Raw genomic sequence first — 261377 nt, forward strand, 5'->3', positions numbered from 1 at the left:
CAGAAGGTGAGTATTACTAAATAATTAAGCTAATTGGAAACTTCCAATTGCTTAATTAGTCATTAGGAGGGGTGCCAGCGTGGTCCCAGAGCATTTCCCAACCTTTTTCCTAAAATTGTGGATTTTAGGAAAAATTGGTCGTGCTCTGGAGGTCCACAAAAAAAACCACCTCCCAGCTTAAAATAGGAAAAACGTGCACCTAATTGAATAGCAAAAATCCCGTACCTGCAGGAAGAACCTCGCAGCTGCAGGATTTTTGCTATTCTCGTCCCCAATTGAATATGCCCCTATGAGCCTGATTCTGTCTGGGGTGTCCTGGGGACACTCCATGCGGCACTGCAGCAGCGATACTGGCTGCAGGGTACTGTTGCAGGCACCCTGCTAGCCAGATGCAGGGGCTGTGGGGCAGTGACAGTGCCACCCTCAGGACCCTGCATCCAGTGCGATGGCACTGCTTGCACACCCCTAGTTACGGCCCTGCATGGCAGAGTCATATAGCCATAGTTCTATGCTATTATGAGGCTTGCATATGACAATGGACGTCTGCTTCTGATGGAGGTTGCAGCTGCAGACAGATAATCACTGGGTGGTGGTGACTATATGCATGACCCAATACTATTACAAATGATTACCTAAGACAGTAAATGTGGCTGCAGCAGCTGCTTTGTGTGCAATTCAGAATCAGATCCTATAATCGCAGAGAAGATCCCATTTATATTTTGACCACCAATCATTACTGAACCTACATTCAGAGGCTCATGTAAAATTGGTCGTATGCATATTTGTTATGAGTAAAATATACATTTCCATGCTGCGCACGTACACTAGACGCTTCCACTCATATGCAGATATGATTGTATCTTGCACTTATGGTTCCTTATGCTTAGAGAAGCGGAATGGGGGAGGGAAAGAGCTGGGCAAGCACAGGCTGAGTATAGTAAGGATGGGTTCATGAAAATGCAACACATACAGTATACATCTGTCAGGAGGTGTTTTGTTTTACCAGTGCTCAACTCCACGTCCAATATATGCACCGATGGCGGCAGCTGTTACTGATTTTCTCGTGTATCTAAATAATGTGGCTGTTATTAAGATTTAAGAATATTCTTTTTTGGAATATTTTTGATGTCTGGCACATTTTGGCCTTAAGTGTTCTTCACAGAATACACAACTGTACCCCAATAATTTTTGTTATTCGTAGACTTCTCCCTTATTATACCCCACCCACTGTACAGAGCTGACTGTTGTTGTTTCTGCCCCATCTATAAACTTGCCAAATGCAATTTCACAAAATACAGTGCAAAATGGCCATTCTGTACAAATAGCAAAGCAAAATATGCATCTGTCCACCCACCTGTACAGCCTACCAACATTCCACAGTGGGTACAATGTATCCATTGATGGGTCCTGAATCACTACTTTATATCATACTTGACGACTTTTTACTGTGAATGTCTGGGAGATGCTTCTCTGGGGAAGTGGGCAGGTCCGGTAAGCTCAGAGCCGTTACTAGACTTTTTGGTGACCTGTGCCAGAGAGAGCATTGGCACCCCTCCCCCCACCCTATTTTTTAAATAGGGACATAAGATAATGCACCCGAAAAAGGGCCTTGGCCTCATGGGGAAGGGCCACGGAAGAGATAGTGGAGGCTAGGAAACAGTTTACAAAATTGTTCACATTTAAAGATAATGAAAAGTCAGGTTGTATGGTTACATTTTGTGTAGATCTGATTTCATATCACAAATTTACTACTGGCGCCATCCCTCCTAATCCCCCTCTACCCAACACCAATGGGATCATGACACTACTAATGCCACCTGAACTACTATGGACACCCCACTGTGTTATCTTCCTAAGGGGCCTGTCTGCTCATCAAGCTGAATAGGTCTGTTAAATATGCAGAAACAGTAGTTCCTCTTTACTGAGGCGAAGCAGGTAGCACTAACAATGAGATGCAAGAACATCTCATCTGCTGGAGTGGGGGAGTGAAAACTACCCCCTCCGGCGATACCTGCTAGAGCCCACAGCACATCAGCCTAGTGCTGCTGATTTGCTGTCTCTCACTCCCGGCCGGCTCCACTGGGCATGCGCGAGATCTCGCAAACATCGCAAGATCCCGCGTGCAGCCCCCAGAGCCAGCAGCTGCCACAGCAGGAACAGCGCTGTCCTTGCTGTGGTGTTAGGGCAATGCCAGCTGCAGCGGTTGATATCGATTGCTACAGCTGACAGAACGGTCTGACCATTCATACATTGCCCAGTTTATCTGTGCTGTTATCTTATAGGTAGCAGTGCCAATAATGACAGGGGCACAAAGTGCCCCTTTCATTTACCGGCCAACCTCCCAATAATACATGGGGGAGAAGTGATATCAGCGCACATTATGTTCCATGATTCATACATCTCCACCACAGTCTGTAAACTGTTAGGAGCTGATTGGCTGGGACTTACCTTTCTCCATTTTGTCTCTCTCCGAGGCTTAGTTAATAGACCCCCTTGTTAAAAAGTAATTAGTGTACTCCAAGCAAAGAAGCACTGCAGGATTCCCTTGTAGGTTTCTTGGGTGCCTCCTGCTTTGATAGCTGTGGTCTACACAAAGATTTCAGATCATCTACAGGATCTCTCATCGTTAAATAGTACCAATCAGGAGCGTGGTATAAAAGGGAACACCGTGAAGATGGTCATCAATATATAGAGAAAATGTGGCCCAATAGGGACACTGCCAAGGTCAGGACGGTCCTCCATATTGATGACAGACAAGGAGAAAACTAGTCAGATAGGATACAAGAGACTTGCAGCAACATAACAGGAACCACATTCATTTCTGGCAGGAACTGCATGGGACAACAATCTTCCATATTCTGCACATCTGGGGTATGGGGTAGGGTAACAAGACAGAAGCCATTTCTCACAAAATAATATATCCAAGCCTGCCTTAACCACTAACTGGAGAATATTTTTATCAAAAACATCTCAGAAATTGTAGATTTTTAAAATGAATTAATTAGTACCAATTTAAAACATATGTAATAATATTTTAGCCCCGGTGGGTGTCCAGTGACAGCCTGAGGGTGTGTCTAGAAGACCTCGTTAGCATTATTCTCCACAATACTTTAGCATTTTTTAATTTTTATAGAATTCCCCATAACAATTGACCCCAATAGCATCCCCCTACATCTGTAGTGTTATGATATAATCCCCCCACTCCTATGGCATATTCCTATAGTTTTGATGCCCCGAGTAGTATAACCCTCCCCACCCCAGTGGCCATAAATCCCTAGGTGACAAGTATTCCTTCAACCCATTGATTATAGTATAGATCACCCTTTTTACCACCTACAATGCCTGTCATAAGCAGCGTGTGACAGGCAGCTGAGAGGGGACAGATCAGTCTCTCCTGAGCAGCACTCGGAGGATCTGATGATTATACATCTGGGGGCATCATGATGGAGGAGGGTCTTTGCAGAACAGCCTCCCTTCGTGCTCTCAAATTTTAGTGTAAAGTAAAATACTTTAAACCCCCTTGTGAACATGCCCCTCCCAATTATAAATCTCTTTGCACATATTACATCTGCCCCACCTGAAGTGCAACATGGTTTACTCTGGTGCACAAATCCTTGCTTTTTTTTTCTGCTAAGCTCCTGACTTTTAGGAAAGTTCCCCCATTTGAACCGCTGTGGTGCTTAGGATGAGTCTTACTCATCCTTAGCAGCGATGGAGTTAATAAGTACACTTTTTTGGACATTACACTTAACATGTAGAGTACTTGTCAATGAGCCACATCACAGTTGCAAACAGATTCTTTTTTTGTAGACATCATAGGTCATTGGCCTGAGATTTGAGCTATCCCACCACTCACAACCACCTTTTTTCCTGGTGGTTTTTCTGGCAGATTTTCCGGCAGTTTGTCAAACTACAAATTTATAATTTTTTGTCCATTTGTTTTTCACCTGCATTTGTTAATTGTAGGTTTATCGTTAAGGTGAAAAAAAAATTCTGACATGATGGGGGGGTGGAATTCAATTAGCCGCAAAATTGTTCCTCCCCCCCCAATTAGCCACGAAGTCAGCCCGCAGCGCTGCACTTAACGCGTATTTCTCTTTCAGGTCTGAGCAGACGTGAAAGATATACACTGTTATATCCTGATTAAACCTTGGTACAATCCTGCCTATACCTTCTAGAATTGTCGCAATTTAGCGTAATGAGTTGCACAGTAAATAAATGCCTTCAGACTTTGAATGTGTTTCCAAAGCACAAAAAGTTATTATTCAACATAAAAACAGATGGTTACACGCCGTGATCTGAAGACAATTAGCGCAAATAAATCATACAGACCCAAGGTACAGTTGTTATATACGCATGCGCTCTGGGACCAGATACCGGCATCAGCAAGAAACCTCCGTCAACAGCATCAGCAAGAAGACTCCCGACTGGGGTCAGAGAGCGCACATATATACCCTTGCTGAGATTTGGAAATACAATAGATAAGTTTGGCATGATTCCATTGGTTCTTCTTAAAGGTGTTTGGTTACAGGATCATTTATTGGACAATTTCAAATGGACACAACGGCCTCCAACTGCCCTCTGTATCCTTTTCCCCCCTGCATGCAAATCTAAGCTGCTAACATTACAGAGTACATTTTTAATGTTTTAACTCTCTATAGTCCATAATTTGCAGACGCAGGTTCCGATCTCACTGATGGTACTGGAAATCTGTGGAGACACAGTGGATCAGAACAACACCAGACATGGTCTGCTTACCATGTACTAAACCTTAGATATCAAATAACCTTTATTACACAACATTAATAATCACTGAATAAACCTTGAATATTACACTTTAGTACTAGGGAACCTTTCATGTAATTTGTGTATGTGTAAGACAATATTGCATAAAGTTGCTAATATGTGTGGTGCATTTATTTGTAGAGTGAAACAGCGCAACTGTGCATAATGTGCAGTGTTTATGCATGTGAGTCTATGTGTGTGTGTGTGTGTTTTATACATGTAAGTCTATTTATGATGGATTTAATATATATATATATATATATATATATATTCCATCCCTTACTAACATATTTTAAATCTATAATGCAAGGTGTTACAAACAGCTAGGTTCACTTTCAAGCAGGGTGGGGACCCCCAGGTGATTGTTGTTGCCACTGTGTCTGGTAAGCAAAACCTCTGACCATTGTTAACTCAGACAAATTCAATTGTGCATATCAATGTCTGAGTTATATTTCAATTGCCACAGCCATACTTGTCTAAACACAGGGTTTCCCAATTTATATGTAAAACACTCACAGTATCCTGGTGTATTGTTTTTTTCAATTACTTTTCTCAGACATGTATACAGAAGCTGTTTCTTGTTACTAACTAAACCCTGCATGAATATTGTGTTTGTCAGTGTGAGAGTGTTGTATATTATTCACTATTTAGTGTTGTGCGAATGTGTGGATACATGCACACACTGGGTGCGTGCGCACGCAATGTTACATAGTGGATTGTACCAACATAAATCGGGCAGTGGACAACCAAATCGTCCGATAACAGTTGAATTGCGGTCGCATGCAATCATTCGACTTCGACAGTCCACCCTTTGATAGCAAATCAGGGATACCCTGATTTTAAAATTAATTTAGGCTTACATTATGACATATCATTTTAATGTTATATTATGGGATGGCACAAGGTGGTTCTTAATCCATCAATGATATGTCTCTAGGAGGGGACATAAAACTACCATTGTACGCACACCGTGGATCTTGGGAGATCATGGGAAAGATGTGGGGATGCACCAATCCTATAAAGGAAGTCTTGAGGGGGAATAACAATACATTTTATGCATGTCTAAATATAATACATTATACGATGGTATTTCCTAGTTCAGGGTTGTAATGCAGTTCTACATTTACCTCAGTATTCATATTATCACTACTGACCACCATTATAATTTCGTTCTTCTGGTTTACCTTATCTTTACATTTTCCACACTTCAACACAGTAGGAACACACCTGACACATAAGTCAATTACTATGATGACAACCAGTATGAGGATCAGGAGTTTACCTATGCTTGTGATCATTTCCTGGACCCACTCTCCTAGACCTGAGAACCATTTCACTGGGTTCAACCATGAAACCCATTCCTCTACCTTCTCCTCTACTTCAGCCACTGAAGCATTATGATTCTTTCGAAACTCCCATTTTAGCTGCAGAATTTCATCCATCTTGTGGACTATTACCTCCTTAGGGTCGCTGGTATCGTTTGTAATATAAGTGCAACACTTTACTCCAAATTGGGTGGCCAAAGTTACGCAATAGCCTCCAGTGACAGCTGTTAAATAATTTAACACTAGTCTGTGTTGCACTAGTTCTTTCTTGTACACTTGCAACTCCCTACCTGTATACCTGAATGTGTCACCATACATCTCGGTGATATTATCTATTAATTTGTCAAAATCTTGGATATATCTAAAATTTAGTGTTCCCCGAGCGATCCAGGTGGGATCCAATGCTACTAAAACTTGAAAGCCAGTTGTCTCACTAATTAACTGAGTGGCTTTATGCACATCACCAGGTATCATATTTCTTTTGTCTCTGTGTTCATACTGTGTGTGACGATATAGTGATGGTGTGTTTTTATGAATACCAAGCATTTCAACATGTGTGAGGATCATAACCTCTGGGACTACTCTTCCCAGATAACACAAACCTTCGGAACTCGGAGAGAGCCACTTATACGCTTTCCTTCCACATATAAAATATACATCATTGGGGAGAACATAGGGAATAGTATGCATCATGATCATCAAACACATTTCCCTCACAAATGATCCTATCTCAGGTTCTCCCATCTGGCAAATACATGTTTCTGGTTGTATAATCTTAGCACAGTACCCTTCTTGTATTCTACCAACCATTTATTTGGTGTTACTCAGTGTATATTTATATCGGAAGTGTCTTCCATCTGACCTAATTTTGCGTAACAGTTCATAAATCATAGGCTCATGGTCAGCTCTTAGTGAGAAGGTCATCGTCTGATTATTCCCAGTCACCTCCTAACTTCCTGGTTCATTGGAGTTGGTGATGTTTAAATATAAAAGTGATTTGTCTACTTGATACTGGTGGAGCTTAAAATGGGGTGGTTTGGTATTAAGAAATTTTCCATCTAGTGTCTTCCCTTTTTGCAATTCTAGGATTTCAGAGATATTTAATGGGAAGGGCACTAATCCTACGTTATGCTGTCCTTGTGGCACGTGAGAGCACACCCAACAGTCGGTTTGGTTAAAATTTTTTCCCACCATGGTGTGATTATCCTCTAAAGGATACCCACCCCAATACTGATTATACTTGGGTTGACACCGTTGGATGCATCTCTCATCAATTACGGACCCACAGAACTCACACATACAATAATCCTCAGACGATAGACCTTCACACTGTCTCCGAGTATCCAAAATAGCAGATCTCTTAAAAATTACAGTACTAAGATTGGTCCAACACTCCCCTGATTGGCATAGCACTCCTCCTTTTGACTCTACTTCATCAATTCTGCCATCAGCTCCCATCTCCTCTATCAGTCCCCCGTCACAGAAACCAGAAATCCCCGAACAAACCAGGATGATGGAAACTCTGGAAGAGAATATAAAAATGAACACAGCAGACCAGTCCATCGCCGCAGCAAGGACCTGCAAATTTCTTTAGCTCAGGTATCTCACTAAAACCTTTTAATCCTCCCGGAACAAGCTCGCGATCGACAGGTCCATGTTAGCAGCCTCGTCTCCGCCTTGTTTCTCAAAGTTTAGCAACCGGTTGGTTGACCTTTTTGCCATGAGTGGAATGGACCCAGGTATCTCTTTCGGCCACCTTCAAAGATGTGGTACTCATCAGCAACACCTGATACGGACCCTCCCAACGATCAGTCAAACAACCTGAATGCAAGAAATTTCTGATCATAACATATTCTCCAGGTTCAACATCATGATAGTTTGTTTCAGGCATATCATGGGACAACAATTTCAGTTTCTGCTGTTGCTGTTTTAACTGTTTACTCATTGAAATAAGACACTTTACAGTTACCTCGTTGTTACCTTTTAAATCGTCCTGCGGGCTTATAATCAAATGAGGTTGTCTACCAAACAGTATTTCAAAGGGGGACAGATTTAGAGGGGGTCTAGGAGAGGTCCATATGCTATGTAGTACCAACGGTAATGCTTCTGGCCATCCTAGTCCAGTCTCTGCCATGATTTTACTTAGTTTGTTTTTAATAGTTCCGTTCATCCTCTCCACGTTGGCACTGGCTTGCGGTCGGTAGGGGGTGTGAAGTTGACTATTAATACCCATCAGCTTACACATATTTTGAAAAACACCTGTGAAATGAGTACCCCTATCACTCTCGATAATTTTAGGGATACCGTATCTACACACAAACTCCTGAACAATTCTTTTTGCAGTGAACGCAGCAGTATTAGTGGTAGCTGACGTGGAAAACACGTCAGTGCACACTAATACATACTTGAGATTCCTGCAGGGTGGTAATTGGATTAAATCAATTTGTATTACCTGGAAAGGTCCATCAGTCAGAGGAATGTGAGATGGTTTGGTAGGGATCGTTTTCCCAATGTTTTTCCTCAAGCAGGTCAGACAGGACATTGCTCTCTTTTCCACTTGAGAAGAGAAACCCGGTGTGCACCAGTATGCTCTCACCAATTTGCACATACCTTGCTTTCCCAGATGAATCAGACCGTGTGCTGCCTCAGCCAGGCTGGGGTAGTATGCCTTGGGAGCCACTGGCTTACCTTGTCTGCCCTTCCAGAGTCCAGAGGACTCTTGCTCACATCCCTTGGACCTCCAGACTGACTTTTCCTGGGTAGAACACAAATTTTGCATCTCACTTAATTTCTGCATATCAATTGTTTGGAAAGTCATGATTTGTTCAGTTGGTACATTCTTTTTTAACCCTGCTGCCTATTTTGCAGCTTCGTCTGCCTGTTGTCGCCCAGTGATACCGGATCATCTTCACATGTATGGGCTTTACACTTAATTACTGCCACTGCCTTTGGCAATTGGATTGCTGTTAATAGTCCTTTTATATGTTTGGAATGTGCTATTGGTGTGCCTGCTGCTGTCATAAATTTTCTCAGACACCATATGGCACCGAAATCGTGTACTACTCCGAAGGCGTACCTAGAGTCAGTATAGATATTAGCAGATTTACCTTTCGCTAATTCACACGCTCTCTTTAGTGTCACCAGTTCCGCCACTTGTAGCCGAGTGTGGTGGTCCTAAAGGTTCGGCTTCTATGATGTCTTCGTCATTTACAACAGCATAACCTGTACATAATTCTCCAGTGTCAGTCTGTCTATGACAACTCCCATCCGTGTAAAATGTCACATCTACATTTTCTAAAGGTGTATCCCGTATGTCAGGTCTTGCAGTAAAGTTCTGATTCAGATATTCCATACAAGCATGTGCATCAATATAACTGCAGAACTCACCTGCTGCCAATGGCTCACCTCTCTCCACCCTTTGTGCATCATGTTGCACATATGGTAAATACGTAGACTGCACCTTTTCATGGTGATGTTTGCAGGTGCTATTAAGGCTAGTTACAATTTTGTGAACCTCGCTGAGGAGACATGTCTGGTTTGGGCAGAGTTTAGCAAAGCGGATACAGCATGGGGAGTATAGACAATCATATCATGGCCTAGTACTACATCCTCACTCTTACTGACCAAAAGAGCAGTTGCTGCTACACTTCTTAAACACATTGGGAGTAATCTTGCCAGTGTCCAACTGTGCACTGTAGTATGCTACAGGCCTACTGGCATCACCATGTTTTCGTGTGAGGACGCCTGCTGCACACCCATCAGTTTCAGTACAATACAAATCAAAAGGTTTTTCATAATCAGGTATTCCCAATGCAGGTGCTTTTGTCAGACTCTCCTTAAGATTAAGGAAAGCCTGTTCTGAATCCTCTGTGTGTATGACACGATCGGGCTTTGAGGAAGAGACTAAGTCCTGTAATGGCAAGGCCAAAATAGAAAAACCTGGGATCCACATTCTGCAGTATCCACACATTCCCAAGAAGGTACGAATTTGCTGTTGGTTCTGCGGCAGTGTCATGTTCTCTATGGCCTGGATTCTGTCGTTTGTGAGATGTCGTAATCCCTGAGTTAGGCACTGTCCCAAATATTTAACCCTGGACTGGCATGGCTGTAGTTTGTCCTTGGCAACCTTGTGTCCTGTTTGCAAGAGATGAAGCAACAAAAGTTTAGTATCATTTAAACATGATATAAACGAATCAGAACATAACAATAAATCATCCACATATTGTATTAGAACAGATCCATTGGCAGGTTGAAAAGATTGTAAACAGTCGTGTAAGGCTTGGGAAAAGATACTGGGGCTGTCTATGAAAGGATTGTTGTGTAGGTTGAGCAGGAAGGAAAGGTGGTGGGTATGTGTAAGGATATTGATGGAGATATGGGGGTTGTGGATAGTATGGGAGTTGTGGTTGTGCGTGATAAGTGGGGTAGGGCTGTGTTTGCGGTGGTGTAGGATTAGTGAAGACGTGTAGCTGTTCAGGTGCAGGTGTGTCTGCTGGCTGTGATGTTACCGTCATTCCTTCTAGAGCTTGAATACTAACAGCCATTAGTTTCTCGCTCTGGATCTCTCTCTTTTTAGAGATGTTCTTGTCATGTTCAATTGCGGATTCTATGAGGGTGTCTACAGTGACTCCCCTCCAGCCAGTCTGTGAGGTCTGAACCCGGGTCTTTAGGTTCTCTTTAAGACCATCCATGAGTACAGTGACAATCATTCCCCTGTGGTGAGTGCTATCTTTAATATCTTCTAACCCAGTGTACTGGGTGATAGCCTGCAGAGCCCGGTTACAATAATCTTCTGCAGATTCACTCTCTCTGTTCTATGGTAAAAATTTTGCTTCAGTTAACTACTACTGGAAAATATACACCCAATTGAGTTACAATGCGGGAAATGTTACCTTGGTTAATTTCGTCTGTTAAGGGAACATCTCCATCCAATACACAATCAGTGATAAATTTTGTCACATATTGCGTGGAAGACAAGCCCTTAACACCACTCGCCAATCTTTGTTGGTTGACTCGTGAGAACTACCCAAATTTTTCAAAAATCTTTGACATTTGGCTAATTCCTTTTTGGGATCGGGGAAATCATTCATTATGGAATTTAGCTCCGCTCTTGTCCAAGGACAATGCATTGCTACTTCCCTTGTGGGCACTACACCGTTTGCATCCACTTTCCCATTCAGAACAGTTACTGTCCGGATGGGATGCAGCCTGGCTGCACTGCTACTTTTTACCTTATTACCTGGCTGGGGGTTTAGTCTGTTACTGCTACGTATTGGGTTAACAACTCCCTCTACGGGTGCAGTGGATGTTAACACTTCCTGTACTATCACTGATGGAGATGGCGGCACCACTTGTGCTTGCCGTGGTGGAGCATCTAACATGTGTACAGCATGGGAAATGGCAGACATAACAAAAGGCTCATCATCCACATCATAAACATTTTCCTTATGGTTACTTAAGAGAGGGTACAAAATACTTGTTACATTTTTATGGGTTTTTTCAACAACTGTACCTGCACCCCCGTCAGCATAGTGCGGCGGTGGTGTGCGTGAACCACTGGCAATACCTTCCACAATGCTACCTTGATGCACGTGCGCGCCATCTCGCGGCTCGCATGCAATGCAATTTAGCATTGCGGGTGTACTTTCCGGTAACGTGCTCGCGACGCTAGTTTGTGTCGCTTGCATACCTTTAAGCCGCACATCTCCCTCATGCTGCCATAATTTTAAACATTCGTTATATTTTACCTTCTTCACAGGAGAACACACCAGACTGATGTGATCTCGGACATTGTTCAATACATCCTTATCAAAGCTACCAATTCTGGCAAACAGTCTAACACTCTTCATCGTCATCTTAAACCATACATCACAGTACCTAATTGCATAAGCACAGTACTTAGTATGCATAATACGGCATGCTGACCCAAGCAGCGCCTCCATTAGCAGCACATCATTGTCTAACATCTCTACTGTTTGCGTGGCTCCCATCCTGGGACAACCCCTACGTTTTTCAATAAAGATTTAAACTGGTGAATGACACTCAAGACACTTTCACTTACCTGAGGATGTCTTTGAAAAAGGGTGTATCCACAAACCCTATGGAAGACCTCTAGACGCCTCTACTCATCTATGGAAGAAAAGCTGCTTCCATGCAGAAATCCCTTTTTGACCTTTCAACTGCTAGGGGGTAATACTTATCCTTTGTTTTCCAGTTGATTTCGTCCACCCTCTCATCAGTTCACAATCACAATTTAGCCAAAATTATGCGCTTCAATTAAGGCTCAAATAAGGCTAACCGATTACTGAATACTGTAATCACACTGAGAGCCGAACCTAAACAAAAATAACAACCCATACACCTGCATTGTGTAAAGTAAACGGTAAGCTGCTACCGAGTCACTAGGCCAACTCCTGCGCCTAGCACTTAAGGGTCCTATGATACCCTTAACATTTAGGAACCGTGTTACACCCTAAACAAATACTCACTGTTACACACTTCTTTCCTGCGCAGAAAATACACGTTAACCCAGCTATTGGCAACACTTGAAAATGCAATTCAACGGCTTTGTTTAAAACACGTGGCAGCAAGACCGGAAATACGTATACGCTATTGTGCGACTAGTCGCATACACAATAATGCGACTATTACACAACAGGTATTATGACTCTTACGCTATAATGTGACTTAGCCGCATACACAATAATGAGACCCCTTTTTAACACACAAAATAAAATACAAAGAAAAACCTATTGATGAAGGAAAACAAGCTTTTTCCTCCCTCGTCCCTGGATTCTAATCAGCACTCCTTTTACACAATAACCGGCAGTGCGCTCTCAGCAACAAAATGGTAACAGGCGACGGCTAAATGCGTCTCCTGTCATAGCGCCTCCACCCTTTTGCTGAGAGACAACTGACCGAGTGTTACCGTGTATCAGATAGTGTGATTCACTCAGCAGAGCCCTCAACTGTTATATCCTGATTAAACCTTGGTACAATCCTGCCTATACCTTCTAAATCCTGTCTATACGTTCTAGAATTGTCGCAATTTAGCGTAATGAGTCGCACAGCAAATAAATGCCTTCAGACTTTGAATGTGTTTCCAAAGCACAAAAAGTTATTATTCAACATAAAAACAGATGGTTACACGCTGTGATCTAAAGACAATTAGCGCAAATAAATCATACAGACCCAAGGTACAGTTGTTATATACGCACGCGCTCTGGGACCAGATACAGGCATCAGCAAGAAACCTCCGTCAACAGCATCAGCAAGAAGACTCCCGACTGGGGTCAGAGATCGCACATATATACCCTTGCAGGGATTTGGAAATACAATAGATAAGTTTGGCATGATTCCATTGGTTCTTCTTAAAGGTGTCTTGGTTACAGGATCATTTATTGGACAATTTCAAATGGAGACAACGGCCTCCAACCGCCCTTTGTATCCTTTTACCCCCTGCATGCAATTCTAAGCTGCTAACATTAAAGAGTACATTTTTAATATTTAACTCTCTAGAGTCCATAGTTTGCAGACGCAGGTTCCGATCTTCTCACCGATGGTACTGGAAATCTGTGGAGACACAGTGGATCAGACACCACCAGACACGGTCTGCTTACCATGTACTAAACCTTAGATATCAAATAACCTTTATTACACAACATTAATAATCACTGAGTAAACCTTGAATATTACATTTTAGTACTAGGGAACCTTTCATGTTATTTGTGTATGTGTAAGAGAATATTGCACAAAGTTGCTAATATGCATGGTGCGTTTATTTGTAGAGTGAAACAGCGCAACTGTGCGTAATGTGCGGTGTTATGCATGTGAGTCTATGTGTGTGTGTGTTTTATGCATGTAAGTCTATTTATGATGGATTTTATATATATATATATATTCCATCCCTTACTAACATATTTTAAATCTATAATGCAAGGTGTTACAAACAGCTAGGTTCACTTTCAAGCAGGGTGGGCACCCCCAGCTGATTGTCATTGCCACTGTGTCTGGTAAGCAAAACCTCTGACCATTGTTAACTCAGACAAATTCAATTGTGCATATCAATGTCTGGGTTATATTTCAATTGCCACAGCCATACTTGTCTATATACAGGGCTTCCCAATTTATATGTAAAACACAGTATACTGGTGTATTGTTTTTTTCAATTACTTTTCTCAGACATGTATACAGAAGCTGTTTCTTGTTACTAACTAAACCCTGCATGAATATTGTATTTGTCAGTGTGAGAGTGTTGTATATTATTCACTATTTAGTGTTGTGCGAATGTGTGGATACGTGCACACACTGGGTGCATACGCACGCAATGTTACATCGTGGATTGTACCAACATATATCGGGCAGCAGATGACCAAATTGTCCGATAACAGTTGAATTGCGATCGCATGCAATCATTTCACTTCGACACATTATAAATAGCCTGTTAACGGGTGCAAACAGTGGGCTAACACATAGGTCCGGGAACTTCCCTAGATTCTGTGTGTTAGCGCCAAATAACAGATCATTTACCGGGTGAAAAAAAAGCTGTAATTGAATTGAATATATACAAATATTGGACTGCGCTTGTGGAGAGAGTAATATCAGTATCCTTATGTGTATATAAATAATGTAATACTTGGTTAAAGACACTTAATATAAGGCTTCTCTTAATTAAAAAATATTTCTTTAATACACAAAGAAAATCTACACATGACATAAAATTATATAAATATATCACAGCTGCACAAAGTTGTAGCTTTATATTGTATCTGGGGTTATCCCATATAGTCTGAGAAAATCAAGTCTCCAAGGTAGTAATTGTAGTAGTAGTAATACATCGGTGGGATGGAAAAAAGTCAGTCCACCTTACCGGTTTTCTCTCTGGTATTGAATGTATTAGGTAGTAGAGTTTGTGTTATTGCTGCAGGTTTATACATAGACACACAATGATCATCCAGTTACATAAGATCATCAGCCAGGTATACTTGTGGAGGCGGCAGTGCACTGCCCATCTACTCCTTCCTCCGGCACCAGCGGTGGTCACAGCAATATAGTGAGTTGCAGTTGCTGTGGTTATTGGGATGCACTTCCTTGTGTCGGGTGCTTCCCTTCATGCTCTTGCAAACAATAGGTGAATAGTCGCACAGTATAATTTGAGCACTCTCACCTAGCAGCGGTTGGACCTGTTGTACTTGGACATCAAAGTGGCAGCTTGTGTTAACCCTTACGTCGACGCGTTTCGCTCAATACCCGCAGCTTTTTCAAGGCCACCTTTTTACACCCATGATAAATTATCGGGGCTAATTGAATTCCCTCCAATATATCTTGATTTCTGTATTTACATCACAAAATGCTACAATTCCCATAAGGATGTGTAAGCTTTCTAAATCCACTGGATGTATATGCAATAATAGACAAATAAAAGACAACAACCCATTCCTTTTTTTCCTTAAAATCTTTATTTTATTTACAGCAGAGGGATTTTTTTCTCCTATTGATACAATGAAACAATTTGTATAAGAAAAAAAACACTATAATATCAAAATGTGCATTACAAAAAAAAAAAAAAAAAATTTCTGGACCAAGAACACAAAATGTTAAAATATAAAATAAACAGTTTTATCTTGAGGTTTAGATATTGTTTTATTCATATTATAATCTATTCAGTGCAGGGATGGACATGTCCTCGAGCAATTACTGAACTTAATTTTCTACGATTTAATCCTTTCATGTACAGGCACATACTGTAGAAGTCAATGTCATTTATCTACTCTCATCACACTAGTGGTCACACACTCTACATTGTGCACAGTGTTTGTAGAATGTATGAGCAGAATCCATTCATTACTAAATGCCATGTTTCCATGCTTAAACAATGGAGTATGAAAAAAAAAAAAGCTGGTTTGACATTACCGTTCAATAACAAATATGGAGCTAATTCATTAACAGATGGCGTATTTAGACGCTCATTAAACTCATATCCATTATAAAATGGGGCCATATATATTATATTTTATATAACCAAGTCATAATGCTAATTAGCTGAGGAGCAGTTGTTATATTCATAAAGTTATGATATTCAGAAATCTCAGGTTTTTACTGACTTCTAGCAGTCAGCAAATGGATTTACAAAAGGGACCTATGTAAGAATAGAGAAATGCTTCCTATGCAATCTCAGCCTCTGAAATGTCATATACAGGTTGAGTCTCCCATATCCAAATATTCCGAAATACATTTTTTTTTAGCATGCCTGAGATAGTGAAACCTTTGCTTTTTGATGTCTTAATGTACACAAACTTTGTTTAAAGGCACAAAATGATTAAAAATATTGTATAAAATTACCTTTAGGCTCTGTGTATAAGCTATATATGAAACATGGGTTGGGTATGAAATCCCGGCGGTCGGGATGACGCTGGTCAGATTACCGACAGCGGCATCCCAACAGTCAAAATCCTGACACGCATAAGGAATGAAGGTAAGACTAACCCTTTCTCCTACCCCTCCCTCCCCGGTGCCTAACCCTAACCTCCCCCCTAGTGCCTAAACCTAACCTCACCCTCCACGCACCCTAAACCTAACCCTCCTCCCTAGTGCCTAACCCTCCCCCTACCGCCCAATACTTCGGAATGCGACGATCAGGATTCTCGTGCCGGGATCCCGACGCTGTTGGGATTTTGGCAACAGTATTTCACCCGTCGGCATCCCGCATGCCGGGATGCTGACTACATCCCTGAATATAAATTAATTTCATGTATGTACATAAACTTTGAGCCACAAGATTATTGAAAATGCTGGTCCCAAGCATTTTGGATATGGTAGATTCAACCTGTAGTATGTAGTGAGTAAAAAGTCCTCAAACTCGTGTCTGTCTGTCTGTCTCTGTCTGTCTCTCTCTCTCTCTCTCTATATATATATATAATGTATGTGAAGATTATTTAGCAGCTCTTTAAAGGTGAACTCCATGGTAAATGTATTTTATTTCTAATTATGACATTTTTATTAATTTAATAAACAGTGTAGGGGATACAGAAAGCACAAAAGAGAGGGTATGGAAAAAAAATTATTGGGTACAACAGATACAAAACAGAGTATAGACCATTATCATAGAATAGTTGTAAATGTATATAAATACATATAGCTTATAATACAGATGGATATCAAGTAGCATAACAGTGTACTATATGTGAAATTACAATAACTGATAAAAATACAGGCAGCAAAGGTAACAAGAACAGGTGTAAAGTCAGGTAACCGATTCTGTGCTATAAATGTGCCATAGGCTCGTCTGCATTTGCAAACTACTGTATGTTCAGCTTTGGCTAAAATATTAGATAAATGAAGAGGGAGAGGGTCATTTCAATGTTTGGTAACTGCCGTTTGGGTAGCTAACAGAATGTGTCCTGAAATCTGTAGAAAGATAACGGAGTAACGCAAGCTCAGGAGGCAAGCAAATGTCGGAGCAGGTAACCTAGTACATAAGATTAGTGGATGTACGACCATAAAGCCCTAATCACTGAACAGTGCCAGAACATATGGGGTAGATCCCCTTCACTACCACAATTCCTCTAACAGTATTTAGGGGTCTATTTACTAAGCAGTTAGGAGACAGAGTGAAGAGTGATAAGAAAGTGATAAGGTGCCAGCCAATCACCTCCCAACTGCCATCTCCCAAGCTGTGTTTGAAAAATGACAGTTGGGAGTTGATTGGCTGGCACCTTATCACCTTATTACTTTCTTATCACTCTGTATCCTAACACTGCTTGGTAAATAGACCCCTTAAGGTGCATACACACTAGACGATATGCTCCCTGAGCGATATCGTCTATTGTGTCCCCGGCAGGCTGTGCTCAATGTCGTTCATGACATTGAGCACAGCCGCTGAACGATATCATTAGCGATATCGTTCAGCGCCGGGCTCTCTCACCCATTCCCTGACATGCAGCAACCTGACGAGGTCGTCAGGTTGGCCTGCATGTCAGCCCGATGAACGAGGATGACGAACGACCCGCGGGAACGCGCGTCGTCGTCATCGTTCATCTTTTTTGTGTTAAAAATGGACGATAAAGTGGACGACTGAACGATAACGATATCGTTCAGTCGTCCACTTTAATCGCCCAGTGTGTACGCACCATTAGTCTTAGACGACCAATTCTTATGAAGCTAGGAAGGAGTGAAATATAGCCTGTGAATCAGTTTGGTCACTTTTTCCGTTTTGATTCATGCAGGTAAAATTACTTTGTACCCTAAAAAAAAAACCTTCCTGCAACTGACAGATCCACCGAGCCGGACAAGGCGAAAACAATTAGAATTTCCCATGGAAATATATATATTTTCATTTTCGGTTCATTTGTTCTATAAGGTCACCCGACGCTGGTCTAGTGCATAATCACTGCAAACTAAATAGAATCTAATTAATCAGGACAGTTTGTCCTTAAACACAAACATATCTGTCATGTGATGGTACACAAAATCATTTCCCACAGTCAATGGTATGTATTACTCTTGCCTAGCCACTGAGCAGGAAAGGGAGATAATATAATGACATTTAGATTTTTTTTCTACTAGCTGCTTTATGAGCATCAGTATAGCTGTGATTTAATATAAGATGATGTGTGTGGCCCACACTTCTATCATTAATAAGTAAAAACCCACAGCATCATAAAAAAGAATAAAACGTCCACCGCCAAGAAGGCAAAATATAGATAAATAGCATATAGTATCGTTTAAAAAGCAAACTAAATGTAAGTAGTTGGATAATCAATTTTTAACACAATCTTGAAAATTTTACACACAAAATTTCAGTTCAGTCAACTCAGGTATATAAAGGGCATATATTCTGCACACTTTGTAAAATACTGAAAAATGAACATTATCTACTGTATAGCAGCATTTTACACCCAATGGGCTCATGATCCACACCTCTCATTTTAGTGCAATTTGTATGCATTAGATAACACATGAAAAGTGTGTTCACATCACTGAGCACCTCAATCTTTACATTGTGTTTAATATTTGAGGACACAGCATTGTCCCATTTACGGGAGGTGTGGGGCATTTACTAATTTGGGTATTAAGGCATTAAGGTGGACTGGGCCATGGGCAGGAAAGCTCAGGTTTGTGGACAAGTCTTTCCTGCAGAGAGATTTAGGGCCTGATTCAGAGCCACTCGTAAGCGGTCGCTCGTTCACTCCGAGCGATGTTTGTCCAACTGCGCATGCGTACGGATCGTTATACGCATGCGCGAACCAAGTCAGTGCAGTCGAAATTCATGTGCTCGCAAAATAGCGAATGCCTGATAATTTGAGTGACAGAAAGAGGCGTATGTGGGTGGTAACAGGGGAAGGTGCTTGAAAACAGGGAGTGGAGATCCGATCGTTTTATGGGTGTGCATAATTAAAACAGCAGTGTCATTGACCACGTCTCTGGGTTATTTTATAGCCAGAACTGCTCGCAAAATTGTGGTAGCAAAAACCAACCACAAGAATAGCGAGCAGCTCATACCCTGGTCGATGTACTCGATTAATCTAATAAATAGCGAACATGACGTAGGATGCGAGCGGCCAGGGGGTGTAGTTTCCCAAAAAACGACCGCAAGTTTTGTTCGCTCGTTCAGACCTAGAGGCGAGAACAGACCGCAAACAGCGAACGGTTCATTTGAATATCCACCCCTATTTTCTGGACGAGCGAGCGCTAATTGCGTCCGGCTCTGAATCAGGCCCTTACTGCATTGAAAACACATATATAATATGACAAATTGTATGAATAGGATTACAGTCGCCAACGACAAGTAATATTACTACCAAACAAATTAGAATCATAATATATATATATAAATATATATAAGAATTTTTTAACAGACATTTCTGGTTGATTATTATAATATATATTAGTAGTCTGCTGCTTGATCTGTATAGACTCACATTATTGGTGCTGTTAGTCTGAAGCAGGCATCATCAAACGATCTAGGCATTAATATGGCAAGTTATATTGTATAGTATATATGGATCAACATTTTTAATGGACTATGATTACTGTTACTCTTTATAAGACAGGCAGCAGGTAGGCAGAGAAAGGCAATCTAACATAAAATACACAAATTACAATATTGCTCCACAGTGCTACATGCCTGAACTAAAAACACAGAAATCCTGATACTGTAAATATGTAATCAGATGTCATACACATTGATGATAAATATACTATCAGTTTGATTTGGTCTGACATGGGGGTGGCCAAATGAGACATCCTGTACAGTAACCTCAAAGCAAAGATCAAGTTGCTAAATCTGCCTTTGTATAGTTAGCACAGGCCATTATGAGTCATTAAAAAGCAAAGAAACCACTAGGAATTAAATGACATCATAACGTTAAAAGTTGTTTTTTATAGTTAAGCTGGCCGTACACGGGACGATTTTTTACATGATTTTGGCAGTTTTTACATGTTGGTCAGACCAATCGTTTGCAAATAGTTGTATTTTGAGTCTTCTGCGACCCCGATGCGCGTCCCCGCCGTCGTCTAGTTGGATCTCAGATCAGATGGTTTTGCAGAGAGATCTCAACTGATCATGTACAATGTGATACACTTCTATGCATCTTATCCTATGATCTTAATGATCAATCGTACACCATTTGACCACATCTTATAAAGAATTTCAAGGGAAATCGTACAACTGATCTTTTCAACATTGAATCTCACCGTGTATGGGGGCCTTAACACGGATACAGTATATGGCGCAAAGCTGCTTTCTGGATACAGTGGCATCCAGTGCAAAGGTCACAGCTGCACTGGGTACGAGCCCAACAAAAATAAACAATTCAGCCTGGAGAAATAATATTCAGAGAGATATATAAATATATATAAAAGTTACTAGACAGTATATAGAAGGCAAAAACAACCCCACAAAGAAAACTTCCTTGATCAGTAGCTGTGTGAGACTTGCTCATGTTACTGCGTCCAGAAACATTCACTGACTATTCCCACAAGGCAAGGCAATTAACACAATGGCATCAAATGCTTCATACAGTGTCATAATAAAGTTAGGCACTTCCTTATATCTGGCAGCTGATCTACACAAAGCTGTAAAGCAGGGTACACACTAGATGATATGTGGTCCGATCCTGCCGACATATCGCGTACTTCGTCTAGTGCAAGGGTGGCCAACCTACGGCTCTTTTGGTTTTAAGATGCGGCTCCCCCCACTGGAACTGGGAACGCTGGTCTCTGAAGTGATCAGAGACTAAAGAAGCCTCTGATTGCTGCAGAGGCCAGGGTTCCCAGTGATGCATTGCGCGGCTGACGTCATGACGTCACCCGCGATGTGTGGAGCCTGCCCTGCACGCCTGCTGGTTCTAGTTAGATCCAGTCAGAGGCAGCGGCAGTGTCAGCGGGAGCCAGAGCCAGCGTGGTCAAGTAAGTACTGGGCTGGGGGCACTGCTTTAGGGGACACAAATACAGGTGGCACTGCTTTAGAAAGCACAAATACAGGGGCACTGCTTAAGGGGCACAAATACAGGGGGCACGGCTTAAGAGGCACAAATACAGGGGGCACTGCTTAAGGGCCAAAACTACAGGTGGCACTACATAAGGCACAAATACAGGGGGCACTGCATAAGGGGCACAAATACAGGGGGCACTGCATAAGGGGCACACATACAAGGGGCACTGCAATAGGGGCAAAATTACAGGGGGCACTGCATAAGGGGCACAATTACAAGGGGCACTGCATAAGGGGCACAACTACAGGGGCACTGCATAAGAGGCACAAATACAGGGGGGCACTGCATAAGGGGCACAACTACAGGGGGCACTGCATAAGGAGGACAGCTACAGGGGGCACTGCATAAGGGGCAAAACTACAGCTGGCACTGCATAACGGGTACAACTACAGGTGGCATTGCATAAGGGGCACTAATACAGGGAACACTGCATATGAGGCACACACACAGGCGGAACTGCATATGGGGCACACACACAGGGGGAACTGCATATGGGGCACAAAAACAGGGGGCACTGCATAAGTGGCACAATCACAGGAGGCACTGCATAAGGGGCATTCAAACATTATTGAATACAAGGATATTCAAAAGTTCCACTGATAAAAAATGACAGCAAAGATAAAAAGGTTAAAAAAAAATATATATTGGGAAGATTATGTAAATTGTATATTCTTCAATGTGCTGGGCTCACCCCCAGCATGACTAAAAACGGGGGAGTGACACAAACACAAGGTTGTGCTCCTGCAAATGTCATACCAAAGGCATGCACCCAAAAATGGGGCGTGGCCTTGTGACAGCTAGACCATGCCCCATTTTAGCTCGTGCCCGCTTCCTCGCGGCTCTTTAGCTTGGCTACATGTATCTTTCGGCTCTTTGCTTTTGACTGGTTGGCCACCCCTGTTCTAGTGTGTACCCACTATGCGCACTCCCGCGTCTCATTCAACAGGGTTGTTCCATCGGCCTGCATGCACAGCTGATGGAGCAACCCAGCTGCCGACGCCGGCAAGGTCAATGGTGACGGTGAACGATATATTGGGCTGTCGTTCACTGAATCATACTGTGTGTACCGACTACCCGATATATCGTTCATTGACACCATCTGGCATCGCATTGGCAGGTCAATATGTGTGTACCCAAGCGCGCCAAGAGCCGCGCCGGGCCTGGGTAAAAGGGGTGTGTGGCCTAATCACGGGAGGCGTGGCGATGCCCCCTTAGGCAAAAAATAAAGATAACATGTGAGCCCCCTCAGCCTGGTGCAAAGCCAGGGAGGGCGCGATTAGTGTGATCGCTCCCCCCACAGACATAGGAGACTGCTGTGTCTGCTCCTTTGCAGCCGCGAGCAGTCTCCCAGTGCAGCCCAGCACACAGCAGCGTGTGCTGTGCTGCTGTGATGTAAGAGGAAGGGGGGGCGGCGCCGAACCCGGGCCCAGGTAATTAGTACCCGCTCCCCTCTCTCGGCGCCCCTGTGTCAGTGGCAAACGCAGGATTTCTAGAGGGGGGTTTCCACATGCTGGAGTGTGGCCAGTCCATGAAGAGGGCAGAATTAGTACTCAACCAGTTTTAATATGCATCATACAAAGTGTATTGTATATCATAATTCCAGCATATACAGGACCAGTGATCACAATAAGCCATTAGATGTGGCAGTATGGCCATCCTTTCTGAGCTGGATGTTTTAATTTTAGATGTGGGCACCATTCCAGACTATTGGAACAAGTCCTGGAGCCTGGAGGAGCAGCAGAAGAATCTAGCACTGCCCTGGACATATTGGGCTCTGTAGCAGTGCATCCCTAATAGTGCATGTTTTCCAGATCTCCTAGATGGTGCACAGGTTATTTATTACTGTCTGATACATGTTAAAAGTTCCACAAGTGATGCTAATTATTTCATTTGTTATACTGAGAAGAACATGCAACAATAGCAAAATTCTATTATATTACAATTTCTACTGTGGTCATGTGTGTGCTGGGGAGGGGGGTGTCCAGGCATACGGAAACCCCCCCTGCGTTTGCCTATGTGTGTATACCCAGCATTGGAGTAGGTACAACTATTGGTGATACTTATGGATAAGGCAGGTAGAGTTCGTAAGGGCTGACAGATATCATTGCCCATAACAACAATTCATTATCATTATGCAATAATCATTTGTAAAGTGAATTAGTACTTTTAAATCTAGAAAGAAAACTGATTCACATAAACCTCTGTAATATACAATGCACTCCTGATATTGCTCATTCAAATCTCCTAAACTCACCCTCACATAACCTCTGTGCTGATTACATAATAGGGACTATATTACTCAATACAAAAAGAAAAAAAATTTCATCCAATATTTTCATCACACAGTATATACATTAAACTAAAGACAAAACAGTTATTGTAGAAAGTAATAAATCAGTAACTGACAGTAAAATAGACCATTTTGCTCTGAACAATTATGAGGATAGCCATAGACGACGCATTGCAGGCTATGATTAAACTTTGGCACGTTTTCCATTATTGGCAGAAAAGTGCAGGTATGACTCACTAAGCATCAGAGTTCAGTAAAAGCTGGAGAGACAAAGGTTGCAAACATTTAATTTAAAACAGTCATCAAACGTAAGTACACTGACGCTATGTTACAACATTTTGCTAACCTGCAGAAAAAACGGAGCTTTGAGGGAAGCTTTAACATTTGTTTACATTTCCGAGAGAGGACACACTTTTCCCAGATGTCCCACAGTTACTGGGTGATCAATGTCTATAGCTGGCCACACACTAGACCAACTTACATCCAACCATCCAACTAGTTGATTGGTTGGAATGAAAATCTGGTAAGGTATGAAAGCAAATTTGCTCCCAAATGCTGAAAATGGACTAAAACTGTTGTTTGAACAAATTGTTTAAATCAAACATTTAACAAACTTGTCTGAAAGACCATTTTCATCTGTTTTCTGGCATTTAGGAGCAAATTGCTGATCATCATTTACTCCCATATGTTACCAGATTTTCATTCCAACCAGCCAACTAGTTGGATGGTTCGATGAAAGTTGGTCTAGTGTGTGGCCAGCTTATCTCTGGAGATCTGTCATTCCCCAGAATCACCTCCTCTCTAGGCTGATACCACATCCCGTCTCAAGCTAAAGTGATGCAGAGATTGTGATGGGATATGGTGTAACAGACTTAACTGTTGGGATGTATTATATCATAAAACAAGAGATATGGTAAGAACTTACCTTTGTTATCTCTGTTTCTACGAAGTCCATAGGGTCCACAGGGTTGACCTTGGGGTATAGCTGGATCTGGATCCACGGGCACCACGCAGTTAAAGCTTTGCTGCTCCCAGGATGCACTTGGGTCCGTCCTCCTCTATACCCCGCCCCGGCCACAGGCACCTCAGTTGGTAAGCAGCTAAGGCCGGAGGAGGAGACTAAACAGAGAGAAGGAAGACTGGAACACACAAGAAACCATACTCACAGAAATGGGAGACGGAAAACCGGTGACCAGCCACACAGCCCATTTGAAGCCAGGTGCGTCAGGGCGGGCGCCCTGTGGACCCTATGGACTTCGTAGAAACAGAGATAACAAAGGTAAGTTCTTACCATATCTCTTGTTTTCTACTTCAGGGTCCATAGGGGGTCCACAGGGTTGACCTTGGGGATGTCCCAAAGCAGTTCAACTAAGGGCGGGGACGCTCCTGTGCTGAAAGGAGTACCCGGCGCCCAAAGGATGCATCCTGAGAGGCGAAGGTGTCAAACGCATAAAACCTCAAAAACGTCTGAATTGAAGACCAAGTAGCCGCCTTACACAGCTGAACAGCGGAGGCGCCACGTCTAGCAGCCCAAGAGGGACCCACAGAACGAGTGGAATGAGCCTTAACAGAGGCTGGCACAGGTAAACCCTCCTGCGCATAAGCCTCACAAATAACTGAACGAAGCCAACGGGCTATCGTTTGCTTGTTGGCAGGCCAACCCCTCTTGTGAAAACCAAAGAGGACAAACAAAGAATCCGACTTCCTAACCGAAGCAGTCCGGTCCACATAGATTCTAAGTGCCCGGACCACATCCAAGGAAGCCTCACCAGCCGAAAGATCAGGTGACTGAAAAGCTGGCACAACAAGTTCCTGATTAATGTGGAACTTTGAAACCACTTTGGGCAAAAACTCAGGACGCGTGCGGAGCACTGCCCTGTCCTGGTGAAAAATCAGAAAAGGAGGGCGACAGGAAAGCGCCCCCAATTCTGAAACCCTCCTGGCCGAAGCAATTGCCAGGAGAAAAATGGTCTTAAACGTCAGCCACTTGAGCTCCACCGACTCAAGCGGCTCAAAAGGAGGACCCTGCAAGACCCTCAGTACCACCGTCAAGTCCCACGGAGCCACCGGAGGCACGAAGGGAGGCTGGATCCTGAGAACACCTTGGAAAAAGGTGTAAACATCTGGCAGTGTAGCAATCCGTCGCTGAAACCACACGGACAAAGCAGACACATGAACCTTCAGAGAGGCCAGGCGTAAGCCGAGGTCCAAACCCGATTGAAGAAATTCCAAGATTCTGGAAACCCGGAACACCTGCGGATCATAGTTTCTGGATTCACACCACTGAAAATAAGTGCGCCACACCCTGTGGTAAATCCGCGCGGAGGCAGGCTTGCGTGCCCTAAGCATGGTACCAATCACTGAACTGGAGAAACCCCTAGACCTCAAGACGGCTGTCTCAAGAGCCACGCCGTCAAAGACAGCCGACCCAGATCCGGGTAAAGGCAGGGCCCCTGAGACAACAGGTCCCGACGCTGAGGAAGAAGGTACGGAGCGTCGATGGAGAGGCACCTCAGATCGGAGTACCAAGGACGTCTGGGCCACGCCGGAGCCACCAGCACGAGCGTGCCGCCGTCCTGCTTGAATTTCCGCAGAACCCGAGGAAGTAAGGATATCGGAGGAAACAGATACGCCAGGTGAAACGTCCATTTCACCGACAGAGCGTCTACCAGACAGGCGCCTGCGTCTCTTGTCCTTGACCCGTAAACGGGCAACTTGTGATTGTGACGGGAGGCCATCAAGTCCAGCTCCGGCAGCCCCCACCTGTCCACGAGTAGCTGAAACACCTCTGGGTGAAGCGACCATTCCCCGGGATGCACATCGTGACGGCTGAGGAAGTCCGCCTCCCAATTGAGGACTCCGGGAATGAAGACTGCCGAGATCGCTGGAACGTGACACTCCGCCCAAGCAAGAATGCGAGACACCTCCGACATTGCTGCCCGACTGCGAGTTCCCCCTTGGTGGTTGATGTACGCCACCGTGGTGGCGTTGTCGGACTGCACCTGAACCGCCCTTCCGTGAAGAGCGGGGCCGGACGACTGCAGGGCCCTGTACACAGCCCGCAGTTCCAGGATGTTGATGGGGAGAAGTGCTTCTTCCGCGGACCAACGACCCTGAAGCGATAATGAGCCGGTCACTGCCCCCCAACCCCGAAGACTGGCATCCGTCGTGAGCAGGACCCAGTCCGGGATCCAAAAGGGGCGCCCCTCGACCAGATGCACCGTCTGAAGCCACCAAGCCAAAGACTGCCGAACCTCCGCGGACAACACCAGCATCTGAGAGCGGATCCGGTGAGGTAACCCGTTCCATTCCGATAGAATCAGCCCCTGCAGGGGCCGGGAATGGAACTGGGCAAATTCCACCATGTCGAATGTCGACACCATGGACCCCAGAACTCTCATAGCTGAATGGACCGACAGGCGGCAACTGCTCAGGCAACTGTGTATCCGCAGCTGCAGGGAGACCTTCTCTGGAGTCAGGAAAATCCGCTGCTGACGAGAATCCAGCAGGGCTCCCAAATGAACCATCCGCTGTGATGGAATCAGGGAGGACTTCTTCCAGTTTATCAACCACCCGTGTGCTTGAAGACAAGCAATGGTCAGGTGGAGATGTCGAAGAAGCACCTCCGGGGAGCTCGCCAGCAGCAGAAGATCGTCCAGGTACGGCAACAGACGTAGACCCTGACCCCGAAGGTGGGCAGCCATAACCGCCATCACCTTGGTGAACACCCTCGGAGCCGTGGAAAGGCCAAAAGGCAACGCCCGAAATTGGTAGTGATGGTTCAGGATAGCAAACCTCAGATACCGCTGATGTGCCGGTGCTATGGGCACATGGAGATAGGCGTCCTGGATATCGAGGGAGACCATATAATCCCCGGGTTCCATCGCCAGAATGATGGAACGTAACGTTTCCATCCTGAACCTGGGAACTCTGAGGTATCTGTTCAGAGACTTCAAATTCAGGATAGGGCGATGAGAACCATTGGGTTTCTGTACCAGAAACAGAGTAGAATAGTACCCCGTCCCGCGCTGAGACTGCGGAACGGGAACAAGGACCCCTGCTTGTAGCAAGGATTCTATAGCTACCTGAATCTGACCAGCTTTGGTCTTGTCCAGAGAAGGACTCGTACAAAAAAACTGGTGGGGCGGCCTGAACCGAAAAGACAGGGCGTACCCCTGAGAGACTACTTCTCGAACCCAGGCATCCGTGGTGGTATTGTGCCAACACTGGGCGAATTGGAGAAGTCGGCCTCCCACTCTGGGGTCCCCCAGAGAGAGGCCCGTCCCATCAGGCAGCAGGCTTATCCTCCTGCTTGGAAGAAGGGCGCCGAGCACTCCATGCCTGCTTCTTGGGCTTGGGTGCGGCCTTGGTCGCCGAATGTCTCGGGAAGGACTGGCCCTTGGCCTTACCCTGAACCCGAAAGGACCGAAAGGCAGAGCTCCTCACTTTAGCCGGCGCAGAGGCCGAAGGGAGAAAAGCCGACTTGGACTTAGCCAAAGTATCCACTATTCTGTCCAAATCCGGACCAAATAGTAAATCACCATTAAAAGGCAAGGCCTCCAGACCCTTTTTTGAATCTGCATCAGCCCTCCAGGACCTCAGCCACAGGGAGCGCCGAGCAGATACCGCTGCAGCCGACACCCTAGAAGTGAGCAGGCTGGCATCCAAAGACGCTTCCCCAATATAGGAAGCTGCATCCCGCATCTGTCCCACTAACGCTCTCTGGATATCCGGAGCCTCATCAGGAAAGGTATCCTCCAAGGCATTGGCCCATGCCTCAATGGCTTTAGCCACCCAGGAGATAGCCATGGACGGGCGAGCCACCGCCCCGGAAAGAGAATAAATGGACTTTAAACAAGTCTCCACCTTCCTGTCCGTGGGATCCTTCAAAGAGGAGATAGACGGCAATGGCAACGTCGCGCTTTTGATCAAGCGGGTAACGTGGGAATCCACCGCCGGCGGAGTTTCCCATTTCCTGCAATGAGCTTCAGGAAAAGGATAGTTCGCCGCCAACCTCTTCTGTGGATGGAACCTCTTACTAGGTAATTGCCAGGCCGCCGCCATATGATCCGATAATTGATCAGACAGGGGGAACACAGTTGAGGTCACCTTGGCCTTTTTAAAATTAGGAAACTTCGACCTAGGAGCCGGCGCATCATCCTCAACATGTAGGATAGCCCGCACCGCCCTAACTAAGGCTGGAACATTAATGGAGGACTTAGCTTCCACCTCCTGCCCCATGACATCAGAGTCAGAGTCCTCATGGATTTCTCCATCATCTGAGGACACTTCCGAGTCCGACAACTGCGCAGCTAGTGAACTCACAACTGGACGTTTAGACACCCTTGGTGGCACATCACCTTGCAACATAGACTGAAACGCCGAGGATGAAGCCGCCAGACTCTGTACGGAGCTGGATAGAACATCCACCCAAGGCGGAGGAGCCGTCGGAGCAACACTCTGCAAAGGCACTACAGACTGACACGTCCCTGGGGAAGACTGCACATACACAGGCAGTCCCGAGTAAGGACCCACAGTCTGGGCCCCGGGGGAAGACCGCAACAATTGTGGAACCCTCGGGGAATGGGGGATGGTGGGCTGCGGTAACGCCCTAGAAGGGACCGCTGATGGGACCGATAACCGGTCCGCAATAGACGCCAGCACCTGTGAAAACATCGCCCAAGGAGGGTCCTGTGATACAGGGGGGTTGGAGGGGCCCGGTACCAGCTGGCACCGCCCGCACAGACCATCCTGAGATAAGTCCTCCCCATCAACTCCAGCAGCACAGCGTCTGCAGGAAAATAGCACAGGAGCCACAGAGCGCTCAGTCTCCTCATCCGACATGATACCGTAAATACACAAGAAATAGGTATCACCAGAGGAATTACGGTTTTAACACCCGCGCACTCACCAGTATGCGAAACAACAGCCCAGATATGGTACTGTGTAGCACACAACAGTATGTGACTGACCCCACAAATACGTGTTTTATATATGTGAGGGTCTCAGAAAAACGCCCTTCCCCCACACACCCCCACACACCTGCCGGGCCGTAGGAGAAGGAAAGGGATAGTTATAAGCTGACAGTAAGGAGAATAAGTCACAGACAGGCAGCACTAGCAATAGTCACATACAATGCAGAAAAGTTATACTCACTGCACCTTCCGCTACAATCAACCGCCCAGATTCAGTGTCTGGGAGGGCTATAGCGCTGTGTACACTGTCCTTTAGCAGGGGAGAGGTACACAGGGGGACTGGTCCACTTGATACCGCCTGGGAGTCTGCGATGTGCCAGTAAAGATGGCCGCCGGAGACCTCAGAGGAGGAGTGGCCGAGAGATAAGAGCAGCTCAGCGACGCCAGACTCCTAGTTGAAAGGCGCGCTGAGCTGAGGGGAGGAGCCGCTAGACAGGGAAGGCTGCCTCCCCTGGCTAGCAATTAACCCCCGGGTTGCCGGTCCCGCTACCAGCCTGATACCCTGGTGGTCTAGCGGACACGCGGGGTATTCCTCAATTGAGGGGGAGCCCGCCGCCGCTGCTAGCGCCTCCGGTCTGTCCCCAGAGACCGGAGGCTCCTGACTGCATTGAAGTATCCGCGGGCCGCCGCACGCGGCGACCCGCGGCTTACCTGATCCCCGTCGCGTCCGGCAGCAGTCAAGGGAGTCCCCAGAGCCCGGCTAGTACAGGCTCTGGGGTCCCGCCGCGATCCCCAGAGCTGTACTGGCGTCGCGGCGCCAGCGGGGAGAAGGAGCGGCAGCGTGGACGTCCTAAAGGACAGTCTGATGCTGCCGCTCTAAAAGTGTAAAAAAAGAAGAAAAAAATAAAAAATTTCTCTTTTAAAATAAAGCTTAGGGGCTGCTCCTGCAGCCCCACTGCGACAGGGTGACCCGACTCCGGCCGGGCACCAACTAAAACTGAGGTGCCTGTGGCCGGGGCGGGGTATAGAGGAGGACGGACCCAAGTGCATCCTGGGAGCAGCAAAGCTTTAACTGCGTGGTGCCCGTGGATCCAGATCCAGCTATACCCCAAGGTCAACCCTGTGGACCCCCTATGGACCCTGAAGTAGAAATACAATTAAAGAAATCAGACTACTTAACACTGCTGACCTGTTGCCTATACCACTTTCTAGAAGTCTGCAGCTTATCAAACAGAAACCAATGACATCACCAATACTGCAAGTACATATATATACTGGGACCATAGTGGTTCAGTCCCATTCTGTCTCCTATCTGAGCAGAAGACGGGCACATGTTTAGTTAAAGTTTCATCATTCAGGATATGTATCCATTACATTACAACCTGCTTTGTAGATGGTGATGAGCATCTTAGCAGAGCCAACAGTACTATAAGTTGATTAAATGAATACAGTATTAAATAGGTACAAAGAAAAAAAAATCAGTTATATAAAACAACAATAGTGGTTTATCTTCTTTTCCAAAAAAAATAGTTTGAGTATATGAAAATATTAAACTCCTTCAATTAATCAATTCATATACTAATTAGCACAAATACAAGTCAGTTACACAATGGTATGAAAATAGTATTCAGTATAAAAGGAATGGCAAGAAACCCTGCAGTATATTTCTAACAGTGAGTATGGGGCATGGCGCTGGGCTCTCCTTTATGTGACTGGAGCCTGTACACTTGCTGTGCTTGCGTCTAAATGGCAGGCAGAGTCTTGCGCTGTTGCTGTGTGAGCTCTGGGTGCCATACGTCCACAATAAATATCAGGCGGTAAGAGTCAGCTTCCTGCCACACCTCATGTTCAAAAGAATCATCAAATATCAGCACTTTGCCTTCTTCCCATGTCCTGCAACATAAAAACATCAGGTTACGTCGCTTTCCATCTCTACTTAACATTTTTGTTTAATTAGCTTCTCTCTACCGAGATATAACATACAAATATCACTCTTAAGGTGCCCATACACGGTGCGATATAGCAGCCGATCCGATGGAATGGTATGATATCGCTGCTATATCGTACCGTGTGTGGGCATTAAATTGGCCAGTGTGTATTCCTGTGAGGTCGTACATCGCACCTCCAGATCTTACTGCATGTTCACTTGATCTGGGGAAGCGATGTATGATCCCATGCGTGTGGGGTAGGAGGGTGCCAGCATATTGGGCGGTCGGGCAGCGGATCGCTCCGTGTGTGGGGACCGCCCAATATGTCGGCCATCGGATCAGCCGTCGCGTCCCAAGGTGCATATCGCAACGTGTATGGGTAGCTTTAAGAAATGCAATTTGTTTTTATTTTGTTTTTCCTTAACTCAAAATTTTTTATAAAACTTTTTCTTGCATTCACAAATTTCTATACTGCACATTTTAGGTTTAAAAAAAAAAAAATATATATATATTATAGATTGTAAGCTTGCGAGCAGGGCCTTCCTACCTATATATCTGTCTGTTATTACCAAGTTTTGTTCTATTAATATTTACAATTGTAAAGCGCAACGGAATATGCTGCGCTATATAAGAAACTGTTAATAATAATAAATATATATATATATATACATATATACTCACAGTGAACAAGAGTATATCCTGTGATATATATTTTAAAAAGTTAGAGTACACTTATTTCTCAAAAATGTTTGGATCTCACCTGAGGGTGAACCTGACCCCCTCAAACTGAATTTTCTTGAACAGTGTATAGCTGAGAGCATAGTAGCTATTTATTATTGTTTATTAACAATTACTTGGCGCCAGCATATTCTGTTGGGCAGTACAATTGGGAACAAAATAGTAATAAAATAAAACTGGGTAATAACAGACAGAGCGGTAAGAGGGCCCTGCTCGCAGCTTACAAACTATGACTTTAAGGAATATGGAAGGTGGTTTGGATCCTGCACTAGATATGGTAAGGTAGTGACTCAAAAAATGCATATGTACATATATAAAAAACAACAATATTTGTATGTATGTGTCAAAAATTAGTTATACACGTAATATTTCTTTTTTTTTTATGGTGCACCCCAAAGTTTGTATAATCTGAACAAACAGGAGATTTATTCTGTACAAAAGGTGACCAAATCGGTCTATCTGTGTCAATAATTAGCTTTTTACTGTCTTTCTTTGCAAATGATTATCACAATTTATGGTTGAATATTGTATTATGAGATGTTCAAGGATTGATCTGTGACTATAACTTGCCTCCTGCTGTCTTTTTGTACACATGATTATCACCAATCACGGTTGAATACTGCATTATGAGATGTTAATAGCAATATACCTACCTGCTGCCTTTTTTTTTTTTTACAGATAATGATCTAATATATGTTTCAATTTGTGGCAATTTAGAGAAGATACATGATCAGACAGTTCATTACTGCCTGACACTTTGGGGTGGATTCAATTGGAGGCGAAAAGTTGCGGCCAGCGACATGCAATCGCCATTGCAATCCTTTTGCCTAATTCGCCTGTTTGGCGAAAATGCGTATGTGCGAAGGCAGTAAATGGCGAAACTAGCGAAAAGGACAGCTTATTTTGGGGAAATCAGTCTGCACCCCATAAAAAGTCTAAGTGACCCTGGAAATCAATATAGAACTGTATTAATAGCCCTAATAAAAGTAATTAGGGTTCAAATTGAGTCAAAGGACTGTTATATGCATATTTGTATAAGTGTGGAAAAATGTTCTAAAGCAATTTCATTTGTAAAAAATAATTGCTCTACTTAAATTGAGGGTACATTAAAATGGGTTCTAGTATATTTTTGGATCTCTAAAATGCCTTTTAAAAAACTTAAAAAAACCTCACCTACTGCAGCCTCCTGCAACCCTAAAAACTCCCATCCATATACACCCCAAAATACCAGACCCAGTACTATCCACTTTCAAAAATGAAATGATTTTTTTACGGGAATTAAGATATGTTGTTTGCCTAATTAGTCATTAGGGGGTGGAGTCCAAATAGTTCTGAACCAAATCCCAACATTTTTAGTCAAAAATAGGGATTTTGCACATCTTTTTTCCTGCCTTTGGGTGGTGAAACATGCGAAAATGTCTTGGAATTGAATGGGGCGATAAGCAGGATTGTGGGAAAACCGGCGATCGCAGTTTTTCGCCTCTAATTGAATCTGCCCCTTTATCTCTCTTAGTGCGCGATATCTCCAATACCATAATTATATGTTTTTTTACACAGGACCGTATCGTAGCATTTCTTCTTTCTAAGAGTTATTATTTCTACATTTATCGCCAGTTTTGGTTCAACCTATGAACTATTGATTGAGAATTTCTATGTATTATTAGCCATTTCAGCAAATATAGATAGACCGATTTGGTCACCTTTGTAGGGAATAAATCTACCTATTATATTGTTTTTATTTAATCCCTTATAGAAATTTTAATATTAAATAATTGAAAGTTAATTTTTAATTAAGAGTGCCCCCACAAATGTTTTTTCTATTTTTGTTTTTGTTCTCTTGCAAAAACATATCTCCAATCTATGACTTTAATCTACTGACTGAGGGACAATAATGATGCCCCATACACAGGACAGAATGTACAGTTACTGCAAAAAGAACGCTGTATACTGGAAAATAAAATTAGGGAGGTCCTTGTAGAGAACCCATCCGCCAGTCTGTGAAAATGTAAAGTCAGCCCTTTTATTCAAATATTATACAGAGATTCTTCCCCTACAGGTGCTTTCAAAGTATGATCATGTATGCATCAATAAATGTAAGTTAGTTTGAACGATTATTTCATTAGGTCAACATGAATTTTATTTTTAGATTTCCATGTGACAAAGACACACTTGACGTTGTACTACAAAAGTATGAATTCTATCACAAGGCTGCCACCAGAGCTCAGAGTAGTAGGCAGGCGGATTACTATTTGGTCACACACATATCTATGGTTTGCTGTACTAGCCACAAAAATATAGAAGAACCCAACAACATTAGAGAAAGGATTAATTTGGCAAAACCTCAGTTGGACTGGGGGCCTCCAAGATATTGCCAAGAGCAAGTACTTTACAGATATCATCTTAATCTGTTACAATGCCAATTGAAAAGCTAGCCTTTTACTCCACCTGTGCCTATAGTTTTTGTACCTCCCCTCCCTGATGGAAGGTACTAGACATAAATGTGGGGGGAACAACAACACAGTTATTTGTGCAGCAGGGACAGGACCATCAAGTCCCCCTTCAGAGGGAGGTGAAGCATGATCCGGGTTGGTGTCCTACTCTGCCGGAATCCAGGAGGACATTCTGGGGGAATAGGCAGCCATGCTTTACAGTACACGCTTACTCTACAAGCCAGCAGACTGTAGGCCCTAATCAGTAATCCTAAATGCTGACTTCTCTTCTATCACCTTGAGCTAGGAATAAACTTCAGATATAGGAGAAGTTCAAAAATTATATTTTGTCTTGTTAATTGGAGGGGGAATAGACAGAAGGAGAACATGAGCGCACTGTGGCAATGGACCGTGTTGCCAGGTTTCGTTCAATACAAAAATCTCAATTGTTTAGTATTCTTATTGAAAAACACTTTCATATACGAGAATTAAATAACAGATTAATACATTTCTCAGCAGGCAGCAACTGCATCATTAACACCATCTTATACTGTAGTCCACATCGCCCTTCAATCACTGAGCACAAACTAACAGCATTATATTTAGAATAGATTAAAATATTTCAGATAAAATAAAACACCTAGGAGGAGAGATAATGAAATATATCATAAGCAATGCATTAGTTGCAGGTATACACACAGACTATTTGTTTTCAGTTAATGTAAATATAAATATAGGTAGTGCTGGACAAATCCCACCCAAGGTGACAGCCCAATCTGGTGCGAGTTGGGTACTGCGAGCTGTTGAACTCACGGTGAACTCGCACCAAGAATTTCAGTTGCAATCCAGTTTCCTAACCCGCATTGATTTTTCAGAGGAAATTCACATTTTTTCGTGCGCACCCCCCTGAGCAGGTGAAAAAGTAGGGTCCGTTTTGATTTGAAAGAACAATTGTAGGAGCACAGTGCAGAACTGTTGTACAACCCTCCCAATGAATACTCATGCACTTGGACGGGTTTGACTAACATAATCTGGCTAATAAAGACGTCAGTTTTTAGGTGAATTTCTCTAAAAATCTCAATAAAGGGTTAAATGATGTGGGACAGGTATGTGGGGGTGCTGTATTGGGTATCCGCATGGTAGATCTACATTAAAAAGGTAGACAGTCAATAAGCTGACACCAGAAGGTCGACAGGTAATTGGTTGAAAGTGACTGAGGCTGCAGTGTTAAAAGGTCAATAGGGTTAAAACACTGGCATTCAAATAGTTGACACAAAAAAAGGTCAACACTTTTCATGAGTGTTAGGTTTAGGCTAAAATTTAAAAAAAATCATGTGTCACCCATTTGAATGTCGTCCTTTTAATCCTGTCGACCAATTACATGTTGACCTTTTAACCCTGTCGATCTTCTGGTGTCGACCTACTGACTGTGTAACTTGTTAATGTAGAGCTATCAATCCTCACCCTTTGTATGGATGGGAGAGGGGTTTTTGAACTTTTTGATGAGAGATGAAAGTGGTTATTCCAACTTTTACAAACTTGTATAAAACGCTGAACAATTACTATACAGACATTTTTCTGTAGCCCAATATGCTGGAAAGACTTTAATTTGATGAAAAACACTCGCTTGTTATATGTAATTATTCCACCATTAATAAAAAGTGCAAAAAACATCTATATGGTCATGTACAGCCTTCTATACGGTCCTGCTATTTCAGTTGCCAATTTTGGGGTCAGGATGGTTTCCCTACTTTTTCTCCCAGCTCGCTTTTTGTACATAATTCAGGCATCCTAATTGGATCTCGTGTTTCTCGAGAGCGCGCATTAGTGCGAAGTGTGGAAGTTTCATGAAACAAACTCGCTCGATGATTTTGCATCTATTGCTTTAGTCATGCCTGCGACTTTATGCTAATGCTAGTAAAGGCCCTTTCCCTGGTGTACAAGCGTACGTCGGAATTTATGCATCTGCAGTGGCAACCATTGGATGCACCATCGGGACTTACTCCACCCCATGCTAGGTGCAGAATCTCCATCAGGGTATGGCCTCCAACCTACACAATTAAGTGTCTAAGTTCACAACCAATCCTGCAACACTCCCATAACGCACCCATCAGATGGATTACCTTTGCATTTGTATGCCACCTCTCAGCCAATGCCCAATATATTCCAGACTCAGTGTGGCTCAATCGGTCCTGTGACTGTGTACATACACACCGCGGAACGCGTGTGCCATGTGACTTTTTAGATAATTAGACGCATATCCAGTCACAAAAAAAATCACCAATTTACTTAAACATTTCATGGCATGCCACTCAGATTCAGAACCTGTGCATTGGATTGTAGCTAACTGGACACACTGCCTTAAGACTAATGACATATCTTAGGTATAACTATGTACAGTATACAATAAGTTCCATGCTGTACAAACCACATAATCTTAGTGCAACACAATAAACATTAAAATAAAATAATATGCAATATTGTAAGAAAGCTTTTATACTGATAATACAACATTGTACTGCCACAAATGCAGTGCTGTGATGTATCACAGAGAAAGCAATAGAATAATGCAGCAGGCATACCTGGTATCATTAGCACATCTAATCCTACAGCCGGGGCGCGGTATAACCAAACCCAAGTGCATTCGCAGTCTACAGTTGGTTGGTCCTGTGTGGGGCCACACATGGGTCCCTGGGTGCATTATAGAATATTTGATCTGAAAAGAAGAGTTTATTAGAACAAGTGACTGTGGTACTGATACTTCTATACATGTCACCCATGGCAACAGAAAACACATTGTAAATGACAAGAACCTGCACAGATTAATCTGTAACAACCAAAGGGGGAGATGTATTAAGACTTGGCGAGAGTTAAAGGGGACTATGTACTAAGCCTTGGGGGGGGGGGATGTACAGTTAGAAGCTGAGGGGCTGGTAGTTTATCACTTTCCAATTTATCACTTTCCAGAGCTTAGTACATCTCCCCCTTGGAGAGAGATAAATTGGACGGTGATAAAGCGCCAACCAATCAGTTCCTAACTGTCACATCACAGGCTGTGATGAAAATGACAGTTAGGAGCTGATTGTTTGGCACTTAATCTCCGTTCACTTTATCTCTCTCCTGGGCTTAGTACATTGGTCCCAAAGTACGAACCAATAAGCTGCTAACCGTCACAGCCTGTGTTTGAAAAATGGCAGTTAGGAGCTGATTGGTTGGTACTTTCTCTCTCTCCAAGACTTAGTACATCTACCCCAAAGTGACAAAAACTACTAAAATTTAAACTTGTAATATAAATAGTGTGAGAGAGATAATAAAAACCCCATGCACTGTTATTAGCTGTGTGTTGTACCTGTCCTCTGCGGCATCCAGTGGACTCAGGGAACCTTTCTAACACACCACATGTCCTGGGGGCACCATCACATGACTTTTCATTCTTTCGACCTATCAAAAAGACAAATATTGAAAAAAGAAAGACACCGCAGGGATATAATATATCTGCCCAGTTACAGGCAGTCTTTCATATCTGGAGATATTTTTATTTTTACACTAACGTAATTCATTTTGGTTTGAAAAGTGGCTAAATTGTTCATGCTATTTTGGGGCAAATCTGCTTTCAAAATCCTCTATGTCATTAAGAAAGAAGCAGGTAGGTTCCGGTGACCTTTTATCCTGATAAGATTCTGAAACATTTTGGAATGCTACAAGCAGCTTTCTTATATACAGCAATACACATTTTAGGGTTTTTGGTGATTTCAAGAGTCTCTCTCTATATATACTAGTAAATGTGCCCAGGCATATACCGGGTCACATCAGCCCGTACCCGCTCTGCTCCTTCCAGTTTTTACATTTTATTTTAACTGGTGCCATTCAGAGGAACCCACCTTACAATGACAAGGTGGGTGTATTGCTGCCCCCCAGTGTGAGCCGAGCGCAGAATGCCCACTGTGCGTGTGCCTGCTGATTTACTTCAATAATCTCATTCGCAATTAGCATGCTGGGTGGGAGGGAGGACTTCACAGACTTGTCCCTATCTGTACTTGCATTGAGAGGCAACCAGTGGGGGGGGGGGTGATTTTGGGAGGCATACGCTCCAGCAACTACTGCACATAACACGGACAAAACAGCTTAGAAGTGGAGGTTTTTAGAACTGGAGTTGTTGCCCAAGGCAACCAATCAGTATAATTTATCTAGCACCTTCTAGAAGATAATAGCTAGAATCTGATTGGTTTGCTACGGGCAACAACCACACTTCTAGAAACCTGCACTGTAGTAAATATTCCCCTAAGTATCCAAAATAATATCTTCACATTTAAAATGTCATCTCCCCATAATGGTCCTACTACCCAACCACTATGCTGAGCACCCACCCTCCTCTCCCTATCACTTCACCACACCTTCATCTACATCACACTAATCTCCCTCCCTTTCCTACAAATACATCCCACCTCTCTTGCCTATTGATCACATCCTTCCACTCCTGCCTCCATGATCCCGTCTGTGCTGCTCCCTACCTCTGGAACACTGTCCTTCTCCCTATCAGACTCTCCACCGCTCTACAAATCTTCAAACGGGCTCTCAAGACTCACTACTTCAAAGCCTTCCAGCTCTCATCCTAACCTTCTGCTTACATGATTCTTCCCCACTGTCTACCCTATCTGTGTCACCCCTGTCTGTCTCCCCCCCCTATAGCCCCCCTATAGAATGTAAGCTCTCACGAGCAGGGCCCTCTTCCTTTATGTGCTTTTCCTTCCCTCACTCGTACGATCATCCACTCAAACCTCTCCACAAGGGCACTTAACATTTGGTAGCTGACGCCCTGCTGCTTTTTTGAGTGTTATGATCGCTGCAGCAATGTTTATAAACTATGTTCTTATTCTCTATTGTCTTGTACTGTAAGTCGCTGGTTTACGAGCTTACTCATTTGTTAATGTACTGTGTGAGGAACCCTTGTGGCGCCATATAAAGGATAATAATAATAATAAATACCGTATGTCAGTAAAATGCTTTACAATGCAATACCAGAAAACCATGCAATAAATTCCTCCCAGTGAGTATGTCTCTGGAATATTATGTTCATTGTAATATTGCCGCCTGGTCTGCTGTGGGAGTTTGTCTATGTTATTTAATTGCTTACCTTGCTGCCACAGCGTATACTGACTCCAATCTCCCGTCTCTCTGAGATTTTCATCTTCTGGAACAAAGAGGCCTTTGGCATCATCCATCACAGCAAGGGCCTCGTCACGAATTATCTTCCAGTTGGCTTCCAAAGCCTTTAACAGAGAAATAACCAAAGATTATTAATGCATAACACAACTCACATGATCACTATATCACAAAGCTAATAAGGAGAAAGATGCTTTCTGGATAGAATCTCTATGTGGTGCAATCATTATCTCAATATAATACATGTCTGGTGTATAGTTATGTGCCTTGTTTTTCAATGAGAAATTGTGCTTGTTCTTTGACTACAAGTAATGCATTAAATTTTATGTTTCTCTAAACACTGCAACCAACTGTTAGCACATATCACAACCAAATAATTACTCTGAACATTTGCCTGGCTCCCTTTAAGTCTAGAAATGTAAAAATCGCTGTAGGAAAAGGTAAAGGAAGATATGTATAATTTAGATTTAAATGTATAGATCGCTGTAGGAAAAGGTAAAGGAAAATATGTATAATTTAGATTTAAATGTAAAGATCGCTGTAGGAAAAGGTAAAGGAAGATATGTATAATTTAGATTTAAATGTAAAGATCGCTGTAGGAAAAGGTAAAGGAAGATATGTATAATTTAGATTTCTTATTAAACAAAAGGGACCTACCAGAAGATTTCAAATCTATCTTGTGTACATGAACCATTTTATATTTTTATTTGATCTATACTTGATATTGCAACGTGCCCCATAAGTAGTTCATGGCTTCTTACATTAGACACACACACTCAAATGGCAGCACCTAGGGCCTGATTCAGGCTCAGCGCTCGCGAGCGGGTCGATGGTGCCCTAGTGTGCATGCGCACGACGGAGGGAGCTCCGTCATGCGCATGCGCGAAACCCGAATAGCGACGGGGTAGCCGTTGTTATGGGTCTCGCACCAAAGGGTCTGCTCGCAAGTGGGTCGATGGTCTGCACTGCGCATGCGCACGACGGAGGGAGCTCCGTCGTGCGCATGCGCGAGACGCGACGAGCGAAGGACTTTCCTTCGCTCGGAGTGTCTCATCAAAGGGGGCGTGCTGTCGATGGTGACTGACAGCATGCCCCCTTTGGTGGGCGTGCCGGGGGCGTGGCTACCAGACGGAGATGTTCCCATGGGAACGCCTACCGTCTGGGTCCGGCCCCACTGATTTTGGCTCTGATAGATAGAGCCAAAATCACTCCAGGGCTTGCGGTCACCGAGACCCTACTGCAGGGTCTCGTCGCAAGCCCGATGGTCGCGATGGTCTTGACCATCGCGACCATCATCATGGACGCTCGCATAAGCTGTGGGTGGTAGCCCACAGCTATGCGAGCGTCCAAAAGGCCGGACGGAAAATAAAAAAAAACACGCCCTGATTCAGAGCGGGCGCTCGTTCAGAGCGTCCAGCTCTGAATCAGGCCCCTTGCACACAGCAACTAATTAGTAGCACACCAGTCTAGGGCCTTAGTACAGTATCCGCATCTAGTTTTATTTGAAAGCACAAGATAAAACTTAAAGACTCTAATAAACAAACAATTCCCACTCTCAAGGTGGAAAGACCTGTACAACGCACAAAACAGCATTTAGCAGAGCACTTACAATCACAAGCAATGGTCTATCTCTGCAGGCCTTAACCTGCTCCCCAGGCAGTGAGAGGGACTAGAGAAATGGACACACCTTTTTATCAGCCTCTCACAGGTGTTCTGACAATCAAGGTTGCTAATTATCACCACTGACAGGTGAAGTGATCCACATTGATTATCTAGTTACAATGGTACCTGTCATTGGTTGGGATATATTAGGCAGCAAGTGTACACTCAGTTCTTGATAGTTAATGAGTTGGTAGCAGAAAAAATTGGCAAGCGTAAGAATCTGAACAATTTTAACAAGGGCAAAATTGTGATGGTTAAACGACTGGGTCAGAGCATCTACATAATGGCAGGTCTCGTAGGGTATTCCAAGTATGCAGTGGTTAGTGCCTACCAAAAGTGGTTCAAGGAAAGAACCAGGGAATCGGCAACAAGCCAAGGTTCATTGATGTGCGTGGGGAGCAAAGGCTAGTACTTCTAGAGCTACCCCGCAGAAGAGCTACCGTGGCACAATTGCTGAAAAAATTTAATTCTGGCTAAGATAGAAAGGTGGCACACAGTGCATCACAGCTTGCTGCGTATTTGCAGACCGGTCAGAGTGCCCATGCTGATTCCTGTCTACTACTGACAGTGCCTACAATGGGCACATGGGTATCAGAACTGGACCATGGAGCAATGGAAGAAGGTGGTCTGGTCTGATGAATCACGTGTTCTTTTACATTATGTAGATGACCAGATGCATGTGCATTATTTACCTGTTGGCACCAGGATGCACTATGGTAAGATGGCAAGCAGGCGGAGGCAGTGTGATGCTCCGGGTAATGTTCTGCTGGGAAACCTTGGGTTCTGCCATTTATGTGGATGTTACTCTGACACATACCACCTACCTAAAGATTGTTGCAGACTAAGTAGACCCCTTCATGGCAACAGTATTCCCTGATGGCAGTGGCCACTTTTAGCAGGTTAATGCACCCTGCCACACTTCACAGGTTTCTCTCACCTCATACTCAGTCCCATTTTTCCCTTTAGAAAGCTTTTATGAGCATGAATATTCTGCTCATTCTATGTAGAGCTCAGGGGCAGACTTGTCTCAGTGACATCTTGTCTTAGTGACATCACAGCTTCCTAGTGACTTGGTAGGCTGCATTCTTTTGATGCCTGCACTGTGTGTAGGGGACCGCTAAACCTTAAGTACAGCAATTTCCATCATCTCACTTTAATTGTAGATGAAAAAGTACAGACGGTATTTAAAGAAATGATAGCATGACAGGGGCTTTGTCGAACGCAACTAACGAGTTTGCTGCTGTGACAGTAATATATGGTTCCTAAAGCAGTTTTACACCTACACTGAACTTGGTCTAACACTCATTATTCAAGACATGTTCACCGAACATGATGTATTTTGTATAAAACTCAGATATAACATTACATAAAATGTCATACTCCAGGCACAGTAACAGCCACTTCTGAAGAAAGTGTCGCCGTTTGTCATTTCCTACAAAAATACACATTTATATCTTGCTGGGACGTGCAGACAGGGTAGGCAGAGCCTCTCCTGCCATACTCCTCATATTTGATATAAAAATAATTAGAATAATACAAAGAAGATATTTCTAACTTATAAACATCATTTTTTTTAGTGTAATCATTTGTATAGTTAACACTCACCAGCTTTGTGGAGCTCCCTGGGACTGACGGGAGACAAGAGATGAGGCAGCAACAGCTTAGCCTCACTTCTGTAAAGTCAGAGAGTCAAACTGCTTGCAGAGCTGGGGACAGGGCCACCCCACGGGCAGTAAGCTGCACAGAAAGAAAGCTAATAGAGGCATGCCTCTGTGTATGGGGGGGCGTGCCTTGAGCACTGATGGACACCTTGGATGTGTCATGTGACCAGGAAGTGCACTGCAGTGTTTAGAGGTCGGAGCTCAGCAGCAAGTGAAGACAGTGATGCCGATAGGAGAATTAATGGATACGGATGCTTAGCGTAGTGAGGAGAGAGTTACAGTGAGTAGGAGGTGAGACAGGCTCCAAGCACTCAGACCCATCTCAATATGTGCCTTCCCAGCTATTGACCTCAACGCACATCACTGATATCTTGCCCACACTGTATTGTGCCTCATATATTTCCCTGAAGGAAGTAATGAATACATTGAAAAATGTGACGTCAAGTAGCTAACACACTCATCTTCATTTCAATTGCCTCTAATGTATATGTATATGTATATATATATATATATATATATATATATATATAATATATATATATATATATATATATATATTATATACACAGTACTGTGCAAATGTTTTAGGCAGTGTGGAAAAGTGTGGAAAAAATGCTTTCAAAAATAGAAGTGTTAATAGTTTAATTTTATCAATTAACAAAATGCACATTGAATGAACAGAAGATAAATCTAAATCAAATTGATATTTGGTTGACCACCCTTTGCCTTCAAAACAGCAATTCTTCTAGGTACACTTGCACACAGTTTTTGAAGGAACTCGGCAGAGTGGTTGTTTCAAACATCTTGGAGAACCATAGATCTGTCAATGTAGGCTTGCTCAAATCCTTCTGTCTCTTCATGTAATCCCAGACAGACTTGATGATGTTGAGATCAGTGCCCTGTAGGGGCCATATAATCACTTCCAGTACTCCTTGTTCTTCTTTACACTGAAGATAGTTTGTAATGACATTGGCTGTATGTTTGGGGTTGTTGACCTGCTGCAGAATACATTTGGAGCAAATCAGTCGCTTCCCTGATGGTATTGCATGATGGATAAGTACCTGCCTGTATTTCTCAGCATTGACACCATTAATCCTGACCAAATCCCCGACTCAATTTGCGGAATGCAGCCCCAAACTTGCAAGGAACCTCCCCCATGCTTCACTGTTGCCTGCAGACATTCATTATTGTACCGCTCTCCAGCCCTTTGGTGAACAAACTGCCTTCTGTTACAGCCAAATATTTCAAATTTTGATTCATCAGCCCAGAGCACCTGCTGACATTTTTCTGCATCCCAATTCCTATGTTTTCGTGCATAGTTGAGTCGCTTGGCCTTGTTTCCACGTCAAAAGTAAGGCTTTTGGGCACAATTCTTCCATGAAGACCACTTCTGGCCAGACTTCTCCGAAAAGTAGATGTGTGTACCTGGGTCCCAGTTGTTTCTGACAGTTCTGAGCCGATCGGCGGTCAATAACGCTGATCTGTCGGGGAAATTCAACATGTTAAAAATCCCAGACTTGACCGATTCCGACAATTTTCGGGTCAGAATCGTGGAATCTAGATTGTCCAACATGATTTCTCCGATCCGACCCTGGCAGAACAGGGAATTGCCCTGATGCAGGCTATATTTATGGGTCCCATTACAACAGACCTCTATTGTCAGCCCACGTGAAGCTTCCACACTTTATTGAATCTGGCACAAATTCCTCTTTATCTTTGTGATAGAACAGATCTTTATGTCAGCCCACGTGTGCCTTTTGCAACCAAAGCAGCAGTGGAGGACTCAGATGACTCAAAAAGTGCTGATGCTGCAAGGACCAGCAAAAAATCTTCAGGGACAGCAACTAAAAGGTCTCCATGATATTAGTGCATGTTTTAAGGATATTCTAAATAATTCACATGTACTCTGATAGAGATATTCTACATTGTTAAAATGAAAATGTTGTCACCATAGCGATGTTAGGGTATATATATATATATATATATATATATATATATATATATACCCTAACATCGCTATGGTGACAACATTTTCATATATATATATATATATATATATATATATATATATATATATATATATATATATACATACCCTAACATCGCTATGGTGACAACATTTTCATTTTTATATATATATATATATATATATATATATATATATATATATATATATATATATATATATAATTTAACAATCAGTTTCTGAGTCTCTGGGTAAAATTGAGAAATGGAAGACATTAGGCAGGCACACCAGATAATATAGTAAAAGATAATTAGAAAAGGGGAGTATTATTGTAATCTGCCACTCAACACTTTATTACATATCACAATTCATAGTGCACATATCCAAAAAGACAAGTCATAAAAAAGAAAATAAACGTTCCAGTCTTTGTCCCGGTATACGACTGCACTATGCTGGTAAAACTATTTTGTTTTGTATTATACTCTATTATGTATACCTTGCTGTATTTATTTATTTATTTTCGGAAGTCAGTACATGCACTATTCATTGTTGCTCATTTGGTTACAATAAAACATATTTTGCACTTTAGCTAAGTGCACAACTCCTACATTTAAAAATGTAGAACTGAAAAAAAGATAAGTAACCCCTGATGCTCCCACACTGCCCCCAATCATACCACCTCTGGGTGAAGAGGTCTGCGAATCAGGACTGTCCCTGTAGAGCCAGCGGTGTAACCAGGACTGTTGCAGGGAGGAGTGGTCGTTCCCCTACTGAGAACCTTTAAATAAAAGTTCCCTATGAGAGGTCGGGGGAGACGCCGCGTCCCAGCTGGCCCTGACACAGGGTCTACTGAGCGACGCCCAGCACAATAGATCATGCAGGCGAGCAGGGCCGGATTAAGGGGGGAAAAACAGGGGCGGTCGTCGCTGGGCCCCCACACACAGAGGGGCCCCCACTAGCAGCGGTGCAGCCGGTGGCTTCACCTGCCGCTAGTGTCCCCGCCACTAGTGTAGTGTAGACCGCGCAGTGAGCGTGGCCACACTACACAGTGACAAACACAGAGCCGCCGGCGGCAGCTGTGTGTTTGTTACAGCAGCCGATGAGAGTCAAACAGACTCTCATTGGCTACTTCAACGGAGGGAGCCGGCTGGAGCTCACTTATGAGCTCCATCTTCCGGCTCCCCCCCCCGGGTGATGATGGGAGTGACGTCATGATGCTGACGTCTCTCCCATACTGCAGGAGAAGAGGAGCCGGAGCGGACAGCGGCGGTCACGTCAGGAGCAGGGTTTCAGGTAAGTTGTGTTTTTTTTGTGTGTGTAAGGGGCACTGCATAGGGGGGGCCGCTTCATGGGGACACTGGGGCCAATGCATAGGACAACTACTGGTGGCACTGAATAGGGGTGGGCTAATACCACTGGGCAGTGTATAGGGGGGGACTACTTCTGAATCAATGCATAAGGGGGGACTACTGGGGGCACTATATAAGGGGCACTGCATGGGGAGAACCCACTACTGGGTCTGGGGGCACTATATAAGGTGCACTACTGAGGGCACTGTATAGGGGGACCACTACTGGGGAGTTAGATAAGGGGCACTGCATAGGGGGGACCACTATTGGGTCTGGGGGCACTGTATAGGGGGACCACTACGGGGGCATTATATAAGGGGCACTGCATAGGGGGGGACACTACTGGGTCTGGGGGCACTATATAAGGTGCACTAATGGGGGCAATGTATAGGGGGACCACTACTGGGGCATTATATAAGGGGCACTGCATAGGGGGTCCACTACTGGGTCTGGGGGCACTATATAAGGGGCACTACTGGGGGCACTGCATAGGGGGACCACTACTGGGGGCACTGCATAAGGGGCATTACTACAGGGGATGGTGGTATATAGTTTGTTGCCTAGGGGTCCCCACAGACCTTAATCCGGCCCTGCAGGTGAGGCAGCACGACTGCTGTTTGCTAGGCCATGGCTGCCTCATGACCTGGTATGGCATACCAGGACCTGGTATTGACTTGACACTGTGCGGTGTGTCACCACAAAACTAACACTGACATCATCACATCATGCCATCGAAGGAATGTAGAGCCGCGAAGAGGAGCAGGCAGGCTAACAAAGAAAAACATAAGTTGGAGGGTGAAGGGGTTTGGCTTTGGATTGGCACAGGTGAAATAAGGCAGGAGTTACATGGGCGCATGAGTTTGGAAGCAACATAGAGGGCATGAGGCTGTAGGTGACATGGGGCGTGAGGCTGTAGGTGTGATGGGGAAATGAGACTGGAGGTGAACGAGGGCATGAGGATGGAGTGGCACAGAGGGCATGAGGATGGAGTGGCACAGAGGGCATGAGGATGGAGTGGCACAGAGGGCATGAGGCTGGTTAGAACTGAGGGAAAGGGGTTAGAGATTATTCATAATTAGCAGACTTAGAAGAAAAGGCTGGGGCACAGTAATTTTCATTAAGACTCCAATTCTAAAGAAACCATATTACTGATATGTACCATATTAGCAAATACAGTTTAATAATACAAAATTGTATGACCAGGGAAGTTCACATCTTGCCCTGTCCAAAACTTCTGTATTACCTGGTTGAACCGCTGTGGTCTGATGGTGACATTGTTTATATTCCTACGCACACAGGCGTCTTCGGGATCATGTGATCTGCTACATGAATAGTGAACTACTGAACTATACGACTGAAGATACGATCTGTCAGGTAGCGTACATTTTTCAGAGCTTCCCATTTTCAAAGAACCCACCATATACAGTAGGTAAGGTGACTTTTTATTTAGTGCACACAAAAAACTGTCTGTGCAGTGGTCGCAGGCAGCCTGGAGTTAATGCTCCTCGCCGAAGCGCTGGTGTGCCTATATTTCGATTGTCACACACCTACCCTGTGGACAGCTGGGAGGTATGCTAGGTGCATATGTCTCATTATTACATTATTGTAGGGTACAATTGAAATACTGACAATTCTCACCTTCATCACCCACGTGTAGTGGGTCAGCAGTTTTGTGGGTTTACCCAATATTGGTGGCAAAGCAGCCAATCTATTACTAGTTACTAGATGCATTTAATAGACTTATAGTCTGAATTCTGCCTCCACTGTGTATACATGAGGGGTCTGATTTAAAGGGAAGCACTTCCTTAAGTGAGCTAAAGGATTTAGGCCCTGATTCAGAGCCGGATGCTCTGACCAGAGCGCTCGCTCTGAATCAGGGCCCACCTCCATTAATATGGAGCGTCCTCCTGGACGCTCGTATAGCTGTGGGTCACCACCCACAGCATATACGAGCGTGCAGGATGATGGTTGCGATGGTCTTGACCATCGCCACTGCGAGCAGAAGCCTGCGGTTGAGTTTTTCAACCGCAAGGCCAGGAGTGATTTTGGCTCTATCAGAGCCAAAATCACTCGCACTGACATCACTAGTGATGTCAGTGGGGCCGGCTTCAGACGGTAGGCGTTCCCTTGGGAACGCCTCCGTCTGGCAGGCACGCCCCCGGCACGCCCACCAAAGGGGGCATGCTGTCAGTCACCATCGACAGCACGCCCCCTTTGATGAGACACTCCGAGCGAAGGAAAGTCCTTCGCTCGTCGCGTCTCGCGCATGCGCACGACGGAGCTCCCTCCGTCGTGCGCATGCGCACTGCAGACCATCGACCCACTTGCGAGCGGACAGCCGCTCGCAAGTGGTTCTGAATGAGGGCCTTAATACATAGAGCAAAAATATGATTATACTTCTCATTATATAGAGATGCCAGTGAGAAATATATTCAAACTCAATGATTATTTATTGTATTATTATTATCATTTTTAAAGTATTATTAATATAGTGCCAGCATACTTTGCAGCGCTTAAAAATTGGACTCCCGTGTATGAAACGCACAGTCCCACAAGCAGTACATAAGGGACACATACTGTGAATAGCTGAATGCCAGATAAGAGAAGATACTCATTGTTCCTGGGCAATATGTTAGTGTGATCAATGTGTATTTTAGAAGTATTTTAAGTGCCTATTGTGGCTTTGAGAATAAGTATGGCCTACCACATTCTTCTCCAGCTGCTTTCCCATTGAGTCACAGAACAATACAATTCTGATTACAAAAACTGTAATTTTCTGTATGAATGAACTACGCAGGGAGACAAAATGGATTTTCACTTGATTGCAAAATTCTTTTGTAAAACAAGTAAATATAAACGTAACTGAGACAAATGAGTAGTTACACCTACCTCACATAAAATATTTGTGCATCTAACAGAGAACCTGCCACAATTGACCTTAGTTGCTTAGTGCACTATGGCATGTGGATTAAACCCCCCCCCCCCCCCCCAAAAAAAAAAAACAGACTTTACTCCCTCTGCTCAGAAGAAAGCATAGAAAACAAGCTGTATGCAAATTCAGTAACAGGCCAAGTGATGGAGCATGAGAGCCCTGACTCTTGTGGTGGCATGGGTTTATTAGCACTGCAATGGGGTTGTTGTCATTTTATGTGGCTGTATTTGCTGCCATGGAAGAGCTCTTAGGGCAATGTATCTCATTATAGCGTCATGTTGGAAATTATATAGGTATTATAGAGCTGTTTCGGTGGGCATTGGTCTGTAATGCTGGTAGAGGGCTTTTACACACATATACTGTATGTCCGACCTACAGGTCTGCAAAGGATTGTTCTGGGCATAAAGCTAACAGTTAACGCTGTAAAACAGAATTTACATTGGAAAATCTGTAAGCTGTTTTAAGCTTTGTGAGTTCACTAATTATACAATATTTATATTTTCTAGGCTGATGTGGTCCAGGGAAAATTCAGATCTGCCAGCACAAGTAACAATTGTTCTCTAGGAACATTTGAAGTAGAAATTGTACCCTGTTGGGTTATCAGACAAATGCTGAACATAAATATGTATGCAACCTTCAGTATCAAAGTAAACTCCTTCATTTAAACACCAAGCTGATATAAGAACATAATAATAAAAATAATAGTAATTGCCCCTTTAAGTCATACTTGCTGGCTCTCTGTGAATGTCAGGGAGACTTGCTTAAATAGTGCTGATCTCCCTGACTCTCAGAGAGCTCCCTGAACTTGCTGGGCTGAGCAAGTTTAACACAGCAATGATATAATCACTCTTCACCCACAATGGAGGGAAAGCTGGGAAGAAGAATAAGTAGGCTGTGTACTACAAGAAAATGGCTGCCACACTCCAGCACATTGAGTGGCTTTGTGCCCAAGTATGTGTGAAGAATTACAGATTATTTATGCCCAAGGAAGTGTTCTGATCCATGAGATGTGTATGTATTAAGGCTTACCCTCACTAAGTCTGTATATCCAGTTTCTTTTGCAGTCCACCATGGCTGAGCTTTCAGTCCATTCACATTGTAAAGAGACCGCTGCCAGACTGAGGCAAAGTATCCTTTCTTGTGTCCAGCCTCGTACCATGTGTATGCCTGGAATAGATCATCACATTTCTGTTTATTGGAGCTATTGCTAGCCAATTAGAATATATGGCAAGATTCATGCATTCAGAATTACATCATGAGGCAGGTCCCATCTCAATGGCATTGTGGAATAGAATACTGACAACACAGGGAACTGATAAAATGGATTTTCATTATATTTGCTCCAAGTAGATTATGTGATTTAAAGAGTTAAATAATTAAAGGACATTTTATATTTACATTTATGAATGGACCATAATTTTATAAGGACACACTTGGACTCCAATATATACAGTCAGGTCCATAAATATTGGGACATTGACAGAATTTTCATATTTTGGCCTCTATTCACCACCACAATGGATTTGAAATGGATGTCATTTTTCAAACACAGCCAATGAGATGGCAGTTGGGAGCTGATTGGCTGGCACCTTATCAATTTTCACTCTGTCTCCTAACACTGCTTAGTAAATAGACCCCTAAATCACTGATTACATATAATACTGTATTCTACTATACATAAAGTTGTTAATATGACATTGGCAATATTATAGGACAAAAGTTTCAGGATTGCATTAAAAATAAAGTATAGCCTTATCATAAATGACATATTTTCACATCCCCCCCAAAAAAGGAGAAAATAAATTACAAAATGTGGAATTAAGTGCTGTATGCAGGTTTGGAGTTACATAATAAATACCCCATAGCCAAAACACCTTATGCAACACTGGTCATACCACAAAAATAGCAGATTGCCAGTGAACACAAGCTCACATTTACCGGGGGAGATGTATCAAGCCTTGGAGAGAGATATAGTGGAGAAGTTGCCCAAATCAACTAATCAGCTCCTAACTGTTATTTATCTAGCACAGTCTTTGAAATGACAGTTAGAAGCTGATTGGTTGCTTTGGGCAAATACTCCTCTTGATCTCTCTCCAAGGCTTGGTACATCTCCCCCACAGTATGTGTTTGAACTGAGCATAATTTGAAGATCTGAACTGCTGGCCTGAGGATTTAAGCTGTGATTCCCTCTCGGTTGGCAGTTATTAGTCCTGGGTGCAGCTCTAACAAGGTGCTTATATGCAGTACTCCACTTGTTTTGGCTAAGAGTTCTTTTACACTCTCCACTGTGAAACACGCTAAGCAGCTGGCAGCAGATTAAGGACTACAGACAGATTAATAATGCTAATAGCTACTTCTTGCATTTTAATTTATTATACCTCTTTGTCTCCAACTCTCTGCAAGGCATCCCCCAAGTGAAAGTAAAATCGACCATCATCAGTGCCAGGCTCACCAGACAACAGACCTTCCTAGGGAACAAAATTAAACGGTTCTGTATATTTGCATAATTCTAGTAAATGTTAGTAAATAGAATCACGTATACCTTACAGTGCAGTTTTAACATATTACAAGATCTGCTCTCACTGGTAAGACTGAATAGTTCTGCACATCGCAAATAAAAGGGATTAATTTTTCCTTTTTATATCATTTTTGTATTATTAAAGTCTTCATAAAATTTGTGTGTGTACAGTAAAAAAGATATTTATACACTCTTATTCAATATCTATATGTGTTTCTTTTGGCTGTTAAATTTTCTTATACTTAAGTACCGAGAAATAGGGAGGAGATAAAAAGGACTGTGATAAGTTTTAATCATGAGAATGTAGGGGAGAATATAAATTATTAAGGCTGCTTTTGTCTGAGGTTGTACTGAATTCACCACCACAATGCCAGCAGCACAGACATAGGGCCTGATTCAGAGATGTACACAGGGGCGTATTTATAATAAACGCACACTCCACACCCATATTATACTTAACACTCCGGAGTCCCAGATCGGCGCCGGTGTCAGCGCTGCAAAAAACCACCTGGAAAATGGCAGCCACTACCATTTTCCCGGTGTTTTGCACATGCGCAGTATGGAAAACAAGGAAAATGGCCACCGCGGCCATTTTCCCGGTGACTTGTGCATGCGCTGTAGACTCTGGGCACACTTTAGTGCCCAGAGTCTATCAGTGCGGTGCTGCGCTGAGTGCGCTGCCGGCCACCGGTCTGAGAGGAGGGGGGTCCTGAACGGAGACTGCACATGGGCCGACTCCTGTTTTGAAACGCCCCTGGATGTACATAAACCCGATGTTTACGTACATCTACAATGTTTGTAGAGCTGTACATGTGCAGAAGCAGCACAGCACATGCGCAAATCTGGGGGCTGCAATGTCGCTTGCAGTGCTCTAAGTGAAGCCGCATGATTGACATGCTGCTGGTGGAAGCAGGCAGTGTTACAGGAAACAAGAGGGGAGGGGTGTCGTTTTCTGGGCGTGCTGAAAGCCAATGGCTGCATCTTCACTGGCTTCAGCATTGTGAATTTCCTGGCCATCCTGAGTAGAGGGATAACCAGATTACCGATGTTCAAGCAGATGATCTTCTGGCAGGAAGCGTCGATTTACACAAGACACCTCCTGCGGCATCGCTGCGTGCAAAGAGGCAGAGGCTGTGTGATTTGCGTCCATATCTGAATAAGGCCCATAGTTGCTTCATATTTTTAAATGCTGAACATTGAAATATGCCTTTTAGTTTCCAATAGTATAGAATGAAGCTGATGCACTTGCTAAGTTAACAAGTATACCCATACAGTACATATACCAAACACTCCCATACAGTACATATACCAAACACTCCCATACAGTACATATACCAAACACTCCCATACAGTACATATACCAAACACTCCCATACAGTACATATACCAAACACTCCCATACAGTACATATACCAAACACTCCCATACAGTACATATACCAAACACTCCCATACAGTACATATACCAAACAGTCCCATACAGTACATATACCAAACACTCCCATACAGTACAAATACCAAACACTCCCATACAGTACATATACCAAACACTCCCATACAGTACATATACCAAACACTCCCATACAGTACATATACCAAACACTCCCATACAGTACATATACCAAACACTCCCATACAGTACAAATACCAAACACTCCCATACAGTACATATACCAAACACTCCCATACAGTACATATACCAAACACTCCCATACAGTACAAATACCAAACACTCCCATACAGTACATATACACAACACTGTTAGATTTTTTTTTTCTAGAAGACTTTAAGGGGGCAATTCAAATATTTCTCGCACCCCCTGCTGGCCATCTACACGGATAGTCACCCGACGGAGCAATTTGCTTGTTTCTCTGCTTGGGCGCCCATTAGTACTTAACGTGGCTACAAGCACCAGTTTAGTCGTGCAAAGCGGCTAAACCCATCTAGACTATTGGGCACCCAAACCACCATGAAAAAAAACAGACTTTACACGCATCTCAGGAGGCTGTGAGAAGAAATGTGTCCTCTCTGGCTTTAGGTGTCCAAATGAAGAAACAATTGAATTGCGCCATCGGATGTCTTGCGGGGAGTGTCTAAAAAAATTTAATCGCCCCCTAAAAAACTGTCAGGTGAGAGAAACAGAGTGTAGTATTTGTCATTCATATATGAAAGGAATTCCTAATATGATTTAAAAATTCTGTCGTGAGAGTGGGCAATTTTCTGTGACACCCCAGAGATGTGGGCAAGAAAATTGATGTAATATATTCTACTTTAATGTGTGCAGCTGAACATGGTGGCCTTGCATTACAAAAAATAGTATACAGACCCCTGATATGACACTACCGTATAATCATTCACTTTACTGAGAAACATATTGCACGATTTGAATGTTTCAATTCAGACCATAGATGATACAGAATTGACAATGGTGGATTGCACAAATATGTTGAAATGTTTTTTTCTCACCCAAAATAGGGGATGAAAATGTCATTTTATATAGCACATCAGTATTATTATTTATATATACATAGGGCTTTAAGTGTTTCCCCCTTTATTTATATTGCTTGTGTTTCCTCACATTAGTGAGATGTGGATGGAAGTTGTACATCTCACTTTACTAGGGGTGTGCAAATATATCTGTATAACTTCACAATAAAACACTTGCTCAGTAACACAGTGTGCACTAGATTCCTTTCTCTCCTATTTATGGGTTCATGCCGGCCTGATGACAAGTGGGGACAAGGGGGACACCCATATCGGGCCCCAAGGGTCTGAGGGGCCCCGTGGATCAGAGAAAAAAAAGAAAAAGTGGGCCGCAGCACCTTTTAATACTTTTTAAACTGCTGTGCTGCTGTAGCCAGGAATCTTTTTTCCCTGTTAAAGCAGCCATCCAGCCGAAGCCCACTGACACCCTTCTCCCCCCAAGTCAAACACCGGGTATACACAGACACACAGGGGCCAGGGTTCCGCCTGGGTCCGCGTCCCCCTGCACCGACACTAATCTTACAATAGCAAGTTCTCACCCCTCCTGCTTCCTGTTCCTGTCCTCTCCCATCGGTTTCCTCCTCTGTTCTTCAACTCCCCTTAGTACATCTACTCCCAGAGACAGTCTGCCCCTCCCCCCTTCCCCTCTCGGGTCCCAAAGATATCAGTGTAACATGCCCCAAGATTTCTATTCTCAGCACTGGGTTCATGGCAATTCATGTAGAGAAGTTGGTTGATGTTTGCCGACCATCAATGTTTTTCTTGTGATGGTAGTATTTTTACTATTCGATGGCGGCATTCTGATGTTTGCCGCCATTGAATGTTAATGATTCGATGGTGTTGTGATTGTTTTTTTTTTTTTATGCTGAGAGCTGCACTGTCCCTGTCTGAAGCTCTCAGCATCATCTTACCCCACCCCCAGTGCCGTCCCGCCACCAGTTTCGTCCCCTGCCAGCCCTGAAATAGAGCTATTGCGCATGAAGGATATTTTGCGCATGCGAACATCGAATGAATAGTATCTTTACTACTTTTGATGCGATGGTTACTTGCCATTGCATTGAAAGTTTTGATGGTGGAAGCCCAGCCATCATTTGATGGTGGGTTTCTGATGTCCATCCCTACTGTGAGGTGTACTACATATAAATGAGGAGCATTTTAGTGACAGCACATTCCTCCCCTTTTATAAGTGAGCGCACATTGCACCTGCAGTGCACAATATTTATTGTTTACTTTTTTGAGTCCAATTGGGCCAATCGTTTGCTTAAGGAGTAATTATCTAGACAATTGGATCTTTGTTTCCTGCCAACATATTTTGACATTGTGTTGGTTGAACAGTTTACTGTTAATTGTTATATATTTAATTAGATTATACTTGGTCATATGCATTCAAAAATATGAATGTCAAAATTACATTTAGAGACTAATATGTATAAGAGCTACTGTCAAATCAGACAAAAGGCAGTCAGGCACTATAACTGCATAAAATCAGGCATTACTACAATAATACACTACAATTGGAGACATTTAATAAAAGTACAATGGTGCAACGTAACTGTGACATTGCCCATCAGAAATGAAATGTGTGCTTTTTGGTTCATTATACAGAATCTAATTGGCTGCTGAAGTCAATCACTTATTACCTTTACCCCGATTTTCACAGTATCACCCATTGTCTGCCATCTTCTTCTCTCAAAGCAACTAATAATATGTATCAGATATAACTTTACGCTATCCAATCATCTTGTAGAACAGAGTGATAGAATTAATCCACAATATAGTACTCTATTGGGAATTGTTGAGGATACAGCATGCTATGTGAATACACCTAGACACCATAAATGTTGCCCTTTACCTTTAAGTAAGGTATACTTTCTGCTATCTGGTTTTCTGCTTTTAGGATGAAACCATAATGTACTTTCCCGAAACCATTATTAGGGTCTAGTGATAACACCTGGAATAAGAAACAGTATCACACTTATTACGCATGGATGCAATTAATCAGAAACAGGCAAAATAAACAGTTATGAAGAAAAGGACATATATTTTATACTATATATGATAACTCCTTCTTAAACATTCATGGTTTGTTCACACCTATACGTTTGTAACACACATTACATACAGAATGCTTATGCCTGAAAAGCAAGTACACACATACACGCATTCACACTAGGGAGTATAGTTAATAAATCGCGGTTTATCAATGGCAATAGGAATTAATGTTAAACAAGCCTGGTATAAGATTAATTCCTACTGCCGTTTTAAAACCATTGGTCAAGGACACGATGATTGGTGGCTTTGACAAATCCCAACTTAGTAAAACACCCCATTTTTGTAAGAAGCCAATTAACCTATTAGTATGTCTTTGGAGTGTGGGAGGGAACTGAAGTACCAAGAGAAAGACCATGCAAACACGTGGAGAACATACAAACTCCACACCAATAGGGCCCTGGTCAGAATTTAACCCATGACCCCAGCATTGTAAGGCTGCAATACTAACCACTGTTCCATAACTTATAACTCCTCACCAAATAATAGTATTTTTGGGGGTAGAGGCAGTAAACAGAAACAGACTGATCAAAAGTAATGTAAGAGAGATATTGCAGTGGTATAAAGGAGATATAAATGTAAAACTGAAAATAACAAGGGCAAAGCAGCACTAAAAAATAAATAAATATTTGCACCTCATATGAAAAATAAGAACTTGGAGACAAATAAGATTTTTATGTCAGCTGCTGTATGGCATATGACTTCAGCTGCACTTCAATGATATTTGACACATTGATGTGAGCAGAGGAACTCAACAAAAAATGTGAACTCCTGACATTTGGTTGTAAGAATAACTGTTTTAAATCAATATTTGGACTAAGACATAATCTCTCTGTTGTGCTAGATATATTCAGAATTGTACTAGCAACAATTGTTCTTTGTTATATTCTTGTAGTGCATTTATACTGAAAAGCAGCTGGGCTCCTACAAAATGCAGGTAAGGCTAACCTCAGGCAAAAACCAAACAGCTGACTTACCTCCTCATACACTTCTTTGGCTTTCTTATTATCTCCGATCAGAAGATAACCAACACCGAGATCATTCTTCAGTGAGATATCTTCAGGGTAAAGTTGAACTAATTTCTGAAGGGTGAGCAGAGATCCTTGCATGCGGCCTAAATATAAAGATTAATCAAAGGAAAATGTAAAGCTTACCAGTAAATATCCAGCTTTTAACTTGTTTATTAACAATAATTAAAAAAAAAAAATCTTTTTTTTGCTATCCATGAGCAGTGTGCAACACAGGCGTAAGATGTGTTGTTCTGTATATATATATATAGTATAGTGAAAAATAAAAATGTTGCTTACAGTAGACATGGCCATTTTGTGGCATGCATAAGTAATTTAGCCCATGACCCAAAATTTTAGGCACTGTCTCATGAATATCAATACTGTCCACAAAATGTCTATCTCCACTGTAAGGAGGCAACAAAAACACTAACAAAATAAAAGAAAAAAAATTGCACAAATGTACAAACTAGGATGTGTATGTGCAATCATTATAAAAATGCTAATCTATTAAATACAGATGAGTCCATATACATCTTAGCTCTGTGCGCTACAAGTCGCGTTAAACATAACACGTGAGCGCTGTGTGAGCGTCTTTTCATGCAACTTTCTACCTTCAAATGCATATTATTTGCAAAGCAATATGAATAGGACACACAAACAGCTTCTGATATGCAGCATGACTATATTCTGTGTGCAACTACAGATGTATCTGCATGAGAGTTATGGTAGACTTACCATTTATAACTTTTTCTTCGAGGTCCATAGGGTCCACAGGGATACCATGGGGATCAGAGCCGTAACTAGACTTTTTGGAGCCCTGTGCCAGAAAGAGCATTGGTGCCCCCCTCATTTTTCAAAGGGACATAATGCACCCAAAAAAAGGCCATGGCTTCAAGGGGAAGGGCGAGGGAAGAGATAGGAGAGGCCAGAAGATGCTGGGGATGAAATAAGAGGAAGCTACAAGTGAGAATGATCATAAACAGAAATCTGATAGGCCCCAACAGCGCCCCCTGCCCTGCGGTGCCTTGTGCGATGGCACAGGCCGCACTACCCTAGCTAAGGCCCTGATGAGGATAATGTGGTTGGAGTAATCCAGGCACCAAACAGTTCAACTTTCAGCTCCCAGCATACCTCACGGTCCTCCTCCACATAACCCCGCCCCTGGCCACAGGCATTCAGTTCTGTAAACAAGACCAAGGCAGGAGAAGGAAAGAGAAGAAGGAAGAACAATTGTACACCAGAATACACTCAGAAAATGAGGGAATCCGTGCCTGAAAGAAAAATTACCCAATGAAGTGATGTACGTCAAGGTGGGTGCCCTGTGGACCCTATGGACCTGGGGGAAAAAATGAGTAATGGTTAAGTCTACCATAACTCTTATTTTCTTTCACAGGGTCCATAGGGATCCACAGGGATACCATGGGGATGTCCTAAAGCAGTTCCCCTAAGGGTGGGGGACGCTCCTAAGCAGAAAGGAGAACTCGTCGCCCAAAGAAAGCATCCTGAGAGGCAAAAGTGGCAAAGGCATAAAACCTAAGAAAAGTGTGAACTGAAGACCATGTGGCTGCCTTGCACAATTGTTCAGCAGAGACAACACGAATAAATGCCCACGATGGCCCCACAGACCAGGTAAAATGTGCTGTCGCCATGTTTGGGACAGGGATATCAGCCTGTATGTACACCTGAGAGATAGTCATATGTAACCATCGAGCCAGAGTCTGTTTGTTAGCTGGCTATCCTTGTTTGTGAAAACCATATAGCACAAAAAGAGCATCTGATTTTCTAACAGAGTTTCTATGCTCCACATAGATACGGAGAGCACAAACCACATGCAGGGAGGCTTCATCTACAGAAAGGTCTGAAGACTGAAAAGTTGGAACCACAATCTCTTCATTCACATGAAAACGGGATACTACCTTAGGAAGGTAACCCTCCCTTGTATGGAGAACAGTTCTATCCTGGTGAAAAATCATAAATGGGGAGCAACAAAAGAGCGCTGCCAAGTCAGAGACTATGCGTGCAGAAGAGATAGCAAGGAGAAAAAGTATCTTCTCTGTCAACCATTTCAAATCTACAGAGTCCAGAGGTTCAGATGGGGGAGCTTTTAGCCCTTTGAGAACCAAAGACAAATCCCACGGTGATACTGGTGGGACAAAGGGTGGCTGAACTCAGAGAACCCCCTGAAAAAAAATTCTAACATCTGGCAGAGAAGCAATCCTTCTCTGGAACCAGACTGATAGTGCAGAAAACTGGACTCAGGGTGGCCAGGCGGAGACCAAGGTCTAACCAAGCCTGGAGAAAAGCAAGTACCCGGGAACCCTGAAAACCTTAGGGTCATACTTTCTGTGGGAACACCATTTACCAAAAGACTGCTGAACTCTGTAATAGATGCAGGCAGAGGAAGGTTTTCGTGCCCTAAGCATCGTTTGAATCACAGAGCTGGAGAAACCTTTGGCTCTTAATATGGATGACTCAAGAGCCACACCGTCAAAGACAGACAGGGTAAGTCCGGATGTAGGCAGGGACCCTGTGCTAACATATCTGGCCATAGAGGAATGGAAAACGGAATGTCTATGGATAGATTCCTTATGTCGGTGAACCAATGACGTCTTGGCCAAGCAGGAGCCATTAGTATTACTGTTCTGCCTTCCTGCTTAAATTTCCTGAGGACACTTGGGAGGAGGGCAATCGGAGGAAAGAGATACACCAGTATGAAGTCCCATCTTACTGCCAGTGCGTCCACTAAGGCGGCTGAGGGGTCTCTGGTCTTGGACCCGTACCTGGAGACCCTGTGGTTGTGACGTGATTCCATGAGGTCTATGTCTGGTAGGTCCCATTTGTCCACCAGGAGTTGAAAAAACCCCAGGATGAGAATCCACTCTCCAATATGTCCTGACGACTTAGAAAATCCGCTTCCCATTAGAGGACTCCCTGGATGAATATTGCAGAGATAGCCAGAAGATGACGTTCTGTCCAAACCAGAATGTTTGTCACTTCCCTCATGGCTGCATGACTTTGCGTGTCTCCATGACGATGGGGATAGGCTACTGTGGTGGTGTTGTCGGACTGGATCTGGACCGGCCTGCCCTGGAGCAGGTCCTGTGCCATGATGCTTTGAATGCTGCTTGAGGCTCCAGAATGTTTATGGCCAGATGACTTTCCTGATTTGTTCATTTTCCCTGAAATGTGTGATGACCTGTCACCTCTCCCCATCCACATAGACTGGCATCCGTGGTGAAAAGCACCCCATCTTGAATCCAGAATGGGTGACCTTTATATAGATGATCCTTATGTAGCCACCACGAGAGAGAGAGACGAATCTCCGGAGTGAGAAGGATCCTTTGGTACCGTATTAGATGATACTGTCCGTTCCATCTGGAGAGAATGAATTGCTGTAAAGGCCTGGGGTGGAATTGAGCATAATCCACCATGTCGAAGGTGGATAACATCTACCCCAAGACCTGCATCGCTGATAGAATGGATACCCTTTGATTGCGGAGCAATTTGTGTACTCGCAATGACAGGGTCACAGTCTTGTCCTCTGGCAGAAACACCTTTTATGCTCGAGAATACAGACGTGCTCCCAGATGTACCATCCGCTGTATTGGAGGCAGAGAAGATATCTTCCAATTGATTATCCAGCCGTGCTTCTGTAGGCAGGCCATGTCAGTTGGAGATGGTGTTGTAGAATCGCTGGAGATAATATTATCAGAAGACCCGCCTAGGTATGGCCGTATTCTGAATCCCTGAAGCCTGAAATAGGCCTTAATCACTGAAATTATTTTGGTGAAGACCCACAGGGCCATCGGGAAACCAAAGTGCAGTGCCTAAAATTGATAATGTTGTTTCAGGACAGCAACCCGTAGAAATTGTTGGCGAGATGGCTTAATCGGCACATGGAAGTACGCACCCTAAATGTCCAAAGAAGCCCAAAAAAATCCCCAGATTTCATTGATCAAAGAGTTTCCATACGGAACTTGGGTACACGGATAACCCTGTTGAGGGTTTCCAGATTTAGAATAGGGCGATGAGACCCATTCTTTTTCTGAACCAAAATTAAATTGGAATAATGATCTTTTACCTGTTAAACCACAGGAACCTGGATAATCACCCCTGCCTGCAGCAGGGAGTAAATGGCCTCCTGTAGGGCCAAGTTCCTGATATACTCTGATGGAGGAGCTAGTGCATAAAAACTTCTGGGGAGGATGTCTCCGAAAAGTGAGAACATACCCCTGAAAAAGCACTTCTCGGACTCAGGCATCTGTTGTAATTTAATGACAGTAGTTCGCAAATTGAAAAAGTCAGCCTCCCAACCTGGGCTCCCCCCCAGGAGGAGGCCTACCCCATCAGGCAGAGGGTTTGTCGTCCGGCTTAAAAGCTGGACGTCTGGCCGACCAGGACCTCTTAGCTTGCTTGGTGGTCCTGCTAAAACTTCCTAGACTTTAATGTAGCTGTTGATGACAGACCTACAGAATTTGAAGCTGCCAGAGTAGCCAGTACTCCAAAAAGTATATTTCCAAAGTAAGGATTCCAGAGCCTTCTTTGACTCTGTATCTGCTTTCCAGGACCTTAACCAAAAAGGCTCTACAAGCCACAACCGAGGCTGACAGTGCTTTAGAAGCTAAGAGCTCAGCATCTATTATTATTATCATTTATTTATATGGCGCCACAAGTGTTCTGCAGCGCCTTACAAAATATATAAACAAATACATGACCAAAGACTTACAGTACAATACAATAGAATGCAGGACAAGGATAATATACATTGCTACATTAGCAACCACAACACCCACATAAGCAGCAGAGCTTAAGCAACCAAGTGTTAGCTGCCCTAGTGGGGAGTAAGAAGTAGCTGAAGGTAAAGTAAGGAGAAGCACAAGAGGGTAGAGGGCCCTGCTCATAAGAGCTTACATTCTAAAGGGGAAGGGCAGACAAACAGATGAGACACAGATGGGGTAGACGGGGAGGAAGGCGCATATAATAATAATTTATTTATATAGCGCTTTTCTCCCTTAGGACTCAAGGTCGCTTTAAAGACATCAGAAAACATAGTACATTGTACAAGGATTTGGTGTTGCAAAATATAGAAAACCACACAGAATTAATTAATATCAACCGACACCTAGATATCACAATAAGCATATTGCAGGGTTGGTGCAGACATTTTGGGAAATAACTTCAATGGGTTATATATTCCACCCACATAGGTACCAAATAAGGCAACCGTCTTTGGCACACTACGTAGGATTACCCTGGGTGGAATAGGTTATGCCTAGAAGAAATGACATAAAATGGGTGTGGTTGCAGTGTCCTGATGCTAGGAGTAGTGTCCCACCATAATAGTCAGGTCCATGTATTTTTCATCCCATCTACTGCAGCTTCTCCCAAATAGGGGCCAACTCCTGTATGTGGGAGATATACAGTATGTCAGCTGTTCTCTGGTAGCATTTTGGTAGCGTATCCTCCAATGCCCCCCCCGTCAATTCTTCAATAGCCTTGGACATTGGGGAATCAGGACACGTTAGAGTTTGTCTTGAAGGGGTGAGGTCACATTTACTGTAAATAGCACATCTGAAGCTTGGACCTCCCCAATCCCTTTACCCTCTCCTAAAAGCATCTTTTGAATACATCAGTGAAGAGGATACACCTCCCAAACTTCTGGCTCGACACTGTGAGACAGAGCCCTCAATTCAGAGCTGTCCTGCCTAAATCAGGACAGTGGGAGGTATGTTACAGGTAATAAACACACAAACTTTTGTCTTAACACCAACATAGTACATCTGCATCAGATGAGCAGAATGTAATGTAATTCAACATTTGCAGCAATGGAATGCTGTAAAGCATATGGTTAAAAGATGAGAAACATCATTCATTCATCCAGTATTGCTTCACTGCGGCACAGAAATTATCTTTTCAGATGGATTTCATTGTTATGCATCTCAATGGCAAAAGGTTCTCTAGCTGCATAAATAAGAGAGCCTACAGGTGATAATGGAAATGTTTTGTTCCGGTAAGTTTGTCATTTTCATTACAGTTTTGTGTTATTAATGTATCCAGGGAGGGAACACTCAGTCCACTGAGTAATCAAGCCGTGCCGCTCGTCATGTCAGCTTAATACAGTATTGTATAAACACCTTTATTCTAGTCTATGTTACTAGGTAATTACAGAGGTCAGAACTTCCCAGCATCCTTGCAAATGAGTTTTAATTCCGTATTCTTCACCAGTGAGCTCTAAGCAGTCTGATGTGCTTTTAAGTGTTTCTAAGCTGCTGTTTTAGGTATAGACAGTTAAAAGTCATCATACACAATGTGATGGGAATTGTTTCTGAATTTACTTAGGAACAAAGAAAATTGGGTTTTTATTGCATTGCTAGGTGCTCTGCTAGATGCTAGGTCATCTTAATAAAACTAAGAACTGAAATAGATAACTATAGGCAGCATTTTATACATTATACAATATTACCCTGCAATCATTGAGGCTGGAAATACTGCATGCACAACAGTACAATAAGGTTTATATCATGGAAAGGTTTTAGACCATTAATTATAAAAACAATTGGATCAGTGATGTGACCAAATCAACATAAGGAACAGGATAGACTTCCTTCTGTGGGCATGCAAAGTAAAATTTGGTGTATTTGCACTAAACAAACAGACATACGTGCAACTCGGTGTAAGTCCTATGGTGTGTACATATACTGTAATTATTTATGCTTTGATATACCGATTGTGAAAGTGCATTTGCCACTTACACGGAGTAGAGCCAGCCATTTTTTGGGCTAGTATTTGTAAAGATAAAGCTTGTCAATTTACTCTTAGCAGGCCCTGCTGACCAAAAGCTCACAATTTAGTATAATGTATTTACTAACAGATAAACCATTCAGAGGTACAGCGGTGCCTGATGAGCAATTTGGAGATATGTGGCTGGGCAAACGGCACTGATAAATCAGGTGACAGACCCAAAAACTGAATGACAATAAAAAGCATATATGTCTAGACTTCCAAATGAAAGAATGACCCCATGCAAATGAGGGTCATTGTTTTTCCGTTCTGCCCAGTCAGATCAGATTATGATCATGCATGACAATCGCTTGAACCCACAAATGATACAATGGTTCATGTGTCAGAATGCATCAAGTCTTCAGCTGAACATGTAAAAAATACATTTGCGTACAAGAGGGGAGTAAAAACTGTTCCGTTAAATACTCGCCTTGTCCTGCAGTGAAAATTTTAATGTTCCGTTGATGGAATTTTACCTCAAGTCTTCCCAGTAATTAGTCAACCAACCTTATCTTACAGACTATAAATTCTGCGGAATGGTGGAGCAGCGCATACAGATGTGTCCTCATACATATAGCCTCAATACACCACTTGCCTGGTGTGAACGAGCCGCCAGGTCCCGTGCTACTCTACTAGCGTCGGGTGTCTTTTTTTTGCCGAAAATGCAACGAGGATGCTCCATCAGAACATGCTGATTAATTTGATGTGTGACACTTGTATATCTGTGTGCACTTGAGTCTGTATATGAATGGAACTTGGAATGACAAAAGCTACGTCTGATACTTTGTAGCACTTCATATACAGATTCAGACACAGTCGCACACAGATATACTAGTGTTACATATCAAATTAGTCAGCACAGTCTGCTGGTGCTTCCTAGTTGAAGATGCCCGGTGCTAGCTGTCTCACGTCTCCTGGCGTGCCAAGTGGAGCTTTTTAGCACGACTGCAGCGAAGATATATAAAGACACATCTGTAACTCACAGAATGTAACGGCGGAACGTCACACCTCTGTGAAACGTCATGTTCCAATGCAAGAATTGATTTTACAAGACATCTCTGTAAACCCTCTTCAGAAATTGATATTTATGAAAATGTGAAACAATTGCAATTTTATATCATTACAAAGGGTATAATTTTTTTTACCCAGCAAATGCACCAGCCACAATAACTTTGAAAGGACATTATAGAACTGTCACACCTAGAAATTGCTGCCGGTTGGCTCGTCTCTTGAGTGCCAGTTTTGCTAGATCTTTCGGCACATTGGGTAATCCAGACACTTCTTCATACGAGCCGATAGCTCTCAGGAGAATTTCATTACTCCGTAGTTTCTCAGCCAGATCATCTTCAGACTGCAAAGAATATCATGTATGAATGCAGGTGGCAAAAATTGTGTTTATAACTTTAAAGCACTAATGGAGACATCTACAGATGCTTTGTCTATGACAGTGGTTCTCAAAACAGGTCACCCAGCAGGTGTACAGGTGTCCTCATTACTCACCGACACATTTTAAAAGATCCACAGGTGGAGATAATTATTTAATTTGTGATTCTGTGAGGAGACCTGGAAAACATGCACCGTTTGGGGTCCTGAGGATAGAGTTTGAGAACCTGTGGTCTATGATATACAGTGCATCCGGAAAGTATTCACAACGTTTCACTTTTTCCACATTTAGTTATGTTACAGCCTTATTTCAAAATGGAATAAACAATTTTTTGTCATCAAAATTCTACACACAATACCCCATAACAACAACGTGTAAAAAGTTTTTTTGCGATTTTTGCAAATTTAATAAAAATAATAAACTTAAGAAAACACATGTACATAAGTATTCACAGCCTTTGCTCAATACTTTGTAGATGCACTTTTGGCAACAATTACAGCCTCAAGTCTTTTTGAGTATGATGCCACAAGCTTGGCACACCTATCTTTGGGCAGTTTTGCCCATTTCTCTTTGCAGTACCTCTCAAGCTCTATCAGGTTGGATAGGAAGCATCGGTGCACAGCCATTTTCAGACCTCTCCAGAGATGTTCAATTGGATTCAAGTCTGGGCTCTGGCTCGGCCACTCAAGGACATTCACAGAGTTGTCCTGAAGCCACTCATTTAATATCTCGGCTGTGTGCTTAGGGTCGTTGTCCTGCTGAAAGATGAACCGTCGCCCCAGTCTGAGGTCAAGAGCGCTCTGGAGCAGGTTTTCATCCAAGATGTCTCTGTACATTGCTGCATTCATCTTTCCCTCTATCCTGACTAGTATCCCAGTTCCTGCCGCTGAAAAACATGCCCACAGCATGATGCTGCCACCACCATGCTTCACTGTAGGTATGGCATTGGCCTGGTGATGAGCGGTGCCTGGTTTACACCAAACATAATGCCTGGCATTCACGCCAAAGAGTTCAATCTTTGTCTCATCATGGTATGAGAGTCCTTCAGGTGCATTTTGGCAAACTCCAGGTGGGCTGCCATGTGCTTTTTACTAAGGAGTGGCTTCCGTCTGGCCACTCTACCATACAGGCCTGATTGGTGGATTGCTGCAGAGTTGGTTGTCCTTCTGGACGGTTCTCCTCTCTCCACAGAGGAATGCTGTAGCTCTGACAGAGTGACTATTGGGTTCTTGGTCACCTAGCTGACTAGGGCCCTTCTCCCCCGATCACTCAGTTTAGATGGCTGGCCAACTCTAGGAAGAGTCCTGGTGGTTCCGAACTTCTTCCAATTACGGATGATGGAGACCACTGTGCTCATTGGGACCTTCAAAGCAGCAGATATTTTTCTGTACCCTTCCCCAGATTTGTGCCTCGAGACAATCCTGTATCGGAGGTCTACAGACAATTCCTTGGACTTCATGCTTGGTTTGTGCTCTGACATGCACTGTCAACTGTGGGACCTTATATAGACAGGTGAATGCCTTTCAAAATCATGTCCAAACAACTACATTTACCACAGGTGGACTCCAATTAAGCTGTAGGAACATCTCAAGGATGATCAGTGGAAACAGGAAGCACCTGAGCTCAATTTTGAGCTTCATGGCAAAGGCCGTGAATACTTATGTACGTGTGATTTCTTAGGTTTTTTTTTTATTAAATTAGCAAAAAACTAAAAAAAACTTTTTACACATTGTCATTATGGGGTATTGTGTGTAGAATTTGAGGACAAAAATGAATTTATTCCATTTTGGAATAAGGCTGTAACATAACAAAATGTGGAAAAAGTGACGCGCTGTGAATACTTTCCGGATGCACTGTATCATGATCTAGATTAAACATTTTTAATGCATAATTCTGCTAGATTTAATCTAATCAAATATATACACACATACATATAAATATATATACACACATACATATAAATATATATACACACATACATAGTTTAGCAGTTCTCCTCACAGTGACTGGTGTAGAATAAGATTTGTGATCATGACTGTGTAAATATACAGTCAGGTGCATAAATATTGGGACATTGACAGAATTTTCATATTTTGGCCTATATTCACCACCACAATGGCTTTGAAATGAAACAAACAAGATGTGCTTTAACTGCAGACTTTCAGATTTAATTTGAGGGTAATTACATCCAAATCAGGTGAACGGTGTAGGAATTACAACGGCTTCTATATGTGCCTCCCACTTTTTAAGGGGACAAAAGTAATGGGCCAAACTTAACAATCCTAAATCTAACTTTCACTTTTTAATACTTTGTTGCAAATCCTTTGCAGGCAATTACAGCCTGAAGTCTGGAACGCATAGACATCACAAGACGCTGGGTTTCATCCCTGGTAATGCTCTGCCAGGCCTCTACTGCTAATGTTTTCAGTTCCTGCTTGTTCTTGGGGCATTTTCCCTTCAGTTTTGTCTTCATCAAGTGAAATGCATGCTCAATCGGATTCAGGTCAGGGGATTGACTTGGTCATGGCATAATATTCCACTTTTTAGCCTTAAAAAACTCTTTGGTTGCTTTTGCAGTATGCTTCGGGTCATTGTCCATCTGCACTGTGAAGCGCCGTCCAATGAGTTCTGAAGCATTTGACTGAATATGAGCATATAATATTGCCCGAAACACTTCAGAATTCATTCTGCTGCTTTTGTCAGCAGTCACATCATCAATAAATACAAGGGAACCAGTTCCATTGGTAGCCATACATGCCCATGCCACGACACTACCACCACCATGCTTCACTGATGAGGTGGTATGTTTTGGATCATGAGCAGTTCCTTTCCTTCTCCATACTCTTCTCTTCCCATCACTCTGGTACAAGTTGATCTTTGTCTCATCTGTCCATGGGATGTTGTTCCAGAACTGTAATGGCTTTTTTAGACGTTGTTTGGCAAACTCTAATCTGGTCTTCCTGTTTTTGTGGCTCACCAATGGTTTACATCTTGTGGTGAACCACTCTTGTGAAGTCTTCTCTTGATTGTTGACTTTGACACATATACACCTACCTCCTGGAGAGTGTTCTTGATTTGGCCAACTGTTGTGAAGGGGGTTTTTCTCCACCAGGGAAATAATTCTTCTGTCATCCACCACAGTTGTTTTCCATGGTCTTCCCGGGTCTTTTGGTGTTGCTGAGCTCTCCAGTGCGTGCGTTCTTTCTTTTTAAGAATGTTCCAAACAGTTGATTTGGCCACACCTAATGTTTTTGCTATCTCTCTGATGGGTTTGTTTTGATTTTTCAGCCTAATGATGGCTTGCTTCACTTATAGTGACAGCTCTTTGGATCTCATATTGAGAGTCGACAGCAACTGATTCCAAATGCAAATGTCACACCTAGAATCAACTCCAGACCTTTTACCTGCTTAATTTATAATGAAATAACGAGGGAATAGCCCACACCTGTCCATGAAATAGCTTTTGAGTTGATAGTCCCATTACTTTTGGCCCCTTAAAAAGTGGGAGGCACATATAGAAACCGTTGTAATTCCTACACCGTTCACCTGATTTGGATGTAATTACCCTCAAATTAAATCTGAAAGTCTGCAGTTAAAGCACATCTTGTTTGTTTCATTTCAAAGCCATTGTGGTGGTGAATAGAGGCCAAAATATGAAAATCCTGTCAATATCCCAATATTTATGCACCTGACTGTATATGTGTAGTGTGTCCTGGGCACTCCAGGGGTAGTTATGGTCTTATATAGAACACCTGAAGTGCCACGGGTAGGTTTAGTCTGTATATGTTCTCCTGTCACAATAATAGTCCCTTTTCATTTGTTTTCTAATCTTTTTTACAAATGTTTTTTGCCCATTTTTGATAAGCATTTTCCTTAGTATACTAAATCACCATCTGTCACTTCTTTATCCTGCTAATTTCCTTTGCACTTAAGTTCCTCACCACTCCTGCCCTTCTCTCCACTCCTATTAAACTGCACTGATAAATCAATAGAGTTGATCCCTGAGCACTAATTAATGGCTTGCATGCTGTTATGTGTCGGGTAGCAGGTGATTGTGGTGTATTTATTGCAGAAGCTTAACCCTCCTCCCAATCAAAGAGATCCCTCAATTCAATTGTTTCGCTGAACTGTAAGGGCAAGCAAAAAAAAGTTGGCTGTAGATTGTTGTCCCCGATATGAACCTCTAAATGGGCAAAAGCAAAGATTCCACATCCGTATGAAGTCTGCATTGCAGCTCCGCTGACATTCACATACATGTCTATTTTAGTATTGAATGGGAAAATGAGCATTATTTTCCAGAGTTGGGGGTATACTACTACAGCAGAAAGGTCAGTCAGGCAGACATCTGAGGAAAAGCCTCCCGGAAACATCAGACGGTACAGAATGCTCTCTGGATAATATGTTGCCTGGTTAATGACACACAGTGGGAAGGTTATCAATTATTTTTCATTTATGTTGTGCTAGATGGATTCTGAATTAATAGCAGAATAATGTCAATAACATAGTTAAAAATAAAAGCCACACTGCAGCAGGTATCACCTACCCAAACCAAAAGATGAACAAGTGCACAATATTAGGTAAAATCACAAAGATATATATGCCATTCATGCTTCTACTTAATAGGTTTAGTAGCCAAAGTAATGTTTGTCTTCCATACAATGATCCTGTCTCCTTGAAACAATGCACTCTCCAACCGCCGAAGGTACGGACTGCCACGTGGTTCCCCGCATTCCTGTGCTTCTGGTTGCAGTCCCGGGTCCCAGCAGCGCTGCTAGCCAAACTCCACTGGTGCCCACTGAAATCACCAGTCCGGTTACTGGTGTTGCAGCGCCGGCGGGGGTAGGTGGAGCAGCAGTACAGGCATCCTCTAGGACGCCTAGTGCTGCTTGTCCTGAATTGAAATAAATAAAACATAACATAAAAAGCTTGGGACTACCTGAGCAGTCCCCGTTATAAAGGTGTGTCTGAATCCTGCCGCACCAAACGAGAAACTGAATGCCTGTGGCCAGGGGCGGGGTATATGTGGAGGAGGACCTGAGGCATCCTGGGAGCTGAAAGCTTAACTGTTTGGTGCCTGGATAACTTCAACCACATTTCCCCATGGTATCCCTGAGGATTCCCTATGGACCCTGAAGAAGAAATTATCTTTTAACAATACTTACCCAGACAATACACTGCTGCTACTTGCAGTATATGGCTGATATTTGCACATTTCTGGAAAAATAGTCATCCAAATAAAATACCGAACTCTCATGTTTGTTAGTAAAACAATGTACCTGAGCTTTTCCATATTTGGCTCTTGGGCTCTCGGGATATTTAGTCACTAGACTTTCAAATGCCTTCAAAGCCTCATCCACTTTACCCTGTGAATCATAAACAAGGTAATAATTATTGTCAATGTTCAAATTATAACATAAAACAGAGAAACAAATCAAGTACTTCCACTAGCAAAGTAGAATAATAAACCACCACTGTGACGTAACCATGTTCGGAATAAAGATGACTGAAATGACAGCCTCACAGGTGGACGTTTGTGATAAACCTCCATGAATTATACACACACTCGACTGGTTCTGCTAAATATGGAGCTTGACGTAAAATTCACTTTGAGTCTTCCATGTGAGTACAAATCAAATTATTCCACATCACTAGAAGTGGGTTAGCGGAGTGACCTTGCATAGCCAGCATCCAGCGTCCAAGGTGTCACTGCATAAACCCGCAGCAGAAGAAAAGAATATAAATATGATTTAAGGATACTATAAATACAGAAATGACTGTTTGGGACAGTTCTATTAAAGCCTGAGAGCATGCAATCCACAGTGTATTTAGTGAGCAAACAAAACAAGCTAGGGACGTGGTCTTAGCATTTATTGTGTTCAGCAATGTGCTGTACTTATTAGTATAGTAACAATGATAGTAGCTCATCACAAAAATGGAAAGTGCTAGAAGTGTTGAGAATAAAATAAAAGTCAAAAGGTGATATATACAAAACAGTTGCTGACTTTTATGCTGCCCCCTCTGGGAGGGGTTTAGCCAGATCAGCAATGTAGGAAGGTGGTTGTGGTGGTTGGGGGAGCACATGGAGATGTGAAGTGGGCGATGCAGGGGGCATGTGCTCACGTCATTGTGGCCCCGCCACTGCTATACCATGCCGCAATTACCGTCATCGTGAAGCTGGGGGTGTGGCCCATTCAGCGCACATTCGCATCATCAGCCACCCAAACCCACACTTAACTTGCCCACTCTTCTGGGCGTCTAGGAGAGCCAACCAAGATTCAGTAGTCTCCCGGAGATTCCGGAATAGTAGGCAAGCACAATATATAACCATTATTATAAAGATGCTACAAAGAGATCTGGGATATTTATTCTAAAAGTATAGCATTGTGTTTAATATATTATTAAATACAACATCAGGGGAACCACACTAATTAGCAGAACCATTGTGGACCCCAGAAGTTTTTTTTGACAAAAACACTGGAAAGGTTGTCAAGGGGAGATATATATGCCCCAGGTGTTTAGCTTCTGTCTGGTAGACAGAAGCTGATTAGCAGCCTTGTTTGCCAGACCACTTGTGAGAGACTGATAAAGGTTATGTCAGTTTCTGCAGTCAGTCTCCTACTGCCTGGGAGAGGCCTATTGAGAGGCACTGTGATTACTGACTGTAGTCCTGTGCTAAAGACTTCTGCTTTATGAGAGGGATGTTAGGTCCCCCCACTCATAGAGGCACTCATTTTGTTTAGTTAGAGCCAGGAAAGCCAGGATTTACTTTAATGGTGCATACACATGGTCAGATTTTTCCTTCAGATATGAACGATAACGATTTAAAAATCGTTCAGTCGTTCATATCTGAAGGAAAATCTGACAAATCTGACATACCTGAACGATGGACGATTTACGATGCGCGTTCCCGATGGTCAGATAACGATATCTGACATCTGATGTGTTTGCAGTCAGACTTGGACGATTCCATTCATTTTAATGCAGTCAAAAATCGTTCAATCGTTCAAAACTTTGGTAAAATCGTTCAAATCGTTCATCTGACAAGTCTGACAAATCTGACCGTGTGTATGCTCCATTAGGCTTTGGTTATTTTTGTGATGCTAATAAAATTCCCTGTGGCTACTTGTACCAAGGCATTTTGCGCTCTACTACTTGGCTGCTGCATAACAAATGACAAGTACAAACGTTTACCCCGGGAGACGGCACCCTTACCCTTATCATATATATATATATATATATATATATATATAGATATATATATATATATATGTATATACATACACCAAACGGCTCCAATTAGCAAAAAAGGAACCAGGACCAGCACTCCATAAATTACTTGACATTTATTGCATCACCATATATAGCAAGGTACACATACCAGCTGGACACAAAACGGGTAGTACTTAGCACTTCAACTGCATCATAGTGATCGGGGAGCTGTGCTCTAAACCCAAATAAGCCTCGGACCTAACATCCCTCTATTTTTTGTGTCCAGCTGGTATGTGTACCTTGCTATATATGGTGATGCAATAAATGTCAAGTAATTTATGGAGTGCTGGTCCTGGTTCCTTTTTTGCTAATTGGAGCCGTTTGGTATATGGATCCCGCAGACCTGGCACCCGCTGAGAATACATAAGCTGTGTGCGTTCCATGTTCTTTATATATATATTATATATATATATATATATATATATATATACATATACATACAGTGCTCCAAGTGAGCCGGTATACAACGGTATGGTGTACCGGCACTTCCAGCACTGACCCGCCCGCCGCCGAGAGGCATATGGAGAAGGCGCTGATGCTGCCTTCTCCATATGCCGGGCACCTGCTGAGTTTGTGTTACCAGCAGGCGCCTGGCGACTCCTTCCCTGCAGCCAGAGGACGGAGCTCACTCCTGAGCTCCGCCTCCCGGCTCCTGCAGTGCATGTTGGGGAGAGACGTCATGACATCTCCATGATGTCTCTCCCTTTCCCAGAGTGCAGAGCTGACGGGAGAGGACTATGCACTGTGTCGGACGGCGGCGGGCACCGGAGCGGGGCTTCACGTGAGTATGTTTTTATGTGAGTTTGTGTGTTTATGTGTAAGGGGGCTCTACTTCAAGGGGAACTACTACTATGGGCACTACTACTACTTCAAGGGGCACTACTACTACTACTACTATGGGATCTACTTCAAGGGGCACTACTGCTACTACTATGGGCACTAATACTACTACTATGGGCACTATTTCAAGGGGCACTACTGCTACTACTATGGGCACTACTTCAAGGGGCACTACTGCTACTACTGTGGGCACTACCAGTACTATGGGCACTACTACAAAGGGGCACTAATATGGGCACTACAAGAGGCACTATTACTCTGGGCACTACTACTATATACTGTGGGCAGTAATACAAGGGGCACTATTATTGTGGCCAATGTATTGTATTGGGGGCCCTGTTACTCTTGTGGGCAATGAATAGGGGGCACTACTGCAAGGGACACTACTACTGTGGGCAATGTATAGGGGCACTACTACTGTTGGCAATGTATAGTGGGCACTATTACTACTGTGGGCAATGTATAGTGGCACTACTACTGTGGGCATTGCTTCGGCGCCCTGGAGCATCGTCCAGATGACTGAAGGGGAAAACCCTATAGCCTTTAAAAGCTTGGTCTCAACAACCAGGCCGTTAAAGCCCATTGAGGTAGGTCCTCGTGACAGAATGGCCCCTGCTGAAGAAGGTCTGGACACAGCGGAAGATGCCAACCTAGACCTGCGGCTAGCTTGAGAACCGTGGCAAACCACGACCGGCGTGGCTAGCTTGGAGCCACTAGGATGACTGAAGCCTGCTGCTCGCTGACTCGACGGAGCACTCTTGGTAACATGGGAATTGAAGGAAAGATGTAGGCCAGACAGAAGTTCCAGGGAACTGTCATGGCATCCGCTGCGAATGCCAAAGGATCTCTGGGACTTCGCACAAAATCGAGGGACCTTGCAATTGTGGCGAGACACCATCAGGTCCACCTCCGGCAGCCCCCACCTCTGGACAAACTGCTGGAAAACCTCTAGGTGGAGAGACCACTCCCCTGGTAGGAAAGTGGTCCTGCTGAGGTGGCCTGCCTCCCAACTCTTTACCCCCGGTATGAACACCGCTAAAATTGCTGGGACAAACGTCTCCGCCCAAGTGAGAATGAGACTTGCCTCTGCCATGGCAAGTGCGCTTTTGGTTCCGCCCTGGTGGTTTACATACGCCATCGCAGTCGCGTTGTCTGATTGGATCCTCACTGGCCTGCCAGTCAGGAGGGCCTGGGCCCCGCACAGGGCCAGATAAATGGCCCGGAGCTCCAGCACATTTATTGAAAAACCTATCTCCGATGACGACCAAGTCCCCTAGAGACAGAGGTTCACCGTCACCGCTCCCCAACCGCTGAGACTTGCGTCTGTGGTGACAATGATCCAGTTGGGAGTAACCCGGGACCAACCCTGGAGAAGGTGATCGGTAATCAGCCACCAATGAAGTGCCTGACAAGTGTTGTCTGACAGAACCAGCAACTGACAGGAGAGGTTGTCCGAGCGACCTGTCCAATTCCGGATAATCTCCCACTGGAGAATCCGTGAATGGAAGCGGCCGTACTGGATCGTCTCGAAAGTAGAGACCATTGTACCCAGTAATTTCATGCCCAGCCAGACGGATGGATGAGGGGCAGACAGCACTTTCCTGACTAAGTCCTGAATGGCCCGGGCTTTGGGCTCGGGCAAGAAAACTCTTTGCAGTGCCATATCGAAGATCACCCCCAGAAACATCAGACGTTGGCACAGCGTGAGGTGACTTCTCGAGATTCAGTATCCAACAGTGATACTGTAACACCTGAATCGTGTGATCCAGGTGGAGCTGTAGTTGGGCAGCCGAATCTGCCTTCACTAGCAAATCGTCCAAGTAGGGCACGATCGTTATCCCATCAAAATGCAGCAGACTCGCCATCGCTGCCATGATCTTTGTGAAGACCCGCGGAGCTGTAGCCAGTCCGAAAGGCAGAGCCTGGAACTGGTAATGAGTTCTCCCAGCTGTGAACGTGAGTAGAGAATGATGCCTTGCCCAAATTCGATATGTGGAGATATGCATCTCTGATGTCGAGAGATGCCAGAAATTCGTTTGCCGACATACCCTGGATCACCGATTCCACGCGGAACCAATCCACCCATAGGCTGGCATTCAAGGCTCGCAGATTTAAAATCAGACAATAAGTGCCGTTGGGCTTTCGGACCAGGAACAGGTTGGAGTAAAAAACCCGTCCTGTTGGGACTGTGGAACTGGAGCTATAACCCCCTCTGGCTCCCTAGGCAATGCCGTGGCGAAGAAACGTTGTGGCGGTGGCCCCCTTAGGTCGACCACATAACCTTGGGAGACAACACCCCTTACCCAGACATCCGCTTCCGAAGCTACCCACCGGTCTTGGAACATGAGGAGACAGCCCCCAACCTTCTCTGAGATTGGATGGTCTGAGATCCTGTCAGGTACCTGGCTTCTTGGGTGCCTTAGTACCAGAGTACCTGAATGTACCTGAGAATCTACCCCATGGTGCAGAATACCTGCTGGGGAAATGGCGTCCTCGGGCCGTTTGCCCTCTAACCAGTCCCCCCCCCTCGAAAGGCAGAACAGAAGACCCGGAATCATGAGCCCTTTTGCTTTTGGGGCACCACAGGCAGGAAAGTGCTCTTTCCACCTGTCGCCTGGGATATGATATCAAGCTCGGAGCCGAACAGGATGCCTCCGCCTAAAGGGAGAGATTCTTAAGCGTGTTTAGATTTGGCGTCCGCCTCCCAGGCACGGAGCCAGAGTGCTCTGCGCGCCGCGAATGCCGTAGCTGAGACTCTGTCAGTCACGACTTGACACTTTCTGACAGTATGCCCAGACAGGAAGGGGTTATTCCAGTTCTTCCTGTTGCTAGGAGATCGGCACGCCTCAGGAAGTGATGTGTTTTCCACAATTGCAAACCTGATTGGGACTTCAGTCTATTTATACTCACTGATCTATTGTACCTGTGCCGACTATAGAGTGTCTGTGAGTTCCTTCAGCCTGGCTGCAGAGTCAGGTTGTTCCTGTTCTCCAGTTCACTGAACTCCCACACGGTTTTCTAACTGCTCCAAGTAGCTTCCATGCTACCACCTATCTCCAAACGGATTCCTGGCCGCATATAGCAACTCCCGTGCTGCCATTGTTCACCATACGGCTTCTTAGCTGCTCCAAGTAGCTTCCGTGCTACCACCAATCTACAAACGGCTTCCTAGCCGTATCCAGCAGCTCCCGTGCTGCCAACGTTCACCATACGGCTTCCAGGCCGCTCCAAGTAGCTTCCGTGCTACCACCAATCTCCTAACGGCTTCCTAGCCGTATCCAGCAGCTCCTGTGCTGCCAACGTTCATCCTACGGCAATTGCCCCAACATCGGCACCATCGCTGCCAACATCGGCACACTTGCCGCACCATCGGCTCTCAAAGCCATCAGCAAACCATAGACTGTTTATCCACTGTAATTGCCCCAAAGTCGGCACAGTTGCCACACCATCGACTCCTAAGCTATTGCCCAAAAAACCAAACTGTACTCTCACATCTTTACCATTGATATCCTTATAATCATAAACTGTGTCAGTACTAATGGTACATTCTGTATCTTTTGAATTCCCCTGTATCTCCATGTGAGCCGCTACTACCTCGAGCATAAATCCAGGCGGCCACCCAAGTACCGGTAAACGTATCACAGTTCTAAGGGAGCAACGGGCGGTTGTTATTGGCAGAAGATCTCGCTAGCCGGGTTCTAGAGGTCTCACATGGAGCAGGCAGTGGGATTCGTAACAGATTCTAGAGATAGTCTGCTGCTGCACGAATCTGTTCCGCCAGTTCCAGCAACTCCTCTCTGGATGAGTCACCGGAAAGGCCTGCCACTAATTTGTCAGCCCACTTCTCCATGGCTCGAGAGACCCATGCAGCTGCCAACATTGGGCGAATAACAACCGTGGCGCCCATAAAACTACTCCTAAGGCATCCTTCTAATCCTTTTATCCAGCGGATCCTTAAAGGAGGCCCCATCTTGGACTGGCAGAGCCGTGTACTTGGCTAAACGAGCCACGGCCGCATCCACTCTTGGAGGCAGCTCCCACTTAGCGACCTGCTCCTGTGGAAAAGGATAAAGGGCTGCAAACTTATGAGGAGTAGCATACTTCTTATCCGGGGTCTTCCAGGCTTCAACGAGATCCGAAAGATCCTGAGAAGCCGGAAAACAAACTACCCTCTTGCGCCTCCGCTTGAACGGTCCCTCCGCCGCTGAGGAGGCGTCAAGGTCCAGGCAGTCAAAAGACTGTCGTACCGCCATAATAAGGTCCTCCACACCCTGACTTGATGCGGACTCTGAACCTTCCTCTTCGGGCAGAACCTCCTATACTGGGAGTTCGCCCTCCCCCTCGGGATCTGACCCCTCTAACAGGCATCCTGGATGGAGGAGGACGCTTATGCCAAGTTTAGGATCCTCAAAGAAGCGTTCCATAAAAGAGGATACCTTCTCGAAACCTGCAGCTGAGCGCTCCATTGTACGGACCCAAGGCGGATCAGGGCCCTGGTAACCGACCCCTACTACTGCGGGCGGTGAAGGCAAAATAGGGGCCGGCGCTGCTTGACCTAGTTCCTCTCTCTGGCGGAGCAACATCACCAAGTCAGAGAGCGAATGGTTCATAACCTGAGCCCACGCAGGTTCCTCCATAATCGGAGTGGCTCCCCCTCCTGGCTGCGCACAAGTGGGCCCCAGCTGACAGTCCACACACAATGTCCCCGCATCCAGTTGTCCACATGGTAATTTAACCTGACACTGAGCACACGTAAAAAATATAGCCATAGTGGGGTTCTGGCCCTTTGCGGACTTTGATTTGTCCGTCATTTGAGTCCCCTTCTTCCTGCACTACCCGCGGCAGGCAGCCCAGAAATAACAATAAAGACTTTATAAATATATATGTCACATGCGGCAATGAATACTGCAAAAACTTCCAAACAGGCACAGAAAAGATTTAACAATAACTGTAAAATACTTAGCTGCACCCCGCAGAGGGAAAGGAGCTTGAGATTTCTCTGTCCTCCCTCCATGATGGCCAGGCTTGTCCCACTATAAAGACAGGAACAGCGCATGCAGCTTCCTAGAGTCTCCATTCTGCTGCTGGAGAGCGGGGGGAACCAGCAGCCCTGGCTCCTTCTCCCGCTGTATTGAGCAAGCCCCAAGGCTTCTCCCTCAAGTGCTACTCCCCTCTGTGAGGAAAGCACTTGGACTGACCCGCACACACTGCGGGTGGTCTGTAGTCGGCGCTTTCCCCACAGGAGCCGCTGACAAGAAGCCCGGCAAGATGGCGCCCGCCATCCAGGACCATGCTGACCGCCTGCACCTCTATCAGGTACAGCAGCGCGCTATCCCCGGGCCCAGACTGTCTCACAGTGTATAGCACGGGGCTGACGCTCAGCGCCCTCTCCCCCGTCGATGCGGCTCTCACCACCCTTACACTCTCACTGTGCGCTGCTATAAGCAGCGCACAGTACCTATCCTAAAAGAACCATAACATTTACAAATAAGTAAAAAAAAAACCCTAAAACTAAGGAAGGCTGCAGTGCAGCCCTGAACCAAACGTGCCTCTCTCTAAATTTACACTGAAGTCAGGGGTTGCAGAGGGGAGGTGTTATATATTTCAGTGTTTAGTGCCTAATCCACGCCTTCCCACCTACAACCCATGGTTCAGTGTCCCACAGCCCAGACAAAAGAGAAAAACCTAGTATGTATGTGTGTGTCCATGTGCCCACCTGGGCAGTAAATGATATGGGGGGCAGAAATATTCTCTGTAAAAGCGCTGCAGAACATGAGTGCACTATACAAATAACTGTTAATAAATAAATATATTCCCCACCATCAGTATTGCAATGGAAGCTTCTCCTAAGCTAACAACTAGGATAAGTTTCAAGCTGACTGGACTGAAATCATTAAATCAGGAACACCAACCATAAACGCTGTTTGCTGCTTTCACCCTTCTCACATCCCTGCTACCCCCATTCATTTATAGTATATATTTTTTTTATCACTTTGATGTCTACAATTCACTATCAGTAAAACATAACCTAATACTCTATGTAAAGCATTTGTTAGAGAATGAATAATTAGCTTATTGGACTGCACCAGGCACTTGATTTGCAGAAAATGATGATAAATACTGTAAATTGCAGAGACCTGTCCTATGTTTTCACACAAATAGGCTGAAGACATCTGTTGTACATCACTCAGATAGGGAGTGATGAGCAAAAAGGTGACATTAAGCCATCTGTAATGTATTCTATAGATTGGGGACACATTCCTTGTCTATTGAGTATTTTATCAATCTGCACAGAAATATTACACTAGAGAAGGTTACAGGCGATTATGCGGATGCACCTACCCACAATTCCCTCCTGATAACATGGGGATGTTTTCTTTACCTTAGACGAATGATGCTACGATCTATAGACTGACCACAGTTACCTGAGTTGTAGACATGCAGAAGGGGTGAAACTGATTGATCACTTGTGCATTGGAGCGAACACAGCAGAAATGGGAAATGCAATAACTATGACAAGATAACATGTTCACTGCTCTGTTATTAAGCAGCACAGCTGTTGCTGGGAAAATGACACATCCAGCTGATACGCGGCAGCTAAAATCAGCCTGGAGCAAAGGATGGTGTGAAGGGAAAAGTAATGCAGCTTTATTTTCATTTATGTCTGCTGGTGATGACTTGGAGATATGGAAAATGGGATTAGACTGTGTGCGATGTAAAGTGATCACTTAATCCACGGCCCCAGAAGAGGGAGGTTGAGATAACGCCTTTGCTTACCTCAATGCATCACAGTGGCACACAGCACTGAATCACCCACCTCTATACATTAGGACTGTGCCATACCAGTCAACACTTCAAGCAGCTACAGAGGAACACGTACAGTGCAACCATCACCTAGAGTAGGTGACACAGTTCTTTGTGGCATTCATTAAACACCGTGCTGGGATCATTCCTTACAGTTTCTGGTCCATATTGATATGATCATGCAGTAGCTGCAGACTGCTGTGCAGTATTGGATATAAATCTGGTGACTTTGGAGGCCAATGGTATACACATGTATGTAGAACCAGCTTGAGATGACATGTGTTTTGTGATCCGGCACTTTATGGCCTCTGTCTACCCATCAATAAAGGAACGCTTATAGCCAGCAACACTCAGGTGCTGTAGCATTTAAATGATGCACAACTGGTATTGAGAGGCCTGTGTGCCATTTCACACTTGCCGGTTTTTGCCGGCTGGCCAAAAAACAGGCAGAAGCCGGCTGTTTTTTTTCAGGCACTCAGGATCTCATTCAGACCCGCTCGCTAGCGCTGTGCGCTGGCAAGCAGCCCGATGGTTTGTGAACGCCCATGCGCACGCTTCGTTCTGCACATGTGCAAACTACTCTGTGCGATCACAGCCCGCTCACTCACCCAGCAAAGACAGCCCAGTGAAATGAGTGACAGGAGAGGCCGTTTGTGGGTGGTAGCAGGGGCAAGACACTAATAACGGGGGAGTGGAGGTGCGAACGCAGGTGTGCCTCGGTGTTTCAACGCCGTTTTTAGGGCAGCGTCATAGTACACGTCACATGCCTGTTTTTTACACTGAGGTCTCGCAGTGCTTGTGGCAGGGTAAGGCAACCACAAGTGCTGCGTTCGCTACCGATGGTGCTCGATGTACCAATGTGTTTAATACACTTCCTGGAGATGACGTGCGCTAGTGGGCGCCTCAACATACGCTTATTGGTGTCTGCATACACAGAGCGATCTCTTGCATAGCCAAAGAGGGCGTGCTAATGCCTTTCCGAGCGAGCGCCTGCCATGGCGTCACTTTGCCGAATTTGCATACGCTGGATGCTAGCGGCTCTGAATCAGGGCCTCAGTGCCTTTCACATGGAACGGCTTGGAGACGTTTTTAATGTGTTTTTTTCCCTTCTTCTACTGGGCATGAGCAGCAGCTGTACTACAAGCCGGCCGGTGTGTGTGTGTGTGTGTGTGTAAGGAAACAATGTTTCCTATACTTCACTGCATTACTTGGACGGCATGGACATGGCACGGAACCCGTCCTGCTCAGTGGATACTCACGGCTGTTACATGGCGACCATGCTGTTTGAAAGGACCCACCAGGTTCCTTGTTTACTTAAATTTTACACCTGGCAAATAAACGTCAGTTTTTTTGCCGGCCGGTCAAAACCGGCAGGTGTGAGATAGGCCTTACAACACCACTAGGGCAGGATGGATCCATGGATTCATGTAGTTTACACCAAGTTCTGAACCTTCCATCTGCATGTCACAGCATAAATCCAAATTCAGCACTTTTCAACTGTCCAACTATTAGTGAGCCTGTGCCCACTTTAGGCTTTAGCTCTTAGCTGGCAGGAGAGGAACTGGGGGCCTGATTCAGAGTTGTACGAGCTGTGCAATAATATGCTAATTCTGCTGGAGGCTTCTTATTTAAATAGACACCTACTGCGATTCGCTGCTGTGTGCGAAGACATAGCATCAGATCACTCTGCGTGGCTATTGGTCATCTGAGTAACCTTCGGTTCACTTAGGATGCTGGTGGTTTCATGCAGCTGAAGCCAGTGAAGCTGCATACAAGGACCAGCAGACCCGTTTTCTGGGACTCTGCCTGATGCCGCCCCAGACCCCGAACGGCAGCAGTCTGTCAACCAGACTGCGACATCCGGGCACTGCGAGCACGCAGAAGGTGATCTGCACATGTGCATGACAGATCCTGTGCTTGAGCAGAATTTCAAACATTAGAGTTACCAGTACAACAACTTCAAGGGTCAACGTGCTGTGTGCTCAGAGGTGCTCTTCTGCATACCTCTGTTGTAACACCTGGTTATTTCAGTCACTATTGCCTTCCAGTCAGCTTGAACCATTCTAGCCATTATCCTCTATTATTCCTCATTAACAAGTATTTTTACCCAAAGAACTGCCGCTATATGGATGTTTTTTACTTTGTGCACCATTCTCTGTGTGAGCCCCCAACCTCTAGAGACTTTTGTGCATGAAAATCCCAAGAGATCAGCAGTTCTGAGATACTCAAACCACCCCTGTCTGGTGCCAACAATCACTACAAAGTCACATAGATCCCATTTTATCTCTATTTTAGTGTTTGGGCTAAACACCGACTTCTCCATGTCTGCATGCTTTTATGCTATGAGTTGTTGCCACATGATTGGCTGATTAGAAATTTTCATTAACGGGCCGGTGTACCTAATGAAGTAGCCAATGGGGGTACAATTGTACCAATCATATCACTATTACATATACGTAACAATTAAGTGTTGTGTACTACCAATAAAGACATGCATGTATTTATGCACAAGTCTGATAAAAAATTGGTTTGAATTGGCTTGAATTGGTTGCACTATGTAAATTAATGGCAATAATAATACTAATATATTTGTTATGTAACAAAAACATATGTACAAATAGCAATGCTATATACCACCGATAAATTAAATACAAATAAAGTGCTAGCAGATCAGGGCCGAAACTAGAATTTTTGTCACCCGGGGCAAGGCCATAATTTGGCGCCCCCGCAAAATATACAACATAGAGGTCGAAAAGGGTGTGTGGTTTTGTGACACAGTAATGCCCCTTATAACACATTATGCCACACATTAATGACCCTTATTATACATTATGCCACAGTAATGCCCCTTCCAACACATTATGCCACACAGTAATGTCCCTTATAAAACATAAGGCCACAGTAATGTCCCTTACAACACATTACGCAACACAGCAATGCACCTTACAACACATTATGCCACAGTAATGCCCCTTATTCATTAAGCCACAGTAATGCCCCTTATTCATTAAGTCACAGTAATACCCCTTATACATTATGCCACAGTAATGCCCCTTATATATTTATGCCACAGTAATGCCCTGTATACATTATGCCACAGTAATGCCCCTTACACATTATGCCACAGTAAGGTCCCTTTTACATTATGCCACAGTAAGGCCCCTTACACATTTATTTATTTATTACCAGTTATTTATATAGCGCAGACATATTCCGCAGCGCTTTACAGAGAATATTGGCCATTAACATCAGTCCCTGCCCCAGTGGAGCTTATAATCTATATTCCCTATCACATGGGCACACAAATACACACTAGGGTTAATTTGTGTTGGGAGCCAGTTAACCTACCAGTATATTTTTGGAGTGTGGGAGGAAACTGGAGTACCCGGAGGAAACCCACGCAAGCACAGGGAGAATATACAAACTCCGCAAACCCACGACCTCAGTGCTGTGAGGCAGTAACGCTAACCATTACACCATCTGTGCTGCCCATTACACATTATGCCACAGTAAGGCTCCTTACACATTATGCCACAGTAAGGCCCCTTACACATTATGCCACAGTAAGGCCCCTTACACATTATGCCACAGTAAGGCCTCTTTTACATTAAACCACAGTAAGGCCCCATCTCCCTCCTCTTACCTGCTAGGGCCGTGCGGTGGATGAGCTCGAGGTGGCGCGGGACGGGGCTGCCACATGCTGGGGAACTGTCAGTGCTGCCGTCATTGTACAGTAATGTGGCGCTGCTCAGGAACCAATTGGAGCTCACAGACCGGCAGCCTGTACTGATTGGCTGCCAGTCTGCGAGCACTGATTTGCTTACGACCGGCACCACATTAGACTGACAGTGTCTCTGTTCCTCTTAAGGCCGAGATGCAGCTCCAAACCCACAAGAGCAGCAACCTAGCCTCCCGGCAGCCTCTCCCCGGCAACCCCTCAAGTCCAAGACCCGGGTCACATGCCCCCTAGTTGCGGCCCTGAGCAGATTAATATACAGTAGGTACAACTAATTATTATTTCTACAAGACTGTGTACTAGGGGCTCTTGTACAGTTAGACACATTTGTGCTCAGAATGTAAGCAGGAATATATGCACACAAAGTGCTTTTATATGCATATGTTCAGTCAGACGCATCCCACGGTGTGTCCAGCTGAACACCTGTAGTATATGGCCCATATTTACATCAGGAGTAACAGTGGGTATACGTACTGTATGCAGCATGATCACATGAGGAAGTCAATGCTAAAGTCACACTGCCCTATTTGTACACAATATAACAATGTAATGAAGTATCACATACATGAGAGAATAGTGTCTGGATAGTGGTATTCATGTGAAAGTTACATATTCTATATTAAAAATAATAAAATGCACACACAAATACAGACTAAAAGGAAATTCTAACAATTGTCGTTTTCCCCTATAAAAAGCAAAAGGGAATCTTGTTTTCTGCCGCAGTCCAAATGGAGATCTTAATTTAGAATAGATGGCCACAACTTCATATAGTGTGGCACAGTGGTTAGAATTGCCTCACAGCACTGGGCCCTATGTGTGTGGATTCTGGGTATTCTCCCAGTGTTTGTGTGGGTTTACTACCACACTCCTTAGGAACACACATTAACAGGTCTACTAATAAAGCTTTTGACAAAATGTAACCTACAGTAGTTCCTGTATGTGTCAGTTCGGTAGGGAATATAGATAATAGGCTATGCAGAGGCAGGGCCTGATGTGAATGATAAAATATTAATTTCCAAGTGAAATACAGACATGTCCTCCTACATCTAGCCTCAATACGCCGTGCAGCGCAACATGCCTGGCGTAAGTGAGCCTCCAGGTCAGGGGAACTCTACTAGCGTCGGGCGTCCTTTTTTCTGAAAATGTATTCAAGTCGCAATGTGCTTCAACTAGGATGCGCACAGAGACTGTGCTGATTAATCTTATATGTGACACTTATATATCTGTGTGCGACTGAGTCTGTAATCAAATCTTCGTATGGTAATTCGGAGACTCACTAAGGTAAATTTTCAGCTAAAAAGGTAGCAAAAAAGATGCCCGACATTGGCAGAGTCTCACGGGATCTGGCTTGCAGAGAGGGGCTATTTGGCGTGACTGCAGCAAAGATGTGCCAAGACATATCTGTATGTATGTACTATAAAAATAATTCTTAATAAATAAATAGAAGTGGGTATTTAGCACTACCAATCATCGTCATCAGCACCCCCCCTAAGAGATATATATACGGTACATAATTACATAGGAAATGTATCTAATCCACTTATACAAGCTTACCTTTTTCCGTAGTTTTTCAGCATTATCAAGTTCACTCTTTATTGTCTTATCAAACTTGTTTAACAGCTTGGGTTTCTGTTGCTTGTCTAGAAAAGGACACGCAGAATCTCTGTATTATTTAATGAATAGTAAATCATTGCAACTATGCATGCAAGCCATTGGAAACACAGATTTTGGCATGTAAAGTAATAGTTTGAGGGCTTTTACTGGAAAAAAAAAAAGTATGTATTTGGAAGCATTGTGTGTTTTGTACATTTGTGAAAATTTGTTTAAAAACTTGTAGCAAAGATAAACACGTAATCTGCCTAGTGGGAGCACGGCTGTTTGTGCTCTGATGGAACGTTACTAATGCTGGGCATACACGGCCAGATAAAATGCCTGTCAGACCGGCAGACATTTTATCTGGCCGGATGCCAGCCGCAGATGTCGCCGGCATACACTGTGAGATTTCTCTCACAGTGTATTAGCCCGACATCCACGCTCCGCCCCCGGGGAAGGAGACATTTCCCTGTTCCTTCCGTAGGAAGGAACACTGGAAATGTCTGTCTGTCGGCCGCGGATGGGCATACACTGCCCGATGCGGCTGACAGTTTAACTGGAAATATTGTATCGGACGGGCATGCTGGACAATCCGGCATGCACGACTGAGCAATATTTAACCCTCGGTCCCCCCCTCCACACGCTACAATTATCGGGGCGATCTGCCGATATCAGGCGGATCGCCCCGATAATTGTAGCGCATATGGCCAGCATTACAAAGTGCAGAAGCGAAAATAAGTGGTAACCCATAGCAACCAGATATTTGTTTTCAAAGTCTAACTTGCTCTATCCAACATAAAATGATAACTGGTTGTTATGGGTAAACCCTGATACACATAGAGCGCTCATGTCACTTATCACTGGTGCCAATAAACACTAGATTAAACCACACATGTACAGTAGATGGCTAAACTAGGTAAGATTACTTACTGAGTTATTGGGGCAGATCATTCAGCATATTTTTTTTTTAATTCAATAAGTTTTTATTGATTTTATAAGCAGTTACAAGCATAAAATTTAAACTGACAGTGCTGAAACATTGTAAAAGCAGTATATTGACAATTGTTGATTCACAATAAATTGTATTTCAAAGAGAACCTGGACGTGGCCTCAATTTGTTATAGTCAAACATTATCATATAATATATAGAAAAAGCAACTTCTGAGAGGATCTAACATAGTTGTTTAAAGTTGATTTCGGCCAGTCAAATCACAAATATCTATCTTTTGAATCTCAGCTAAGCATCATACAAATGTAAAAGTATTACATCAGACATTTGATATTTATCATCAAAATTCAATAAGCAATCATTAAACACCGGCAGACCCCCAGCTGGCATGACAAGCATGTGTCGATTCAAGCCACCTAGACCGTATCTGAAGAAATTTCTTTTCTGACTTCCTGGCTATAAATACAAATTTTTCATGTGAAACTACTTTATTTACCAGCGATATCCATGCGTTAATGCACGGGGCGCCATCCACTCTCTCGCTATGCACACTTTAGCGAGCATGCACATTTTATTTACAAATAGTTTAGAGTGTTTATCAATAGACTCATCTTCAATGGTAGCCAGAACACGTCACTGGAGTGAGAACATCTTGTGGTATACTTGTGTCTGATGTAATACGACATACCTCTTGCCAGAAAGTATTTATATTTGGACATTGCCATATGAGATGCCAAAAATCTCCCTCTGTTGAGTTACATTTGGGACATTGTGAGTTTGCTCTACCCCCAATTACGTATAACCTAGTGGGTGTCATATAGACTCTATGGAGTGTAAACAGTTGAAATCGAGCAGATACTGTGGCATTTCGCGGACTGGTCAAGGCCAGCTGCCATGCCTCATCAGAAAGTACACCAACATCGTTTACCCATTTTTGTCTGATATACGCTAGGTCAGATGCATGATGCCCATCCAATAATTTATTATATAAAACAGAAATCAAGCGGCAAGAACCTAACGATGTCATCATTGTTTTAAGCGGCGAGTCACGAAGAAGCAGTGGAGCCCCTCTGTCTAAGTTGAAGAAATCTGTAAAAGTATTCCCCAGGGACTTTAAACTCTAATTGCCCAATAGATGTCACTCCCCATCTTCCCCATACTTCCCCAACTTGCAACTCAGAAAGCTCAGAAAGTGCTCTCGTGTGAGCTAACGGGGCATCTGGATCTAACCCCTACACCTTTAAAATTTGCAAAGCCAATCTCCAAATTAATACAGCTTGTTTAACCAGGGGAATTTTGACAGTTACCAAGCTATCGCTAAGGAGTAGTTGAACCGGAGACAAACCCGTGTCGCTCTCAGCTATGATATGATTAATCATTGAGTCTGCCTGTAGTGCTTGGAACCACTCCCATAGATGTGCCAGTTGCGTGGCAGAATATAATTTAAATGAGGGCAGTGCCAGACCTCCTGAGACGCTACGCCTAGTCAACGTATCAGTTTTGATTCGAACTCTCCCACTAGACCAAATTAAATAGGAAAGCAGGCCATCAATCTGTTTAAATATTCGCTGTGGAATATATATTGGGGAATGGTGAAGAACATATAGTATTTTGGGTTGTACGACCATTTTAACTATGTTTACCCGGCCTGTCATAGTAAGTGGCAATTTGCCCCAGACAGAGACTCGAGTTTTAAGAAACTCAAGCTGGGGGTTAATATTGAGGGGTATATACCTAGAGGGATCCTTTGTAATCCAAATCCCAAGGCATTTAAAAGAATTTACCCAATGCAGCGAGTAACGTAGCTGAGAATTAGTTGGGCCAGGACCCACAAAAGGAAGCACGTAGGACTTACCCAGGTCACACATAGGCCGGAGTATCTACCAAATGTATCTATAGTACTTAAAACATATGGGATGGAAACAGTATATTTTGAAATAAATAATAAAATATTGTCTGCGTATAGCGCAATCTTATCGACTTTAGTTGCGACGGTGAGTCCTAGTATATGAGGGCAAGCTCTGATTTTGCATGCCAAGGGCTCAACGGCAAGGGCGAACAAAATAGGAGACAAGGGACGGCCTTGCCTGGTACCCCGGAACAGTGGAAACTGGGGGGAAACAAATCCATTTACAGCAACTCTTGCAACAGGAGCAGAATATAGTAATTTAACCCATTTTATTTATCCCGGGCCAATTCCAAATCCCTCCAGTGTCTCCCACAAGTATTCCCACTCCACTGAGTCAAACGCCTTAGCGGCATCAAGAGACATTATGACGGATGTTGAGTCATCACTTCGGGGCACTTGTAAATGTGTAAACAGAGGCGTCTAAGATTAATGGCAGTCGATTTGCCAGGCATAAAGCCCGTTTGATCCGGGTGAACTAGTTGTAGTATAACCTGGTTAATTCTAGTAGCTAAAATTTTTCCTAGTATCTTAACATCAGTGGGTAATAATGATATGGGCCTGTATGAATCAGTAGGAAACATCCTTATCAGGCTTGGGTATAACAATTATAAGAGCTTCTGACATAGAGTCAGGGAGTTTGTTATATTCATATATTTGATTGAAGAGTTTAAGCAGGCAAGGCAATAAAAGATTTTATGTTTCTTATACAACTCAAGAGGGATCCCATCCACCCCTGGAGCTTTGCGGTGGGAAAGGAGTTAATGGCCAACTCAATCTCCTCTATGGTTATGGGGGAGTCTAAAAGATCGCGGCCTTCTGGACTAAGTTTTGGGAGAGATATATCTACAAAGTAGTTATTTATATCCTGTATCCCATCTTTCAAACGAGAGCTATACAACTGTGAGTAGTATTTCGCAAATTCCATGGCAATATCAAGAACCTTATTATATACCACTCCGTCTTGGTCAATAATCCGGGCAACATTTATAGACGATCTCTCACCTCTAGCCAGATATGATCCGGGTTTATCCCCTGAGGCATATTGGTGGTGAGAAGAGAAAAGGAGTTTAAAGTTTGCCTTGTCCTCCAAGCATTTTGTCCACGCCTTTTGCGCATCTACCCAGTTCTGTCTATTAGAGTCAGTGTTGTCTGATAGGCATGTCAGCTCCAGCGTTCTACACAATGTCTCCAGCTCCAGCTCCTGTTTTTTATAGGATGATTTTAGGCTGGCCACCCTCTGTATCAACGTACCTCTAAGGAACGCCTTAAAGGCATCCCATAAACTGGGTTGAAAAAACGGTTCGCTATTTAAATCAAAAAATTCTGACCATGCAGCTTCCAGTTCAAGGCCAGCACCCATTTGTGTTAGCCAAAACGGATTTAGTTTCCAGAAAGATTGTCCTCTATGGTACTCTAAGTCAATGGTCAGTGAAATAGGGGAGTGGTCAGAGATGCCCCTAGTTTGATAATGGATCTTCTGTATACGAGGCATCACACTAGGAGTTACCAGGGCCAAGTCAATTCTAGAGAATGATTTGTGAGTAGAGGAGAAATATGAGTATTGCCTTTCGTGTGGGTGCCTAAGTCTCTATGCATCTAATAAACCTATCTCAGTCACCATATTCGCAAACCCAGTCCCCCGATCACTACCGGCTTGGCCTGTGCCAACATGTCTATCCAGTGACAAGTTCATCACATTGTTGAAGTCACCGGCACATACTATTGGTAATCCTGGGAACAAAGCTATAAACTCAGCCGCCTTTTTAAGAATTTCGTGCGAGTACGGAGGAGGGACATATATTGCCAGGAGCAATAAAGACAAAGAATGTATTCTGCATTTTAGGAAAATATACCTACCCCCACATCAGTTTGTATCTGATCCAACACAAAGGGAACTGATTTTCGTACTAGTATCGAGACCCCTCTGGACATTGATGTGTGTGTTGAATGGTACGCCCAGCCCACCCAGGGTTTCTTTAATGACATCAGACGTCCTCCAACTAGGTGTGTCTCCAGTAAACAAATAACATCTGCTGCATATTGTTTAATCTGTCTAATGACCAGCGATCGCTTGATTTTGTGATTTAACCCTCTGACATTAAAAAAATAAGAGATTAACATTTAATGATGCCATCTTAAAGTACTATATTGCTTATATATTAGGGAGGCCAGTCGTCCAGTCCTCAAATAATACAAACTCTGCCAATTCTGAAGGATATAAAACCAAAGCAGCACAAAAAACTCCCGTTACAACCCTCACCCACCCCCCCACCCTGTATACCTGCCTGAACTACGACATACCTCATCCCTAAACAGAAACTTCTCCCACTCTTATTCCTACGACTTCTATTAGTCAACTAAGGCAGTGCATTTATACCACTACCCCACTACATACGCAATATAAAAAGGGCAAAAAATATAATGGCCCTAAGGCATAACACAAATGAGGTGTCCAGGTCTATAAATGTGTACCCGGTACACCATAAAGGAAAACATAGAATTAACTTTCCGCTATCAATATGTTTGTACCGTAGCATACAGAATTATAAAATTAGCTAATTATTTATATTGTCAAAACAAACAAGATTGGTCACATTCAAATATTCGTGTACATACGGACTTTCAGTAATTGTAGCGATTCAAAAATCACACCAACAAAAAGGAAACATGCAAGGTTTAATTTTGGGCTATCGGGAGACTCGCCGGTCTAACCACAGGGCTGCGTCTCGCGGGGTTGCAAAGAATTTTGTTTCTCCGTCAGCCACCACCCTCAATTTGGATGGATAAATCATGGCATATGATATGTTGAGATCTCTCAGATGCCTTTTTATAGTTGAGAACTGTGTCCTTTCCTTCTGAATCTCTATGACAAAATCTGGAAACACGGAGATCCGAGAACCATTCCACTGCAGGGGGCCACTCGTACGGGCCAGTCGAAGGATAACATCCCGATCTCTGTAATGAAGAAGCTTCGCAATAAGCGTGCGAGGTGGGGCTCCCGGTGGCAGGGGCCTAAAGGGGATACGATGGGCTCTCTCCACTGAAAAGTAAGGTGAAAACGAGTCTTTACCAAAAGTATCGGTCAGCCATTTTTCAATAAACTGCTCCGGATTACTACCCTCTTCCTTTTCCGGCAGTCCCACAAATCTCACATTATTTCTTCTCAACCGACCCTCCATATCTGACAGCTTTTTCTGGACCGCTGACATCTGTGCATCGAGGGACCCAACTCTAACACCTAGGGGTGTTATTTGATCTTCTAAAGTGGACGTACGGGTTTCAAGCTCACCCACTCGTTCTCGGACACATTGCAGATCGTGGTGTATTAACTATAGATCCGATTGGACTTTACCAATTTTATCAGTCTAGTTTCACATGCCGTGACTGCGTCAATAACACGCTGCATTGCAAGATCTGAGGGAGTATCTGAAGTTGAGGCCGCAGACTCAGCGGGGGAAACAGGAGGAGATTCACTCCCATGATCAGCAGTTTTAGGTTGAGCACCAGAGCCTCTAGCATATTGTACTAGTTTTGCTGATGCTTTATCATATTTATATATGCAGATAGTACAGTTCGCACAAGTGTGCACTTAAGAGAGATCACAGGGTTTTGGAGATTATTTATATAAATCAGATGCAGGTCTATGGTGAGAAGGTTCCTCTGTAGCAACAGATACTGGCCTATATTAATCGGAGCAAGGCTTGTTAGCTCAGAGCCTGATTGTAGGGCACTGCAGGACACCAATGAGCATTGAAAAAATCACAGAGGAGATATAAAAAAATAAAATAAAAAATAAGCCACTCCGGATGATTCACCTGACACTGGTCTCCCTGCAGAGCATATATCCCAGTCCCCTGGTGCAGAGGAAGATGGCGCCACAGCAAGCCTGGAGTATGAAGGCGCCAGAGACTTCACTACAGCGCCGTCCGTCTGACTCGCAGTTCCCAGCAGCAGAGTCTAGGCGCTTCTCCCAGGCAGCAGGTAGGACGATCCGCCGTCCGGATGTTTTAAAGACAGGGAAGCCCGACGAGTGCGCCGCCGGCGTGTCACGCGGCTAGTCCCCGCAGCAGGCCCCAAGGTGCGGGCGCCCTGGCAGCTCCAATAATGCGGCTCAGATACCGCTAAGGAGGATCCCCTCACCTTCTAACACCAGCCGGTAAATGTTTGGGTCCCGGGGGAATGCAGGATATTGGAAACGGATAGTTTGAGACCTGGAGAGCAATACAACTTACGTGCTACTCCATGCGCTCCTAGGCCACGCCCCCCCATCATTCAGCATATTTGATAAAACAAGTTGCTTCATATGTAAATGCTACTAATAACATCAACAAATACATGAATAAGTATGGGCACCTGACCACTTTAAACCTAATAGGCAGCAAACCACACTGTGTATTGTCCCAAAAACATTGCCAATCTTAGTCATTATCTGAGCGGATTCAATTGGATGGTGAATAGTGAACTGACTATATATGTGGTCAGTCATCAACTATTGGTACTGCATCAGAATTTCTCCCATGTGTATATTTAGACCTCCCAAAGATTAACCTATGTATGGACACCTTTAAGAGCATATATATATATATATATATATATATATATATATATATATACACACACACACACACACACTGAAGTGCCAAAAGTCATGGGATGGCAGTATGTAAAGGTAATGGTAGGTGGTGTCTTGGAGGTTCTGTGATGTCTTGGAAATGCCCAGACCTGCATTTCTCACGAATCAGTTTGAACATCGGCTAGGGCTAGACTGCTCATGACAAGGCGATGTGAATTATTGCAGTTCGAACGGGGCATGATAGCGAGTGCTCGATGGATGGGACATTCCAGTAAGAAAATGTGCGGACATTCAACATTCCTCGATCTATGGTGTCATGTGTACCGGGAATACCACATGAAAGGCATTACCACTCACCTTGGACAGCGCAGTGGCCAACCATGGGTACTTAATGATTGTGACCAGCGGTGTCTGGCCAGAATTGTTTGTGGTAAGAGACAAGCGGCACTGGCTAAAATCACATCCACATTCAATGCAGGAGGTACCAGACACATATCCAGCAGACCCACCAGAGTGCCCCTGTTAACACTACGACACCGGACACAGCGCCTCACCTGGGCTTGTCGCTAAATGGACCCTGGAGGACTGGCAACATGTCGCTAAATGGACCCTGGAGGACTGGCAGCATGTGGTGTAGTCCGATGAGTTACAGTTCCAGTTGTTTCAGGCTGATGGTAGGTTCGGGTGTGGCACAGACCCCATGAGGCCATGGACTCCAGTTGTCAACAAGGCACCGTGCAGGCTGGTGGGAGTTCCATAATGGTGTGTGGTGTGTTCAAGTGGCACGGGTTGTGTCCAAATGAACACATCATTTACCGGTAACTGCTATGTTGCATTGCTTGATGACCATTTGCAGTCCTTCATGGACTTCATGTAACCCCTACAATGATGGAATATCAGGATAATGCACCGTGTCACCAGTCCAAAGTTTTCCAGAATTGGAGCGAGGAGCATTCTGGCAGAGTTCCAATGACTGGTGTGGTCACCACGTTCGCCTGGCATGATGCCAATCAAGTATTTATAGGATGTGGTGGAGAGGTCCATTCACACCCGATATCCTGCACCTGCAAATATCAGGGACCCAAGGGAAGCTATCCAGACGGCATGGGTCACCATCTCTCCAGAGGTCTTACGTCCACTTGTGGAGTCTATGCCATGTCGACTTGCTGCACGTCGCCGGGCTAGAGGGGGTCCTACATGATACTAGGAATCTATCCCATGACTAATTTCAGGGTGTGTATATGTGTCATTATACCAAATTATACCAAAATTCAGGGTACTATCTTAGATGTCACTATCTGAAGAATATCTAGGATGAGAGACTGAATTTTGGTACCATTCTTTAGAACCATCAACATTTGATCCAGTCATGATTACAGCTTACAGAAATTGGGTGAGTTTCATCAACCCAGTAATTTTTTTAATCTCTTTATTATTTAGATTTTGTAATTTTTAATTTGTACATTTCAGTAACAAGAAAACAATAGAACAATTTTAACCCAAGTAAGACATAAAAAGCTACACTAAGGTTGGTGAGAATATCCTGAAACCTTTAGGTGGGGTGGAGACACATAATTATGTCAAAGGTCTCCTTGTACACAGAGCTTTCTTAACGAAGTGTGTGGCACATTGTGACATTCCAGACAATCCCAACTGTGAGTTCCTGGCACCAGCACTGTTCCGTGGTTGCCCAAATACATGAGACATCAGATTCTATAAAATCTGGGTACAAATAATTACCACATTAATTCTTTGTGGGTTCTGCCTGGGGATAGAAGGGATACCAAAACGATGAACATAATGCTGCACCTGTAAAAACCTAAGGCCCGTATTCAATTTGAGGCGAAAAGCCGTTTTTGCGTGATTTTGGCAGAAACTTTTCGCCGATGACGTCATTTTCGCCTGTTTTGATTTTACTCCGTATTCAATTTGGACGACTTTTCGCCTAGGCGGAAAGTCAATGCAATGTAATAGGCGGAAAAGATTCGCCTATGAATAGCAGGCAGAAAAAAGTGCAGAATTGGGGTTTTGGGGTGCAACGTTGCGGGAACCCCCGTGCAGCCTTCAGACAGTCCCCCAAAGGTAAACTGTGTCAAAAAAATGTCAAAAAACACTTAAGGACACCCCAAAAAATCACTTTGAATTTGGGGGCAAAAAAAAAAAATGTTGGGGGACAAAGATAAAAACTAGCAAACTTGACTCTGGGGGGGTCCCCAAGTATGCCCCAGGTATTTTTTTCATTGCAGGTGCTTGCGGCAGGTGGATTTTTCACAATTTTTTTCAAGTTACCTTTAGCAACTTTAAAATATGCTGATCCCCATTTTCAAGTACTCCAAATTTGCTGGGATAAGTTATTTTCAGCAAAAAAACCCTCCAGAATACTATTCTTCACCACTTATACAAAAACGCTATTTAGCAGCTATTGAGCCCATTTAAAAACACCAAATACCTTCAGCGAGCCAAATCGGGGGGTACCATAGCTAACCCCCATGTCAGAGCATCTTTTGGGGGTCTTATAGCACTTTCCGCTTGTTTAAGTTTCGCCGGGTCCCGTTTTCGCCTACTTTCAAATTGAATATGGCGATACGCGGGCACGCGCGCTATACTTTTCTGCCTGCAAAACACGCTATGTAGGCGAAAAGTCCGGGAGCCGAAAAAGTATCATGGCTCAGCTCAAATTGAATACGGGCCCAAATTGGAAATATGAAGGCCAAAACAGTCTAATTTGTTCAAAACTTATCGTGAAGCCACCAGGGTCAAATACATCCTTTATAGACAGAATGTCCTGGCTTTTCCAAAGCTTGTAAATAGAGTTGACTATGGAAGAAGGAAAAAGTGGGATTGCCCCATAGTGGAGTAGAATTGGAGAATCTAGGGTTACGGTGGAACTTTGCTTGAGAATGTCCTTATAGAAAATAAGGCAAAATAAAAGGCTTGGTTGGGGCCCTTTCAAAAATGGTGCTACCAGAAACAAATGAAGTGCCTAGTGTAAAGTGTTTATACTTTTTGCGCCAGTGTCCCCTGCCATTATGTGTACATTATCGGGCACCCCTGGGGGCACATAGCACATTGAGCTTCAGGCAGACAGCCATTTAGCCAGAGGACCATGTGACAGCCCATAACGGATGACATATGACAGTTCATCATTCATTATGTTGTCACTGTCTATGTTGGAGCCACATTGCCGACACCACTATGCTGCCAACGTTAAAATGTTACTTAAAGCATTTTAATTGTGCTGCTAATATAACTTTAATCATGCTATAATGTGAGCAAGTTTAAAGTTATACTAGTGACACCATGGTGTTGGCAACGTAGCTCAGACATATGCAGTGTCCACATAATACTTGTTGATATGACAACTGCATAACCCCATAACCTACTGGGGGGAACCTTTAATCCTTCATAAAACATGGGACATTACACCCATATAACAGCCCAACACAATCTCTGTGAGGGTCGTGAATACACGCGAGACAGTGGGAACATTTTACTGTATTTTGTAAAAAATATTTATAACTCTGCTACTCTACAACAATAAAACTACATAAAGATCTAAATACCTAGCGGTATAAATCAATAAACGTAACCACAAATAGATTATAGCCACCCAAACGGGAAACATCACAGGCACACGAAGCACAAAAGAAAGGAAATCACTGATTACCGGGTTTCTTTTGTAATGCGACATTTCTTAATTACTATTTAGTCTAATTAAGACAATTGAAGAGAACTATAAAAGAATAAAGCAATGCTCTTTTTACTGTCACTTGATATTTGGACCAATTAGGAAATGTGTGTAAAAGCTAATCATTTAAAGTAATTAAATATTGATTTTTTTTTTCTTCAAAAGGGGATTAAACATGCGCATGCTAATTTCTTGATTACTAGTAATTCCACACTTTACCAGGAATTATGTAAATACATCATTACTGATGTGAAATTAACTATTCAGTAATTGAAGGCTGAAATGATAAACCACCTCTAGCGCACCATGCATTACAGGGAACGTAAGGTAGAGTAGTTTACAACTCATTGGCAGTGTAAAAAGTCAACCAATGAAAGGTACAGTAGGGTCATGTGGTTTAAAAAGTATCCAAAAAGCCACTTGCTGGAAACAAAATACAATGAAGGCGACTTAGAACAGGTGCACACTCTCATAGAAACAACAAATATAGGATTTAATTTGCCATAGGATATTATGAGTTGTTACATTAAAGTACAGCAGCTCTTTAACCGTCCATTTAGCTAACTGTGCACTCAGGACAGCATAGGAAAAGTAGCAAGCAATGAAGAACCATTCAATGTGAAGGTGAAGGATTGTATTGGTCTAAAGCAGGGATGGGGAACCTCAGGCCCTGAGGCCATATAAAGCCCGGGGAATGGCACCCTGCAGCCAGAATCTTTGCAGCAGTGCCGCCAGGAGCATCCTTAGGACCCTTTTGACTGAACACCGCTGCCCTTACACCTCCCCGGAGCATACTCAGGATGCTCTGGGTATTGCTGTAATCAACGCAGATTGTGGCCCTGCCCCTTGTGACGTTGCATTGAGGGACCGCGGCCTGCACCAGGCCCGCAAACGATGTTATATATATATCAAAATGGCCCTCGACAGAACAAAGGTTCCCCACCCCTGGTCTAATGCATGTGTTCACATATTTATAACTTAATAATATATATTTTGCCTTAACACACTTAGTAAAATGCACTGTGATTGGTCATTATAATGACTATTCAACTATAATTTTAGGCCTTTCCTTAATTGTGAGACATATTCTGAACAGTAGAGAGCTGTCATTTTCTATTTGCATCATTATTTTATGCAGGAGCATTGGTGGTTGTGACCCCCGATACGTCTGCTCACAGACATATCAGATCGGCACTGCAGCACAGCAGATCTGCTGGTATGTAGGGACGACCCACCGATCGCCCGTACACATGCTCCAGGGGACCTGGCGGTGATTGACAGATCAACTGGGCGGCCAATTGAAATGCCCGCCCAGTTGTCACGTCAGCGCAGACACATCACCCGAACGATTGGTAAGTGTCTATGCACTTACCAATAGTTTGATAGGTCAGCGGTCGGCCTAGTGTGTAGACAGCATTAGAGTAATTACAGAGCTATGACTATGATAGGTAGCAGCATTGTGCTGTGATGGGCCAGTGAGAGAGCAGGACCCCTTCTCCCCAAGGTGCCAGTGCTGCTGGACATTTCAAAAACAGGATGATGTTATTCATGCCCCTTCCTAAGAAATGCCTATTAGTGTAATAAGCCCTGTGCTGGAAATAAAATATAATGAAGGCATCCATAGAGTAGGAGCACAGTCTCACAGGACCAATGAATTTAGGATTTAATTAGTCCATAAGATATTACGGGGTGATTACAGTATTATTATTGTTCAGTCAGTTACCCGTGCAATCAGGACAGTATGCAATGGGATGGTGTAATTCATGACCTTCCCTAGACATCCCTATTCATGGAAATAGGAAGTTCATTTTGTTGTAGTGATGTTATTGTATACTGAAAATCCCTTTGCATAAAAGTGCTGTTCCAATAGTCATATGGACTAGGACAATAGTATAATTTGTAAAACATTGAAGAAAGGCGCTAATATAATAAATAAAAACAAGACTGCTAATATGGCTACCAGAGTATCAATTTTAAACAAGACCCATATGAAATATACATGCTACATGGTTCTGCTGATATTAGTTCATATGCATGGATACATGTTATCAGCTGCAGACATACAATGAACCTGACTTAACTGCAGGTACCAGGGACTGGGAGACTACTATAGCATAGGTTCCCAAACTCGGTCCTCAGGACCTCAAACAGTGCATGTTTTCCAGGTCTCCTCACAGAATCACAAGTGAAATAATTAGCTCCATCTGTGGATCTTTTAAAATGAGTCAGTGAGTAATGAATACACCTGTGCACCTGCTGGGTGACCTGGAAAACGTGACCTGTGTGGGGTCCTGAAGACAGAGTTTGAGAACCACTGTACCATAGAAAGGAATCTGGTGTGTGATAAATTAATTATTGGTGCCACCTACTGCACAGTCCAGGAACTTCTTTTACAAATAAATACACATTTCTCAATGTGGTTTTGTGATGATAGGCTAATAATAATGGTCACTAGCCATTAAATGGTCACATAATGAAAACATGCCCACTGTGTGACGCAAAGGGTATTCTTTTGTAAATGTAAATACAGTGAGACTCATTTAATAAGCCAAAAACAGCAGAGGCGCTGCTCAGTCTCCCTAAAGTGCAGTATCTCTCGATTTGCACAATTGTCCCTATATTTCCTTCAGAACACTCAGGTTCACAGAGCAGGTTAGGGGTGTGTGTGGGCGTGAAGAGTGTTACGCTGGCCGGTAGGTATCCCCGGCATAGTACGGATTAGACAGACTGCTGCACCCAGTTTTACAGAGAGCAAGATATAAATTCTGCAGTGTTAAAAGAGAAACAGATCCATTATTCATGAAGCAGTGTTTCTACCTTTCTTGTTTTTCTCCTGAGACGATGATTCATCTCCTGACAAAACAAAACACGCGAACATTGTAAATGTAGCATATGTATAAAAAGTGCTGGATCAGAACAGGGTATTGAGTAATAAACACAATGTATTCATGGGTACATATACTTGTGAAGCTGCCAGTCTCTCTATACCATAATATATATTAATATTTATACATTTAGTTTCTTGTAAAACCATCATTCAACTTTTTTGCAATCATTTTTATGGGGGAGGGGGTATTTATCAAGACTTGGAGGGAGATAAAATTGTGAAAGATAAAGTACTTACCAATCAGCTTCTAACTTACATTTTACAGGCAGTGTTTAAAAAAATGACAGGAGCTGATTGGTTAGAACTTTACCCCTCTCTCCAAGCTTTATTAAATATACCCCTTAGAGAAAGGGGTATTTATCAAAGTGCGGGTTTTTAAAAGTGGAGATGTTACCCATAGCACCCAATCAGATTCTAGCTATTATCTTCTAGAAGGTGCTAGATAAATGTTAAGTAGAATCAGATTGGTAGCTATGGGCAACATGTCCACTTTTTAAAACCCGCACTTTAGTAAATATACGCTTGAGTGAGTTATCGTGTATTCATTATCATCAGGATCTCAGAAAGACCTTAGTAACAGACAAATGTAAAAATATGTAAAACGGTCACTCATTTATGAAGTGTGCAATGCATTATTAGTTTGGGTAAAAAATACTTGTTTATAGTATAGTTTTAGATTATTATCAAATCTATATGCTCATTTTCAAATAAACACTCAAGTGGCCATTTTATTAGGTACACAGACTTGTTTATGTAATTAGCTAATCAGCCAATCATGTGAGAGCAACTAAATGAAGGCATGGGGCCCGATTCACAGATGTACACTATTCCGGTGGTTAGCGCACATCTCTGATTGTTAGAGGACTGCACATGCACAGGATGTGTACTGAGCATGTGCAGCCCTTCATCTATGAGTCTGCTTGCAGTACCTCCTAGCAGCACCTTGGGCCAGCGTTCCCAGAAACAGGGGCGTCGTCCCCATTTTCTGGCAGGGATGTGACCAGGGTCTGCATCAGTGGACGTAGATTTCCTAGCCCCACAAGCTGCCAGGCCCCTGTCAAGCTGCGCTAAGCTTCAGCTACTGCAGCCTGGCCAAAGGAGCAACCATCTCAGGCTGCAACCACAGTCGCAGTGTTGGGATCGCAGATGCAGCAAGGAGGTATCAGTTTCCTACAGGCACCTCCTGCTGCATTTGCATTTTAGATGGATGGAATTGCAGAGTCACTTGTGTCCATCTCTGAATCAGGCCCGTGTTAGGATCAAACACCAGAATTAGGAAGAGTTGTGATTGAAATAACTTTGACCATGAAACATTTGCCGTAGCATATGGGGTGGTTTAACCATAGGAGAAATTGGTAATCTCCTAAGATTTTCATGCACAGCAGTCTACAGGCAATGGTGGACAAAACAAGAAGCATCCAGGGAGTGAATATTCTTGGAGCAAAAATGCTTGGTTAATGAGAGGTCAGAGGAGATTGGCCAGACTGGTCCAAGCTGAGAGGAAGGCAACGTTAATTCAAATAGCCATGCATTATAACGGTGATATGCACAAGAGCATTTCTTAACACACAGCATGTCAAACCTGAAGTGGTCGGGCTACACAGCACAAGAGCACTCTGGGTTACCCCCTGTCAAGAACAAGAAACTGAGGCTACAGGGGCCACAGCTCACCAACACTGAACAGTTAAAGATTGGAGAAAAGTCACCTGGTCTGACAAATTTACATTTCTGCTGCGACATGCAGATGGTAGGTCCAGAGGGGTTGGGTACAGGATCCCGACAGCCAGGAATCAGACGGTCAGAACAGTGTCAGTGGCATCCTGACAGTCAGAATCCCGACAGATTACTGTAAGTATAATAACCCTCCCCTAATTCTCCCATCCCGCAGCCTAAGCCTAACCCTTCCCCTAATACTTACCTCCGCAATCTGTCGGTATTCTGGCAGTCAAGATGCCGCTGTTAGTATTGTGACCATCGGCATACTGACTGTCGGGATGCTGACTACATCCCGGCCAGAGCTTGACATAAACATGGGTGTATGGATCCATTCTCCATTGCATCAACAAAATTGCTATAATGTCAACACTGAACAGAATCTCTAAAGAATGTGCCAAAAACCTTATTGAATCTATGTCACAAAAAATTCAGGCTGTTCTGGGACACAGGAGGGGTCCTACGAGACAATTGTACCTAATAACATAGACAGGGAGTGTTATAAAGAGATTAAGTAAATTAAATGTATAGCTTTCTAGTTGAGTAAACAAATATTAAACTTAATATAATAAGGATGGCAAATTAAATGAACTCACTACTATGAACCAGGGGGAGATGTATCAAACCTTGGAGAGAGAGAAAACAATCAGCTCCTAACCAGCTTTTCTAATACAACCTGTAAAATGACAGTTTGGTTGTAAAATGATTCGTTGGTACTTTCCCCCTCTCAATTTATCGCTCTCCAAGGTTTGATACATCTACCCCTCAATCATAAAACTATCTCTGGTTACATAAATAACCCAGGAACTGTGAGATAGCAGCCAGGGCACAGAGTTTTCCTTCGGTTCTCATCTCATATGGTCAGTGTGTCTCTCTCTATACTGTATGTTGTCCTAAGCAGCTGCATTTGTTCCCTTTTGTAAAGTCATACTATTGTAATATGTTTTCAAACTAACTCTCTTTTAACACCAAGGTTTTCCTCCTCTATTAAGTGAGCTGCCCGCAGCACTGGATTTTCTTTCTTAGCTTTTTCTGTTTCAGAATATGATTTGATGAAATCACAAACATGAATTTCTGGGAAGAGGGATTGAATTACTGGGATGTAGATGGTGGAGGGGTAGAAAGGTGGTGGAGTAATGAATTACAGGGGTGGGGTGCAGGTGTCAGTTAATGTCCATCATTGAAACTGTCAGCAATCGTTACGTTTGTTTACGTTTGTGACATTAGCCTAAATGTATGAAAAGGAATTTTCCATTCATTTTCTCAAGTAAGTCCAAACAACATTATCTAAAACCTGTATGATCATACAACATGAGTAAATACATTCTGTGACAGATACATTGTTACTGTGGGTACCTGTCTGAGTGAGGTCATGTTGTCACGGTTTGATCAAAATTTTCCCCAAGATATTTCCTTCAGTTAACATATAGTAATATTACACAGTCTAATACACTGTTTCCTATAGTGTTGAGTACAGGGTTAGACTGGCCCATAGGGGTACAGGGGAAATCCCCGGTGGGCCCCACTGCCTGAGGGTCCCACCACTTGCTCTAATGTAAGGTTTCAGACTGTGCAATTGAATTATATATTGTTACTCTATTAGAGGGTCAGTTACATGGTCTCTAATGTCTGTGCAAGCCTTTGTGGGGGCTAGCCTCATCCCTGTGGTAACTGACCACATCCCAAAGTATGGGCCCCTACCACTGCATTGCCCCGGTGGGCCATTCATGCTTCAGTCCGACACTACCCCACGTCCTCACAAGCGGGCCACACCACGTCCTTAGCGCCGGCAGTATCGCGCCTTCCGTCCTCAGCGCCAGCAGCATCAGGCTCCCCCCCTGCAATCATCAGCAGGTCCTGACTCCTGCAGCAAGAGCGCTGGGCTGACTCGTGGATGTTACAGTCAGACTGGGGGACCTCTCTATCCAAGTACAGTACTGTACGTGTGGCTCTGACCCCTACCCTACTGCTCCCTGCAAATGTCTCATCCACACCCTACTGAGGTCTGACCCAAACACTCCAGCAGCAGCAGTGGGCCGGGGGGGCCCACCTGTCATGAGCGATTGAGCAGGGGGTGGTAGTTGGAGGTGTGGGACCTCATCTCTGAGCGGCCCCCAGACCAGCTGCACTTCCTTCCTCCCCATATGACCTCACCCCTACTTCTAATCCTCCCACTTACTAGCAGTGCTTCTGCCCCTTCACCAGTTCTCTTTGCCCCTCTCCCTTGCTTTCTCTTTGTCTCCTTCCCTTGCTGTCCTGTCACCTTCCATGGCTGTCCTTCTGCCACCTTCCTCCACTGTCCCTCTACCTTCCACAGTTGTCCCTCTGCCATTTTCTTCAGCTGTTCCTCTGCCCCACTGTCATCTGTGCCCCTAGGGCCTATTTATTATTCCGGTGCGGGTACAGCTGCTCTGAAAAGCAGCTGTCCACACAATCCGGAACACTGCTACAGAAGCAGCATTACTTACCTCACCCTGTGGCCGACTTCTGTGCATGTGTGACACATGCGCAAAGCCGCTGGGGAGTCAGTGAGGAGGTGGCTGAGGGGTCCGCTTAGATCCCTCTTCACAGAACTGATTCCCATAGGAAGGAGCTGGGTTCCGAGAACAAGCACCATCTAAAGATGAAGCTTGTCTCGCAAGCAAACCCCGAAAATTAAGTTTTCGGAGTTTCTTGAATATCAGGTTGTCCTATCAGACCCCTGATGATGAATGGCCTGTTACCTTAAATATGCGGAAACTAGTGTTTCCGCATGTTTAATGAGCCATGTTAGTTATGATCAATATGCCCCTCTGTCCCCTGCACATCTATTTAGACTAAATTGGGCATAGTGCTGTCTGAGAATGTATAATATTATGTTGTTTCCTTTGTGGAATGGTCATGCTCCTCCTGTTAATGACCATACCTACCCAATGGTTGGTCACATCCCTTCAGTGGGCCCTTAATGCCCTAGTCCGACACTGAGCAGGAGTAGTTTCCCATGGGAAGCACTATTGCATTCCCAGGGGAGAGAAAACACCTCCCCCTGGAACTGCCTGTCTCGCCGTGGTCTTCAGGGAGTGTTTCCAATGAGAAGTCACTACCACTGCTCGGCAGTCCCTGCGGCGGTGGATTTTACTGGGGGGGGGGGGCCCTGCAGTTCCGCATTCCCTAGGTAAAATCCGCCACTGAAAGCAACAATAACACATGAAATGCTATAAGAAGGTGCTAGCATGCAGAGGGCTTGATTCAGCATTTATAAATAGAGTAAGGTATAGCAAGTAACTGTGGACCTGGGTAAAACTCTGCTGCACTGCAGGTGGGGCTGATTTAAAATGTGCAGAGAGAGTTGGATTTGGGAGGGATGTGTCCAAAATGATATTACATTTCTGTGCAGCATTTGTGGGCTACATGTCCAGGTTCACAGAAAGTAGCTTTATCTTACTCTATTCCCAAAGCTGAATCAGGCCCAGTGTATAAGAGGAGTATGACACAAGGATGACAGTATTTAGATGAAAATACACAAATTTGGTTTCTTTTTCCTCTCTAACAACCTTTTCACATTGCAATCACGGGTCACACCCAGGGTATTGTACACGTAGGTGCAACCCCTTTCAGACTGGCGGCCCAAACTGGCTTATTGGCGGGTTGATGATGTCACCGCCATCACGCGCCGAGCCGGCGCTTGGAGATGAGATCATCTCCCAGTGCCGGCTCTTCCTATGCTGTGAACGGGACCCAGGTTACATCAACTCAGGTTACCCGTTCACACTGCACCGCGAACCGGGTTGAAACCAGTGTTCAACCCTGCTTGTTACCCGGGTTATTTCATCTGGGTCCTTACACACTGAGCAATATCCTGGGTTGCTGCGCATTCACGTAAAATAACCCGGGTTGTTGCTGGCAGTATGAAAGGGGTACAAGTAAAAGGTAAATAGTTTTTGGGATGCCTAATCTATAGCATTGATATGTAACCACTATGAGTGGTTTCAGAATTGCTCTGGATGCCACCTAGTTCAGAGTCCTGTCCTTCCTCATCTTTCTATGCCCAGTATCCTTTATTTTCATATACACGTCTGCTGGCTGTCTTTGTTTTGACCATTTGTGTCAATAAAACAAAATAAAAAAGTATTTTTCCTTTTAAAGAAGATTCTTATTAGACTAGAAAACGTCTTTTACAGAGTAACCCTGTAAGTCCATCTGCCGCCCACTGAGTTTCTGCTTACACAAACAAGGACCTGCAGACAGGGCTGCCCTTCTTTGGTCTTCAAAGTTCAGCGCAGATTGTTCTTGCCAGCATGTGAAGAGTCAGACGCTTAAGGATTCTGGATGTGTGACCTTGTAAGGGTATGTAAGTGAGAGAGCAGGACCAAAATGTCTTCTTTTGTGAAGTTATTTAACCATTACAGCGCTAGGACACTACGGTCTGTAACATCTACAATTGTCTTCTTAAGTCTATACATACAGATGTGTCCTCATCCATCTAGCCTCAATGCGCCACGCAGCGTGATATGCCTGGCACTAGTGAGCCACCAAGTCCCATGCTACTCTGCTAGCGTCAGGTATCTTTTTTTGCCAGGTAGCACCAGCAGACTGTGCTGATGAATGTGATATGTGACACTTGTATATCTGTGCGAGACCGAGTCTGTATATGAAGCACAACGGAAGTTGGAATGAAAAAAGCTGCGGCCGCTACATTGTAGCACTTCGTGTGATGATTCAGAGACTCAGTCACACTCAGATATACAAGTGTCACAGACCAAATTAATCAGCACAGTCTGCTGGTGCGTACTTAGTCGCATCGCATTGCAACTAAGACGCGTTTCTGGCAAAAAAAAAAGTTGCAAAAAGACACCCGGCACTAGCAGTCTCATGGGACTTGGCGCACCGAGAGGGGCTCTTTAGCACAACTGCAGACAAGATGGGACACATCTGTAAAAAAACATTCAAAATAAAAAGATTAATCACACTTGATTCTTTTAAGGTGTCAATAGGGAGCATATTGATCAGAATTATGATGGAAATTAATGTTAGGAAATTTAAGATTTAATGGAAATGCGCTGCGCTTAGGCTAACTTATTGGGGCAATGGTCCAATAAGTATATTTAGGAGATCACCACCTCCATCTTCAATAATACAGCAAAAGTTAAGTCATATAGCGCTCACCTTGTTGTATATACCTTAATATGTTGGATCTATATCTTATACAGTAGACAGACTCACTTATAAGGATATGATAATAAAAAACCAGCTCACGCTCACCTTATGAAATCGGTGTGTTTAAGTGATAATTGTAACCTTAATTAAATATTGACAATGATAATTTAGTAAAGGTATAAATACATTTTTATTTTAGCTCATATGGATATATTAGGACAGACAGACCAACATGAATAACAAAGAGGGGTGGTGATAGGAAGAAGGGAGGGGGGGGGGAGATAAAAACCAAAAGTATAAAAAAGTAAGAAATATAAAGAGTAAAGTGGGATGGGGATTAAGAAATATAATCCATGAGATGATGATATGTAAATGAAGAAACAACTTGTCATAGAGTAGCCAGGATGTTGGATGATATAGGAACAATGTATCATATAAAGTTAATGTATTCAAACATTTCAAAGTTACTATCCATGAGGGTTCCTGTCCAGGTGTAAACTTATAGTGCAGTTGGTGGTCTATGATGACAGAACTGATGTCTGTAAATGTCAAGTGCTCAGACCCTAAGGAGAACTGGACCCGCGTGCTGTTGTTGCGAGTAGACCGTCAGCCCTGCAGTGGCTGGCAGTCTCTCCCAGAGACTGTGGAGTGGTGAAGGTAAGTAACCAGGCTAGCGCTTGATCAAACTGCGGTGACTGGCAGTGTGTAGCGCGATCCCTGCGGTTGTGGCTATGGGGGATTCTGATGGCGTATGTAGTGAAGGTACGCCATGGCCGTGTGCTACACCGGAGAATGCTGTCGGCGCTACGGACATGACGGCTTGCTCAGTGACAGCGGCGGACCCACTGCCTGTGCATTTCCGCACTTTATCCCGTACGCCGGGACGACAGTCTACTCGCAAAACAGCATGCGGGTCCGGTTCTCTTAAGGGTCTGAGCACTTGACATTTACAAACCTCAGTTCTGTCATCATAGACCACCAACTGCACTATAAGTGCACACCTGGACACGAACCCTTATGGATAGTATCTTTCAAATGTTTGAATACATTAACTTAATTTGATACATTGTACCTATATACTCTATTATCCTGGCTACTCTATGACAAGTTGTTTCTTCATTTTTTCAGTTTTTATCAACATTGGACTGGTATTTATATATTCTCTCATGGATTATACTTTTTAGTGCAAATAGATTTTATTACTTTATAATAAACAAATTAACAATAACAATTTTGGCTGTATATATTACAGACTACAGACACATAGCAAATAGAGATATCTAGATATATATATATAAAAAAAAAAATCATACAAAACAGTCCCAAAATAAATCAAAACAAAACCATAGCAAAAAAAAATAAAAAACCCTAATACTAATAAAGCTAGGAAGGGAAAGAAAAAAAACTTGCTAAGTTAAAGAAAAAAAAAAGAAGTGCAGAAGAGAAAAAAAAAAAAAAAGGGGAGGGGTGGGAGGGTCAATAAAGAAAAAAGGAGAAAGGGGGCAGCTCCGAATCCCACGGAAAACAAAGAACCGCCAAGTACAAAAGAGCCAGATCAGTGCCGAAACCAGGGGGCCGAGGATCCAGAAGGATCTACAGACCATAAGGAGGTATTAGGAGGGGCGAGATGCGATAATATCCCTATAGGTCCCTGAGTCCTTGAAATCCATCCAGCGGAACCAAGTATCCCTGAAAACTGCATAGTTCCCTTCCACAGAAGATAAAAATATCTTCCATGTCCATGTAGGAGTCGATTTTAGTAAACCAGTCCCTAACCGTTGGAGGAGAGGAGGAGCGCTACCTTACTGGGATGACTGACTTAGCAGCATGGTTTAGGGAACATAACTGGAATTTTTTATATCTCAAGGTAGGAGCGGGGGACGGGTTCAATAACCAAACCAGCGGAAAGTTTAAGAACCTCTGATCAAAATGGGTGGAGACGGGTGCATCGCCACCATATGTGAAACAGGTTGCCAGGGGCGTTGGAGCACCGCCAGCAAATGTTGGGCACACCAATCCCCATCTAGGAGAGAGGATCTGGGCACCTATACCAACGGTATATTAACTCGTACTGGGTCTCTCGAACACCAACACTAGGCGAGAAGCATGTGCCAAATTAAATATTTTAGCCCAGTAGGCCTCCCTCACTTCCCTACCCAACTCCAGATCACAAGTTCTAGTGAATTGTGGTAGAAGGATTATTTTTTTTTAATGCCCTTCCCCATTTTCCTTTTTCTTCATATTTTTTACTTTTTTATACTTTTGGTTTTTACTCATCCTTCTTTCCCCCTCCCCCTTCTTCCTATCACCACCCCTCCTTATGTTATTCATGTTGTTCTGTCCTAATATATCCATATGAACTAAACTAAAAATTAATTTATACATTTACTAAATTATCAGTCAATATTTAATTAAGGTTACAATTATCACTTAAACACACAGATTTCATTTGGTGAGCGTGAGCTGTTTTTTATTATCATATACTTATAAGCGAGTCTGTCTATAAGATATAGATCCAACATATTAAAGGTATACACAACAAGGTGAGCGCTATATGACTGTTCTTTTACAATGTTAGGAAATGTGTCTGGAGTGTGATACAATTATTCCAACACCTTAATGTGTGAGCGATTACTGCAGAATTACAAATAAGCACAAGGCATAGAGCAAAGCAACTGACTTGAGGCAGACCGTGATAACCCCCCCCCCCTAATGCTGGCTGTTGAATAAACAGTGTGATGGACATCATCTGTATAATACTGGATTAATACATCCCCTCAGTGAGCAGAACCCTTATACTGGATATGCCAAGCAAAAATATGGCTACTTTGCCTTCTAAATACATAAATATACATTATTTGATGCTCTAAAGATATTTTCAAAAGGTAAGCATTGTTTGTAATGAGTACAAATATTTACTTATGATAATAATGACACAGAAAGCTGGTTTACTCTTCTGTATTTTATTTCAGACAAAAATACGAGAGGATTACTGTACATTATCTTGAAAATCCTATTAACCTTATCAAGGTTGGCACACTTTCATAAAACACCAAGCTTTTACAAATTCAGTATGAAATAACATCTCCAAATAATATCGACTCACAGCATGATGCATCCTTATCTCTGTTAGTTTGTCATATACAAAAAAAAATTACTATTTTTTTTTCCCCTTGATTTAAAAGGATAAGCTATACAATGCATTTATTAGGCAAGAATGTAAACCCCCTTTCTGAAGATGACAAAAATACGCAAACTACAAATTGTTCATCCGGTTTATCCCTTAGTTCCCTCCCAAAAAAATATGGCTCTGGTAAAAACACATTATTAGTAATCACAAAATAGAATGTGTTGTTCTCTTATTGTAAATAATAATAAAAATAAAAATCACATCTTTGGAAGATTATTGCTCATCCTCTCTGCCCTGGTTAAAAAAAAAATCCTAATAAAATATTACACATGGGAGGGGACCCTTGTCCCTCTCTACGAGTACTGTATTATTCCAGAGGCCAAGTTTCGAGGATAACGGTTAAGAGACTACTTACTGGCTCAGTTAGTTAGACCGCTTTGGTCCTTTTGGGCAACAAACAGTGATAATGTTATATATACTGTTAATATATCTGATTGATTTAGATGATAAATGAATGATAAAGAATGTGGTGCAAACTATTAAGCAGAGCACTAAAAATAACTATGTACATAATGGCGCTATTTGTTTTAAGGTTAGCACAAGGCTAGTGGTACATCACCCCCTAAATGTCTTTTTATTAATTATCATAGGCATCGAACAAGAACGTCACTTTTGCCAAGACTGACAAGTTCACTGAGCACAATGGGAGCACCTACTTGGTCAGCAGACCCAATGCTTATGAGAAGGCAGTAGGAGCTAGTGATCTCACTGAGGCATGAGGCACTTTTTGTCTCATTGAGGTCACTAGGCCTAAACTGATAAGCTCCACTCACAAACAGAAGTTTGTACCACAAAATGCCTGCATCACTGTCTGTAGGTGGCAGACACTTTAATGTTACAGTAGGAAGATCCTTTGAGCATAACCTGGTGGTACTTTAAGAGGGCTGGAAAAATATAAAATAATGGTACATGGAAACTAACTTTCTTTTAAAATACAAAATTAAATGACAATAAGCTAAATTCTCTTGCTCCCTGCAATACAAAGTTTATTTTCTTCAAGTCTTCGTTTCTACAAATACCACATTGCAATCCAGAACATCTATATGCTCCCACCACTCCCGGGGAGGCATTATGGAGCCATGTTTACAGATCACAGAACACGAGAGGTACACAACTCTATAGCTTATGCTGTGGAAATGAAAAGTACACAATGAATGGCAGGCCAATGCCCAACTATTCACGGCCCGATTACAGAGCACTGACCGAAGAACAGTTTTCACATTTGCAGAGCATACAACGCACTTCTAACCATACACTGTGCTGTCAATAATAGCTCAATGTCAGAACACTCTATATACGTGTCCTACCGCCCTGAGTACTGTGCAGCCTGATAAAGGAGGAGATCAGTAGAAAAATACTATTTATCTGGACTCTGCATAGAGTTCCGTTGCTATAGCCTAACAAAAAAAATGATATCCGAAGCAGCGATTGTCTGTGCATAGTACATTGGCATCTTTGAATCAAATCTCAACTGATTTTAGTTTCATGCACCCTTGTATATTACAAAAGAAATATTAAAAACATCTGTATGTGCCCTGTAGGTCACACATTTATTGTCTATGTTGTAGTGTATTAGCCTAGAGTTCATTGTGCAAACAATGGTTCGTTTGTTGCCTTTGTATTATGTGCTGCTAAAAAACAAAACAAAAAAAAAACACAACAAAAAACATTGCACTAAACCATTTCCCCATGTAGGTAAAAAAAATTAAAGTTTTTTTCTTGCTAAAGTTCTAAAATTGTGTTCATTTAGCCATTCTAAATTACACAAGCTCATAGAAGCACGTACACAAGAGGTTTAGGGATGTACCCACAACATAAGTTATATATTAACATCCAAAAAACACCAGACCAACTGCTGCTATGTCCATAAATAGATTATTAACAACCATTCGGTAAAAATTAGAAGTACAAACAAAAGCAAACCTAAAAACAACAAATACAGGCAAAACATAACACAGAAACCCACACAGATGGCTAGTCGGCTAGATTGGAATGAAAGCAAATTTAGAATTTCCTAAAAGATAAAATAAAATCAAAAATCTATTTAACCTAAAAACAAAGTGTACCCTAAAAAAACTAGGAGCAAAGTCTAATGATAGTGTTCTCTCCCAGAGACTCAGGAACTGCTTTGCAATTTACTTCATGGGTTCTATTAAACCCTCTGCTCCCTTGAGAAGTATTTGGTTATGGCTGGTCCTCTTGATGAAGGGGCAGTCTTTATGAACTTCTTAAGTATCTGTAAAAATAAGGAGATCTAAATTAAGGACCAACCAAATGCATAGGAATAAAATATTTTACTACACCAATACAAAGCAAATTGTGTCATTCAGTCATTATTTACTACACTCGAGTTTTAGTAGCATCAGGACATACTTTCCCAAAGAGGACGACACATAAGGGGAATGTCAGCTGATCACGAGTCTCCGATCCATTTATGTGACACCCTCTCTCCTGTAGGCACACGTTACTGTTACCACACTTCGTGGCTGATCACTTTAAGAAAAACAGTGATTTGGTCTTAAGCCTCCATTCCCTTTAGTTCTATTATTTCTGATTATTTTGTGACTCATTAAAGCCCTAACAGACTGTTGTACAGACACTGCTTCCAGCCTGCAATCACTCGACGGACCTGCAGAGCCCATCTGCAGCACATTACAGGGCGAGACCACCCACCTGGAAACATGAATATGACAGTCCCCAATGTGTACGTGGGCTATAAGTGCACTTTCAGCATTAGGTGCCCTTGTTAATGCAACATCAAGTTCTCCCGAAATTCTTGTTGCTCTCAGGTAAAAGTAACTGAACATGACTTCACATATTTTAAGACATGTTTAAAATAACTGACAATGATGACCACTACCCCACTCCCCTATTAATGCATTTAAAAAATAAGAGATTTAAAAAAAAAATTAAAAACCCTAAACATTAGCATCTGCTTCATAACTACATTGAAATCAGTAGTCCATGGAACAGTTCACATGAAATAAATTGCAAAGCAGCATTCTAAAGTATAAGGAGGTCAAAATATTTGCTAATATTAAATAATTAATGCCTAGACAAGGAATTTAATATATGATATATGTATATGTATGTATGTATGTGTATACATATGAGAGATTTATGTTTAGTCCTAATACTTTAAATGTACTCTGTTTATCTACACTATAGAGGTACATACTGATAGATACATACCAAATAACAAAATACAACAATACAGTCACACAGCTGGATTTATTCTATTTTATTTATATTTTTCAAAATTAATTAATGGATTTTTCAAGGAATGCTGCCATCTGGTACTTTAGGTTACTTGTTCTTACCAAGTGTTTGACACCTTATGTACCTACATAAAGAGTGAATCTGTTGCTTTCTCCAAGGGTCCAACATGAACTGTCATCTGTTCTTAGCGGTTTGTAAAACAAGGAACCACAGTACTAATCTGTTGCCAATGTAAATACATACGGGAACCTTGGAGTCAGGACCAAATAAAAGTCAATTTTCTGGCCTTGGGGGCAGATGCCAGCCACATTATGCATCGGAGCACAAAGCGATACCAGATTCATTCATGTAACTAGGGCCATATAGCAACACTGTATTAATGCACCAGCCACACACAGAAGTGGATTAGTTTCAGTCTCCTGACTACAGAATGCTTCACTAGGTTTGATCAGCGCTGGATTAATTTTTTATCCACAGCATCAGACAATAAAACTTGTACATGCGAATCTGATGCTACTATCCTTTGTAGACATTAAACATGGTGCAATTGGCAAGGACCACTTAACAGAAAAAGAAAGTTAGGAACCCAATTTGTATCGATGAGAATGAGCAAGTATTATTATAGCTGGAGAACCTTTCCATGTAGATATTTTTAAGAATCATGCATACAAAGTCTGCTCTATCTATAACCCAATGGCATATCTGTAACATTTCGGTTCAGGTAGATAATTTGTCAAACTAAGAAATATGCCATGTTCTCGCTATTCAGTACAAGCAAATTATAAAACAGTCGCCATCTACTGGATGTTCAGATTATGACAACATACAAGTCCACTTAATGGAGAATCTTACATCAAACTTTTTTGCATACATAGTGAGTACTTTATGCACGCCTTTGCACCCAAAGAGGCTGAAGTTGAATTAGCCATAACTGAAACCAAACTGCAAACTTAAAAATGTGTTCATAAAAAAAAAAAAAAAAAAAAAAACTGCTGCTGGAATAACCGAAGTTAAACTATCTCATGACGCATACATGTTGGAATGTGTAGCATGTGTGGTAGGTTTACATTAGGCTTACATCACCTATCTGGGTTTTAACCAATCTGTCTTGCTTGTAAAACAAGTGTTCACTATTAAGCTTCAATACAACTTTCCATCTCAACACATGCACGCAAAAAATAAGAAATTACCAATCAGCATCATTGGCTGCATTCACAATCAACCAATCACAAGTGGTTCACCAGTGCTGGCGACAGTCATCACGTATTTGCACCTGCCTACAAACACCTGCAAATAATACGGCTTGGACGGACGTCTTAATGTTGGTCTCCGTTTGTACTCTGCCTGCGTCAATTCAACTCTTTTTTCCTTTCCAGGCGCAAACAGACGTAAGTATCAAATTCACACAAAGCTGCATGGGTAGATATGCATTTGGAAAATTCTCTAGGTACTGCCACTTTCCAGTATACAATCTGGGGCAAGAGTGATGGTGCCTCAGCCTCAAAGTGTCCAGTAATTCATAAAAAGTGGCAACTCTGGGGACCTCACCTCAAACGGGATCGTATAAAATTCCGACGCCGGATGACCGGCAGCAGTGAAGATCGTGACAGGGGATTAAGGTAACACTAACCCTATCCCCCCCCCCAACCCTCCCTTAGGGGTGCCCAACCCAAACCTCCACCCTAGTGCCTAAACTTAAACCCCCTCCCCCCATTCCCGCAGCCTAAATCTAACCCTGCCAGAGGGTGCCTAACCATGATCTCCCCTGGGGGTGCCTAACCCTAACCACCCCCCCTCCCCCTACAGGCTCCCGGCATAGGGATAATGATAGGTGTCTGGATTTTGACGCCTATCATTAGACCCCTGTTGGGATTGCACAGTCGGGAAGCTTGACTACATCCCCTCTCAAACGCCCGGAGCTCAGCAAACAGGAAAGCTGGATGCAGAAGTAGGAAAAGTTGCAAGCCCAACTTTGAGACAACTCAAGGGCCACAGTCTCTTGTCCTAGTACTCAGTGGTGGCAGTGGTTTTCCTAGTGTGATGGTACGCAACAAGAATGTTATACCAGCTTGATGCTATCCTGCCAAAAAACTAAATTAATTGGGATCAGTGGTTTTAGGTAGTCACCGGGTGGGTTAGGCATCCACTCAGCGTTATACCAGACAGCTACCAGTTTGTCTTGCACTGCACATGCTCCTGGCCTGGTCCCCTTCTATGCAGTGATCACTTAGGACATGGAGATATATATATATATATATATATTAATAAGAGTAAACCTGCAGAGTACAGGAATCAGTGGCTTACAGTTGTGTCCTCAAACACCTAGTCTCAATAGGCTATGCGGCACAGTCTAGCGTAGTGTCTTTTTCGCGCGGATGCGTGTCTTATAGACGTAATGCATCATAACTGCTTCACGAGACTGCACCAATTCATTTGATATGCGACACTTGTATATCTGTGTGCGACGGAGTCTAAATCTGTACAACGGAACTAGGTGTGCAATAAAAGCCTCGGCCTCTGCATCGTTGCATTTCGTATACAGATTCAGGCCGAGCTGCACTCAGATGTACAAAAGTGTCGCATATCGAAATCAAATCAGTGAAGTCTTGTCGCATCGCATTGTGACTAAGCTGAGTCACACAGGACCTGGCACGCCAAAAATGGCTGTATGCCAAGACTACGGCAATAGTGTATGAGGACACATCTGTAGTTATGAATAAGTACATTTGTGTTTGCACATGCTCAGGCATGTCTGGAGAACCTGTTGGCAGATGACTGCTGTCAGTCTGTGTGCAGTGATCTACCTCCTAATCCTAGGAGACCCCATGTGATCAAACAGAGCGCCACGTGGCAGTTCTACCTAACCAATGATATTGCTTGGGCCAAGTGGCAGCTATAGGCTTGTAAGTGAATAGCACTGCGCTGTAAAATATTTCCTGATAGTCAGGAGAAGTACTATAAGTCGCACCAAACAATATGTAAGCTTTCCAATGTAACAACTGACAAAAGGTTAGTTACTCATGCCTGGAATGTTTTGCCAACTCCTTTACATTCCTTTAGACAGCTGCCATGTCTTGTTTAGGATTTCATTCTGCTATTGAAGGACAAGGAAAACAAATAATGGAATCTGGTATGCGAGCACAGTAGTGTTTGGTTGCACACATATGAAGTGGTAAATTTAAGTATAATAAATTTCCCCTGCCAATTATGTTTTATATAAATGGTTGGTTCTCTTCCACTTTTGTTTTGGTAGCAAAATTACAAATCACACAATGCACTTTGGACTCCAAAATGTTATTTACCTGCATGTTTTTCAGTGTGTTCCCCAGATGGTACAGAGTTTGGATCTGAAATAAAAAAACAAAGATCAGTTTGTGAGATAAAATGTATGTCTGTGAAGACGAGATGTTTTCCCTCGCTACCCGTCTTCCCCCTGCGTATCAGGAAGGTAAGGGGCCATCGTTTATCACCACCAATTACACATATGCTCCCCACTATCATCAAGGTGATGCTTATATACATCCTGTGATGTACTACGAGTACTGGGCCCCTTATCTGGGTGATTGTATGTAGTGAATCAAAAAGATAAAACTTAAGACAGTCCGATTGAGAAAGATGGTTTACGGGGTGCCTGCTGGTCCTAGCTGTAAGCACAGTAAGACAATACACATCTGTATGCCACAGAGTCTGAATTAGTATAGGAATGGCTACGAAGCAGCGGCAGCGACTTTTTCCCATGCCAAGTATCATTGTGCTTCATTCATATAGAGACTCATTCGCACCCAGATATACAAGTGTTGCATATAAAAGTAATCAGTGCAGTCTCCTGAAGCCGTTTGTCACATCAGATTGTGACAGACGCATTTTTGGGCAAAGAGATGCTAGACGCACGCCGTATGGTGTATTGAGGTTAGGTGTAGGAGGACACATCTGTACGTCCATACACAATATGAAAATATTCAGTAAATTATATTTCTTTTTCACCTCTGAAATGGTTTGTATTTCAGGGTTAGTGGCCCTACGCAGCAGATCTGAACAAGCATGAAGAGGACGTTAACAACCGTACCTAAATGGTACTGCTGGCACATACAATATGGGAGTAAAGGCTGAGCTGGCACCCATGTTTCAGTGACAAAGGGTAATTTATGAATCACACGTTGTGCGCCTACTTTTCAGGGAAGCACATAGATTTACAGGACAAGATCGTGGAATTTCTGACAATGCAGAACTTTGTACTGACTGATAGAAGATGTTTTATGGACTAAAGGCGTTCCTTGCTAAATGCTTATTCCGTGGCCAGGGTATCTAGTGTTCAAGTGCAGAATGAAACATCTCATTTAGTTACTCCCATCCTAAAAACATAAGAGGAGATCAAAAGATTTATTCCCTGATTTGTCAGCTGCTGCACAGCCCTTTCCCTACAAAAGACCTTGAATTCTCCACCCCCTAGGTCCAGAGCTCAAGTATCATCTCTATACTATGAATCAAACACACTTTAATGTAATCAAAATACCAAACCACACAAAAGGCAAACATATAACAGAGACTCGATGTCTTGATTAAAGTTAATCTGCAAATAAGTATAAAGCAAGCAGTATATAATAAGAGGAGGGCCAACATAGGTTAGACTTTTATTGTGTTTTCATACAAAGCACATTTTCCAGCGCATCCACCAAAACTAGGGTGAAATTGCTTTTATGGGAACGTTTCCAAAGACCATACAATTGGCGCAATCCTTGAAGGGCACAAGTTGGATTTTGTGGCTAGTAAATTACCCTAAATTCGATTCAACTAAAGCTACAGTAAATGCACAATACAATGGGCGTTATTTTGTAGCAGGGGATGCAGTAAATGGGCATACATACCTACTGCCTTCTCACTTGGCCTGTCATCCTCAACTGGATTTTCTGTAATTAGACATAGGGAGATTATTAATTATTTCCAATAACCATGTTCATTTGTTCATTAATACACTATAAAAAGGTCGGTATGTATATGCTGACAGAAAATTTGCAACCAAAATGTTCAGATATGATTTTGTATATTCTGCTATACTTGTGTCACCCAATTCATTAGTGGACTAAATATCAAATGTAGGCAGGTTGGAATTTGGCATTTATAAGAATACTAAATTATTAGTAAAGATAAGGGGGGAGCAGAGTTGAATGTTAGTCCATTTACGTGTTCTCTCAGTGCATGTTACCGCCAATGAAGTGTTGTAGGCCAACTGAATGCATATCCACTTGTGATTGAAGAAGGATAAACTGGGCTATAATAGGGCATTCTCACATAGGTTCTGAGGCTTGACCAAGGAAATTGCAGGCTATACGGAGTTGTGCAGAATACCCATTTTCAGATGGCTCTTTTGCACCTAGTGTAGGTCTGGTGAAAGTGCGCACAGATAATGATGGCAGCTATATAATAATAATAAGTGTACGGATAGGGGCGGTCCGGCCGCAGAGATGAATATGGACAATAAGATCCTGGCAGGAGTAATTAGAGAGACTTGTATTCATCTATGTATCATCCCCGCTATGTATATTTATTCATGGTTTTACTTTTATAGCTCAGCTGGGGTTTGGATATCTCTGATTTATACAACAGCAAAACATGACACTATTCCCCACATTTAATGAGTACATTTTCAGAAGTTATTTAATGCATTTAGATAATGTAGACCAGTGCTTCTCAAACTCGGTCCTCAGGACCCCACACAGGTCACGTTTTGCAGGTCACCCAGCAGGTACACAGGTGTAGTCATTACTCACTGACACATTTTAAAAGATTCACAGGTGGAACTAATTATTCAACTTGTGATTCTGTGAGGAGACCCGGAAAACATGCACTGTTTGGGGTCCTGAGGACAGAGTTTGAGAACCTGTGATGTAGACAAAAGCCCAACATTAGGAAACTCTTACAATAAACCATGAAATAGAAATCGCTTATAATAGATCCCTCACTTTAGTGTGTTATGGTATGAACAAAACAAATCAGTTGCTTATATCCACTGTTCACGTAAACTGGCTTCATGCAAAAGTTTTATCATCAAACCATAACCATGAAATTGTAACTCATGGTCCAAACTGTGTGTGCAGTGCATGGCTGGCTTTGGATCAAACGACTCGCTTGAATAAGAATCCTTCAGTGTATGGTACGGAATGATAATCGTAAAAAATGGTCTGGATCGTGCAGTTAGGTTTACCACCCTGTCCATCCCACCCAACCGGTGTTCAACCAATTTCAGGCTGTGCATGGAGAGTATGCACATGTAGTGTATGGAGCTGCTCCATCTACCAAGCAGTTGTCTACCTAGCCTGTCCCTGACGGCTGGTATGTTGTCTATCGTACAGTGTATCGCCAGCTTTATTAACAATGCAAAATACACAAATACAAAAATAAATAATTCATACTTACCAGTTTCTTCATACTGATCCACTTCTATTTGCTCATCTGCTGGAAAAAAAATAAAAACTAGAAACTGACAAATATCTAATTTGTTACTTTAGGTATTTCAAAATCAATGGATACAACAACGTATACAATTACTCCACTTGCATTATTAGGGTTCTTTATTTTTGGAAAGGTTTAATAAGGTCAGTGTGGTGTATATCAAGTGCCAGACACCTTTATGCATGAAAAGTAAAAAATCTAGGAGTCACTCAAATTAGGTGCGCTTTGGGTCCTGCGAGCCGTTCAATGAAAACTCTCACTGCAAATTTAATTTTCCAATTCTAAATTCACATTAATTTTTCAGAGAATATTCACGATTATTTGTGCGCATCCCACATAGTAGGTGAAAAAGGTAGGAAATTCCTTATTTTAAGGTAAAAAGGCCGGGACACAGTGCAGAACCTCTAATCATGCACTTGGATGGGGTTTACATAGCATAATTCGGCCAATAACGACATGTCAGTTTTCAGGTGAATTTCTCTAAAAAGCTCAATAATGGGTTAAATGATGTGGGACAGGTACGTGGGAGGTAAAAATTCTGTGTGACAGGTATGTATAGGTGTAAATGATGGCAGATAGGTATCTCCCAGGTAACAGTTTGTAGAAAAGTCGCATGAACATCACCACGACTACCGCACTTTTGCATTTCTAATTGGCTCTCGCAATTTTCATGAAACAAACTCGCTTTTGCAAACTTGCTTTTAATTGGATTGAGCCCTAAAAATAATGTTTTTTTTTCAATACGACTTGCTGTATAAACTCATTTAATAAATATTTCACATTAGTTATACAAATTACTATAAATATACTGAGTGTGTTAAAAAAATTACATGACATGCTAATATATTTGAATTAATTATGCTGTGAGCTCCATATTGTGTTTAGTAGCTATATTATTTTGGTGGACAATTTCCAAACCCAAAAACAGCTTCTTCTTTTTTTTTTATACAACAGCGATCATGTTCTTTTTAGTGCACATTAATGAGTGGGGTTTTTTTGTTCTAAATATCATTGTATTTAATTTATTAGTAAAAAGTATTTATATAGTGCCAATATATTACATAGACAAATGAATGTTTACTTATTGGGCCCAATCTCTTCCTCAGTGTAATCTACAATTTAAATTCACACTTCAGGCACACCACCAACCAGGATGGACAATACTGCCAATTAACTCACCATCAAAACTGCAAGATGGGTCACTGGTATTAACACTCCACAAACAAATGTATACACAAAATGTCAATACAATTGAAGTAATTGGATCATCTAAAGTCTTATAGCAAGTATTACTTGTTCTGGGTACTTGTCATAACCCTAATTTGGGACAAGCGCAGCCACTTAGAACAATTCTAGCAAGTCACCAATATGTTTTGGACTATGGAAGGAACACAGAGCATTCAAAGGAAAAGCTACACAAACATAGGAAAAAACATCCAGAACCTTTGCATATCTATAATGGGTGCAGTGTATCCAGTGTACACTGGTCCAAGGGATGGTTTGGAAAGATGGCGCCAGCACAAGTGATAGCATAGACTCTTGTGGGCTGGGGGTGGCGCTTACACATGGCCAATCCAAGCATAAATATGCCTCTGATGCAGACTCCACACACATGGCACTCCTGGCTGGATCTGAACCCAGATACCATGCTAACAACTGTGCAACCATAATGCCACATTAAGAACAGGTAATATTGAGCATTGTGTGAGTGTCTTATAGAATCAACCAACCTTCTTTTATCTGCTGCTCCCCAGGCGGATGCAAGCATTCTGGTGAAAAAATAAAGTAATATTAAAAAAATGTACAAAACTAAATCCCAGAATGAACATTTAAAGATGTATCCTCACTCGTCTTTCCCAAACAGCCCCTCTCGGCGTGCCTGGTCCCGGGAGACTCTTCTAGTGCCAGGCCTCTTGTTTGAGGCTTTTTGGGCAAAAATGCATCCAAGTTGCAATGTGTTGTACTGACACTTGAGTATAGGTGATAGTTGTATATCTGTGTGCGACCGAGTCTCTGAACAGCGCGCAAAGTGCTATGATGCAGCGGCCGCAGCTTTTTTTTTCCACACCATGGCCCTCATTCAGAGCCACTCGCTATTTGCGGTCGTTCGTTCTAAAACAAGGGGTGGCTATTCAAATGAACCGTTCGCTGCTTGCGGTCTGTTCACGCCTCTATGTCTGAACGAGTGAACAAAACTTGCGTTCGTTTTTTGAAAAAAATACGCCCCCTGGCCGCTCGCATCCTACGTCATGTCCGCTATTTATTAGATTAATCGAGTACATCGACCAGGGTATGAACTGCTCGCTATTCTTGGGGCTGGTGTTTGCTACCACAATTTTGCGAGCAGTTCTGGCTATAAAGTAACCCAGTGACGTGGTCAATGAGGCTGCTGTATTAATTATGCACACCGTTAAAACGCCTGTTTTGACCTTTAAGCACGCCTGCGTTCGGATTTCCACTCCCCGTTTTCAAGCACCTTCCCGTTACCACCCACATACGCCTCTTTCTGTCAATCAAATTAGCAGGCATTCGCTATTTTGCGAGCACATGAATTTCGGCCGCACTGACTGGTTAGCGCATGCGTATAACGATCCGTACGCATGCGCAGTTGGGCAAACATCGCTCGGAACGAACGAGCGGCCGCTTACGAGCGCCTCTGAATCAGGCCCCATGTTCCGTTTACAGATTCAGGGCCGTATTCAATTCGTAGCGAAAAGCCGAGATCTGCAAAGAAGTATCGCCAATTGCCACTTTTTTCGCCAGGCGGAAACTTATCTCCATATTCAATTCCATCCGCTTTTCACGTACGTGGAAAGTCAATGCAATGTAATAGGCGAAATAGCAGGAGAAAAGAAGTGCATTTTTTTTATTTAGGGGTGCAAAGGTGGGGAAACCACTCAGAACCCTTCGGACAGACCCCCAAAGGACAACTGCGTAAAAAAATCCCTAGAAAAAAAAAAAAAGTGAGGGACACACAAAAAAAGTACTTTGAAATTGGGGGGCAAAAAGTACAAAGTGGGGGGTACAAACTTTAAAAGTAGCGAAATAGACTTTTGGGAGGTCTGCAAGTATGGGTGAGGCTTTTTTTGACTGCAGGTGTTTGCTTAAGGTGGGTTTTTTAAAACTTCACTTTAGCGACTTTTAAATATGCATGCACCAATTTTCAGGTACCCCAAATTTGCCCGGACTACTTATTTTCTTCTAAAAATACAGCTTTATGCCATTCTTCACCACTTGTGCAAAGACGCTAATTAGAGGCAATTGTGCGAGCTTACCCCAAACAGTTTCATTAGGGCTAATCAGGCACTACTACATTGTTCCCCAATGTTTCCACATCTTTTTGGGGAGGTTCAGGCTGATTTCCCTGATTCTGACACCACTTTTCTGACTTCGCGTGTCTCCGTTTTCATGTCTTTTGGAATTGAATAGAGCGAATCATGGGTACGCGCACGATAAGTTTACGCTGTTAAAATACGCAATGTAGGCGAAAACTCCAGCAGGCGGAACTTTATCGCGTACGCGATACTAATTGAATACGGGCCTCAGTCACAGATATACAAGTGTTGCATAGCAAAAATCAGCACAGTCTCCTGATGCTTCCAAGTTACATAACATTGTGACAGACACACAGTCAGCAAAAAAAGTCACCTCCGCTAGCAGAGTTGCAAAGGGACCTGGCGGGGGGATACCGCGCTGCATGGCGTATTGAGGCCAGATGAGCAAGGACACATCTGTACCTGACTCTTACAAACAAAAGCCTCTAATTACACTAGTTTCTCTAGATTTAGAAGCAGTCTCTGCATACATTTAGGGCCTTATTTACAGTTAGAAATAAATCCAGCTAAAGACTATTTTGGGGGCATACAGGGGAAATACTGCCCTTATTCTACATGTAGAATACAACTGGGCAGCTTTATATTATACTGTAATGTATAGCTGAGCAAGGACACGCCTGCCCTCACATGTTATAGACCAAGCACTGATGGTTAGGACCACCTTAGAAATTGGGGTGTGTAGGGAGCAGCTAAGTAGACATTATGTACATACCCTCTCTTCGCTATTGTTTCCTGCAGTGGTCAGAGGCCCTGATTCAGAGCCGGACGCTCTGACAGAGCGCTTGCTCTGAATCAGGGCCGCCCCTCTGTTTTTTTAGAGCGGCCTCCTGGCCGCTCGCATAGCTGTGGGTGACCACCCACAGCTATAGCGAGCGGCCAGGAAGATGGTCGCGATGGTCAAGACAGAGCCAAATGCACTCCCACTGACATCACTTGTAATGTCAGTGGGGCCGGCCCCATGGGAACGCCTCCGTCTGGCCAGCCACGCCCCAGCCCACCCACCAAAGGGGGCGTGTTGTCACTCAACAGCGACAGCACGCCCCCTTTGGTATGAGACGCGGGGCGACGGTTTGCCCGTCGCTATCCGGGTCTCGCGCATGCGTACGACGGAACCGGCTCAGTCGTGCGCATGCGCACTGGGCCAACATCGGCCCGCTTGCGAGCGCTCAGTGCTCGACAGCGGGTGTTAATCAGGCCCAGAGTCCTCTTTGCTGCTGTGGGGCCATCACAGTGGACAGTAATCATGGTTACTATGCAGTAACACCTATGTCGGCATCTGTCAGCCATGACAATCACACAGCAGTGAAGAGGAACATACTGGGATTCAGATTCAGGTACAGTACATATTATTTACTTTCCTTCACACACAAAACAAATGGATGAAACTAAAGCCGGGTACACACTAGACTATGTGTGTAGTGTGTACACACTGTGTCTAGTGTGTACCGACCTCGCTCGCGACGGGACCCGGTGGGGTGCTGGCATCGGCAAAATGACATTCAGCAGCATGGCCCCTGCTGACAATAGTACCAAATGGTCGTTATCGGCAAATTTGTTTACAGTGTCGTCTAGTGTGTATCCGGCATTATTTAACCACTAGTAAGATACAGTTACAATAAACATGTTACTTATGAAAACAAACAATAAAATTCAGGCGAATATATATTATAATTAATAAAGATATAAAAGTTATGCAACTTTTATTTCAATTTTGAATTTTCTGCTGTTCATACAGAGTAATGGTGCATACACACGGTCAGATTTGTCAGATCTGTCAGATGAACGATTTTACCAAAGATTTGAAAGATTGAACGATTTTTGACTGCATTAAAATGAATGGAATAGTCCAAGTCTGACTACAAAGACATCAGATGTCAGATATCGTTATCTGACCATCGGGAGAGCACATCGTTCAGGCATGTCAGATTTTCCTTCAGATATGAACGATTTTTTAAATAGTTATCGTTCAGATCTGAAGAAAAATCTGACCGTGTGTATGCTCCTTTAATCTGTTATACTCTAGACACAGATACAATAACTGCTATCTTTCAATAACAAGGAGCGCATAAAAGATATCAACTATAAAACAGTATTTAATATAAAATACATCCATAGAGACATAAATAAAAATAATGTTGCACAATATATACTGATACACAGTTAGAAATGTATTTATATCTTCAATAATGACTAGTAAAAATGTGCTGATCAAAAATGAACTCCGCCTAGTAAAAGCCCAATTTTGGGAGCAGCCAATTAAGGGCCTGATTCAGAGCCGGACGCCTCCGTCGTGCGCATGCGCATTTGGGTACCATCGACCCGTTTGCGAGCGGGTCTGCATGAGACCCTAAGTTCAGTAGCCTTTGAAAGAAAGTCTCATCCTTCACTCCAGAGAAATATCATCAGCTATATTTTAAACTGCACTTTCCTTATATTCAGTGTCCTTAGAGACATCCAGATTAGCAGCCCACAGTAGCAAGTAGTGCTACAAATCATATGGTTTTAGGAGAAATGTCACAGTCTCCTTAATTGCGGTCTTACCACTGCCGCTGTTGAAAGCAGTGAGGGCTCTGCTTCCACAGGTCCACTGTATGGGCACCCCATATACAGCACTATTCCTATACTGACCTTTCCATACATTGCTTCCATGGTTACTGTTTCAACAATGAACACAGCACTTCTTCTATACTGACATCTCCAGTTACGGCTTTGTAAATACTACTGTGAGCCATTTAAACGCCAAGATTTTAAATGGAGTTCTAATGGCTTTCATTGGTGATGTGCTTAAGGTGCCAAAAGTTAAATAATGGAGTCAGTTCAGAAATTTGCAATGACTAAAGAGTGCAGCTTTGTTGAACACTGGCATTATACTGAAGTAGTAGGTCTTTACCATTGATGTTTTCGTCATCGTCATCAAAAATTAATGCCTCCGCTTCTAAAGGGGAAAAAAAACATTGAGAATGTATCAAGACTGAGAAATATAAAAAAGTAAAATTACTGAACATCCTGTTACTAGCAAGGCTCTGATCTCATTACAGATAGCTGAAATAATAAAACCCAAAGATGAAAATCCCAACCCGACACTCTGACAAAGCTAACCGGAACTTGGCCCAGACTCCTGCAATTTCAGCATATATAAATCAGACATGATTGCCTAGGCACTCACCTGCCCAGCAATAAGATTTATACTAAAGACTGAATTATTATAGGAGATACATGTACCAGCAATGCAGCCAATAATATCTTAGTATTTAGGAAGAGGGACAAGTTCTACATGCAGTAAAAATAAATCCTCCTACGTATATAGCGCTAATGTTTGGGGTGTATTTTATGCCAAAATGAGAAGTTGCAAAGCAATTCACAGGGATATTTAATTTGTTTTGAATATCCTCAGCATGATAATTAGCGTTATTAATCAAACCGAGTGTATTCAGATAGGATTGGTAAAGTGTGCTGATGATAAATGTTGTATGGTGGAACCAGATGTTAGGTTATTGGTAATGAGTGAGGGCCGACATTATTTAACATGGGAACGCCTCCGTCTGGGCAGCCACGCCCCCGGCACGCCCACCAAAGGGGGTGTGCTGTCAATCACCATCGACAGCACGCCCCCTTTGGTGCGAGACCTATAACGACGGCTTGGCCGTCGTTATTCGGGTCTCGCGCATGCGCACGACGGAGCTGCCTCCGTCGTGCGCATGCGCTCTTGGGCAACATCGACCCGCTTGCGAGCGCTCAGCGCTCGCAAGCGGGTCTGAATCAGGCCCTCTGTTTCTAACAGAGAAAACAAGGTTACTGTACACTGAATGGGGTTTCTTGAAGAACAATACATGGACATACAACTTAGCATATTTAATTTGCTTTTGCAGATATCAACATACAGTATAGAGATATAAACATGGATTTAAAATTGTATAGATTGAAAAAGTAAAAGACATGAGAGTTGATCTCTTGAGTGAAGGTCACATGAGAGTAGGCTGCACAGATAGGGCAGTAGTCAATCACTTCCATTTCACAGAGCAGCATCACTAAAGCCACGTATCCGCTAGCAGATACCATCACGACAGTACAATTACGACATCATAATCGTACCGTCGTTCCCCTTCCCCCTGCAGTTCCTACACTGAACGATTGATCGTTCAGTGTAGGTACATCAATCATCTCTCTACATGGGCAGTCTGTTGTTATCGGCAGATTGACCAGTATGTTCAGTAGATAATTGATGTCGGAAACGACCAGCGGGAGCGCGCATCGTTGGTCGTTTCCGACATAATAGTGCCAGATTTGTGCACGATTACTGCGATTTTGATGTCGTAATCGTGCAATTGCTCAGTAACATCGCGTAGTGGATACGCAGCATAAGTTCTCTCTAAGAAGGAGGCAATTGTTATTTGCCATGTATGGGGAATATCACCATATACTATGTAAGATTGGTAATATGGAGGAATAAACAATAAATTGGCATATTGAAATGGATGGATCGGTCATGCTAAAACAATGACAGAATATATAACTGTTAAGAGTTATGTTTTGGCAAATGGAAATATTTAATGAACATAACTTGACACATTAGTTAAATGGGATGATTCCAAAACAATGACACGTTTTACTGAAGTTCAATATGTTGAAAAACTTGCTGCCTTCAACTAGGATAGATTGTTAGCTCTGCTTATTAGGGGCACTGTGATTGTGCAGAGCAACCCTACAGATAAATAGTGGGGGTTAATACACAGCAATCACCAGGCCTGGTAGTTATATTGCACTGAAGTCCTACAAATGTCATTGTTCCATTACTTTGCAAGGACTAAGCAATAGCCAACTACAAAACAAACATACACGGGAAACTAAAAATAGCACTGTAACATAACTGAACACGGTACAATGACGACAAAGTGCATACAAGCTAGCAGAGCCACAAGAAACTGGCTACAGGAAGACATTCCTTATGAAAAAGGGTTTTACTAGTGTTAAAGAACAACCCATGAAAACTTAGTAAAACAAATTGTGTTTCAGCATGCACATCCCTATAATGCATTACAAATCCACCAAACGTGGTGGAAAGCATCCGTGCAGGCAAAAATCAAAAGGTGAAATTGGGGCATTTACCTATGCATCAACCTGGCACAGCTGTTCATAGCAATAATGCACTGTAATAAATAATGCATCTGTAAATGACCCCATTCATACAATTCATGATTATCCTTCACACTAAGGGGGAAATGTATCATGCATTGGAGAGAAATAAAGTACCAATCAATCAGCTCCTGTCATTTTTCCAAACACATCCTGTAAAATGACAGTTAGAAGCCGATTGGTTAGTAATTTCTCTCTCTCCAAGGTTTGATATATCTCCCCCTAAGTGCTAAATAAAGTATATAAAAAAAAAAAAAAAAACAGTTTAAGAAAATGTTACCTAGAGTTTCTGGAGGGGACGCCTCTGTTTCCTCAGGCACGTATTCCCCATCTGCATCTGGAATGGTGGCAAAGCAACTAATATTAGCTATACATTAATTTACTTACACTAATATTTAGCAGTGCATAGAGGTATCCATAGATAGCGGGGGGAACTGGCATCAAGGTAAAATGTCTGCATGTGATAAACCACTGCATACCCAAAACCTCAGCTGTCTTTTCCCCTTCTGCATGTGGGATATAGTCATTTTCTGAATGCCAGCAATTAAGAAAATAAATTGGAAAAGTAATTTAAACGGTATTACGTATAATAAAGAAGAATTTAATTACAAAATATTAGTTCTGCAAAATACGTACTACAATACCTATGGAAATTACAGTTCTACAGATGTGCCCTCGCTCATCCTGAAAGCTACCATGGCCTGGTGTACACGTGCACAGGAAATCGTATGCAGAGATGCGTGCGCGCGTCTGCGGCAAAGATAAGAGGACACATCTGTATATTAAAAGTAAAATGATTTTTAAAAACAAAATGTTTCATCTCAATGTTTGATTGGAAAACAGAGGTGTCTTGTTGTGCAAGTCCCCCTAGGTCAGTGAAATTAATGCCATGTTTTGTTGGAGAACATGTTGATGCCCACCTGAGGCATGCTCGCAATGAAACAGACATTGTACAGCGCTAAGAAAATAGCTCCAATAATTCACTTTGTGAAACAGTGAGGTTACTGGGTCTATAGGAAAACAATAGGATTATCATGAAAAATGGCTCGGTTCACAAAACGGCTACCAACACTGTCTGTAGATAAGGGACAGCTAAATACGCCCACTAACTTGCACTATATGTATTCACGGTATACATCCTTTGCCTTTTTTTAACTATCTTAGGTTTTATTGGTTCTACTCCCATTCTAGCTTCTGGTTTTGCATGAAAGTTTGTTTGCATCCATGATAATTATTCCTTAATTTTACTATAAAAATGGCTGGATTATTATTTAATATCTTTCCTGCTCCCCTATAGCTGTAAAAACTTAATATGTCAATGTTCTTTTACCTAATGTACAAGTCAGATAGGGTGTACTTTTGCAAAATAGCATAAAATAGTTGGACCTGTGTGGAAGAACCATTATTACTTATTCAGGGTTGGGGGCACAATAAGGGTAGGGTGACCGTGTCTCAGCCAAGACATGCAATTTGTGCAGCATGACAAGCTGTTGGTGCAGATATTTCTCAGAAGGCTAGGTTGAGGACATCATAGATTCATGCACACTTTAGATCCAGATCAGATAAAGTCTAGGACAGTATCAAAGTCTGAATTACATTGGTGCCCAGTAACAACTGAGTGGCCCAGGTAAAATTATGTCATCAGCTGCAGGTGAGTCCTCATACACCTAGCCTCAATACACCATGCTGCGCAAGACCCGAGGCGTGAGTGAGCCGACACGTCCCATGCAACTCGGAATACGCTGCAACAAACCGCTTCAGGGGACTGCGCTGATCAATTTTATATGAAACGCTTACATATCTGTGTGCGTCCGAGGTCTGCATACAAAAGCACGACGGTACTTGGTGTGAAATAGAGCTGTGGCCGCTGCAATGTAGCTCTCTATATACAGATTCAGACCCCATTGAACACAAATATGCAAGTGTCGTATATCAAATTAATCAGCACTGTCTTCTGAGGCAGCTTGTGGCATCCAACTGCGACTATGACACATTTTCAAGCTGGAAAAAAAAAAAACTCAGAAGGGCTGTTTGGCGCAACGGGATACGTTCAATATCCCGACAGCGGGGATTGCGCCAGTCAGAATGCAGACACCGGAATCCCGACACTTATCGGAATACCAGCGCCGGCATTCTGAAGGTAAGTAGCGAGGTTGGAGGGAGGGTTATTCACTAGAGACTTAGGGGTCTATTTGCTAAGCTGTGTTAGGAGATAAAGTAAACGGTGATAAGGTACCAGCCAATCAGCTCCTAACTGACTTTTAAACACAGCCTGTGACATAGCAGTTAGGAGCTGATTGGCTGGTACCTTATCATCGTTCACTTTATCTCCTAACACAGTTTAGGCACTAAGGGGGGTAATGTTAAGTTTAGGCACCGGGGAGGGAGGGTTAGGTTAGATATACTTACCTCGAGCCATCAGGATGGTAACCTAGTTGGGATGCTAGCGTTGGGATTCTGACTGCCGGGATCCTAAACGCCAGCATCCCGTACCCAACCCGGCGTGACTGCAGCAGTAGTGTATGAGGACACACCTGTAACACACATAACCTAGAAGAAACTTAATACTAATCACTTACAACATTCCAGTAGTTAAAGGTTGATAAGCCTCTATTATATATTGCTATTTATAAGTATTTACTTCTAAAAGACTGAATTTTCTCATCCAATGTAGTTCATTATAAGGAATACAGGGACTGTCTATTTTCAATGTCTTTCAACCCATCACTTAATAACAATTATTTAATTTAATATTAATTAAAACCAGGTTCTTAGCATTACTTGTTTTTCATGAAAAGAAGGATTACCATTCAATCTAATTATGCACATTTATGATGTTCAGGTAATACTTTAAGAAACAGCTAAAGTCACTTTGTAAAGCTAGGTGGCCTTCCAAAATGTAATCAAATTGTAATTCTGAGAACCTGCAATTAAATATAATATTGAATAGAAATTTGAACACATTCTCATTGTACGAGATTTCAATAGTCGATATACCTGTACCTTGACCATCAGATACAGGTTCCTCTTCAGCTGACTCTGCTGCTGCAGCTTCCCCTCCCAAAAGCACAGACTCTTCGTAGAGTTCAAAATCTTCTCGATTTTCTGGCACCGCAGTTTCATGGTCACTCTCATCCTGCGACTCCTGTTCATCATCTGCCTCTTGTTCTGCAGCCTCTACTACTTCTTCAGGTTCCTCATCTGCTGCAAATGTTTGAATTTCTTCTGCTTCTCTGAGAGGTACTGGCTCTTCCTCATTCTCTTCTTCCACATCGGCCTGCTCATCCTCTGCTTCCGTATTGGCTGGCTCATGTTCAGCCTCTGGCTCATCTTCCAGTGCTGAATCATACACTTTATCATCTTCAGGTTCTTGCTCCACCTCTGGTTCTTCAGCTTCAGGTTCTTCTGTTCCAAATTCTGCTTCTTCTGGCTCATCTTTTGTCTCTATAACTTTACAAATGAAAAACAGGGTTTATCTTAACAGTCTGATAAACACATAAAAGTGACCGAATTTGCCTTACAAGTAGGGGGACAGTCACTCAAATTTCCTCACCTCTCCATCTTACTAGAAATACAGTGGGAGATCAAAGAGTGAGAGCTAGATAACATATAGGAATATTACCTGAACTATACAGTGAACTCAAACAAAAGATGAATAACAACTCAAACTTCTCCAGCCACAAAAGGCTGGGGAACGTTGACACTACTGAACAAATAATGGCACCCCTTATTGTTCTTTATTTCGGGAGTGAGTAGCAGAAATAAAGCATTTAATATAGTAACAAGACATCAGCCCTAATGTTGGAAAAAATCATAATGGTACAGGAAAGCAAAACAGTTGGTTATTACATGTACTTACTGTATAATGACTGTAATGCAAACATCAAAAAATATATAAAATGAATGAAGCAGGCCTGACCACTAAATATGGACCGAAAAGACTTACATCTAATAACGGCGCTGTAGTTGGTGACAAATTATTTTACACATTGTAAAAAGTTTAGCTATAAATTGAACTTCCCGTACTTGAGAAATAATTCTGAAAACCAAATCATCATGTAAGTGCACAAAAATACCCCCCAAAACTGATCTGATTGGATTCTGTGGTTTACCATATTTGTGCATTTTCTTGCTCACAAGTTTTCATAATTGTGCAGGGCCGTAGCTAGGGTAGTGCGGCCGGTGCCATCGCACAGGGCGCCACAGGTTAGGGGGCGTTGTTTGGGCCTGTCAAATTTCTGTTTATTATCATTCTTGCTTGTAGCTTCCTCTTATTTCATCCCCAGCATCTCCTGGCCTCTCATATCTCTTCCCTGGCCCTTCCCCATGAATCCATGGCCCTTTTTTGGGTGCATTATGTCCCTTTGACAAATGAGGAGGGCGCCAATGCTCTTTCTGGCACAGGGCACCAAAAAGTCTAGTTACGGCTCTGTAAAGGTGTATTAATATCTTACCATATTCCGATCTGAGCGACTTGTGAACATTGGGCTCCAGAGCATCTTCTAGATCAAAGTCATTCAGCACATCTGAGGAAAATTTAAATAGTCAAATATGTCACTTAGTATATCTACTACTTTCTTAGCATATAACCAGTTTAAGATTGTTAATTCCTCTTGGCTATTTATAAATAATTTAACAAATGTTACAAAAGAGAAAAAGATCATCTTGAGACTGGTAATAATACAATCAGGCAACCTACCAACCAAGTGATTGTAACTACAGTGTGAATAGATAATTTCATCTTCACTAGCTACAATTGTGTCCTTACTCAGCTTTGCTGTCTGTGTGACACATCACTAGAGTGGCACAAGTTCCCACTCTAAGGTCTTGCAAGTGTACAGAATTTTCACATTGCTGTCGCTAATGTGCTATACTTATTATATATCTGCTTTTGTTGGCCTGAAAATTTTATGCGACCAACAGCTTCACAAGACTGCACCGACTTATTTGATTCATTTGATATGCGACAAGTATATATCTGTGTGCGTCTGAGTCTGTATATGAAAAGCTAAGATTCAGCGGCCGCTGTTTTTTTTCACGCCATGTTCGGTTGTGCCTTGTATTCAGACTCGCACAGAAATACTGTACAACTAAGATATACTAAAAAAAAAAAAAAAAAAAAAGGCGCACAGCGCAAGCCAAGTCACACGGGACCTGGCGGCTCACATGCACCAGGCATCTGGCGCCACATGGTGCATTAATAGTAGGTGTATGAGGACACATCTGTAGCATCAAATTAGTGAAAAAGTAGCAAAGAGTGTGAAAACTAACACTGCTGTCTATCCAAAGGACTGACACAATGTGGCTAAATGTGGAAATATCATGTCATACATATAACAGTGACCTAATGGCCAGCTTCAGAGGTGAACGCAATGTAGATGTTGGATGTAGCAAGGTGATTTTTTGTCATAGCCGCATTGTGCCCACGCGGTGATGAATTAGCAGCGGCAGTCATAGAAAGGATTTCTTCTCAATGTGAGTGACAGCTAGTCAGCATTTGGGGGGAGGTTAGAAAAACGCAGGCGAGTCAGGTCCGTTTTCTGGCCGTGCTCCATCGAGCCTGTGCAAATTTGATCACAGCTGCAGAGGCCCCGGCATCTTAGGAGAGCCGCTCTGTCTGAGAGAGCATAGGCTTACACATAAGTTCTAAGTGCGACCATGTTTCCAATCTTCCCGCTTTTGCACATAAGTGGCAGATGTGAGCCGTGAGAGGTGGGCATCTCAGTGCACAAGACATCAGCTAAGTCATTGGCATATTTTCACAAGTCCGCTGCGTAAGCAGTCGCTGTCGTGACGGTATTTGCGCCCATCTCTGAATCAGGCCCTATGACATATGACAAACAATGTACAGTATGACATGATTTTCAACTTTTAGACGCATTGTCAGTCTTCTGTATACACAGAAATGTTGGTTAGTCTTCATGCTGTTTGCTAATATTATGCTACTTTTACGCAAATATTTGTGCAAATTTTATGCAATTGAAAGTCCTCTTGTTTTTGTTTATGTCATACAGACAAGAGGGGTCATTTAGCAAAGATTAGTAGGAATGCATCTGTACTTTAATGTGGGGTATACACTGTACAATAACCTATACTCAAATGGGAAGAACCTTTAAAAAAAAAAAAAAAAAAAAATAATATACAATAACGATCGTGATACCCAAATATTTAAAATGAATAAAGCAGGCCGGTCCAGCACTTCAGGAGATTTCTTTATGAAAAAAGGTGCTTGTTTTTTGAACTGTACTAGAAAAATAACGGAATGGATTGGTTGCTGTTGGTTACATTATCTTGAAGAATTGAAGTATCTTACCATATTCTGCTGCTGTCTCCACAGCATCTTCTAAATCAAAGTCAGTCACCAAATCTAAAATATAAATTGTCCTTAATATTTAGGTTACATTGTCGATGTGCCATTTCTGCATTGATATTGTGCCTGAGTAACGATCCATTATAGATGTTACAACAAACTCAGAAAAGTTGAAAGGGTTGATAGACTGTGGGAAGAGCTGGCAGAATGTGCGGTGTGGACAGTAGAATGCGTAGAAGGATTGCATATACGCCTCTAAAGTAAACTGTACATGCAAAGATGGCCAAACCCTGCATTAAGATAGAACTGCCAGGAAAAATCAATAAGCATGTTTCCCAGTGGCCTGTCAACTAAAGCAGAAAACAAAATGTAACCAGTGCTCCAAACACAAACTTAGTTCAGAACTCAGAATCTTCTTTAGTCCAATCAAACACAAATGAGTAGGTCAATAAGCGCTGTCAATTGAGTTTTTATGCAGTAATAATCTTTTTTTTCTATACACGAGAGAGAATGGTAGAGGTGTTCCATCTATTAATGAATTGCAAAAACAAAGGATTACATACTGTATAATAATTCTACGTACATACTGCTTTTGGTCTACTCAATTGGGTTTGACGGCATTGTAACTTGCCAGAAAAGTCCCATCAGTCCCCCCTTCATACAGAACAGTAGCTTATTGGACTTTTTAAAAGGCACATTTAATACCTGAATACACAAATAGCAGTTAGTTACTAAAACAATGCTGCAAACTTAAGGCCCCAAGGATGTCTAACAGGTGCGTCCGTAATTTTAAAACTGCAAAAACAGTAACATTTTCTTATTAAAAGAGACATCACATAATAAAAAAGCAAAGGTTTTAATAAATAGTATATTGATAAATGTAAACGAGAATACGCAAATAAATCTGCAAATAATGCTTTCATCTGTTTTACTGAGTATTGTCCACTGTGTCTCTACAAGAGCCTCGCACAGCAGCTAGGCCTCAGCTGGTGATGTCTGACGCTCCATTTTCTCACTAGCCTGGCTCAACCCTGGACAACACTATCAGATAATTAGAGGTTACAATAATTACCTAGATATTTGCAACACATGACAAGTCTGTGCCACTAAGGGAGTAATGCTACAGAAATATCTTCAGCCCTACCATAAATGTAATAGAGTATAATGTGTAAACCTAATGGAAACAAAAGATCTAGGGCCAATGTAATAGGGTGAGAGTTTAGAAAATGTAAGAGTTTAGCGGCAAACTCTCCCCCTATTACATTTGGCCCCTAGTGTTCATTCTAGTATCACAATCCGTGCAGTTCTTCTTTTCTGCCAGGGGTGTTGGTCTCTGCTCTGGTGCTTCTAGCACACTCAGCTAATGCAACAAGCTGCTGAGATACAGACCAGAGTGTGCTAAAAAGTAATAGAGGCAAGAAAGAGGAATTGCACGAGTTGTGACTGGTGCAGGGTGCTAGAATGAACACTAAGATCTATACACCGTTTTACAGATGCTGTTCATTAAACATCTAAAAATGTGCTTATTTAACCAAAATGTCAATTATTTAGTGCTACTTATTATTCCCTTATGAATACGTACTGTCAATCTAACTGAAATGTGTTATAGTAGGAGTAAATGTTGTAATAGTAATCACAGAAACACGTGGAAGGGGGAAAATATCAGCCAAATCTCAAATTGTTTATATCTAACCGCCCAACCAAATTAGACAAATCCAACTATTGGCAACAGACCGATCCTCTTGCAATTACTCAAAGCCCAAAGCTGCACTGCTATGCATTCACATGCACTTCAACAGAAGAAAAAGTTACCATCTTGATGTTGGTGCGTTCCACGATCATCCAGCGCATCTTCAATGTCATTTAAATCTTAAAAAAAAAAAAAACACATGTACACAGCAATTACAGCTGTCACAAGTAACAGCTTTATTTTAATTTGCCACTTTCAGACTGCAGAATTTTCACACCTTCCACACACAAGCAAGAAACCTTTCAACACCACATCAGTTTGCCATGCTATATTTTTTCTTTTAGACTACCCATGTAAAAATGTGTATTTATTAATTTATTATATTTATATGTTTTTTTTTTAGCAGCATACTGTATTACAGCAAATTATTTGGATTTTTGTGCGTTATGCAAGAAAGATAAAAAAAACAGGCCAATGCACAACATATAAAACACAAAAAATACCTTACGGATGTGTCCTCTTACATCTAGCCTCCTTGCGCGCTAAACAGCCCTTCTAGTGGCGCCATGCCGTGGCATGACTCAGTAGCACCGAGCGTCTTTTCGTGCAACTTTTTACCTTCAAATGTGTCTTATTTGATCAGCTTCTGCTGATTAAAATGATATGCAGAATGCCTATGTTCTGTGAGCCAGTGCGGGTGTATCTGCATGCGAAACGTTATGTTACAGTGTCAGTGGCTGTAAAACTAACATAGCGTTTCGTATGAAGATACACCCGCAGTCGGGTTCATTTTTAAAATATTTATCTAACATAACAAGTAGTGCCCCCAACAAAGTCTTCCTTTTCTCTATTTTCTATTTTGCATATCATTTTAATCAGCAGAAGCTGCTTGTGCTAACTATTCGCACTGATGTACAAATAAGACGCATTTGAAGGTAGAGAGTCACACGTAAAGACGCTCGGCGCTACAGTCACACAAACCTCCCGCATTATATGTAGCACACAGAGGATAGATGTATGTGGACATATCTGTAGCTAATGTAACCAGTTTAGGATTTCCAATGTTTCTAAGCATTATCTTATGGGTACTTGAAAACATTTGGTAGGCAATTGTAATATCAGCTTAAACATGTTCTAGGACCCATTGTGGCGAGTGCAAAGTTGATCTATAAAGTGGGAAAGTGACATGTAATGGAACCTCATTATTCCATATAAGAACAGGAGTACAAGTGTGCGTGGGCCCAAAAATGCTGGGAACTAATTCCCTAAGCACCAGCCTTTCACACATGGGCTCCTAAGGCATAAATCTATGCCAGACAGTTCATAATGATCTAATAATTAGGACATAGAGCTACATTTGCTGAAGGCATTAAGATCTTTTTTATTTGTAAAATACATGAAGATGCCCCCTTTATAATTTTGCTAGCAACACATTTTAAAAAAAAAATTGTCCACTTGATTTCTTTTACTATAGCCTTTTGACTCCAAAGTAGAAGTGTATTATCCCTTATTGGAAGACCTACCTCCCTGGGAGCGAAAGGACAGCAGCCAAGGAACAGGAGATTTCAAAATGTCTCCTTTAAAAAAAGCATCCAATGTATTACCCCACTAACACCTCTTCCTCTTCTCTTTAGAATGGAAGCGCTCATGAGCAGGGCCCTCCTACCTCTTTTATTCATCAATCCCAGTTTCAGCTCATGTAAAGTAATTATGTATATGTACATTGGTTACCCTGTAATTATGTATGTTATGCGTTGGTTACCCTGTCATTTTTAAACTATATGTCTACCCTGTCTGTATCATTGCTCTGTGCGGCTTGTTTCGCCCTATAAAATAATAATAATCCATTACCTCTGTAAACAGTAGTGGAATGATCGGTGCTGTTTTACTCAGACATTAATTATAACAAGAACTGGAAACAGTGAATATGAAAAGTTAATTTCATTGCAAAATCTTACCATCATAATGAATATCATTCACAACGTCTGAAAGATCTGCATCACTCAAACCTAAAACAAAATGAGCAGGAAACATTGTCGATCAATAAATGTGCCATTTACATAGGACTAATATGTCTTAATAAGGTTCTAGCATTGGCTCATAGTATTGTATACACAATCATAAATGGGGCCAGCTGAACAAATAAACATTTATATTTAATCACTGGTATCACTAGGGGTCTTTCCACAGAGGTTACCCATTTCTAAAGCTAGATACACACTTGTACATATACTGCTCACTCGATCGACGAACGATATATCGCTAGTGCATCGTCAGGTGTGTGTACACCCGATATGCCTGAATGATGTCAATTTACAGACATATCAGATAAGCCCTCCAGTACAGTCGATTAATCATGCAGATAGATCTGTGCATCTACCTGCCGACCACCCATACACCGGCCGCAGGGACCACAGACACTGACATCACAACTGGATGGGCAGACATATCGAGTGGCCGGTTGGGAAGTGTGTATAGCTTACCTTAACTACCACTCGGGCGGGTAAGTGTGTACCTAGCTTAAGGAAGAACTATGAAATATGTTGTAGAATAGAAAGGCAATAGACATTTCCTCTTGGCAGTAGGACAACTCACTCATCAGAGGACAAGTATCGTGGTGGCATCATCTACTATACAGTGGATATAAACAATTACACACCATTATTGAAACTGCAGGTGTTTGTAATGTAAAACCTGAAATAAAGATCAGGATAAAGCATGTCTGACCGGTTTTCACCAGAAAAAAGTGAACACAGCTCTTAACTAATACTTTGAAGAATTTCCATCTCTTAATAGAACATCAAGTGGTTTCTTGTGTCTCTACCACCTTGGACTTTGCAATTCTATCCTACTTTTACCTTGTGCGTATGTTCAAGGTCCATCAATCTGCTAGATCTCCTGTGCACAACACCCTCTCCTTTGGAACTTCCCAAGAGATATATTTACTATGCAGTTTTCAATAAACCCCTATTTTCATCTGCTTTGCCTGTCAGCTTTAAAAGCACAATAATAGTACATGCAAAATAAGCCCCTGCTCCAGCTGAAGAGAAGCAGCCTCAAAGCATGAGGACAGCAGGAATCCGGTCACATGGTCGACAGTTACCATGTCAACATGGTTTAACATATAGATGGCATCACGTCAACAACCTCAGAATGTCAACATCCTCACAATGGGTTAGAGGTGACATGCTTACTGCAACACTGCCCTATGAGATGTCTCCACCGGAAGATCTGGTCACATGGCCGCAGAGGCCAGGTAAGTGACCTCTCGGCCAACAGGGACATTAGGTCAGCATTCCATCATGTCGACATGCCATCCATGCAGACATGAATGTCGACATCTACATGTCGTCCTGATGTATGTAGACATGACAACCTAACATACCACACCCATTCAACCTTGGCCTCTGACCAGAAGACATAGGGTCTCATTCACACCCGGTTGCAAGCGCCGATGCGCTCGCAACCGGGTCGATGGTTAGCCCTGCGCACGCGCAGCGGCCGCACTGTGCGTGTGCGCAAGCCCCGGAGCGAGAGAGAAACTCTATCGCTCCAAAGCTCTCTACAAAAGGGGCGGCTGTCGATGTTGATCGACAGCTCGCGCCGTTTTGTAGGCGGGGGTGGTTTCGCAAACGGAGGCGTTCCTTAAGGAACGCCTGCCGTTTTGTGGGCGGCCGCACTGACATCATCAGTGATGTCAGTGGGGAGCTTCCTGCTCGATCAGAGCAGGAAGCTCCCTGGGGTTTGCGGTTGCCGAGACCCAACCTTAGGGTCTCGTCGCAATCCCCGATGAACACCATCGCGACCATCAACCTGGTCAGTCGCTAAGCTGTGGGTGGTAACCCACAGCTTAGCTAGCGAACCAGGAGGCCGCACTAAAAAAAAAAAAGGAAGCGGCCGCCCTCATTCAGAGAGAGCGATCGCTTCTTGCGACCGCCTCTGAATGAGGGCCATAGTCCCATATGGTTTTGAATGACAATGTCTTTTTTCCCTCAAAATTCAGGGGGTATGTATGGTTTTTTTATTGCAAGAAATTGTTTCTGTATTGTCAGCTTACCCCCATAGCCCATATATGTGCAAAATAGGGGAGACTGTGGAGACATGCAGTAGTTACCAGTTTCTTCATGAAATTCCTGCAGCTCCTTTCATTTTGCCATAGGTCCCTTAGTAGCTTCCCCCGATAAGTTTTCTTTGTTGTGACATCAACTCTGCAAGGGCTAAATGACCTTGGCAATGTCCCTGTTGTAGCACAGTTTCTCTGCTTATTGAGGTCAGCCGTCACAGTGTTCCCTGGTACATGTAACACATTGGAAAATCTTTTATACCACTCTATGTAGCTGGCTCAGCAATGTGCACAATGCCAATATTTTCATAGATTGAGCGATTATTTGCCATTGCTCATTAATGTAATTCGCACTGCGCACACGCCACGATTGCTTTGCGATTATGTATGCATAGATGATTAACTCACAAAGTAAGTGTCATATAGTCAGCATTTGGGGGAGGTAACGGGGATGTGGTTAGGTAAACGCAGGCGTCTCTGACAGTGTAAACACCATTTCATGGGTGTGCATTAGCCAGTTTGACTGCATTGGCAGTATGAGAGCTCTCTGCGTGGGAGAAGAACTGCAGTGTTTGCGGCTGGTCAGACTTGCTGTACATGCTGCGTGACTGCTTGATGTGCGTTGATGGTACCGATGTTTACGCAGGAGTGTAAAATTGGACGTATATGAGAAAGCAGGAGTGGGCGTCTTTATGCCGGCTGTGCTGTGGCAGGCATCAGCATATTGTCGCAGCTGTGTTCCACGCACAATTGCAGCTGTGATCACATTAGCGTCCACTGCTGAATCAGGCCCTATGATTGGTATTTTTCAACAGTGAGACCCTGTAGATGTTCTGAACGCTCCATGCTGGACAATGGCTATCCCAGTAGGATGCTACCAAGAAACCTGCAAGTAAAGGCCCACATACACCAGCGACTGATTGTCGCAATTCTGCAATCCCCGGATGCCGAGGATCGGTGAAAGCCAACATGTTCAAAATATGAATGTGATTTTTAACATGTAGAATACAGGTCCTCAAACTTGGTCCTCAGGAGCCCTATCAGTGCATGTTTTGCAGGTCTCTTCACATAATTATTAGAAACCGTTAGCTGCACCTGTGGATCTTATAAAACATGTCAGTTAGTAATGAATACACCTGTGTACCTGCTGGGTGACCTGGAAAAAGTGAACTGTGTGGCCTCCTGAGGACAGAGTTTGAGAACCACTGATGTAGAATTTCACTGATCCTCAGACAGAATGGTAACCATCGAAGGCCGCTGATCAACTTTTCCAACTGGTGGATCGCCGTTTCCGATCCAACCGGAGGATCAGCCAATCTGCCGGCTGGTGTATGGGCCCCTTAACTCCTACAGAATCAGCTGTTTATTTTATTTCTGGCTGGTGTATGCTAATTATCTTTGAACATGAATTAAATGTGATGGTTAACTCTGAAGACAGCTACAGCCCCATTATGAAATGGTGTGCACACTTACTGTACACAGTTACTGTGATTTTTTTAGTTTCCTTTTTCTATTTTCTAAAAATTGTATATTTGTTTTTACCTTGCATTTTGCTGGTTTCAAGTTCACATAAAGGTGAAAAAAAAAAAAGGTCTGACCTTTTCTGTTAAATTAGGGTGCTCGAAATTATATTTTGAAATGCAGTTGGTGGAAGCGATACCAAACCTTCAAAAATGTATTTCAAGTATTACAACACTTAACATGCAGCATCTCCCAATAATTGGAGTGCCTCCATTTATTCAGTTAGAAATGATCACATGATGAATGGCTATTTAAATCTTATTGACTTCCGATAATGTGATTTTAAATGAAAGAAAATTTCCACTTGCAGTTTATATTCAGCTTCGAGACCAGGCCGAAACAGCCAGCTACAATGTGCTACCTTGTATTTCCAGGGGAGAAGAGTGCAATTTATGGCTGAGAGGCATGATGTCTTAATCTCCTTTTAGCGTAACCCTGGTCACCCCTTTCACATGGCAGTGTATTGGAGTCAGTCCCAGGAATAACCCTGGTTTGTGGACCTGGGACATATAACCCGGGTTGACCCTTTCACACCAAGACAAGACCAGGGTTTATCCGGGTAATATCCCAGGTCAAAAGCTTGGCTTTAAAAGGGGTAGATGTAAAGAAAGTGGTTTGAGGTTACAGTCCCTTTAATCTACTTCTGCCGGGATTAAATGTATAACACAAATCAAGCTGTGAGCATCTTTACTAATGAACTTCCTTTTATATACTTTACTTTTGCATTTAAAATAATGAGGAAAACTAGGGCTTCTATGAATATTAAAACAGTGATAAGTTATTAGTCTGTCGGATAGTAGTACACAATAGGTTTACAAAGAGGAACTTTATGACCTACCACAATCAGCATAGCACCTATAGGTTAAGAGCCACGGGGATAGATTTTATATACTAAATTCTAAATCATATGGATGATGGAAATTCATTCTATTAGTGACCTTTATGAAAAGATGTCAGATTTTAAACATTTTTTTTTTTTTTTTTTACTCCGTGTAAAGATCTACATCAAATGAGTAATCCACTGACTGAACCATCTGTTATCCAGCGAAATCCACCATATAGATGAGTATCCTTTATGTACTGCTGTGCGTGTTATTCAGCTATACTATTTATGTAATGAACATTTACCCTAGTTGCAGGAAGATTATTCTGACTCCCTCATCCTCTACATTGAGTAATTGTAGAAATGGATTGGCTTTTAGATAATTGTACTTCATGGCAGTTGGAGCAATTAGATTTCAGTATTTGTCAACCAGACTATAAAAGCAGGGAATATGGAATGAAAGAAATCTGGAGAAACCGTAATAGATCAGCTGCCAAATTCTCTGTAACCTTCTATCAATCAGGTACCCGTATTCTAAAAGGAGCAGTGACAGTCTGGCTCATTACTCACACACTTATTAACTGTATTACTAATCATTAAGTGTATACACAGTGTGTATAGTGTAGGGAAGGAAAAATTATATTTCATCCAAAGATGTGATCAGGCTATTTTCTTTTTTAAGGTGGGGAACTATAAATGAATATAGAAAGGCGCTGTAGTGAGTTGCTACTCAAAGCAGCTGCTTAGTAGAGATAGTTAGTCTCCATAAGGAGAACAAAAAAAGTGAAAGGTAGCAGCGCTAGAGAATCATAAACAATTTAATAAACACAAATGATCATAAAAACATTAAAAACCTAGGACCATAAGCCCAGATTATGACCAGCATAAAATATTAAGGCATAAATAGAAAAGCACCCTGATACATCAATTGAAGTTGACAGGCAGTCCAGGCACTGATAGTGAGTAGGCAGATGATAAATGTCCCACAAGGGATGATGTAGATATTACCGGCTGATGTATAGTCTCTAGATGTGTCTTCAGTTAGCGATGGTCCCTCACTTGGGTATGCTCCAACGCAAGACCAGGGGTAACCAACCTCAGTCCTCGAGAGTTACTGACAGTTCACGTTTTCCAGACCACCTAGCTGGTGCACAGGTGTATTCATTACTCACTAACATATTTGAAAAGATCCACAGGTGTAGCTAATTATCTCACCTGTAATTCTGTGAGGACACCTGCAAAACATTCACTGTTGGTAGCTCTCGAGGACCAGGGTTGGTTATCCCTGTTCTAGACAGTATATTCTCAATCATCTGACCAGCTGTACCTAACACTCTAGTATCTGCCCTCAATTCTGTAAAAGTTTTCACATCATAAAGTTAATTGAGTACTTGTGTACTTTACGGACTCATTGCAGAGAGAACCCGAGTGTTCTACACATTATTATTGTTGTTGTTTTGGTGCCCCTTAATTGAGGAATGCCACCTCCTTACGCGCCCGTCAGATTTCCCCATATGCCCACAGACCTCTCCACATGGCCTGTAAATCCCACAGACCTTACCACATATCTGAGACCTAAATGACCCCTTAAATGCCTGTCAGTTCCCCACATGCTCTCAGATGTCTCCACATGTCCCTTGGATCACCATCACATGCCCTCAGACCTTCTTGCGCTCCCCTTAGAATGCACATAAAATCCTGCTAGTAGCGGACAGTCAGGTTACTGTGTGCGTAGTTTGATTATTATTACACAGCAAAGCTTGGAGGATATGCCAAAACAATTGTATAGGATAGAGAATGAGATGTCACTAAAAGCAGCACTTGAATGTTCTGTGTATTGTGCGTTGGTCACTAGAACATACAGGATTATGCTGTACTTGATTATAATTTTTTACATATTTGGTGGGCTTCTAAAACCAAGCTGAAGACCAATCGTTTAATTTGATCTTTACTTACAACAATTAGCTTTTGTACTTTGTTTTTTTACCTTGCTGACTGTTCCCAGCTTGGGCATATCTAAAATAGTGCCACAGCGCCTGATTATGTACGGACTCTTTAAACTGTGATGCATTTCTGTTTAATTACATAAGCTATATACATGTATTTTATAGGCCAATTAAGTTAACATCTATAACTCTGTTCCTTATTTATATGGTTGTTACATACAAATGTAAAGTCAGTGCGTCCTGACCCCGAAAACTCCAGGTATATTTGTATAGGATAATGTTCCTACACAAACCCAGGTAAACATAGCAATTCACACAGCTTTACAAACACGTGGAGAGAAAGCTTTTCCAACAGTGTTACATTCCTTGTCATGACCCATATGAATCAATATTACTGTGTTAAGTTTTAGTAAAGCGATAGTATAACCTGGTTAGCACTTCCTACGGTTTGTATTTTTTTTTTTCCTGTGTGACATTAGACTGGATGGGGCGTAATCAATATTTCCACAAGAGACACTTTGAGTGAGGAGATCCCGGTGTATTTAAATCACTTGTAAAGCAGCTCTTACAGGGTGTAGCCTTTGGACATGTGTTGGTAAAAAAAAAAAAAAAATTAAGTGACAAATGTGAGGATTGGTACAGTAGGGGCTTGGTAATATACAAAAAAAAAAAAAAAAAAAGAGAATGGTGTAAAGTAGGTGCAAGGGGAGGAGAGGCTTTATTGCAAGGTGCAGAGCAGAAGCCAAACCAGTCTCACCTGACTTAATGGATTCTGGGTGATCTGTCTCATCAGAGTCTTCAGCTTGTTCCAACACAGTCCTCTCTTTCAGTCCTGCATGTTCCAGTTACAAAGTTTATTAAAGCATGAACCACTTACAGAGGGAACCAGGTCATACAGAGAACATAAAACATACTCATCATGTTTGCTCATGCCAAGGAATAATGTATGTTTTCTGCTTTATTATAGATAATACAGCATTGTCTTATTATCAATGTTACATAAATGTCTCCTTAGCATAGCTATTCTATCTTTTATGCTTTATTTTCTGGAATTACTTCGTGTTTACCTACCTTATGTTTCCACAAGAGCAGCTTCGCCTCAACTTAGTTAAAAAAAAAAAATAAATACAATGTAATTATATCATACATGGGGAGATGTAACGGGATGCAGTCAGGAAGCCGACGGTCGAAATACAGACCGCCGGCTTCCCGACTGTCAAATCCCGGCAGGGTTCTATGGACAGGCGCCGAAATCCTGACACCTGTCACTATGCCTACGCTGGGTGCCCGACGTACCAAACGAAGGTAAGCCGGGTGCGGACAGCCACCATTTCAGGGGGGGGGGGGGGGGTTAGGCTAGGGGAAGGTGGGGTTAGGCACTAGGGGGAAGGTTAGGGTTAGGCACCAATAAGGGAAGGTTAGGGTTGGGTGGGGGTGGGGGGTGGGGTTAGTCATACTCACCTGAATCCCCATGCGGGATTTTCACTGCTGTCAGTTTGCATAGGCCCGGCAGTCATTTATACTGATTCCGATGCAACATACCTTTTGTGAGAAAAAAAAGTGGAGAAGTCGCCCGTAGCAACCAATCAGCTTTTAGCGGTCATCCTATAGACTGTGCTAGATGAATCATAGCTAAAGGCTGATTGGTTGTTATGGGCACCTTCTCCACATTAGCTCTCTCGGAGGTTTGATACATCTCTCCTATAGTCTGACTCCAGCTACCTAGGTTATACACCATGCTATCAGAAAATGAGTGGTGCCACTAAATAAATACATTGTTCAAAGTATTGTAAATAGTGGCAAGCCACTGTCAGGGAGAGATGCAACAATGAGAAATAGTTATGGCTCCAATAATAAAACAATAAAAATCTAATTTTGATTTGTGCAAAAATGTATCCCCTTCAATGTAAAGCACCGTTTATTGTTGAAAGAGGAGTGGGCTACTGCGCAAACTCTAGTCTTCCTGTGGTTCAGGGAGGCTTCGTGCCCTGTTGCAAGAGGACTGCTGAGCTCACTACTGGGTCATCTTGTTCTTTTACCATTTAAGAGTGACATGGTGGGAGACAAAAGTCTCCAACTTGGCTCCTAGAAAAAGCTTGGTTAACAACTGCTTATATAAAGCTGTTCCAGCATTCCTGCACCTCTGCCCATGTGCAGCATACACTCCCTGACTGGTGAGCTGTATGGAACCATGCTTTGCTCAAGATCTGCTCCATTACCAGTGTGCATGTAACACGGAGTAAGTCTTCCTGCTATCATACAATAAACCAACATCACTGGTTAAGTTACTGGGTATACATAGTTTGAGTCATCAAACTGGAGAGTGCCTACATAACTCTGCAGTATCAACACCCACCCACACACACACTGAGTCCTATTAGGAGAAAAGTGCTATATAAATATTATAATTATTATTATTTCCAACATTCCTATGAGTAAAGGTGCGTACACACTGGGCGATTTTACAATTACGTAATCGGGCAACCGCTCAGTAATCGTGCACAAATCGTGAACTATAATGTCAGAAACGACCAGCGATACGCGCTCTCACTGGTCTTTCGCGACATGTTCCATCGCCTGTAAACGCAGCACAATCTGTCGATAATGTCAGATTGGCCATGTTCAGGAATGATGGAGGGTGCCTGATCGTTCAGTGTAGGCACTACAGGGGGAACAGGAACGACATACAGTCTTTCCTAATCGCCCAGCGTGCACTTTCAGCGTTAATTTTCCTTTAAATAATTATATGTGGACACCAATGAAAAGTTAGGAACATTTTTCTAACTGGGAACATTTGTCATTGTGCACTGCATCAAAAAATAAAGCCATTGTCACTTAAAGGTCATCAACTTAAAAGCCTATTGATAGAGTGGTGTTAAATTAAACTATCAGTTACTGAAATTCCATTAACAGGAGTGTGGTGATGAAAGATTGCTACCATGTATTATTAGTACAGCAAGAGGATGTTACATATAGTAACCAAATTATTGCAGTCATATGGTGGCTATTTAGTTAATGACATTCCAAATTTTTTCTTGTCTCTTCATTTAGAAAGGTGATGGGATTTCCCACTATTGTAATGGGGAACTTTACGGAACCATGTTCCATCCCACGCAATTGCTTGACCTGAGAATAACATCATTACTCACATGAAACCTGTTGCATACCAAGCAGCGTAAAGCATCGAGAAGTGGCCTGTTGCAACCAATCAGCTTTGAGGTAGCATTTATCAAGTACATTCTAGAAAACGATAGGTAGAAGCGATTATTTGCTACGGGTAACATCTGCACTTGTCCACTCTTTACACAGATTTACTCGTATCTAGTCTTGGCAGTCAATAGTCGTTTAGACCTAATTCAATAAAGTAAGTTTACTAATATGTTGTGTATACATACACTGTATAGTAACCAACACCAACCAATTTCTATTTTTATTTTTTTTTTTAGAATAAATAAGATATTATTCATGCGTTTCCCATGGTGTTTTGGAAAGAACCACAGACAGTAAATTAAAAAAAAAAAAAGATAAAAGAGAAGGCTCAGGGTTTAAAATAACCATTTATTCACCCGCCCACCCCAATCAATTTATTAGCTTGTGTAAGAAAAATATTACATGAGAAAGTACAACTGGGGTCTCAAGTCTGAAGTATCCAGTGCATATTAAGGATGTGGAGCGATACTCCGCCAGTCCATACCATTCATTTAATTGGAGATATTAAAGATGTTAGAACTTTCCTTCGGAAGTTTTAAGTAACACAGTAATTTACAATGCTCATTGCATTTTACAGCACACTATGCATGTCTAAAGTCAGTAGTCTGGCATTACTGCTAATTCAAATACTACTTATGCATCAGAGCAAACGCTTAACTGCTATTTAAGCCGCCTCTGCAGAACAATGACCGATCCCTTCTAGCTGGATATCACGAACTAGGTACAGAGAATGCAGCATTATCCTACATCCCATTGGATGAGCACAATTTATTATTTGTCTGCCTTTTCCTCAGCCTTTTTCCCCCGATCTCTATTTGATGTTCTTCCACTTGTTGTTCGTCTTGAACTTTCTTTGGGCTTTTCATCTCTATTTCGCCTAGTTTCACTCTTTTTTGCATCTTTTTTCACTTCGGCAGTGTCCATTTTGGGTTTCTCCGCCTCTGTGTGCTTTCCTTCTTTGTCCTTGGATTCTTTGACAGATTTTTCCTTTTGCTGTTCTTTTACTTGACTTAGATATTTTTCCTTCACCTTTTTAAGTTGCTCTTTTATACCCTCTTTAACTTCCATTATACATTGTAAAAAGAAAATAGGTCGTCAGTCACTCAGCAATGGAAAGCAAATAGATTAACTGCAATAAACTCTTAAACCCCACGTGGAGCACTATTACCAAGCCAGTAAAACTGGACTAAATCTCATCACTTGGAAAAGGGCGTGGAAGTCACCCAGATAAATTACAGCATACTAGTAACTTACTTGAAACAGGTATTATACATAGCCCCTCAAATGCATCTGTTTTGGCTATATTAAAAGGTTGGTGGTCCAGTACCAAATAAGATGCCACAGGTTGGTGGCCAGGTACCAAATAAAATTATTCATGGCAAGTGTGATTGGCAGGCACCAGCACTGATTTTGCCCATCATAAAATACATAAACAGAAGTACAACCCTGTACACCGCCACATAACTGAACCCAGAGATAACTGGTAAGCCCAATTTACCGAAATGTAATAGTTTTTTTCTGAATTTCTCAATAAAAAACTTTTGGCCTAGGAGTGCCATGAAAATATGTTGCTACAGATGTGTGCACATACATTTATCCTCTGTGCGTTACAAGTCGTGTTACACATAACGTGTGACTCTGTAGCGGTGAACATCTTTACCTGCGACATTCTACCTTCAAATGAGTCTTATTCGCACAGCGAATAGGACATACAGACAGCTTCTGCTGATTAAAATGATATGCAGCATGCCTATAATCTGTGTGCGACTGCGGGTGTATCTGCATGTGAAATGCTACATTAGTGTCAGCAGCTTTGACACTAACGTAACGTTTTGCATGCAGATACACCCGCAGTTGCACGCAGAACAGACATGCAGCATATCATTTTAATCAGCAGAAGCTGCCTGTGTGTCCTATTTGCATCACTGAGAATAAGTTGCATTTGAAAATAAAAAGTTGCACGAAAAGACGCACAGTGATACCAAGTCACGCCACGGCGCAACTAGAAGGGCTGTTTAACGCGCAAGGAGGCTAGATGTATGAGGATATATCTGTACTTTAGGGCAATGTGATTCATGAGTTTGGAAACCACAGTGTAAGATGATATTTAGTTGCACATCATCATGGGTTAATTCAATTGGCAACAATGGGCATGAGGTGCCGATTTTACAACCATTTATCCAGCAAATCACGACCACCAACAATGCAATGGCAACTAACCGTATATCGTTGCTAACTGAATGCGAATGTAATATCTGCACTTTTAGCATACAAGGTACTTTTTTGTCTACAAGGTCATTTCAAATTGAAATGTAAAACTGCCTGCTGTAATTGTTTGATATATATTTTTTTAAGATTGGTATAATATTATAGATCCTTTGCATTAAGGAAAATGTCAACATATATTCAACATAGGTGTATGGTAGGCTCCCCACTTAAGGCCTGACTATGTCCAACGCAAGTGGACACATAGCTATCTTTATCACACAGACATGCATTTGATGGGACTGTAATGGGTACGCAGCCAGACTTCCATGCTATTCTGAGGTCGTGCAAATGAAGAACGGACGCCTATACTAATAAGAATGGCTGCAGATGGAAATAAAAGGTGGGTGGTGTGACTATACAGGTGAAGCTGTGCGGATAATTAAGATAAGGGAATGAATCTGCCCGCAGCTGCCGCTTAGCATGTGACTCAGAATCAGACCCTTACAGAGGAAACAGTAATTGGCATGGGAGTTTTATCATAGGCCGCCAATATAAAATAATAAAAATCACATTGTCGACTAAACCAGATATTGTTATCTACATGGAGCATAGAGGTTTACATTTAAACTGACTTATTCATTAGTGTTACTGTCCATTTAATAAAACTTCAAATGGGACTGTATATTTTATACTCGCACACCATGCAGAAAATTCCACAAAAACAAATAAAACCATGCAGAAGACATAAGATGATAATCCTCTGCACATTTACACTGACACTTTGTGGAGGCAATAGAAGAAAAGAAAAGCAGGTATTCACCTCCCATTTAGCTACAAGCCTGTGTCCATCATATGATGTGGACTTTAACAGTTGCTGCTGCTGTCTTCTTCTAGGTCTCCTACCAAGTGTTTTAATGCTATAACACCAACTGGACACAAAACTCCAAGTGCAGTGTTTGTGGAGTCAGTGTGTACGGGCAAAGGACATGATGTTTATAGAAACAGCAAAATGAACTGTGCTTAAGGTTTCAATAAGAAGTTAATGGCAAAAAATAAAAATGCTTTCAGTGAAATGTAGGGTGAGTATAATATGGGTGTGTGTGTAATTAAGAACAGATGCAGAACTGCTGAGGTGCCTTTGTGCAAATGATAAGGAGCACCAGTATTCACCTGTGACGTTAATAGGGGTTTTCATCATTGAATTTTACTATATTATAGGACTGTGTATATTTATATTAAAATTCTTTTTTTCAACTTCTGACTAAATCAGTACTAGCATTTGTGTTAGTGTGGTGGAATAGATTATAAGTTCCAATGGGACAAGGACAGATGTGAATAATGAGTCTTTGTAAAGTGCTGAATAATATGTAGGAGCTAATAAGGAATAATTAGGTTCTCACATGGTTACAATCATTGCTTTCGTAAAACAAAATAAGTAATTAATTTAAAAACTCGCTATTTCCACACCCAACATAATTTCAATAAAAAGATAGACGTAAGTGGTGCAAGGGAGAAAGGTGCTGCTGCCTACAGCAATTAATAAAAGGTGCATATACAGGTAACAATTTTTTGAACGATTTAAAAAAATCGTTCAGTTTACGAGTTATAACAATGAACGATAATCACAAATGCGCACTCCCATTTGTAGTGATCGTTCATGCTGGACAGTCTGAAATGGACGATGAAGATCATTATTAAGGGAAGGAACATTATTCCTTCATCATTCAAAAAAATAGTTCATTACACTTCAAAAAATCGTTCACTTTTTCAAGGGAAAATCTGACAGAAAATCGTTGGTTACAAAATAGTTACGTGTGTATGCACCTTTACGTATTTGCACCCCTACTCTAAGCAGCAGTAAATAAAATGACAGACACTAAAAAGTTGCTATGACAACTCCACGTCTTTCAAATGGACTAAAGTTTTCATTAATCTTTAAAAAAAAAAAAAAAATTAACTATGTAAGTTGTCACACTGCATATTTTTATTAAAAACACACAGCTAATTTATTTCTGAAAATCATCATCAAACCAAGCATGCAAGGAATGACCCTTAAAACAGCATGCAAAATACCTTCTGCCTTTATTTTTGTCTTGGCTATGTCTCCTTTTACAACTGTATTTACAGAATAGGGAAGTATTTAAAAGAAAGATTATATATATATTTATTAAACCATAACATTTATATATCATGCATATGTTCCATTCCATTGCCAACAGCGACCATCTTTAAAAAAGGCTGTTTAGGTGGCACTTCTCTATCTTGCAACTGAAGCATTACTCAGGCTGCACCCATGATCAGTCTGCTTAATAAAAACTGCCAAATGTATACAGTGTCTGTCCTAGAAAAGAATTCCAACGCTAGAGAATGCCACAAAAAGATGGATGAAACCCATCCTTAAGTATAGATAAAATCGATAAAGAGCAAAACAAAATGCAGCATGCAGTGTTTTGTAAAGACCGTCCTGCGTGAAGACGAGAATAGTGCCAACTTAATAAATTGAAGATTTAAACCCGGGCAACGCGGGGTACTTCAGCTAGTTTAAGGATATAGCAGACCCCTTGTGTTCAAACAGGGGCATTTGTTAAATTTGTTATACATATGTATAGGTGAAAAATTTAAGACTGAATCTGATCCATATCTATTCTATAGAATGCCAATTTGCACAATGTTTGAGTGGGACTTCATGCCTAGTATAACAAAACATGCAGGGATTAGTAACACATTGAAACCGGTTGAACCAGTAATTGAAAGTCACACAACAACAAGTCTGGACAATTCATAAACCGAGCAGAAGAAAAAGTACCTGGGGCCTTAGTAACTTTCTCCGCTATTGGTGATGGCGTAATCCCTAATATTTATAAAATAAATAGAGGTTACATTTTAAATTGGCAGTGTTAATATGAAGAAAAAGCGAGACCTGTCACCTGAATACAACATTGTAAATGAAGTTTCTGGGGTCTTAAATCCAAAATAAAATGTAATATTTAACAATATTAAGTTTTGTGCAATATATTAAATGTGCCCAGTCCGGGTGATCATCTTCTGGTTTCAGAGCTTTCACTTAAGGGCATCAGGCTGCTTACACTACCTCTAGTCCAATGGTTCCCAAACTCTTTCCACAAGACACCCTAACAGTCCAGGGTTTTAAAGGATACCCATGGTAGCACACAGATTGTTTAATCATAATGAATGAGGAACCCATTATGTCAGTTGTGCCGAAGCATAAATATCCTTATAACCTGAACGGTTAGGGCACCTTGAGGACAGAGTTTGGTGACAGGTGCTTTAGTATGAAGATTCAAAGAAACAAGATGGGCGCTGTAGTTAAAAGTCAAAGAATGTGTATAGTCTAGAACAGGGGTAGCCAACCATGGTCCTCATGAGCTACCAATATTGCATATTTTCCAGGTCTCCTCACAGAATCGCTAGTGAAATAATTAGATTCACCTGTGGATCTTTTCAAATGTGTTAGTGAGTAATGAATACACCTGTGAACCTGCTGGGTGATCTGGAAAACGTGAACTTTTGGTAGCTTTCGAGGACCGAGGTTGGCTACCCCTGGTCTAGAAGCAGCTCAACCAAACAAGAGGTGGCTAACCTCTAAGGATATAGAAACAGATAAAGCTAAATATTTGGGAGCACAATGTTGATCAGTTAAAAGACATATTTCATAGCAAAATGTTCTGAAATAATACGGTGCATAAAATACATACAGCTATATCAATCGGATCCTCTCATAATATGAAGTAAGGAGCAGGTAATTTGACAAACGCATAAAAATAAAAAACAAATGACATAATTGACAGTTCTAAAATATTAGTACATAAATCAAATAAATACATAGGTGAAAAAGGACCAATTAAAAAAAATTGCATAAATAGCTCATGTAAGTAAACTCCTTTAGAATGTAAGCTCTTACGAGCTTCTCCTTACTTTACTTTCGCCTACTTCTTACCCCCCACCAGGGCACCTAACACTTGGTTGCTTACGCTCTGTTGCATATCTAGGTGTTATGGTCAATTATGTATCAATGTATATTATCCATGCCCTTGTCCTATTTTTACTGTAAGTCAGTTGTCAAATTATTTATGTACTTTGTAAGGCGCTGCGGAACACTTGTGGCGCCATATAAAGGATAATAATAATAATAATAATAATAAATGAACCTATTCTGGTACTGAATATAATAGACACATAGTGAATGGATAAATAGATGTATGAATGGTTGAATACAAGAAGTCTTGTGCGTAGTCATAAATAACAATGTGACTTTTTTTGTTGTTAGAGTCTATGTATCCATATGTATATTGTGACAGCAGAGCAAGTATGGATAATTTATGTATCCTGTCCTGTTTAACAAGTAATTTGAAGGTACCAGCAGAAATTGTTAATGAAAAAGTTGTTTAAATGTATCCGATCTGAATAAATAAATCAAGGAAAAATGGTGTTCTTCATAGTGTTCAGATACTGGTAATTAAATGTTAAAATCCTCTAGCGCTAACCTGTATTCGGCGTTATCCAGGCTGGATGTAGCAGACGGAGGGCAGTGTCCGGATTGCTGCTCTGACAATGTGAGCCGGCTGCTTGTTTACATCCCAGTCTCGTGCTGAGTGGAGCTCTAACTGCTTAGCACTGTACTCCGGGAAATAATGTTTTAGAAATTGGTCAGCCCATGTAGCCTGTCCCGCTGCGTCATAAACGCACTATGAAGGTGGCGCTTGGGTAGTACACAGGTCTGGATCATCCGATGGGCGCTTTAGAATCTCATGAGAGAGACACGTTTCACGGCCTTTGTGAACCTGGCCGTTTCCTCTGAGGAAACGGCCAGGTTCACAAAGGCAGAGAAACGCGTTAGCTTCACCTTACTGTTTTTCTCACTCATTCAGCGCTTTATGCCCATCGGATGACCCAGACCTGTCTACTACCCAAGCGCCTCCTTCATAGTGACTTTATGACGCAGCGGGACAGGCTACATGTGCTGACCGATTTCGCAAACGTTATTTCCCTGAGTACAATGTTAAGCAGTTAGAGCTCCACTCAGCACGAGATTGGGATGTAAACAAGCAGCCGGCTCACATTGTCAGAGCGGCAATCAGGACACTGCCCTCCGTCTGCTACATCCAGCCTGGATAACGCTGAACACAGGTTAGCGCTAGTGGATTTTAACATTTAATTACCAGTATCTGAACACTAAGAAGAACACCGTTTTTCCTTGATTTATTTATTTATTCAGATCGGATACATTTAACAACTTTTTCATTAACAATTTCTGCTGGTACCCTCAAATTACTTGTTAAACAGGACAGGATACATAAAATTATCCATACTTGCTCTGCTGTCACAATATGCATATAGATACATAGACTCTAACAACAAAAAAAGTCACATTGTTATTTATGACTACGTACAAGACTTCTTGTATTCAACCATTCATACATCCATTTATCCATTCACTACGTGCCTATTATATTCAGTACCAGAAGAGGTTCATCAAGGGTTTACTTACATGCGCTATTTATGTGATTTTTTTAAATTGGTCCTTTTTCACCTATGTATTTATTGATTTATGTACTAATATTTTAGAACTGTCAATTATTATGTAATTTGTTTTTTATTTTTATGCATTTATGTCAAATTACCTGCTCCTGACTTCATATTATCAGAGGATCCGATTGATACAACTATGTATTTATGCAGAGTATTATTTCAGAGCACTTTGCTATTAAATATATGTCTTTTAATTGATCTTGTGCTCCCAAATATTGAGTTTTAGTATGAAGAGTTTAAACAAAATTACTTCAGGCTCACCCAGGGGAGTTTTAAGAGAGGAGGGGGCCCATGTGCAACCTCCGTTTGGGCCCCCTCCTCTCTGGCATGCACGGGTCTCTGGCAATAAGGCACGGGCACCATTTTCCCAGAGACATCTTTTCAGAACATACGCGAGTCACGGGAAAATGGCCGCCGCCATTTACCCTGAGATTTTTGCTGCTCTGCTGTGCAAGCCCGGCGCTGCAGAATAGCACTCTGGAGACTGCGGAAAGGAGAATATAACTATATATGGGTGCAGAGTGTGCTGTGTGGCCCCCCCCTGGACCCAGGGGCCCGTGAGCACCGTACAACCAGCACCCATTATAGATGCACCCCTGGGTGCACCCCCATACACTTTATTTGTAATACAACTACATTTGATTTAAATCTTACCATTATTGCTAGATGTGGGGCAAAAGATAGATCTTAAGCTATGTAGTCTGAAAGAAATAATAAAAATGGTATAGAACAGTGGTTTCAACTCCAGTCCTTCAAATACCAACAGGTCAGTTTTGTGGATTTCTTTTATCATGCACAGGTGAGTTAATCTATTTTGCTGGGTCACTAATTATCCCGCCTGCTTCCACAAACAGATATCCTCAAAACATGACCTGTTGGGGAAACATGAGGGCTGGAGTTGAGAACTGCTGGTATAGAAGTATAATAATACAAGTTTGAGCACCCAAAACTTGGGCAGATAAAATAATCATAAATTAGCAAGCCATTTAAAATAGGTACACCATCGAAATCTCAGGTATGTATCTGTAAACAGTACAGTAATAGGGCCTAATTCCTGGATCTTCTTGCATATGGACCAATGCCTTAGTTCATAGTGAAGAACATCTGAGATGATTATGAAAACCAGACCAAACTCTGATAGCACATTGTATGGGTGACTTGGCATAGTATTGGTATGATCATACACCATGTCAATACAGAACACAACAAAAGTAATAAACTTTGGATAACAGGTTTAATATGACATATAACATGTCAAAGTGTTAGAAGTTCTCACCTCTAAAAAGGTGAATACCAAAGAACTACAGGCTGAATACTTAAGCTGCATACACACACACAACGATTTTGTAAATGAACGATTTTAGTAAACGATTTTCGTTCATTACATTTAGTAAATGAACGATTTTAGTAAACGAATTTCGTTCATTTTTCCCTTGAACTACAAACGATTTTTGCATATTCCCTTAATGAAAATCGTTGAGTTGGTCAGTCTGACTAAACTACAAACGTGAACGCGCATGAACGATAATCGTTCATCGTTTTAACTTGGAAAGTGATTGATTTTTCCAACAATTGAACGATAAACAATATCGTTAACGATAATCGTTCAAAAAATCGTTGTGTCTATGCTCCTTTAGTAATCCAAAAATTGTGCAGATTAGATTTATTTGCACTAAGATGCCTATTACTTCTCAACAAGGATAAAAATAAATGTCACAAATATCACATACAACATGAGGAATATACGAAAATCATGACTGAGGAATGATACATGCGTTTTAAGTGTACCATTCATTATTCACTGTGGAGAATTAGATTAAGTACCTATTTTTAGAATAGTCCGGGATTTGCTGCAAGACAATTTTAACAGTTCAATTAATTTCTTTTCGGTAATACAGATTTAAGATATTACACATGGAATAATGGACCCCAATGCAAATTACACGAAATCAGGTCATTGAAAACACAGAACAATGTGGAGATGGAACAAGTGATGTAGAAAATGGTCTAAATACTTAAAAATACCCACATTAAAAGTAAATAATTAACCTATGTAGAAGTATCTAGAAACTGTTTAACAGTATCAGGGCTTTGTAGGTTTCCTTAAAACTATGAATGATGTCAGAGGTGTCAATTATTTTCAATTCTATACATTAGGAATCTCTTTGCTTACAAATCATTAAATATTGAAGGATGTCACAGAATTCAGGGGTTCTTTTTCCATTTAATCCCCCCCCAAAAAAAAAATTGTAAGACAAAGAAAGCACATGCTGGACAGACAATTTAGGCATAGGATAAGAGTTAATGTACTAAAAATACATAGACAAAGGATGCCACCAATACAAATAGTAAGTGACACTCCTACATGCAATATCCTCAATAGAAAATGATTAATTTACTGGTGAATACATGGTGAGTGTACCGGAGAGCTTGAGAAAAGCATGGTCTGACATTCTTCTTGACGAATGTAGACAGATTAAATAATTGAAGAGAGAATTGATAGAAGCTCAAGTATATAGCTAAAATACAGAGTAGCAAACAGGAGTTTATTTGCATACAACAAAAACGATATATGCACACACTGTTATACAGTAATAGGTTGCTTAATTCCATGTACAACATAATAAAAGAGTTTATTCATGTACTTCTGATAGATTATTCATCTTGGGTAGGAAGAGTACAAAGTTAGTTTTAAAATGGAGTTGTTGATGTTTAAAATTCTTTTCACCAATTACATGAAATGTAAATATGGGGGGGGGGGGGGGGGAGAGAGTAAATAGGAAAAGAAAAAACACTTGGCTTTCCTTTATATAGGTCTCATTTTATACATTAAGCAGCAATCCCAGTCACAGATCTGTTTTTCTTAAAATACCAATTACTCTTTAAGCAATAATCTTTCTAAGTGATCCTCTTATAGATCGTCATCTCCTTTCAACATATCTCTGGAGGGAAAACCAGTATGGCTGCCAGATACAGAAACTTACACAGCTCTCAGTCATGTGATGGCAGGGTGGGAAGGAGTGGCAGGATGTTATAGTGCACAAAGCAGACACAAAACATCGCCTGGCTGCCAGATACAGTTAAGCCGGTTAAAAACTACGCAGATTGGAACATTAAATGCGGATCGCATAGTGTGTATGGACTATCTGCGCGATCGCATGAGATATCGCCCGGTTTGCCGTGCCGTACGTCCAACAGGACGATATCGCATGCGGTGCAGTTGCAGGTAATGAAGGACGGAACGAGAGATCGTCCCGTCGTTCATTACATTGCTCAATGTGTACCCGCTGTTAAGATATGTCAGCCCGTCGGGCCAACATATCATCCGGTTACACACTGGCAAGTGCGTAACCAGCATTAGTTTACTATACAGACCGCTCACAGATTGCCAACATGTCATGATATTGGGAAGGGGGGGATGTCACAGTGAAAACAGAGTACAATGGGGCATTGCAAAGTCTCTGTTTACTACATCACGTGTCATGTGAGTGTGGTTGCCACGATAGCCCATAGCACTCTATACAATAATACATACTCTTATTTTAGCCTGCCATAGTGAGTTAGGATTGGTTTTTAAAAAAAAAGCACACTTTTTCATGGGATTGCTGCTTTGAAAAAAATTCTAATACTCCTCAAATCTATAAAACCTGTAGGACTGACTTTTATAGATTAATTTTGCAAAGAACAGGACATACTGTAGAAACTAAGAAATTTTCTACTCACAGCATATTTGGAAATATTTTATTTGCATCGAAAAACAAAAATGTCTTTTTGTGTTGTAATTACAAACAAATAAAAACAAACTCCTAAATAAAATGTTATAAATTGTACGTAGAGCACAAAACAGATGAAAGAAACAAGTTTTAATTGTACAGTTTAGAGAAATACCAACCCGCACTTTCAAAGCAGTTAAGACATATCGAATTTAGCAGCTAAGCAAAGGCTTTGACTGAGATGCCATGCCAATATTTGCTACAGCCGATGAGAAGGCAAGCTTACACCTTTGTTCCAATCAGTCACTATTAGGAACAAAGAAAGCACAACAAGCTCTAAGGTTATCCACTGTACTTCCCAGGCATAACGGTCATAACCCAATGAAAGCAATGAAGATGGGAAAGCATTGGTTGGGCAACTCATCTTTGTTCTTTAGTCTCCTTAGGACTATGAAAAACATGGAATGTTGCAGGATGGCTGGAAGCATGTGGCATCTGCTGGTGCCAAATGATATAATGCCATTGTAATTGGTCTCCTAATTGTGCCAAGCTTAGGAAACACAAATTAAATTGATGCAAAAAACACACCAGACCTGGAATGCAAATTTCTTCACTGGGAATTTAGACCACGCCATACTAGTACTCATTCTATTGTGTACAAGATCTGCCAAATAACACTTTCAGCTATGTGGGTAGCTCATGGCTCCGATGCTCCAGGCTGTCCACTACGAAATGGGAGATCCCGTATCTTGTGGCTTTACTTATAAGAAAAAACAAAACCACAGAAAGAAATTAGTGTTTGGTCTCTGAACAGAGAAGTTATTGGTTCTGCAAATCCAGAATGACACAGGTCTTTTTTCCCTGAACCCCTTCGTTCTGTGACGTACCATCAACATCATCTGTGGGATCGGTATCTTCTTCTTCTACCATTTCAAAAGGAGTCATTACATCATACAGAAATGAGAGAAAGCCATAAAACCAATCCGAGCTTTCCTCGGCTAAAATATTAAGGACTTCCTCTAGAGAATCAATATTCATACTACTGCCATCTTTGGTGAGGCCTACACGAGAATAGAGGAAGAAAAGAGGAGAGAGAGGAGCAGTTAGGCAGACACAGTGGACATGAGGAGTTAGGGTACGCAAGAGGCTTCATCCGTTAACTTTTCCATGAGGACAATGAAGACGTGGAAACTAAATGGCTGAATGAAGAAAATGTGATGAAAAGCTAAGAGATAAAACATGCAGATATTGTATATACAACCAGGAAAACAACCCAAATCCACCCCACTCCAATATAGGGAGAAGCAGTAAGCCAAACAAAGCCTAACAGTAGTCTAGGTAATGGAGAGGCCTTCATGCATGCCTTACCATGCACTATAAAAGTGAGTGTTATTGCTTGGTTATTTCAAGCAAATTAGACCCCCCCCCCCCCCAACAAAATCTGTAAAATATCCTACTACTTATTAGAATGCTTTAGTAAATACGAGTCAGTGGGCCCCAACTGAATTGCCTAAATTTTACTTTGTTAACCATAATGTGGTTTAAAAGTATTTTCCCCAGTGTAACAAAATAAGGGACCCTTATCCATTGCCAATATGAGGAAACCCCTAGAAAGAGGAGCTTAAGTCATAAATAACTAGATGTTCATCACCCACATCAACCAGAGGAATTCAAAGTTGCGTTACAGATCTACAGAATGTTAGAGGTTCCAGATATAGGACAAATACACTTCTGCAAGCTGGTTAAGACAGAACAAGCCTGACATCACTATGTGCTGTGGGGACTCTCAGCTGTGGTTTCCTGCCTGAATCCAGCTCTCTTCCACACACCATGACATCACTTCCAATACATGCAGCCCTGTCCTCACACACACGGGTTACTGCGACCAACAGCCATAGCACACATGCTGATGTACTCTCTGCTACTGTGAGCATTGGATTGGCTACAGGGGGTTCTACCTCAGAACACTTAATCTCTGGACATCCCACATGTTCAGCAGATAAGCAAATAAACTATAGGTGTGTGCACACTATACAATGTACTGTACGATATTACGTTCAGCGAGGATCAGAACACTATAATCAAACACATTATGTAATATGTACGCCCGATCTGTCGTTCCCGGCCGTCATTCATTGCATCGTCCCATCTGCTGTGCTGCAAATCAGATGGGAAAAAGCAATGGAAGACGCAGTAGTTACATGCAGCATGTTATGATATATTGCACCATTGTGCAATGGGTCGAAGTAGCGTGTATGGTGCGTGCATTGTATCATTACATCACACAATTATATGGTGTATACCCAGCTTAAGACTCTCAGACCATAATCTAGTGTAGTGTGACAAGGGTGGGTTTTTTTTTTTTTTTTTAGTTAATAGGAGCAATTTTATGCAACCTTTCAGTTTGTCCCACAGTCAAATCAAAAGATCAATAAACCTAAATGTGTTTGCTAACTTAGATACGGTCTTTGAAATCAAGTTTCTGGACATATTTGTGCAAAGAAATAAAATTCATGATTGCATTTGGATTATAAACTTGCATAAATATCATTTAATTGCTGAACGGAGGCTACTGCTAGTAGAGATGTTTTTTTACATGTACAGGTATCAATGCCTACAATTAAATAACTATGGGGTAGATTTACTAAATGGAGAGTTTTTAGAAGTGGAGATGTTGCCCATAGCAACCAGATTCTACTTAACATTTAAACTAGCACCTTCTAGATAAATAATAGCTAGAATCTGATTGGTTGCTATGGGCAACATATCCACTTCTAAAAACGCTCACTTTAGTAAATTTACCCCTAAGAGCACTATACTCAGTTTAGGATACACTGCTGGTAGATAATTAAATTATTCCAAATAATCTTATTAAATACGCTGCAGGCTATAAGCATGTTCTATAACTTATTAAAACACCCAAATGTAAACAGTGTTTATTTGCAGAGCTGTAAAAGTGTAAGTGAAATGTTGGAGAGATGACAGAATAGGGCCTGGCAATATATAAAGTAAACAGCAGGGTCTGTGAACACATCCTTCTTAGTACAAATACTGGGCAGCACCACTGTTTGACTAGGAACTTACAGGAGCCAGGAAGCTGCTTACTTATACATAGGTCACATTTAAAGGGAGACAGGCATTTAAGTCTTTTTGCATGGGCTTTGCTATAGTTTACATCCACAATTGACAATATGACTGGCAAACCTGTAATTATGTGTTCTAGATACTATATTCTGAAAATGAAACATTAAAGCAGTTTAAAAAACAAAAAAACAAAAAACAAAAAAAAAAAACACATTTATCTTCTGCAGAACCCAGGCTAACACCTCACCATGTCCTATAAAGGTTTAAGCTATTCACATATAGTCTTGCTACATGATTACTTTTAAAATTTGATCACACAGGCACTGATGGCTGGGGCTTGCTGGCCCTTGTATACAACTACTACACCAATGCACACATACAGACAGGGATTGTTAAAATATTTTAATTAAAATAAACAGTTCCCCAAATGACCCATTATCATTCTGTTAAATCCACAGAGTATATTCTTTCTGTAATCCAATTGGATATAAACTAAAGAAAAAAAAAACCCACAATAAAACGTGCGCTTAGCAAAGTTTTGAAGCGAAAGAATGAATAGGTCAATAATGAAGGGGTCAATACATGATCGGCCAATCCAAGCAATTTACATTGCATTGCATGGATTGTTGGAAAACTACCCTGACCAGCTGTTCCTGTATTGTCCGCTCCAGGGCAATTAAGTAACTTCATTCGCATCACTGATCGGCAATGACCATGCATTGTGGGCATTAGTGACTCAGAGGTTTAATAAAAAAAAAAAAAAAAGATATTGGGGAGTGTTAATTTTAAATAAAATATGTTTAACCATAAGCCGTGTGCGTTTCCTTTTCCGTTAAGATTCTGTAGTGGAACATTTCTGACTATACACTACCCTGGTATCTAACTCCCTTGGGGAGGGGGCGAAGCATGTTTTATCAGGCTTGTTTCCCATTGAGCTGACAGGGCTTGGGCTTGTCTTACATTATGAGAGGGAGCATATCCTATAGCACAGTTATTATTTCTTGATAAAAAAAAGAAACTACATGTATGTGGAGATGGTACCTAGTCCAACTAGGAGGCGCTGCACTAACATATGACCACCCCTAAGGTACTCCACATGCGTTTACATGCTTCCTATCCGCAAATCCGGAATTCGTGCAGGTTACTTTCTATCTAAATTCTGGCTGCATGAAACAAGTGTCATAGTAGTCGAGTTGGTATTATGTCCAAATCTATACCAAGACCTTTGTGGCATTGGGCAGATGGCTCATACAGCATCAGAATGTGTGGTAATCTTAAGCCTTTCATTATAAAAAGATACTTACACAGGCAGCTGGTTATGTGCCTGCCAATACAGTGATGAAACAATTGACTCTGGCAGGGGAGAATGATAAATATAAATGTTGCTTTCCCTACAGCTGATCAACGACAATTGCAAATCAATGTCTTATCACATGACATGAAATGAATGATATGCCAGGGTGTTCTAATCTATAAAACACGAGAGCAACTCAATAGGTTCTAGTAATGAGCCAGATTTCTGCACCACCAGCTACAAGCACAATAAAGCTCAGCTACCCGCTACTCTCCTCCTTTAAGTTGACTGTTTTTCTTTAGGTATCATGAGACTCAGAGAAAGGAGAACTGTAGCTTAAATAAATGGAAATGTATTCAAATAAAAAAATCCAAGGCCAACCAAATACGTAATAAAGCAATAAATCACAGAACACTGCTAGACATCGTATTTTGCGTATCGTATATACCAGTGGTTCTCCACTCCAGTCCTTTGCTGGGTAAGTATTTATCCAACCTATTTCCACAGATAGAAATACTGAAAACATGACCTGTCGCAGGTACTTGAGAACCACTGGTGTATACCAACGCATTTTAAAGTCTTATGAGGATAGTAGTGAACACTAAGGGGTATATTTACTAAATGCAGTTTTTAGAAGTGGAGATGTTGCCCATAGCAACCAATCAGATTCTTCATATTACTTATCTAGCACCTTCTAGAAGATAACTAGAATCTGATTGGTTGCTATGGGCAACATCTCCACTTCTAAAACCCCACACTTTAATAAATATACCCCTAAGAGAGAAGCTACAAATTCCAGGTTAAGGCATCATGTGCAGTGACATTTCCTCAGGAATCAATGGGAAATCCCTGATCTGACGCTTAAGCTGGGTACACACTTAGTGATTTTTTTTTTAACAATTTGCCCGATTCCAACGAATTGGAACGACAAATCGTCAAGTGTGTATGCTCTATGTTGGACGGTGCACGCTCCCATGGGGTCGTCAGCCACCTTGTCTGGTCGGCCGTACATGCAGGCCAACCTGACGATGTGGCTGACAGCCCCCAGCGGATGCGGAAGGGGCTGACATATGGGGCACCAGATCGTCTAGTGTGTACCAGCTGTCCAATATGTAGGCCTGTCGGGGGAAGGGGGGCGCGCTGGTCGCATCACTGGGTACACACATAGTTTAGGATGTACCCAGCTCTAGCCAAATCTGTTCATGCTCCAAATGATAAAAAGGCCCTTTTTATCAACAATTTAAATTCACAGACAGGTTGGCTGCTAACATTGCCGTTTGGTTTCCATATAACAAGCAGTCCTCAGCAATGTGGCCAGCCGTCGCTCACACACACATACCAATGTGGTCATTGGTTGATCAGATATTTGTGTGTGTCTGCAAACAATCTGATCAATTCCAATCTGTAAAATCATCTTGGACCTTCATATGCTTCGATTCAGAACCAACTTAATAAAACATGTCCAAATTTCTGCTATGCCAGAGGGGTGCGAGAAGAAATCCTTTAGCCTGCCCTTAACAGCACAGACGGTGTAATGGTTAGCGTTACTGCCTCACAGCACTGAGGTCATGGGTTAAACCCCCATCATGGCCACAACTGTGTGGAGTTTGTATATTCTCCCCATGCTTGTGTGGGTTTTCCTATGGGTACTCCGGTTTCCTTCCACACTCCAAAAAAATATACTGGTAGGTTAATTGGTTCCCCCCCATAAAAATTCAAGTGTGTGTGTGCGCATATGTGGTAGGGTATATAGATTGTAAGCTCCACTGGGGCATGGACTGATGTGAAAGGCCAAATATTCTCTCTGTAAAAGCGCTGCGGAATGTGTGCGCACTATATAAATAACTGGTAATAAATAAAATGACATTGCACTGAATTGAATAGCTTCAGGAGCTCCCTCCCACGGCTATTTATCATCGCTTTGTATTGATTGATTCAGAGTAGCAGGTAAGTCTGCTTTGTGGACAGTTCTTGCCATCTTTAGGACTGCGCATGTGTCTGAGCTGAGTATAAAGCATTATGAGCAACTACGGGCTATTCAAAGATGACCCTCATCGCAGATACACCTCCACTTGTGACTGAATTATTGTGACCAGGATGAGTCATAGGTCGAATCGCAGTCTATGCAGCATGGAGTATTCACAGAGAGCAGTCTGATTTCAGATGGATCTCTTGCAGCAGCAGGTATAGCGATACCAGACGGCTCATAGTGATAACGGATACTTCAAAAGAAGCGTATGGTTGAGGGTAGTGCTGTCACACAAGGGTATGCCATTCTGCATATGGGCAAATATCCACAATTACTTCTGTGCATGCCAAACAGCCCTGCAATTCTGAATCACTGTAATGTTTTACCATGGTTTACCTGTATGCAGCGCAGCACCGGACTTTGTAGTTTTGGTAACTATTAACATGATATACTGGTAATAATGGCCATTTCATATTTAAGTCCATCATGGCTAGTAAAATATAAAGTCTTTATGACACTATATGTTGAAATAATGGCAGGAGCAAACATGTCAATAAACAACTTGGACAGAAGAAGAAAAACCATGCACAAGAATATATATATATTTTCATTCTTGTGCATGGTTTTTCTATGTGCGTGTATATATATATATATATATATATATATATATATATTTATATTCTTGTGCATGGTTTTTCTTCTGTCAAAGTTGTTTATTGACATGTTTGCTCCTATATATGCTTTTTTTACATATATGGGGTTGCCCAGAATGAAATCTTAATTCCAGTGTAAAAATAAAGCTGCTCAGCATTTGTGGGGTACATGCAAAAGCAGCCAGTATTTACCCCACGTGCAAAAAAAATAAGTATTTGCATCCCCTGCATTGCAACATGGTTTGTTCAGGTACAGAGTTAATTGCTCTAACTTACTCTATCCTCAAATCTGAATCAGGCCCAGAGAGTGAGAAAGCCTCCATCGAACCCATGAAGATGCCCTGATGCAGTCACAGTAGCCAGGAAGGAGCCAGCGGAGGCATAGCTATCAGGAATTTAATAAAAACAACCATCGGAACACCATTGAATGTTTTCCATTCAAAGGTGTCAAACCTTCGACCACCACCATCAAATGGTAAAAACACTACCATTGGAATACAAACATTGATGGTTAGTAACCATTGGATTCCGATATCTTTCCCTACACTGAATCTGCAGGCGGACTCCGGCCAACACTCCTCCACCATGAAATGCTCCCTCTCCAGCGTGATGTTCCTGCTCAGTCAGACACCCTGGTTGAACAGAAGGCACCCCCCATGGAAGTCAGCAATGTTCTCAGACAGAGGCACCACGGTGAGGAAGTTCAACAGGTAGCACAGGAAATAGAGGGTACATTGTGCAAAGAGGACATTGGTCATCTCCATATCCGGCAGCTGGGGAGGGGTGTGCACAGAGGCTGTGGAAATATGCACAGGTGCCCCAGGCCCGGGGACATGCTGCTGACAATGCTTACAGTAGCTGCAATACAATTCTCTCATCCATGACCCTCTTGCCCTTCCCAGCACATCCCAGTGGCCGGGCCCCAGCCAGCTGCAGCAAGGGTTGTGATGACACTGGTGAGATGCAGGGGGCAGGAGTGAGAAGCAGGGGTTGTAATGAGATGCAGAGAGCTATGGTATGATGCAGGGGGCTGTTGTAAGATGCAAGGGGCTGCTGTGAAATATAGGATGCTGTGGTGAAATGCTGGGAGCACAATCAAAATCACACACAATGTGGAAATATGAGGAAATCATTTATTTTGTTACAAAGCCTATTTTTAACATATATAGTAAACGTATTTACACTGTATACATACTATGGGGAGGGATGCATGCATAGTAAATTGTATTAAAAAAAACTATGCATGCATTAAAAAGCAGACACTGTACTATAAGTAGCTAAATAATGTTTTAATCACAAAAAGGGAAGCGTTTCAGTTAAGCAAGCCAAGGAGACATTTAGTTGTATGACATGAGCAAACATAATACCGTAAAACATTAAACAAACCACTGGATTATGTCTTTGCAAATCAATCTGCACAAATGAAAAACAAAAGGAAGAAACATGTACTTGCCTAGCAAAATCTTGGCATCATCCACATCAAAATCTCCGTCTCCATCAGCATCATAAACTCCAAGTTTCCCTAGTTGAGGAATTCAGAACAGATAATAACTTATAGGAACAATGTACCAATTAATTTGCTTAGCGCTTCTGATGTCATTATACAGTAAGAGCTGAAAAGAGATTTGTTTTTTGTTCTCTAATAAATGGTTGTAACCATTAAGTCTCAATAGACAAGTAGCCTAATTACAGTCTGAACCACAGTTATGTAAAGGTGTACTTATTCCTACAGTGTGGTCAATTGTTCTTGTTTATTGATAGACTGGATATTTGATCAGTCCAATAAATGATTGTCCCTACTAGGTGTAGGTGACCAAAACACAGAGTAGTCTGGTGTTATTCAAATACCTACATCTTGATTGTCAGCAACTACAATACCCCTTTCAGCCAGCAGAGGACTATGTTGACACCTTTCATATGTGTACTTGTTAGATCTATAGTGCACAATCTGCGGGCCATATTCAGCCTGTGATCGCATTATATGCGGCCTCTGAGAGGGATAAGGCAGAACAGTTTCATGTTATTTAAGGTTGTAACCTTATATAAAACTAGGACTATAAAAAATATTTTGAAAAAACCATGTAAGTGAAGTGTGTCATATTTCAGGAGAAATTTAATGAGTTTTCTTCTTTTACTTTATAGAGTATAACAGCAAAGCAACATGTTTCAAATTGCAACAAAACAGTGGGTGTACTGAATAAATAGAATGGATAGAATAGAAAGAGATTACATTTTCCCAGGTATGTTTTATTTGTGTTAGTTTTAAGTTGATAACCTAACAGCCAGATTATGTATAATTATTTCTCATGAGCTGGTAAAAGGGAGAGTGTGAGTGAGTGAGTGAGTGAGTGTGCGTGCGTGCGTGCGTGCGTCCCCCTCATGGCCTGTTTTTATTCAATTAAAGTCTAACTAGTCCTCGAATGTTAAGTGGTTGTCTACCCCCCAAAGATAGATAAACTACGTTATAAAAAATACAGGATTATTTTGAAAATCCTACTTGCACTGAGTGAAACTGTTATAAATCGTATATAAATTGTGTAACTGCTGAGCTGTAGGTGTGTATATTGTAGGTGCCAGAGCAGGTTTCCTAAAAGCAAAGGTGGAATAAATCCCCAAAATGAAAATCCTAAATTTGCATCGCTGCATTTTAATATATATTTGAAAAAATTCTCACGTAAAATATAAAGGGCAAGAGATTTAAAAGAAAAAAAAAAACAAACTATCATATCACCTCAATAAAATCATCTGGCCATGTACAATGCCAGATAATCCATTGCACATTCTGTGCTCTCACAGCACTGCTGTACGGCTTTATAAGCTTAAATAACTTAACACACTCACAGGTGTACAAAACAGATTATACTGCCATTAGCGATGGGTGTAGTTTATTACTATTCATTAGTATACAGGTATGAGTTAAGACAACTGTATGCATATAATTACTACTGTAGTTCGATGTTGGCCACTTAATAGGGGGTGTTTTACAAGCTATAAAAAGCTTTACACCTGCTAGTGAAACTAAAGAATTCCACTCAGGAGAATGAGCAAAACTAAATAAAACATTTTAATTAAGCTAAAAAAAATAAATAAATTAGAATTATATTACAAGTCACATTTTTTCAAGAATTGCATTTTTGGTCAAAAACTTTCCCCCAACTATACAGCACATAATACTTCACTGATTTAGTCCATGGTAAAAAGCACAGTGACCTTGCAGCATGTTCAGCAGATAACAAAATTGGTATAAATTGTGCTGACAAGTGCCCGTTTTCAGACTTAAGCGGTGAAGCCAGTATTAAATGACCTTCAGTAAAAATTAAAAAAAAAAAAAAAAAAAAGGATATGTCTGCATCCAATACAAAACTGCAGTATATTACAGTAGGTATATTGTATTGCTTAGTTTCCATGCAATACTAATGAAAATTTGGTACAAATGGTAAGATCTGAACCATGATTTTATATCATAAATTCTGACAAGAAAAACATCAAATAGTAACGCCATTAAGAGATGGGTATTTTAGTTCTGTAAATACGTACGAAAGTCTTTTAGAGTTCCACTATGATGACCTAACGTACTTCAGAAAACTACCTTATGAAAATCTGAATTCCATGGCGGCCTGGCATTTGGGGATATATATATTTATATTTTTTAACCTTCTCACTGTGCATCAAGCTCTAAAGGTGCCCACAGACACAGCGATTTGCTCATGATCAGCCGATGTGTTTGATTTCCCTTGAGACTCTCCCTGGCAGCTCTGCACACGATCTGCATACGATTTTGGTATCCAATCTTCATACGATCTCTCCTGCATCCAGACTTCACAGTCCATCGGGTCTCTAGATTGGCAGATCTGCCCTCCTGCACGGCAGATCTGAAGATGCGATGTGCGACCAGCAGGGACGCGCATCGCATCATGATCGAGAGTGGGGACGCACGTTTTACTCACGATTTGGCTATATGTTACACGATCTGTCGTTCCAATGTGTCAGAATCGGCCAAATCAGGTAAAATATCGCTGTGTGTGGGGGCAGCTTAATGGCGGTGCCAGCACCTTATCTGGCAATTTACACACCAAGCAGCAACAGCTAGAGTATCAATTGCGGATTTAAAGGCTTAATAAGAGTTCTAAAAAGAAAACGGATATTTGGAATATACAGTTTGTAATAAGTTGAAAAAAAAAAAAAAACCAGCTCATTATACTTTTGCCCCAGTTTTGTTAGGTAAAGTATGAAAAATGAAAATGTTATTTAGGCAGGGCAGTATATAGGAGTTAAAAATAAAAGTTATTTTTTTCAGGTATTAAAAATGCAAAGGTGAAAAAAAAAAAATAAAAAAAATAAGGGGAGGAGGATATTTTAGAGTTTTGGTTTTTTTTTTTAACTAAGGAATCCTACCTTGAAGAACCTCTGACAAGTTATAGCGGAAATCCTTTGCCTTGGCTGCATGTGTGATAAAAATACAGGATTATTTTGAAAATCCTACTTGCACTGAGTGAAACTGTACATAAAAAAAAAGAATAATAAAAAAAAAAATATATATATATATATATATATATATATATATATTTTATTTTTTTGTAATTGAACAAAAAAAAAAAAAAAAAACACACACAAAAGAAATCATTTGAACTCAAATATATTTTTTGCAGAAATGTATACATTTTATTGACCTGGTTTACCTCCAAGTAAGTTTTGCCTCTATTATTGAATATGCATGCCTCATTATTTGAGTATATGCCTAGTGCAGGTTCCAAAAATGATAACTTCACAATAGTGTTTAAGATGACAAAATATACTCATATGCCTTAAAATGCTTTCCCTTACAAGTATTTAAGCTTGAAATATAACAGTGTGAACTATCTATAGGTTGTCCATAAACTGCAAATACCAACTGATGCAAGTCAGAACGCTATCAGTTTAAGGAACCTAATTAAAAGCAAAATAACAGTACAGATACAGCAATGAAAAATCCCTATAAAGTAAAATATTGAAACAAAAAATTAGGTTAACATAAATAAATCTCATGGCACATGTTTGAAATGTTTGTTATTGCATCCTATTAATAACAATATGAAATATAATTATATATAATTATCACAATCCTTACCAAGAACGTCTTCATAGTCTACAAGGTCAAACCACACCACAGCTACCGATGTCCATACTCCCAGGAGAGCGATCACCATGAACCAGGTGAAGACTGAGCTACCCGAGAGGCCCTCCTTTTTCCCATTCTTACCACCTTGTTTTAACTCTGTATGAAAACAATGGATAAAAAAATCTAATTAAAAATAATTATTAAAGCTATAAAAAATAATTTTGTACATTTACCATAAAGGGTGGGGCGGGTTAATACCACACCTCTGCATACAATAGAAATAGAGAACAGAACTGGTCTATATAAAAAATAAAGTTGTGTGTCAGAAGATGCGTTAGAGTAAGAGTCCTGCACTTCAATAAAAAAAAAATATAAAACTAATGTAAGATTTTTTACGTTTAACTTAATACATAAGAGAATGATAGTAATATTGATTTCTTCACATGGGACCTGATGCTGAGCACGTAAATCAGAAGGAGAGTGTGTCTCGCAATTTTTGAGCAAACAGTGTAAACTTGGCAGTCGACAGGCAACTTAAAAGCAACTGAATCATATACATCTCAGTGGCTTGTCAGTGACAGCACGATGGACATTACTGGGTGGCATTAGGGTGTTCACAGGCAAGAGAAGCTTCCTGTGAGCATATAGTCAGAGTTGCGATCTGAGCTGCGCGCAGACAGAGTTGCACCAAGCATGGGGTGGGTATAAATGCTGTCACAAGTAAAAATGGCTGCTCTCGTGCAGCAGTACTGAGGCGCGTTATGGTGGCGCAAATGCATGCTGCAGCATTATGTGAGACTCAGAATCAGGTGCATTGTATTATTACAGCAAGCATCTTCCTTGGTGTACTGTTCCTAAAACAGAAGTCTGGCTGCTTACTTAGAAAAACCCCTTAAAAGGTATACACATGAAAGGCAGTTTTCAGGCTGAATCATTTTACATTAGAGTGCAACTTAATATTTAACTAAGGTTTTCGCCACCAGCTCAGTAAAAACTATAACCATATGTGGCGTTATGACAGTTCCCACAGAGAACTGTTTGTATAGCATAATTCACAATGAAGACAATGCTTTGCTTTTATCGCAGACAACTGTAGCAGACATCAACGTATCCTTTGCCAAAGGTTAAGGTCACTGCATGCAACGTGTTAGTAACTTCCATAAACCACGACTAATTATACTAGAAAAACTTTACACGATTCATGCAAGAAACTCTGCAATCTGACACCATCCAATCAAAGAGATTACTTACAAGTATAATCTACTTTTCATTAGTTATTTCAGTGCAGAATTGAGTAAAGAAGCTAGAGTGTCCAACAGGGTTTGCAAGTTGCTTCATCATTTTAGTCTAAATAACGAAAAGCAACTACGACTTTGTTACTTAGGCCCGTATTCAATTTGAGCCGAAAAGTCCAAACTTTTCACCTGCTGGACTTTTCGCCTCCTTCGCCTGTTTTCCAGGCGGAAAAGTATCGAGCGTGTGCTCACTTTTCCCCCGTATTCAATTCCAAAGTAGGCGAAATCGGGAATGGGCGAAACTTTGATCTACGAAAAAAAATACCGGAATTTTCGGGAAATAATTGTAGGACCCCCCTAAAGATGTCCAGAACTGGGGGATCACTATGGGTACCCCCGTTTTTGCCTGCAGAAGAAAGTCTGGTTTTTAAATAGCCGTGGCAGGTGCATAAATGCGGCTTTGAAGAAGGTGATGCAGAAGAGATTTTAGAAGTTTTTTGGGGAAAAATAACTGTGCCCATCAAATTTGGGGTACTTGAAAATGGGTGCAAGCATATTTTTAAGTCCCTGAAATGATTTTTTACAATTCTGCAAAAATGCACCTGCCGCTACTCCGGCAATGAAGAAAACACCTGCCGCATATAAGGGAACCCCTCTGAACTCCATTTCGCTAATTTAGATGTGTGAACCCTTTTTATTTTTAAACCCCAAAATTTAAATAAATTTTTTGGGGTGTACCGTATATACTTGAGTATAAGTCGACCCGAATATATAAGCCGAGGTACCTACTTTTACCACAAAAAACTGGGAAAACTTATTGACTCGAGTATAAGCCTAGGGTGGGAAATGCAGCAGCTGGTAGTGCCCCAAATAATAATTCCCCCTGGTTGTGCCCCCAGTAGTAATCCCCCCTGGTAGTGCCCCCAGTGGTAATCCCCCCTTTCAGTGCCCCCAGTGGTAATCCCCCCTTTCAGTGCCCCCAGTGGTAATCCCCCCCTTTTAGTGCCCCCAGTAGTATTCCTCCCCTTGTAGTTCCCCCAGTGGTAATCCCTTTTAGTGCCCCCTGTAGTAATGCCCCCCTGGTAGTGCCCCCTGTAGTAATCGCCCCCTGGTAGTGACCCCTGTAGTAATCGCCCCCAGTAGAGAGACGTAATAAGAATTTTAAAAAAAATCACTTACCTGAAACTCCCGCTCCTGGTCCTGCCGCTAACAGCTCCTCCGGCCGCTTTGAATGGGAGAGACGTCATTACTCATGACGTCTCTCCCATTACCTACTGCGGGAGCTGGAAGATGGCTCCCGCAGTGGGAGCAGCAGCAGCCGATGAGAGTCTGACAGACTCTCAGCGGCTGCTGATTACAGCAAACACACAGCTGCCGGCACGGCGGCTGTGTGTTTGTGCTGTGTAGCGCTGACCGAACTCCATCCGGTCAGCGCTACACTTCACTCGAGTATAAGCCGAGGGGGTACTTTTTCAGCACAAAAAAATGTGCTTTAAAATTCGGCTTATACTCGAGTATATACGGTAATTTTTTAAAATTTTTTATTTTATTTTACTTTTTGTAACACACATTTTAGGAACCATTCCCAGGGGTGCAGGCTATTTTTTTTTTTTAAGCCTGCACCCCTAAACCCCAATTCTGCACTTTTTTTTCGCCTGCTAAAGGCAAGCGAAAATTTCTCAGATTTTTTACATTGATTTTCGCAAAGGCGAAAAGTAAATGAAATTTAATACGGGTATAATAGTATTAGGCGAAAATGACGTCATCGGTGATAATTTATCGCCAATTCTGGCATTTCGCCTCAAATTGAATATGGACCTTAGTATTTTGAAATTAGGGACACACTAATTCCAAAAATAATTTTTGGATACAAATCAAGTTTCATAGCAGTTTTTACATTACAAAGGATTCCGAAAGCTAAAGAAATTTTAGTGTTCAGGATAAATTTTACATTTACAGATAAAAATGCGAGAAATTAGGTCCACCCTACTTAATGTATGCAAATTAAGATCGAATCCATTTAGTGTCCAGACGATTCTTCTGCATAGGGATTGTACAATTTTACAGGTACCTCTAATCTTGGCAGAGGTACTGTACATCTCATACAGCAAAGCTGCACATTGCGATTCATATAGGCAGTTACAGATATCTTATTTGAGGTGTGTTTACTCAATTATGATTAGTTAACGTTGGCTATTGAGAAACCAGTTTAGTTTAAAGTAATAATATATATTTTTAACACTAATAACATAGCACTTGTCCTAGAGAATGAGACTCCACTTTGGTTAAGAATCCCATTCAACGGTACACTATGATGAAAAACTCATTTGTATGACCGTTACCTAGAGAGAATAAATAGTATAAACAGAGCTAGACAACATAATAACACTTAAAATATTAATAAAATACTTGTTTAAAAGCTTGTAAATGTTACTTACAAAAATAGCTTGACCAGTCATGTCATGACACAATGGTTAGGGACTTGCATACATACGTTCTCAGTATAAGAATTAGTAGATAACACTGCACAACAATGAAAATGTTTCCAATGTGAAAATAGTTCCTTCTAATTGATTTCAGCATGCAAAGAATGAATGACATTTAAAACTCTGTTAGCTCTGAGTTCCGAGATATAGCCCATTTATGACGATGTGGGGTATTCCTAGTGAAGTGGGCAGAATGGAGAGAATATTACCAGTAATCTGTGTTCCGCACAGAGGGGGCAGGGCCTAATGACCCAATTAAATGAATCAGTTATTTGTCCCCTCCCCTATTCAAATATATGCGATTCACAGGATTACCCACACAAGGTAACTGTGGTGCACTGAGTGACAAGCATAGTGAGCGAGTCCACCAAGACATTTCAGCAATGGAACAAATATATCAGGGTAGGTGACTCACTACTATTGGACAGTGACAAGAGATGCCCCAGAAGAGGAGTACAAGCGACAAGCAAAGAGAAAGCACCCTAATGAATAGGCCACTATATTAGATAGTACTTTCCTATGCTGTATGTTTGTTTCATTTTGTGTTCTTATTTGTAATTGATAGAAAATAAGTTGTTTTAATTCAAATCAAGAAAATAGATTAGATTATTTTAAAATTGCTTTTCACTATGACTATTACTAATGTACATACAGTATTAGTGCAGGTAGTGTAGCTCAAAAAAATAGAGCTAGTAAAAACATTCTGAAATCATTTTAGTTTTTCTTGACCTCAAATTAGTAATGTAGAACTATTTTTAGAAAGGAAACATATTAAAAGTATTAATTTGTTGTACAGTGTTATCAAAGCTATTCATCCAGCCGTAGTAACCTGGAAGCCATATTGTAACATCAAAAGAGACCTGTGACATCCTTATGCCAAATGATCTCCACACTACTTTTGTTTTTGTTTGTTTGATTGATTGCTAATAAAATACCTTCTTATTAAATATATACTTGGAGCAAGGATGTAGTTAAAATACAGACGGCCAGGACGCAGTGTGTTGAAATCCCGGCGTCAGAATCCCGACCCGAGATTTAACACAGACAGCTATATAACGACGCCAGCCCGCAGACTGTCGCCGGAATCCCGACAGATGGCATCCCGATCAAAGGTAATCCGGGGTGCCCTTGGCTGTTGGCTGCGAGGGAGGGGAGGGTTAGGCACCAAGGGTGGAGGGTTAGGTACCAATGGGGGAGGGTTAGGGTGGGGGGGAGCTAGGATTAGGGTGCAAGAAGGGAGGGTTAGGGACAGAAGGGGGAGAGGATTAACATACTTACCCGACCCCTGTCAGGATTCCCAGCATCGGGATGCCGCTGTCAGCATTTTCTCAGCAGGCATCACGACTGCCGGGATTTCATACCCAACCCCTTGGAGCATCTGAGACTTAAGCTGGCTACACACTGACAGATATCTGTCCAATCTGTCTGGTGGAAAGGAAAATCTGGTTGGTCTTCCAGGGTTTTGAAGCAAATTTCTATTGGTATTTGCTCCCATACATTACCAAATTTTCCTTCCCACCAGATAGATTGGACAGATATATCTGTCAGTGTGTACCCAGCTTTAGTTAACAAAATGTTTTATCTAGGTTTACTTAAGTAGCTTTCCAGCCTCAGATAAAATGTATTATATTTTATGCTACAAGCAATTTTACAAACGACTGCAGAAGATAAAAGGTGTGCTCCAACAATTCTCCTGATTATATTTAATACAAGTACTGGCTCCAAACCATGGTGACAATTTTGAACACACACACACACATCTTCCACAGTTGTGTCACAAATAACCACAATGACCAGACAAAGGGCTCACATCGATTTTTTTCACCTCTTCAATTTGTTTTCAAGAGGATTTGGTACAGCGTATTCTGCTGACTGGATATATAACATTCCGATTTCAGGGATGCTATTTTGATATGAGCAATCTGCCAGCAGACTCAATTCTAATTTTAATTTTCTGGTCAGTTCCAGTAAGAGTATAAGCAGATGCAAGTGACACTACTCATCCATACTAAAGGTTGTGAATAAAACGATAAGTTATAAAGCTGTGAAATGCAGTACCAGCTTGCTGATGTAGTGTTACCTACTTAGCAAATGCATACACTGATACAGGTAACTTCATAACTTAGCATATAAAAGAAAATTTGGATGTGTAGCGCTCAGACCTATTGCAAAGTGGTATTGTTTCAAATGATTGGGTGATGTGTACATAAGAATGGACCCAAAATGTTGCAAGAAAATAGTTTACTGGTCTCAATAGACAGCAACAGTAAACAGAGTATTGGTGCTTGAGAAATGTAGCAATCAGATGTGGGTTGGTTGGAATGAACAAATATTGTAATGTTCAAAATGACACAAGCATATAAAAGGTCAGCTAATGTGGGGATTTCACTAATTTGGGGTAGCTACGCGTTTCAGGGTTTTCATTACTGAATGTGGGCTAGGCACAATGATGCAAAAAGCAAGAGTTCATGTTCCAGGTGAAGATATTTAATTTGAGCTTTAAGGGGTACAGATTACACATTTAACATGAGCAGGTTAGCAAGGTGCCCACAAAGCTTCATTACCCCCACAAATGTAACTTCTTTTTGCATATTCTCTGAGCTGGTGGTGATCAGGTGTTAGGCTATACTTTAGCCACATACCCATTGGCATTTATATAAATGTGGTATTAACATTTTAAGTAAAAAGTATGCTGGATAGGAGGATTAGAACAGGCACATTTTATATCAAAATAATAAAAGTGCATGTTTTAAGAAATAAATGCGGCTCCAAACAATATTTTGGAAGAAAAATGTAAACATTTTAATTAAATGTTTGGGTTAATTCAAAGTTTCCCAAACTCCACCATTACAGTCCAGGTTTTAAGGGTATCCATGCTCGAGTCCCGATGGTTAAATCAAATTGACTGAGGTACTAATTAATTCATCTGTGCTCAAGCATGGATATATCATTAAACACTGGACTGTAATGGCAGAGTTTAGGAACCTCTGGGTTATTTAATAAGTGATACTAGGCAGGGCATTGATGTGACACGTTTACATTTTTTCCAAACTCCCAACATAGTCAAACATGTATTTGGATTACATTATACTATACACACACACTATAATTTTACACTGTCATATTTTATATACGTATACAGACACACTTATCATAAGTCTCATCAGGCACTATATACTAAGGTGCACATTTCCAATTTTGTGTTAAGAAATCAAACATAACACCTGTTGCTTTCAGTCTTTACGGTTACAGAAAATAGCACCACTTTACCAGATAAAATGTTACCGTACCTGTGTCTTCATTCATGTTTTAGGCACTGTTTGTCCATGAATACCAGCAAAACAATTGCACAAGAAGATTATTCCGCTCCTACAAGTAATGCCTAAAGAAGGGAACTAGCATCTCCCATCCAGCAGGGGTGAAATGATTCCGCACAGTTAAGTCAGCTAGATTCCGAAACTAGACCTGCCCTGCAAAGCTGCTGGAAATCTATTAATAGTCCCGCCTTCTGGAGCCAAACTCTAGCAGGCACTCATATGGAAATCCTGCTCTATGTAACAAGTACGCAGCAAAATTTAACTCCTTCATTACCACAGAATAGGGATTTTTTTTCTCTCATGCAAGTAGGTTTGTTCATGAGAAAGTCTGCCAATGTTCTTCACATACCTCTCAGCCAACAAGAAAGATATAAATACGCTCTGCACCATATAAATCAATAACTATCTGGAGAGTGAATTAGAGCAGACTACTGTACAACTGGCTTGTGACCACATACACTTAATCCATTTACATGGCAGCTGCAAGACTTGCCCATATAGGAATGCTCTGTTGGCGTTTCCATTTTCCCAATCTGAACAATTATTCAATGATGGAGAAAGTAAATGGCAAGTAGACCCAGAAAAATAAAATGGGAATCAAGCCACCAAACCTTCTTAGCAAAATTACAGCAGATCAAACGACCGCTTTGAGGAAAAGTAAAATCTTGTGATATTTAAGGGATCAATAAACCAAAAATGCAAGCTTGTTAGTAACTACTAATAATGTTAATTCATAAGGACTGTAGATATCAGAAAGCGATCAACAGTCTCCCACATTAAGAGAACAGGAGACCATGGATCAAAAGGTCTTCAACATGTACTGTCCTTACCTGTAGTGGTAAATAGTCATCCTCACTAGACCTCTTCCAACACTCTAATTGGTATAATGCTGGCAAATCACCATCAGAGTGCAGGGAAAACCCAACTATCTGATGGGAGAATAGCCCAGCTCATATAGTAACCAGAGAGCAATCTAGTCATTAAAATTACATCCACACACAGCTAAAACATACTATTTAAAGAGACAGCTCAGTACTGCAGACAAAGTGAGTGAACTATTGAGATCTGGATTGTTTAACCACATCAGAGGTCTGCAATATGTAGCCACCAAGATTCTGAGACTGAACTGTAAAGCCATATGAGATTTGGGCATCTGAACTGTACAATAGCCACTAGAACTCTCTGCACAGTAAAGGTGCATACACACTAGACGATATGCTCCCTGAGCGATATCGTCTAGTGTGTCCCCGGCAGGCGGTGCTCAATGTCGTTCATGACATTGAGCACAGCCGCTGAACGATATCATTAGCGATATCGTTCAGCGCCGGGCTCTCTCACCCATTCCCTGACATGCAGCAACCTGACGAGGTCGTCAGGTTGGCCTGCATGTCAGCGCGATGAACGATGACGACGAACGACCCACAGGAACGCGCGTCGTCGTCATCGTTCATCTTTTTTGTGTTAAAAATGGACGATAAAGTGGACGACTGAACGATAACGATATCGTTATCGTTCAGTCGTCCACTTTAATCGCCCAGTGTGTACGCACCATAAAAAATATACACTGGTTCAGGTCTTTTAAGCTGCCTTACTGCCTAGTATAAGGCGATAGTGACAGTCGAAGCCTTGGGTGTTGCTACATGAGATGTCCCGTAATAAAACAAATAGCAAATTACTTTAGTCAACCACCTTTAAATGTTGTATGGGATGTGTGAGCAGGAGGCCCAATAACCAAGCCGTGCTCTCTTCCGTGCAACTTGTGATTGGCCCTCCCACTATTTGGTTTCCAGTTGGAGCGATAAGTAGCGTCCACTTCCTATACCACCACTGCTCTAACAACCAAAAAGAGATGGGAGGAGAAGAAACAATGAACTGATGCACTGTTTTATTCGAATTGCTATCATTTTAAAGTACAAAATAAACAAAAATAAATGAATGATATCTTTAGAAACTGTTATAAAAAAGTGTCGAGAACTGATTACAGATCAGCTTTTTATTTTATTCAGTTTACATAAAACTAAAGGTCTGGTTATTTGACTTAACACTGATTATCTCATAGGAGCAGCTAGACAGGGAGTAGGGCTGTGTGGTATTTGTAGAGAACGTGGATAGACGCCTTCAGTACGAAAAAGGAAAACACTGCCCTCTGGGAGGATGAGCAGGGAAATGTCAGTCTTATGTCTTATTGCCAAAATGTTAATATCCTGACAGTTCTGAGTGTTCCACAGAGCTAACTACGAAAGGAGTGCTGCATGGACTTGTGTCGGAGTGTTACATCTGTTGAGAACAAGCTTCAAACTAATGAAATAAAAAAAAAATAAAAAAAGTAATAAAAAAAAAAATGTAGAGCTATAAGTGACAAAAATCCTCCCTCTACTGGTAAGAATGCGTAAGAGCACCTTATCAAGCTTGACCCATTTTTCATGCAACACATCTAGCCAATACCGATCTTACAGGAGGATCTTCACCTGGCAGCTAGGCCAGTATTTATGCATTAAAAGGAAACACAGTATGCCCATAGAGACTCCTATTGGAGTGTGTTAATTCCAAAAAGTTTACAGAAACATTTTGACCATAGTCAGATATAACAATTATAGGTGAACAATGAATATTTAATTATAAATGACATGCTGTCACAAGATTCTATTAGCCAATTATCATCATTCACTATGGAATGTTAGAATATTTGCCTGTAATTGTTCAAACCCAATGAACGGCCACACCTGTTGAAGCTAGTGTCTCCAGCCTTCCTGGAATACACACTCCATGAGGAGGTCTCCATGTGCAGCCTGGGTTTCCTTTTTGCATATTTGTCAATGAAGGATCTGTTAAGATGAGTTACATGACATAACCGCAGTTACAGGTGTGCATTTATTGCCAATTTCAACTAGAAGCAGCGCATGTTTAGTTTTTATTCTTCAAATCCTGCATGTGTGCATTCAAAGTGGTAGAGGCTAGGAGAACTTATAGCCAATCAGATCAGCATTAAACTCACAGTATAATTCCGCCCATAAACAGTGCGATATGCACCTTGCGACGCGACTTGCTATCCGACGGCGACATATCGGGCGGTCCCCACACACTGAGTGATAAGGTGGCCGACCGCCCGATGACGGCACCTCCCTCTCCCACCCGCATAGCGCTGCATGGGATCGTACATCGCTCCCCCAGATCAAGTGAACATGCAGTAAGATCTGGAGGTGCGATGTACGACCCCACGGGAGCGCGCACTGGCCGATATCATGCCCACACACAGTACGATACAGCAGCGATATCATACCAATCCGTCGGATTGGCTGCTATATAGTACCGTGTATGGGCACCTTAACAGTATTTTAAGAGAAAAGTCTGATGCTGTTCGAAGAAATTAACATGTTAACTTACGTGATTATGGAAGTGAGGCCAGGACTGTGTGCGACTTATGCTGGGCATACACTATACAATTATGTCAGGAATGAAAGCCTGGTAATGTATGGGGGCAAATTTCATTCGACCATATGGTCCAAAACACTGGAAAACAGACACAAATGATTGTTCAAATTGGATAAATTTGTTTGATTTAACCAATTTGTCTGAACGAAGATGGGCTTTTGTCCAGTGTTTGTTGATTCTCATTTGCTCCCATACACAACCAAATTTTCATTCCAACCAGCCAGACTGGATAGATGCCTGACATGTTATTGTATAGTGCAGGCGTTCCTAACAACGGTTCTCAAGGCACACCCACAGTCCAGGTTGATAGCCATACTTGAGCACAGGTGTCTTAATAATTACTACAGCAGTTATTTTAATTTAACCATCTGTGCTGAAGCATGGATATCACTAAAACCTGGATTGTTGGTGTGCATTGAGGACAGAGGTTGGGAAATACTGGTATAGTGTATGCCCAGCATTAGGCATCATAATGATGTGAGGATGTAAATGGAGGCTAGCAGGAAGCCACGGACGGCTATATATTAACGCACTGATATTTATGCAGCAGTTTCATAAATTAGCTTTTTTAGATCATCTAGCCTGCATGAAAACGCTGACCCATTTTTATTCTCAGTATTATCAATCTAAATTTAAACAGAGCCACTGTAGGGATTACTGACATGTTCTAAGGAGAGAGACGGGTTTTTTCCCCCACTGTACACAAGGCAGTGTTTCAATTGTTACTTGACATTCTAGTATTTTCAGTTATAGAATGCAAATATTCTGTAAGTATCTGTTCACTTCTAGTAGTTGCAGGGTATAGAGATGGGGGGGGGGTGTCCTTGTTGCTAGCCTGCTAGCAGTTCAGTTATGACTAGTATAATAATTGCAGCCCACTGATGGAGCATAAAGTTAAGACAAACATAAAACCCATGACTTCCAGTGATTGTGTTCTGAAGGAGGTGCATATTTGATATGTATTTTTATGCAACAATAAAAGTTAGGGATCTTTGAGAGGAGCAACAATTGGGCTACCTTAGAGGATGGGGAAAACTTTGAAAGAAAATGCAGATTTGGGGTTCTTGCTAAAAATAAGCATTTGTAATTTGACCCTTAAATATGGGTCCCAGTGAATACAAATAGAGAACAAGGATAACCCTGCCCAGTCACTGATCCTAGGCATCCCAATTACCATTTATCAAATGATGGATGTGAGCTTTGTACTACTATATACAGTCTTGCAAATCTCTTGCTTGTCGTCACATAAACATCTATTAGTTTCTAGCACCAGGCGTATTTACAATTAATTGACCCTTACATTAAAGTAGTTTACGGAAGTGTAGATACTGCTTCCTTGCTTAGCTGTTATCTTCCTATCATGGGGGTGCTTCAGTATCTATAATTCAACTGGGAGAGTAGCATTTCTGGTATGCAAGAATAAGATTAAGAGGTAGATTACTATTGCAGAATGGTTACATCTCCCGTGAGTGTTGAACAGACTATGGGTTAAACCTTATTGTGACCAGTGCACAAACTTCATAACTTTGGAGGATTTACAAGAAGATTCTAGGAGTACACCATCACAAACAGAGCAGACAGCAAAAATAAAAGCACCACCAACTGTCACTCTAGAATAGTTTCTCAATACATAAGCTGGGTACACACAACGATTTTCTGTCCAACCATCCAACTAGTTGATTGGTTGGAATGAAAATCTGGTAACGTATGGGAGTAACTGATGATCAGCAATTTGCTCCTAAATACCAGAAAACAGATGAAAATGGTCGTCAGACAAGTTTGTTAAATGTTTGACCTCAACAATTTGTTCAAACCGTTTTTGTCCATATTCCGGTGTTTGGGAGCAAATTGCTGATTGTCATTTGCTATCATACCTTACCAGATTTTCATTTCAACCAATCAACTAGTTGGATGGTTGGACAGAAAATCTTTACGTGTGTATGCACCTTTAGGAGTCTATTCATGTAGGAGTAAAAAGCCATTAGCGATGACAGGGCTTTTCACTGCTTTACCCCATTAGGAGTACAGTGGAGAAATCTCGGATTTCTCCAGCGGTGCCCCTGAATAGTGTATATATCACTTTCCCATACATAATATCAGGAGAACAATTCATCTCAGGATGGAGAAATGAGCCTCCTGAGGGGAGAAAAAGAGCTTGACAGTCGTCTCCCTGCTCTCTCCACACCCTTACTGACAGCAGCCAATCAGAGGTGTCCCAAAAGTGATGGTGGATGAAGGGTGAATCTGAAGTGCCTCAACTGCATGTAAGAGATCTTGGTGATGTGACTATGTGGAAAAATAATCTGTACCAAGGCCATACTATCGATTATCCGTATATGTAAAAGGTTCATACACACGTAAAGATCTTCTGTCCAACCATCCAACTAGTTGATTGGTTGGAATGAAAATCTGGTAAGGAAAGAAAGCAAATAACAATCAGCAATTTGCTCCCAAATGCCGGAAAAGGGATAGAAACTGTTTGAACAAATTGTATGGATCAAACATTTAACAAACTTATCTGAAGACCATTTTCATCTGTTTTCTGGCATTTAGGAGCAAATTGCTGATCATCAGTTACTCCCATAAGTAACCAGATTTTCATTTCAACCAATCAACTAGTTGGATGGTTGGACAGAAATTCTTTACGTGTGTACCCAAGCCTATTGCTGCCCATCCACTAGGCGATTAAACCGAGCGATTGAGCGATAACGACTGTCGTTTTCATTCAATCGCTTGGTAGTCGCCCGCAAATCGGGCAGTAAAATGTTAAAACCGACCAGCAATGCGCGCGCCCGCTGGTCGTTTTTAACATCAATCATCGCCCAAACATGGCGGTCAACCTGATGACCGCCGTCAGGTTGCCATGTTCAGGGATGATTGATCTGCATAGACTGAACGTTCAGTGTATGCACTTCACCCCGCGGGAGAAGACAGCGTGGCAATCGTGCCGTCGTCCCCGCATCTAGTAGTGGATGGGCAGCTTAAGAGTTGAATAAATTTACACAATGAGAGATCTTGCTACTTTAGTTATTAAAACATCATTGTGTGTGAGTGGAAGAGATATAAACAAATGTGTGTAATAAAATAAGCAATTACAATAATATAGGGCACTTATAAACAACAATGCAATATGTAATAAAAGTATAGAAAACAAGTTAGCTGTGAATATATTAATAAAAATGGGGTACCTAAATGAGTTTGCATAGCTCCATAAGGGTAAGTCTCTCTTGAAACAATAGTTTGTTATTACCAATGCAAGTTGAAGGCAGATATTGTCTATTTATATATTTGCTATTGCATCCATTTCCACATCATTTTGATTCGACTCCAAGCAACGCTAGAAGTCCTCCTCTCCCATTGGCTTGTGATGTTTTCTCCATGCAAATCCTTCGTAAATATGTCTGCAATCATTTATTCTGTTTCACAGTATTGGAAGTCAAAGCAACATTGTTTTTGTAGACTTCTAAAGTATGGATGTCAGCTCAATTCAATTGTCCCGTCTGTGCTTAGTGAAGTTGTAATCCCCCTGTAGACTCTCCAGAACGTGTTAAGGTGCCTACACACTTAGCGATTTTTTTTTCAGACGATCTGCCCGATTCTGATGCATCGGAACGACAGATCATGTAAAATATGTCCTAAAATGATGGGGTGTGTACCCAGTATACAATCTTCAACCATGACATAGAATCACAGGCTGCAACATTTTAAACATTTATCTGCCTTTCTACTTAGCAGATTGTTATTAGAGTGACCCTGGTGGCCCCTGACTGCTGTGGGGAAGATACATCAAAATGCCTGGCTTCATCACTCAGTAGCAATCAGCTGTGACCAATCTATGCAGGTGGCTCAGATGTAGCATGCATCATTGGGAGAATGCCCACAAAGATATTAGACATATGAGAATATAATCATTATTATTAAAAGATAAGGATTTTCGTGAAAAACATTGGCTAAATACGTTCAAGTCCTCTTCAATAGTTATGTATAGAGCACTATTAGGACTGGGCAGACTGCAGTACTCTGCTTCGAACTGCAGCTAAAATAGGCAAGCTGTAGGACAATCCAACGCCCAGCTTCAGCTAACAGGAGTAGTTACACAGGTAGGGGGATGGGAGCAGTTTGCATATTTAAACAGGTCGGGTGGTCCCTACAAGAAAAAGGGACCTTTTCTTTCTTTTTTAATACATGGTGCTGATTCAGTAGGGAAAAAAAAACAAAATGTGTATTCTACGTGACATTTTAAGACCGTTTAAAAATATACATACCAAAATGTTATGCGCACTTTGGCTCTGGTAATCACATTACATTTTATTATTAATCCAGCAACTAGAAGCACAGGGAGAATGACATTACTCTTACTACTTGCAATCCACACAAAGGGTCAAAGGTAAAACACCACAAACTGGCGCAGAGTGATAATCACTATCACGCCACACGAGGTCCACGAGCATAAGCTGGCGCGATAATCTCTAGACTAAAAGCAGCAATTCGTGTAAAGGCAAACCTAACCTGCTTCTGCCTTTAAACTGCCGCTTTAAATTGCCGCTTAAATCTAGTGACAAACTCGCAGGATCCCACAAATTGCAAGCCATTATATTTGGCACCATGCCACTATTTTTATTTTTTTTTAAAATACACCTATGTAAAGTCAGTGACTGGGAGCATAACTTGACAAACCCATGTCTCACACAGTTACACTAACTATGCAGCAATCAAGTCTCCATTCACGGACACATACATTAGCTGTGGCTAGATGGCTACACATATAGCTAAATGTTCCTCATTCCATCACAAACCTGCCAAAACAGAACAGCATTTCATTTACTCCACCTAGCCTGTGGCACGAAGGTGTGTAAACCACACGGATATACAATGTGAATGAAAAATCGGACGGATTATAGATAAGAGAAACAGCCATCTAATTAACCACTTAACTGACAATTTTTTTTCCCAAAAACCGCTCTGAAATAGTCTTTTTATCTTTTTTATAATTGAATTAGGTCAAGAACATCTTTTTAAAAAACTATTCAAACGCATTTTTTTTTTTTTTTTTTTTTTTAAACACCATATAAATAAACATTATTATGGTATACTGTAGTTCTGGCCATTGACACCTGTACCATCGATGGCCGATTGTTTGACATTATACATATTCACACTAGATGTAGTCAGGTGCATAAATATTGGGACATTGACAGAATTTTCATATTTTGGCCTATATTCACCACCACAATGGCTTTGAAATGAAACAAACAAGATGTGCTTTAACTGCAGACTTTCAGATTTAATTTGAGGGTAATTACATCCAAATCAGATTAACGGTGTAGGAATTACAACGGTTTCTATAGGTGCCTCCCATTTTTTAAGGGGGGAAAAGTAATGGGACTATCAACTCAAAAGCTATTTTATGGACAGGTGTGGGCTATTCCCTCGTTATTTCATTATCAATTAAGCAGGTAAAAGGTCTGGAGTTGATTCTAGGTGGTGTGACATTTGCATTTGGAATCAGTTGCTGTCGACTCTCAATATGAGATCCAAAGAGCTGTCACTATCAGTGAAGTAAGCCATCATTAGGCTGAAAAATCAAAACAAACCCATCAGAGAGATAGCAAAAACATTAGGTGTGGCCAAATCAACTGTTTGGAACATTCTTAAAAAGAAAGAACACACCGAAGAGCTCAGCAACACCAAAAGACCCGGAAGACCACTGTGGTGGATGACAAAATAATTATTTCCCTGGTGAAGGAAAACCCCTTAACAACATTTGGCCAAATCAAGAACACTCTCCAGGAGGTAGGTGTATATGTGTCAAAGTCAACAATCAAGAGAAGACTTCACAAGAGTGAATATAGAGGGTTCACCACAAGATGCAAACCATTGGTGAGCCTCAAAAACAGGAAGACCAGATTAGAGTTTGCCAAACAACATCTAAAAAAGCCATTACAGTTCTGGAACAACATCCTATGGACAGATGAGACAAAGGCCCTCATTCAGAGCCGGACGCTCTGAGCAGAGCGCACGCTCTGAATGAGGGCTGTCCTCCATAATTATGGAGGGTCATCCTGGACGCTCGTATAGCTGTGGGTCACCACTCACAGCCTATACGAGCGTGCAGGTTGATGGCCGCGATGGTCTTGACCATCGCGACCATCGCCACTGCGAGCCGGAGCCTGCGGTTGAGTTTCTCAACCGCAAGGCCCGGAGTGATTTTGGCTCTATCAGAGCCAAAATCACTCCCACTGACATCACTAGTGATGTCAGTGGGCCGGCTTCTGACGGTAGGCGTTCCCTTGGGAACGCCCCCGTCTAGGAGGCACGCCCCCGGCACGCCCACCAAAGGGGGCGTGCTGTCAATCAACATTGACAGCACACCCCCTTTGATCAGACACAACGAGCGAAGGAAAGTCCTTCGTTCGTCGCGTCTGGCGCATGACGGAGCTCCCTCCGTCGTGCGCATGCACAGTGCACACCATCGACCCACTTGCGAGCGGACAGCCACTTGCGAGTGGGTCTGAATCAGGCCCAAAGATCAACTTGTACCAGAGTGATGGGAAGAGAAAAGAGTATGGAGAAGGAAAGGAACTGCTCATGATCCAAAACATACCACCTCATCAGTGAAGCATGGTGGTGGTACTGTACTCTCGTTGGCATGTATGGCTGCCAATGGAACTGGTTCCCTTGTATTTATTGATGATGTGACTGCGGACAAAAGCAGCAGAATGAATTCTGAAGTGTTTCGGGCAATATTATATGCTCATATTCAGTCAAATGCTTCAGAACTCACTGGACGGCGCTTCACAGTGCAGATGGACAATGACCCGAAGCTTACTGCAAAAACAACCAAAGAGTTTTTTAAGGCTAAAAAGTGGAATGTTATACAATGGCCAAGTCAATCCCCTGACCTGAATCCGACTGAGCATGCATTTCACTTGATGAAGACAAAACTGAAGGGAAAATGCCCCAAGAACAAGCAGGAACTGAAGACATTTGCAGTAGAGGCCTGGCAGAGCATCACCAGGGATGAAACCCAGCGTCTGGTGATGTCTATGCGTTCCAGACTTCAGGCTGTAATTGCCTGCAAAGGATTTGCAACAAAGTATTAAAAAGTGAAAGTTAGATTTAGGATTGTTTAGTTTGTCCCATTACTTTTGGCCCCTTAAAAAGTGGGAGGCACATATAGAAACCATTGTAATTCCTACACTGTTCACCTGATTTGGATGTAATTACCCTCAAATTAAATCTGAAAGTCTGCAGTTAAAGCACATCTTGTTTGTTTCATTTCAAAGCCATTGTGGTGGTGAAAAGAGGCCAAAATATGAAAATTCTGTCAATGTCCCAATATTTATGCACCTTACTGTATCTTACTTAATATCTGAAATTCATGGGGTGGGATTAAATTCCTTTCGCTTGCAGCTCTAACTAATGGGAGCCTGATGGAGCGCCCGAAGAAGCAATTTAATTGCTATTTCAATCAGGGGCGATAGCCACCGGCACTTCTGCTCGCCGCCTCCTGAGGTGGCGAGCAGAAATATGCGCTAAGTCAGTGTCCAAACCAGGACTTTAGACTGTTTTAGTGGGTTTATGCGGCTAAACCTGGCCTAAATAGGCACATCAACCATGATCATTAATGGGCGTACGAAACAACTAAATTGCTACGCCAATTAATTAGTGCAGCTAAAATAAACAATTGAATCACCCACTATTATCCAACAAAGATAAGAAAGGCTTTGATTAAAACTGCTCTATGTGCTCCACATTAGTGAAGGGTGGCTTAAATGAATATTACACCAAAAAAAACATAACACTCTTGGTCTAGTCTATAGAACACATCAGACATGCGGTTGAGAACTACGTTTTTGCCCACATTTAGTGTCATTGAACATTGCCTATGTTTCCCCAATTAATTCAATAGTGGCAGGTGCAAGTGACTTTAGCTTTTACATGATTATTAACTCTGATTTATAAGGTGCCAAAAAGTATAAGCAGCGCCATATTTTGTAAACACAGAAAACATATCACAGTAACAGAGTATCTGAGCACAGTTACGAAATGACATACAATAGCATAAGTACCAAACTATGGGGGAGATTAAATTAGCCGTGGGATTTACCATGGGGATTTAGCTCCCAGGATAAGTGCCTGGAGCTATTTAATTATTTCCAGCGGTAAGCCATAGCTCCCAGGTTAAGTGCGCCGTTGTGGCTAGTCACGGGCAGTAATTGAATAGCTCCAGACACTTAACCCGGAAGCTAAAACCTCCCTGGCTAATTAAACTGTCCATATTATTATCACACCTCAGACTGGGTAGGGCAGATAACAGGGACAAGGGCAAGTCAACTTACTGAAGCTAGCAGGAGGAGTGGGTGGGTATCGATTCAGTAATCAGTGCTCTTATTCCCAACATATGGTTGAGCAGATAGAGTTACAGTTGCTGAAAGGGAGAAGGAGACCAGGGAGCTGATCACTGGTGACACGAATAGTGCTAGGTAGATACAAGTGGGAGGAGGGCACTGCGCGAAAGACCTACACAATAAAGGGAAAGGGTGAACAGGTGAAGATCAGCTTGGAGGCAAAAGCATGGAGTTATAAGGATTGATACACTTTAATAAAAATGTATGTTTAATGGGTAAAAGATGGCGAAGTTAGTAAAGTCTCATTTAGTGAGGGAGTGAGATGTAGAGAAAGGGGGCACCTCAAGCAAAATCTTGGAGGTGAGTGTAAGAGGAAGTGACCATGGTGGAGGAGAGGCGTTGGTCAGAGGAGGAAAGGAGAGGGTGGAGAGATGAGGTTATATTTGTAGGCAGGGAAGGAGTAGTTCAAGGCTTTATAAGAGAGAATTAGGAGTTTGAACTGGATTCTGAGTAAGGTAGGGAGCCAGTAATGCAGGTTGCAGGGGGGAGAGGCAAACGCCATACAGTGGGAGAGGAAAATGAGACAAGCAGCAGTGCTAAGAATAGAATGAAGGAGATGGCAGTCACCAATCAAGAGCTGGGTACACACCTATACAATAGTTGGGCCGTTCTTTACATTTCTACACTTTTTTCGATATCGAAAGAGATTGTACACACCTTCCATAATGTTTTGCCAGATGAAAACTGGTCGAATAGAAGGATCGCATATTATGTGCAGATTAATATTCATCTGATTTGACCGGGCCAGATCAGACCAAGGGGCCTATGTATACACACCTTTGACCGTCCCTGCGATTCTACACCAGCAGTAACACCACCTCTGTTGTTGGTACAATCATTCAGTTGGGGGATCAAAGGTCGCAAGTATGATTGTACAGTATAGGTGTGTACCCGCTTATTGGCACAGTGGTCGGGACTTCCGTTCGGGAGAGGAGTAGATCGAAATATAGCACCGAAAGAGTGATTGGAAAGGTGTGTACCCAGTATAAGATTAAGATAACAGTTGGCTAAGAAGAAACATCCCCTTTAATTCCAATAGCAGGTTTATTTGTACCCTAAACTGTAGGAAGAAAATAAAGTTTTCTTCTGCAAAACAAAGAGAATAAAAACAAATTGATTAAATAGAATATATAAAATTCATGCGGAAATGCAAGACAACACCCATAAACTATGGATTAAAAATAGTTGCATATTCCTCACTCCATGCATTGTTATCCAACAAATGCAGTTCACTAATTACAAAAGGCTTAAATAGAACAATGTGCATTAAGGCTTCATGCAAATTATAATAAGTTATATAACACCATTAGCACAGTACTAGCTATTTACAAAGTGCACACCATGTTCACACAATTACCAGTTTGTTCTCTCCATGATCATCTGCCTCGTAGATAACATTTGAATATGAGGAACAACCCAAAGAAATAAAAACAAATAAATAAAATATTTAATACATTGTATATACTACAAAGTAACTATGCACACGATACATACTGTACTTTGAATATAACTTTCAACAAACAAAAATATTACTTTATGTATTTGTATGTGTGTTATATGCCATATATCACAATAGTTTCATTGCACAAAGAGCAAAACACCTTAGAAATAAATGAAGCTAAAAATGCAAATATTATATTCTGTATACTCTGTTTATACAATGAAATATGGTACAGTAGCATCATATGCACAGCAAAAGTATAGATGAATTTCTACGTAAATAGCATTGATACAAAATGCCGTCTGAATAGCAGAAGGGCTACAGTACTGTGCTACATTTCTAAACGTTTATTTTAAGAATCACAGAATTAAGATTAGATGGAAGAAATATTTTTCAAATCACTATGACAAAAATGCACTAACACAATATGCGCTAATCAGTTGAATTCATCTGGAAGAGGCGACACACCTATCACCTACAATGACTCATGCAGCTGTCAACTCTAAGAAATTCAAATACATGACAATAGTGGGAACCTTAAAATGGAGATAAACGAATTAACCTAAATGGGGGAAAAAAAAAAATACTTTCTAAACTTATTTTAAAAATCTGTGCAAGTGATATCAATTACTGGTAAAAGGACACTTAAGTAGGTCTTTCAAAAAGGTATTGCCTGCACAACTTCATTGTATGGTGGAGACCCTCAATGTGCAACACGAGGCTCTTTGGGAACTATGCCAACCACACAAAAAAGCGACTCATTTGACTTGATTTAATACTTTGTAGAAGCACAGTTAGCTGCAATTGCAGCTGGGTAACAGCTTGCTCTATATACTATCCACATCAGTGGGTAGCCTAGTTCCATAGAGACAACAATGTAGAATGATGAGGATTAGGGCAAAAATCACACTGCAGAGCAGGGGTGGGCAAAATAAGGCCTGCGGGCCGCATGCAGCCAGCCAAGCAATTAGGTCCGGTCCATTCTCGTATCTCATTAATTTGTATACGGCCCACTGAGTGAAAAAATATGAGATATGGTAAGAACTTACCCTTGTTATCTCTATTTCTACGAAGTCCATAGGGTTCCACAGGATACCTTGGGGTATAGGTGTGACGTCAGTCGCAGGGCACCAAAGAGTTAAGCTTTCAGCCTCCCAGGATGCACTAGGTCCCCCTCCTATACCCCGCCCCCGGGCCAAGGCACCTCAGTTAGTTACCAAGCCATAGGCCGGAGGAGGAGAAGGAAGAGAGAGAACAAAGATCTGGACACATACAAGAATCACATTCTCACCAGAGGGAGACGGAAAACCGGTGACCAGAGCAAAGCCCATCTGCAGCACAGGTGCGACAGGGCGGGAGTCCTGTGGAACCCTATGGACTTCGTAGAAATAGAGATAACAAGGGTAAGTTCTTACCATATCTCATATTTTCTACTTCAGGGTCCATAGGGTATCCACAGGATACCTTGGGGATGTCCCAAAGCAGTATCCTTTAAGGGTGGGGACGCTCCTGTGCAGAAAGGAGAATCCGCCGCCCGAAGGAAGCATCCTGAGAGGCGAAGGTGTCAAACCAGTAATACCTCACGAAGGTATGGACAGAAGACCACGTAGCAGCCTTGCAGATCTGAACTGCCGAGGCACCACGTCGAGCTGCCCACGAAGGACCCACAGACCTAGTGGAATGAGCCTTCAGAGAAGGAGGGACCGGTAGGCCTTCATGAAGATAAGCTTCAGAAATAGCCATACGGATCCAGGCTGCCAAAGTTTGCTTTGAAGCAGGCCAACCCTTTTTACAGAAGCCATAGAGGACAACAAAGCGTCCGACTTCCTAAACAAAGAAGTGCGGTCAACATAAGTCCTTAAGGCCCGCACAACATCCAAAGAGGCCTCACCCACGGAAAGACCCGGTGAGTTAAAGGCCGGAACAACTATTTCCTCGTTAACATGAAACTGGGAAACAACTTTGGGAAGAAACTTGGGCCGAGTGCGGAGCACTGCCCTGTTCCCATGAAAAACCAAGAAAGGGGGTCTACAAGAAAGAGCCCCTAACTCAGAAACACGTCTGGCTGAAGCAACGGCCAGAAGGAAAACAGTCTTAGCTGTTAGCCATTTAATATCCACTGAGCCCAGTGGTTCAAACGGCGGTCCTTGGAGAGCCCTCAGGACCACAGCCAAATCCCAAGGCGCCACAGGTGGAACAAAGGGCGGCTGAATACGGAGAACACCTTGCATAAAGGTGCGCACATCCGGGATTGTAGCAATCCTACGGTGAAACCAGACAGATAGGGCCGAAACCTGTACCTTCAAAGAAGCAAGGCGAAGCCCATGATCTAGTCCCGCTTGCAGGAAGGCGAGAATCCGAGACAGACGAAACTCCCGCGGTGCATAACCTCTCGGTCGACACCACTGGAAGAACATATGCCACACGCGATGGTATATCCTCGCGGAAGACGGTTTCCGAGCTCGTAACATGGTACGCACCACAGAGCTGGAAAACCCCCAGGACCTCAGCATGGCCGTCTCAACAGCCACGCCGCCAAAGACAGCCGAGTCAGGTCCGGGTGAAGACAAGGACCCTGAGACAGAAGGTCCGGTCGTAGCGGCAACCGCAGAGGACTGTCCACGGACAGACCCTGAAGGTCTGAGAACCAGTGCCGTCTGGGCCACGCGGGAGCTATCAACAGGAGCGTCCCTCCTTCCTGTTTGAATTTCCGGATTACCCGTGGAAGAAGGGAGACCGGAGGGAACAGGTATGCGAACCTGAACGTCCACCGGACGGACAGAGCATCCACCAGAGACGCCCCTTCGCCTCTTGTGCGAGACCCGTACACCGGCAACTTGTTGTTGTGCCGGGACGCCATGAGGTCGATTTCTGGAAGACCCCACCTGTCCACCAGTAGTTGAAAAACGTCCGGGTGCAGGGACCATTCCCCTGGATGAACGTCCTGGCGACTTAGAAAGTCTGCCTCCCAATTTAGCACTCCCGGGATGAAGACCGCTGATATGGCCGGAAGATTGCGCTCCGCCCAAACCAGGATCCGAGAGACCTCTACGAGAGCCGCCCGACTGCGAGTTCCTCCTTGCCTGTTTATGTAGGCCACGGTGGTAGCATTGTCCGACTGGACCTGCACCGGGTGACCCTGGAGAAACCGCTGTGCCTGCAGGAGAGCATTGAAGACCGCACGGAGTTCCAAGATATTTATTGGAAGCTCCGCTTCTGTTGGTGTCCACCTGCCCTGGAACAAGTGTGGACCCGAAACTGCTCCCCAGCCCCGAAGACTGGCGTCCGTTGTCAACAGGACCCAATTTGGAACCCAGAACGGACGTCCCTTGTTGAGGTGGGTCGTCTTTAACCACCACGCAAGGGACAGGCGAACCTCCGGGGTGAGCACAATCGTCTGGAACTTCAGAGACTGAGGCAGCCCGTTCCACTTGGACAGGATCAGGTGCTGCAGAGGTCTGGAGTGAAACTGGGCGTATTCCACCATGTCGAACACCGACACCATGGAGCCCAGTAACCTCATCGCCGAGTGTAAGGACACCCGGCGGCTGTGCAGACAACTGCGCACCCTTGACTGTAAAGCAGAGATCTTGTCCTCCGTCACGAAGATCCTTTGCTGTCCCGAGTCCAATAAGGCTCCAAGATGCAGAATCCTCCGAGACGGGATTAGAGTGGACTTCTGCCAGTTGATTAGCCAGCCGTGCCATTGCAGCAGTGCAATGGTCAGGTCCAAGTGGTGTAACAGGAGCTCTGGAGATCCTGCCACCAATAACAGGTCGTCCAAGTACGGCAACATGCGGACTCCTTGCAGCCGCAGAGAAGCCGCCATGACCGCCATAGCGTCCTGTAAGTTCAATGACACCATGTAGTCCCCAGGTTCCAGCGCCAGAATGATGGACCGTAGGGTCTCCATCCGAAACTTCGGGACCCGCAAAGACTTGTTGAGTGCTTTGAGGTTGAGAATCGGACGATATGACCCATTGGGTTTCTGTACCAAAAAAAGATTTGAATAGAAACCCTGGCCCCTCTGGGAGAATGGAACAGGCACTATAACTCCAGCCTGGAGCATAGTGTGCAATACCTTCCGCAGCTCCGTAGCCTTGTTCCGGTCTGATGGTAGACCCGTGGTGAAGAATCGAGCCGGGGGTCTGTGCCGGAAGGAGAGGGCGTACCCGTGAGAGACCACCTCCAGAACCCAAGTGTCTGTCGTAGTGAACGACCAACACCGGGAGAACTGCAGCAGGCGGCCTCCCACCCTGGGATCCCCCAAGGGGAGACCCGGACCGTCAGGCCGCAGGCTTGTCATCTGGCTTGGGGGCCGGACGTCTGGTACTCCATGCCTGTTTCCGGGGCTTGACCGATTTCTTAGGGCCAGCCTGTCGAGGAAACGACTGTGGTTTGGGCCTGCCCTGGGCCCTAGATGACCGAAAGGACGATGGTCCAGAACCAGAAGGAGCAGCGGCCGACGGGAGACAAGCAGATTTGGCTGCCGCCAGCGTGGCCACAATCTTATCCAGATCCGGACCGAAGAGAACTTCTCCGGTAAACGGCAACGCTTCCAGACCTTTCTTGGATCTGCGTCCGCCTTCCAGGATCGCAGCCACAAGGTGCGACGAGCAGCTACCGCTGCTGAAGAAATTCTAGACACCAGAGTACTAATGTCTAGAGCCGCCTCGTTGATGTAGGTGGCCGAATCACGGAGATTGCCAATCAACTCCGCCTGTTCGGCCGGACAGTCGGATTCAAAAGAAGCCTCTAATGAATCCGCCCAGCGCTCCATCGCTCTGGCAACCCAGCAAATGGCCATAGCCGGCCGTGCTGCCCCCCCTGCAAGGGAATAAGCAGACTTCAGGCAGATTTCTACCTTGCGGTCCGTAGCATCCTTAAGGGAGGACATGGATGGCATCGGCAATGTGGCACTACGGACAAGACGGGTCACGTGAGAATCCACCTGTGGAGGGGATTCACACTTAGCAAAATAATTATCCGCGAACGGATAAGCCACCGCCAGGCGTCTCTGCGGCTGGTATCTTTTGCCAGGTTGTTTCCACGCCTCCTCTAAATGGTCCACCAACTGACCCGAAAGAGGAAAGACTGTGGCATCGCCCTTCACATCTTTGAAAAAGGCATACTTAGATTTAGCCGCTGGGGGAACTTCGTCCTCAATCACCAAGGCTGTGCGGACCGCCCGAATAAGTCCAGGAATATATACTTTGGACTTAGCATCAGCGTCCTTAGTATGGAAAGGTTCCTGATCGTAAGGATCCAGAATCTCCCCATCATCAGACGTCCCTTCGTCATCCTCATAAGGAGCGGACAGAGACGCCACCGGCCTTTTATGAGGCCGCATCACAGACTCCCCTTGCAACACATCCGACAAGTGCTGTACAGAACTCGTCAGGGAGTTAACCCACGCTGGCTCCTGAGAACCCGGGAGCGGGGAAATAGGGAGACTGTGGGGTACCACCAATTGTCGTGGGAACCCCTGCATGGGTGACGACACCACAGACTGCTGGGACAAACCCATCGGAGTAAACGCGGGCTGCGGAGCTAACTGGCCCACTAAAGCTGTTAACGCCTGAGCGAAACAAGCCCAGGGCGGCTCCTGTACCGGTGCTGTAACCGTAATAGGCCGCGCCATGGACAAACACTGCCGGCAAAGGCCCTCCGCGCTACCCTCCCCCTCCGCTAACGGTACTTTGCACGTGGTACACTGTAGCCGGAGGGGAAAATCACTTTCAGACATGATGGCACCACGTATGTGACCTCTCTCACCAATTAAGTATTAAATAGGCGAGAGACCACCCTGCAGCACCGCACCGCAAGGGCTTTAGCAGAAAGAACAGGGACAGTAATAAAGCTGACAGTTTAGAGAAGAAAAGTTACAGGCAGCGCTAGCACAGTCACATACAATGCAGAGAAATAACAATTCCTGCACTAACAGCGCTGATCACTCAACTACACAGACACAGGGCCTGGTAGGACACAGCGCTGCATACACAGACCTGAGCCACAGCGGAGGAGAGGTATGCGGGGGGACCCAGACCACGATGCTTCCTTCCAGACTTCCAGCAGCGTTCACCATGCGTTGCAGAGAAGATGGCCGCCGAGGAGCAGAGAGAAGCTGGCCTGGGGGAGGAGCGCTGACACAGGACCAGTCAGCACAGTGCAGAGAGGGCTGTGTGCAGCGGGGGAGGCGCCGGCTGTGAGACAGGGAAGGCGCGCTCCCCTGGCATGCATTTAACCCCTGGGACGCCGCAGCGCTACCGCTCTGCTGCGGTCCGCTGTCCCAGGGGGTAGTGGAAGCGCAGGTTGGTCGCCTGGCTCCACGCTGCAGCCAGTCCCCAGGGAGCCCCCTGCCTGGGGACTTAGGACCATGTGATCAGCGGGGACCCACCGCGGAACCCCGCTGCTTACCTCTGTCCCCCTTGAATCCGGCCATGGTCCGGAACATCTGGGGTCACCGCTAGCTGTGACCCCAGACGCCCACCAGCATCCCCGGATCAGTACCGGCGTTCTGGTACCGGCGGGGTGTAGGGAAGACAGCATGGACGTCAGGACTGACTGTCCATGCTGTTCATCCAGATGTGCAGCCACAGCTGCATGAAGAAAAAGCTTCAGGGGCTCTTCTAGCCCCCACTCCAACAGGTGCACCCGACTCCGGCCGGGCACCAAACTAAACTGAGGTGCCTTGGCCCGGGGGCGGGGTATAGGAGGGGGACCTAGTGCATCCTGGGAGGCTGAAAGCTTAACTCTTTGGTGCCCTGCGACTGACGTCACACCTATACCCCAAGGTATCCTGTGGATACCCTATGGACCCTGAAGTAGAAAAAATAAATTTGTGCGAGTGGACCTTATAGCTAGCGTATCAGAGGACTCTATGGTCCTGTTACAGCCGAGTGTCTCTCTGTCCTGCCATCTCGCACAGTAGATTGGACGATGCAATGAACGAAACTGTGCAGTTACATGCAGCATGTAACGATACATTGCGCAGTCATACGCCGGGAACATGCAGTGTGTATGGCGCACTCATCATTCCATAGCATTGTGCCGTTGCTGGGTTGCACAGTGTGTACCCAGCTTAACTCTGTTTGGCTGATTATCCATCCACAAATGCAGCTCATGTGTGGTTTTTTGACAAACAAAACTTTCAGGTTACTTACTGGTCTACCTTACTATTATACTATTAAAACAGGACAGAGAACAATTCTTGTTGTTTAAACACAATTCAACTGTTTCATCGCACCCTAGCTCCTGTCTAAAGTGACAGGAGATTGGGGTGCGATATTCAATTGATTTTGGGCACCCATGCATATTGCGCCCAAATAGACAGAGTTTAGCCACCTAAAGCCCTGTTTTGGGCACCCAAAGTGCCGATTCAATCACACATTTCTGCTCGCCTGCCCGAGGGGCTGCGTATAGAAATGTGTGCTTCGGCGGCTGTACGCGCCCACACTGTCGGGTGCCCGGCATGATCAGTCACGGGCAAAAAGAATTGAATTCCCCCCAGTCAAATGCAGAATGACAAAGAACATATTTCAGGAAAAGCACTAACCACATATTACCTACTATTTGCTGTTTATTCAATTATTTGACAGAATTAGCTCCCATCTAAAGTGTCTGGGAGCGAATTCAATTGCTTCAATTGGTCGCGACAGCCGTATTCTCACGAGAGAATGTACAGGATTAGCTACATAAATCATCTTTGTCCGTGCTAAGTGCCAGGAGTTCTGCGGTTACCTCGTGCCCAGCCCCAAAATCCTACTGTACGCCGATCTCTGCTTGCACCTCAGGAGGGTGCCAGCAGAAATCCGCAATAAGCGCAGTCTCAAGGCTGGTTGTCCAAAACAATGGAATGAGCTTCTGGCAACGTTAGGCGGGAGCTAATTCTGACAAACAAATGAATTACCCCCTTAAGAGTCTCAGTTGTGAAAAACAGAGATCGCCCGATTACAGTAAACTTTATTTACATTCCCTTTAGTATAATACAGTTGAGAATTTTATTTTTTCAAATCCATGGGGGCGGGGGGGGATGGGTTAGGCAGTTGGAGGAGAAGGTTAGGCTGCAGGAAGGGAGGGTTAGGGCACTTACCTGCAGGCAGCGGGATTCTGACTGTCGGGATGCCGATGTCTGTATTCTGAACGCCGGCATCCCGGCCGTCGGGATCCGTACCCAAATCAAGTTGCTGTGTGTACAAGCAGTTTATTAGCACTGATGAAATGAGAAAATTAAATAATACATTTTAATATTCACAAATATAAATGTTAAGTATTATGGATATATTATTTATTTTATTGCATATATGAAAAAAATGAACTGCAGTTCAACTCTAAAAACATATAAAAACATTGCACATTGAGTGAAAAAAAGAAATGAAATGTTACATTAATGATCTAAGCACATACTGTTTCCAATACATCATAGGAAAAAAGATAGAGGTTTTAAACTCTATGTAGCACCTTTATGGTTATCAGCATATGTTGCTATTGGCAACCAGAATGATATCAATCTGTAAAGTAGGTATAGTCACTCTGTTGAAACCTGATATAGGGTATAGTGACTCCCTAAATTACGGAGCCGTGGAGCTAATAAAAATCTTGGTATGGTGAATATAATAGCGGGGAGTCTCCAGACCAAAACCCGCAGTCCAGTATCTCAGCTGTCCCAGTAGACTCAAAGCTCCAAAGACTCCCTAGGAACCAACTGCGCCTGCGACTCCCAGACAAACAGAAACAAGTAGGTGTGATGTTGGTCCCTGTGACCAGCGCAGCTCGGCGGCTAACTGTAGGACTGTGCGTAGCTCCAATGACTCACAAGCTGGGAAGTCGTGCAGGATGGTGAGCCGTTCGCGTCTCAGCGACTCCCGATTAGGAGACAAGGAGTGAAGGCTGGACATTCTGCTCTGTGGGGTAGTATGGTCAAGAGTTGGAAAAGCAGTTCAGAGAACACCTCGACATGTTTCTCCCCTCTTAGAGGGGTTTTCTCAAAAGGTAATGAAAAAACCCCTGCAAGAGGGGAGAAACATGTCAAGGTGTTCTCTGAACTGCTTTTCCAACTCTTAACCATACTACACTGCTGTATTCCATATGTGGAACCATTGTTTGCTGATTTGCACTACCTGCATATCAATTACCCACCAGTGTTGCTGAGACACACTGACGGACATTGCTGAGCCTGTCTGTGAGAACCATCATTTCTGCTATCTGTTGCCTCCGCTGAATGGGGGGATTCCCCACAGAGGCAGAGACTGTAGAGCCTTCACCCCTTGCGTCCTGATCGGCTCACCATCCTGCACGACTTCCCTGCTTGTGAGTCATTGGAGCTACGCACAGTCCTACAGTTACTCGTTTCTATTTGTCTGGAAGTCACAGGAGCAGTTGGTTCCTAGGGAGTCTTTGGAGCTTCGAGTCCACTGGGACAGGTGAGATACTGGACTGCGGGTTTTGGTCTGGAGACTCCCCGCTATTAATATTCAACATACCAAGATTTTTATTAGCTCCACGGCTCCGTAATTTAGGGAGTCACTATACCCTATATCTGTTTCAACAGAGTGACTATACCTACTTTACAGATTGATATTCTGGTTGCCAATAGCAACATATGCTGATTACCATCAAGGCTCTACATCGAGTTTAAAACATCTATATTTTTTCCTATGATATATTGGAAACAGTATGTGTTTAGATTATTAATGTAACTTCATTCTTTTTCCACTCATTGTGCAATGTTTATATATGTTTTTAGAGTTGAACTGCAGTTCATTTTTACATATGTTCAATAAAATATTAATATAATATGAGATATGGTAAGAACTTACCCTTGTTATCTCTATTTCTACGAAGTCCATAGGGTTCCACAGGATACCTTGGGGTATAGGTGTGACGTCAGTCGCAGGGCACCAAAGAGTTAAGCTTTCAGCCTCCCAGGATGCACTAGGTCCCCCTCCTATACCCCGCCCCCGGGCCAAGGCACCTCAGTTAGTTACCAAGCCATAGGCCGGAGGAGGAGAAGGAAGAGAGAGAACAAAGATCTGGACACATACAAGAATCACATTCTCACCAGAGGGAGACGGAAAACCGGTGACCAGAGCAAAGCCCATCTGCAGCACAGGTGCGACAGGGCGGGAGTCCTGTGGAACCCTATGGACTTCGTAGAAATAGAGATAACAAGGGTAAGTTCTTACCATATCTCATATTTTCTACTTCAGGGTCCATAGGGTATCCACAGGATACCTTGGGGATGTCCCAAAGCAGTATCCTTTAAGGGTGGGGACGCTCCTGTGCAGAAAGGAGAATCCGCCGCCCGAAGGAAGCATCCTGAGAGGCGAAGGTGTCAAACCTGTAATACCTCACGAAGGTATGGACAGAAGACCACGTAGCAGCCTTGCAGATCTGAACTGCCGAGGCACCACGTCGAGCTGCCCACGAAGGACCCACAGACCTAGTGGAATGAGCCTTCAGAGAAGGAGGGACCGGTAGGCCTTCATGAAGATAAGCTTCAGAAATAGCCATACGGATCCAGGCTGCCAAAGTTTGCTTTGAAGCAGGCCAACCCTTTTTACGGAAGCCAAAGAGGACAAACAAAGCGTCCGACTTCCTAAACGAAGAAGTGCGGTCAACATAAGTCCTTAAGGCCCGCTCAACATCCAAAGAGGCCTCACCCACGGAAAGACCCGGTGAGTTAAAGGCCGGAACAACTATTTCCTCGTTAACATGAAACTGGGAAACAACTTTGGGAAGAAACTCGGGCCGAGTGCGGAGCACTGCCCTGTTCCCATAAAAAACCAAGAAAGGGGGTCTACAAGAAAGAGCCCCTAACTCAGAAACACGTCTGGCCGAAGCAATGGCCAGAAGGAAAACAGTCTTAGCTGTTAGCCATTTAAGATCCACTGAGCCCAGTGGTTCAAACGGCGGTCCTTGGAGAGCCCTCAGGACCACAGCCAAATCCCAAGGCGCCACAGGTGGAACAAAGGGCGGCTGAATGCGGAGAACACCTTGCATAAAGGTGCGCACATCCGGGATTGTAGCAATCCTACGGTGAAACCAGACAGATAGGGCCGAAACCTGTACCTTCAAAGAAGCAAGGCGAAGCCCATGATCTAGTCCCGCTTGCAGGAAGGCGAGAATCCGAGACAGACGAAACTCCCGCGGTGCATAACCTCTCGGTCGACACCACTGGAAGAACGTATGCCACACGCGATGGTATATCCTCGCGGAAGACGGTTTCCGAGCTCGTAGCATGGTACGCACCACAGAGCTGGAAAACCCCCGGGACCTCAGCATGGCCGTCTCAACAGCCACGCCGTCAAAGACAGCCGAGTCAGGTCCGGGTGAAGGCAAGGACCCTGAGACAGAAGGTCCGGTCGTAGCGGCAACCGCAGAGGAATGTCCACGGACAGACCCTGAAGGTCTGAGAACCAGTGCCGTCTGGGCCACGCGGGAGCTATCAACAGGAGCATCCCTCCTTCCTGTTTGAATTTCCGGATTACCCGTGGAAGAAGGGAGACCGGAGGGAACAGGTATGCGAACCGGAACGTCCACCGGACGGACAGAGCATCCACCAGAGACGCCCCTTCGTCTCTTGTGCGAGACCCGTACACCGGCAACTTGTTGTTGTGCCGGGACGCCATGAGGTCGATTTCTGGAAGACCCCACCTGTCCACCAGTAGTTGAAAAACGTCCGGGTGCAGGGACCATTCCCCCGGATGAACGTCCTGGCGACTTAGAAAGTCCGCCTCCCAATTGAGCACTCCCGGGATGAAGCCCGCCGATATGGCCGGAAGATTGCGCTCCGCCCAAACCAGGATCCGAGAGACCTCTACGAGAGCCGCCCGACTGCGAGTTCCTCCTTGCCTGTTTATGTAGGCCACGGTGGTAGCGTTGTCCGACTGGACCTGCACCGGGCGACCCTGGAGAAACCGCTGTGCCTGCTGGAGAGCATTGAAGACCGCACGGAGTTCCAAGATATTTATTGGAAGCTCCGCTTCTGTCGGCGTCCACCTGCCCTGGAACAAGTGTGGACCCGAAACTGCTCCCCAGCCCCGAAGACTGGCGTCCGTTGTCAACAGGACCCAATTTGGAACCCAGAACGGACGTCCCTTGTTGAGGTGGGTCGTCTGTAACCACCACGTAAGGGACAGGCGAACCTCCTGGGTGAGCACAATCGTCTGGGACTTCAGAGACTGAGTCAGCCCGTTCCACTTGGACAGGATCAGGTGCTGCAGAGGTCTGGAGTGAAACTGGGCGTATTCCACCATGTCGAACACCGACACCATGGAGCCCAGTAACCTCATCGCCGAGTGTAAGGACACCCGGCGGCTGTGCAGGCAACTGCGCACCCTTGACTGTAAAGCAGAGATCTTGTCCTCCGTCACGAAGATCCTTTGCTGTCCCGAGTCCAATAAGGCTCCAAGATGTAGAATCCTCCGAGACGGGATTAGAGTGGACTTCTGCCAGTTGATTAGCCAGCCGTGCCGTTGCAGCAGTGCAATGGTCAGGTCCAAGTGGCGTAACAGGAGCTCTGGAGATCCTGCCACCAATAACAGGTCGTCCAAATACGGCAACATGCGGACTCCCTGCAGCCGCAGAGAAGCCGCCATGACCGCCATCACCTTGGTGAAAACACGTGGTGCTGTTGCCAGGCCAAAAGGTAACGCCCGAAACTGGAAGTGGTCGCTGCGGATTGCAAACCTGAGGAACTGTTGATGGCGCCAAAGAATAGGGACATGCAGGTAAACGTCCTGTATGTCCAATGAAACCAAGTAGTCCCCAGGTTCCAGCGCCAGAATGATGGACCGTAGGGTCTCCATCCGAAACTTCGGGACCCGCAAAGACTTGTTGAGTGCTTTGAGGTTGAGAATCGGACGATATGACCCATTGGGTTTCTGTACCAAAAATAGATTTGAATAGAAACCCTGGCCCCTCTGGGAGAATGGAACCGCCACTATAACTCCAGCCTGGAGCATAGTGTGCAATACCTTCCGCAGCTCCGTAGCCTTGTTCCGGTCTGATGGGAGACCCGTGGTGAAGAAGCGAGCCGGGGGTCTGTGCCGGAAGCAGAGGGCGTATCCGTGGGAAACCACCTCCAGAACCCAAGTGTCTGTCGTAGTGGTCGACCAACACTGGGCGAACTGTAGCAGGCGGCCTCCCACCCTGGGATCCCCCAAAGGGAGGCCCGGACCGTCAGGCCGCAGGCTTGTCATCTGGCTTGGGGGCCGGACGTCTGGTACTCCATGCCTGCTTCCGGGGCTTGACCGATTTCTTAGGGCCAGCCTGTCGAGGAAACGACTGTGGTTTGGGCCTGCCCTGGGCCCTAGATGACCGAAAGGACGATGGTCCCGAACCAGAAGGAGCAGCGGCCGACGGGAGACAAGCAGATTTGGCTGCCGCCAGCGTGGCCACAATCTTATCCAGATCCGGACCGAAGAGAACTTCTCCGGTAAACGGCAACGCTTCCAGACCTTTCTTGGAATCTGCGTCCGCCTTCCAGGATCGCAGCCACAAGGTGCGACGAGCAGCTACCGCTGCTGAAGAAATTCTAGACACCAGAGTACTAATGTCTAGAGCCGCCTCGTTGATGTAGGTGGCCGAATCACGGAGATTGCCAATCAACTCCGCCTGTTCGGCCGGACAGTCGGATTCAAAAGAAGCCTCTAATGAATCCGCCCAGCGCTCCATCGCTCTGGCAACCCAGCAAATGGCCATAGCCGGCCGTGCTGCCCCCCCTGCAAGGGAATAAGCGGACTTCAGGCAGATTTCTACCTTGCGGTCCGTAGCATCCTTAAGGGAGGACATGGATGGCATCGGCAATGTGGCACTACGGACAAGACGGGTCACGTGAGAATCCACCTGTGGAGGGGATTCCCACTTAGCAAAATAATTATCCGCGAACGGATAAGCCACCGCCAGGCGTCTCTGCGGCTGGTATCTTTTGCCAGGTTGTTTCCACGCCTCCTCTAAATGGTCCACCAACTGACCCGAAAGAGGAAAGACTGTGGCATCGCCCTTCACATCTTTGAAAAAGGCATACTTAGATTTAGCCGCTGGGGGAACTTCGTCCTCAATCACCAAGGCTGTGCGGACCGCCCGAATAAGTCCAGGAATATATACTTTGGACTTAGCATCAGCGTCCTTAGTATGGAGAGGTTCCTGATCGTAAGGATCAAGAATCTCCCCATCATCAGACGTCCCTTCGTCATCCTCATAAGGAGCGGACAGAGACGCCACCGGCCTTTTATGAGGCCGCATCACAGACTCCCCTTGCAACACATCCGACAAGTGCTGTACAGAACTCGTCAGGGAGTTAACCCACGCTGGCTCCTGAGAACCCGGGAGCGGGGAAATAGGGAGACTGTGGGGTACCACCAATTGTCGTGGGAACCCCTGCATGGGTGACGACACCACAGACTGCTGGGACAAACCCCTCGGAGTAAACGCGGGCTGCGGAGCTAACTGGCCCACTAAAGCTGTTAACGCCTGAGCGAAACAAGCCCAGGGCGGCTCCTGTACCGGTGCTGTAACCGTAATAGGCCGCGCCATGGACAAACACTGCCGGCAAAGGCCCTCCGCGCTACCCTCCCCCTCCGCTAACGGTACTTTGCACGTGGTACACTGTAGCCGGAGGGGAAAATCACTTTCAGACATGATGGCACCACGTATGTGACCTCTCTCACCAATTAAGTATTAAATAGGCGAGAGACCACCCTGCAGCACCGCACCGCAAGGGCTTTAGCAGAAAGTACAGGGACAGTAATAAAGCTGACAGTTTAGAGAAGAATAGTTACAGGCAGCGCTAGCACAGTCACATACAATGCAGAGAAATAACAATTCCTGCACTAACAGCGCTGATCACTCAACTACACAGACACAGGGCCTGGTAGGACACAGCGCTGCATACACAGACCTGAGCCACAGCGGAGGAGAGGTATGCGGGGGGACCCAGACCACGATGCTTCCTTCCAGACTTCCAGCAGCGTTCACCATGCGTTGCAGAGAAGATGGCCGCCGAGGAGCAGAGAGAAGCTGGCCTGGGGGAGGAGCGCTGACACAGGACCAGTCAGCACAGTGCAGAGAGGGCTGTGTGCAGCGGGGGAGGCGCCGGCTGTGAGACAGGGAAGGCGCGCTCCCCTGGCATGCATTTAACCCCTGGGACGCCGCAGCGCTACCGCTCTGCTGCGGTCCGCTGTCCCAGGGGGTAGTGGAAGCGCAGGTTGGTCGCCTGGCTCCACGCTGCAGCCAGTCCCCAGGGAGCCCCCTGCCTGGGGACTTAGGACCATGTGATCAGCGGGGACCCACCGCGGGACCCCGCTGCTTACCTCTGTCCCCCTTGAATCCGGCCATGGTCCGGAGCATCTGGGGTCACCGCTAGCTGTGACCCCAGACGCCCACCAGCATCCCCGGCTCAGTACCGGCGTTCTGGTACCGGCGGGGTGTAGGGAAGACAGCATGGACGTCAGGACTGACTGTCCATGCTGTTCATCCAGATGTGCAGCCACAGCTGCATGAAGAAAAAGCTTCAGGGGCTCTTCTAGCCCCCACTCCAACAGGTGCACCCGACTCCGGCCGGGCACCAAACTAAACTGAGGTGCCTTGGCCCGGGGGCGGGGTATAGGAGGGGGACCTAGTGCATCCTGGGAGGCTGAAAGCTTAACTCTTTGGTGCCCTGCGACTGACGTCACACCTATACCCCAAGGTATCCTGTGGATACCCTATGGACCCTGAAGTAGAAATTTATAATTTTCAAAGCCTATGTTTTTTATATAGTGATTAGCGCAGACACCTTATTTGCATTCTTGTTCCTATTTGAGGGTGATTTGCAGGTATACCTCTGGTGTCAGCAGCAAGTCTCTATATTAGACAACACCTGAGTGATTAGTGCACCAGTTTTTCCTTTCTCTTAAGTATTATGGAACTACACAATAGTCTTGTTCTTTGCCCCCACACCTGACAAATAAAATTTAACAGAATTGTGATTAAATTGAAGTTATTTATTTTAAATAAAGTAACATCCATTTTAGGCATAATGATCCTTATAGAGTAACTTTTTGGTAATACTGTTTGGTACAGATGTGCAAAGCCGTAACTAGACTTTTCGTTGCTCTGTGCCAGAAAGGGCATTGGCACCGCCCATTTTTCAAATAGGGACATGAGATAGTGCACCCAAAAAAGGGCCCTTGCCTTATGGGAAAGGGCCAAGGAAGAGATAGGGGAGGCCAGAAGATGCTGGGGATAAGAGAAGAGGAAGCTACAAGTGAGAATGATAATAAACAGGAAAATTGACAGGCCCAATCAGAGTCCCTTGCACTGCGGCGCCCTGTTCGCATTACCCTAGTTATGGCCCTGCAGATGTGTCCTCATACATCTAGTTTAAATACGCCATGTGGAGCGAGACTCCTGGTGCGAGTGAGCTGCACTGAGCATTGTAGCGTCTTTTTCAATAGAATGCGCATCTTAGTTGCAACGTGATGCAATAAAACCACTTCCTAAGACTGCACTGAATCATTTGATATGCAACACTTGTATATTTGTGTGGGACAGAGTCTGAATCTGTGTAACGGAACTTGGCATAATAAAAATGCAGAGGCCACTGCATAGTAGCACAGATCAGACTCAGTCATGCACAGATATGCAACTGTTGCATATCAAATTAAACAGTGCAGTCTCGCGAAGCGGTTTTGACACATTGCATTGAGATGCACATTCTAGAGAAAAAATGCTCTGCGCAAGCAGAGTTACATGGGACCTGGCACCACAGGAAGGGCTGTTTGATGTGACTGTGGCCATAGTGTATAAGGACAGATCTGTATTTCCAGAGTAAAGGGGCCTATCGATTAGCAGATGTATTTCTGAGCGATGAAAGACAAAAGATACCTATTGAAAATTCCGGTGGTTGTGCTGAACAATATCCATCATGTACATGACAGATTTTGGCAAAAGATGAACAATATCGCATGACATCATTCAGAGAGTGGATTTTTTTCTCTGCAGCGCTCTATATCTGCTGCTAATATCTTTCGTCGTTTAATCGCATATAAACTGCCAGATATTTCTAATATCTGGCAGCCATATGCGATAATTGCCCAACATGTTGGAGAGATGAAAGATTAAATTTAACGGCCGCGGGAGTGCGCATCTGTCATCGTTCAGGGCCTATCCATAGCAGATAAATTGAACGATATATCGTTCAAAGTGGATCTTACTCATGACCAGGGCATCGGTGCCTTTTTCTGATGTCACAATCAGGAAGCACTTCATCTCTATGGTTTAGAAATCAGAAGTTCTAGTATTAAGAAGGGTTTGTACCTAGATTTAATGCTTATGTTGCTATTAAATGCCCAGATAATATCTATTAGATCATGTACGAATACAATTTTAAAACACGTGACAATGCTTACTCTTATGTTGCTGGCATTATTACACCATACAGTGGATCTGCAGTTATTACTATCGGATCATCTTACTCAACCTTTGTTGCAAAACAAAGGCTGTATTATTATTATTATTAAATATTGGTAGTTTACTGTTTCCTTATGAGTTGATCCACTATGAGTAGCTCCTGTTCTAGGATCATGGCTTTGTGCCATGACAATTTATTTACATTCATACATTTGCTATTAGGGTTTATTATGACTTGATCAATTGTTGCTTTTTTATGATCGGTTCTGCACTTCAGGTTCATCTTTATTCATCAGTCCTGTCATTTATCGTTTACAGTTCAACTATTCGCATGTATCCCGATTAACTGGTTATTTATTTACTGTCTAATACAGTTATGTAACCTATGTTGTTCATTTTGTTCTTTGTAAGTAGTGACAGACTACTGTCTGCTTTATGACTATTTTGCGATTTAAGTTTAATACTATTTTGCATTCATTTTCCTTAAGAGTGTACTTCTTTCATGCACTTATTTAAAAACCCTTCCAATAGTTGAATTGGGAACCCCCTCCTCAGATAAGCATCATGCATAACCATTGACTGTTTCTCAAAAAGTCTGCCAGTGTTGAACATTTGCTCCTTCTCCTCACAACTTGGCCTTGTGGGTTGTTAAGTATACAAGCTCTGTATTAGTGGCTATTTAAGTGCAAATAGTTGTGTCACCCTTCTTGGTAATTTTTTTTTTGTTTTGTTTTAATCAACTTAGCATAAGGGTCAAACATTAACTTCCGAACTTAAATTAATGCATAATTCATGTTACAAGTAAAACAAGGCACAAAATGAGTCTATACATTTTAATTTCCCCTTTCCGAATTAAAAAGACAAAAAAACAAAACAAAAACACAACAACCCACATTGTCATCTTCAAATCTGCCAAAACTAGAAATGGCATAGCTGGAGGCAAAACAGTTGTGCCGAAGCAGGGCATGGAGACCCTCTGAGCTGGCACCCCTTGAAAGTGACATGATAACACAGAACTGGAAGATGGAAGCCAGGTGCATCCTGCGCTTTTCTATGTAGTAAACTGTGCCATCGGGACATAAACTATGCCGCCACAACAAACTTGCACCCTGGATAGTGGCACCAGTTGTGCACCCCTTATTATGGCCCTAGGTACACCGATTAAGATATATTGAGTCACTCAAAGTGTTTATCGGCCACATTAGCTTTTTAGACACTACGGCTACCTAGAACTAATGATCTATTTAGAACAGTTTAGAATATCAACACATGTGGAGGCAATTATGTAGTCCTTACAGTTCTGAATGATAAATATGCAAATACACATCGTTTAAGTTATTCATTATCAATACCATTTAGAAAAAAATCTAAAAGCTACTTCACCCTGCGTCAGGCGCAGCTGGCTTGACAGGCGCCACAAAGCTGTACTCGCTCACCTCTCCGCCGCAAAGGGCCTGCCCCTCCTAGTACCTTCCTATCGCTAGGTGCTGTATGAAACCCCCCTAGTCAGTTCTCCCGCCGCCTGCATGGAGTGCAGTAGTGACCTTCCTGGCCTCTCAGGCTCGTTGTGCCCAAACTCGTCAAACGGTACGTTTTTATTTTTATTTTCTCACAATTTTGTGTATTTTGCTCATTTTATGAATGAAAATTACAAAGGTTGTGGGTATTTTGCGGAAATATGTAGGTTTGTCCAGGGTGGCCTCTTAGGCACACTGCACCTCTTAAAATGTAGTATTTTTTGTTTTACTTGCTTTAAGGTAATAAGTGTGGTTTTGTGAATCAGATTTCCATATATTCTCTCTTTGTACATCCTAATGAACGTCACTGATCACTTTAAGAACGTTAGAATTGAGTTAATTAGGTGCTAATGATGATTTTATAACAGGCGCCTGTCAGGCGCACTGCCCCTGACGCATGTTAAGTCACAGAAAGAAAGTCAATATACCATGTAGAGTAGTTTACACAGAAAATGCACATTTATTATTTAATTGCAGAAAGCTCAGATTTCTGCAATTAAATAATAAATGTGCACTTTCGTCAGAGAAATTTTAGTGAAAATGCATGGCTTTGTAATGTTAGGTGCCTTACCCTGAAGATATTGCAAATCTCTAATGGATATTGGAATTAATATATACAAAGGACAAATATTAGCATTCACCAAAACCCATTATGTCCCCATAAAATTATACTGCAAAATGTACATAGCCTATTGCATAAACTTGTTCTAACGGATAAAAAAGGCGTGACAGATAATAAGGTCCCATAGTTGTTTGGTAACGTACGTTCATTAAAGGAAATACAGTATGTTCATGAATGGAAAATAGTGTTATAGCTATTCATGCTGATGGACTGCAGACAGGATGAGGGATTTCACTGACATTTAGCAGCCAAGCTAAGTTGTAAATGGCCATTATTATGGAATAGTCTGCAGAACCCTATGGGTCTTAACTAAATTACCTCTCTAGAATGTGATAAGAGGAGCGAAACCTGATAGACAACAAACTTTGCCCTTTTCCTTCCCACTGTTTGACCAAACGCCGAGTGGAGCTTGCGAAAGCTTATACTGAGAAATTAAATATTAGTGAAAATAGGATATAGCAGCAGCTCCCAAACTGGGTGCCATGGGACAATTGCAGAGGCACCACGGTTGGTGGTCCAGTACCAACTCAAAATATTTACGGTCCATGTGCTTGGCAGCCCCTACCACTGGTTTTACGGATGACAAATAAACACAACTTTAATCATTTTTGCTGAATTTCTCAATAAGAAACTTTTGGCTCAGGGGTGCTGTTAACGATACAGCTGACACTTGAATTGCCATGATTTAAGAACGTTTGGGAATCACTGGTATATAGTATAATAAATTCACCCACTATATTACACAAAAGAAAAAAAAAAAAAAAAGTGTCCACAGTAATGTGCATAAATAGTGGACAATAATATATATTATTATGCACCTACTTCCATAAAGGAAATGAAACAAACTATTTGAAAGACTATCTAGAATTATTTGGGATAGTTTTGTCCAATCATCTGTGGTCTGAAAGGGTTAAAGAAAAAATGTCCCATGTTCTTTTACAGCCAAGATTCAGCTGAATCAGCGGTTATTCATTTTGTTGTTTTGTGATGCACTGAACCACACAACACAGTATTACTGCCACATTAGTGATTTTGGCTTCCATTTCAAATGCAAATTACTCAGTAACTGCAACAAATTAATAATTTCAAAACTAATCTAGATGGTAGATACTTAATACCTACAATACTGATGTTTACAATGTTTTCAAAATAAATATTTTTCAGTGGCTCATTTTCTTGAAAGACAACTTGCATAAGATCAGAGAGTTTACAGATTAGTACTATACACTACCATACACTAAAGGCCCCCATACAACTGGTAAGATCAGTTGTACGATTTCCCTTGAAATTCTTCATAAGAAGTGGTCAAATGGTGTACGATTGATCAGTAAGATCATAGTATAAGATGCATAGAAGTGTATCACATCGTACACGATCAGCTGAGATCTCTCTGCAAAACCACCTGATCTGCGATCCAACTAGACGACGGCGGGAACGCGCATCGGGGTCGCAGAAGACTCAAAATACAACTATTTGCAAACTATTGGTCTGACCAACCTGTAAAAGCTGCCAAAATCCTGTTAAAAATCGTCCCATGTACGGCCAGCTTAAGGGACTATTTTATGAAGATAACAAACGTATTGTGCAGAAGAAAGACGCTTCAGCCACACCTCACATTAAACAAACATGATAAGGTTCCAGTGATTGGACATCTATGATTACTTTGACTATTACTTTGCACAATTTCCAAAAAGTGTACAAACACCTAGTTCAGTGTCTAGATATAGAAACATATAAACTGAATTATAGACTATAGAAATGAAGTCAAAACAAAGTTATAAACAACCTTAAAGCACAAATTAAACTGATAAGAAGTGTGTGAAAGGTATATTCTGTCCTTTAACCTATGGAATAGCGTTATGTGATCATACACTGGGAGCAGCAGCGAGTGTTAATGTGTAACTAGAAGGAGTGTCTGCGAGATGACCCCAGTGTGGCAGGCTCTGCATTTATCCTGTCTACACTCACTGGCATGCACTGTAACACACTCAATATGCCATTAAAACATCTGGATCCCAGCTTAGTGCCAGCGGGCGGCTGTGCTCAATAGCAGGGAGGAGCATTACACATCTGCTTCCCCCCTTAACTCCACCTATGATCCCCTCAATCCAATGACACGTGAGCAGATAGGGAGACCACCAACATAGGCAGGAAGATTGCCTCTGCTACACCTAGAAGCACAGCTCCCAATGCTTACCCTGCCAACCTCGGGCACTGCCCACACCTAGCATGTAACATAGAAACTGATTGCCTCACCACAAAGGAGGGGAGGGGGGGGGGGGGGGGGGTTAGCTGTGGAAAAGTAAATTAATAAAATTAGATCTACTACTTTTAACCGAACTCGAATATGACTCCGAACTCGAATATGACTCACAGTCATGGTGTGCCAGGCCAGATGCCCAGGCCTGGCACGGAGCTGGAAGCAGGCCACTGGCAGCACAGCTGTAGCTCTGCAATACTCTGCACGCACCCTACTTCATTCATACACAGGCGCTGCACCAGGGCTGCCAACGTGTGGCAGAATAACAAGTCCCCAGGCGTGGCTTTGCAGGACATGCTGGGACTTGCAGTTACCCTGCAGTGGGGGAGCCCCAGACCGGGCCACAGCTGAGCAGCCACATACTGACCTCTCTTCGCCGACTTGTTGGCTTTCTTGGGAGCCATGCTTGTCCGGTGGTATACGCTCTGCAGGTGGGTGAGAAAACAGGTCAGAGGAGGTGCGGGTGAGAGATAACGGGGACGGTGACAGTGGACTATGTGGCCTCAGCTCGCTAACCCCGGGTCACTGCTGGAATGGATGCACCCGAGAGACACGCGCTGAGTGACGTGACCACTCCCCGCCCCTCACTGCTTCCCGCCCCCTGGAAACTCCTACTTTTGCGAATGACAGCGGGCGTCTGCCAATAGCAATCAGACAGGGGCGGGATTACAGGCTTGGCCACAGATCCCGGCAGCCGCGCAATCACTAGCCGTGACCCGAATCCGACACAATAGTGGGCGCGGACTGACCTGGCTGCCTGTAACTGTGCTGCTGCGTCCCGGCCGCGCTCCAAGAGCATTGGACGTGGCAACATGGACGCAGCGCGCTGCTTCTCGCGAGACTTCCCGGACCCGCCAGGGAATAGATGGAAGTCGCGATGGGTTCCATGATAAAAAAAAATAATCATGGTAGTGTCTAGATTCCCTTCGCGTAGAGGACCCTGACGTCATCAGCTACTGTCCAACGTCATTCCCTACCATCCACGTGGACATGGAGAGGGGGATATAATCTTCTTGGTTGCTGCTAGATCTTACTTTGAGAAGGGTTAGGTCTAGACTATACAAGGCTGATGGACCTGTGACATCACACACACGTGACTCGGCCTAAAAGGGGGAGGGACAGGGATGCTAACGGGGGACCAAAAGTGTCCCCTCGCCATGCTTTGGGCACAGTGGCTCGCTGCGCTCGCCACAAATATTTATTCCCCCTCTATGCCCTAGTGGATGGTGAAGCAGGAGCGGTCCAGCCTCCAGCAGCGGTCACATGGTGGATACGTCACAGAGGTCCCTTAGCCACATAGGAAATAGCAGCAACCCTTTGGGTTGGGACCTCTCTGATGTTGCAACCACGTGACCGCTGCAGAAGGTCCGGACCACTCCAGTGTTACCATCCACTTGGGCATAGAGGGGGAATATATTTTTGTGGCAAGCGTAGCGAGCAACCGTTTCTGATGTCTGGCGAGCGGCCCCTTTTGGTCCCCAGTTCCTGATCCTTGCCCCTCTGCCTTTGGTCGTGGGTCTTGTGGGTGTTACATCAGAGGTCCTTTGCAGCACCCATTTCTACACAAGCAACCATAAGCTCAACCATGACATCATGGTTTACCTCAGTCACAGAATCCCACCAATGCAGGAAAACCGGCTTCTGCTTCAGGTTTTAGGGCTAATAAAAGCATGTGTCTGGGAATGGACTGGAGACCACTGGTGGTAATTCTCCCACACCTACCGTCATCTACGCTTGCACTCGGCAGCGGTTACCTTTGTGGCACCATTCTTTGGGACAGTGCATGTTCCGCTTACTCATGTACATAACTGCAAGTCACATATTCCTAATTTTTAAATCGGATTTCAGGGAGACGGTGAAAGCAACCCCCTTACGCGTGGCTTTGAAGAGGGGTGTGATGTATCATCCAACTGTAAATGGGCATCAAAGCAGTTACATAGTTCAGGACACAGACATTAGGGAGGATGTCAGGAGCCCGGCATCAAATCACGCAATGCGATGTGGCTATTGGAAGCCGAAGCTTTGCACGTGAGGTGTACGTGCGCCGCCACTGCTTCCGGGCTGAATACAGGCAGTCAGGCAAAGGAAAGCAGCACCCGATGGCTGGCAACATTGCAGACCTCATTTGCTGGAAAAAGCATTTCCATCAGATTGGTAACATCTATGGCTGCTAGCCCTTGGTTTCCAATGTCCATCCCTAAGATATGTATATGTGAAATGTTTTACCATAGGCATGGCTGTGCATTAAAAATATGATGCATTTCACTATTTTTCTTAGATGACTCCCTCTAACACTCTCCCACCTCCTGACAGCATCGCAGATCTGAGTGCTGCGTCCAAGGATGCAGCATCAAATCACAATCGGTTGCAATGGTTTGCAACCTCGCCCATCTGAGGAAGCCACAGGCTACTCAGAATAGCCGTGTTACCTGCGTAGCTGATCCTTGGCATTCACAGAAAACGGGGACGACGAGCCCCCAGTTCTGGGAACACAGTCTGTCAGGTGGCTTGGAGACACTGCGAGTAAACTCGCAGATGGAGGACTGCACATGTGCGGTACACATCCAGCGCATGCACAGACCTCCCACCATCGGTTTGCGTACATCTCTGAGGCCCACTATACGTTGTGTGCGATATATATCGTTCCGATCCACGTTGGAAGAATACAGTCAGGTCCATAAATATTGGGACATTGACAGAATTTTCAGATTTTGGCCTCTATTCACCACCACAATGGTTTTGAAATGAAACAAACAAGATGTGCTTTAATTGCAGACTTTCAGATTTAATTTGAGGGTAATTACATCCAAATCAGGTGAACGGTGTAGGAATTACAATGGTTTCTATATGTGCCTCCCACTTTTTAAGGGGCCAAAAGTAATGGGACTATCAACTCAAAAGCCATTTCATGGACAGGTGTGGGCTATTCCCTCGTTATTTCATTATCAATTAAGCAGGTAAAAGGTCTGGAGTTGATTCAAGGTGTGACATTTGCATTTGGAATCAGTTGCTGTCGACTCTCAATATGAGATCCAAAGAGCTGTCACTATCAGTGAAGCAAGCCATCATTAGGCTGAAAAATCATAACAAACCCATCAGAGAGATAGCAAAAACATTCAGTGTGACCAAATCAAATGTTTGGAACATTCTTAAAAAGAAAGAACGCACCAGAGAGCTCAGCAACACCTAAAGACCCGGAAGACCACGGAAAACAACTGTGGTGGATGACAGAAGAATTATTTCCCTGGTGAAGAAAAACCCCTTCACAACAGTTGGCCAAATAAAGAACACTCTCCAGGAGGTAGGTGTATATGTGTCAAAGTCAACAATCAAGAGAAGACTTCACAAGAGTGAATATATAGAGGGTTCACCACAAGACGTAAACCATTGGTGAGCCTCAAGAACAGGAAGAACATCTAAAAAAGCCATTACAGTTCTGGAACAACATCCTATGGACAGATGAGACAAAGATCAACTTGTACCAGAGTGATGGGAAGAGAAGAGTATAGAGAAGGAAAGGAACTGCTCATGATCCAAAACATACCACCTCATCAGTGAAGCATGGTGGTGGTAGTGTAATTGCGTGGGCATGTATGACTGCCAATGGAACTGGTCCCCTTGTATTTATTGATGATGTGACTGCTGACAAAAGCAGCAGAATGAATTCTGAAGTGTTTCGGGCAATATTATATGCTCATATTCAGTCAAATGCTTCAGAACTCATTGGACGGCGCTTCACAGTGCAGATGGACAATGACCCGAAGCATACTGCAAAAGCAACCAAAGAGTTTTTTAAGGCTAAAAAGTGGAATGTTATGCAATGGCCAAGTCTATCCCCTGACCTGAATCCGATTGAGCATGCATTTCACTTGATGAAGACAAAACTGAAGGGAAAATGCCCCAAGAACAAGCAGGAACTGAAGACATTTGCAGTAGAGGCCTGGCAGAGCATCACCAGGGATGAAACCCAGCGTCTGGTGATGTCTATGCGTTCCAGACTTCAGGCTGTAATTGTCTGCAAAGGTTTTGCAACAAAGTATTAAAAAGTGAAAGTTAAATTTAGGATTGTTTAGTTTGTCCCATTACTTTTGGCCCCTTAAAAAGTGGGAGGCACATATAGAAACCGTTGTAATTCCTACACCGTTCACCTGATTTGGATGTAATTACCCTCAAATTAAATCTGAAAGTCTGCAGTTAAAGCACATCTTGTTTGTTTCATTTCAAAGCCATTGTGGTGAATAGAGGCCAAAATATGAAAATTTTGTCAATGTCCCAATATTTATGGACCTGACTGTATATCAGACGATAGATTGTATAGTGTTTACCCAGCTTTAGGGAGGTCACCATTATTTCAGGAAGTCTCCTGACATTCAAAGAGAGTTGGCAAGTGTGCCACAAGTGCAAGCTCTATTTACCAGAGCACGCGAAATCCAATTGTGCTTAATGCAACACCATAGAGTAACCCACTTTGTACCAATTAATATTTGCATTTACAGTCGTATAAAATTTGGTGTTTGAAAGGGGTTGGGTCAAAATACAGACAGCAGCATCCAGAAGCTCGGTATCCTGACAGAGGTCAGGTAAGTATATCGACCCTCCCCCCTTGAACCTCTAATCCTCCCTTCTTGTACCCTAACCCATCCCCCACGATAACGCTCCTCGTTAGTGCCCAAACTTAACCCTCCCCCCTTGGTGCCTAACCCACCTTGGTGCCTGTCCCTAACCTCCACCCCCTCCTCTGGGGTCTAAACCTAACACCCCCCCACGACCAGCGGCCAACAGTGAAGACGCCCAGGTGTACCTTCGTTCGGGATGGCGGCTGTTGAGATTCTGGCATCGGGATATAGACTGGCGTCGGGATTTCGTTGCCTATCTTTAGTCCGGGGTCGGACTTCCAGCGGCCGGCATCCCGTTCGCTGGTATACTAACTACATCCCTTTGCAAGAACGAATCAAATTCAGGACGGCCCCATCTAACCAGTATTTTATTCAAATGCCAGCATATTAAGGTCTTTAAAATCACTAAGAAAGTTTAGAGAATCTGGACCATTGCTGGGAACATTCAGGACCTGTCGTAACAAGAGTAACGATAACATTAATTGACTCATAGTGCAAGAGTACATTGTGCGAGAATTATAAATTATCAGTGAATGTTATGGTTATCTCAGGAATGTTCTCTGCATTGTAATGCTGTCTCTAGAATGTACATGATTGTATTTTAGTGACTAAAAAGCTGTTTGTATTGTATACTCTCTATGCCAGGGGTAGCCAACCCTGGTCCTCGAGAGCTACCAACAGTGCATGTTTTCCAGGTCTCCACAGAATCACCAGCGAAATAATTAGCTCCACCTGTTTTCAAATGTGTTATACCCCTTTTACACCGGAGCTAAAACCTGGGTTATTGCAGGGTTAACCCGGGCAGCTCCCTGGTGTAAAAGGGGAGAGTGTTGGATAACTGGGTCGAGTGACCCGGCAATCCAACCCAGGTAAATAGCAGGGTTTAAAACGGGCGTACAATAAAGTAAATTCTGGCGCTAGACACTATTTAAGCAAATACATTATATATGAGACAATATATAAGACTGCAGCAGATATCAAACTCTGTGTACGTTTGAAATCGAAAGAATCATATAAATACAAAAATCTGCGCTGTCACCATACACGTCAAACAAATTCAAAATTAATTAAAAACGATTATTCACAATAATCATTTATATTACATAATCAAACGACAATAAATAAAACAATAAATACATACTACTTCATAACTTGAAATAAAAGTAAAATTATAAAATTACATCTGAAACTATATATCCATTGCTCAATTAATTACATAATACTGAAAAATAATTTTATTTTATATGCTCATTAACAAATAAAAAATATATATAGATTAAAATCAAAATTCTCAGAGATAATGATTATAAATATAATAATAAATATGATGAACCCCACATTTACTAACCCAAATGAAGAGCCTCGTTCCAAAAACGGGGCAATACATAACAAACATAGAAATTATAGTAGCCTTATCACAGGAGGGTAACTACAGTATAGTAAGGAGTAGTAACAGACTGTACACTCCACTTTATTGTGTCTGTAGGTATTCTTATGCCACTTGTGTATCAATACTGCTCTTTTAGTGACAATTGTCACTTTTATTCGCAAGGAACATTGGGCCTGATTCAGAGCCGGACGCTCTGACCAGAGCGCTCGCTCTGAACAGTGCCCTCCTCCATGAAAAGGAGCGTCCTCCTGGACGCTCGTATAGCTGTGGGTCACCACTCACAGCATATACGATGGTCTTGACCATCGCGACCATCGGACTTGCGACGGAGACCCTGCGGTAGGGTCTCCCAGCCACAAGCCCTGGAGTGATTTTGGCTCTATCAGAGCCAAAATCACTCCCACTGACATCACTAGTGATGTCAGTGGGGCCGGCTTCAGACGGTAGGCGTTCCCATGGGAACGCCTCCATCTGGCCGGCACGCCCACCAAAGGGGGCGTGCTGTCAATCAACATCGACAGCACGCCCCCTTTGGTGCGAGACCCGGAGCTCGCGCACGACAGAGCTCCCTCCGTCATGCGCAGTGGGGAACATCGACCCACTTGTGAGCGTACTGCCGCTCGCGAGTGGGTCTGAATGACCCCCTTTATCCTGTTTGTATTATTGTGTCTGTCTTATTTACTTATGTGTGTTCATTATTTTAATTGGTTTGATTAAATTATTTATGATTTATAATATACTACTACATTTATTATTGAATTTGTTTGACATGTATGGTGACAGCGCAGATTTCTGTATTTATATTTAAAACGGGCGTAGCCCGTGAAACCCTGCTGTGAGAACAGCACACTCCGGTTCACGATGACCTGGAGTGCACTGCAAGCCGGCCGATTGGTCCGGTTTCAGTGGCGCTTATCTCCAAGCGTCCACTTTCACGCCGGGAAAGCCGGGTCTATGCAGACCCGACTCCTGTGTGTGTGGCGCCGACTTGGGAATATCCCGAGTCGGCGCCGGCTAAATTCCGGGTCTGATCCGGATAGGAACTCTGGGCCTGATTCAGACCCGCTCGCGAGCGCTGAGCGCTCGCAAGCGGGTCGATGTTGGCCCAATGCGCATGCGCACAAGGGAGCTGGCTCCATCGTGCGCATGCGCGAGACCTGGATAGCGACGGCCAAGCCGTCGCTCCGGGTCTCGCTACAAAGGGGGCGTACTGTCGATGGTGAGTGACAGCATGCCCCCTTTGGTGGGCGTGCCGGGGGCATGGCTGCCCAGATGGAGGCGTTCCCATGGGAACGCCTACCGTCTGGGGCCGGCCCCACTGACATTGATGTCAGTGGGAGTGCTCTCGGCTCTGATAGAGCCAAAAGCACTCCAGGGCTTGCGGCAACGAGACCCTACCACAAGGGTCTCGTCGCAAGCACGATGGTCGCGATGGTCTTGACCATCGCGACCATCTTTTTGGCCGCTCGCTTTAGCTGTGGGTGACCATCCACAGCTATGCAAGCGGCCAGGAGGCCGCTCTAAAAAAAGATAAGGACGGCCCTGATTCAGAGCGAGCGCTCTGTCAGAGCATCCGGCTCTGAATCAGGGCCTCTGTTCCAACTCCGGGTCAGACCCGGAATTTTGGTGGAAAAGGGGTATTAGTGAGTAATGAATACTTCTGTGCACCAGCTAGGTGGTCTGGAAAACGTGAACTGTTAGTAGCTCTTGAGGACCGAGGTTGGCTACCCCTGCTCTATGCTCTTTGGGGGGGTATTCAATTAGGTGCGAGAATAGCAAAAATCCCACACCTGCAGGGTTTTTCCTGAAGATGCAGGATTTTGGCTATTAGGTGCAGGATATTTCATTTTTTGAGAATCAGGAATTTTTTTTTTGCGCACCTCCAGAGCATGGCCACTTTTTCCTAAAATCCATATTTTTAGGAAAAATAGTCAGGAATTGCTCTGGAACCCCTGAGGGCACCCCCCTAATGACTAATTAAGCAACTAGAAGTTTCCAATTAGCTTAATTAGTCAGTAATTGCTCACCTGAAGCAGTACTGTGTGAGTGTCTGTGTGTGTGAGCCCTCCTGGAGGCAGCAGCAGGGAGAACTACACCTCCCAGCAGCCCCCTCCCCAGTGTAAAGATAGAGGGAGATGACCGGGAACCGTAGAGACCACTGGAGAGGTAAAAGCGCACATCCACTACCCGATTAAACAGAGCAATTGAACGATAATGACATCGTTATCGTTCATTCGCTCATTAATCGGGCATTCAAATGTCAAAAACGACCAGCAATACGCGCACCCTCTGGTTGTTTTTTACATCTATCATCTCCCGAACATGCCGATAACGACAGATTGGCCATGTTCGGGGATGAGGTAGGTGCCTACACTGATCGTTCAGTGTAGGCACAGCACAGACTGTGAAACGACTGCATGATTACAATGTTGTAATCGTGCAGTCATTTCACAATCTGCTAGTGAATGTGCCCCTTAAGTAGGGTTTTTTTTTAACTTGCACCATGGGTTTTTCAGTGCTGAAAACCCAGCATGCATTTTTTTTTTTTCATTGAATACCGCAGGTATCGGGAGCGTGCGTTCTTGTGGTATTTCAAAATTTGGTGCGAGCTCCTCATGATTTTGTGGAGAAAATCTAGTTCCCAATTGAATACCCCCCTATGTGTTGTATTTTTTAAAGATTCTAAGGAATGCTGCTTTTGTTGTGATTTATATTTGTTTATTAGGAATTGGTACTTTAATCAATAGTTGCTATGTAGAAAACATTTTATTTAAAACTTGTATCTGCATTTGGAACATACTGTATGTAGGCTTAAGTTCACAAGTAAACAACTTTGTATATAGGGTAAAGTTTGTAACATACTTGTCAACATTCAGCTCCCTCCTTCCGGGAAGGAGCTGAATGCCTGCATACAGCGGGGGGTGTGGCCGGGCTATGACAATGTTTTGTGGGCGGGGCCAGGGGCGTGACCGCACGGTCACGTCATCGTGGCCCCGTCCCCTCTTCACAATGCCAAAAATAAAGGCATTGTGAAGCAGGAGGCAGAGCCACGATGACGCGAATCGCGTCATCCCGCATCCCCGCTGCGGGGGTTTCTAGTAGTTGTGTGGGGGGCAGGCGGCAGCCGGGGGGCTTGCCTGCCTTTCCGGGGGTTCGGGAGCGGCACCCGATATTCGGGAGGCTCCTGACCAAATCAGGAGGGTAGGCAAGCCTGGTTTGTAAGCTTATAAGAAGAAATAAGCTATGCATGTAAGATACATCCTAATTACATTAATTACTTATTGCTTCTTATATACTGAATGGAGGTAAGTTTTAGCTTGTTTATTTTCTATTTTACCCATATTTATATTTTTTATACATGCAGCCTGAGTGTTATCAGACACACTGGCTGATCACAGAAGCTGACTCCGGGCTCAGCTTTGCTTGTCAGATATCAGGAAGGGCAGAGTGGGAGTATGGGGAAAGGGACCAAAGCCTACATAACGCCATCCGTAGGTCCGAAAAAGATTTAACAATTGAAGTTTGTTAAATCTGTACAGTTTGGATTTCCCTTTACAGGTATGAAAAATGCGATCAACATTCTAAAACTATGCAAATTTCAGGGCTTGGAGGATTTTTTTTGTACGAAAAATTATACCAAAATAATGTGAAAACACTAGATGGTACATTATTTTAGTAGAAAAAAAGATGGATAAATATGCTCCATGGACTGCTTAAGTGACCAGCCTATCAGGTTGTGGCCTAGGATCGGCCGTTACTCACCTCAGCGCCGTCTTCCCCTGATCTCATAGAAACATAGAATTTGACGGCAGATAAGAACCACTTGGCCCATCTAGTCTGCCCCATTTTTAAACATATTATTACCTCAACCCTTATTGATCTTTACTTCTGAAGGATATCCTTATGTCTATCCCATGCATGTTTAAATTGCTCTACTGTCTTAGCCTCTACCACCTCTGATGGGAGGCTATTCCACTTGTCCACTACCCTTTCTGTAAAGTAATTTTTCCTCAAATTTCCCCTGAACCTACCTCCCCCCAGTTTTAGAACATGTCCTCTTGTTCTAATACTTCTCTTTCTTTGAAGAATGTCTCCTTCCTTTACTTTGTTAAAACCATTTATATATTTGAACCTTTCTATCATGTCCCCCCTATCCCTTTTCTGCTCCAAACCATACATATTAAGATCTTTTAGTCTTTCCTGGTACGTTATGTGGTGTAGACCTTGCAGGGCTGCCATCAGAGACTGTGGGGCCCAGGACTGACAAAATAGCCAGGGCCCCCCCCCCCTCCTCCCCCCCTGGTTATTAAATCCAGTGCTCTGCCCAGCCATTTTATTCCCCACTTCACTCCCTCCTCCCCGGTTATTAAATCCAGTGCTCTGCCCTGTGTGCCCAGCTTTTTTTCAGAAATTTACTCCCCCCAACCCCCCACCCCTCATTAAATCCAGTGCTCTGCCCAATTATTTTTCTCCACTTCACTCTGCCCCCTTTATTAGTGCTCTGCCAGTCTGCCCAGCTTTTTTTTCTCCCTGCTCTGCCCGCTGTGCACCGCTTTACCACTTACCTTGTTTCTTTGAAGAAGGCTCCGAGTTGTTCCCGCTGGCATCTTCTCCGCTTCCTCCTCAGCAAACGCTGCTCCTCCTGCGCCGGGGCTCCTCCGAACTCTCCCTCCAGTGGCGCGGCATGACGTCACGCGCACCAATCCAGAAGAAACATTTGGCCGGCGGGTGTCCTGGCTGCTTCCTCCATTGGGGACTGGGTCAGCGGCGATGACAGGCGTTAGCAGCGGCCATCACCCTTTCTACTGGTCAAAGGGACAGTGCGCGCTGCAGGCTTTACTGCGGCAGATGGTAGGAGCAGGTGGGCCCAAGCGGGCCCCCCCCACATTCAGCCAGGGTCCGGGCCCGGGACTCCAGTCCCAGCAGTCCCCCCCTGATGGCGGCCCTGAGACCTTGCACCATTGTAGTTGCCCTTCTTTGTACAGTCTCTAATGTATTAATATCCTTCTGGAGATATGGCCTGCAGAATTGAACACAGTGGCCCTGATTCAGAGCTGGACGCTCTGACAGAGCGCTCGCTTTGAATCAGGGCCGGTCTTTTTTTTTATTTAGAACGGCCTCCTGGCCGCTCGCATAGTTGTGGGTGACCACCCACAGCTATAGCGAGCGGCCAGGAAGATGGTCGCCATGCATCGCGACCATCGTGCTTGTGTGAGAGGCGGGTGCGGTGCAATGCCTGCTGCCGTGCAGGTGTACGTCTGTTGCTTACCTTGCGTCGCACCCTCTCACCTTCAGGCCGTGTGTTGAGCAGACAGTCCTGGAATCTCCGAATAGAACACGGACACGATGACCTAGGGGGAAGGAGACGAGGTGAGTACCATCCTTCCTCACGTCGACCGACGCGCCCTACCGAACCGGGGGATAAATTCAGGTTTTAAGTGAAGATCATCATTGGCACTTTTGGCCTCAGATCCCGAATTTTCACCTATCGGTACTCACGCACCAGGTGAAGATCCGTCCTTGCACCGGGTTGCAAGGTTCACCGTCCGCCCAGAAGGAAGGGGAGATAGATAGTGACAAACAAACAGGGAGAGACAGTACACACAGATATTTCTCACCGTGTCCACTCTTGCTCTTCGTCCGCTCACTCGCCTACAGGTCCCTGTAAGGAGATACACAACACAGCCGTGCAGGGCCTAAACCTATGTCAAGCAACTACACATACTAAACGGCATCACCCTCAACCTACGGTGTGTGTAGTGCGACAGATATAACAACTAAACTTTTGCCCTGCACGGAACACCAATCACAGACCAAATATACAAGAGCAAAACACGGTACTGTCTATTTAAATGTCTGCTACCTACCTAGAGCTGGCCAGCTCCTCTTCTCGGTGACTGGGGAAACCACTACCTCATGGGTGGAAGCCGTACAGCTCTCCACCACTGCTCACACCTCTAATCATCCGCCTCTCTGTTAGCACTGTAGCTAATGGGCTCAGGGCCCTGGGCCTAACGCCCAGGGTCTTACCTGCGGCTCAGGCCTAGGTGCCTGCCAAACGGTGGGCTCTGGTAGTGGTCTGGGCCTAATGCCCAGACCACATTTTATGGGGCTCAGGCCTATTTGCCTGCCTGTCTGTGGGGCTCGCCTAGCGGTCTGGGCCTAATGCCCAGACCACCTTATATTCTGGGTGCTCGGGCAGTTGCCTGCCTACTTTATTATATAGTGACCTGGGTCTAGTACCCAGGCCACTTATACCTAATTAAGAGGGGATCCTTTTATGGGGCCTAATGCCCGCTACTGTGCCCCGGGCCTTGTGCCCGACTAATTGCCCACGGGCCTAATGCCCGATAATGCTCCACGGGCCTAGCGCCCGACAACACGGTCTAGGGAGGGGGGTATATGGTGGGCCTCACGGAGGGCCTACCTGCTACGTTGGAAGAGGCTGCGAGGGGGACCTTCGTGACGCTCTTTCACTTCCCACCCCCGCAGTCCTCTCCGATCCTCAGCTGCATTCTTCGGCCGCTGGCCAGCGGCGCCGCCTCTTCTTCTCTTCTTCCAGCCGGCGCCGCCTGTCTTCTCTCTTGACAGCGGCGTCTTCTGGCCTCTTCCGCGGCCACCGCCCCTGTTGCCGCGCCGCTCTTCCGCTCTTCGGGAGGTCTTCACTCCTCCCTCTCCGCCGCCGAACTGAACTTTCCTGCTCGGCGCCGTCTAATACAAGACGGCGTGAGTGGGCGGGGCTATGACACGGCAAGCCGCGATTGGCTCATCGCGTCCGTCTCTGATTGGCTGCTGGCCCGCGAGAGCCAAACGCCCGCTGTGCCCAACGCCTGACCGGCGCTGGGAGCAGGTACTCTCTCCCAGCGCCGGCTACCCGCCGCTTCTTGGCTGCCGGGCGCCAAGCTCCGCTGAGCTTGCGCCCGGAGCCAAGCTTCTCCCGGCGCCAAAGTACCGCCGGCACTGGTGAAAGGGACCAGGCGGTCCCTTCACCAGGTACCCGCGGTATCTGCACCGACGCTAGGGACATTACTGTCCCTGCGCCGGCAACGGATGTGTCCCGCAGAGGACACATCCCCCCTGCCTGCCCCTGCACCTCGGCTGATGCTGGGATCAAACACGTGATCCCAGCACAGCCTTCCACACTTGCGACGAGACCCTTGTGGTAGGGTCTCGTTGCCGCAAGCCCCAGAGAGCTTTCGGCTCAAACAGAGCCGAAAGCTCTCCCACTGACATCACTTGTGATGTCAGTGGGGCCGCCCCCAGACGGTAGGCGTTCTCATGGGAACACTGGGCAGTCACTCAACATCGACAGCACACCCCCTTTGGTGCGAAACCTGGAGCGACTGCTTGCCCGTCGCTATCCGGGTCTCGCGCATGCGCACGATGGAGCCGGCTCCATCGTGCGCATGCGCTCTGGGCTATCATCGACCCGATTGTGAGCGCTCAGCGTTTGCGACCGGGTCTGAATCAGGCCCTGTATTCGAGATGAGGACGTACCAATGACCTATACAGTGGTATTATCACTTCTTTCTTTCTGCTACTGATTCCTCTCCCTATGCAACCAAGCATCTGACTTGCCTCCCTCATTGCTTTGTTACAGTGTTTGCTTGCCTTTAAGTCACCTGAAATAGTGACTCCTAGATCCCTTTCCTCTTCAGTACTTTCCAGTCTAGTGCCATTAATACTATATTTAGCCTTTGGATTTTTGAGACCCAAGTGCATGATCTTGCATTTTTTGGCATTAAACTGTATTGCCACGTTCTTGATTGAATAGCTCCTGGAACTCCTTCATGGGGCTATTCAGCATCGCTCTGAATTTAATCACCCCCTTTGAGTCCTGCTGGAGAAAAGCGCTGTATAAATAAAATTATTATTATTAGAGTTATATCATCCTCTAAGTTGTTATTTCAATATAAAGAAAGGGACTTTCCTTTTTCAGAGGTTTGTTATGGTAAACTGCATACCAGTTATTATGCAAATATACTGCAATCGCTATCACCCTAATGTACAGGATTGCATCACCAACATCAAGGCATAAAGTTTTGTAGTATTAAACTTCATTCAAGAAATACTCTCAACCCACTAAGGTCTTCATACTGTATGTACACCACCAGAGTTATGACCATATATAATGTATATGTACCATAATAGTGTTACCAATTACTAATCTGTCTTGTTTCACTGTGAGTGTGGCATTACATGTAAATTCTGACTGTTAGACTACAGTTTAGATTGTCACGTCTGCAGATCTTTTAGTTCCTGTACTGGTATCAGGATTAGGATATGGTCAGGGCCAACTCCAGCAGTCGAAGCACTCTGTGCCGGCTCTGTTAACTGCGCCCTATAGTCGCAAATGTAAATGGGGTGTGGCCTAATTACCATAGGTCACGCCCCTAAGTGAAGTTATTTGGAGGCTGGCACACCTCCAAATAATGTCAGGCTGGGGGCAAGCCCAGCACTTCGTCACTAGCTGGGCTTCCCCCAGCCCTCTCCCGGCACTGAATGGATGCCGTGCGCAGTATCCATTCAGCTACTCCAGGGTCCGGCACCGCCGCACAGCTGCGGCGGTGGGGGTCCCCAACCTCCCGAACTGTCCACCCCCGGGCCACTTCGGCCTGCAGGTGGAACAGCGGGACAGTACTGGGATGTTGGGGAGGGGTGCGCCCTCTATGAGGTGGCGTGTCTGTTCGAACACCTCAAGAGCCGGGCCTGGAGGTTGTGTCTCTGTGGTGAGCTGCTCTGGGTCAACTACACAGTGTGTCTCTAACAAGGTTCAGCCGGTGGCTGAGGCAGAGCTACACCCTTCAGGCTATGGCACGCAGGGCAAGCCTGACAGCCTGGGCCCCTGGTTGGTAAACATTTAATGTAACAAAGGGCACATGTAAAAAAAGAACAAATAAAAAAAAAGGTTGAAAAGCTCTGCTCTAGGAATTTGGCTATTCAGTACCTGTAGGACAACAGCAGCAATGAGACAGTCTACAACAGCATACTGCAACTGACAGCACAGCTGCTAGGACTGAAGCAGTGGGTAAGGTATACGCTGCACTGTCTGACAAGCATTTTTTTTAACAAGCTAGAAACACAGGGCTATGAGCAGCCTAATGCCAGGATTGTACAAGTCAGGTAAGAGAAAGCCTTTGATCCCTAACACTGACAGTTTTATCTTAGCAGCAGCAGCCCTCCCCCATTGTTCCTCCCCAGCTCCATTCCAAAGACAGGTGAGTACTCAGATCAAAGTTCCCGTTCTGTTCACTCTATTTCCAGGTACTTGCCTGAAACAAGGTGCTTGTCTGGGGCCCTCCCCCTCCCAGTGAGTTACCACCTGAGTCCCTGCTTCCTCCCAGTCACAGCAGTGGTGCGGTGGTGCCCCTGCCAAACCACGGCAGCCAATTACATGCCTGTGCTGAGTACGGGGTTGGGCGGGATTGCCGGGCGCAGCTCTCACTGATCCTCTGAAGGGCAATACCTTGAGCACCCAGTATGGAGAGCCACGCTGGTTCTTAGTGCCGGGTGGCTTGCTTAGCAGTAGTCAGGCAGTGTGGTGAGCACAGGGCTATGGCACTCCGTACTGCCTGTATCCCCTGAAGGCCCTGTTTGTGTCTTCCGGCCCGCTTCTCGTGCTAGTTGCACTGCTACAGCCTGACACTGACAGCCGGGAGGCATAGAAACCGCCCCGGCTGTCACTGGTATATACAATTGTGCAGCACTAGGGCTGCCGCTGCGCTCTGTAAGTTACGGGGATTCAGACAGCACTTAAGTTAAAGGGACAGTCAGAGAGGGAAAATGGCGTCAGTAAATCAGCGCGCCCACTGTGGGTGGCGCCTTTGTGCGGCCGCTCAGGTGGAACATGCCTCGAGCCGGCCCTGAATATGGTTGAGAGACAATGTGCAGGAAGTTTAATGAAGTTTCTACACATGGACTGGAATCCAGCAAAATAACTAGCTATATCTAGAAGGACTTGAGTGGACAAGTGTCTTGGTTCCAGTAGAACACTCGACTGTCAAAGATTCGTGGTATAGGATGTATTGTAGTATGACCAGTAGGATTTGCTGTCCACAGGAGTGGAACTTGGCTGGATGAAAACCGGGTTGGGACCGGAATTACTGGAATCTGGGATGGAACCGGAATTGCTGATAACCAGGTTGGGACCCGAATTACTGAGAAACTGTTTTAAACTGGAATTGCTGGAATCCAGGCTGCAGAAGGAATTACTGGGAGCCAGGCTGGAGCCAGAATTACTGAGAACCAAGCTTATACTGGAAATGTTGGAAGATAAGAATTTGCTTCTTGACTTTCCAATGGAAATTTCAGGTTTAACACATTGAGGAGCACAGAGGGTCTGGTCACAGCACAGGCTGTGAGCGACGTTGTTCTGACAACCAGCCAGCCCTTCTGGACGTCCATTTATTGGGTCTACATGCTGTGGATTGTTTGCCGGTGTCAGATGATCCATGACTGGAGTTGCATTGGTGAGGCAGTGATCACCTGACTTAGATGAAGAGAAGATGGCGCCACCCAGTACCCGGAGCTGGTGGAAGATGCCGCATGGGAGACTCCGGGAGCACCAGCAGCCCCAGCATACAGACACCAGGGTGTAGAGACATCGGGAACCACTGCAGCAGTCAGAGGATGACGGACCCCCAGGAGTCACCTGAGAAGATGTGACAGCACCCGCAGTGGTAAGTATCGGGGTCTGTGGCCAAGGTTTCAGGGATGTTTAGTGACATAGATAAATTAATACCACAAGAAAAAAATGTAATAAGGGGTAGCAAAGTAGGTGTTGACAATACAGGATTACGTATAGAGGGTGTTTCACTCAGTATTGGCCCCAGACACGATGAATGTGGACACCAAGGTACACAATACCACTGTCAGAAGCAGGAATACTCACTGACTAGCAGTGGAGGCTCCAGAGGTGGAGCTGCAGCACAGTCCAAAATTCAAATAGGGGAACCACACCAACTGCCATCCTCACTGGTTATATCCTCCCTGGCAGTTGGTGTGGCTCCCCTATTTGAATTTTGGACTGTGCTGCTGACTTGGGTGGTGAACAGCTGGCCTTCACTTTGGGTATGGGTGAACAGCTGGCCTGGATGCTAATGACGAACACTTGCTATGACTTCCTCATGTTTCTCATAGACCAAGGTATGTCTGTGTCAAATTTCACAAAATTACGTATTATATATACTAAATAAAAGGGGGAAGACGGTATGCCTTTGGTACCCATGATTAGTAAGGTAGTGCGGAAATAAGCCTTTGTCTTTTTTTTTGTTTATTGTATGCTAACATAATCCATGATCATAATTTTTAGCATAGTTACTCCCTGTAGGGACCTGGAACTCATTTAAGGTTTTTCACTGCCAAAGCACTATATGGTAACAAACCCCTAACCAGGAATTAATAATTAAATGTTAAAGAGTTAAAATTAAATCGCTATTATATATATTTCTCTATCTTCTGTGTTTAATAAAGATATTTCCCCATTATTATTTGTCTTAAAAATGCATGGGTGAGATTATAGACCGTGGATGGGGAACCTCCGGGCCAGATAATTTCAACAGGCCCGGACGGCTGTGGCTCTCTCCCCCCTCAGTGGCAGCAGAGACAGCGCAGCGGGCCTGCAGGGCTCTCTCCCCCTCAGCAGCAGCAGACATCACAGCAGGCGAGCAGGGCTCTCTCCCCCTCAGCGGCAGCAGGCAATGCAGCGGGCGTGCAGGGTTCTCTTCCCATCAGCGGCAGCAGACAGCACAGCGGGCATGCAGGGCTCTCTCCCCCTCAGCGGCAGCAGGCAGTGCAGCGGGCGTGCAGGGTTCTCTTCCCCTCAGCGGCAGCAGACAGCACAGCGGGCATGCAGGGCTCTCTCCCCCTCAGCGGCAGCAGGCAGTGCAGCGGGCGTGCAGGGTTCTCTTCCCCTCAGTGGCAGCAGACAGCACAGCGGGCATGCAGGGCTCTCTTCCCATCAGCGGCAGCAGACAGCACAGCGGGCGAGCAGGGCTCTCTCCCCCTCAGCGGCAGCAGGCAGTGCAGCGGGCGTGCAGGTTTCTCTTTCCCTCAGCGGCAGCCGGCATTGCAGCGGGCATGCAGGGCTCTCTTCCTCTCAGCGGCAGCCGGCAGCAAAGCGGGGGGGTGTTCAGAGCTGTCATCGGACACATCATCGCTGGACTGAGAGGACCCCAGGGCTTCTTTATCACGTCCCTGTCAGATAACCAAAGGGACTGCCCCTCCAAACTTTGCCTGGCTAGATACAGACATCCTCCCCCTCCTCTTGGCTGCCGGAGCCCACAAAGAAGTAAGTGTGATGGTGGCCCATCTACCTTGGCATTCAGTGTATTGTGTGATTCCAGTTCCAGCCATCCCATTAGGAGCGAGTTAATTCAATTTTTGACCAAATATAACAGGCTAATTTTTAAGTTGATAATTTTGCATGGCCCGCAAATGATTTTATAAATATCCAAATGGCCCTTGGTAAGAAACTGATCTTTTTAGTGCAACCTGTCTCCCAAACTCCAACTACAGGTAAACAGGTGTTACATATATTAGGTCCCTTAATACCAATTAGCATAATTTGGACTAAATGTAATCGGGTATGAGTTCTGAAAAGGAGTGAGTTTAGCGCTAAACTTGCACATTTTCATAACTCGCACATGTAATAGGGTGTGAGAACATGCATACTCGCATACTGCAAACTCACATATTTTAAAAATGGAAAACATACAACTTGCACTATGTAATATGGTGCAAGTTAACTCGCATAGAATTAGTAAAACAAAATCGCAAAATAATAGACCTGCTTCAGGCTAACGACTTTAGGCTTCTCTGTGTAAAAATGAATTAAAGTGTAAATTAAAAAAAAAAAATTATGTGCCCAAAACCCCCCCCCCCCAAAAAAAAAAAAAAACCAGGACCAGGCTTTTTTGAGCTGGTCCTGATTGTGAAAATACAAGGGGAAAAAAAACATAGGTGTCCCCCATAATTTACACAACAGGCACCTGGCTCCTGAGCCCGTCCTGCTTTTGAAAATATGGGGGAAAAAATTTAGGAGTCCCCTGTATTTTACACTACCAGTACTAGGCTCTTTCTAGAGGGTGTGTAATGCCACAGCCGGAGGACATGCTTCACTGGGTCCTCCAACTAGTCGGCCGAGACTATTGCCCACACCCCTGTCCCATTTGGGTTTTTTGTTCCCCAGCTGCTACAGATTTTTGAGAATTTGTATAAGATTGGTTCACTTGCCCCTTCTATGGCAGAGGCAATAATTGTGTTGATTCCAAAACCCGTTAAGGACCCACTTTATCCCTATTTATATAGTCCTATCTTGCTGCTGTCAACTGATATTAAAATTTTGCCAAAAATTCTGGCTTCCCGACTTAATATGGTGGTTCAAGATTTTGTTCATACTGACAAATTGGTTTTATGCTGGAAAGATCCACTGCCATTAATCTTAAGGTGGGTACACACCTGACATATATCTGCAGATGATGGTCGTTCATACACACTGAACGGCCATCATCTGCGGGTCCCGGTGACCAGGGGGCATGTCCTGGAGGGCGGGGGGCATGTCCCGCCCCACTCGCGGCTGCCGCTCTGTGTGTACGGGCGGTCTGCAGACCGCTCGTACACATCTGTCGATGGATCAATTGATCGGCCAATGTATCTGTCAGTGTCTACCCGGCTTAAGAAGGGTATTTATCTACCTACAGGTGGCTGGTGGGGAGATGGACGATGCAGTACTTGTGTCCCTAGATGCACGTGCAAATTTGGAAGGTGCTATCTAGCTTCAGAGTGGGGTCTAAATTTCTGGCATGGGTTAAACTTCTTTGCTCTTGTCCGGCTGCCATAGTAAGTGTAAATGGCTTTGTTACTGATGCTTAGGGGTAAATTTACTAAAGTGAGAGTTTTTAGAAGTGAGTTTTAAAAGTGATGTTGCCCATAGCAACCAATCAGATTCTACTTAACATTTAACTAGCACCTTCTAGAATATAATAGCTAGAATCTGATTGGTTGCTATGGGCAACATCACTTTTAAAATTCACTTCTAAAATCTCTCACTTTAGTAAATTTACCCCTTATAATCTAGAGAGGGAGACTAGACAATTGTGCCCACTGTCTCCCTTACTCTTTGCACTTACTATAGAGCCCCTGGCCTGTGCTATTAGAGCCTCCTCATTGATATCTGGCTTTAGAATCACAGACAAAGAGGAAAAAATTGGTGTATATACATTTGATATGATTTTGTTCCTTACAAATATGAGGAGCTCTTTGTCTGCTCTCCTTGAGTTAGTGGGAGGATTCGGTATATATTCAGGCATTCGCATAAACTGGGACAAATTTGTTATATTTCCTATTCTTCCTGATACCCCTCCACCACCCACATATGATTTCCCTCTTAGATGGTGTACCCAATTTAATTATCTTGGCATACAGATTTCACACTCTCCAGCTGACTTTGGGCCTGATTCAGAGCCGGACGCAATTAGCGCTCGCTCGTCCAGAAAATAGGGGTGGCTATTCAAATCAACCGTTCGCTCTTTGCGGTCTGTTCACGCCTCTAGGTCTGAAAGAGCGAACAAAACATGCGAACGTAATTTTGAAAAAAACGCCCCCTGGCGCTCGCATCCTACGTCATGACCGCTTTTTATTAGATTAATCTAGTACATCGACCAGGGTATGAACTGCTCGCTATTCTTGGGGTTGGTTTTTGCTACCACAATTTTGCGAGCAGTTCTGGCTATAAAATAACCCAGTGACGTGGTCAATGACGCTGCTGTTTTAATTATGCACACCCATAAAACGCCCGTTTTGACCTTTAAGCACGCCTGCGTTCGGATCTCCACTCCCCGTTTTCAAGCACCTTCCCCCGTTACCAGCCACATACACCTACTCCTGTCACTCAAATTATCAGGCATTCGCTATTTTGCGAGCACATGATTTTCGACCGCACTGACTGGTTTGTGCATGCGTATAACAATCCGTACGCATGCGCAGTTGGGCAAACATCGCTCGGAGCGAACGAGCGGCCGCTTACGAGTGGCTCTGAATGAGGCCCTTTGTCCACCTAAATCTTGTCCCCCAAATTGACTATTTAAAGATTAAATCCCAAGTTTGGCAGAAACTCCCTCATTTAGTCACTGACCATGTGAATCTTATTAAGATAATTTTTGAACCAACATTTTTATACTATATATATTGCAAAACTCCCCGATGTATATCCCCTTATTCCTGTTTAAAATAATTTCTAGCTATATTACTTCCTTTATCTGGGAAAATAAAAGACTGTGTATAGCTTACAAGACTCTCTGCTGGCCTAGGGGGGAGGTTGGCCTAGGGGGGAGGTTGGCTTGGCACTGCCTGATCTACACCTCTATTATCTCACTACTCAGTTGACTCAGCTGAAGGAATGGGTCTCCTCAAAAAAGTGGGACTGAAATTTACTCCTTTACAGTTTCTATTGGTTCGAACCCCCCTTTCTTGGTGCACACCATCACAACAGCAGGCCCGAAGAACATGTCTAGCTGGGGAAAAAAATTGGAGGGAAACTGTGATTGACTCCCTTTGCCGCTTTGGAGTCATTTATCGTTTCCAGAGCTTCTGGGGCTGAAGGGTAACTCGGCTTGGCAGATTTATGGGGTGGTTGCTATTGGACAGTTATATCAGGATGGGGTTCTTCATTCATTTATGTATTTGTCCTCTATATATGGCCTCCCAACTCATGTTTTCTACAGATACCTTCAGCTCCGACATGCTCTTTGTGCACAGTGTTGAGGGAAGGGGTCCCTGGGTTTTCTGAGGCTCCAGTGCACTTGCTAGTGCGTACTCTACCCTCTAAGAAATCTATCTCCGTTGCCTACTGCTTACTCTTGTCCTTAGGTAGTGTAGAGGGATTGACTAACCTTAGATCTCATTGGGACTTTGTCTGATGCTGACTGGAAAGTTATTTTAGGTTCTCCTTGGGATGCCATGGCATATGCCAGATTTCAGCAGATACAATTATGTATTTTGCATAGGGTCTATTTGACTCCGCTTAAGCTTTTCGAGTTTGGCGGCTCTACTGTGGACCCTTGCCCTAAGTGTACTGCTCATTTTGCTGATTTCTGGCAACTTCTATGGTCTTGCCCTCGAGTTGCTCTGTTCTGGACTAGAGTGTTTGATTGTATACGGAACACAGGTTCCTTTATTGAACCCACGTTTTTGTTTATTTGGTCTGAATTTAGAAGAGTCCCTTTCTATTTCTCTTCGATTGTATTTCAATAATCTTTTAACATTAGCCTGGGTATGAATTGCCTACACATTGATGGCCTCTGATCCTCCTACCTTCCGATCCTGGGTGGTTTTAATCAATCTGACAATTTCCCAGGAACGTTACATGTGTCAGGAACTAAATTGTCCAGGTAGATTTGATCAAATCTGGTCCTTGTGGCAGGACTCCTGTTATGCCTTCCAGACCGCTAATAATACTAGTCCTTTTTAATGTGTTATTTTTGTGCCTCTGCCAGCTGATATGCATTATGTTTACAGATTTAGTACTGTTACCGCTATATTCATACACTAGTTTCTTAAAATGTCCTAAAGTATGTTTTGCTAATTTAATTCTAGTTCCCTCCTATTAAAGGCCCGTATTCATTTAGAAGCGAAAAGAGCATCGATGGACTTTTCGCCGTCATCGCTGGTTTTGGGTGCAAAAAAGTATCGCGCTTATCCCCGTATTCAATACCAAGTCGGCGAAAACGGGACCCAGTGAAATTTAAATTGAGGAAAAGTTCTGCCAGTTTTGGGGAAATCAGCCTGACACCCCTGACATAGGGGATCACTCTGGGTACCCCCAAATAGCCCTGCTGAAGGTATTTGGCCACTTTAAATGGTCTCAATAGGTGCTATTTTGCGTGTTTTAAAATGTGGTGAAGAATAGCATTTTGGAGGGTTTTTTTGAGAAAATAACTAGTCCCATGAAATTTGGGGTACGTGAAAATGGGTACTAGCATATTTTGAAGTTGCTAATGTGACGTTTTAAAAAACTTGAAAAATCCACCTTCCGCAACCACCTGCAATCATAACAATACCTGCCACATACATGGGGAACCCCCTGGAGGCTATTTTGCTAGTTTTTAACTTTGTACCCCAACTTTAGTTTTTTCACCCCCAAAATGAAAGTACTTTTTTGGGGCGTTCATTATTTTTTACAAATTTTTTTACACAGTTTACCTTTGGGGGTCTGTCCAAAGGGTGCTGGGTGGTTTTCCCACGTTTGCACCCCAAAACCCCAATTCTGCACTTTTTTCCGCCTGCTATTCATAGGTGAAACTTTTTCACCGGGCCCATTGCATTGGCTTTCCGCCTAGGCGAAAAGTATTTGGAATTGAATGCGGGGATAAGTCGAAACCGGCGAAAATTATGTCATCGGCGAAAAGTATCACCGAAATGGACTTTTCGCTTCTAATTGAATATGGCCCATAATGTCAGTTGATTTGTCTTTATGTTCACTTTGATATTCTGGTATGGTTTAATGCTCACATACATTAGTGTATCTGTAATTATCTTTTAACATTTCTATCTGTTGTTAATAGAAAATGTAATAAAACATACTTGATTAAAAAAAAAAGTGTTGTAAAAAATAGAATGAAAATAGTCTTTTACAAGGAACTACAGGACCCAACAAGCCTGCCCTGCTTGCCAGCACTTGGAGAACCACAAGTATCTGCAAGCCCAGGCATTAAGAGCCCACTGGTAACTGTAGTCCTCCTGTAAAAGAAATAGTCAAAAAAAGACATGACACAGACACCGAATATTGTATGCTTTTATTACACATTCACACACAAACACACTCATAGTATATGGTTACCTTCACTCCCTGTAGCGATTCAGTCCCCTTGTCCACGTAACATCCCCGATCGCTGAAATAATAAAAAAACATACCTACCCCTTGTGTCATGTCCTCTTCAGTCCTTGTAGGCATCCTGGCTCTTCTTAACCAAAAAATAAACGAAATGAGCACTGACAGGCAGATTCTCCCATTGAAAACAAAGGGCTGAGCGTTCATTGGCTGATAGAGGTGAGTCCCTGGCTTTCTCAGCCAATAAATGCTTCCCCCATACACTTCAATGGGAATGACCGCTAATAACCTAGCTTTTCCCACCTCCGAGTGGATGACACCAAAATGCCGGCTCCTACTCAGTGACCAGGATGTGGGAACTGCACTGTGATGTTATTAAGCAGCTCCAGGTCACTGAAGAAGAGCCAGCTTTGTGGGAAGAGTCTCTGGGGGCAGCCCGGCATCTCCGGGAGTGCTGAGCATGCCCCCTGTGTGCTGAAACGGGGTTTAGCGTGAGGCCACGCCAAAGGCATGCACAGGGAGTCTGTTTGGCGCCCTGGGTGTCACCAACAGGACGTACGCCCAGGTATCCACTGCATTATTTATGTAAGGAATATACATTTACGGGGCCATTACTTTATTATTTTTTAAACCAGGCCAATTATACTTTATTATTCTATAACACAGAAAATATTACACTTACAGTTTGCTTATTTAAAAAAAATGCATTTGAATTCCAAATTATATTATTATATTTATCTTTCATTTTTAAGACACCACATAGTTTCAACAGCGCAGTACACAGGTAGAGCATACAAAACTGCTATTTACAAAAAATCTCCCCAGTCTATAATTTTCCTAACTTCTCCCTTATCTCCTTTGCTTCCTCTTACTGATATTTTTATTTTTACTTTCAGGATTTTTATATTTTCTGTTTTTCACTTCTTCTGTATTCCTATTATGCGATATTATAATCTCCATAAATCAAGATGATATACAGGCAATATAGCTTTACTCATATTGTTTCAGTTGTTTCTATTGTGCATTCTATTTACAAATGCACATTCTAAACTTGTTCTTTTTTAAGTGATCTTGAAATAACTAACTAACTAATTGGTTCTGCTATTATTAACCATTTATTAACGCATGCTCAGGTGAATCATGTCATGACGCTTATTATTAACACTGATATTTGGGTTATGAGTATTTTTTTCTAAAAAACTCTATGAGGACATATTTAAATGCCAACCTTATTAAAAATGCTCTCCAGCTGGGAGGAGTGGACTGCCTGACTAACATGGTGTACGCATGATCCGGGTGCCATGCTGCTGCTGCCTCCCGGATCCCATAAGTGGCTTCTCACATGTCACCGCCGCCTCCTGAGCGTCTGAATACCCGTTGAGCATATTCCACCTTGCTCTGTGACAGCATTTTGCTCCCACTGCATTGACTGTCAGCGCCATCTTAGATCCCACTGCACGATGCTTCTCTAACTCTGCCTGGCTTCCCCACTTGCTGCTGCCTGCCCGGAGGACCCCCTGTAATACTCTAGAGGTCTGAGGGGAATGCTGCATCCTCCTGATTTCTTTCCAGGGTTGGGTGTTTTTCTGGGGACCTGGGTCCCGTGGGTGTCATTTTAGTGTGGTCCTGGGGATCAAGCTGTCAGAACTTTGCTGCCCATACCAAAGCCCTCTCAGATGCCATAACCTGCTGGGGATTATATTGGAGGAACTGGGATAATACTCCTAATCCTACACAGCTGGCTCTGTGCCCCTCTACCCTGTCTGGTGACTGCACTTTAACCTCTGCCTTATTTACAATTGTGACATTGTTAATACTACCTGTGGCTTTTCCTGTCTATCTGGTGACCGGTGACCTGTCTGGTTCTACTAGGAAGAAAATACTCTGCATGCTAGAATATCCCTCTGGCTGTTGTGTATATGGATATCACAATTTCCTTTTGCTCATTCTCTAAAAAGTCTCCATGTGCTGACCAACTCTGCTCCATTGCTGACACCTAGTGGTAGCCTTGTGGTATTGCTACAGCAAATATGAGTTGGAAAATGCCAAGCATTCATGAATAATGCTGTCTCCACGTTGGCTACTCCTGCCAACCATGCTATTGTAACCAATATCGACATATGTAACCTCCGTCCTTCAACAGTTCTTTGATTCAGCTCTAATACATCACATTAGTGTCTACACTACTGCATCTCTCCTGTCCAGAAAGCCTTAAAGAGAATTAAACCTGCTAAATTGTCCCGCCTGTCAAAATCTCTTTGGTGCCTTCGTCTGTTCTATCAGCCAAAGCCGACTTTATAAGTCTCCTACTGCCGCTCTGGGGTCCAGCACTTTACCCACTTTTCCTCCACATCCTGTATCTCCACCCTGGAGGACCCCATCTCTTTAGACACACCTGTTTTGTCCTCCTTCATAGTATTTTTCCTGGTTGTTGTATGTATATTTTCAAATGGTGGAATGACTATACTTTTGAAGACTATTGTTTTGCAGCTCTAGATGGTTACAACACATTTCCTGTTGATGTTTTTCTGTTTATGTATTCCCTGTCTCATTGCCAGGAGTAGTCAAGCAGACCTGCCTTAGGCCTCCTTCTCTTACTTGCAATTATTCCGGTACACTCCCTTAGTGACAGAATGTCTAGCTCCTCTATGTATGCTATTTATGTTTGTTCCCCAGTTATTTGCCAATTTTCATCTACCTCCCTCCCCTTTAAAGTATTACATTATACTAAATAAACCACAAGTAAAATGTTGTTTCTATGCTGGATGGCTCTCTACAGCGCACTTCTTTGCTTCTGTAAGTCATACCTGTCGAGGCTGGATTATTGGCTGAGACAAGACCAGTTTAAAATTGAATTGCAGCGACACCATCTTGCGACTGGCCGCAAGACGCCATTTTGCGAATGGCCGCCTAAGCGCCATTTTAGATAAACTCACACTTTAGTACATGTGGCGATAATACTATTAGCATCATGCGATTGCATCTGTGACCATCGCCATAAGCTACGGCGATTCACCAAAAGCCCATTTCATGACTTTACGTAGTTTGGGTGCTCTGGATAAAGTGTATATTATTATAATTCCCCTAAAGGATATATTGCATTAGCTAAACAGAGCAAATGGGCACATGATAACTAGCCTGTGTAGACAAGCTTCCTGGATAACGTCTGCTCTCACTCCAGGTGGCCCGGCTAGAATACACACCTTACATTAGCAGGCTTCCTGAAATAAAATACATTCAAAGCCAAGAGTGTTATCTTAGGTTTGGGTCTTGTAGCTGGGCTAATTTGCATTCACACAAGAGTCTGGTAGAACAAAGGACTTTTTCTTTTGAGCCTGGGAAAGGTGGGGGCTGCTGAGAGAGGGGGGCGTGTGGAACTATAAGGCTCAGCATTCCACACTGCTAGGTGTTCACTTAGTGAGATTTAGGTGCACCATTTCTCATACACACATTAATACGCACAATTGCGCTGGTAACTAATCGCATATTAGCGAATACATAAGATCCTGTATAAAAATGCTGGTTGTTAGCTTCATGCGCACGTATCTGCCCCAAGTTAACTAGCATCCTTATATCAAACCCCGCATACTCACACATTACATATCCACATACAAGGTTCCATAAGCTTTAAGGGATAAGATTTAAGTTCGTTCATTTAGTATAAATGCTGTGAAATAAAGATTATTTGGTAACTAAGGTTTTATACATGCTAAGTGAGCCGTGTTTGGTTTTGTACTGATGCGTACTCTTTCAACAGAATTCCAGTATTATCGGTGTGGAGATCGCATCATGCATTCTCAACTTATGGACCGCAGAGACTTCAAGCAACAAAATGTATATTATATGAACAACTGTTAGGATGTTGCAGGGGTCGGGAAGGCAGAGACCCCCAGTTGTTGGAGGCTGGGTGTGTCTATTTGAACCAGCCTGTTAAACGCTCTGTAACAGATGCTTCCCCCTCGTGAACCAATGGCATAAGCAACAAACTCCTCTATTGTTCTGTCTATCCCTGGGGGGTATAAATATGTGTGCTCCAACACTGGGTTTTTAGTCTTCTTGCTGAATGTTGACGGACGAGGGGTTTCTTGCTGATACCTAACATCTGGACCAGAAAGCGCTGCGTATGTATACTGTACTTGGGTCTGTATAATTCCTTTGCACCGAATTGTGTATGGAACAATAGCGTGTAACTGACTGTACTTTTATTTGAATAATACTTTGTGCTTTGGAACCACATGTTCCAAGTCTGGAGTCTTTATTTACTGTATGACTGCGTACGCAAAATAGCGTCATCCTTAGAGGTTTATAGGTAGGATATTAGAAGGTATAGGCAGGGGTATATAGAGGTTCAAATATAGATTCCTTAGTTGGGGGCTCATTGAGTGAAGTCACTTTCCTACTCACACGGCACATACGGTTATCAATATCTCAGCAAAGGGTGGAGTGGCCACATGCAGGGTTTACCTGCAACCGCTTCGTGCTGAAAGATCGCTATCTGTTTTCATGTGAGCCAAGGAAGCTGACTAGAATCCAGGGACAAGAAAGGAAAAAGTTTGTTTTTCTGTTGTTGATAGAACCTAACGTTTAAAGGGGTGCCACAGTATTGAGTATGCGGCTGAGTCGCAGTTTTGCACACAGCAAAGACGCACTTTTGCGTACGCAGTTTAAAAAGTTGTCATACGGTTGTGTGGTAGTTGCATTATTGTGTATGCGACTGGTTGCACAATAGCGTATACGTACTTCCGGTTGTGCTGACACATGTTTAAATATTCCGTTGAGGTTTACATTTTTCAATTGTTATCAATATCTGGGTTAACGTGTATTTTTCTGCGCAGGAAAAAGTATGTAACAGTGAGTATTTGTTGAACAAAGTTAAGGGTATCGTATGATCCTTAAGGGCTAGGTGCAAGGGTTAGTCTAGCCGCTCGGTAAGTAGCTTTACCGTTCTATACACAGTAGCAGGTGTACATGTTGTCTTTGTTGCAGAGAGGTGCGTGGAAGTAGCCAACATACAAACTTCCATAGGTGTGGAAGTTGCCTTACTAAATCTTATCCGGGTGTGGAAGTTGCCTTTTTCAAATCTTATCCAGGTGTGTGGGCGCCGCCGACTTATATCGTCCACAGGAAGTGAAAGTATCTTGATTGTCTTTCACCAGTTTAAATCTGTATTGAAAAGCATAGGATTTTGTCTCAGAATGGGAGCCATGCAAACAGTAGAGATGTTAGACAATGATGTGCTGCTAATGAAAGCTCCGATTGGATCGGCCCGTCGTATTATGCATACTAAGAACGGTGCAATAAGGTATTGTGATGTATGGTTTAAAATGATGATGAAGAGTGTTAGACCGTTTCCCAGAATTGGTAGTTTTGATAAGGATGTATTAGATAATGTCTGGGATCACATCAGTTTGATGCGCTCCCGAGAGAAAAAGGTAAAATATTATGAATGTTTAAAAGTGTGGCAGCATGAAGGGGATGCGTGGCTTAAAAATGTGCAAGCGACGCAGACTAGCGTTGCGAGCGCATTGCCAGAAAATACATCCACGACGCTAAACTGCAATACGGGCGAGCTGCAAAATGGCGCGCACGTGCAGCAAGGTAGCATTGTGGAGAGTATTGCCAGCAGTTCACGCTCGCCTCCCCCACCTTATGTGGATGGAGGTGCAAGTACAGTTACCAAAAATACCCATAAAAATGTAACAAGCAATTTGTACCCTCTCTTAAGCAACCATAAAGAAAATGTTTATGATGTGGATGATGAGCCATTTGTAATGTCTGCCACTTCCCATGCTGTGCAAATGATAGATGCTGCATCACCACAATCACAAGTGGTGCCGCCATCTTCATCGGTAACAGCAAGGGAAGTGTTAACACACTCTGCACCCGTAGAGGAAGTTATTAATACCATACGTAGCAGCAGCAGTTTAAACCCCCAGCCAGGTAACCAGGTCAAAGGTAGCAGCGCTACCGGTCTGCATCCCATTCGGACAATAACTGTTCCGAATGGAAATGCAGATGCAAACGGTGTAGTGCCCACGAGGGAAGTAGTAATGCATTGTCCTTGGACAAGAGCAGAACTAAATTCCATCATAAATGATTTCCCCGATCCCAAAAAGGAACTAGCCAAATGTCAAAGATTTTTGAGGAATTTGGGTAGTTCACATGAACCAACTAATAAAGATTGGCATGTGGTGTTAAGGGCCTGTCTACCACGCAATACCGACGTGACAAAATTTATCACGGATTGTGTATTGGATGGTGATGTTCCCTTAACAGACCAAGTAAACCAAGGTAACATTTCCCACATTGTAACTCAATTGGGTATATATTTTCCAGTAGTAGTTAACTGGAACAAAATTTTCACCATTAAGCAAAAGGAGAGTGAATCTGCAGAAGTTTATTGTGACCGGGCTCTGCAGGCTATCACCCAGTACACTGGGTTAGAAGATATTAAAGATAGCACTCACCACAGGGGAATGATAGTCACGGTACTCATGGACGGTCTGAAAGACGACTTAAAGACTCGGGTTCAGACCTCACAACCTGGCTGGAGGGGAGTCACACCTCACAACCTGGCTGGAGGGGAGTCACAATAGATACACTCATAGAATCTGCCATAGAACATGATAAAAATATCACAAAGAAGAGAGAGACCCAGAGCGAAAAACTAATGGCTGTCAGTATCCAAGCTCTGGAAGGAATGACAATAACATCACAGCCAACTGACACACCTGCACCCACACACACACCTGCACCTGAACAGTTACACGTCCTCACCTATCCCACACCACAGCAAACATATCCTTACCCCACATATCATACACAACCACAGGCCTCATACTACCCACAAACTTCATACCTCCCACAATACCCTTATCCTCCATATCCTTACCCATACCCACCATCTTTCCCTCTTGCTCAACTCCCACAACAATCCTTTCATCCAACCCGTTCAAAAATATGTTTTAACTGTCACCAAGTGGGACACATAAGTAAGAACTGCAAAGTGAAGAACACCACACATGAACACGAGTTTCCCATGGGTTCATAGGTAATCCCAGTATCTTCTCCCAGGCCTTATATGACTGTTTACAATCTTTTCAACCTATCAATGGATCTGTTCTAATGGTAAATGTGGACAATTTATTGTTGTATTTTAGGTCATACTTAAATGATATTAAACTGTTGTGCTTTATCTCTCACTCACAGGACACAAGGTTGCTAAGGATAAATGGCAGCTATGCCAGGCTAAGATCGAATACTCGGAATACTATCCAACCCAGTGGCCCAGGCATTATTTAGAGCAGTAGCTATTAATAACAAGATTTAATTGCAGGAACTTGTATGCAGATACTATACCCCTAAAATTATTAAAAATGATAGGAGGACTTACTTTACAGGTGACGTTTCCAAGAACATGTGTAAGGTGATGGGTAACAACACTAAAATTATCCCAGACTGTCTTTTCCTTTATTTGCCCCCCTTTGAGATACTGTTCAAACAGGCAGCCTCATGTGAAAATATGATAATGAGGTTACTGTACAGGGTCTCACGAAGATGAATGCGAATAACAGAAATTGAAAGTGCTATTAACTAACATGTTTAATGCAAACTGTCATGATGTCAAACCTGGAGAATTTGTTATGATCCAAATTTTTTTTAGCTCAGGTTGTTTGACTGATCGGTGGAAAGGTCCGTATCTGACGATACCACATCCTCAAAGGGTGACCGAGGAAGATACGTGGGTCCATTCCACTCACTATAGGGAGGTTAACCAACCGGTGAAGATACAAGGCGGAGACAAGGCCGATAACGTGGACCTGTCGATTGCGAGCTTCTACCGGAAGGATTAAACAGGTGCAGTGAGATACCTGAGCTAAAGAAATGTGTAGATCAGTGCTTCCAGCAATGGAGTGGTCTGCTGTGGTCATCCTAGTTCTTTCTTCCAGAAGTTTCTGTCGTGATGATCTGTTTGGGGATACCCAGTTTCTGTGATGGGGGACCGATAAAGGAAATGTGAGCTGATGGCAGAGCTGATGGAGTGGAGTCAGGAAGAGGAGTGTAGGAGGAAGATGTGTATAAAGCCACTCAGTTAATTAGTGAGACAACTGGCTTTCAAGTTTTAGTGGCACTGGATCCCACCAGAATTGCTCGGGGTACATTAAATTTTAGATATATTCAGGAACTTGCTAAATTGATAGATAATATCACCAGGATGTACGATGACACATTCAGGTATACAGGGAGAGAATTGCAAGCGTACAAGAAAGAACTGGTGCAACACAGGCTAGTGTTAACCTTACTTAACTGCTGTTACCGGAGGGTATTGCGTAACGTTAGCCACCCAATTTGGAGTGAAATGTTGCACCTATGTCACCAATGATACCAGCGACCCCAAGGAGGTGATAGACTGGAAGATGGATGAAATTCTGCAGCTAAAATGGGAGTTTCGTAAGAACCATAATGCTTCAGTGGCTGAAGTATGGGAGAAGATAGAAGGATGGGTTTCATGGCTGAACCCAGTGAAATGGTTCTCAGGTCTAGGGGAATGGGTCCAGGAAGATATCGCCAGCACAGGCAAATTCTTAATCCTTATACTGATTGTCATCATAATAATTGGCATATGTGTCCGGTGTGTTCCTATTGTGTTGAAGTGTGGAAAATGTAAAAATAGAGTAAAACGAAAGAACGAAATTATGATGGTGGTCAATATGAATACCGAAGTAAATATAGAACTGCATTACAACCCTGAACTAGGAAATACCATCATTTAATGTATTATATTTAGACATGCGTAGAATGTATTATTGAAATGTTATTTTTAAAACACCTCAAATAATGTAAAGTCCAAATTCCCCTTCAAGACTGCTTTTATAAGACTGGTGCATCCCCACACCTTTCACATGATCTTCCAAGATCCGCGGTGTGCGTATAATAGTAGTTTTATGTCCCCACTCAGAGACACATTATTGATGGATTAAGAACCACCTTGTGCTATCCCATAATAACACTAAATAATATGTAAATGTAAGCTTAAATTCTAATAGCAGATCGTGATAGCATGTTGTTTGCTATCAAAGGGTGGACTGTGGAAGCTGGATTATTGGCTGAGACAAGATCAATTTAAAATTGAATCGCAGCGACACCATTTTGCGACAGGCCGCAAGACGCCATTTTGCGAATGGCCGCCTAAGCGCCATTTTAGATAAACTCACACTTTAGTACATGTGGCGATAATACTATTAGCATCATGCGATTGCATCTGTGACCATCGCCATAAGCTACGGCGATTCACCAAAAGCCCATTTCATGACTTTACGTAGTTTGGGTGCTCTGGATAAAGTGTATATTATTATAATTCCCCTAAAGGATATATTGCATTAGCTAAACAGAGCAAATGGGCACGTGATAACTAGCCTGTGTAGACAAGCTTCCTGGATAACATCTGCTCTCACTCCAGGTGGCCCGGCTAGAATACACACCTTACATTAGCAGGCTTCCTGAAATAAAATACATTCAAAGCCAAGAGTGTTATCTTAGGTTTGGGTCTTGTAGCTGGGATAATTTGCATTCACACTAGAGTCTGGTAGAACAAAGGACTTTTTCTTTTGAGCCTGGGAAAGGTGGGGGCTGCTGAGAGAGGGGGGCGTGTGGAACTATAAGGCTCAGCATTCCACAGTGCTAGTTGTTCACTTAGTAAGTGAGATTTAAGTGCACCATTTCTCATACACATATTAATACGCACAATTGCGCTGGTAACTAATCGCATATTAGCGAATGCATAAGATCCTGTATGAAAATGCTGGTTGTTAGCTTCATGTGCACGCATCTGCCCCAAGTTAACTAGCGTCCTTATATCAAACCCCGCATACTCACACACATTTCATATCCACATACAAGGTTCCATAAGCTTTAAGGGAAAATATTTAAGTTTCTTCATTTAGTATAAATGCTGTGAAATAAAGATTATTTGGTAACTAAGGTTTTATACATGCTAAGTGAGCCGTGTTTGGTTTTGTACTGATGCGTACTCTTTCAACAGAATTCCGGTATTATCGGTATGGAGATCGCATCATGCATTCTCAACTTATGGACCGCAGAGACTTCAAGCAACAAAATGTATATTATATGAACAACTGTTAGGATGTTGCAGGGGGCGGGAAGGCAGAGATCCCCAGTTGTTGGAGGCTGGGTGTGTCTATTTGAACCAGCCTGTTAAACGCTCTGTAACAGATGCTTCCCCCTCGGGAACCAATGGCATAAGCAACAAACTCCTCTATTGTTCTGTCTATCCCTGGGGGGTATAAATATGTGTGCTCCAACACTGGGTTTTTAGTCTTCTTGCTGAATGCTGACGGACGAGGGGTTTCTTGCTGATGCCTAACATCTGGACCAGAAAGCGCTGCGTATGTATACTGCACTTGGGTCTGTATAATTCCTTTGCACCGAATTGTGTATGGATCAATAGCGTGTAACTGACTGTACTTTTACTTGAATAATACTTTGTGCTTTGGAACCACACGTTCCACGTCTGGAGTCTTTATTTACTGTATGACTGCGTACGCAAAATAGCGTCATCCTTAGAGGTTTATAGGTAGGATATTAGAAGGTATAGGCAGGGGTATATAGAGGTTCAAATATAGATTCCTTATACCCATGGTTAATTTTTTGAGTATCAGTGGCAAAGGGCTAAATTTGCCCAATAAACATCATATTGTGCTGAAATATTTTACCGACCAAAAATCTGATATTGTGGTGATACAAGAGTTGCATTTCCCGTGCATTCCTTTCCCATTTTGTGAACCATAAATTCCCAACCTGCTATACCTCCTACGGACCCTTTATACGTAATGGAGTGGTGATCTCCATTTAGGTTAGAGAAAAAAGTGGTTGATAGTAATGGCTGTTACCTGAACCTCGTTGGGCAGATTGATACTATATATGTTACCCTTACATCTATCTATGTCTCTAACTCTAGACAATCTCGGTTTCTGCAATCATTGTTTAAAAAAATCCAAGGGGTTAGAAATGGTTCCCTATTTTTGATGGGTGATTTTAATATTGCTACAAACCCTGCTCTGGATAAATCCTCTCCTATAACTAAGCAATCTCGTTCATACTGCTCAGAGTTTAGCATCAGCCTTCTCCAGCCTGCTAGCAGAACACGACCTGTATGATAATTGGGGCTCTATTTATTATCATTATTTTTACTAAAATAAAGTGAAAAAGGGTGTTTTCACACCCTTTTCACATTATTTTAGTTACTAAAGGGCAATTGGAGTAGAATCCGTAAAATTCGACTCCAACCCCTAATTATCATTTATTTTTAGTAATCAGATCGCATTTCCCATAATTGTAATGGGAAATGTGATCTGCCTGGTATTTACTAAAAATAAATTGTGAAAAAAATACCGGGGGAAGCCCTGTGAAAATAACGCCACCTGGAGGTGGTGTTATCCAGGGTCTCCCCCAGTTACCGGACTCCTGCTCCACTCTAACGTGCAGAGCAGAGCCCGAAGCCGGCCCCAGTGATCAGCTGTGTGGTCTAAACAGACCACACGCTGATCTCTGCTAAAAAAAAAAATAGTAAAAAAAAAATTACTTACCTGAGTCCAGGGGCCAGAGATCGGTGCTCCGGTGATGTCCTCCCTCTGGTCAGCTGGTTTCCCATCCTGCACTAGGACCCAGTCATCGGGTGACCGGGTCCCAGTGCAGGATGGGATGTCAGCTGACCGGAGCCATGGAGGACATCACCGGAGCCCCAATCACGACAGGTAAGTGCAATTAAGTGAGGGGGGGGTCGCGATTGCAGGGGCGTGGCTTAGCGATGGGGGGCGGGGCTTAACGGCAGCCGGAGCATGCGTGGGCACTTGTCACAGTATTTTTTGCGAAAATATCATGATAAGTGTGCGGAGTGGATTTGCAGGGACAGAGCTTTATCGCAAGCTCTGTCCCTGCAAGGGATTTTTAATAAATCCCTGTGATATTGGCTGAATTCGCAATGCGAATTCAGTCGGTAATATCACACTACAATCTGCATTCAAAATGCGGATTGTAGTAAATAGAGCCCTTGGTGTATTAACCCAGGAGCTAGGGACTACAAATATTACTCCTCAGTGCATCGATCTTATTACTGAACAATAAATGGTCTTTGCAGTCTATTTGTCAAGTTACTATTCTAACTATCTCCTGGTTTGACCACACACCATTGATTTGGAGTTGGGACCCCTATTTTGCTACCCCATCCCTTAGACCTTGGTGATAACAGTAATATTTTTTATTGGAGGATGAAGGAAACAGATTATGCAGGATGCATTGAATTCCTATTTAGCAGTGAACAATCCTTCTGACACCTCTATTACAATTCATTGGTGTGTCCTAAAGGCAGTCAAGCAGCTGCTAGTTTCAGGAAAACCAATCAAGAGGTCCAAGTGGCGTACAACACTCAAGTTGCAAAGCTTGAAGCCCAATATAAAAAGAATCCTACTGATAAGTCACTTCAGGTAGCCTTAACAGAGGCTAGAAGGAAACTAAATGCTCTCTTCTACTCCATGTCCATGTTATGGTCTCTAAGGAATTACCGTGTAAAACCCCTGGAACCACTCAGGTGAGGTTTTCTGCCAATAGCAACCACCCGTTGTTCCCATAGAACACAACACGTTCACCGGTACTTAGGCGGCCCCCAGGTTTTATACTCGGGATAGTAGAGGCCAAAGGATGTTAATTGACTGATGGATACTGACAGGGTGAGCGTCTTTGGATATAGACAAAGGTAGCCGGTATGCGGCCTTGAGGGCCGGGATGCAACCTTGAGGGTTGAGAACCGGCTTTGGCAACCGAGATGTGGCTTGAGAGCCAATGTGAGCGCAGAGTCTGAGCTGTGGCCTTGAATCCTGAGATGCAGCTAATGAGCCACGGGGTATTCAGGCTGAGATGCGACCTTGAGGGCCGAGATGAGTACAGGCTGTGATGTGGCCTTGTGGCTGAGGTGCGGCTATGACAGCCGGGATTCGGCTTGAGAGCCAAGATGATAACAGGAGAGAAAAAGTTTGTAAGGTCCCTTATGTACCACCCAATGTAACTCTGATAAGGAAGATGGGCCCCCCTCAGCTCTGTGCCCCATAGCAGCTGCACCCATGCACCTATGGTAGTTACGCACATGACCCTTGGTAATAGAGGAAGCATGTAAACTGAGGGGGAAGAATACAAAAAAAACAGAATCAAATGGCCACCAGGATTGTATAGGTTCCCGATCACTAACCCATCTGATATTGAGCATCGCTACGCTGCTTATTATGAGCATCTGTATAATCTCAAACATAACCTCTCTATCCCTCAACACACTGAAAATTCTATTAACGATTTTCTAGATTCTATTAAGTCCCCCTCCCCCCTTGCTCTAAGCCCAAAGGTGGCCTAGAGGCCCCAAACAGAAATGTATTAACAGGCATGTCTCTAGACTCAATTACATGATTGGCTCTCACTTTCCTCATCTAGACTTTGGGTGAATAAGGAGCATTTCATCTGTAGACTCTTCCCCCAACATGATCTGTTATGGATTGATCCTGCACATAGACTCCTGTTGTCCTTTAGTCTACGTAATATATCAGATTCCCTTAAAGTGTGGGCTAAATTAATAATGTTGTTTAGTGTTTTTTCACTCCCATTGGTAAACATCTCCACTTTAGCGGTCTCTACATTGATTCCTGACTTGGATATAGGAAAGTGGCATACTCAAGGTATTCTGACGATGCAGGATCTAAATTACATATCTTGTTTTGAATCCTTCCATCAGCCCCACCCCCCTAGACACAACTTTTAAAAATATTTATGTATTCATCACTGCATTTCTTCTAACTCGGTAGATTCACATCCTTTACCGTCAAACCCCCCCCCCCTGCTTGTATAAAGTCAATATTTTCTACTGTGTGCTCCAGAGGTAGTATCTCATTGTGGTATAGAACACTTCAGTCTTCCCTAGAGGAAAACAAAAATGCTATTCAGATTAAGTGGGAAGAGGATCTCCATATTTCATTGGCTAGTAATTGGGAATTGCTGTTCAAAACTGTATTTACAATGTCTAACTGTATTAATCAATCTAAAATGTTGTTTAAGGTTATTCATAGACCTTATCTTACTCCTGTTGCATGTGGCGTGTGTTATGTACTACTGATGTCCTTTCCCGTTCCTTTTATATTCTCCCTGTTCCTGTATTAAATGTTTTTTTGTTTATTGGGTCGGTATAACTTGTAATACTATTATATCAATAAACTTTCTTGGTTAAAAATGCCCACTAGCGAGCAAAAGCATGGCATGGGGACTTGCACCATTGCCCATCTGTTCCTGCTGCACATTTTCTGGCATTGCACATTGGGACAGGGATACAATGAAATGATTAACTGCGAATTGAGTCATCAAGCCCCAGCACTTCCTACATCACTGTGGAAGCAACAAGACGTCTGCACCAGATAGCTTTGCACTAGCCTTATTCACTCTGTTGAATTACAAAGGGGGTGATGTGTGGTCAGACATAAATGATGCTACATCAAATAGGCATTTAACTATAAAGGTATCACACTGCAAGTAACTCATTTTCTGTAGTAGCAACATTTCAGTTTTGCAAACACTAGATGTCACACTAACAATATTTTATTAAGTCAGGTCTGTTTGGTTTCACTCAGATTCTTGATACCACCTTTCTTATTGCCTGCTTTTAAGTTGTCTTTGGTTTGCAATACATTATTACACGTTGCAACCTAAATTGTTCATTTATTGATCTATTGAATGGGCTATATACATTTTTAATACCTACGAACCGAGGGTCATCATATTAATGCTAGTAATAGGTTTTAAAGATTGTTTACAGGGCTTATAAATACTTATGTTGTGGAAGATAGATTTAAACCTTTTTAAACGAGAAACCATTGGGCTCATTTAGAGCTGCTCTTATGTAAGAAAATACAAAAGCAAAAGCAAACAAACAAAAATAGCAGACTCAAAAGTAAGCAAATATGATCTAATTTCTATACTTTTGTGTAGATTCTGTGGGGTATATTTACTAAAGTGCGGGTTTTTAGAAGTGGAGAAGTTGCCCATAGCAACCAATCAGATTCTAGCTATTATCTTCTAGAATGTGCTAGTTTGGGTTAAGTAGATTGGTTGCTATGGGTAACATCTGCACTTCTAAAAAACCCGCACTTTAGTAAATATACCCCCAGATGTTCAGTGGTGAAATACATACTATCGCCCATCTATACAGGCCTAAAACCCAATATTACATGCCCAGCATCAGTAGTTTCATATGAACAGGGCCGGCTCCAGGGGTCAGAGCACCCTGTGCCAGCTCTCTCTAGTGCGCCCCTACATCGCGCGTGACCAAAAATGGGGTGTGGCCTAATTACCATAGGCCACGCCTCCTACGTGATGTTATATGGCATGCCTCCAAATAACATCAGGCTGTGGGGGGACCCTCACTAGCTGGGCTTCCCCCAGCCCTCTCCCGTCATTGTATGGATGCCGCGCGCATGCATGCAGCATCCATTCAGACTCCGGGGTCTGGCACCGCCACACAGCTGCAGCGGTGGGGTCCCCAACCACCCAATCTGACCACCCGCGGGCCACTTCCCCCCACGGGTGGAACAGCGGGACAGTTCTGTCCCGCTGAATTCGGGATGTTGGGGAGGGGTTTTTCCAAGTTCACATTACCCACATTACCCACTTTAAAATATGCTTGCACCCATTTTCAGATACCCCAAATTTGATGGGACTACTTATTTTTTTTTTTTTTTTAAACTTGCTAAATTCTATTCTTCACCACTTATTCAAAGTAGCAAAATAACAGCTTTTGAGACCATTTAAAGACCCAAAATACCAACAACAGGGCTATTCGGGGGTACTCATAGTGAATCCCCATGTCAGATTATCTTTTGGGGGGTGTCAGGCTGATTTCCCCAATAATGACAATACTTTTCGCTCATTTCGTTTTCGCCGGGTGCCGTTTTTGCCAATTTGGAATTGAATACAGGGATACGCGGGGACGAGCGCGATACATTTTCACTCAGAAAAGCAGCGATGACAGTGAAAAGTCCGACAACGGACTTTTCGCTCCTAATTGAATATGGCCCCAATACATTGATCGAGTTGTATTTTCAAAACAGGAAATACCTGGATGAGAGTTTTAAATCATGAGGGTTTTTTGAGTCTGAAAAACATGGGAGTTTGCATGTTCTGTCACATTATTACATTGTCTGAGTTTAAAAATGTGAGAGTTTTCTTTCACATTTTCTAACCTCTCACCCTATTACATTTGGTCCCAAAAGTGTGCTTCCTTGCTGTACTTTTGAACTCAAAACTGTCCTTTATTTTCTACATCCAATATGTTTCCAAATCCTGATAAATATAGCTAACAAATATCTCTATAATACACATGTATCTCACATAAGACACTGAAAAAGCTTTAATACGCGATCTCGTCATCTTCCCGATTACCAACCCTCTACACCAGGCATGATGTTAAACTCAAAATACCAACCGGGCCGAATATTCAAGGTCTAAGAGTGTGTGGGCCGCAACAAAAAAAAAGTCATATGCAATTTTTTTTTATTATTAATAAAAACCAATGCAGTGCCCCCTGTAGTAGTGCCCCTTATGCAATTCCCCCCTGTATTAGAGCCCCTTATGCAATGCCCCCTGAAGTTGTGCCCATTATGCAATGCCCCTTATGCAGTGCCCCCAGTGGTGACCATTATGCAGTGCCCTAGTAATGCCCCTTATGTTGTGCCCTGAGTAATGTCCCTAGTAGTGCACCTAATGCAGTGCCCCCAGTAATGCCCCTTATGTTGTACCCCCAGTAATGCCCCTTATGCAGTGCCCCCAGTAATGCCCCTAGTAGTGCACCTAATGCAGTGCTCCCAGTAATGCCCCTTATGTTGTACCCCCAGTAATGCCCCTTATGCAGAGCCCCCAGTAATGTCCATAGTAGTGCCCCTTATGCAGTGCCCCAGTAGTGCACCTTATGCTGTGCCCCCAATAATGCCCATTATGCAGTGCCCCTGTAGTGCCCCTTATGCAGAGCTCCCAGTAGTACCTCTTATGCAGTGCCCCAGTAATGTCCCTAGTAGTGCCCCCAGTAATGCCCCTAGTAGTGCCCCTCATGCAGTGCCCCGGTAATGTCCCTAGTAGTGCCCCTAGTAGTGTCCCTTATGCAGTGCCCCAGTAATGTCCCTAGTAGTGCCCCTAGTAGTGTCCCTTATGCGGTGCCCAAGTAGTGCCCGTTATGCAGTGCTCCCAGTAATGTCCCTAGTAGTGCTCCTAGTAGTGTCCCTTATGCTGTGCCCACAGTAGTGCCCCTTATGCAGTGCTCCCAGTAATACCCCTAGTAGCGCACCTTATGCTGTGCCCCCAGTAATATCCCTAGTAGTGCCCCCTCCCAGTATAGAACAGGCCCCATTCACCTGTGCAGTACTTACCTTTTTTCATGTTGGCCGCTGGGCACCGCTCCAGTCCACGCTGTCATCACTCCCACCATCCCGTATAGAAGCTGCCACTGACTGGATCTAATTAGATCCAGAGCAGCAGGCGCAGGCTACTCTCATCGCGGGAGACGTGGGTGACATCATGACGTCACCCACACACTTCATCACTGGGAACGCTGGCCTCTGAAGCGAACAGATGATTCTTTAGTCTCTGATCGCATCAGAGACCAGCGTTGCTAGCTTTAAATAAAGTAAAGACTGCCCGATCGGAGCTGAGCTCTCCGATAGTGGCAGGGGTGTGGGCCGCATATTATATATATTTGGGCCCACACTGTCGGGCTGCATAAAATATTTATTCGGGCCGCATGTTTGACACAACTGCTCTACACAGTTCACTCAAAATTAAATAGTATTTTCCTTATATGCTTATCAACCTACTGGCCTCTAAAACAACACTGCTGTTAGACTGGATCATTTAGTCCCACTAAGCACTTTACAATCTGGCTGGACTAATATGCACTTGTCGCATATATGGGTGGCACTTAATTTCACGCCTATTGCCCTATCGATTATTTGATTTGATTGCGAGCAGGGCCTACTTATCACTTTGTTTGTTTATGTCCAGTCTTTTTTTTGTTACGGTGTCTGCTCTCAGTTAAGTGCTGTGGACTATGCTTAATAGTAAATATATGTATGTTAATAGCAAATTAAATAGATAATTTTAAAGAACAGGAGTGTTGCTAGACCCAGGAACCAAATAATGATACCACGGTTTCCAAGCCTTGTGAGATTGATTTCCTATTGTTATTCACTTGATCTGTAGAATCTTATTTTACATAGCCACACTGCTGTCTGTCTATCTCTGACATTAGTATAGTTTTGATAAGTACACAAATCTGTTACATGCAGCCTATTTTATACATTGTTAATGTTCTATGTAGTTATTGGTAGCAAATAGTTTAAGCATTTAAACCTTACTATCTACATGTTTTTCACAAAAGCCTTTAAACCCTCCAACCACTGGGATTATACAGTATGTACAGCATATTGTCCTTGAATAGTGATTAAACAGATTGGATGTTTTTATTTGACTTTCAAACTGCACTTGTGGCTCTAATATCATTACAGTAAGTACATATTAATTCACATTGCAGCCCTTAGGAGGCTGGAAACCCAAACAAGTCAGCGTGACTACAGTACAATTATTTACTCTACTCTTAAGTTGGGTACACACTATAAGATATATTGCACAATAAATCATTAGGAAGTGGTTCGGAGCGATATATCACGCAGATCGTGTAGTGCTTACGCTATATTGCTAGTGCATGCTGGTCGTTCATCAGCACAATGCAGTGAACGATGTCATGCTGCTAAAAGCAGCATGGGACAATATACTGTGCAGTTATACACTGGATTGTATAGTGTGTACGGTACGCGCAATATATTGTTCCATCTCGTCGTTCTTCGGCTGGGTACACATCACATAGTGTGTACTCAGCTTTACCAAGAATAATTCAATTTAAAGCATTCAATTTTGTTGAAAGTGGAGTGCACTGCTGTGCAGAGTTCATCTTACTGTCCCTCCATGCAGGCTTCATTCCCTGTACGAAGATAGCTACCGGATTAGTGTTGCGTATGCATGGCACCATCTTGCCACTGTGCATGGTGGATTAGCTCCTAACAAGAGACCCAGTTATTACCTGCTATTACGCTGTTCAAGCGTCCTGCACTACTACCGGCAAGCATCATACACTCACCGGCTGGTGAGTTGTAGGAAACCCTGCTCTGCTCAAGCTCCTCTCCATCACCAGTGTGTATACCGCAGTGAGTTCGGCTGTACCTGCTATATCCAAATGGGTTGGGTAAAGGGTATTACGTTTAACCCTAAAGCTCCCCCCTAACCCACCCCTCCTACAGACTAACCCTAACCTTCCCTTCCTGCAGCCTAACCCTAACCCCCCTCCCGCAGCCTAACCCTCCACCTAGTGCCTAACCATAACCCTTTCCCTATCCCTAATACTTACCTCCGCAATCTGTTGGTATTCCGACAGTCGGGATGCCGCTGTTGGTATTGTGAACATCGGTATCGATACCGACTACATCCCATTCAAATAAACCAACAACACTGGTTAGGTAACTGAGTTATTCATAGATTGAGTTATCCGCTGGTGTGTACCTACATAACTCTGCAACATCAACACTTGTACACACATAATCATTTTCAACAAATATTGCTGTATCTTATTCTAAAATAATGGCATGGGTATAAAGTAACCTCCTATTGGGAAATAATTTAAATGGGTTACATACATTGGTTTTAAGTATAAAAGTGAGGCAGCGATGTGACATAGCAATGGCTTAGCTCAAATAAGACATTTCTTACTTGTTTTCAAGAATTTATATGTAACTAGCTGAAGTACCCGGCGTTGCACGGGTTTAAATCTTATTAAGTTTTATTATGTGATATCGTCCAAATCCATCCAGTGGAAGGCCCAGAACAGGCTCTCTGGGTCAAAGTTCTGTCGGTGCACTCTGCTGTGAGATCCAACCGAGCCCCCAACCACTCCATTAGGCATCCCACACCAATTGCCACCCCTCTGTGAAGTTTTCAACCAAATCCATCCAGTGGAAGGCCCACAACAGGCTCCCTGGGTCAATGTAATGCTCAGCGTACACCAATGGGAGGTCCGACTGGGACCTCAACTCCATAGTATGTGTTCTGGGATCCAATGTTACCACTCTGTTAAGTTTAAGTCCAAATTATGGGATGACGTCCAAAGCCAGCCAGTGGAAGGCCCAGAACAAGCTCCCAGGGTCAAAGTTCTGCCCGTCGCACTCTGCCTCAAGGTGTTACCGGGACCGCAAGCACTCCATTATGCATCCCAGACCAATTACCACCCCTCTGTAAAGTTTTCATCCAATACCATAAGGTGGAAAGCCCAGAATAGGCTCCTTAGGTCAAAGTTCTGCCCAGCATACACCAACTGGAGGTTTAACCAGGACCTCAACCCACTAGTATGTCTTCTGGGATCCAAAGTTACCACTCTGTGAAGTTTTCGTCCAAATCCATCCAGTGGAAGGCCCAGAACAGGCTCCCCGGGTCAAAGTTCTGCCTAGCATAAACTAACAGGAGGTCCGACTGGGACCCTAACCCAGAGACGGATTGGCCATAAAGGTCACTGAGAAGATTCCTGGTGGGTCAATACCTGCTGGGGACTACTGGGCTGGAATGCAGGCTGACAGATGCCTCCCCTCCCTCCAATGCCGGTCCAATTTTTGGTGCCGTGGGCCAGCCGCTCAGCTAGCACCTGCAGCGACAGTATGAGATTGGCTACTAGTAGTCACGTGACCAAGCTCAGTGCAAGGGTCTTTGGGAGTTGTAGTCCTGTGCGGGTCTGTCTCATGCATTCTCACAGGTGGCGCTGAACTAGTAAATTCCCGGAAAGGGCAGAGTATCCAAAATCGGTTCCCCAGCCGGGGCTCCGTTCCTGCCCGGGATGCAATGGGGAAACCGGCTGTCTTAATCCCGACAGCCAGCTTCCTGACTGCTTTATCCCGGCGAGGGTTAAATGACAGGCGTCTATATCTAGACACCTGTCATTTTCCCGACGCCGGGAGACAGGCGCCCAGCATCCCGATCGAAGGGATGCCGGGCACCGCGAGCGGACAGCCGTGTGGGGACTTAGGGTTAGGCACCCCCCCGGGAAGGTTAGGGCTAGGCTAGGGGGAAGGAGGGTTAGGGTTAGGCACCCCCGGGGGGAGGTTAGGGTTAGGCACCCCCCCGGGGGACTTAGGTTTTGGCAGCGGGGAAGGGGGGGGCTAGGGTTAGGCACTTACAGGGGGGATTAGGCTTAGGCACTTGGGGGGGAGGTTAGAGTTAGGCACCCCTAAGGAGGGTTAGGGGGTTAGGTTCGTTTTTATTTACCTACGGACGATCGGGATTTCCAGCGCTGTCGGACTTCCGCTGCCGGGATCTCTGCTTCTGTCGGCCTGCCGCGGACGGGATTCGAACTGCCGGCCAGAGGGACGGCGGTATTTCATACCGATTCCTCCTGCACAAAATCCTTATTTGCAGCAGCAGGTATGGCAGCATCCTTTTCACTTCTTGAATGGTGATTGTGCGCACACATGTCCGTTGTAGAAGACTGCATGGTCAAGGATGGAATGGTAAATATCCTCCTCTTGCGTATATGTGTGTCTCTCTCTGTTATCCCCCTTCATATATTCTCTTTCTTGTTCCTTTCTATTTATTACCAATAGTCTCTTCAACAAAGCCATTCTCATTCTTGTCTTTATTTCTCTTTCAATGCTGTGTTTTTCTTTTTGTAGTTACAAATAAAAACTGAATCATTGAGCAATATGTGGCTGCTCCAGTGCTTAAAGTGGTCCTATAGATGTGGTGTAACCCCTTATGCAATGCCCACTGTAGTGGTGCCCCTTATGCAGAACCCACAGTAGTGGTGCCCCTTATGCAGTGTCCCCAGTAGTGGTGCCCCTTATGCAGTGCCCCCTATGCAATACCTCCATTAGTTGTGCCCCAATTAGTAGTGCCCCCAGTGGTAATTGCCCCAGTAGTAGTACCCCCAGTAGTATTGCCCCCAGTAGTAGTGCCTCCAGTAGTAGTGACCCCCAGTAGTAGTGCCCCTTACACAAAAAGACAATAAATACTTAAAAACCAGTAAACACAATACTTACCTTAAGCCCCGCCTCTGCGTCTGCTGCTGTCCGACTGGCTGCTCCTCTGAACTATGGGAGAGATCATGATGTCTCTCCCATAGTGTCTACTGCAGGAGCTGGAAGCCAGACCTCAAGAGTGAACTCCAGCCTCCGGCTGCCACTGTAGGAAAGGGAAGGAGCCGGGCGTCCGCTAGTAACAAAATCTCAGCGGGTGCCTGGCAATTCCCTGCTGGGCAGGGTTGACTGGCTGGGTAAGGTGGGCTGGAGGAGGAGGAAGGTGTTCCAAATCCAAATAGAACTGACGGATCACTTTAACCCCTGAGCTACTCTATAATAATGTAGCTTTCTACTCCTTGGCAAGCAAAATATTACATCTGCAGTCACATATTGACAATTTTGGACTTCCACTTACACCTAAAATGCACATAAGGATCTTACCAAAAAAAATAAATTATGAAATGGTTGAAACTAGACAAATAAATGTGACTATTGGGACTTCGACCACTGCAGTGATTGTGTTATACTATAAATGTAACAAAGTATAGGGATTTCTGATTATTACGTTTACTGCAGTCATTTATTTTATGTCAGCAGAGTCCAGTGGTCATGACTTATGGCACTCAGGAAAAAAAGAAAACCACACACCCACTAAGAGCCACTGTGATTTGTCATTTTTTCCTGAGTGCCACCACTTCTAAGTGTTTATATATTATATAAAAAGTATTTGTTCTGCTACTGTCCCAAAATACCCATCCTGGAGAAGCCATACTAGGGCACATTTTTCGGGCACTAACTGCTATACTGGTCAGCTCAAGACAAAGGTCCACGTGTAGGACTGCAATGTCAAAGCTCTAATCATATCATGCTGCTATTATGTATTAAAGTCACTTTATGAAGACTGGTGAGTGCACCTGTTGAAGTCAGATAATTGGTTACGATCGCTTGCAAATTATTATCTGACGATCTAGTCGTCTATGGCCTGATGGGGGTAGATCGGACGCTGTCCTGCGTCGGTGCGATCTGATGCGCACGGGTATATATATATATATATATTATATATATATATATTTAAAAATGCAACTTTTAGCCAGTGTATAGGAGACAGGTGCGGACGAGTGTTTTAAATGCAAAATTAGAAATCATTGTCATAAGTCTGACTAAAAGAACTAACGTTTACATTCCAAATAGGCAGAAGAGACATTTGATTAGCCGTCAGACATTGTGACTCCATTAAGTATCTAACTGCTGGTCATCTCTGATCAGAACAACTTCATTGCCTGTCATTTATTGAACTGAGGCACTGATTCAAAGCCGGTCGCTCTGACAGAGCGCTCGCTCTGAATCAGGGCCGTTTTTTGTTTTTTTTTAGAACGGCCTCCCGGCCGCACGCATAGCTGTGGGTGACCACCCACAGCTATAGCGAGCGGCCAGGAAGATGGTCGCGATGGTCAAGCATCACGACCATCGGGCTTGTGACGAGACCCTTGTGGTAGGGTCTCGTTGCCGCAAGCCCGAGAGAGATTTTGTCTCTAACAGAGCCGAAATCTCTCCCACTGACATCAGTGATGTCAGTGGGGCCGGCCCCAAACGGAGGCGTTCACATGGGAACGCCTCAGTTTGGGCAGCCACTTCCCCGGCCCGCCCACCAAAGGGGGCGTGCTGTCACTCAACATCGACAGCACGCCCCCGTTGGTACGAGACCCGGAGCGACAGATTGCCCGTCGCTATCCGGGTCTCGCACATGCGCATGACGGAGCCAGCATGGGCCACCAGCGCTTGCTACCGGGTCTGAATCAGGCCCTTAGTTCAGGCAGATATCATTTCAAAAATACCAGTTACTGGATAAAAGATATATACAGTA

The 261377-nt window shown here is 43.3% G+C and overlaps 1 protein-coding gene and 1 long non-coding RNA gene across 2 annotated transcripts; both read right to left on the reverse strand.

The window, feature by feature from the left end:
* Positions 1-31291: 31291 nt before the first annotated feature.
* Positions 31292-214178, reverse strand: ASPH (aspartate beta-hydroxylase). Its single transcript, XM_088469317.1, has 28 exons — positions 213900-214178; positions 171427-171573; positions 170715-170759; positions 167773-167841; positions 145396-145470; positions 138244-138294; positions 136408-136464; positions 134599-134652; positions 132740-132811; positions 131283-131735; positions 128566-128622; positions 126043-126087; positions 121548-121586; positions 119782-119817; positions 118233-118274; positions 116670-116714; positions 100040-100075; positions 86065-86150; positions 71138-71224; positions 65678-65828; positions 57665-57801; positions 56491-56589; positions 52016-52105; positions 50667-50804; positions 40039-40174; positions 38254-38345; positions 37487-37620; positions 31292-31702 (listed from the first exon to the last, which is right to left on the reverse strand). Exons 1-28 carry the CDS (start codon positions 213934-213936, stop codon positions 31552-31554), a joined length of 2661 nt encoding a protein of 886 aa, XP_088325443.1. The 5' UTR covers positions 213937-214178; the 3' UTR covers positions 31292-31551.
* Positions 152137-157457, reverse strand: LOC148527231 (uncharacterized). The gene is made up of 3 exons (XR_015878048.1): positions 157431-157457; positions 152863-152907; positions 152137-152171 (listed from the first exon to the last, which is right to left on the reverse strand). It is a non-coding gene; the product is annotated as an uncharacterized LOC148527231 (long non-coding RNA).
* Positions 214179-261377: the final 47199 nt, after the last annotated feature.

Source organism: Taudactylus pleione, unplaced genomic scaffold (assembly GCF_031769625.1).
Source record: "Taudactylus pleione unplaced genomic scaffold, aTauple2 ptg000090l, whole genome shotgun sequence".
In the NCBI taxonomy this organism is placed as follows: Eukaryota; Metazoa; Chordata; class Amphibia; order Anura; family Myobatrachidae; genus Taudactylus; species Taudactylus pleione.

Bases quoted from the DNA above. Each gene is read 5' to 3' on its own strand.
- ASPH (XM_088469317.1), bottom strand. From the start codon at position 213,936: ATGGCTCCCAAGAAAGCCAACAAGTCGGCGAAGAGAG. The intron at 136,465-138,243 runs GTAAGATTTTGC...TTTTTTTTTAAG, and splicing joins GAATGATATTCATTATGATG to ATTTAAATGACATTGAAGAT. The intron at 118,275-119,781 runs GTAAGTATGAAT...GTCTAATTACAG, and splicing joins GGATCAGTATGAAGAAACTG to AAAATCCAGTTGAGGATGAC.